The 225,425-nt window shown below is 49.5% G+C and overlaps 8 protein-coding genes, 4 long non-coding RNA genes, 2 other non-coding genes and 1 pseudogene across 39 annotated transcripts; 6 read left to right on the forward strand and 9 right to left on the reverse strand.

Moving 5' to 3' along the window:
• Positions 1-32,101: 32,101 nt before the first annotated feature.
• On the reverse strand, positions 32,102-34,593 carry LOC147351294 (testis-expressed protein 19.2-like). Of its 7 annotated transcripts, XR_015146861.1 has the most exons (4): positions 34,255-34,593; positions 33,717-33,997; positions 33,536-33,622; positions 32,997-33,133 (listed from the first exon to the last, which is right to left on the reverse strand). XR_015146861.1 is itself a non-coding variant. In XM_086355329.1 (3 exons), exons 2-3 carry the CDS (start codon positions 33,737-33,739, stop codon positions 32,684-32,686), a joined length of 654 nt encoding a protein of 217 aa, XP_086211455.1. In that variant the 5' UTR covers positions 33,740-33,997; positions 34,255-34,581; the 3' UTR covers positions 32,102-32,683. The 7 variants fall into 7 exon arrangements, 6 of the variants coding, with proteins under 6 accessions (XP_086211455.1, XP_086211453.1, XP_086211451.1 ...); XM_086355329.1 differs by having other exon boundaries at positions 32,102-33,133; positions 33,536-33,997; positions 34,255-34,581; XM_086355327.1 differs by having other exon boundaries at positions 32,102-33,997; positions 34,479-34,590.
• Positions 34,594-44,349: 9,756 nt separating this feature from the next.
• LOC147351295 (uncharacterized) lies at positions 44,350-57,181 on the reverse strand. 2 transcript variants are annotated; one of them, XR_015147379.1, is made up of 3 exons: positions 56,474-57,181; positions 49,736-49,866; positions 44,350-44,882 (listed from the first exon to the last, which is right to left on the reverse strand). It is a non-coding gene; the product is annotated as an uncharacterized LOC147351295 (long non-coding RNA). The 2 variants fall into 2 exon arrangements; XR_015147380.1 differs by lacking the exon at positions 56,474-57,181 and adding an exon at positions 55,872-56,030.
• LOC147351296 (testis-expressed protein 19.2-like) lies at positions 51,339-56,053 on the forward strand. Its single transcript, XM_086356770.1, has 2 exons — positions 51,339-52,825; positions 54,192-56,053. Exon 2 carries the CDS (start codon positions 54,465-54,467, stop codon positions 55,518-55,520), a length of 1,056 nt encoding a protein of 351 aa, XP_086212896.1. The 5' UTR covers positions 51,339-52,825; positions 54,192-54,464; the 3' UTR covers positions 55,521-56,053.
• Positions 57,182-66,798: 9,617 nt separating the features above from the next.
• UTS2R (urotensin 2 receptor) lies at positions 66,799-68,653 on the forward strand. Its single transcript, XM_086356772.1, has one exon. The coding sequence runs from the start codon at positions 67,012-67,014 to the stop codon at positions 68,164-68,166; it is 1,155 nt and encodes a 384-aa protein (XP_086212898.1). The 5' UTR covers positions 66,799-67,011; the 3' UTR covers positions 68,167-68,653.
• A 9,680-nt stretch (positions 68,654-78,333) lies between these two features.
• Positions 78,334-94,809, reverse strand: OGFOD3 (2-oxoglutarate and iron dependent oxygenase domain containing 3). The gene is made up of 9 exons (XM_086356781.1): positions 94,616-94,809; positions 92,012-92,229; positions 88,879-88,954; positions 87,691-87,733; positions 86,099-86,163; positions 85,111-85,167; positions 84,691-84,844; positions 82,489-82,612; positions 78,334-80,418 (listed from the first exon to the last, which is right to left on the reverse strand). The coding sequence occupies exons 1-9, from the start codon at positions 94,687-94,689 to the stop codon at positions 80,282-80,284; spliced, it is 948 nt and encodes a 315-aa protein (XP_086212907.1). The 5' UTR covers positions 94,690-94,809; the 3' UTR covers positions 78,334-80,281.
• Positions 94,564-110,515, forward strand: HEXD (hexosaminidase D). 6 transcript variants are annotated; one of them, XM_086356776.1, is made up of 15 exons: positions 94,564-95,316; positions 95,616-95,665; positions 96,730-96,870; positions 100,076-100,185; positions 100,362-100,644; positions 103,062-103,149; positions 104,378-104,542; positions 105,683-105,866; positions 107,024-107,095; positions 107,226-107,421; positions 108,168-108,250; positions 108,957-109,035; positions 109,111-109,212; positions 109,441-109,530; positions 110,128-110,515. In XM_086356776.1, exons 5-15 carry the CDS (start codon positions 100,595-100,597, stop codon positions 110,312-110,314), a joined length of 1,296 nt encoding a protein of 431 aa, XP_086212902.1. In that variant the 5' UTR covers positions 94,564-95,316; positions 95,616-95,665; positions 96,730-96,870; positions 100,076-100,185; positions 100,362-100,594; the 3' UTR covers positions 110,315-110,515. The 6 variants fall into 6 exon arrangements, with proteins under 6 accessions (XP_086212902.1, XP_086212899.1, XP_086212900.1 ...); XM_086356773.1 differs by lacking the exon at positions 100,362-100,644 and having other exon boundaries at positions 109,667-110,515; XM_086356774.1 differs by lacking the exon at positions 100,362-100,644.
• Positions 110,516-111,481: 966 nt separating this feature from the next.
• On the reverse strand, positions 111,482-117,593 carry CYBC1 (cytochrome b-245 chaperone 1). Of its 7 annotated transcripts, none has more exons than XM_086356783.1 (7): positions 117,523-117,593; positions 116,369-116,497; positions 115,514-115,555; positions 114,606-114,679; positions 113,954-114,050; positions 113,243-113,387; positions 111,482-112,864 (listed from the first exon to the last, which is right to left on the reverse strand). In XM_086356783.1, exons 2-7 carry the CDS (start codon positions 116,451-116,453, stop codon positions 112,744-112,746), a joined length of 564 nt encoding a protein of 187 aa, XP_086212909.1. In that variant the 5' UTR covers positions 116,454-116,497; positions 117,523-117,593; the 3' UTR covers positions 111,482-112,743. The 7 variants fall into 7 exon arrangements, with proteins under 7 accessions (XP_086212909.1, XP_086212913.1, XP_086212908.1 ...); XM_086356787.1 differs by having other exon boundaries at positions 111,482-112,919; XM_086356782.1 differs by having other exon boundaries at positions 117,510-117,593.
• LOC147351301 (uncharacterized) lies at positions 115,036-116,319 on the forward strand. The gene is made up of 2 exons (XR_015147381.1): positions 115,036-115,960; positions 116,096-116,319. It is a non-coding gene; the product is annotated as an uncharacterized LOC147351301 (long non-coding RNA).
• A 4,701-nt stretch (positions 117,594-122,294) lies between the features above and the next one.
• Positions 122,295-140,275, forward strand: NARF (nuclear prelamin A recognition factor). Its single transcript, XM_086356780.1, has 11 exons — positions 122,295-122,407; positions 123,329-123,409; positions 126,290-126,433; positions 128,801-128,933; positions 131,274-131,408; positions 135,238-135,356; positions 135,925-136,054; positions 136,234-136,297; positions 137,143-137,280; positions 137,556-137,713; positions 138,599-140,275. Exons 1-11 carry the CDS (start codon positions 122,381-122,383, stop codon positions 138,838-138,840), a joined length of 1,371 nt encoding a protein of 456 aa, XP_086212906.1. The 5' UTR covers positions 122,295-122,380; the 3' UTR covers positions 138,841-140,275.
• Positions 140,276-142,437: 2,162 nt separating this feature from the next.
• Positions 142,438-142,509, reverse strand: TRNAQ-UUG (transfer RNA glutamine (anticodon UUG)). The gene has a single exon. It is a non-coding gene; the product is annotated as a tRNA-Gln (tRNA).
• A 231-nt stretch (positions 142,510-142,740) lies between these two features.
• TRNAM-CAU (transfer RNA methionine (anticodon CAU)) lies at positions 142,741-142,812 on the reverse strand. Its single transcript has one exon. It is a non-coding gene; the product is annotated as a tRNA-Met (tRNA).
• A 2,332-nt stretch (positions 142,813-145,144) lies between these two features.
• Positions 145,145-214,043, forward strand: FOXK2 (forkhead box K2). 6 transcript variants are annotated; one of them, XM_086356793.1, is made up of 9 exons: positions 145,145-145,427; positions 187,063-187,257; positions 189,877-190,024; positions 192,529-192,675; positions 197,622-197,815; positions 198,587-198,762; positions 199,850-200,146; positions 200,361-200,570; positions 210,812-214,043. In XM_086356793.1, exons 2-9 carry the CDS (start codon positions 187,211-187,213, stop codon positions 211,006-211,008), a joined length of 1,416 nt encoding a protein of 471 aa, XP_086212919.1. In that variant the 5' UTR covers positions 145,145-145,427; positions 187,063-187,210; the 3' UTR covers positions 211,009-214,043. The 6 variants fall into 6 exon arrangements, with proteins under 6 accessions (XP_086212919.1, XP_086212920.1, XP_086212921.1 ...); XM_086356794.1 differs by having other exon boundaries at positions 145,261-145,427; positions 210,815-214,043; XM_086356795.1 differs by lacking the exon at positions 210,812-214,043 and adding an exon at positions 201,740-202,132 and having other exon boundaries at positions 145,261-145,427.
• Positions 149,523-151,011, reverse strand: LOC147351306 (2-iminobutanoate/2-iminopropanoate deaminase pseudogene; annotated as a pseudogene). The gene has a single exon (XR_015147389.1). The product of XR_015147389.1 is annotated as a 2-iminobutanoate/2-iminopropanoate deaminase pseudogene (transcript).
• Positions 157,679-160,750, reverse strand: LOC147351307 (uncharacterized). 2 transcript variants are annotated; one of them, XR_015147391.1, is made up of 3 exons: positions 160,498-160,750; positions 159,740-159,889; positions 157,679-157,999 (listed from the first exon to the last, which is right to left on the reverse strand). It is a non-coding gene; the product is annotated as an uncharacterized LOC147351307 (long non-coding RNA). The 2 variants fall into 2 exon arrangements; XR_015147390.1 differs by having other exon boundaries at positions 159,331-159,889.
• Positions 199,048-199,967, reverse strand: LOC147351308 (uncharacterized). Its single transcript, XR_015147392.1, has 2 exons — positions 199,829-199,967; positions 199,048-199,482 (listed from the first exon to the last, which is right to left on the reverse strand). It is a non-coding gene; the product is annotated as an uncharacterized LOC147351308 (long non-coding RNA).
• Positions 214,044-225,425: the final 11,382 nt, after the last annotated feature.

A 225,425-nucleotide genomic window follows, 5' to 3' on the forward strand; every position in this document is an offset into this window, starting at 1 on the left:
TGAGCTGAGGTTGAAAACGTATGTGCTTAGTCACTTCAGTCGTGTCTGATGTCTGACTCTTTGTGACCCCGTGGACCGTAGCCCACCAGGTTCCTCTGTCCATGGAATTCCCCAGGCAAGAATACTGAAGTGGATTGCCATGTTCTCCTCCAGGGGATTTTCCTGACTCAGGGATCGAACTCACATCTCCTACAGCTCCTGCGTTGCAGGAGGGTTCTTTGCTGCTGAGGGACCGGGGAAGCCCAAGGGTGAATGGTACTCCCCCAAATTCGTATCCACCCGGACCTGTGAATGGAACCTTATTTGGAGTCAGGGTCTTTGCAGATGTAGTCAAGACAAAACCATCCTGTCTGGCCTTAATCCCGAAACAACTAATGTCCTTATAAGGAGAGACGATTTTGGATACTGGGAGAAGGCCACGTGGTGACGGGGCAGAGAGTGTAGAGACGTGGCCACAAGCCCAGGAAGCACGCATCGCCAGCACCACCAGGAGCTGGAAGAAGCCTGGGGCAGGTTCTCCCTCGGAGCCTCCAGGAAGCACCGACCCTACGCTGGTTTTGAACTTCTGGCCTCCAGAGTTGTGAAAAAATTAATTGCTGTTGTTTTAAACCACTACATTTGCAATTCATTCTGGCCTCCAGATACAGATTTCTTCCCTACCCGCCCCCTGCTCTGGGCGGGCTCTCTGGCTTCATGACAGGAAGCTGTGAGATGTGTGGTTCAAGGGGTGGACGAAAGGGACCCGTGTCCTTCGGTGCCTGGCAGCGTCAGCTGAGGTGTATAAGATGTGAGATTGTTGGCAGAGGCCGTGGTACTCGCCCATGCTGGTCAACACACATTTCACTTCCGGGAGTGCTCTCCACGATGCAGTCAGACACAATTATACCGGCACCAACTCAACCCTCATCCCCACCCCCTGTTGCCCATCTTTCTTTCTGTGTGAGACTTTTCAAAACTAGAATTTTCTGAAATTCCTGTGTTTGTAGGGAGCCAAGGCATTTGTTTCACACCCCCAGCAGGCGAAGCCCATCCTGCTCCATCATAAACGTCTTGTTCCAGCCAGGCTTGTGCTTTCATAAGAATGACATTTCTCTGTGCTCTTTTGTGGTCATCTGAAGAGGCCACCAAAGAGGAGACAGTGAAATTACGCATTCAAAAAAAAAAAAGAATTGTCTGTGGTGTCAGTTAATTTTAAAATATTGTTACTTCCTGGATATTTCGGATGCTTTATAAAATGTATGATTTCTTTTCTCATTCCAAATAAGCATTTGCTTCTGTCCCAGGACTTGTACTGGTGATTTTGTGTTAATTTCCTTAGAGAGCCCCTCTTGGTGTGGATGAGCTCCAGGTTGGAGCGAGCCTTCCTGCCACACTCTAGGGTGAGCCTGGGGAGGAGCTGGGGGCCAGCCACATGGCCTTCAGGTTGAGTCCCTGTTAGAGACCCCTCCAGATCATCCAGGATAACTCACAAGCCTCCCCTGCCCCGCTCAGAAGCTTAGGGCTGACTTTCTCACAGGAGTGTCTAGTTAGGATAACACTGGTAGTCCCGTGATCCTGCCCCTCTGCCCCACTTGCACACCAGGGAGAGGAGAAAGGAGGGCAAGAATGGGCAGGGGCAGGACCAGAAAAACAAGGGGGTCCCCAGGTGGGGATGGGGGTCAGGTTCCAGATGCGCTGGTCTTCTGGTTCACTTTCTGCTGGGACTTGATTTATGTCCAGAAACTTGGAGTATCAAGTCAGTCACCACTGCAGCCTGGGGGCTGGGTGTGGTCGTAGGGAAAGGCCCGGGGCATGTGCCCAGGTTGTGGCTGCCCGAGTGGCTCATGATTCTCTTTCCTGTGGGTGCAAGGGCTGGAACTGCTCAGCTGGGCTACCATCCAGTATGTTGGTGCACCAGGGTCCTGGTGAGCAGCCCTCAGGGCAGAGGGACACCCATGCCTGGATCCTGACCCTGAGGGCTCAGAGGTGCTTGAAGAGGAGACAGACTCTGGGCAACCAGGAACAGGAAGACGTTTCTCTGTCCTGGCAGCCTTGGGCTAGAGGGCCAAGCTTCCAGTGTTGGCCCAAAGCCACTTGTGCGTGTGCCGGGTGTGTGCGCATGGCTCATGCATGGCCACACAGCCCTATTAGATTTCCTCCCAGGAAACCCCCTCCTCTGACTGGAGGCTCCTATGCTCATGGTTTGGGTTCTGCGGTGGGGTTTGGGGTGGGGGCAGATTAGGTTTGCTGGGTGGCCGCCCCAGGCAGGAGCTGTCCACCTACCTACAGACACTTTTTGCACAAGGGGGTATCTATTTCAGGGGCAGAACCTTGCCAAAGGCCCAGAGGATCCTAGCAAAACTGTTGGCAGGTAGCAATAAAAGCATCAGTGTTGTCAACCTGCCTTTGTTCATCACCAGCACTCCCTGGGCGCCCACGTGTGCCAGGGCCAGTGCCAAGGGCAGAGAGTGAGACGAACGAGAGGCCCGTGGCCTGGAGACGACTCCAGGGAAGGACGAGCAGACCTGCGGCAGGACACACAGCACCTGCTGGGAGAGGGGTGCCGAACCTCAGGGGCCACAAGAGTAAAGGACTCAGGAGGTGAGAGAGGGTCAGGTGGCATATCTGGGAACAGGGTTCCAAGCAGAGGCATCAGCACACGCATGGTCCCCAGGGCCAGAGAATGCCTGGGGTTTCTGAGGGCCTGAAAGAGGGCCAGTGTGGCTGAGGAGGAGCAAGGAGGGCCTGGGGGGAAGTGTCTCTAGGGCACTGCAAGGACTCAGAGCTAAACTTCCTTTAGAGAAATCCTTGAACGTACAGATAAGCAACAAGTCAAAAATTAAAATTAGTCAAAGACCCAGACACATTATTTCTTTCCAAGTTTCCTGCCTTGGGTGTGAAGGGGCTGAATGACTTAATGTGAGCCCGTCCCACCATAATAGCAATATTAAAATGACCTTTATTAAATGACTTTCAAAGCATCAACACCTTTGGACTGTTTTAGGCCAAATGGAACAGATTTCCACGGCCCCCAAAGCATGGCGGTCCGACGTGCCGTGCCCACTGTGTCTGAGGGGCCTGGCCCAGGGGGTGGAAGAAACCCAGCATTTCTGGCACGAACCTTTCTTTAACCTGGGAGATGCAAATGCAGTCAGTTCTAGACCTGGACTCTGGGTGCCAGCGAAATGGTTCTGGGATCGTTACCCTCCTGTGAGGACAGTCGCCAGGCACCGTGCATTGATCCAACCTGAGATTCTTCGTGGTGAGTGAGGACTCCCAGATATCTGGCCTTCTGCATGTATTTGGACTCCTATTTTTTTTTTAGTATTTATTTTTTGGCTGTGTCGGGTCTCATGGGCTCTCTAGTTGTGGCATGTAGGCTTAGCTGCCCCACAGTGCTTTGGATCCTAATTCCCTCACCAGGGATCGAACCCGAGTCCCCTGCATTGCAAGGCAAATTGTTAACCACTCGACCATCAGGGAAGCCCTCGTTGGGCTTTTCCGCTTGTAAGACTCGCAGCGCTTCTTTCATATTTTTATTTTCTTCACTTAAGGATATATTTCTCAGCTCATTTGATGATTCGCTACTAGGTTTAGTGTAGTCATCTTGAGGATTAGCAATGTGGACGTTTTGCAGAGCACGGAAGGTAGCACTTCTAGGAAAACCTTCTTTTTATCACATTATATGTACCTTTTAGGAACATATTCAATGAACCACCAACCAGCTCTATCTTTAAAGGAACTTGTTTACAATGAAAAGAAAAGGCCACAGCGAGAAACAGGAAAAGGATGAAATAAGAGGGCTCACCAATAAAGGCAAACATGCAGTAGAAGTAGGACACCATCCACGCACACAAACAGGAGGTCAAAACCAGGAATCAGCAGAGGAGGAGAGGACGCACGCAGGACATTCGAAATGCACTGGAAAGAAGAGATCAGCAACTTAAGACACTCATGCACGTATATGTAGACTGCTGTATCGAAATCTCATGGTCACCACAAACCGGAAGTCTATTATCATAGGTATACACACAAAAAAGAGAAAGCAATTCAAGTGCATCACGGAAGTCATCAAATCATAAGGGAACAAAAGAGGAAAGGAAGAAAAAAAGACGTCCCAGCCCACCTCCAAAAAAACGACAAAGAATACACTCAGTGGGGTTGCACAGCTTTGCTTGTAAAGACATCTGGCATATATGGTTTGGGATGTGGTTTGGAAACAGGAAGGGACTGCACGTGGGGCAGGTGGCAGAGAGGGGAGCCCCAGGGCTGGGGAAGACCAGGGAGGTTGGACACAGATTCCACCAGCAGCCACCTGTCCGGCCTCCCATCCAGAGGGGCTGCTCTACCCTTTGGGGGTGGTGGAGGAGGCTTCATGCATCATCCCAGGCCACTGATGTCCTCATTTTGGTTCCTCAAGTGCTTCCTGGAACGTCCCTCAAACTGGTTCTTATTCATGTTCTAAAGACAAGAGGGTGTCCATGATCAGCTGAGGACCCCAGACTGGGGCATCTCCCAGGTGACCACAGCGTGGCACTCCTGCCCTGGGGAGGAGCCCAGGCCTGGGTGGGGTGGAGGAGGGGAGGGTCCTGTTAGGTCAAGTGCTATGGAACGTGAGATTTTTGCACTTTGGGCCCCAGAACCTGCTAAGGAGCCCTCCCTGGCATGTCCATCAGGAAGAGGCCAGGAAGTTGCCAAGCTTCCTAGTCCTCAGCCTGCTCTTCCCCGCACGTCCCCTCTGCAGAGTCCAGTGTGCACAGTGCACTCAGCTCCCCACCCCAGGCTCAGAGCCTCTTACTTGGGGAAGTGGGGAGGGTGGGAGGGATGAGAGCCTCGCAAGACACCTTTGCCTACAAGTGCGTCCTGTAGGAACATCCCCCACCCACACATCTAGGTCTCCTGAAAGAAGCAGGAAGCCCCCATGCCATCCCCTAGGGGGTCCTAGGGATGGTGTGAACTCCGTGGCCTGTCTGCATTGGGGCATCTGCGTTCTGGGACTAGGACTGCATTTGCTGGCTGGGGTCCTCTGGGGCAGGTGTTCTGGCTCTCTGGGACCTCAAACGCTCCCCACTCTCTCACTAGTCTCGGTGGGTATGAGACCATGGGGCAGAGTGTGTATGCCGGGTCCGAGATGACCCTACCCCTCCCCAGCCCACAGACCAGGCTCAGCGGCCAATACCTTCTGGAGCTTGAAGTTCAGGGAGCCACACCTTCGGCACCATGCCAGTGTGCAGATCAGCAGGCTGAGGAGGACACCCAGGGCAAGGATGGGGAAGATTACCAGCATCTCGCTCAGTGTGTTCAGAATTATGATCGGAACGGGGTGTGCTCCTCTGCCGACCTGCAAAAAATGGGAAGGGCCGGACCCTCCCTCCTTTGTTCACCTGTGCAGGAGCCCCCACCACCTTGGGGGCACCCTTGAGGGGGACATCGCCTGTGGTTGGGAAGCTCATGGGTGGGAGAATGGCAGGGGGATGGGTGCATGGGATGGGCAGGGCTCCAGGCACAGAGGGTGAGGCTGTCTGCGGAGGGAAGACCCGAGGGGGCTTTCTGGGGGCTCCCCTCCTGTAGCCCAGGATGAAGATAGGAGCACCTACCTGCAGAAGGTGTGAGGTGCAGGTAATGCGGCCCTGCCAAAGAGACACAGGGCATGTTGGCAGGGGCCCTGCCCAGGGCTTACCCTGACACAGCCCGTCTGCCCCAGGTATCAGATGAGCCCTGGATACAGGAGATCATGAAGACCTCACTGGGTTCCCCGCCCAGGGCCCGCTAGGCTGAGGGGTGCCTTCTCAGCCCCTCCCACTGTTCCTGGTCCGGGGCAAAGCTGGAGCCCTGCTTCCTGTCCCCAGTGCTCAGGGTGACTCTGACTGCGTATGAACAGGCAAAGGGTTGGGGGGAGGGAGCAACGGTGACTTGGGGAGTTTGCAGCAAAGCAAGGGGTGGGGGTGGGGGGATAGGTGGTGTTTAGGGAGGGAGGCGCCAGCTCCCTGAGCACAGGGGGACAGTGAGCAGGCACACGTGCCGGGGCTACCCTGAGAAGCTCAGAGAGGGCACAGCCGCGGTGTGAGTGGGGCAGGGTGGAAGTCTTCAGGCCTCATCTCCGTGGCTCTGGGGACCTCAGGTGGGCAGGAGTCACTCCTCCCTAGTTGCTCCGCACTCCTGCCCCTCAAAAAGAGAAGCTCTTGGGGGTCAATACCCCCCACCCCGCCCTGCTCACCTAAGACGGTCAGTTTGGTGATTTCGGTATATAACTGGCGCCCCATCAGACTCCACTTGTACTGCCCTGCTTGGGTGTCCTGAGCTTCTTCAGTTACTAGGTACGCCTCGCCGTCCCAAATCCAGAGCTCCCATCCATCCTGGCAGAAGTTTCCTGGGGGCTTTACACTGCAGATGAGCTTCCAGGGTGCCGTGGGGTCTGCTCTTTGGGAGATGTTGATGTGGGAGAAGGCATTGGAGATGCTGCAGCTCATCGTGGCTGGCTTGCCCCTGAGCACAACAACTGCACCCTTGGTGCACTTGGGGTTGTCCGAGACTGTGTGGGGGAAAAGTCACATGAATTGGTCATGGCTAGACCTCAGGCCATCCAGTGACTGCTCTTCCTGGGGTCACTGACACTACCTGGAGCCTGGGCCCCTCCTGGCCTGATCTAGATCTCTCCTCTCACACCCATCTTGCCCCTGCTGCATTCTCCACCCCCTCCCCACCTCCTTCCCCCGCAGGCAGAGTTGGGACCATGCAACTTACTTCCACTCTGAGCACTCCTCAAGGTGGCCAACAACAAGAGGACCCAGAACATCCTGGGAGCGAGGAGAGTGGATGCTGAGGTCAGCATGGCCAGCAGGACGTGGATGAGTTTTAAGGGGTCCCTTGTCCTCCTTACTGGTTTTGGGGACACTCCCTGAAGGAAGGAAAGCTGATGAGTCAGAGTTCCCTTAGGCTCCTTGGGAAGCCAGTGAGAGGGGCTGCACCCTGTCCAGGGTGGGCGAGGGTCCCCAAGCTCCTCCCTGACCCAACTGTGTCATGACCCTTCTCGACACCTTTATAATGTCTGCAGTGGGACCACTGTCAGACAGATGAGAAACACAGATGAGACAGGAAACAAGTCCCTGGGACACAAGTCCCTTTATATTGCTGGGGTTATCTTGAATTTTATATAAAACATGCAAACTCCCTGAGCATGTGTCCTGAGAGACGGTCATGACACAAGAATCTCGTGTGGCCACTTGAACCTGACACCAGCCTAGGACCACCTTGGATGCTCCCTGTCCCTCTTCGGCTCTTGCATTCTGAGGATTGGCATTTGGGGACATTTGGTCCACTCTCCAGATTTGCTTTTATCAACAACAAGAGTCTTCCTGTGGAACTCGTGAGTTACAGTCTGGAAAGCTGAACTTTCACTTCCTCTGAAACAAATGTTCATCTCGGGCTTTGGTATCCAGTAAAACTGACATTTGGGCTTCGCAGGTGGCACAGTGGTAAAGAATCTGCCTGCCGATGCAGGAGACACAAGAGATGAGGGTTCAATCCTGGGTCAGGGAGATCCTCTGGAGTAGGAAATGACACCAACTCCAGTAGCCTTTCCTGGCAAATTCCATGGACAGACTCAGACACGACTGAGTGACTAACACTTTCACTTTTCATAATGACAGGTAGCTACCATTAGGTACTACACAGAGGATGAGATGGTTAGATAGTATCACCAACTCAATGGACATGAATTTGAGCAAACGCAGGAAATAGTGGAGGACAGAGGAGCCTGGCAGGTTACAATCCATGGAGTTACAAAGAATGGGATGTGACTTAGCAACTGAACAACAAAAAGTAGCTTCACTGCCTGAAAATCCTCTGTGTTCCATCCATTCATCCATCCTTCCCCCCAGCTCCTGACAACAATTGATCTTTTTACTGTGTCCAGAGTTTTGCCTTTTCCAGAATGCCATGGACTTGGTACCCTTTGGTTTTGAATTCAGTGTCTGATTTTTCTTTTCCACTTTGCTGGGTACTGGGCAGAAGGGCCAGGAGCAAAGGAAAGTGTGGATGTAATTGCTTCCAGGAGCGGAGGGCCATTGGTGACCAGCCCCAGTCCTGACTCCAGGAGACTCTGGGTCAAACAAGGAGAATGACATGGCGAGGGACAGTCTCAGCCCCCAGACCCCTGTGACTGGTGCTGCTGTCTCTGGCTTCCCTTGATTTTCTAAACTTGCTTCTATTCCTAATTTACCATCAGAAAGACAGTCTTCTTTTCTCACATAAGTACAACATTTGTAGTTGAGGAAGAAAGATGTTACCTGAGAGACACGAGTTCTGTGCACACACGTGTATGTGATTTTACATATGTGGAATCAGGTTAGACAGCCCACTACTGTCTCTCTCTTCTCGCCCTCTGTACTGTATGTACAAGGGTGAATGTTGTTGCTCTTTAGTAGCTGAGCCATTTCTGACTCTTTGCAACCCCATGTACTGGAGCCCACCAGGCTCTGCTGTCCATGGGATTTCCCTTGCAAGAATATTGGAGTGGGTTGCCATTTCCTTCTCTAGGGGATCTTCCCGACTCAGGGATCAAACTCACCTCTCCTGCATTGGCAGGCACTTTCTTTACCACTGATCCATCAGGGAAGGGTGAAAGGTGGCCCCAAAACACATGTCCACCCACGATCTGTGAAGGTGACCTTACTTGAAAATACAGCCTTTGCAGCCATAAATAAAGAGAAGGTCGTATTAGGGCAGCGTGGGCCCCAAGGTAATGTGTCTGGCTTTCTTGTAAGAAGAGAGAAATTTGTCAGAAACAGACAAGGAAGAGGCCTGGAGTTGATAGAGGCACAGACTGGAGGGATGTGGCCACAAGCCAAGGGATGTCAGAGCTGCCAGAAGCTGGAAGAGACAAGGAAGGATGTTTCCCTGCAGCTGTGCTGACACCTTGATTTTGGACTTGCGGCCTCCAAACTGGAGGAGGGCAAACTTTGCTTCTTTTGATCCCTTGTTTGTGGTCCTTGGTCACGGCTGCCCCAGGACACTCACACTGGCCCCTCCCTCTTTCCCCAGACCCCAGCTTTCCCCTCACTGGAATAATCAGGCACAAACCCCAACACTGGAGGGAGTGTTCTGGGGTCACGTTCTGTCCACTTCTCTGTGTCTGGTTCTCACTTTGTAGTGTGCTGCTGGTGAGGTCTGCCTCCCCAGATCCTGAAAGCTTGACTTCAGTGGCTGCAAGGATTCCCTTTGTCTTAGCTTGTGAGCTGCCCTGTCCCCTGGGCTTCTAGCTCCGCCTCTTCCTGGTGACACCTGGTGCTGTGGAGGGCTGACCAGCTCATCCTGTTTCTGGCCCTTCGGATTTCCACATTGTCACTGCCTTTGCAAACCCTTTGCTCCTCTTCCTGGGAGTGTCTGTCTTCTCCTTACAGCTTCATAAGACTTTCACCCCTTAAAGAAACAAACTGCCTTCCAGGGTAAGTACGTTTCCATTGTCATTTCTCCCCAGATTGTCTTTGGAATAAGGACTCCACGTGTTTATGTCGTCCTGTCTGTCTTTTCCTTCAAAGCTTCAGGGTTTTGTTTTAAAGTAGTTTTTGTTTGTTTGTGTAGAGTATCCTTTTTAAAAGGCTTCCCAATTGGTGGAATATCCATCACGGTCAAATTTTGTCTATTTTTATGCTCAAATCTTGAATATTCCTCAAGGTCTGTTTGCAAGTGGCATGTCACAGGTCTAATGTTGCTCCTTTCCAGGAGGACAAGTGGTGCCTGAGGCACTGAAGAGTGAAGCACCCTGTCGCCCTGGCCAAGGCACCCCCACCACATGGGGCCATTTAGGCCCTGCCAGCCGCAGGGTACAGGCCACTATGCTGTCCATCATGCGTTTTCACCCCAGGAAGGCAGGTTCTCTCTATGGCTTTTTATCTTTCCTTGGACATTCGTTTTTCGCAAGAACGTTAACACGGTTTTAATCAATTTTTTTTTAACAGAGACTTGGTGATTAAGTGAAGAGAGGCAGCTTGCCCTGATCCTGCCCTAACCTGCTCAGCACAATGCAAGAGAGGCTGAGATTTCACAGGTGGACACAACCCAGTATACTGCTGCCTTTCAGCAATTGCCAGGATGGGGCACAGAGAGCTCATCACTATTACTTGCTGCTGAGAACCTCATGTGATGGAATGTTCTAGAAAGATTTATTGCAACTTCCTGTGCTGGGGCTTTTCCTGGCACCTTAGATAAGATCTGCTCAATTCTTTTCCTGAGTATTTTTTATAAAATAACTTCTCTTAAATTGGAAGGTTCTCATATACAGAATGGTGCCCAGCGACCCATAAGGCCCAAAGGCACCCTTGCTGGTGGTCGACAGTGACTCCTGGCCTCCTAGCCAGAGCCTTCGGGGCTGCCTGAAGGGAGACCCTTGCCCAAGGATGTCCTCCCCTGAGGCTGCCTGAGCAGGCAGGAGATTGATCTTGTGTGCTCATCTCTGGCCACTGACCCATCCTGGAGGAAGTCTTGGGCAGGACCCCAGCATTTCCAGTCTCCTCAAGGTCTCCGATCGAACCCCAGCCGCTCTGCTGCTTCCACTGACCTTGGAACAGCCTTTGCCCCCCTGCTCCCCATCAAACATGGGCCTGGGTGTCCTATCGATGGGGAGGCAAGCCAAGTCTCCCCAGGGCGAAGAATACGTTCCCAGGGAGGCCTGCCCACTGGCCCCAAGGCTGGAGCAGGCAGGTGTCCTCAGGGTCACATGGAGGGCTAACCCCCCAGGGACCCAAAGGAAGAATGCCACCTAAGCCTGTGCTCTGAGAGCAGTGATCCCTCACGTGTGAGAGGGGGAGCCTCCTGCTGGTGACCTGGCATCATCAACGAATGCCCAGTGGGACCAGGAGACTTAGTGGGAAGAGTAGGCTTGTTCTCTCTGGGAGGGAGACAGCCAGGGGTCCACAGTATCCAGAAGGAAACTCACCCCCTCAAAACCTTTCCTCATCACGTTTTCCTGACCATTGTCCAGCTTTCATCCTTCCCATGAATTTAGGAGTCGTGTTTCAAGTTCCTAGTGCACTTTCTCGGATGCTGAGTGAAAACTGAAAGTGAAAATCACTCAGTCCTGTTCAACTGTTTGTGACCCCATGGACTGTAGTCTGCCAAGGTCCTCTGTCCATGGGATTTTCCAGGCAAGAATACTGGAGTAGGTTGCCCTTCCTTTCTCCAGGGGATTTTCCCGACCCAGAGATCGAACCTGAGTCTCCCACCTTGGAGGCAGATTCTCTGAGCCACCAGGACGTTGATTGAAAGTAAATGAATGAGTGGGTTCATTCACAGTCCTGAACCACGCAGGGTCTCACTCCATGTGGAGCCAGGAGAAGCTAGCCTGGCAAAGCCACCCCCTCTTCAGAAGCTTCCAGGATCCTACTCCCACTCCCTGGGAGAACACCCTGTCCCTGCACACAGCACACACAGACACACACACACACAGATACACACACACACACAGACACACACAGAGAGACACACACACACACAGATACACACACACAGACACACACAGACATACACACAGACACACATACATACACAGACACACACACACACAGATACACACACACACAGACACACACATACTCAGAAACACACAGACACACACACACACACAGACACACACACACACACACACACACACAGTGCTGGGGGGAGGGCCCCTAGGGCCCCCACATGCTCTGTCTACAATAGGTGCTCAGTCCCTAGACCTGCTCAGAATTCCCTGCAGGGCCGATGCCACACGAAGGGTGCGGTCAGTCCCCTCCAGTGAGCTCTGGGCAGGGGCCCGGCGGAGCTGAATGAGTCGAAGGTGAACCTTGTTCTGCACCTGGACCAGGTGACATGGAGAGGGGTGACCTCAGCAAAACGGTGTTTTTGCAACACACGCTGACCTGTCCGACTGGACTCTGGGAGGGAGCGTGTGTTGACAAGTAAAAGGAAAGCAAAAGGGACGAAGCAGGCTGAAGTCCAGAGGTCGGGTGGGAGGGCAGATGGTGTCTTCCAGCAGCGAGCGCATGGCCCCCTGGGAAAGGTGTGTGGGGTCCTTTGAGCCTACGTCAGGCTCACCAAACCACCCTCTGCTCTCAATATCTCATATTTTGTCTACCTGCCAGGAAAACACCCCAGAGAGCCTGTCTCACCAGCCTCCCCACCCTAACCTCTGTGCTTTTCACAACACTACATATCCCTATGTCCTAAAAATTAGTTCTTCCCTGGTAGCTCAGCTGGTAAAGAATTCAACTGCAATGCAGGAGACCCTGGTTCGATTCCTGGGTTGGGAAGATCCCCTGGAGAAGGCATAGGCTACCCACTCCAGAATTCGTGGGCTCCTCTGGTGGCTCAGATGGTAAAGAATCTGCCTGCAATGCGGGAGACGTGGGTTTGACCCCTGGGTCGGGTTGATCCCTTGGAGGAGGGCATGGCAACTCACTTCAGCATTCTTGCCTAGAGAATCCCATGGATGCAAGAGCCTGGTGGTCTACAGTCCATGGGGTCACAAAGAGTCAGACACGACGGAGCGACTAACACTTTCACTTTTCACATACCCTTATGTCCTAAAAATTATTTTACACTGACTCATTTTTTAAACATTAGTATCTGTTTTAGCTTCACCTTAAATACCCATTTGTAGTCACTAGATGTGCTATTTATAGGTATGTTCTCACAGATAATGAAATGACCAGAAGACTATGAAAGCAGGAAGTGTCACAGACTTTCTACCACCACTTGGAGTCCTCCGCAGGGAGTATGGCCTGTGCACAGGTGAGCCCTGGCCATCTTCTGTCATGTTGTCCAAGGTTGCTGAAGGTGTGGGCTCCCAGACGGGCACTGGCTGGGACTCCCTGCCGCTCTTCCCACTGCCCCCAAACCTCCAGTCTTCCCTGAGCCTTCCCTAGGCCATGGCGGGGGTCTGCCCTCACACACACGAGCCTCTTAGTCCAATATCATGAGCTCCCTGAGGTTGTCCTCACCAGGAAAGGCTTTGGAGGGTTCCAGAATCTGGACAAGGATGCCAGGGTCCCTTCCCACCAGGCTCTGCCCCCAAATTCCAACCACCGTGGGCCTGGCTCTTCATCATCAGATGATAAAGCCTAGGCGCTGGGAAGAACTCCAGGTTGGGGCAGATCCTTGAAACCATAGACCAGTCTCAACTAAACCAAATCTGTACATCGGAGACACAGACTTTTCCACCTTATAGAATACGGAAGGGGTGTCTGCAAAGAGCTGGACTGGGGATGGAGGAGCTGGACTGGGATGGAGGGGCTGGATTGGGATGGAGAAGCTAGACTGAGGGTGGAGGAGCTGGTCTGGGATGGAGGAGCTGGACTGGGAAGGAGGAGCTGGACTGAGGGTAGAGCAGCTGGTCTGGGATGGAGAAGTTGGACTGAGGATGGAGGAGCTGGACTGGGGGTGGAGGAGCTCCCCGTGTCCTCAGGCACCTTGGCCGCCCTTATCAGTCCGGGGGTCCACTGCTGTCTTATTTTTAAATATAGGTATATTTTATGCAATATTTGCCACATATTTACATTTCAGAGTGATTCATTATCTGAAATTCAGATGGGTTTTTATGTTTGGCATTTCCAGTCCTCTACCTGAGTCTCTCCTCTTGTCTCTGATGCTGCAAAGGACAGGAAAATGGGAGAGAGAGAGGCCAGGGCACAACAGGGGAAGAGAGGGGTGAGAAGGCAGAGGGTCGGGGGTGCTACAGGAAGACTGCATGCATGGGGCAAGAGCTGGAGGGGCCCTGAGGTTTCTGGAGTTGGGAAAAGTGAGGCCACAATTCACCATTCTCTCAGATCACTGTCACAGCTGCTGGTATCTCCATGTGTTAAGCTGGGGCACACAGCTGGGATTTGTGCTGTCACTGCGGACCTGATCACATTTGAGAGTCAGTGGAACACCTTGGAAGGTGCATGCCATTGCCAGCACTTTGTCCTGCCACAGGACCTTGGGGAAACTGAGGCAGCAGGTATGTGGCTCGAGGCTTATCAGCTGACCAGGGGCACAGGGGTTCTAGGTCAGCAGGGATCTCCATTCCTGCAGCGCCTAGGAGAAGGTGGACCAGGTTTTCCACTCAAAGGCTCAGTAGTAACGTGTATGTACCTGGATATTTACATGGGAGGGTGAGCACCCTGCTGTCCAGGCAGGCCTTTCACCAACAGTGTGGAGGGAGGCAACCAACCACCTTCAGGAGACACTGAAATGGAGCCCCAACCCTGGCTCAGAGGGAAGGGATGCCCCAGTCCAGGGAGCTTTTGCTGTGTCCTGTCCCTGCTGCTATGGCCAGAAGGAAGGGTTCCTGGTGCTGCTGCTAAGTCGCTTCAGTCATGTCTGACTCTGTGCGATCCCATAGACGGCAGCCCACCAGGCTCCCCCATCACTGGGATTCTTCAGGCAAGAACACTGGAGTGGGTTGCCATTTCCTTCTCCAATGCATGAAAGTGAAAAGTGAAAGTGAAGTCGCTCAGTCATCTCCGACTCTGTGCGGCCCCATGAACTGCAGCCCACCAGCCTCCTCCATCCCTGGGATTTTCCAGGCAAGATTACTGGACTGGGTTGCCATTGCCTTCTCTGGAGGGATCCCTACTGGGCAGTAATAAGTTCCTGCAAGCCTGGGGGCTGAGTCTGTAAACCATTGCGGCTCTCTCGGGCCATCAGTACCTGCCAGCCCATCAGCTGGGCTACTTCTCACTCTCTTTCACAAGGCACTTCCTCTGAGAATCCTCCCCTCCTTGCACCTGCTGGTTGCACCCTCCAGGGATGGGTGGGGGCCTGTACCTCCCCACCACCTTCACTATTTAGTCCCAGGGGATGAGGGCCTCCCAGGGGCTCTGGCTCCCCAGGCACTGGGAGGGGAAACTGGCTTTCAAATGGCAGATCACTCACCAGTAGTGGGAGGTGAATTGAATTTAGAGATTGCTGCTGCAGCCTAACCAAAATGAAAGGAGAGCGTAGAACGAGTCAGTGGAGTGCCCCTCTCCAGGTTTCCTCTGTTTTAATGAGTGTTTGTGAGTTAATGCGCTGAGTGTGCGTGTGTGCCGCTTGTGAGTGCACACAAGTGCATATGTGCATGAAAGTGAGTGTGTGTGCACAAGTATAAGAGCCGCAGTGTTGGCCTGGACGTGAAAGTGTTTAACCCCAGATGTGGTCCGGGACAGCAGGGGTTTTTTGCGTATGGATGGACATCCGGGAGCTCGAGATGCCAACTATCTGCCCCTCCAGATAAGGGCAGAGTCAAGCCTGGAGCTGCCCCCCGCAGAAACGCAGTTCCCCACTAGGTCGAGAAGCCTTTGTCTTTTTCCCTCCTTCAGCGGAGAGGCAGAGCGCAGAGCCTGGGAGCTCAGCGCTCCATCTCCATCAACCCAGCCCCTATTTGAGTGTGATTCTACACCAGGAGCTCCGGCCACCACCCCTCCATCTCTCACCTGCGACCTGGTAACCGGCTCCTCCACGCCTGCAGCTGCAGCCTGTCTGTGCACAGGTCGGAGCTCCTGTATTAAACCCGAATGATGATTCCAGGGCGGAGCCAGGAAAGGAGCAGGTGGGAAGGATTCAGAATCCATGCACCTCAGGTCTGACACCCAGGTCCTGTATTCAGGAAGGAAACCTCAAGTTATGGGAAGTCACTCGAGTTTCCCATAAAAGCAGAGACATTATTTTGCCAAGAAAGGTCCGACTAGTCAACACTATGGTTTTTCCAGTGGTCATGTATGGATGTGAGAGTTGGACTATAAAGAAAGCTGAGCGCAGAAGAATTGATGCTTTTGAACTGTAGTGTTGGAGAAGACTCTTGAGAGTCCCTTGGACTGCAAGGAGATCCAACCAGTCCATCCTAAAGGAGATCAGTCCTGGGTGTTCATTGGAGGAACTGATGTTGAAGCTGAAACTCCAATACTTTGGCCATCTGATGTGGAGAGCTGACTCATTTGGAAAGACCCTGATGCTGGGAAAGATTGAGGGCAGGAGAAGAAGGGGACGACAGAGGATGAGATGCTTGGATGGCATCACCGACACAGTGGACATGGGTTTGGGTGGACTCCAGGACTTGGTGATGGACAGGGAGGCCTGGCATACTGCGGTTCATGGAATCGCAAAGAGTCGGACACGACTGAGCAACTGAACTGAACTGAGCTGAACTCGAGTTTCAGGAACTGCCCTGAATTCAGGGCAAAAGATGATTTTCTTGAAAGTGAATCCCTTATTATATTTTTATTAGACACAGGGCATTAGATGATCATTGTAAAGAAAACAGTAGGTGGCAGTTTTTCAGGAGAGCCAGTTCCTGGAGTTCTCCACTTTCAAGCTCCATGTGAACAGATCGCATTGTTCAGGATTGGACAATCGGATTGAATTGTGGGATCTCAATTCTTCAACTAACGATTGGACCCAGACCACGGCAGTGAAAGTGCAAAATCCATACCATTAGAAACCAGGGAATGTCCATGTTTAGAAATTTTAAGTTTTAAAATGTAAGACTAAAATTCTTGACCTGTTAGTATTTCTCTTTGTGATGGAGTCACCCGGAAGCATGATGTTTGCTTTCTGAAATGGCTGCATTCCTCCAACATCTGGTTATTTTGTCCCCAGCTGCCCCAGCCCTCAGTGCTCTTGGGAATTATTTGTCTTTACACTTCATTTTTTGAAAGAATCACATTTTCAGTATTCATCCTTCCTCAACCAACACCCAGATATGCCTTTCCATTTAACAGAATGTTCTTTTATTTTCTTCGAAATAGTATAACATTTTACTTATGGAAGTGCTTATAACTGGGGTGCTTGTTGCTGCTTCAGGGATCATGAGGTAGGTCTGGCTCTGGCCCCGCCCCCGACGTGCATTGAGTAACTCGGTCCTGAGGGCCTAACTCCTGCAGTGGCCCCTCAGAGTCAGGGAGGAGGTGGGCTCCGCCAGTCTGGCTGAGCCACGTGGTCCCCACAGCTCCCTCCAGGGTCCGTGATGCCTCCAAGCTGCCCAGACCCTGGTGCGCAGGCCACCGCCGACTGGACACTCTCCTCTCCCCTCTGGGGACGAGCCCTGTCAGTGTACCTTAGGTCACCTTGCTGATGGGGCAACAGGAACAGAGATTCAGTGGCCACAGTAGCCAGGCGGAGGCAGCTCTGCCTGGAAGGGGAAGGGCTCACTAGGTGATTTAAACATCAGAGCACTGTTTCCCCCTCATCCTGACAACCTGTTCATTGCCCAGCATTTACAAAAGCTGTTGTTGTTGGGTTGCTAAGTTGTATCTGACTCTGTGACCCCCATCGGCAGCAGCATGCCAGGCTCCCCGTCCTTCACTGTCTCCCAGAGTTTGCTCAGATTTGTGTCCATCAACAAACATTTGTGGAGGGCTGAGTGGGAACCAGTGCCAGGAAGTGTGAGGCTTATGCCCCAATCCCGGGAAGTCCCTGGACCAGCAGGCCCGGGAGGCACATGCAGTTACAAAAACATACATAAAAGTTAGAGCCCTTCAAAGAGGCTTCCCTTCATCCCACTGAGCCTGAGAGTGGCCCAAACGTCCTGGCTTCCAGCTCTCTCTTGCCCCAGTCACCCCACGTGACCTCCAGAGAAGATGCTGGAGTAACTCACACACAGAATCTGCTCTCTCCTTTCGCCCCAATCCTGGGAAATCCCTGGACCAGGAGGCCCGAGAGGGACATGTAGTTACAAAAACATACATAAAAGTTAGAGCCCTTCAAAGAGGCTTCCCTTCATCCCACTGAGCGTGACACTGGCCCACACGTCCCGGCCTATGACTCTCTCTTGCCCCAGTAACCCCGCATGACCCCCAGAGAAGGTGGTGGAGGAACCTTCACACACAGAGTCTGCTCTCTCCTTTCAACTTTCTGCCTCCATTCCCAGAATTACCCGAGAATCAGGATGCTTCTCTGGGAAGACTCTAAATCCAGACCAAAGAGAGGGCAGGCCAGGGCCCAGGATGCGGCTCCTTCTGATCCCGGGAGATGCCCTCCCTGCGCGGAAGTTTCCAAGAGGCATCTCAGAAAGAACACTGCGGACAGAGGGAGACTCCTCAGCTGTTCCTGGGGAGGCAGGAGCTGGGAAAGACCTTCTTCAGGGGCTGCTTGAAATGGTCGTCGAGGGGGAGGGTCCCTGGGGTCTGTTGTGTGGCAGAGAGGGGCCCTGCTCCTGGAAGTGCCGCTGAGCCTGGAGGAGCCAGTGCTCCTGGGACCACCTGAGGGTCTGCGGGGAAGCAGAGGATCTGGTTGGGGCGCTCCTGTGACCGCAGCTGCATCAGTTACAGGTTCCATAACTGCTCCTGTGTGTGGACGTGTCTGGTGTGGACTGAGGGGCTGTGGTGAAGCCTGGGCACGTCTGACAGTACTGTCGGGGCATCAGCAGAACCAGGCAGCCTAAAACCCCCAACTGTGCAGACAGCATCGTCCCAATTTCCCTTTGAATGTGTACCTGCGCACATGCTAACTCATTTCAATGGCGTCTGACTCTTTGGGACCCACTGGTGTGCAGCCTGTAAGGCTCCTCTGTCCATGGGATTTCCCAGGCAAGAATTCTGAAGTGGGTTGCCGTGCGATCCTCCAGGAGATCTTCCCAATCCGGGGATCAAGCCTGCATGTGCTTATAGCTCCTGAATTGGCAGGCAGGTTCTAGTGCCACCTGGGAAGCCCCTTCCTTTTGAATCCATAGAAACATATACTTCCAGAAAAGCTAGACGAACATAAAATGTCTTCAGGAAGTAAGTCTGAGTCTCAGAACTACAGTTTTTAATCTTCTTCAACTTTTTTGCCTCCAGAATTTCTACAACGATCCTGTGCTCAAGTAATCAGGGAATACTGTGTTCTTTAAGAATAAACAATTTTTATTAGGTTAGAGAGAGCGCGGTTGATGGGAGGAGAAGGGACAGTAGAATGACCCCTGCTTGGCTATCTCGGGCTTCCCCAAGGCCCTGGGGCAGTGGGTGGAAGGGCTGGGGCCAGGCTGAAATGCCCACGGGCTCTAAGTGCAAAACCCTGGGTCCTTTGAAGGCCATCATCTCCCCCTTCTGACCCATCCCTGGCTTTCCCAGGGGAGGTGTTCTGGGACCCTGGCACCACCATGCTACCTTTCCTGGGTGTAAGGTCACCCCAAGACCACCTGGAGAAGAGAGGGGGCTCTCAGGGGCTCCTGGATGGTCACCAAGGCCGAGGGGCCATCCCTGAGTGACTCAGCTGAGGGCTGCAGCCTGCTGGGCTTGACCCTGCACACAAAAGAGGAGCACAGAGTGTCTTGCTCACTGTCCTGTTCTGCAAAGGTTGATACACTGCAGCCGCGGACTCACAGTGCACTTCTGTGCTCAGACAGGAATTGGAGACGTTAACGGACTCTGTGTATCTGGACAAGCAGCCCCTTAGATGATTAGATGTGTGACTCAGGAAGAATTTCACTGACCCCAGCTGCTTGCATTTTCCCACACAAAGAAAAGCACCCTCACCCTTAACTTGTGATATATCTGTTCTCTGTGGCAAGCAGTAGAGTCACCTTCGCCCAGACGTATCCTTCATCATCTGTGCATCATGCCAAGTCATTTCAGTCGTGTCTGACTCCGCGACCCTATGGCCTGTAGTCATGGGATTCTCCAGGCAAGAATACTGGGGTGGGTTGCCATGCCCTCCTTCAGGGCATCTTCCTAACCCAGAGATCGAACCCAGGTCTCTTACGGTTCCTGCACTGGTAGGCGGGTTCTTTACCACTAGAGCACCAGGAAAGCCCACCTGTAGTCCTGGCCAGAAGCCCCACGAACTGGCCTCCCCCATCTCTTGGGACAGATTCTCTCACTCCATCATAGCTCTTTCACTGTGTGGTTTTCTTTTAGTCAACTGCATCCCCCCAGGACACTCCCCCAATGCCACCCTGTTCAGAGGCTCACTCAGCCTTGTAGGGGTCAGAAGGTTCAAGGGTCTTCCCACCCTCCTGGCCTGAGAAGATTGGCCCTCAGCGCCAGGACACTCCAGGAGCACAGATGCCCCTCCTGTCCTCCCACTCCTCACCCTAACCCTGGGGCAGTGCTTTCTTCCTCTGCATCCTCATTTGAACTCTGACCTCCCCTCCTGGCAGAGCGTCCTGACCCAGGGCTAGAATATACGGGCCAGAGGCCACCAGGTCTGAGAGTGACTGAGGGTCAAAGTTTAAAATTGGGTGTTTTCCCACAAGGGGCCCCAGGAGGACTGTGAGCAGGTAGGGCAGGTGCCCTGGGGACAGGTCCAGAGCCTGGGCCTCAGCTGGTCAGCACACACCTGAGGGTTCAGGTCCCCACCTTCCAGAATGTGCCAGAGTCAGCCTGAGGGGGAGGTCCACAGGCTGAGAACAGAGCCCAGCCAGCTACTCAGGCTTCATGGGAACCCCAGGGGACTGTCCACACTGAGGCTGGGCCCCCTGGGGTGGGGGTGAGGGAGGGAGAGAGCGTGCAGTTCCCTTCTTCGAGGGGTCGGTAAACAAGGGTGTTTTGTTCTGACGAGGTCCCTGCTCTTCCAGCGGGGTGAAGGCCAGCCATTCCAAACACAGTGGGGTGTGCTGCTCAGCAGCCATGGGTGTCCCTGGGGCAGAGGAACAAGTGTTTACAGAGCCGGGTTCCCAGCCCCTCCCCACTTTGGAAGTGGCTGCTGCTGTTTTATTTGCTGAGTTGAGTCCAACTGTTTTAGGATGTCATGGACTGTAGACCATCAGGCTCCTCCGTCCCTGAGATTTCCCAGGCAGAATCCTGGAGTATGTTGCCATTCCCTTCTCCAGGGGTCTTCTCCACCCAGGGACCAAACTTGCCTCTTCTGCTGGGTAGACAGATTCTTTATCTCTGAGTCACCTGGGAAGCTTTTGGAGGCAGACTGCTAAATAAAGGAGGGGAGTAAGGTTTTTGGAGAGCACTGAGTCCCACCTGCTTCATAAAATATGCACACTAGTCACAAAACCCGGTTTGTTGCCATTTGGCACAAAATCTCGGGACTTGACTGGTGGCATGAGAATGGAGGCCCCACACTCCACTCCATCGTTTTCGAGCATGGAGTATCAGCCACCCAGTTGCCATTTTGCCGTTGGATTTTCACTGGCTCAGCTGATAAAGGGTTCAAAAAAGCATTCAGAGGCTAAAAGAATATGGAGATTGTTTGCTACTAAAGGAGTAGATGGGATTCCCTGGTGGCTCAGATGGTAAAGAATGTGCCTGCAATGTAGGAGACTCAGTTTCCCTCCCTGGGTCGGGAAGAATCCCTGGAAGAGGGAATGGCAACCCACTCCAGTATTCTTGCCTGGAGAACTCTGTGGGCAGAGAAGCCTGGCGGGCGACAGTCCATGGGGTCACTAAGAGTTGGATAGGACTGAGCGACTCACACACCCAGAGGAACACGTGGACCTGGAACCAATGACGTGGCCTTGGGCCTGGAATACTCATCCCTCCTGCACGTCTCTGGCTTGCACTCTGCTGGGGGGAGGGGAGATGGGTGGGGAAGGCACTTGTCGGGAGCAGGAGGTCATCCTGTCTCAGAAGCCAGACTAGGGACTAGGCAGAGGCCTTGACAGAACGGCCAGCCTGCGGAGCAGCCCAGCCTCCTGTCTCCGTGTGCCCGTGAGGGCTATCCTGCCAGAAAGCTGAGACGACTGGGAGGCAGGTGAGGAGACCTGTCAGGGTGGGGTGCTGGTGAGTTCCTCCCTCACTGTTTACAACTGGTCCATGTTTCCTTGTAGAGCCGAGCCTCAGCAGCATCTGCACAGAAGAGCTGAATCAGCCGGACAGCCTCTCCCTGCTTCCCCCAGGCTCACCATGCTGCCCTGAACTGTGCCCACTGTTCTGGGAAACAGTTCTCGTCTGACAGGCTGTCTGTGTCCTCATGCCTAAAATCAGAAGAAGCTGGAAATGTGGGCACCTGCTCGAGGATGCAGGTGCTGGGTGTTCAGGCTGTGAGCCCAGACGGGGACCAGGCTCACTGGAGGAGGCCCCTACCACCCAGGCAGGCCTTCTCAGGATCAGATCAGTCACTCAGTCGTGTCTGACTCTTTGTGACCCCACGGACTGCAGTGTGCCAGGCTTCCCTGTCCATCACCAAATCCCAGAGCTTGCTCAAACTCATTTCCATGGAGTCGGTGATGCCATCCAACCATCTCATCCTCTGCTGTCTCTTTCTCCTCCTGACTTCAATCTTTCCCAGAAAAGAACTGACTCTTTGCATCAAGGGGCAAAAGTGTTGGAGCTTCAGTTTCAGCATCAATCCTTCCAATGAATATTCAGGACTGATTTCCTTTAGGATGGACTGGTTGGATGTCCTTGCAGTTCAAGGGACTCTCAAGAGTCTTCTCCAACATCACAGTTCAAAAGCATCAATTCTTTGGTGCTCAGCTTTCTTTATGATCCAACTCTCACATCCATACATGACTGCTAGAAAAACCACAGCTTTGACTAGATGGACCTTTGTTGGCAAAGTAATGTCTCTGCTTTTTCATATGCTGTCTAGGTTGGTCATAGGTTTTCTTTCAAGGAGCAAATGTCTTTTAATTTCATGGCTGCAGTCACCATCTACAGTGATTGTAAAGCCCAAGAAATAAAGTCTGTCACTGTTCCCATTGTTTCCCCATCTATTTGCCATGAGTGATGGGACCAGTGACTGCAGCCTGGAAATTAAAAGATGTTTACTCCTTGGAAGAAAAGTTATGACTAAGCTAGACAGCATATGAAAAAGCAGAGACACTACTTTGCCAACAAAGTCAAGGTTATGTTTTTTCCAGTAGTCATGTATAGATGGGAGGGTTGGATCATAAAGAAAGCGGATCGCCAAGGAATTAATGCTTTTGAACTCTGGTGTTGAAGAAGACTCTTGAGAGTCCCTTGGACTGCAAGGAGATCCAACTAGACCATACTAAAGGAAATCAGTCCTGAATATTCATTGGAAGGACTAATGTTGAAGCTGAAAGTCCAATACTTTGGCCACCTGATGTGAAGAGCTGACTCATTTGAAAGACCCTGAACCTGGGAAAAATTGAAGACGGGAGGAGAAGGCGATGACAGAGGATTAGATGGTTGGATGGCATTACCGACTCAAATGACATGAGTTTGAGTTAACTCTGGGAGTTGGTGAATGACAGGAAGTCCTGGAATGCTGCTGTCCGTGGGGTCGCAAAGAGCCAGACACGACTGAGCAACTGAACTGAACTGGACTGATGGGACCAGATGCCATGACCTTAGTCTTTTGAATAGCGTGTTTAAGCCAGCTTTTTCACTCTCTTCTTTCATTTTCATCAAGAGGCTCTTTAGTTCCCATTCGCTTTCTGCCATAAGGGTGGTGTCATCTGCATAGCTGAGATTATTGATGTTAATCCTGCTGCTGCTGCTAAGTCACTTCAGTCATGTCTGACTCTGTGTGACCCCATAGACGGCAGCCCACCAGGCTCCCCCGCCCCTGGGATTCTCCAGGCAAGAACACAGGAGTGGGTTGCCATTTCCTTCTCCAATGCATGAAAGTGAAAAGTGAAAGTGAAGTCGCTCAGTTGTGTTCGACTCTTAGCGACCCCATGGACTGCAGCCTACCAGGCTCTTCCATCCATGGGATTTTCCAGGCAAGAGTACTGGAGTGGGGTACCATTGCCTTCTCTGATGTTAATCCTAGCAATGTTGATTCTGGCTTGTGCTTCAACCAGCCCAGGATTTCGCACAATGTACTCTGAATATAAGTTAAATATGCAGGATGACAATATACAGCCTTGACGTACTCCTTTCCCAATAAGGAACCAGTCCATTGTTTCATGTCTGGCTCTAACTGGACAGGCCTCGGGGGCAGCTGCTGTCGGGTGGAGGGGGCGTGGAATATGATTCTTAACTGGGCCCCAAGTTGGCAGGTCTGAGTCAGCATGCCTGGGGGGCCTGGTCTGAGGGTCTGGTCACGGTGAGGGAGACTCGTGTGTGGGTGATCCCCCGTGCACATATGCACCTGACCTGGTCTCCCTTGGCTGCCCATGCCCTCTGTTGGAAGAGTGGCCTCCTGGTGACGGTCTGCAGTGGGGGATCTGTGGATACAGGGGCCTCCACCCATACCCTGGGAGCCTGTTCAGGGGGCCGGTGCCACATGGTCATTCAGGGGTCCAGGCAGCCAGAGGCCCCTCCAGCTGGTGACACTGTCGTCGTCAGCATCGCACTTGGGCCTGCCCTGGCTGCGTGTGTCGCTGTCATGTTGCAGGGCAATTCACGGAGGATAGGGAGCACCCGGGTCACTTTTGCCCCATGTCTCTTCCAACCCAGATCTACACTGTTTTCTCAAAACAGACTTCCACACACTTGCATGTATCATTTTCTTTTTTGTCTTATGTTCAATCTTTACTTAGACAGCATTGAGACTCTGCAGAGCGACTTGACCTTGGAGTTCAGTGTGGCTGGAGCCCCTCATGCCACAGGAGGTTGCCCCAAAGCACCCAGTGCTTTCCTGCTGGGCTCACCGTGCACTTCAGTTAGCTCACCTGCCCCATGACGGTGGCCACTGCCCTCGGGCTTGACTAGACCCACAGCCGGGCGCTCTCACAAACACGGGCTCACGTATGCTCACATGGTGCATGCCATGGAGCCACGGGGCTGGGAGCGATCTCTGCTGCTGGAGTCAGACAATGAATAAAGCTCCAAGACAGGTTTGGGGTTAAAACTGTCAAAATTTTAGAATTAAGCACTGCTGCAGAAGAGAGGGCAGTCCACCGCTCATAAACACACAGGAGACCACATCAGATCTCAGGACAGTGCTGGTGTGATCAACCTGTCTCCTGCCTGTGCATCCCTGGAGCACCTGGTCACATGTGGCTTTGTTCCGCAGGTCTGGACAGCTGCCATGCTGTGTGCTGCCCACCAGCAGCTGCTGCTCCTGGACTGCACTGGGGGAGGTGTCCAGGAGCCATGCCACATGCTGGCCCACTCCTCACAAACCTGGTGGCCACAGATTTGTTTCAGGTGGGTCCAACCCCACTCCACAGGCAGGCATGGTGGCCAGCCCTCCCAGGGGCAAAACCTTCCCCTGTGGCTGGAGCCAAGAGGAGAGGGGCCTCAGCTTCAAGGGCTGATCAGTGGCCAGAGCTCTCTCTATCACCCTGCAGGACACACAGTCAGGGCAGATCACAGCACAGAACTGGGGAATCAAGGCCTGAGACGCCCAGAGGACTCACGTTTTTTTTGCATTAGAGCTAAAGCCTTCTGACTTTCTGATTCGTGTTTCCTTTGAGGGGCTTCAGGTTAACCTGTCTTCATGGTGGAAAAGTGGGATTTGGGTTTCTATTTCAGTTCTGAGTCCCAGTGGTTGGAGGGATGGAAGATACTGGAGCCTCAGGACACACAAAAAGGACCCAGAGCTGGAGGAACGGGCCCCCACCTGCTGGCCAGGGAAAAGGGGTCGTCAGGGCTGAGGTCTCTCCGTGAGGTCTCCTGCAATTCCTCGGGCTGGCTGCTGCCACCGTCCTGCCCTGGCCATCACCCCACAACCTTTCTTCATCTCTCTCTCCTTCTCCAACTCACCCACCCAACATCTGATGCACTTTCCCTGCCAGGTTTTATTTTGGGACACTCCTTTGACCAGTTTCCTTAGGGGAGCCTGGAAACCACACCTGTCCCCCCGGGCGAGGGCATGATGAACCTGTAAGTTGCTGAGCCACCCGGCAGAGGGCGCCAACGGCACAGGTGTGGAAGGGTTTCCAGAGACAGGGAGGCCTTAGGATGAGGTTCTAAAAAAATGCACCGTGATCCACCATACATTGGGATCAGGATACATTGGAAAGTCAAGATCACAGGGAAGAAATGTGGAGCTTGGCAATCTATTGCGAAAGCAGCAAGTTCCTCCTCCTCCTTCAAACACAAGTGACCAGAATCAGGGCAGCAACCAGCCCGGCCCCTTTGTTTCATTTCCACCCTGTCTCTCCCGTTTCCTCCAGCAGTGGCTTGGAAGCCAAGCCTGGGGGGTGTGGGGGCAGCAATGGCTTTAATTAGTGAGTGATTCTATTACCTCCTGCACCGCATTCCTGGCCCTCTCGGTGTTGGTTTCCTAACACCTGGGCAATGTGCTTCCTTGTCTCATTGCCCGCAGCTTAGATTGGAGACCACGTACATGGTTTAATAGCTTCTTTCTTAGCGCTTTTCCTAATTATAAGACTGTTGCAAAAGGGGAAACATCTTCTAAGACCCACAAATCCTGTTTTCCCCAGGCCATTGATATATATAACTTTTAAACTTCGATTCCTGAGAGAATGGCATTTAAATTGACAGAGAATTCCTGCGTCGTCTGGGTCTGACTATGTGAGTACATTTTAGCCCAAATGTCCTGAGAGTCCAACATCTAGAGTTTTGCTTTCCAAAAAGGAGCAGAATTTGCAGCTTTAAGCAAGGGCCGTGCATGGGGTGGCTGGCACAAGGCACGTTTCCTCCTCCCCAGGCAGGCCCCATCCCTCCACAGGGAAGCGTGTCACTCTGCCCCATTACTCGATCTGTTCGAAAGGCTTGGGTGTAAAGAGATTGTGTTTTAGGGTGTGACCTCCACCCACCAGGCCAATTACCCAGCCCACTCCCGAGTCATCACTATGGTGCCCTCCTTTCTACTGTGGCAAAGACGAGCCGGGGTACTGAAGACTGTGCTTCTAGAAGCTGGAGTGTTCCGAGGACTTGCTCCTACAATTTCTCTTTCTGCAGAATCAGGAAAGAATGAAAAGGAATTGCCACCTAATCCCAAGAAGCAAAGTCCACCATAAGAGCGCACACCAGCCACTGCCTCTGCTGAGGGGTTTGAGAAAGCACCTTTAAGAATCTCCAGCATCAGGATTATGGCACATACACCTTCTTAGCCCCTTCATGGATCCCAGCCGTGTCATGGTGAAGGGGCTTGTGTAACTCAGTGAAGCTGTGAGTCATGCCACCTGGGGCCACCCAAGAGAGACAGGACATAGTGAAGGGTTCTGACAAAACTGGTCCACTGGAGGAGGAAATGGAAACTCCTCCCAGTATTCTTACCATGAGGACCCCATGAACAGTATGCAAAGGCAAAAAGTATGATACCCGATGAGCGCCACACCGCACCCCAGCCCCAGATCAGGTGTCCAATATGATACTGGGCAAGAGCAGGACGAGCAGAGGACAATTACTAATAGCTCCAGAAAGAATGAAGAGACTGGGCCAAAGCAGAAACGATGCTCAGTCGTGGAGGTATCTGGTGGTGACTGGAAAGTTAGGGCAGAGAGTGTCTTTTTCAGGGCAAGATGCCCAGGGTGTGAACCAGTCAACACCAGACCCTGAACAGGCTGCAGAGGTTTCTCCACATGAGAGTGACCTTTGGCTGAGGATTCAGGGCCTTGGACTCTGACACGGCACCTTCTGTTTCTCCAGTTCTCAGGGGGCCTGACCCAGGCTGGAGTCCAGCTGAGAGGCCACACCCAGCTGTGGGGGCCCTGAGCCCCACCAGTCTGGCATGAACTCGGCTGTTTTGAAGTTTCTTGGCACTGGCCTCGCAGTGTCTCAGGGTTGGACGCCCTGTGGTAAGCACACACATGTCATATGTGGCCTAGCAAAGGATGAACCCCAGACAAGCATGACTGTTCCTGGAGTCTTAGTACAAAGATGAGCTCCAGGACCCAATTTGGAAACCATCCCCTGTCGCAGTATCACTTTTTCCGGCATCATAGGGAGTGTTCATGGGCACCTATGCTGCCAGGACAGTCTGTTGAGATTGCAGAGAATCTCAATTGTCACAGAAAGAGGTAAAACAGTCCTCAAGGATGGTGCCGCATCACATCTGGCTGGGTGACCTCGGAGCCATCCCCTCCCCTCACCATTTTTCTGAGTTTTACTTTTGTTTATGGTTCGAAGGATTCATTAACAAAAGAAACCACTTCTCACACAATAAACAATTTCAATATTTACTAGAAGAGTATTTGGCTTAATTTCAATATACAGCCCTTAAAAGAAGAGAAATAGAAACAATAGAGAAAAGTAACACCACATACATCACCACATGGGGCCGACCAACATCCAGACTTAAACAGAGCTGGAAGGTCCCTTGGTAACAGCATATGGAGTCCCAGTTGGGAAAAGGTCCGCATCACCCAGGTGAAACTTCAAATTGCGGTTTTGGAGGCTCCCGCTTGGAATCCCAGGGTGCAGCTGATACCATCATTCGTGGGTGTGCAACAATGCAGCTCTGGTTTTCCTTCACCTTTTACACTGTTGTTTGTTTCACTTTGTGAGTCAGGAGATTTTCCAGACCCCAGGGAGTTGGCCAGAACTCCAGGGGCTCAAGAAAATCCAAGCCCTGTTCCCTTTCTTATCCAAAGTGCCACTTGACTTGCTGGTAACAATTTGTGTGTTTGCCAGCAGGCACATACTCCAGGCAAGATCAGAAGTCAGTCAGAGGCCTTGTCTCCAGCCGCTGAAACCTGAACAAGCCTTCCCCCGTTGTTATTTGCCTAACACCACCTCCCGCCCCTTTGCTGTCGAACCCAGCACAGTGACACAGCATCCACACACCCGCACCCACTCACAGGCTTCTGCATGGCCTGGGGTTTCCATCTGCAGGGGAAGGCTGGATGGGTCGCCCCTTTGCCCTTCTTGATGCTTCTCCGTGTCTCTGCTTCACCCAGACTGTGGACATAGGCTACAGAACTGGCTGAGAATGTTACAGTTGTGTGTTTTCTTATTTCCACAGAAGTTCATGTTCATTTTAGAAGCCTTGGAAAACACAGATAAGCAGAAAATCCTTCCCAAAAGTGGCCTTGGCCAACATCTGGTTCTCAGTCCTCTAAGTGTGTGGTTCCTGCCTTTGGGGTCCAGCCCTCTGCATCTCAAGGTCCTGTGGTTATTAATCAGGTGTTCTATTGACTTGCAGTCACTAGACCTGGCCGAGGCACGAGGGATCCAGGAACCATGGTACTTGCTCCAAGGGCCCTGGGAACACACCTAACACCAGGGGCACATGCATGCACACTTAGACACTGCACACCTGCACTCACAGACATGACACATCTGCACACTCACAGCAGCTCTGTGGGGCTGCTGATGCATCAGAGCTGGCCTGGAGATGGCTTCCTCATGTTCCCAACCCACCAGACAGGGCTCTGCCGGGAGAGAACAATGGACGCTGAGGATGCAGCATCCTGATTCCACAGATCAGAAAACAGAGGCCTGACAGATCAGAGTCAGGAATTCTCAGACGTTTTCAAGGACAGGCTCTTAGTTTTGGTTCTGATGAGAGCCAGGCCAGCACTGGGCTGGGGCTACTTTCTCGAGGCTGTGGTTTGGGGTGGGAACACACCAGTCCATGTAGCCTGAAGTCACCACCAGGAGATGCCATTGGCAAACAGTAAGTCAGCACCAGAGTCCCAGGCCTGGGAGCGGATGCTGCTGCCCCAGGGCTGCTCCTCCGTGTCATTAGGATCCCCAGGAACTTGAGGGGCCTGCCACAGGCCAGTGGGGCCGGCCAAGGGTTCCTGGAAGCCCTCAGTTTCCATAATCCTCCCACCACCCAAAGATGTATGGGTGTGATTCAGTCTTGTGTTTACGTGCTGGTTTTGTCTAGTCATGGGTCTTTAAACAAAAGTGCAACGCACAGCAGGAACAGGGGCACCTGTGAAGAGGGTCCTTGTCATATCTATGCTGCTGCTTCCAGGCGAGGTCCTCATTCAGCCAGTGGTGGGCATATTCTTCCCACATGGAGCTGGGAGCTGAGCCATTAGGTAAAGTAGGAGGCGTGGCTATGCCTCCGTGGGACAGTTTGTGTACCTGTCAATGTCCCCTCATTGCACACCCGCCCTGATATCCCCTCAGAGAATCCTCTCACAGTTCCCCTCAAGTTCCCCACATGGCTGTTCCTCTTGAAATTCTCCTCATGGCATCTCCTCAGGTTGTTCCCTCCTGGCTTCCCCAGATGATGTTTCTTTCCTCGCGGGGTCTCCTCCTTACTATCCCCTCGTGGCGTCCCTGATCCTGTTCCCCTCATAGTGTACCCAATGTTTTCCACCATGGCGGCTCCTCATGATGTTCCCTTCACGGCTGCCCTCATGGTGTCCTCTCATGGCATCCCCTCATGATGTTTCCCTCATGGTGTCTCCTTGTGGCATCCTCTCATGATTATCCCTTCGTAGTGTCTCTTATTTGGGCCCCTCGTGATTCCCTTCAGGATGTCCCCTCATGGCATCCTGCACCGTGTCCAGCAGCGGGGTCCGTGGCAGCAACGAGAGCTGCCCACATACGTCCTGCGGTTTCTCAAGTGCAGGCCCGTCTACAGCCTGTGGGCAGGACCGTCACGGAGCGCAGCTGAGTGAGTGTGACCTGTGCCTGTGTCGAATGTCTGAACCTCCCAGCTCATTCTCCGTATGAGTTTGGGTTTTCTCTGACTTCAAAACAAATAAACTGAAATAAACCTTAGAAATGGATTTTAACTGAAAACACGTGTTATTCATCAAGCGCCTCAGCCATTCACTCAGATGACAGCCAGTGACGAGCCCGGTCTCCATGAGGGCAGGCCGCCAGTCACTGAGGCCGCATTGCTATGGTTTGCCCAGAATGTTTAATCCTCAGCCTTTTCTATTAGCTTCCTGGAATGTGTGTTTTGAAGGAGATGCTCTTTTTACAGGGTGGTGAGAGAAAAAAAGAAAGTCTACCAGAAGCACCCCAGGTTTATGTCTTTGGTGCTTGTGTATTTAAGCGAAGGTCTATGGCTAATGGATTCCACATCCGCGGGGCCACCTCTCTGTTTCTCAGGTGGGGCCAGAGTTGGAGGTTTCACCAGATCAGCATCCCTCAGGCCTTTAGGATCAGAGACTTTCCTTAACCCATGCACCCCAGAAGCATGAATCCTAAGTCACCTCGGTGGCCTGATAGGCAGGGGCGGGGAGCTGGGCCCAGGTCACAGGGCTCAGGCCCTCTCTGTGCCTCATGGGAACCAGGGGAACCCCAGCCTGGCTCACAGGGCAGCATCCGCTCCTGCAGGTGGTGGCAGGGGGACCGGCGGAGACCTGAAAGCCAGGGTGGAAGGTGTGCCTTCCCCCGCCTTTGCACTGGGGAGGCAGCGGGCGCGAGTCAGCGGGAATCTGAGCAGAGCCGTGCTGCTGCCTTCCCTCCCTGGGAACCTTCCAGCAGGGGAGCCTGTGGCCTCAACTCCACAGGCACCCCGACTTCCACATGTCTCTAGGCAGCAGGGCGGGGAGCACCAACAGGGCCACGCCCAGGGGCACACTGGGCTGCTGGCAGAGGTCACGGCCTGATTCTTGCTGGAAGTGACAAGACTGAGCTTTCTGCCAGTGGTGGGAGCAGGGAGCCATCGATGGCAAAACAACTCTCAGTGACAGTGCTGACAGGCGCCCAGTCCCTTCTGCCCCCTCACTTGCCACCCCCCACCCAGCCTGCAGTGACCCTGCCTGCCTGAGGCACCCATGAGACAAGGGGCGTGACCCCACAGCCTCTCTTCCTACATGGGGAGATGGGCACGCTCAGCATGAACTGGGAGGGCAGGTGGTCTGAAACCAGAACTCTTTGCAAGAATAGGTGGCTTCCAGCCATGATGGGGAGATGGACATTTTGCTATATCTGGTTTCAGCTGCTAGCTGCCCACATAAACTTTATGAAAGAAAGTAAACAATATTGCTACATTCCATGGAATTAAATACAGTAAGCCCAGTTGGTCTGTGTGGCCCTGGGATGTGGCTGGGAACCCCAAACACTGGAGGAGAATCAGCCAGATGCAAAAGCATTTTCAAGGGACACTCTGTGGCTTCCCTGGAGGCTCAGATGGTAAAGAATCCACCCTCAATGCAGGAGACCCGGATTCGATCCCTGGGTCGGGAAGTTCCCCTGGAAATTGGAAAAGGGAATGGCTACCCACTCCAGTATTCTTGCCTGGAGAATCCCATGGACAGAAGAGCCTGGCAGGTTACAGTCCATAAGGTTGCAGAGTCAGATAGGACTGAGCACACACACACACCTTTTTATCCATCTTTCCCACACAGGGTGACCCTAGGTTTTGTAACCATCACTAATCTAGAAGCTAAAGATTCTTAGCCATCCTGGACAACTGTGACTCATGAAGTAGGGGTGCTAGGATTGATTTGTCCCTGAGAGGGACAGGACAAGGAGAAACAACAAAGATTTTCTGCGGAAGAGCTCTGAACAACACCTCGTTGCAAACTCTATGACTTTATTTAGTTTAAAATGACACACAAAGAGACAGAAACTAAGTAGCCAAACCACATAAAATAGCCAATCTTTGAAACAAGGTCTCTCACACTGCAGAGTCCTCAGTGCTGATAACCGGGTCCTGTGGAGCCCAGAGCCCACTGAGTAAAGACAAGTACATATCCCTGTGGTCCCGACTCCACCACCGTGTTCCCCGGAGTGAGTTACACTTCAGACATCCCTCCCCAGGGTAGGGCTGTTACCCAAATCGATTCCCTGTTCCCTTCTTCACACATTGCACAGCATCCATTCACCCAGCACATCCCAAATAGCTCAGATTCCTAACTCCATGACATCTGACAGAGAACTTCCCTCCCAGTTATAGGTATTTGTGTCCCTTTCTCCTGATGCTGCAGTAGGCCCCATTTCTCAGTCTCTGGACCACTCACCATTGTTCCTCTCCAGGCCCAAGACCTCATTCATTGTTAATGGGTACCCTGGCTGTTGTGGAGAGGTCAGTTCCTTCCCAGCCTCTGGTGTCCTAGGGAAGCCAGAACAATGGTGACCACATGGACCTCAGTCCCTCAGTTCTGGGACCCTGGGTTGAGGGGCTGGGAATGTGGCAGCTCTCCCAGGGCCGAGGCTCCCACAGCAGCCAGGTTCTCCCCAGGCTCTCTGAGCCCACTGGTGCCGGCATCCCCTCCTTGGGTGGAAGACTGTGGCCTAGAGGCTGAGTCCCCCTCCGCTGCCTCTCTCTTGGCCCAGGGTGAAAAAGAGAGGATGGTGAGTCCCCTCTTAAGCAGGACCAAGTCCGCAGGCACCAGATCTACATTCTGCTCCAGAGAAGGGGATTCCAGAATGCTTAGCTTCCAGTGGTGCAGGTCTTGCATCTGGGGTGCATCTTGGAGTCTCACCACCCACCACTCATCAGGCTCCAGCAGCAGTTTCCAACACTGGCCTGGGGTCCTCCAGGCCCTTCTTGGCTTCATCTTCTGGACGTAGATGACATCACAGCAGCCCACCAGGGAGAGGACCTGCAGGTCCAGTAACCAGGCCTTAGTCTCAGCAGGGTCCATGTTCTGGGTGGTGCCCAGCTCCAGTACCATGGGCTCCCCCAGGGGCAGGTCCACTTTGAAAAAACCCCGCCATGGAGGAAGGGGGCTTGGCCAGTGGGAGCAGGTAGGGAGTCCCTCAAGTCGCCAGGGAAGGCCCTGGGTCCAGTCAGCATCTTCAGCACCCAGGCCCAGAGGTACTGCATCCTGAGGCTGCAGCTCGGTGGGCACAGTATGATTGTGCAAGCCCACATCTTCTGACTCCACAGGGCCTGATGCCAGGGTGCCTGACCCCCAGCCCACAGCCCCGCCCTGTGCAGGTTGCCCTTGGCCCTGCCCCCAGCTTGGCCCCATCCCCGAGGATGACCCCTGCTCAGACCATGCCTCAGAATCGTCCATCAGCTCAGAGTCCCAATCTTCATCTTCCCAGTCTTCTGACTCCAGCATCCGTTTAAAGTCCAGAAAGGCAACCTTGAAGCAAGCGAAGCAGAGCCTTAGCTGGCTGCCATGTTGAAGCTGATACATCCAGGACACGTAGAGGTAGGACAGGCCCTCTGCCACATACCGCTTGCTGACTGGAGGGCACATGGCCAAGCTGCCTGCCTCCTGAGAGAGAGACAGCAGGAGCGGGGTTGGCTGTGATCTTAGGGGGTCTGGCCCACAGGTGGGGGCCCAGTAAGGTGTAAGGGGCAGGGAGGAGGGGCAAGAGAACAGGGAGGAGAAAGATGAGGATCACCAGGAGAAGAATTTGGGGTGGCGGTGGATGAACTGAGTCAAAATAGAGGTTGGAAGGGAAGAAACTCTGGAATTAACTTCAGCTGATGCAAGCGTTCTGTTCTCTGGGAGCTGCAAAGAAAAGCAGTGAGGTTAGGGCAGGCAGGTGGGAGCAGGTGCCCTGCAGGAGGAGCAGGGCACAGCGGGGCCTTGGGCTCAGACCCAGCCCTTTACCCTGTCTCTGCTCAGTTTAGCTGACCTGGGGCCTGTGAACCACACAGCCTCCTCTCACCCCTCCAACTCCCCATCCCCACCCCATCTCAGGGATCCTGATACCCCATCAGCCTCACCTGGGGGAAACTAAGGGAACCTGACAGAACCTGACTTACCCTGAGACAACCTGAGAGAATTGTCAGAACCTGAGGGAACTTATCAGAATCTAACCAAATGGTTAACCTGACTGAACCAGATGGAGCGTAACAGAACCACCTGCACCTGAGCGGGCCCGTCTGGCCTGAGGCCACACTGGAACCTGGGGCTTTTCAGCCTCCAAGCCCCACACTCTGCCAACCTGTAGGCCCCAGACACACTTCTTACTCCAAAGGGCTCTCACCCTCCCTGGTGCCTCCCTCCTGTGGGTAACCCTGAGGGGAAAGGAGGGACCAGAGCCAGCCTGAGCATTTAAAGGGCCATTCCCCATGGTGCTCTGGGCTCATTTGCCTATTTCCCATGAGCCTCAGCCCACCAGGAAATGAAACTGCTGAGTCATCCTCCCTCCCCACCCCCATCCCAGAAGAGTCTGCGCAGCCTCCAGGGAGGGCAGTCTTATCCCCCTAACCCTGTCCCCAAGGTGATTGTGTCTGTGATATTCTCTCCTAGAGGGGTGAGAAGACTCTCCCCATCACTCTTTCAATCCACAGGTTTCTGAAATTGTGTGGGTGAGCATCTCCCTTATGGTCATTGCCCCATTCTGGGTCCTGGGCGACCTGCTTGGTCAAGGGCCCTGTCCTTCAGTGGTCGAAATGGATTCCTCCTTTGTTTATCTCTTGGTTAGATTTTTTTTTTTTTTTAATGAATACCAGAAACTGATTGCCAATTATTTACGATTTAAGCACTGAGAAATGGAATATTTTCTGGCATATCAATAAACAAGTATTGCAGCCCTCCGATATGAGCCAGTGAACCCTAAGGGAACTCAGGAAGGAGAAGAAGAGCTGCCATCTAGACTGTAGCCAGCTCCCTGCCAGTGAGCCCTGAGGAAAGAAAGCTCAGGGTGTGAAAACAGAGAAAACTGGCCCCACAGAGCTGAGGTGCATATCAAAGGAGTGATTTCAGGGACCCCGGACAGACGTTTGCATCTTCCCATATACAGAAACAGGCTAAATTCCTTAATTTGCATCTTCCCATATACAGAAACAGGCTAAATTCCTTAATTTGGGTTATCTGGTTTTCTTTAATTTACAAAAAAAACTTTTGATATCCAGGCTACCTGTCCTTTGTTGCAAAACTTCTACAAAACCTGCTCCCCCACCTCTGCCTCCTTGGAACAAACAGTTCTCTCACGCTTGTTTCAGATGCTACCTCCTGGGCTTAAGTCCTAAAAATTTCTGCTGAATAAAACATAACTTTCAACCTTTAGGTTGCATTGAATCGACAGCACATTTCTGTCTCTCTAGCTCTTCTCAGAGCTTAAACACTTTTAAAATAAAGTGTTCTTTAAACAAACACTTCTTTTGAAAATACATTTTAACCACATTTTACACTTTTGTGGTTCACTGTTTCATTTTGTTCAAAGTCTTTAGTTATGGTGAAATGTGTTCATCTGTTTTCAAGAAAATATTTTCTTGGTCTTTGTAAAGAACATCTTCAGTTCTCCAAGACCACAATGTTGATTTATTGTATCTTCACATTAACGCTTTCACATTTTTAAATTTTATTTGTTTCTTAATTTTTAACTTAATTTAAATGTAAGTAAGTTGTTTTTGTAAAAAAAAAAAAATTATAATACAAGAGAATACATACAGGTATCCCCCGCTTTGCAAAAGTTCTCTGGATTCGACTTCTTTTTTATGAAAAGTGAAAGTGAAAATCGCTCTGTCGTGTGTCCACCTCTTTGCGACCCCATGGACTATACAGTCCATGGAATTCTCCAGGCTAGAATACTGGAGTGGGTAGCCTTTCCCTTCTCCAGGGGATCTTCCCAACCCAGGGATCAAACCCAGGTCTCCCACATTGTAGCCAGATTCTTTACCAGCTGAGCCACAAAGTCCTACGGGTTAATATCCATTTCTGAAGTCCCAGGATGTTTCAGCTTATGAAAGATTTCATAGGTAGGCTTTGCTTGAATAATGGGGGAAATCTGAGAATGGCTTTTAAAATAATTTGCTAAATTAATCACATCATCTAGCCCTTCCTTCCAAACTTCCAACTGGTACATCCAGCTGCATCTGCATCATCTCCCCAGGGAATCTGATGGGTGTCCCCAAGTGAACGAGTTTTCATCTAGACTCCTGGTCAAAACATCTGGGTCTGCCAGAAGACCCACCCACCTCTGGAATTAGATGACAATAAAATTCCTTGGATCAGTTGTTTCCCAATTTTGCTGCATGTTAAAATTGTCTTGGGACCTTGAAAAATCCCACATCATAGCATGTGGCAGACACCCTGAGGTGACCCCCTAGGGCAGTCATGACTTCCTCCTGATTGGAGGGGAAAATGTGAGTTACTTCTAAGCAAGTAAGTGGCAAGGTAATGGATGTCATCCACTTGATTACATTATTTTATAAATACATACATACTGCATATATTATATATGACACATTATTTTCTATACATATGTATACTATCAGATATTTATATCTTTATACATATACACATCACCTACATGTACACATATACATATGTACACATACAGAGACTCTCGCTTTGTCTCCCATGTACTTAAGGAAGGAAAGCTCCATGCTGTGAACTGTGGCTGGAGGCTGGAGGTCTGGGGCCCCTGACTCTTATCGGCTGGGCAGGGACTATGAGGGATAGGTGGCTGCTTCAGGTGGTTTGGAAGAGCTTCGGACTTGGAGGCTAGGAACATTCTGTGACCTATAAGGACACCCCCTCTAAGCCTGGGACACTAATGAATAGCAACAACCCTCAGGGTGAGTTTTCACTTGTCTGCTGAGCCCACTGAGCCATCACCTCCCCAGCACTAGTCTGTGCTCTCTACACACCTTTATCTTTTCCTCCTTGTCAGCCAACCAGTGGAGAAGGCAATGGCAACCCACTCCAGTGTTCTTGCTTGGAGAATCCCAGGGACAGGGGAGCCTGGTGGGCTGCGGTCTATGGGGTCTCACAGAGTCGGACACGACTGAAGCGACGTAGCAGCAGCAGCAGCAGCAGCCACCCAGAGTAGATGACTAACTTTGAGTCAGGTCTCTGACATAGAGAAGAAACTCAGAACACAAAACTCAATCATCAGGGGAATCATTCTCCTATCCCCTTCTCAGTGCCCATAGTCGTCAGGCTTCAACTCCACCTGGGACATCTTTATGGCAGAGTCTGTGCCCCCAACCCCTTACCTGATCCCAGCTGCCCTTTCCAGCAGATGGACGGTGCTGAAGCCTGGGGGGCTATGCCCCCACAGCAAGGAGGCCAAGGGCGGGCATCTGAACCCTGGCCTGTTGGAACTTCCTCTTGAGCACCCAGGCCCCTTCTGCCATCTGATGCTGGGGCTCACAACGGAGGGCTCTACCCTCAACCACGAGTTCTCATGGACTCCAGCATTCAAGGTGACAGCCTTGGCTCCTGGACCCTGGGTCTGAGCGGGGATGGCTACCTACCTGGCTTCCTGGCTGTGTGTGTATGTCACATAGGAGAGAGCAAAGGCACTTAGACACCCAGTGGGGGCAGCCCCCGCCATCTTCCCATTCCCCTTCCCCTCCCAGCAACTCTAGATCAGAATAGAGGATTAGAGGACAGTCATCTCTCTTCCTGTGCATCTGGTCATTGGTTTTTCACTGATCTATTTGCACATCTGTTCAACAGGCACTAACAAGCCCTGGCCCGTGCCAGGTGCTCACCCCCGCAGGATGCCCAACAAAGGGTCAGCACGGTGCCAGGACAACAGGAACAAGGCTCTGCAGCAGCTTCACACACTGGGGGCTGGCACGGCTTCCGAAGCAGTTCCCAAGCTGGGAGGGAGGGCAACTCGTTCTCAGTGTCATGGAGACGTGGGCACAAGCTTCCCAACATCTGCACACCCTTCAGAATGCTCGAGAGAGTCCACGGGAGGAATGATCTAGTATTTAGGACACCCTGGGGAGCCTCAAACCCAGGGATTCTCCTCTCAGGTCTCTTCAGAAACCAAAGGCAGTGGCTGAGGGTAAAGACAATTATGAACACGAGAGAGACAGAAGGAAATGATCCGGCACTACAGAAAGACTACAACTCGTTTCCACAAGATGTCAGCAAAGATACTGATGTTCACAGGAATAAGTTTAAGACTGCAAAACGGGATGTCCATTTTGGAATGATGTGAGGAGTGATAACCAGGAAACAAGATCAGTATCCATCGGTAGGAATGCTTGTGATATGGCCACACCACGGAACATGACATCCACAGACAACAAGTTTCAAAGAAGATATGCTGTGAAGTGATCAGCATCTGTTCAGTGAAAAGAAAAGATAGGTTGTAAGTTATGTACATAGTATTGCTTTGATTTTTTAAAAGAAAAAATTCTGTGGCTACCTGTGCAAGTGTCAGATGTGATGTGTGCAAGTGGATTCTTGCCTATTTACACATGTAAGTGTCACAAGTCTGGGAGACTCTGTGCCGTGTACACCCATGTTGGGTATCACATGTCTTTAAGCATGTTCAGTTCAGTTCAGTCACTCAGTCGTGTCCGACTCTCTGAGACCCCATGGATTGCAGCACACCAGGCCTCCCTGTCCATCTCCAACTCCCAGAGTTTACTCAGACTCATGTCCGTTGAGTCGGTGATGCCATCTAACTATCTCATCCTCTGTCGTTCCCTTCTCCTCCTGCCTTCAATCTTTCTCAGCATCAGGGTCTTTTCAAATGAGTCAGTTCTTTGCATCAGGTGGCCAAAGTATCGGAGTTCAGCTTCAGCATCAGTCCTTCCAATGAATATTCAAGACTGATTTCCTTTAGGATGGACTGGTTGGATCTCCATGCAGTCCAAGGGACTCTCAAGAGTCTTCTCCAACACCACAGTTCAAAAGCATCAATTCTTCAGCACTCAGCTTTCTTTATAGTCCAACTCTCACATCCATACATGACTACTGGAAAAACCATAGCCTTGACTACACAAAGTAATGTCTCTGCTTTTTAATATGCCGTCTAGGTTGGTCATAACTTCTTCCAAGGAGTAAGCGTCTTTTAATTCCATGGCTGCAGTCACCATCTGCAGTGATTTTGGAGCTCCAAGAAATAAAGTCTCTCACTGTTTCCTCTTTTTCCCCATCTATTTGCCATGAAGTGCTGGGACCAGATGCCATGATCTTAGCTTTCTGAATGTTGAGCTTTAAGCCAACTTTTTCACGCTCCTTTTTCACTTTCATCAAGAGGCTCTTTAGTTCTTCCCTTTCTGCCATAAGGGTGGTGTCATCTGCATATCTGAGGTTACTGATATTTCTCCCGGCAATCTTGATTCCAGCCTGTGCTTCCTCCAGCCCAGTGTTTCTTATGAAGTACTCTGCATACAAGTTAAATAAGCAAGGTAACAATATACAGCCTTGATGTACTCCTTTCCCAATTTGGAACCAGTCTGTTGTTCCATGTCCAGTTCTAACTGCTTCCTGATCTGCATACAGATTTCTCAAGAGGCAGGTCAGATGGTCTGGTATTCCCATCTTTTTCAGAATTTTCCACAGTTTTTTGTGGTCCACACAGTCAAAGGCTTTGGCATAGTCAATAAAGCAGAAGTAGATGTTTTTCTGGAACTCTCTTGTTTTTGTGATGATCCAACAGATGTTGCAATTTGATCTCTGGTTCCTCTGCCTTTTCTAAATCTTGCTTGAACATCTGGAAGTTCACAGTTTACATACTGTTGAAGCCTGGCTTGGAGAATTTTGAGCATTACTTTACTAGCATGTGAGATGAGTGCAATTGTGTGGTAGTTTGAGCATTCTTTGGCATTGCCTTTCTTTGGGATTGGAATGAAAACTGATCTTTTCCAGTCCTGTGGCCACTGCTGAGTTTTCCAAATTTTCTGGCATATTGATTGCAGCACTTTCACAGCATCATATTTTAGGATTTGAAATAGCTCAACTGGAATTCTGTCACCTCCATTAGCTTTGTTCATAGTGATGCTTCCTAAGGCCCACTTGACTTCACATTCCAGGATGTCTGGCTCTAGGTGAGTGATCACACCATTGTGATTATCTGGGTCATGAAGATATATGCATTCAAATGGGCATATCTTTCCTTTTCTCCTTTGCCTTTCACTTCTCTTCTGTTCACAGCTATTTGTAAGGCCTCCTCAGACAACCATTTTGCCTTTTTGCATTTCTTTTCTTTGGAGGTGGTCTTGATCCCTGCCTCCTGTACAATGTCACAGACCTCCAGCCATAGTTCTTCAGGCACTCTATCAGATCTAATCCCTTGAGCATGTAAAGAATGGAAACACCAATACCAGCGTGATTACCTCTGGGTGTGGTATTGTGAGTTATTGAATTTTCTTCATTGATTTCCATATTCTCCTAATTTTCTAGAATAAGTATGTGCTATGACTGTACCTCTGGAAGCCACTGAAAGCCCTTGGAAGTGCTTCAAGGGTGGTGGTAATGTTTAGACCAGCCCCTTCTGGTTGGAGTCCTGAGCATGGCTCTTTTCACTGCCTGCCTCTCCCAGGCACCCTCCAGTGCCTGCCTGTCAGGCTGCCGTGGACTGTGAACCCTCACACTTCCAGACTCCATTGAGGGATTGGCACTCAGTGAATGGGCAAGACAGTAGGGTGAGCACGGTCCCCAAAGGGCCATGACACGGGTGGGTTCTCCTTCCCAGGGGCCTTCCAGTGCCCAGAGCCCTTGGAGGGATGACTCTAGAGCCTCTGGAACCATCCTTAGGTTCTTTCATGTCAACTCTTGTGTCTGAAGTTCCACAGTAGCCACAGCCACCACATCCATTCAGACTCTGTGCGGCTGTCCACACATCCATCAGCTATGCTGCTGACATGGCAGCCTCCAGGCATCGGAGGCTCCAGTAGTTGTGGTCACCATAAGAAGAGCCAGATTCAGGGTGAACATGCCCCCAGCAAGTGATCATCACGTCCTCCCCATGTTCCCACAAGCAGTGATCATCAGCCTAGCCCAGCCCTGGTCACGCACTGCTGGGAGGCACGTATCTCCTTGACGCTGTCCTTGAAGCAGCTGTCTCCACTTCCAGGAGAGATTTGAAAATGGGGCATCTTGATGTCCCCTACTCCAGAGCCCCTCAGAACCATCCAAAGAGAAACACGTTCATCCTGTGAGTTTGCAGCGGCTACCAAATCATCACCACTCAGCAGCTTGAAGCCACACAATTTCTTCTCTTGAGTCTGTAGGTCTGGCATCTGCAATGGACCCAGGGCTGGCTCTTTCTGGAGGCTCCCAGGGAGAACCCCTCCCTCCCTGTTCCAGCTTCCAGAGGAGCCACATCCCTTGACTTGCAGCCCCTTCCTCTGTCTCCAGGTCAGCAGTCTGGCATCGTCTCCTGTGATCTCTGCTTCCGTCCTCTCACCTTCACTCTCTGACTCTGCCTTCTGTCCCCATCTTGTAAGGATGGTGACGCCATTGGTCCCAGGTTATCCCCCCATACCATCTCAAGGCTCCTAACTCAATCAAACCTGCAAAGCCTCCACTGTGTGTAGTGACATAGTCATGGGTCCCGGGATTAGTGGACATCTTCGGGGACATTGTCCAGCCAACTGCTGACCCATCCTATGCTCTCACTAATTCCTGTCCAGCTCTGAAACTCTGGAAAGATCTTATCTCTCAGGACGCATGGGAAGTGCCCTGACTTTCAGGAGCTGACTTATTCCACAGGACCAAACTGGACACTCACACGTGTCAGAAGTGGGGGCTCAAGGCCACCCTCTGCTCCAAGTTCTGGGACAACTTGTCACAAGCGTCTTCCCAAGGGGCTGAGAAACCTAGGCTCTCGGAGCACACACCTCCTTTCCCTTTTGCTTTGGACCTTCTCATGCCCCACACTCAACAGAACAATCTTGTTGTTCAGTCACTAAGTCATGTCTTACTCTTTGAGACCCCATGGACTGTATCACGCCAGGCTTCCTTGTCTCTCACTATCTCTTGGAGTTTGCCCTGAAGATAGAAAAATCTGAAACAATGATAAAAATCTCCCTTCAGTGTCAGATATGAAGAGGGTTCTACTGCCCAGAAGTTCCCAAAATGACATCTCTGCACAAACCATCCATGTTTCTAGAGGACATCCTGACAACCCTTGAGAAGAGAAGTAATTCATTCAATTATAGTCAGTTGGGGCCACAAGACCCAAAAGGTGCATTTGCTGTGGGAATTAAACAGATTCCCTGCCTCTGCCTGGCCAGAGGTGCAAGTTGAGTCTCAAGTCTCCAACGCTCATTCCCCTCCTGCACACATCCTCTTCCTAGTTGGGATCTTGGGATCGTAACAACAACTCCTGTGGTGGCCCCACTGTGTCTGAGGCGCCCCTTTCCTGGAAACTCTGCAGCCCAAGTTCCTGCTATAAGACATGACCTATTAGCATCACATAACAAAATCATTTACCTCATTCTGGTAAACCCTGGTGGCTCAGATGGTAAAGAATCTCCCTGCAGTGCAGGAGACTCAGGTTCGATCCCTGGGTGGGGAAGATACCCTGGAGAAGGGAACAGCTACCCACTCCAGAATTCTTGCCTGGAAAATTTCATGGACAGAACCTGGTGGGCTACAGTCCATGGGGTCACAAAGAGTTGGACACGACTAAAGGACCCACACTTGCACTTTTCCCAGCCCCATATCTGAGTCTGGCAGCTTTGTTTGGGGGGCTGGGCATGTCTCACCACACATGAAGATCCAGCTGCAGTGACATAGTGCGACTGGATTCTAGAGCCCATTGGAACCCCTCCCGCTGGGACTGACAGCCCACCTGCCCACCCGTGGGACAGTACATGCTGAGGGCCTGTCCTGGGCGGGGGAACTCAAGGGTTAAAAAAAAAGGACAGGTCATACGGGTAGTTCCAAGTTTAGTTTTTAAAGGAACCTCCATACTATTCTCCACAGTGACTTATCAGTTTACACTTCCACCAACAGTGCAAGAGGGTTCCCTTTTCTCCACACCCCCTCCAGCATTTATTATTTGTAGATTTTTTGATGATGGCCATTCTGACCAGTGTGAGATGATACCTCATTGCAGTTTTGATTTGCTACTGATGAACATATTTCTAAGGGAGGAACACAGACACACACATAGAGAGTGGACATGCGGACACAGGGAGGGGAGGGAGGGGTGGGATGAACTGGGAGATTAGGGTTGACATCTACACACTACCATGTATAGAATAGACAGCTAGGGGAACCTGCTATAAAGCACAGAAGCTCGGCTCAGTGCTCTGTGGTGACCTAGATGGGAGGGCTAGGGAGAGGGGGAGGGGAGTCCAGAAGGGAGGGGAAGTATGTATGCATATAACTGATTCACTTCATTGTACTGCAGAAACTAACACAATATTATAAAGTAACTATATTCCAATTTAAAAAAAATTTTTTTAATGAAAACAAAAGGGCTATTTCTTGCTCTGCATGCTCCATTTTAATGAGGTATGCGTGTGCTCAGTTTCTTCAGTCATGTCCGACTCTTTGTGACCCTGTGGACTGCAGCCCGCCAGGCTCCGCTGTCCATGGGATTCCCCAGGCAAGAATACTGGAGTGGGTTGCCATTCCCTCCTGCAGGGGATCTTGCAGACCCAGGGATCGAACCCAGGTCTCTTTTGTCCCTGCATTGGCAGGCGTGTTCTTTACCACCAGCGCCACCTGTGAAGCTCTTTGGTGGGGAGGGGCTGACAATTGTCTCCTCAGCAGAGAAACACCTTAATTTCAGATGGTAAAAGTCCAGGTCGATGTTGAGAGTGTGACCACACACGGGGCGTGTCTCTGCAGTGTGTAGCAGGGGAAGAGGCGAAATGCATAAGGAGGCACAATCTGCATTATATTATCCCCCAGGAAGTCCCTGAAGCTTGTGCTGCCCGGAGGCTGGAAAAGGCACAAGGCCTGCTTGAGGGGAAGGTGTCCTTTGAGGTCAAACCTCTAATTGGAAGCAGCTAGAGGCAGAAAGGATAATGGGGCCATGACTGCAGGCGAAACTGGCCAACAAAGACCAGTCAGGGCAGAAGGGGAACAGATGTAACTGAACTCTTTAATTACATTAACTTCTAATGGTAAGAGGGAAACAAGTGAAAATGACTCTTATGCCTAGGTGCATAAAATATGAAAATGAAAATCCAAGACTCTTAATATTTCTTCAGATTTATCACGGCATTCAAAATTTAATGTTCCTATAGAAACATGTGCCTCTAAGGAAATTGGAGCATGATCATGGAGGCCCCCACTAGTGTGTGACCCCCATTTTACCCCAAGGGGTGCAGAGACAGAAACCAGTGGCTCTGTACATTACTTTTCAGTAAGCTCATGAACCTTATCCATTTTTATGGCTGACTTTGAGCCTTACTGGCATAAGTTGGTCAGAGAATTGTTATGTGTCCTTGTCTTTGTGGCTTCTTGTATCTTTTAGAAATACAACTCTAATTTTATCAGTAAAATCAGTTAAAAAAAAGAAAGAAAGAAAGAAAATCAACTGTCAGGCAAACTTTACAGAGCACATATATTCTCCACACCAATGACGGTGTCTCACATCCTCTGGGCCTTGCTGGGTGCCTGCTCCCTGTGGAAGCAGAGATCTTCCTTTTCATCAACAGGCAGCATCCCTCTGAAGAGCTCTCTGTAGTGAACTCATGCAAGAAAGTATTAAACCGTTCATCTTCTTTATTGCCTGGGAGGAGGAATGAGAGAGGAAAGCCAATAAAAATCTAGTGAAATTCTTGGGGCAAATGATCCCTGGTTGGGCTTCCCTGGTGGCTCAGATGGTAAAGAATCTGCCTGCAATGCAGGAGGCCAAGGTTTCATCCCTGGGTCGGGAAGATTCCCTAGAGAAGCAAATGGCAACCCACTCCAGTATTCTTGCCTGGAGAATTCCACGGGCAGAGGAGTCTGACAGGCTACAGTTCACGGGGTCGCAAAGAGTTGGACTGAGCGATTAACAAATATGCTGCAAATATGGAGATGGAAGGTGAGGGCTGGACTCTGCTTTATAATACAAGAGCAACGATGTAAATGTTTAAGATTCAAGTACTTGGACTTCACTGGAATAGGCAGTGATCCCTTCCTTGGCTTGATTATTACAATACTTTTCAAGAAGGTTCTATTTGGTGAGTCATTTGATTGTCTAAACACACTTTTCTTTCTTGTCAGGGCTTGATTCCAGCTGGGTCACTTGCCCACAGATCCAAGCCCACAGGAGTTTGACGGCTTCGCGGGTTGGGTGGTTTTTCTGGGCGTGACTGGCCATCTTGAGATCAGATTCCCGGACACGCTGGCGGAGGCTTTGTCTGGGAAAGGCACTGGCCCACACTGGCTCTGAACCGGGCTGGGGAGACAGGGGCCATGCCTGGGAATGCAGCAGGTCAGGAACAGTGTGACAACTGGGTATCCTGAGGATGGAGGTCACCAAGCCAGAGAAGGAGTAGGAATGTGTCCACTCCACAGACATCTCTGGAATGTTCTGAGCCTCAGGAACTGTGGAAGGCTGAATGGGCGAAACCAGTAACTTCTGCTGCAGCACGAAGGTGCGGGTGATCCGGCAGCACATGGTGGGGCTTTGGTCTTCTTCCTTCTGAGGATCTCAGCCAGTGTTTGGGCTCAGCTCCCCGCGCCATGGGGCCCTGAGCTGGACCAGGGCAGTCATCTTGGTGCCCTTCTGCCCTGTCAGCCCTGCTGACCCTCATCTTCTCTCTCACCCTTCTCCATTACGAGAACTCCTTTGAGCCGTGGGCAGGGTCTGGGTGCCAGGTTCTGGGCCCTGCTGGCTTCTGGACCATGACTCTGGCTGCATGAAGGCCACGTGAGTCAGGAACTCGAGAGAGGCCCAATTACTCAGTCTGTGGCAGGTCACAGTGGGTTATCTGAGTCATAAGGGGGCCATTGGTCATCTATGGGCCATGGCTACTGTGGGCCCTGTGGAGACTGGTTTGGGTATCGATTGAACTCAGGCCTGGTTTACTAGCAAGAGAGGAGGGATCAAAGGATCCAATGTATGGGAAAAGTTCTAACATTATCCAGTGGTCTGGATACTGGTTCTTTAACAGGACAGTATTTTGGAAGCACCGGCAGAGATTGAAAAGCCATCAATGCCTGTGTCCCATGTAAGAATTCTGATGTCACTGGTAAGGGGTGAATGCAAATTTTCTTTTGCTTTATAGAAAATAAACTTAGTGGTTTACCAAATAGCAGACATTTATTTTCTAAGTTTCCATGGGTTAGGAGTTGGGACATGCTCTGGCTGGCCCCCTGCCCAAAGTCTCAACCAAGGTGTTGGCTGTGCTGTGTTCTCTGCTAGCAGAATTCACCTCCTTGTGGTTTTAGGGCTGATGGCTTCAGCTTTCCTGGCTGTCAGCTGGTCCCAGAGGCAACCCACAGTTCACAGACAGCACGGCTCTTCTCCCTCTTCAAGGCCTCCAGGAGAGAGCAAGAGCTGGGTAAGAGTCTTACTTAATCTTAGAGTAATATCATTGCAGGAGGGACACTTTGTCCCATAATATAACCTCATCATTGCAGGAGGGACATTTTGCCCCATAATGTAACCTCATCGAGGCAGAGACACCCACCACCTTTACCACTGCTCTTGGTTGGAAGCAAATCACAAGCTCCACCACTATCTTAGGGAGGGTGTAACTGACTGCAACTGAGGGTGTGACATACCTCAGGTGTGTCTGCCACATGCTATGATGTGGCCACTGGGACTCTTCAAAGCTCCCAAGAAAATTTTAACCTGGAGCAAAATCTGGGAGCCACTGGGAGTTGAAGAACCTTTAAGTTGCCTGATTCTAGAGGTGGTCTTTTCTCCTTCCTGCAGGCACTGCCCAATCCAGGCCCAGCTGCCAACTACAGATTCCTTCATCCTGGGATGCTCCAAAACATCTCAGGGGAGACATTGCTGGTGTGCTTGAATATATATGTTGAAGTTTGGAAAGAAGGGTTGATTTACACAATTAAATTGGCAAATCATTGTAAAAAGTTGTCTATCTACATTCTTAACATTGTTAAGAAAAGCAACTTCCATTTAAATTGCATTTTGTATACAAAAGAAAAAGAAGTACTGTAGACTGAATTGGTCCCTTCAAAATTCATATGTTGAAGCTCTAATCCTCACTATGACTACATTTGGAATAAGATCTTTAGCAGATAATTGATGGTAGTGGTTCAGTTGCAAAATCGTGTCTGACTCTTTGCAACCCCATGGACTGTAGCCCACCATGTTCCTCTATCCATGGGATTTTCCAGGCCAGAACACTGGAGTGAGTTGTCATTTCCTTTTCCAGGGCATCTTCCTGACCCAGGGATTGATCCCGGGTCTCCTGCATTGGCAGGTGGATTCTTTACCACTAAGCCACCTGGGAAGCAGGAGATAATTAGGGTTAAATAAAGTCATAAGTTCAATTCAGTTCAGTCGCTCAGTCATGTCTGACTCTTTGCGACCCCATGAATTGCAGCACGCCAGGTCTCCCTGTCCATCACCAACTCCCAGAGTTCACTTAAACTCACGTCCATCAAGTCAGTGATGCCATCCAGCCATCTCATCCTCTGTCGTCCCCTTCTCCTCCTGCCCCCAATCCCTCCCAGCATCAGAGTCTTTTCCAATGAGTCAATACTTCGCATGAGGTGGTCAAAGTACTGGAGTTTCAACTTTAGCATCGGTCCTTCCAAAGAACACCCAGGACTGATCTCCTTTAGAATGGACTGGATGGATCTCCTTGCAATCCAAGGACTCTCAAGAGTCTTCTCCAACACCACAGTTCAAAAGCATCAATTCTTCAGTGCTCAGCTTTCTTCACAGTCCAACTCTCACATCCATACATGACCACTGGAAAAACCATAGCCTTGACTAGATGGACCTTTGTTGGCAAAGTAATGTCTCTGCTTTTGAATATTCTATCTACTACTACTACTACTAAGTTACTTCAGTCGTGTCTGACTCTGTGCGACCCCAAAGACGGCAGCCCACCAGGCTCCCCGTCCCTGGGATTCTCCAGGCAAGAACACTGGAGCGAGTCACCATTTCCTTCTCCAATGCATGAAAGTGAAAAGTGAAAGTGAAGTCACTCAGTCGTATCTGACTCTTAGAGACCCCATGGACTGCAGCCTACCAGGCTCCTCCGTCCATGGGATTTTCCAGGCAAGAGTGCTGGAGTGGGGTGCCATTGCCTTCTCCGATATGCTATCTAGGTTGGTCATAACTTTCCTTCCAAGGAGTAAGCGTCTTTTAATTTCACGGCTGCAATCACCAACTGCAGTGATTTTGGAGCCCAAAAAAATAGTCATAAGAGTGGGGCCCTAATCAGATAGGATTGTGGCCTGATAAGGAAAGAGAGCTAGATCTCCCTCTCTCTATTGTGTGATGACACAGCAAGAAGGTAGCAATCTGCATAGTCAGGAAGAGGGCTCTCACCAGAACCCAACCATCCTGCACCCTGATCTAGGATTTACAGTCTCCAGAACTGTGAGAAACGTTTTTGCTGTTTAAGCTATTCAGTCTGGTATTTTCTTATGGCAACCCTAGCTGCAAACTAACAAAAGTATTCCAGAATAAGAATTAGATGAAGGAAAGTAACATCATGGCCTTGGAATTGTGGGATATACTTTAAAAGCCAAAACAATTTCAAAAGAAACATTTAACACTGATTACCAGACTCTAAACAAGTCTGTGTTTTAAAGTGTCTGTTACCTACAAAAATACAGTCCACTGGTCTTTGACAAAGAGGCAAAGGCAATATAGTAGAGAAAAGATAGTCTGTTTTACAAATGGTGCTTGAAATAGTGGACATCCACATGCAAGAATATGAATCCATTCACAGATCTCACACAAAAAAACTAACACAAAGTAGATCATAGACCTAAATATAAAGCGCAAACTGTGAAACTCCTAATAGATAATAGGATAAAATCGAAATGACTTTGAATATGGCAATGACTTTTTAGATGTAGCACCAAAGTCTCAATTTATCAAAGAGATCATTCATCAGCTGGATTTAACTAAAAATAAAAACTTCTGCTCTGCAAAAGACAGTCATGAGAATGAGAAGATAAACCACAGACTGGGAAAAAATATTTGCAAAAGACGTGCATGTGTGCTAAATCGCTTCAGTTGTGTCCAATTCTTTTTGACCCTATGGACTATAGCCTGCCAGGCTCCTCTGTCCATGGGATTCTCCAGGAATGAATACTGGAGTGGGTTGCCATGCCCTCCTCCAGGGGATCTTCCCCACCCAAGGATAGAACCCACATCTCTTACATCTCCTGCATTGGCAGGCAGGTTCTTTACCATAGTGTCACATGGGAAGCCCTTGCAAAAGACACATCTGATAAAGAACTGTTATCCAAAATATACAAAGAACTCTTAAAACTTACCAATAAGAAAATAAACAACCCGATTTAAAACTAGGCAAACAACCTAAATAAAAACCTCACCGAAGAAGGTATATAGATGGCAGATAGCGCATGAAAAGATGCTCCACATTATATGTCATTATGGAATTGCAAATTAAAACAATATAAGATACCGTTACATACCTATCAGAATGGCCAAAATCCAGAATACAGACAACACCAAATGCTGGCCAGGATGTAGAGCAACAGGAACTCTCAATCACTGCTGGTGGGAATGCAGAATAGTGCAGCCACTTTGGAATACTGGGGATTTCCTACAAAATTAAACATACCTTTAACAAGTGATCCAGAAATCCCACTCCTTTGTATTTGCCTAATGAGTTCAAAACTTTTGTTGCACAAAAACTTGCATGTGATTTTTTTTCACATGATGTTTATAGCAGCTTCGTTCATAATTGCCAAAACTTGGAAGCAGGCAAGAAGTCCTTCAGTAAGTGAATAGATAAACTAGGGTCCATCCAATCAATGGAATATGCAGCGCTGAAAAGAAGTGTTATCAAGCCATAAAAAGACATGGAGGAAACTTAACGGCATATTACAAAGTGAAGGAAGTCAATCTGAAAAGGCTACATATTGTTTGATTCCAACTATCCAGCATTCAGGAAAAGGCAAAACTATGGAGACAAAAAAATATCAGTGGTTGCCAGGGGTGGGGATAGGTAGAGTTAAATGGGGAGAACAGGGACAGTAAAACTACTACATATGTATGTCATTAACCTTTTGTCTAAATCCATAGATTGAACAGCCCTGAAAGTAAACCCTAATGCGAACTGTTCACATTGAGTGATAAATGGGAACTGTTCACATTGAGTGATAACAGTGCATCACTATAGGGTCCTTGATGGTTACAAATGTACCATGTGGTGCAGAGTTTGACAGTGAGGCTGTGCTGTGTGGGGCAGGGTAGTATAAGAATTCTCTGTAACTTCTCCTCAGTTTTGCTATGAAGACAAAACTGGTCTAAAAACAGTGCCTAATATTTAAAGTGTTCATTTAAAGAGTCTTTATTTTATTTTAAAATTTGATTGAAGTATTAGTTGATTTACAGTATTGTGTTAATCTCTGCTGTACAGGAAAGTGATTCAGTTTTATATATTTTTATATTTATATATATATATATATATATAGGCTTCCCTGATGGCTCAGATGGTAAAGAGTCTGCCTGCAATGCAGGAGACACCAGTTTGATTCCTGGGTCAGGAAGATCCCCTGGAGAAGGGATAGGCTACCCACTCCAGTATTCTTGGGCTTCCCTGGTGACTCAGATGGTAAAGAATTTGTTCACAATATGGGAGACCTGGGTTCAATCCCTGGGTTGGAAGATCCCCTGGAGGAGGGCATGGCAACCCACGCCAGTATTCTTGCCTGGAGAATCCTCATGGACAGAGGGGGACTGATGGGCTACAGTCCGTGGGGGTCACAAAGAGTCAGACACAACTGAGTGACTAAGCACACACACACATATATACACTCTTTTTCATATTCTTTTCCATTATGGCTTATCACTGGATGTTGAATATAGTTCTCTGTGCTACACAGTGGGCTTCCCTGGTGGTTTAGATGGTAAAGAATCCGCCTGCGATGCAGGAGACCACTATTTGATCTCTGCATCAGGAAGATCCCTTGGAGAAGGAAATGGCAACCCATTCCAGTATTCTTACCTGGGAAATCCAATGGACAGAGGAGCCTGGCAGACTACAGTCCACAGGGTTGCACAGTCGGACAGGACTGAGAGGCTCACTTTCACTTTCTGTGCTATACTGTAGGACCTTGTTTACACATTCTCTATAGAATAGTTTGCATCTGTTAATCCCAAACACCCAATCCTTCTCTCCTACATCCCCCATCCCTCTTGGCAACCACAAGTCTGTTTCCTATGTCTGTGATAGTGTTTCTGTTTGTGCTGTATTTTAGAGTCCACATATAAGATCATATGGTATTTGTCTTTCTCTTTCTGACTTCCCTTAGTATGATAACCTTTAGGTCTGTCTATGTTGCTGTAAATGGCAATGTTTCATTCTTTTTTTATGACCAAATAATAATCCATTGTATATATATATGGATTATTATACATATATGCTAAGTTGCTTCAGTCATGTTTGACTCTTTGCGACCCCATGGACTGTAGCCTGCAAGGCTCATCCATCCATAGGATTCTCCAGGCAAAGATCCTGGAGTGGGTTGCCATTTCCTACTCCAGAGGATCTTCCCTACCCAGGGATTGAAACTGTATGTCTTGTACCTCCCGCATTGCCAGGCAGATTCTTTACCATTAGTGCCACCTGGGATACATCTTTATCCATTTGCCTGTCAATGGGCATATATGTCGTTTCCATGTCTTAGCTATTGTGAATAGTGCTTCTATGAACATTGGGGTGCATGTTTCTTTTCAAATTACAGTCTTCTCTGGATACATGTCCAGGAGTGGGATTGCTGGATCATGTGACAACTCTATTTTTAGTTTTTTTGAGAAAACTTCATACTGTTCTCTATACTTGCAGTACCAGTTTACATTCCCACCAACAATGTAGGATGTTTTTCTTTTCTCCACACCCTCTCCAGCAATTATTTATTATTTATAGGTAAAGAGCCTTTATTTTAAAAGTGAAAAGTCAGAGGGCCAGAAATATGCCTAAATTGTAAATAACAGTTTACAGTTTCTGGAATTCATAAAGAAACTTTCATCAAGAGATACAAGAAAGAATCCATTTTAACCACAGAAAGACAGGCTTTGTGATCAAGTATGTCACCCAAGGGACCCACAAAGGGACAATAACCATAAGAGAGAGAATCACCCACACAATTTCAGAAACCTGCAGAATGAAGAGAACAATGGGAACAGTCTTCTCAGCCCTCAGAGGAGCAAATATCACAGGAACAATCACCCTGGTGACAGGGTTAGAGGAACAAGACTGCCCTCTCTGGGGGCTACACAGGCTCTCCTGGGATGAGGGAAGTGAGAATGACTCAGCAGTTTCATTTCCTGGTGGGCTGAGGCTCATGGGAAATATTGAGCCCAGAGCACCATGGGAAATGGCTCTTTATATGCTTAGGCAGGATCCCTTCCCTGCTTTCCCCACGTGTACCCACAGGAAGGCGGTACCAAGCTGGGTGAGAACTCCTTGAAGTGGAAGAGTGGGGCCTACAGACTAACAGTGTGGGGCTTGGAGCCTGCAGTGCCAATGTGATCCAGCGTAGCCTCAGGCCAGACAGGTTAGCTCAGGTGGGGGTGGTTCAGTCAGGCTCCTTCAGGTTTTATAAGGTTCAGATTCTGACAGATACCTCAGGTTCTGTCAGTTTCCATCAGGTTCTGACACATTCTGTCAGGTTCCCTCAGGTTCTGACAGCTCTATCAGATTCCAAGAGGTTCTAACAAGTTCTGTCAGGTTCTGTTAGATTTGGTCAGGTTCTGACCAGCTCCCTCGGGTTCTGATATTCTCTCAGGTTCCAATAGGTCCCTTCAGGTTTTTTCAGGCTCTATCAGGTTCTGTTAGTTTCCCTCAGGTTTTCTCATTCTCTGGCAGGTTCTATTGGATTTGGTGAGATCTGACAGGATCCTCAGGTTCTGACCAATTCTCTGGTTCTGACAGGTTCCATCAGGTTCTGTCAGATTTAGTCAGGTTCTGTCAGATTGGACAGATTTGGTCAGGTCTGACAGGATCCCTCAGGTTCTGACTGATTCTCTCAGATTGTCAGGTTCAGTCAGGTTTTGTCAGATTTGTTCAGGTTCTGACAGATTCCCTCAGGTGCTCACAGATTCTCACACGTTCTAACAGGTATTATCAGATTTGGTCATGTTCTGACCAGCTCCCTCACGTTCTGACTTTCTCTCAGGTTCCAACACTTTCCTTCAGGTTTTGTCAGTCTCTGGCAGGTTCTATCAGATTTGGTAAGATCTGACAGGACCCTCAGGTTCTGACCGAGTCTCTGGTTCTGTCAGGTTCCCTCAGGTTCTGTCAGATTCAGTCAGATTTGGTCAGGTCTGACAGGATCCCTCAGGTTCGGGCCAATTCTCTCTGTTGGGTTACGACAGATTTCCTTAGGTTCTGATAGATTCCCTCAGGTTCTGACCAATTCTTTCAGAGTCTGTCAGTTTCAATCAGGTTTTGTCAGCGTTGATCAGGATCTGACAGTGTCCCTCAGGTTTTCACAGATTCTCACAGGTTCCAACAGGTTTGTCAGATTTGGTCAGGTTCTGTCACATTCGGTCAGATTTGTTCAGGGGCTCACAGTTTCCCTCAGTTTCTGACAGATTTTGACAGATTCTCTCAGGGTCTGATCAATTCTGTTTCTGTCATGTCCTGACAGGTTTCCTTTGGTTCTGACAGATTCTCTGAGGTTCTGACATGTTCTCTCAGGTTTTGTCAGATTCGGTCAGGTTCTGACCAATTCTCTCGGGTTCTGTCAGATTTGGTCAGATTCTGACAGGAACCTCGGATTCTGAGTGATTCTTTCTGGTTCTGTCAGGTCCTGAGAGGTTCCCTCAGGTTTTGTCAGATGTGGTCAGGTTCTCCTCCCTCTGTGATTTGCTCCCACCTACCTGCTGGGGGCGCCCTAACCTCACTGCTTTTCTTTGCAGATCCCAGAGAACCGAGCCCTGGCATCAGCAGAAGTTAATTCCAGAGTTTCTTCCCTGCCAACCTCTACAGGTCCCTGTTGGATCGGGACACAGTTCATCCACCGCCACCTCAAATTCTTCTCCTGGTGATCCTCATCTTTCTCCTCTCTGTTCTCTTGCCCCTCCTCCCTGACCCTTGCTCTTCACTGCGCCCTCTTCTGTGGACCAGATCTTCGAAAATCACAGCTAGTCCTTCTTCTTCTGCCTGTGTCTCAGGAGTCAGACAGCTTGGCCATGTGCCCTCCAGTCAGCAAGCGGTATGCGGCAGAGGGCATGTCCTATCTCCATGCATCCTGGAGGTATCAGCTTCAACATGGCAGACAGCTAAGGATCTGCTTTGCTTGTTACAAGGCTGCCTTTCTGGACCTTAAGCGGCAGCTAGAGTCAGAAGACTTGGAAGATGGAGATTGGGACCCTGAGCTTATGGATAACTCAGAGACAGGGTCTGAGCAAGGGTCATCCCCAGTGATGGGGCCAAACTGGGCGCAGGGCCTATGGGAGCCTGCACAGGGCGAGTCTGTGGGCTGGGGATTGGACACCCTGGCGTCAGGCCCTGTGGAGTCAGAAGACATGGACCTAGATGATCACTTTGTGCCCACTGAGCTGCAGCCTCAGGATGCGGCACCTCTGGGCCTGGATGCTGAAGATGCTGACTGGACCCAGGGCCTTCCCTGGAGATTTGGGGAAATCCCTACCTGTTCCCACTGGCCAAGCCCCTCCATTCCATGGGAGGGGTTTTTCAAAGTGGACTTGCCTGCAGGAGAGCCCATGGTATTGGAGCTGGGCACCACACAGGACATGGACCCTCTTGAGGCTGAAGCCTATTTACTGGACCTGCAGATCCTCTCCCTAGTGGGCCGCTATGATGCTGTCTACCTCCAGAAGATGAAGCCAAGAGGGGTCCAAATGACACCAGGCCAGTGTTGGAAACTGCTGTTGGAGCCTGATGAGGTGTGGGTGGTGAGACTCCAAGATGCACCCCAGAAGCAGGAACTGCACCACTGGAAGCTAAGCATTCTGGAATCCTCCCCTCCAGGGCAGATTGAAGAGCTGGTGCCTGCGGATTCAGCCCTACTTAAGAGGGGATTCACCATCCTTTCTTATTCACCCTCGGCCAAGAGGAAGCCTGAGGAGGGGGACTCAGCCTCTAGGCCACAGTCCTCCACCCAAGGAGGGGATGCCGGTACCAGTGGGCCCAGAGAGCCTGGGGAGAACCTGGCTGCTATGGGAGCCTCGGCCCTGGGAGAGCTGCCACATTTCCAGCCCTTCAACCCAGGGTCCCAGAACTGAGGGACTGAGGTCCACGTGGTCACCATTGTCCTGGCTTCCCCAGAACATCAGAGGCTAGAAGGACTGACCACTCCACAGAAGCCAGGTAACCATTAGCAATGGATGGGGACTTGGGCCTGGGGAGGAAAAATGGTGAGTGGCCAGAGGTTAAGAAATGGGACCTACCATAGCCTAACAAGGAAGCAACACAAATATCAGTATTGAGGAGAGAAGCCAACTATCAAGGAGTTAGGAACATGAAGCCGACAAGGATGTGCTGGTGTGAACAACTGCTGCAGAATGTGGCATGAAGAGTAGGGTGCAGAGCTGTGCCCTCGACTTGTAGAGAAATGCCATGGGTGGGATACATACTCTCAGTCTTGGGTGACAGGGTCACCAGATGGTCTCTGGGTCTCCACAGGACCCTGTCAGCAGCACTGGACATTCTGCTCTGTAGCGAGAGAAGGCCCGGTTTTAAATGTTGGCCTTTTAATGCAATTTGACAGTTTAGTTCTTGTTTTAATTTAATAAAGTATTAAGAGTTGTGCATCAAAGCCCTGTCTTAACTCATCCTCAGCTAGTCCTTATTGTCTCAGTGTTCCGGTCAAGTCACCTTTACAGATTTAAGTCCCCTGGGAGCAGGGGACAGAGAGTGGAGCAGCACAGGCCAGATGAGGATTCTGGTCAGTTTTTTGGCTCATAGTGCTTACAGGTGTTTATCACATTATTTATAAACAACTAATACATACACACATGCTTAAAATAACAAAGAGCCATACTTTGAACAATGAGACTGTGTCATCAAATGCAGATTTTAGTCACTCTAAATTTGTGCCCCTGATATTTAAAAACAAACAAATAAACAAAAACTAGAGGTAGAACCATGCACAAAAATTGCTAATAATGTTCACGACACAGGAGAGGGAAATGGGGGACCGTGTGCATCAGCCTCTCCATGCTTTGCACAGACTTACAGGAGAAGGAAGCTTTGGAGGTCTTGTCAGCAGAGTGCTGTGGGCCAGGAAGAAGCTCTTAGCTGGCAACTTCTCTTCCTTATAAACAACCAATCTAGAGGGTTCCACAGTCCTTTGCTCGGAGTCTGGTTGGCAGAGCCTCCAGTGATTCAAAGATGAGCTGTCTCTTTCAGTGAAAGATGCAGTCTAAGGGTCTACTCTAGGGGTGGGAGTTGGGGAGTTGCTGCTATGTTAGGTATTAACATAGTAAGGTCCTTTCATTGATATCTGGGAACAGTCTTTTTCTCTCATACCTTTCAGATGTGAATCTCCAGGTAGGTCTTGAAGACATCTGATGCTAATTAGATGGAGGGAAGGCATTGATACAGCAGCCACTCAAAACACTTCATTTCAACACGATCTCATAACTCTGTAGGCATTTATTGACTTGGAGTCTGTATTTGAACGTATATCTGGCTCTTCTTCCAAGTAAAGAGCGTGGTCTTGCCTTCATCCCCTCCTTTCTCTGTCCCTCCAGGTTAAACAGTCCATTTATTCATGGATCCAGCAAACCCTTATTTGAGGCGGGCTATTTTTCTTAAATGACCCAGCTGCTTTGCAGTACTGCGGTGATGCTGAGGTCAGGAGGAGGCAGCCCTGAAATAGCGCCCAAGCAAGAGCCCCAGCTCTTTGCCAAGAGGCTACAGCTAGTTCCTCAGCTCTTCTCATCTGAAAATGGGAAAAACATCAATTCACAAGATAATGGTGAAGATGAAAGAAGATCAAGTGTATCCTAAAAAAAATTAAACATATAATTTCCATATGACCCAACAATTCTACTCCTTAGGTATATACCCAAATAATTTAAAAACATATACCCACATGCTTCTAGCAGCATAATTCACAAAAGGTGGAAACAACCCAAAGTTCATCAACTGACAAATGGATAAACAAACTGTAATCTAGCCATACAGTGGGGTGTTACTATTGAGCCATAAAGAGAATGAGGCTTCCCTGTTGGCTCAGTGGTAAAGAATCCACCTGCTAATGCAGGAGACACAGTTTTGATCCCTGGGTTGGGAAGATCCCCTAGAGAAGGAAATGGCTACCCACTCCAGTATTCTTGCCTGGGAAGTCCCATGGACAGAAGAACCTGGAGGGCTACAGTCCATGGGGTTGCAAAAGAGTAGGACAGGACTGAAGTGACTAAAGCAAAAACGAAAAGGAGTGAAGTTCTGATGCTGCAACATGGATAAATCTTGAAAACTGTGATAAGTGAATGGAGTTGTCACAAAAGAGTTTGCTTTGTATAATTTCATTTCTGTGAAATATTCAGAATAGGCAAATCCATGGAAACAATAGCAATGAATGGTTGCCAGAGACTGAGGGAAAAGGGGAGGAGGAAATAATTGCTTAGTGGATATAGGGTCTCCTTCTGAGGTGATGAAAATATTCTGGAACTAGATGGAGGTGATAGTCGCACAATATTGTGAATGTACTACAAGCCACTGGATTGTTAACTACGTTATGTGAATTTCACTGCAATTTAAAAAAATCAAATGTAAAACATGTAGAACATTGGCTCAGAGTAGGGGTAATTGTCCGTTCTCTTTTCAGAGGACCTGTGAGGAACAGTGCCAACCATCCCACCCCCGCCACTGCCGCCCCGCCAGCCCCTCCATGGTGCTCCAATGTGAATTAATCCACTCTTTCCATTAAAACAGCTACAGTCAGCTCTGGCCTTCCCACTGTATACAATTACACGGTGATTTTCTCTCAAATCCAGAGCAGCAGCACAAATAATTACGCTTATTGCATTCACAGCCTGGGTGCCTGTGGAGGGATATTCCTGTCAGGTGTCCCAAATAGCATTAAAAGTAATTTGTCATTGATCAGCAATTCAAATTTAATTCTATATTTTATCAGTCGATGGTGCGCCGGCCCCAGAAGGTCAGACCTGGTGTGCGTCTCTGTGAAGAACTAGGCCGAGAGCACTGGAAAGAGCACAGGACAGAGAGGCTGAGTCCAAAGGGAGGGGAGATGGCACAGGGCTTGTGGCATCCCACCATCTGTGGTGCAGGCCCCCTCCAGAAACATCTACTGCAGTGCTGGCAGCATTCCCAGCCCTGGGAAGGGCCGCAGAGAGGGTTGGACAACGTACGCCATGGTTTTTCCAAACCACCCTGAGAGCAGCTGCCCAGCAGGTGAGGTGGGGGTGGGGACCTATGACCCCAGAGCTTCTGGTATTTCTGAGGGAAGCAGGAGGACAGGACTGGCCAAATCTCCTTCTATTCTGCGCAGGGAAGGAGCTTGATGGACACGATCAAGATGTGTGTCCATGTTGCTGACCACAACCAGGCCTGGGGCTCCTCCCGCCTCTGAGGGACCTGCTCCGGTCCAAGCCAACCCCTGCCCCTGGGGCCTGGGGCATCTTTGTGTTGCAGGAGCCTCTGTTTCTGGGGTGGTCCATGCTCTCCAGTGCCCAGACCCTGGGCCCTTGGTGGAAACACTGCAGGAAGGACGAAGTGTCTCCACAAATTGTCCTGCCATGGCAATGATTTCTGTGTTGGGGGCAACATGGGTGAAGCGTGCGCTTTCAGGAAAGGGGTCCCTGCCCCAACCCACAGGCAGAAATCTGCTAATGTTTCTGGGGCTTCTTTAGAAGTTTCTGTGTTAGGCAGGGAAGACAACTAGGGACTGAGACTTCCCTACCCCAACGTCAGGCACCCCCACACCAGCTGAGGACTGGGCTACGTCACTGCTAGCACCTGAGGAGGTGGCGCAGGGTCCAGATGTTCCCGTGGGTGCCCTAGCATGGTGTGAAGGAGGCACGCACCCCCTCCCCTGCAGTCTGACCCTCTGAAGACCCAGGCCTCGGGGCCTTTGGGCCTTGCGCTGCGGCTGCTGATGGGCCACACCCTGACCTGCACAGGCCATGGTAGCACAGGGCAGATGTCCAGGCACCCAGGACCTCACTGCACCAGGGGACGGTTGACCACTCCTTGGCTTGAGCTGAGACTGTGGCCTGTTCCAGCTTTAATCTCTGTCTTCTGGGGGCTTCAGCTTTGTGCCTGGCAGGTCATACCACACGGACCCCTATGATTTAGGAAAATCATTTCTTCCTGCCACGTCCTAGCAGTCCCACAGCACAGAGCCCCCTCCTCCAGGACCCCCTCCTGGACCAGCCCCCCTCTGTGGTTAGAGGGGATGTCTGTCTCTTCCCCTCACTCAGCCAGGAGCCAAACACAGCCCAGATGCAGCTGCCCTTCTGTCTTGGGCAGCCACATGAAAGGTGATCGTGGCTCCTCTCCTCACTAGACCGAACATTTCTTAAAGGCAGGGACCATGGCGTCACCTTCTTCTTCATCGCCATCATTGTCTTGACCACCAGTGGTTACTGAGAGCCACCAGCACTTATAAGCATAAACTCCTTTAAATCTCTCAATACTCAGATGAGATAAGGTCTACTTTTAGTCGCATTTTACAGATGAGGAAACTGAGGCACAGAGAGATGGTCGTTCCCCTGAGGCCACGCAGCTGCCCAGGGAAGGCACCCAGATCCACACCGAGGCAGCTGGAGTCCTGACGTCCTTGGCCATCTCCGTATCTGGTCCAGGGCTCTCTGCCTGACTCTGCTCAACATCTGGCCCTAGGAAAGGCCAGATTAGTTGGGGTGTGTGGTGCAGAGCATCACAGAGCCTTTCAGAGGGTGAGTGAGCTCGTATGGATCAGGTTAAGAGAAAAAATATAAGTGCAAAAAGATAGGTACAGTATGTTCCATTTACAACAATATTAAAGCACATTATGAATTGCACATGGAAAAGACATGATCAAAAACAAAAGTCACCAGGACAAAGTCAGGACAGCAGTGCCTCTAGGGAGAGAGGAGAATGGGAACTTGGAGGGCTAGGGATGCATTATTTCCTTAAACAACCATTGGAAGCAACTATGGAAAAATACCATCACTTGAGCTAGACGGAGGCACCCAGGTGTGTGTCATGTACTGAGTGAAGGTTACAATATGCCACTGCTGACAGTGCTGCTGCTGCTGCTGGTGATGGAGGTGGTGGTGATGGAGGTGGTGGTAAAGTTGATGGTGATGATGGTCCTGGAGATTTTTAAACCCAAAGTCTATCTGAGCGTGCACTTAAATACTCCAGGAGAGACCTGTAGGAACAGGGACCCCCTATCTTGGATTCTGCCTGCAGCAGAGGTGCCTCCATTAGTTTGGAGGCCCAGGCCCCCCTCCCCACTGCTGTTTTCAGGGGTGGGGCTGAAGGACCCCACAAAGGTGGGGCCCTGAGCTTCTGGTTTCCCAAGGAGGCAGGAAGGAGCGTGATGGCCATGCTGAGGGGAGCGGTGCCTCTGTACTCTGCTCCCTGGACAGAATCAGGAGTTAGAGCCCACGGAGAATGTGAGGACGTGGCCTTGGCTGTCCTGCTTTTAGGACAGAACTGGAGGCCCTGGGGTTTCTATCCATCTCCTGCACCAACTCCCATTTTGCCATCCCCATAAGGGCGCTCGGGGCCTCTGCATCCAGCCTTTTCACTCAGAATACACAGTATGAAACTGTGTATTCATGGATTCCGAACTGGGGCCCTTTTCCACAGGCTACCAGGCCTGAATGGCCCCCTGGGACCTGGGAGGCAGCAGCGCCGGACCTGCAGCACCTCTCCTCTAGGCAGAAGGGCCACAGGGCTCCCCTAGGGGCCCCAGTGTCAACAGTGAGAGAGACAGTGTTGTGTGTACTTGACATTTCTCTTCCCTCTCCCTGCATCCAGCTTTCCCAAACCCGAATATTTATAGTCGGGACCTCTCTGAACTCTCATGAGTTCAGTCACCTGGACTGCTCAGATGCTGGAGGCTCTCTGCTAGTCTACAGGGGCCCGCCTCCAGCTGGAGACCTGGACAGGTTTTAATTGGTTTGATTGCAATCCTCATCCCTCCAGCTGGGTCTCAGATCTTGAGTATTTGAGACAAGGATTGGGGAAATTGTTTCTGAAATTGAAATCAAGTAACAACATTAGCAGCGGCATCAAGGGAAGAATCTCCTGGAAAACAGTTAGCTACTGACTGCAGAAGGGCCCTAGGCTGGGGGAGGGACAGCCAAGCAGGTGTGTCCCTTCTGGGACCTCCTTCTGGGGCATGGGCCCCCCGGCTGGGCCCTAGACAGTCTCTGTCAGTGACTGGTGAGGCTATGTGGGCCATTTCTGCCCAACTCTGGACTCCTTCCACTCTGCTCTCCTGAAGGGGCTGGCCTAGACTCTTACAGGTGCACTGAGGCCTGTTTTCCCTCCACCCCCAGTCCTACTTCCTTCCCTTTCTCTTTCCAAGGCATTTTTTTAGGGGCTGGGGGGACAGGACAGTGACAAGATGTGCCTCTGACAAGTCTGTGATCAGGCTGGGTGGGCACCTGTGAAGAGACCCCATGAAGCCAGATTCAGCCTATGGCATCTCATCTTCCACCTAATTTAGTAATCCAGTTGGAAAAGAGTTCTTGCAAAAAAATGATCATTTAAAAATATAATGAACCCATTATATGAAGAGCAAAGCTTTAAAGTCACATTTGTGGAAAGTGGGAGCTTTATAATTATGATTTATGATTTAATGGTCCATAAAATGAATCAGAGACAGGCTTAGTCATGCGACTCTTTGTGACCCCATAGACTGTAACTTGCCAGGCTCCTCTGTCCAGGGAATTCGCCAGGCAAGAATACTGGAGTGGGTAGCCATTCCCTTCTCCAGGACATCTTCCCGACCCAGGGATCAAACCTGGGTCTCCTGCATTGCAGGAAGGTTTCTTACTATCTGAGCCACCAGGGAAGCCCCATTAAATGCAGAGCAAAGTTTAAAGTCACATTTGTGGAAAGTGGGAGCTTTATGATTATGATTTAATGGTCCATAAAGTGAATCAGAGACAGGCAGAGTTTAGTTTGCAAAGAACACAGTAGATCTTAGGGATGTGGTCCACTAACCCGAGGACAGCAGCACCAGCTCCCTGAAGGATCCTGGCCCTCTTTCCTCAAGCCCCAAGCCCTGACCACTGGAGCCATTCGGGTCCTCTCAGGTCCAGGCTAAGGACAGCGCAATAGAGGAAGAGTTTCAGATAATCTCCCTGATGATGTCCCTTGAGAGGACATATCAGCCACCAGCACCTTCAGGTCTCACAATATTTCCCTCTCCTTCCATTGGCTCCTGTCACTCACACTCAGGACAGCCCAGCCCCTCCCCTACTCTCCATGGGGTCTGTCTAACATGCATGCTGGATGGGTGTCTGTCCTTCCCAGAGAGGAGGCCATGGGCTGTGTGGCCTGTGGCTCTGCAGGACGTCGTGACCAGGAGATGAGACCAAGGCTGCTCTGAGATGGGGAGGGAGCTGACCAACACCTAAACAGATGCTGTCCTTGATCATCCATATTTCCCAGCCTGCAGCCCTGAGGGCCTATGTCAAGCCAGGTTGCTCAGTGACCCCAGCAGCTAACCCTGGCGGTGTTCCTGGAAGCTTCTCTCTGTGACCTGGGCATGCCCTTGGTCACAGGGTGTTTGGACTAAAGGCAGCAGATGAGCCTGAACACCTTGAGGCCGACCAGCCTGAATCACCTGCCCACAGGACAGGAGGATGAGAGGAAGACCTGCCTATGAGTCTACCTGTCCAAGAGAAGCAGTGGGGTGACTCAAGCACACCCCCATGCCAGGGGCCTCCAGGCTCAGGGACAATGAGGAGTGGAGAGCAGTACTCTGAGGGCCCCAGGGCTCCTAAAAACAGAGTCATCTGGAAAAAATCTGACAACTAAGGACAGTTAGGATTTTTCAAAGAAATAAAGGAAGGACCATGACGCATGAAAGGAACAGAAAATTATAAATCAAAATATTCATAGCAGCACTAGTCACCATCACCAAAATCATCCATCAGGGATGAAGGGAAAAACAAAGTGATTTACCTTGAATCAGAAGATATTCTTCAGGGCGCTTCCCTCGTGGTCCAGTGGCTAAGACCCTATGCTCCCGGTGCAGGGGGCCTCGGTTCAATCCCTGGTCGGGGAACTAGATCCCACATGGTGCAACTAAGACCTGGCCCAGCCAAATAAATAAATACATTAAAAGAAGAAGAAGAAGATAGTCTTCAGTCTTCTGAATACTTCACTCTTCTGTCTTCACAGAATACTCTTCAGTCTTGAAAAGGATGGAAACTCTGACCCTTGCTACAACATGAAGGAAGCTCAAAGACATCATAGTAAGTGAAAGAAGCCAGACACTAAGGGACGAATGTATGATCCCACTCACAGCGGGTCCTTAGAGTAGTGGAATCCATGGAGACCAAAGGAGAATGGTGGTTGTCAGGGGCTGGGGGAATGGGATGTGGAGTTGTCTAATGGGGACAATAAAAGGTTTGTGTTGATAAAAGGTTTTGGAAATAGTGACGAGTGCACATTATGAATGTCTTTAATGACACTGGGTCCTGGCCTCGCATGGGTCTCTCAGAACCACCCTCCACCCACTGCGTCCCCCGCAGGTGCAGAGGAGGGTCCAGGGCTTGACTGACCATCTGAATCCGAGTCCGAGGCTCAGTGCTTGGGAAACTGAGGGGTGGTGGAGTGCAGAGGGCAAAGGGAAGCAGAGACGCTCCGCGGTGGGGCCAGCCAGGCTGGACTGAGCTTCACCCCATGGATGCGTCTGGAGTCCCAGCTGCGCCGTGATCTGCCCTCTCGCTTTGCCACCCCCCGCTCCCGCCCCTGCTACCCTCCCGTCCCTGGGCCTCCGTGGCTCCCCCCACCGCAGCGCATCCTCGCCCCCTCTCTAGCAGCCCCCCTCCCGCGGGTTATTAATATCCGGGCCGGGCGCAGGGCCGCCGCGCATTCCCAGCTGGCAGCCGGGCAGGTGGCGCCGGCGACAGGGGCCTGGGCGCGGAACGCGGCTCTCTGGGCGAGACCGGCGGGCGGGCTCCCCTCCACCACGCGCCCCTGGGAGCCCCCACGTCCTCTGCGCGCCCCTACCGGGCAGAGCCCTCGGAAAGGTTCCCGTGCCGCGCCGAGTGTTTGGAGACGCTTAGCGACTAAGCGCCGGTCCAGAGCACGACCCCAGGGTGCTCGGCGCCCACACCTGACGGCCGGTGACGGAGGTGGGCGCAGGCACTGCGAGGGTGCGGGGCGGGAGAAGGGGCTGGGACCCTCCCGGGGCGGGGCGCCCTCCTCGCTGGCCCGCACAATCCCCTGCAGGATCGCTCGGCCACGAAGCCCTCCCAGCGGACCCCCGGGGGATGCGTGGCGCTTCGGAGGGTGGAGAGGGTGAGGTGTGCGCGGTGGGCTCGGCGGCTGTTTCGCGTCCCTCCCGGGAGGTCCTCCGCTAGGTTCGCGGTAGCCCCTGCGGGAGGGCTCTGGAACCAGAACCCACTGGGGGCTGCGGCCGCGGAGGGCGCCTCGGGCCGGTAGGAAAGACCCCAGCTCCCCTCGCCAGACCCAAGGCTGAGCCGAGTCCCACGGGCAGGGGGCCTAGGACAGCGTCTCTACACCCAGCTTGCCCTTCTGCACCGAGGGCTCAGTTGGACGCCCCGAGTTTATCTATGTTAGTGCGAACGCTGTACCTGTAGAGGGAAAAAACCGGGAACCAGTTTTATCCGGCCACATTATCCCTAGATGTGGGGAGATTGAGCCATAAAGGGGCCTCTCCTCTCATTCAAGTATTCAGGTTTTAGGTCTCTTTTTTCTCATGAGGGTAATTTTCACCCAGTAAGCACGGGTCATGAGTGTGCAACTCCAGGAGTTTTTACATGTCCGTAGTCGCTAAGTCGTGTCTGACTCTTTGGGACCCCATGGAATGCATAGCCTGCCAGACTCCTCTGTCCATGGGGAGAATGCTGGAGTGCGTTGCCATGCCCTCCTTCAGGGGATCTTCCCAACCCAGGGATCAAACCCAGGTCTCCTGCATTGCAGGCGGATTCTTTACCATCTGAGCCACCAGAACACCTGTGTAACCAGCGCCACATGAGGACATAGCACACGTCCGTCCTGGAGTGCTCTCCGGTGCCCCCTACCAGTTGACACCCTCTTCAACCACTCATACAGATTTTTTCTTTTCCCCAGCTTCATTCAGGTAAAGGGAATTACACAGTGTGTACTTTTTGTGTATGGTTTCTGTTTCATCCCCCCCACTCAACAGAGCATATTTGAGTTTCATCAAGTTGCTGACTGTTCAATAATTTCATTTTATTCATCACCTTGGAGCATTTTTATTGGGGGGGGGGTGTCAGTTTCTTTATCCATACTACTATTCACCAACGTTTGGGTGGTTTCCAGCTTCTGACTGCTATGAACGTTCTCACTCTTGCTTTTTGTGGCCATTTGCACTAATTTTTCTTGGCATAAACCTAAGAGTAGAATTGCTGAATGAGAGGACAGACGTGTGTCCAACTTTACTAAGGGTGCCAGATTGTTCGCCACAGGCGGCTGCACTGTTCTTGTCCTCCACTAGCAGTTCAGGAGTTCATTTCCTTCATGTCCTCCCAGCAGTTTTACGAATTTCCTGTTCAAATTTTGTCTTTTTTTCCTTTCAGTTGAGTCATTGCTCTTTATTGATCTGTAGTTCTTTCACATATTTTGATTACTAGTTCGTTGTCTGATATGTGTCTTCTGATAATCTTTTCCCAGTCCATGGTTTACATCTTTTACTCTCTCAGTGAAGTTCTTAATTTTCATGAAATCCAATTGGTGGGTCTTTTACTGCAAGCATTTTTTGCCTTTTTTTTTTTTTTTTTTTTTGAGAAATCTTCCTTTACCCACAGTCATGCAGATATTCTCCTGTATTTCTTCCAGAGCTTGATTAATTAATTGATTTAATCTATTACATAAGGTACACAGTCCACCCTGAATTGTTTTCTTGTGTGGTAGGATATAGGAATCAGGTTTATTTCCCCCATGTGAATAAAGGAAGATTATGAGGGCTTTCCCCTCTTTAACATATTTTCCTATTTGAACTTTAAAGTTGGCAGATATTACTTTTGCAATCTGAACAAAATGTATTTTCTTAAAACATACAGGAGAACTATATGGGGAGGAAGACATAGGGGTCAGCCTGGCTTCCCTGCCCTTCAGGGATGAGGAAGTGAGAAGGCCTAGTGAGAACTCCTGGTTCATCCAGGAGTGAACCATCCTGGTTCATGCCTGCTGTGCTCTGATTTTCAGGAAAGGCCATCCAGCTGAGAGGCCTTTGAACTTGCACTGTGGCCCAGGGTGAGAATGCTACTGGGGCATGCATGGCGGGCAACTGGTCTGGGTGGTACTCTGGTCCCCCTGGATAGCTGGGGAACTGAAGCAGAGTGTTAGAGTTCTGCATGGAGAGTCCCCCAGGGGGTATCACAGTTGGTGAGCACTGTCCCTCTGCAGGCGTCCCAGCCTGGTGGGAACCCTGGCCTCTTATGGCCTCTTGGGAGTGGGAAAGGGTGCCTGACCTGCATCTTTAATGAGCATCCTCTCCTGCAGGACAAGCTTGTTGCCCACAGATGCCCCCTCTCTACCTAAAGGAGCAGCAGGCCCCAGCCCCAAGCCCAGTGTGAGGTGGCAGAGATGGCACTGAGCCCAGAGCCATCGAGCAGGTTCCTGGTGCCGGCTACAATGGGCAGCGCCATGCCTGAGCTGCCTGGTGCCCCCAATGCGTCCCTCAACAGCTCGTTGGCTAGCCCGACGGAGCCCAACTCCCTGGAAGACCTGGTGGCCACGGGCACCATCGGGGTGGTGCTCTCGGCCATGGGTGTGGTAGGCATGGCAGGCAACGTGTACACGCTGACGGTCATGTGCCGCTTCCTGCACACCTCTGCCTCCATGTACGTCTACGTCATCAACCTGGCGCTGGCAGACCTCCTCTACCTGCTCAGCATCCCCTTCATTGTAGCTACCTACGTCACCAAGAGGTGGCACTTCGGCGACGTGGGCTGCCGCGTCCTCTTCAGCCTGGACTTCCTGACCATGCACGCCAGCATCTTCACCCTGACCCTCATGAGCAGGGAGCGCTATGCCGCCGTGGTGAGGCCGCTGGACACGGTGCAGCGTTCCAAGGGCTATCGTAAGGTCCTGGCGCTGGGCACGTGGCTGCTGGCACTGCTGCTGGCACTGCCCATGATGCTGGCCATCCGGCTGGTCCGCAGGGGCCACAAGAGCCTCTGCCTGCCGGCCTGGGGCCAGCGCACCCACCGCGCCTACCTGACGCTGCTCTTCGGGACCAGCATTGTGGGGCCCGGTGTGGTCATCGGGCTGCTCTACGTCCGCCTGGCCCGGGCCTACTGGCTGTCGCAGCGGGCCTCCTTCACGCAGACGCGGCGGCTGCCCAACCCCAGGGTGCTCTACCTCATCCTGGGCATCGTGCTGCTCTTCTGGGCCTGCTTCCTGCCCTTCTGGCTGTGGCAGCTCCTTGCCCAGTACCGTGGGGCCCCACCGCTCGCTCCCCGCTCCGCCCGCATCGTCAATTACCTGACCACCTGCCTCACCTATGGCAACAGCTGTGTGAACCCCTTCCTCTACACGCTGCTCACCAAGAACTACCGTGACTACCGCCAACGCTCGCTCCACAGCAGGGGCACCAGTGGGCCTGTGGGCGTCCGCAGCTTCCCACAGGGCCACACCCGCTGCCAGCTCGGCTCGGGTCGCTCCGTGACCTCCAGCAGCCAGCAAGCCACTGAGACCATCGCACTGTCCCAGGCGGTCCCCGGGAGTCTCTGCGTCTGAGCGTCCCCAGCCTCCCTGTGGGCCCTGGGGGTAGGCTGTGGGGAGTGGCCCCTGGAGCCCAGGTCTCTCCTGGACCACCCTCCCCACGGTCTGCCTCCCTTCCCCAGTCCTCTTCCAGAAAGCTCCTGGCTCTCCCTCACCCCTCACTCACTTCAGCTCCATCAGTGCAGCTACTTTCCTCATAACGCCCAGAAGTGCCCCCAACCCAGTCCATCTGTGAGGGTCTGCAGGAGGCTCGGGCTCAGGGCCAGCTCCTGAAGACCGTGGTGAGTGGAGTCTTCACCAGCCCCCTGCAGACGTGACTGCGTACCTGACACACGACAGGGTACACCGTGGCAGGTGACACCATGTTGCCACACAAGCTGCCTGTGTGGGACCCTCCTCCTGGCATGAGCGTGGCCCCGGTGGCACCCATTTCTCCCAACTGCCATGTGGTTCCATCCCGCACAGCTTCAGCACCTGGAACAATAAACGCTGAGCTCCCTGAGTCTTGTCTGCAACAGCAGTGTGAGTGGGGTGTCAAAGGAGGCAGGACCCCCAGGACGTCCTCCTGCACTTGGAGGAGCCCATCTGCCTGACCGGGCAGGGGACATGTCTGGCCATTAGGCCTTCCTGACATGGTGGGTGGGTGCCATCCGGCCTGAACCAGGCCCTGGGTGTGGGGCCTGAGACCCTGGGGTGAGTGAGGCGGGGAGCCACCAGCCTCAACCTGCTCAGGGAGGACAGGCGGCTGGGACATCACTCCAGGGCAGGAACTTGGAGACCAAACTAAAATCATGAGCCAGAATTACTCTCCCATTTGCAGCTCACCTGCCTCTCCCTCCCCAAACCTTGAGGGGATGGTGGGGGTGGATCATATACAACGCAGTAGGGGATTATCTCATGCCTCCTGTGTACAGCATCCCAGTTGGACCTCCTATGGACACCAAGACCATCAGGCCCTGCCCACAGAGAGCCCACCCACAGGGAAAGGTTTTGGACCTACCCCAACCCCTATCCCACTCTCCGGTGACCAGTTCACTCCACACTGTACCCCTAATTCACATCCCAACCTGGGCCCCAGCCATGGCTGCACACACATCAGATTCAAGGCCTTGACTGGATCCTAATGTGTTGGCAGGTGGAGATCTGGCCGCTAAGTATGGAGTGGGAGGCTACTGGCCCCACCTGGGACCCCCAATGTTTTGGGAAGAAAACAGCCCAAAGTTTGTACCTTGATCAAGGCCCCATGTCTCTGTTTCCTGAATCCTAATTCCAGAATGCACCCAGAAGGCCCCAAACTTGGAAAACAGAGACCCTCCCCTACCCCGAGTGTCCCTGCAATCCCCACTCATCTGCACATGTGAAGGTGCTCTTTGCACTATTTCTTGGCATGATACTGAAGAACTTACCTCTTTGGCCCCAAATTTAAGACCTGAGTACCCTGGTTAGTGCTCCCACATGGGCTGGCTGAGCTTCTACTGCCAGGCCTGGGACAGCTGCAGGGGCTGTCTTCCCACCTCCCACTTAGAAGTGCTCCCACACTCCTGCCAGCCTCTGGGGAGCCTCATGATAACACCGTGAGTGTTTCAGAGTGCTTAAAAATGTCCAGCAGGCTCTCATGCCTGTGTACTCACACACACAGCCACGTGGAGACTCCTACTGGCCTACTACAGCTTGGCCAACCTCCCTGGACCCACCGCCCACAGTCCCTCCCTCTCCCCTCACCACAGGCCCCCAGGACCCAACAGTCAGGGACCAGTGATTTATGGAGGCCTAGTCTGGCTCAAGACCCACAGTCATCAGCCCATCAGGCATGGTGCCTGGCCCTTGGCAAGCCGGAGAGCAGAGAGCCCTGGGGTGAGGGGCCAACCGGGGTGAGCTTGGGTGTGGCTAGAATAGGGCTCTAGAATAGCAGGTCAGGGCTCCTGTTCAAATGCTACAGCTTTATCGGGGTAGTTTCACACCATAAAACTCACCCACTGAAAGTACAAGTAATGATTCAGTGAAAGGACAGTCATGTAACCAACATCACAGTTCAGTCTCGGGGCATCTGTTAGGCCGGGTGTGCGTGCTCAGTCGCGTCTGACTGTGACCCCATTGAACTGTAGAGCTCGCCAGTCTCCTCTGTCCTGTCAGGCAGGGAGCTCCAAAGAAATCAACCAATAGCACAGACGTATAAATATTAAAAGGTTCTTTGAAGGAATTGGCATAGTGATTAAGGGACTGGCATGTCTGGGATCCATTGGCGGGTGGGGCAGCAGGCTGACGGGCTGGAAACTCAGGGAGAAGACGCTGCAGCCTTGGGGCAGAATTCCTTCTTTCCCAGAAACCTCCGTTTTTGCTGGAAGAACTTTAAGCGCCTGGAGGAGCCCCACCCACCATGTTCCGGGAACAGACGCCCTTCTGTAGTGTGGGCAGAGCTGAATGTGCCCCCGTGGATGAACACGTGTTGGTTGTGGGCATTTGAGGTGCTTCCACCTTTTCCCTAAATGAACAGGGCCACCGTGACCACCCGTGTGGCCATGCGGCTGCCACCCCTCCAGCCGCCCTGCATGAGGGCTCCTGGTCTCCTGGCTTCTCCATCCTGCCCACCCTGCCCTCGCTCTGGGCAGGCACCGTTTTATGACAAAAGAGCAGCTGTTCTGGGTAAACTCGGATTTGAAACAGGTGGCTCTGTGATGGCGACCGTCTCTCAGAGTCACGCGTCTGCAGGGCTGGGGCCCTAGGCCTTGCTCAATGGGTGGTGGCAGGCTGGTGGGGGCAGGGGCACCCCCTTCCCATCCGCATCACCTTGGCTTCCAACAGGAGTGAGTCCAGGCTTCCTTACCTCCAGCTCTGTCCCAGGAACCTGGGGCGTTCCCACCTGGTAATGTGTACCAAGGGAGGGGCAGCCGGCAGGGCCCCTCAGGAGAAGGAGACATCGTCATGGCCACCTTCACTGTGGATTGTCCTGGTTCTACGGGTCATCTGAACCCTTATGACCAGTTTCCCATGTCCCCAGAAAGGCACTGGATAGGTCACCACCCTATCCCCACAACCTGGGGAAGGCCCTGACCAGGTCTCCTGTCCCCTGTCCCCAGAAAGACACTGACCAGGCACATCCACAGGCCTCACATCCTGCTGGGAGGCTGGGGCTTCTCCAAGTGCTGAGTATTTTCCAATAGTTCAAAGGCAGGGAGGAGGGCTTCGAACCCAGGGTTTGCTCTGCAAATTGCCTTGTGTTATCTGGGGCTTAAGACCACAGGGCTTTGCTGGAGATCTGGTGGTGTGGACACCATGGGAGGCAGTGTGGATGCCATGGGAGCAGGTCATAGGGAACAGAGCCAGCGAAGCCCCAAAGGGATGTTCACCCCTGGGCGCTGGGGCACTCTGACGTTAACCCCCACACACCCCAACCACCGTTGGGGCCTGTGGTGAGGGGCCTTGTCCTGCAGGGCCCTCCCTGGGGTGGGCTGCTCCCTGCCTGCCTCCTGTCCCTTCCCTGCCTGCCCCAGAATCTCAGGCCCCCACAGGGGCCACTGGGCCTGGGCCTCCGCTCAGGCATCCTTCCCCCGTTGTCAGGGTCCCCAGTGACCCAACAGTCTTCACTGGACGTCCGGCATGACAGCCTCTGCTCTTCCTGAACAGGGGACCACCAGGCTGTGCACGGAGCTGCTTTCCACGCAACCGGGGACAGAGGGAGCAGGACACGGGCCACCACTCCAGAAAACGGGGACAGTGTCCCTCTCCACTCTACAAGCGTCAGACCCAGAGCTCCTGAAACCAGGTGGACGTCTCACCTGGGGCCACCGCCCTGCTGGGCAGAGGGGCCAGTAGTGGGTGTGGAAAAGGGAGGTGGGAGGGAGGGAGGAGCGAAGGGGATGGATGGAGGAAGAGAGGAGGAGGAGGGGATGGGGGAGAGAGGAGTGGGAGGGGGTGGAAGTGAGTAGGGAGGATGGGAGGTGCAGCGAGTGCTCCTCTCCCACAGCACAGTATGTCAGGAGCTAAGAGGACCTGCTGTCTGAGTCCAGCCCGGGCCTCCAGGGCAGTGGTGGTTAGCGGTGGGGATGAGCAGGCTGTCGACTGTCTGATGGATGAGCATTCAGGCTGAAGGTCACTCAGGGTGATGCATGAGGTCTCGGCATTTAAATGCCAGACACCCAACCTCCAGACTTGCAGATGAGGAGGCAAAACACCAAGGCCAGGCTCAGCCCACAGTGCTCCTGACAGCTTACAAAGCACCATTACACTGACTTGGGTCCCTGACCACTGCCCAGGACCACCCCCAGCCCCCACCCTGCATCGGGGGAATGAATTTCTTTTCAGAGAAGATTGCTGGGATCCCTCTGTGAGACACTAACTGTGCTCCAATGGAATGTTTTGTGAATATGGATTTTGTTCCAGCGGGGCTCCCATGAATCTGGGTTAATAGGGTACGGGCTGGATGGGGAGGTCTTTGCTGGGGTTGGTGCGTGAAGCTCCTCTAGAAGACCTTGGGCACAGAGCCATGGGGACTGGGTGCCCAACTGCATCAGGGCCAGGCCTATGGGCATGTCTCCCCATCCCATCCTCACCCCCTGCACCCTCTTCCCTGAGTTTTCCCACCCCACTCCCCGCAGTTCCTATAGCGAAAACAAGGAGCGGGGACAGTGATCAGGCAGGCTGTGGGGCCTGTGACTAGGACAGTGGTGGCTGGCACCCACTGGGGAATGAATGAATGTATGAATGGACAAACTGTGTCCCTCTGCTAGGGACCTGCTGCCCTTCCATATTCTGTCCTCTGTCTTCCTGGAGATGGTGGAGGGGGGAAGGAACCAGGGCCGGATGAGTGCACAGCCGAGTTCACAGCCAAGCTCGCAGGAGGCAGGGGCATCCAGGAGCCTAGTGGTGGAGGCTCGGGTGATGGATTTACCAGGTGCAGGCACATTCCTGCCCCACAGGCCGGACAGTTTCCAAGAGGCTCAGCCTTGGCCAGGATTTGGTTGCTGACCCGCGGGCTTTTTCAGACCCAGGAGAGTGGCCTGTCCGAGTCCACAAACTTGTGCCCTGAGTCCCGCCCTCCAATCTCCCGTGGGTCCCCAGGGGTGGGAGGCAGAGAAAGCCCAGCTCTCGCACCAGCACACAGAGTGCCCGAGTCGCCGGCTGCAGGCCCAAGACTGCGCACTTGGTGTAAATTTCTCATCAACAAAGAAACACACACAGTCCAAAGTTTCCGCTATTCCTAATTTTTTCAGGAACTCATTCTTTGGGAATCAGGTTGCACCTACAACCAGTAGACACCGCTGTTTACCTGCCCAGGGAGCTCTCTCTGCTTTTGTAGACCATCCTTATCAAATGGAGTTCGGGGGTGGGCAGTACCAGCGACAGTGGCCCTGCCTGGTAGGGTGGCCCAGCCAATTTGTAGAGACCTGAACTCTGACCTGATTCCATGCCTGAACACGCCCACCTGAAGGGCCAGGCTTGGGGGGCAGGATGCTGGGGCTCCTTTCCATCCTGGAGAAAGCCCTCGGCTCACAGGCACCTCCACTTACATACCCACCAGGCAAGACAGAGGAGGGACCTCAGCTAGCAGAAGGGGAGAGCCCCCACCCCAGGCAGGAGGTAGGGATGGCCAGAGTCTAGCCTGGGCCCTATACACCCACAGACCACCAAACTGGGAATCTGAGAGCCCCAGGGCCACCTGCAGGAGCAGGTTTTTCCATTGGCATTCCAGACAGATGACGCTCTGAGCAGGAAGACCGAGAGGCTGCCAACAGCCAGCAGCCAAGAGCACCAGACTCCTGCCTTTCCCAGGCTGGCCGAGGGCCCAGGCCCATGCAGGGGGTGGGGTGGGGGGTTCTCCTGGGGCCAAGCTAGGAGAGCCCCATCCCCTGAGCTGCCCAGGGCGGGCCCCCAGGCGGGATGGCTCTGTCCTGCCACCTTTCCCCTCCTGGAGCTGTGGAGACGGAGGCCTGGTGGGCCTGAGTGCTGAGCGGGATCAGAGCCAGGAGGCAGCTGGGTGTTCTGCGGCCCAGGAACTCCAGTCCACCCCTCTGCCCTTCCTCCATGTGCAAATTCCTTGGCCCCCCAGGAGGGCCCCTCAGCGAGCTCACCATTGGGTCATCTTTTGTTTTTACAAAATTCTCTTTATTCCCACTTCACAGCTGAGGAACCAGGCCACGCGGGACCCACAAGGAGCCAGGAGCACCCATTCTCAGCTCAGTGGGTCTATTCCCCTTTGCCCTTCATGGCCTGAGGCACCCCGCAGTGTGATTGAAAGCCCAGAGCCTGATCTCAACCCAAAACTGTGTGTCAGTGTGAAATGCCGAGGCTGCCTGGGCATCAGAGTTGGCTGCCCCATGCCAAGATTCTTCTCCAGGGCTGTGACGAGTTGAGGCCAGGCCTGGGGCCTGATGGGGGATGGGGAACCTCCATTTCTGCCCTTGGTCTCCCAATGTTCCCCACTCCTCCCCTCATCCTGCGTCCTCCCCAAGCGTCGGCAGAGCTAGGATGGACCGTGTGTACCCCACAATACACCAGGCTGGCCAGTGGGCAGCTGAGGCCCGGGAGACGCGGCCAGGAGGTAGTCCTGGTGCATGAATGATTACAGGGATGGGGGAGGTGCTAAAGGAGTAACGTGAGCCTGCATCCCCACCTGTGACAGATATGGGAGGGCCGCCTGAGCTGACAGTGAAGTTGGGGTGCCAGCTGGGGTCTCCTGGGCAGGTCCTGAAGCCAGCTGAGGGGTCCAAATCCCCCTATGAGGGGTCTGTGCCTGAAGCCTGGCCCCAGGAGGCAAGACCCACACACCATGGATGCAAGGCCTCAGCGAGGGTTCCGAGGAGCTGGTGGGCATGGAGGGCGGGGGTCCCCAGGAAACAGCGACCCCACCCCCACCCTGCACTGTCCTCATAGAGGCACAGGCACAGGAGAACATGCGATAGGGCCCGCATGGGGTCTCATTGATAAGACGGCTCATTATGTCAACCTCACAAAGAATAAATCACAGTGATCCGTGAGACTGACCAAATTGCCCAAACAGCATCCTGTTATCTCACTGGCACCTATCTTCTCAAAGCTGCAAGACCACCAGATTCCAGACATCTGGCTATGTGACCATCCCTTCAGAGAATTTTTCACTGGTGGGGTATAAGAAGGACTCCGTCAGAAAGAGAGAACACTGGTTCTCCTTAAGAGCCAGTCACCCTCTCTCTTCCCTCTAATAAATTTCCTTTTCTTGCCTGACTATCCTGCTCACTCTCTTTTTCTCTGCACTCACCTTACAACACCCACTGCTCGGCCCCTACTCCCTGCCACATCCCCTCCACCCCACAAACCTTGCTAGTGCCTCAGAGTCCCTACAGGGCAGGGGGAGGGGCAGGTTTGGCTATGTGGGGTGGGCAGGGAGGGCATTGGGGGCTGGAGACTCTGGGAGCAGGCAGCAGGTATAAGCACACGGCCCGCTTTCTCCTGGGAAGGAGGTCTTGGTCCAGGACCCACCCTGGGTGTGCAGAGACCCTGGACAGCGTCCACCCACCACCCCTTCCTCTCCCCTCCCTCCTCCTCCTCCTCCCTGTTCACCAGAATTTTTCAGAAATGAAGTCCTTCCTGAGTGTTCCCCAGCTGTCTGTTCTTTATCAAGGGGAATGAGAGGAGATGAGTGAGTTCCCCCCATGTCTAGGAAACCCAGGGACAGTTGGCAGGGGCAAGGGGCTCAAGCTGGGCACCTGGCCAGGTGTGTGGCCACAGCAAGATTCTAAGCCCCCGCCTTCTGGGTCCACTGGGATTGAGGCTAGTAGCCATGACCCCCAAGCTGCAGGTGGGACTGGTGTCCCTGATGGCCTCAGGAAGGGGGGCCTGCACCCCCAGGTCCACTGGGATCTGCTTGGCCTCAAAGGTGCTGAGATGGAAGGAACATCAAGATGGGCCCACAGATCTGCAGGAGATAGAGCACAGCCATCCACCCTGGTCCAGACCCTTCCCACTACTCTGCAGGGCACGGTGTGCTGGCCAGGAGGTGGGGGTTCAGGCCCCCAGGGGTGAATAGTTACAGAGGGGTAACTGAGGGGTGGGAGGCGCTGGGATGGCAGAAGCCTGGAGGGTCTCCTCTGGGGAGGAATGGGGGCACTACACTTCTCCTGAAACTCAAGATCAAGATAAGAAACTGGTATTTACATGTCAGTGCGTCCAAGGAGACCCCGAGATGGGTTGGATGTGGACTGAGGATGTCTCCCTCTTCCCCGGGGCCACCAGGAGTCTCCAGTCTGAAGTTTGACTGATGTCTGGTTCACTGGTATTCTGCCCTGCTTGGCCTCAATCTGCTATTCCATCTCATCTGCTTTCAGTTCAGTTCAGTTCAGTCGCTCAGTCATGCCCAACTCTTTGTGACCCCATGAATTGCAGCACACCAGGCCTCCCTGTCCATCACCAACTCCCGGAGTTCACTCAGACTCACGTCCATTGAGTCAGTGATGCCATCCAGCCATCTCATCCTCTGTCGTCCACTTCTCCTCCTGCCCTCAGCATCAGAGTCTTTTCCAATAAGTCAACTCTTCACATGACGTGGCCAAAGTACTGGAGTTTCAGCTTTAGCATCATTCCTTCCAAAGTATTGCTTTGTAATCTGTCAATGTGTCTCAGATTGTACACATGCTAGGGGATAAAATCTTGCTGCCCCCACCTGCTGCCCATCCCACTCCACCACAGCCCCTCCTTCCTAGGCTGAGCACTGCCAGGGCCCAGAGTTTGGTGTGACTGGCTTGGTTTCTGGAAGAGGCTGCGTCACTGGGGACTCACATCACTAGAGTCTTAGGTCCTTGGTTGCCTAGTCTCAGGGGTGAGCAGAAGTGTCCCCACACTCCTACTCTCTGTGAAAACCTCTAGAAGGTGTGGGAGGCCCTGAGATGCTGTGACTTCAGAAGGCAAATAAGCCAGTACCCAGTGGGCAGGGCAGAGATGCCACCAATTAGGGGGCCGGCAATGGGGACCACTTCCCTAGACGGCATGAGAAAACCCTCGGCACAAGCCCATAAGGCCCACCCAAGGCCCCACAGTGCAAGCCCACAAGGTGCCCGGGAGTTGGTGCTGCCTGGGGGATGAGGGCTGGTGGGGACGGGGGTGGCTTGGTCCCAGTCTCATGTGAAGACCATGCTGGAGGGGAGAACAGGGAAGAGAAGTGGCTCCAGGATTAGAAGATCCAGACTGAGAACCAGCATGGATCCCAAGACCCTTCAAGGCGCTTCCAGTTATAACTCGAAGGGGACCAAACAGACTGGTGTTTTGCTCTGGATCAGCCCTGAGATGGGGTGGACAGCTGTGGAGATTTCCGTAAATCCCTTATCCCTCCAGTAACAGCCCTGTGGCCCCTGCAACAACCCCCTGAAGCCACAGCCCCCTGCTCTGCGGCGCCTGCCCATGGGCCTCACACAAATCATGGGGATGGCACAGCCACGTCCTTCCTGCCTGCTAGTGCTGACGCCTGGTCCTGCCATCTGTTGCTGCCGAGCACCTTCCAAGCTTCCCCAAACCCCGAGACCCTCCTCCTCCCAGGCTGCCCTGAGGCCCAGGCACCACTGCATTGGGTGAGGCATAAGCTGCACCTGCCCACCCGGTAAGAAGGCAGAGGCCTGGCACAGCGGAGATGCCAGGCTGTGAGAGGCAAAGCCAGCCTCAAGGTGGACACAAGCGACCCCACCGTCCCTGCTCTGGCCAAGCCCAACTCTCGCACAATTGGTGGGGCCACACCTGCCCTGGAAGCCCTCCCTGGCACACTGCGGCCGCTTCTGCAATCTCTTGCCCTTTTCTCCTGTGCAGGGCAGGAAAGGTAACTTGCAGCTGAGGGAGGAAGGCCAGCTCAGGTCCCATCCCACTGGGTCAGCTCCAGACCTGACGTTTCGGCTTCAACTCTCATGGAGGCTCAGCCGTGTTCAGGCCTGGCCCTGGTGGCTGGCTCGCCAGCAGAGCCAGAGCGGCAAGCCCCTCTTTCCAGCAGTGAGATCAATGCTCACCTTCTTTGATTCAGACGCTAAACACTTTTTAATAGGAAATAAGTCACTCAGCAGAGGGTATGTCGGGACCCCCATTTCTCCCTGGAACAGACGACTCCACCCTCGGTCAGGACCTCCCTGCAGGACTGAGGAGCTCACGAGGCCCCAGGTGAGCACTGCTGGGGGCCACCCAGCACATACGTCTCCGGGGCTTACACATTTTTTCTTTAAATGAAGGACATTTTTGTTTTTGCCCAAATCTTTATTTCTTTGTCCAAGAACCTCTGTGATGAGTATGAATAGGATAAGTAGCAAAGACTGTCAATGAAAACCAGTATCTTAGTTATTTCTAAAACACTTCAACCACAACTAAACCATCAGACCCACGCCCGCCCCACCACGACCGCCCTGAGATGTAGCAAGTGGCCATGTGGGCCATGGAACACCCAGGGACGTCTGCCCATCCTCAAACTGAGGGTACAGCGTCACTCAGATAACTCAAAAGTTACAGAACAAAGAGAGGCCCACGCTGGGCTTCCCTATCAGAGTTCACAGCATCCCATTCCGAGGCCAAAGCAACCAACCTCTGAAAAGCCAAACTGGGAGAAGCCAGAGGACAACCCGGACGGGAGGAGACAGCTTTTCCTGCACAGACTGAGGCTGCTGGTCCAACCTAGAGACAGTGTGTCCAAGCACTGCGACCCTAAGGTCACCCCGGTCTTCCACCCAGAGCCTGCCTTCATCCTTCCCAGATCTGCCTGAAGTCCTTTAGAAATAGGAACCACGATCCAGGCTCCTGTGGGGATGGAGGGCCCACCTCCCCACAACCTGTCGTCACGATCTAGAGGGGAGCACACCCCACGTCATCGTCTGCACGTGGAAGCTAGGCCCACAGTGCTGAGACATGCATATCATCACCCACCAGCAGGAGGGACTCCCGGCAGACCGAGGTGCAGACCCAAGGGTCCCAGCTTCCAGACCCTCACTAAAGCCTTACGGGCCTCACAAGGGCTCACCCCAGGGTCCAGAACCTCTGCCCCTCCCTGGAGCCCAATGGCTGCAGAGCTTGGGGAACCTGTGGGGTTGTGGTGGCCAAGGGTGCAGCTTTCTGTAACATAGGGGGCAAGTGTTCACACTGGGTGGGCGGAGGAGAAGGTGCTGCGGTTCCTCCCGGGTCAGGGTGGCCAGGAGAGTCCTGCCCCCACAGCCATTTCTGGGGCTCTCTCAAGGCAGGTGGAGCAGGATGACTAACTCTTCTCCCAGCAGGTACCCAAACCCAAGGCCAGATGCTTTGTAGGGCAGCCGTGAAACCTTGCCCAACCCTGGCAGAAGCCAACTGATGAACACGACCTTCCCCCTGGGCTGTGCTGCCTAGGCCTCCTCCACGGCTGGTCTATTTACCATTCCTGGCTCCCATGACCATTACTTTTACGTAAAAGGCATGGATGGCTCTGAGACGAGGAGGGGGTTGTAAAGACCTGAACTTGCACATACAGACCCTCAGCTGGACAGGAAGTCCCGGGTGAGCTGAGGATGGCCACACTGGGAGCACACTTCAGGCTTGTGTCAGGGACCCTGGCCGGTGATGGAGCAGAGCCCAGCCTGGCATGAACACAGCGTCAGGGTGACTCTCAGGGGCCGGCAGCATTGGGGTGCTCTGCACAGAGCTACCAGAATATCAGATGCTCACCTGCATCCAGAATCCAGCACTGTTAGCCCTCCCAGCCCCACTATTGCTGCCCCTGGAGCTGCCTGCTCCCAGAACCTTCTCAAGGTGTCATGATCACTGATTCTGCTTCCCCGAGCAGAGGCTGCTGGCCCCACTTGGCTTCATCTGCACTTAAGTTGGTCTCCAGTGGCCAGGGAATGACCCTCTGTCTGCTGACAAATAGGGACTCCACCCCGGGCACAGGACTCCTTCCTGAGAAAGGAGGGAGTGGCTGCCCTGCCAGCTCCCAAGCCCCACGTCAGCACAGTACAGTCAACACTGATCCTTGTGAGGGGAAGCTGGTCCCCTCTACTTACTCACAGTTGAAAAATGATCAAACGTTAGCAAATCAAAATTTGGGATGATTCATAAGGCACCTTGTTCAGTGGAAATGGTAGAAATGAGTTGAGCGGCGGGGGGGGGGTGCACGTCCAGCGTGGCTGCTTCCGGGCAGGGCTGCTGGGCGGGCCGCCTGAGGGGGCTACGTGAGCGTTGGGTCCGAGATGCCGTGGTCGGGGTTGCAGCTGAAGGCAATGGTGATGGCATAGCGGGTGCCCCAGTGGACCTTCTCCACCCGATGCAGGTTCTCAGACCCGGAGGTGAAGAAGGATACCCGACCTGGGAGAAGGGAGAACAAAGCATGACCTCGAGGTCACACGCATGGCCGGGCCTCAGAGGACCTGCGTTCAGGCCGACTCAGGGACACAAGGAACCTGCGGGCTGGAGAAACCACTGATGCAGGAAGTCAGGGCTTGGAGTCAAACCTGCAGGATGAAGGATGCCCCAGTCTGGCCACAGCCTCTCTGTGGGTCAGCCTAGAATTGCAGTGAGGCCCTGCCACCCACCTCAGGGGCCCCTACAAGCCATGTGACCTCCCCAGGCCCACCTGAGGATCTTATTTCTAATCACACAGGGAACAAAACCAAACCCTGGAGGGTGATGACAATGTTTTAACAGAGAATTAGGAAAAACAGGTCAAGGCAAACACCCAACACCTATAGCTCCCTCCCAGGGCAGGAGGGAGCTGCCTCCTCCTGCCAGGACAGGACACAGGAGAGGGCTTCTGAAGGTCCTGGAGTGGGCGGGTCCTCCAGCCATCTGTGCTCAGAGAACCCAGTGTCTATGTGCTCCAATATTTAACTGGCCTCACATATACCACTATAGTTTTTTTTTTTTTTTTAGGACAAATGGAGTTGACCCTAATGGAGTCATTAGGGAGGAGCCCTGGGATCCCACAGATGCCATGTTCCTACCACGTGGCCCAGCACCAAATGTTCCATGACGGGGACTTTCCTGGTGATCCAGAAATCCACCCTGCAATGCAGGGGACATGGGTTCAATCCCTGGTAAGGGAACTAAGATCCCACCTGAAACTAAGCCTGCAGGCCACAATGAAAGATCCCACACACCACTACTAAGACCACATGCAGCCAAATAAACAAACAAACTAATCAATTTTTAAAAATTTTCCATGACAACTTCATTTCCCTTCAAAGGTCACTGCCAGGAACTTGACCGCTAAATCTTTGAAAAGAGGAGAAAAGTCTACCCCAGAGTCCACTGTTTTCTGGTTGTAAACAAAAGAACTGTGCTCTGCCTGAAAATAGCAGAACAAAAGAAAACATGTAACATGCAGAAACCTCCGCACGGGGCCTGGGGACACCCGGAACTCAGACCCTCCTCTGGACCAGCCAGGCTGCCCCTGACCTGAAGGAAACACTCTTTCCCAGAGCAATCTGGAGTCACACCACTTCCTGAGGCCCAAGTTGTTAAAGGACATTTTGTCCTTGGTTTCTCCAGTTTCAATCACACCTGAGACATCAGACAAGCAGCCAGGCCAGTCTGCACAGTGGGCTCAATGGCCTCCTTGCCCATCCATGCCATCCGTGCACTCCCACCCCTGCACACACGGTTATCAAATATCGCTGACTTGCAGCAAGAGTAGGGGGTCTCTAGGGGCCCCCAGTGTTTCTGCACACTTTGCAAACAGAGGCACCAAAGAACAGAGAAGAAAAGACTGAGGAAAAGTCAATCTCCTCATGGCCTGTGGGACATCAGGAAACCATCCATCCCTCAGGTTGGACCTTTGGAGGGAAGAGAAGCTAATATCGGTACAGAAAAAGGTGATTTGAAGAAATAATGACCACTTTCCCTACTGTGATGAAAACTTTGACTTTTAACCCAATAAGCTTGTCAGGATAAATACTTCCAGTGGGATAAATACAAATTCACACTGAGGCACATCATAGTCAAACTGCTGAAACCAGAGACTAGAGAGCAGCTTGCAGGTGGAGAGCAAAGAGGCAGCTACTACAGGGAGGTGACAGTGGTGATGGCAACAAGGGAGCCAGAGGAAAAGGAAAATGGTTTTTTAAAAAAGAAAAAACCCACCAATCCAGAATTTCACCTCCAGTGAAAATATCCTTTAGAAAAAAGCTGAAATAAGAATATTTTCAGAAAATCGTCACCAGACCAGCACACCATGAAATGCTGAGGCAGAAGAGGAATGTACCTGTTGGAACCTGGATGCTCAGGAGGGAATGGAGGGGGCTGGAAAGTGAATAGATGGGAACACTGAAAACCCTTGGCATATTTCCCTGTTAATTTTCATAGGAGATAATCAATTGTAAACTCAGCATCCCAGGAAAGGCACAGTCAAGCACCCCAGATTCCACCTGTGAGTCCTACCTGCTCTTGGCTCCACTGTCTTGTTGGCCCCCTCCTCCATGAACACAAACCGCCCCCCACCGAAGTCGTCCAGGTAGTCGGAAAGGTACAGTAGTGACGTGTAGTCAAAGGAACCATAGGTCACCTGTGGGCAAAGCACGAGGGTACGTCACCACCTGCTTGTGGGAGGGCTTGGTTCTCAGGGAAGGACAGAACCCAGGCCTCACATTGCCCTCCCAATGGCAGAAAACCCTCTGCTGAGCACCAGCCTGCGTAGGTGACCAAGGCCCTGTCACCTTCTGGTGAATTCAGTACCGCACTGTCTGTGGAGCTGGACTTTCTACACAGACCTGGGCTCCCTCCACATTCCCCACCAAGACCCCATTTTTGGGGCTCCTTATCTGGTATCAGGGCACCAAACAAATATCAGAGTGGCTTAAACCCGAGAACAGCTCAGGGCAGTGCCCTTGAGTTGCTTCAGCAGTGAACCTCACATCCACTGAGCTGCACAGAACCTAAAAGAGACCGGGATGGGGGGTGTCCAGTAGCCTCACCCTCTCCTACCCACCCAGCTCAGATACTGCAAAGGAACCACCCCAAACTCATGTGAGCACAGTGGCCTGGGAAGGAGGAAGGTTCTGGCAGGTCGTGGGGATGGCAGAGGCTGGTGGGGCCTGAGCTGTTCTGAGTCGGAGGCTGGAGAGCTTCACAGCCAGGAGCAGATGCTTCACTCCTGGAGTCCCCTCATGGGAGAACACCTTTTTGCCACATCCATACATGAGCGACCCCTTGGCTATGACAACCACCCAGGTCCTGTACACCCTGTCACAAGACCTCCTAGCTCTAACATGTCTGAGGCCACCCTGCTCATCACTACTGACTTGCTTTCTCTGCCTGAAGAATATCTTCCTTATCTTTCTTCCTTCAAAGTGGATCAAGGAACCAGGCTACCTTCAGTGTTGTCTCTTCTAAACCCACCCTTCACACTATGCAGAGGGTTGCTCTTTCTTCACGCAGGGAAATTCTCCCAGACTCCATCCCAAACTCCCTTCCCCATTTGCTGCATGAACCTATCTGTCCTCAGCACATGATGTCTTTGCCCTGAACCCCATAGAACCTTGTTTTCCCCTCTGCAATGTCTATGATGATCTTACACTGAAGGTCTCAGCCCTGGTTCCCTAATGAAATAATGCATCTACAGAATGATTATTCAATGAGGCAATGGCTGCTAAACCTGTGAGGTGAGAGTGAACAGGAAGCTTGATCATAAATGGATGAGTCTGAACCCAGTGATCAATCGTAAGCCCATGGGAGCACCCGGGGTGATGCCCAAACTTCCAACCTGAGTCCCCTCGAACCCCCTGAGCTACACTGGCTCAGATGAGCCACTGGCCACATGCAGCTGCTTCACTTTAGCTTAATTAAATACTGGGTTCCTCAGTCTCACTAACCACAGGGAAGTGCTCCTTCCTCCGTCAAGCTCAGACAGTTGAGATTAAATAAACACACCAATGTCTGACCGAATCTCAGGCAGAAGCCCAATCTGCGAGCTTCTGCCCAAACCCTCGGCTTATTTTTCACTTTATTTCCTTTGTTCCGGCATCAAGCAATGCAGAGATTATCTGGGTCACCTGAGCACACTCGCAGCTGGGGTGACCGCCAACAGCCCTCAGACGTTTCTGTGGCCAACTCTCCCCTGGCGCCATGCTGGGCGTGCTGGCCGAGCAGGTCAGGGTGGGGCTGAGGGGCAGGCGGGAGAGGGCTTCAGTTGTGGCTGATGAAGACATTGATAGATTAGGTGTCACCGTGTCTAGGGAACAACAGGAGGTCAAAGAAGAGGAATCCACAGAATCCAAGAGAGTCTGGTCAAGAGATCTCTCCCCACAAAAAAAGGGGGGAAAGGGGGGCCTCCTGGGCAGGGGTGGGGGACGCATATCCAAGGGGAGACCACCCAACAGAAAGGCTGAATCAAGGCCGGGTCAGGTGACATTTGATGAAGCTCACGGATCAGGCAGAGACAGCTCTGCATCTGGGAACAAGTAGCAAAGGATGGTCCCCACCAGGCCCTTCCTGTTCCATAACATGCGTTTCACCATCTTCTCTCACCTCACCACACGAGAAACAAGTCTTATTTCCTTGACAGCATCACCAGAGAGGAAACATCTAAAACCCCAACTATGAGAACAGACAGCACCTCAGTGGACGGGCCCCAGCTGCATTCACCTTGTCCACGTGAGCATGCCAATACTCATCGTGAGCTGTCCGGGCCTCCGTGCTGTTGATGCGGGAGAAGAAGGTGGGCTTCGTCAGGTGCAGCGAAGACGCACTGATGCCAAACGCCTGGGCGATCGCCAGCTGGACCTTCTGCCGCACGTCCCTGCCAAGAGGACACACGTGTCACTCAGAGCAGCTGGAAGAGGATTCTCCACGGGTCCATGGGACCCATATCAAACCATACCACAAAAAGACATGAACTGGAGAAGGAGGAAAGGTGAGCAGATACACACATTGGTTCACACACATGTGACAGGGTATCATGTGCAAAACCAGAAACCTGAGTGCCATTTCTCTGCAGGACTCACCCCAGCACTCCCATGCCCCCACTACCTTCCCCACCTCTGACTCGGGCGTTCCTTCCCTCACCGGTACAATTGGAAGTCCTCTTCTGAGAAGATAGTTTGTATTTTATCCCCAAAGTATCTGTGAAAAGAATAAGGAGTATTAACAAATGAGACATTTTATTAATGTTTCCTTATTTCCTTTGGGTCTTCCCTAGTGGCTCAGATGGTAAAGAATCTGCCTGCCATGCAGGAAACTCAGGTTCAATCCCTGGGTTGGGAAGATCCCCCGGAGAAGAGAATGGCTACCCACTCCAGTATTCTTGGCCTGGAGAATTCAATGGACAGAGGAGCCTGGTTACGGTCCATGGGGTTGCAAAGAGTCAGACGTGACTGAGCGACTAACACGTTTCCTTTAAATTCAGTCTTTCCTACAGTTAACTAGCAAGTCCTTGAGAATCAGCTGGTCCTTCTTATCTTGCAGCTGCTCTTTCTACAATAACCGTGTGAGAAGAGGGTGGGGGGTGGGAGGGTAGTACCTTGCAGGTGAAACTGTTAGTTGCTCAATTATGTCCAATGCTTAGTGACCCCATGGACTGTAGCCCATCAGGCTCCTCTGTCCATGAGATTCTCCAGGCAAGAATACTGGAGTGAGTAGCCATTCCTTTCTCCTGGGGATCTTCCAGACCTAGGGATCGAACCCAGGTCTCCTGCATTGCAGGCAGATTCTTTATCATCTGAGCCACCAAGTGGGGTGACATTTATTAAGGTTGGGAGATCTCTTGCTTCTCCTGGCCCTCAGGAGGCAGCTCTTAGGAGCCTGGCCTGCCACTTACCTCTCCCTCCAACCCTATCTCTTGGCCCCTTCCCGACTAGACTGTTTCCTAAAGCAAGGTGAGTGAGTACCCAGCCCCTTGGAAAAGCTTAATCTCCCAGTCCTCACTTGGCCACAGCCTGATGGCAAATGTTGAGGTTTTCCCCAAGACTTGAAGCCCTTCTGATCCATACACACAAGCCTCACTCAGGTGTCCCCGGATAAAAAACGGGCAGACCCTCTCACCCCAGGTTCTCACCTGTACAGGTTTACAAAGTGCTTCCCAACAGATAAGGCCCCTGAGTGCAGGTCCAGGATGGATGCCTGGAAAAGATGTTGGCAGAGTAGCATGAGGGCTGCCTGGCAGATGACCAAGCTCTAAAAGCCATCAACGTTAAACACAAATTCCCAAGACGTATCCTTGCACACACAGGTCAGGGTGACAATGCACACAGGCTGGGTTTCAAGACATTTGGACAAAGGTGTGTGGGGTGCTGGTTCGTTTCTATAACAGGAGGCCCTGGAGTCATGCAGGTACACTCGCTCTCAGCCTGGCTCCTTTCACTGCGTATCACCTCCCTGTGACTAACTCACCTGGAGACGGACATGTGGGCGGCTCCTAGTTCAGGGCTGTTGCAAATAAGGCAGCTCTGACACTGGCGGACAATGTTTTTATCACGGGAGATGCTCTCATTCTCCTGGGTAAATGCCCAGGAGCAGAATTGCTGGGTCATCACTCATTAATGAACCACCAGTGTTTCTGACCCCTGCCCATCCAGCCTCCAGAAGGCCTTCTCTGTGTCTTAAAAGAGGGGAAGGGGCATGAGCACGGACCACCTCTATCCTGTTTGGGCGTCTTTTCTCACTGATGCGATGACCATCCCAGAGGGTTTGTTTGAACACAATCTGGGCTTAAAAAATGTTAACGGCCCTTAAAGATATTAAACCTGGATGATTCACTGCAACAGAACTTTTCACGTAAATGCTGAGCAGAGAGTAAAAGATGAGTCCACACACGAATAGGTTTTAATAAATATTCCCCTTGAACTGAATCAAAATAAAAGGAGAAGCTTAATTTTCAGAACTCAAAAGGAAAGAGTCTGCAGAATAAGAGTCATAGAGATAATGACTGAACTATCCAGAGGAGAGCAGATGTTCCCCTAGGACCCACACACTGGGTGAGAAGATCCCCACTGGGACCACGTGAGAACTCCAATGTAAGGTGCTCGCACAGATGGACTCTCAAGGCTACCCAGGAAGCGGATGAGTTACAGAGCTGCACTGGCCTGTCTGAGTTCCCTGTGGTTGCTGTAAATGGTAGGCTTAAAACAGCAGGGATTCATTGTCTCAAGGTCTGGAGGCCAGAAAGCTGAGATCAAGGTGTCAGCAGGGTCCCATTCCTTCCGAAGGCACCAGGGGAAAATCTTTCCTTGAATCTTTGGGCTTCTGGTGGCACCAGGGGTCCCTTGGTTTGTGGCATATCACTCCACTCTGCTCCATCTTCACATGGCCTCTTCTTCAGTCTCAAACCTCCCTCTGCCTTCCTCTTACAAGGACTCTTGTCACTGGATCTAGGGCTACCTTGATAATCCAGGATGATCTCATCTTGAGACCCTTAACTTAATGACATCTGCAAAATACCCTTTTCCTAGATAAGGTCCCATCACAGTTCTGGGTGGATGCATTTTTCAGGGGCCACTGCTGGACCCCCCACAGTCTCACTCAGTGGACAACAGTCCGTACACTGCATCTGTGAGGGCCTGAACATCCTATACCCTCATTTCCCCTTGGAGGGAGAGCAGAGCCAAAGGGGTAAGAAGAAAACTGAAGCAGGAACAACAGACAACTCACCCCTCCATCGGATCCTCCCAGGGACAACCCCTTCTCGGCTATGCTGTAGGGGAAGATCTTAAGTCAGAATTCAGTTAACAGCATCATCTATGATACTTCTAGACACACACCAATCACACAGCGAACACAATGTTAACGGATTGCTTAATGTTTATGACAGAATCACATGTTTAGACCAAAGGACTCGACTTTCAAGTTGAGTAAATGTTAGTATTCTGTCACCACCTCACTAACATCCTATCACACGGTTTGGGGACAAGTGGGCTTACTTTCCATCTTTAGTTCAGAGACCTGGTGCTGAGCTGAATGGGTTGCTCTGGGCTGGAAAGTCTCTCTCCTGTCATCACAGGCTGGGAGGCAGACTGTAATCACCAGCTCAGGAGGCAGAGGCCATGTGGTACTCTGGGCTGGACCTCACAGGACCACCCATGTCAGTGAAGACGCAGGGGCTTCTGGTCCTCTGACAGATGCTTCATGGCCACCCGGAAACTGATTAGGGGCTGGATCCAGCCCTCACACCAGTGACCACCCCCCTACCCAAGTGGCCCCTACAAGGTTATCTAGAAACAGGAGGAGAGTCTCCCTTTGGGACTCAGCTCAACACACAGACCAGACACTGCTCCACTAGGCACATGCCTGTGTCTGAACTCCATGTCGGAAAAGTCAAAGCACCAAGATCTGCTTCTAAAAGACAAGAAAGAATCCAATGCCAACTACTCGTAAGTAAGACCTCCTACCCGGTCATGAGTTATGGCGAGCTGGTGGGAGGACTGATCCCAATCAGTTTTGGAGAGGAGACTGAAATATTGTCTAGCAACTGCCTGGGGCCACTGGGTAAACCCGCTGTCTCTATACAAGTGTCCATTGGGCCCCTCAACGGCTGATGGGAGAGCATCCCCCCCACCTCCCCAATAGACCAAAACAGAGCATCCCCTCTCCACCTCCGCAGCTGTCCCTGGAGAGGGCCTGGGCCTCCAGAAGGTTCTATCAGCAACCACATCACTGAGGGCAATAGCCTTTCCTCCTGGAAATCAGAAAAGCCCATCTTGCCCTTGGAAGTATGCAGGGGAATTCTTAGGGAATTCTAAATGAATCTCTTGAAATCATCCTTTTAGTAGTAATTCTCTGCTCCCCGCCCCAGCCTCACCCTCCCACTTGTTCAGGACAGAAGCTCGGAGATGCGTGTACCTGCGAATCCTTCGGGCTTCGTCCCTGGTGATGACGGCATCGCTGATGCCCCGGCCACACTTCCTCGGGGAGCAGCCTAGAAAGAGTCAAGTCAGGATGACACACAGCCCCCACTGAACCCCGACACAGAGAAGCATGCCGTTGTCAAGGACTCATATGTGGGCCCCCCTTCTCAGGGACAACAGAATTTTGTGGGTTGGGGCCTTGCCTTTCACAGGATTAAGGGTCCAGGTTTGGAAATTACAGGCCACGTGGTCAGAGTGAATTTCAGATAAGCAATGGTGACTTTCCAGTACATGCACATCCCCTACATCAAATTTCACTGTGAAACTTCCCATACAAATTTCACTGTGTTCCTGGCAGCCCTGCCAGGCAGGCCACTCTGGAAGCACCAGGCACTCTGCCCAGAGGAGGCATCCACGACATTCTTGAACCTGACCACAGATCCAGACCTGTTGGCAAGTCCCTCCTGGATGACCAAAGCTGTGCCTGCAATTATAGCTGCTATCCTTTTGCAGAGCTGCTTTAAGGTGCTCCCCACCCACTCCCCCCTGCCTCCCTCTGTCCTACAGCCAGGACTGAGCTGCTTAGAGGGAGAAGGGTGGGGGAGCTTGGATGGGGATGGGGCCAGGGTTGGGGTGAAAGAGGCAAAGTGGGATCAGGGTCAGGGTGGACAGGATCAGGGCCAGGGCGGACACAGCCAGGGTCAGCATGACAGGCCCAGGGATAAAGTGGCCAGGGTCAGGGTGGACAGGGCCAGGGTCAGATGGATGGGCCCAGGATGAGGCAGAGCACCAGAGATGGATGAGCTCAGCAAGTGCCTTGTGTCTTGGTGCAAAGGGCAGGCTGGCTGTCTCGAGCTGGGTGGACCACAGGATATGTGGCTAATGGAACACTCTCAGGACACGCTAGGCTGGCTGACCTTTAGCTTTCATCCTCCTTCCCCTCTTCCTGCCTGGAACGTGCCTGGAGGTGTCCTGGGACCACATAAACCACACGCTGAGTGGGAGAGCTGGGGGCTCAGTGCAAAGGGCTCACAGGGAGCCAGGCTGACCTGGGGTGACTTTCTCTGGGTGGATAAACTTCTACTTGGGGGTCATTAGGGAAGGGGTGCCTCAGTTCCATGGAGCTAAATATAACCCTACTGATACAAGATCTGTGTTCTATTAAAACACAAAAATGCTTTTTGTAAGGGTTACTCCCTAAAGGTCGACGATAAAGGCAAAAACGACGATAACCAAACAGCAGCTTGGGGAGTGATATCATACAAAGAGATACACTTAAAGACAAAAGAATTATGAGAGGGGAAGAGACTGATAATAGGAGCGATTCACCAGGAAGATGCAGGGGCAACAGAAGCACCAAGTGACATCAGTTCAAACACGTGAGGCAGCCACCAGGCCCACCACTGAGGTGGAGACCCGCCTCGCAGCTCCCGATAACTGAACAAGGCAAGACGTCCAAGAAGACAGTTTGCCCAGAGGAGTGTAGACTAGGAGACAGTCAGAGCTTCACAACAACCATTCAAAAACAGACATTTTTTCAGGTACACATGCAACATTAACAAAAACATATTAGCCCAACAGGAAAGTTGGTTCTGTACCATACAGGTTATGGTCTCCAGCTACCAGGCAGTTAGAGAGAACTCAAGTTCCATCAATCTTGAAATCTTAAAATCCAGCAGGACACAGCACACTGAATATGAATGAGCGTTAAAGAGTATCATTTGGGCGAGAAAGTGAGTTGTGAGTGGTGGTGATGGCCGTGCATGTACACAAGTGCACAGGACACAAGCACACAGATGTGCCTCCCAGACACACAAGTCCGGTGCAGGCAGAGCCCCTGTCAGCTATGGGAGGAGACAAGGGTGAGAGGGGGGAGTCCAGAGACTTCGATGCTGTGTTTTTCTGGTAAAATATATATAAAACCCCAAATTTACCGTTTTAACCAGTTCAGGGACATTAACTGCGCTCACATTGTTGCGTGACCATCACCACCATCATCTCCCGAACTTTCTCACCTTCCCAACTGAAATCCCATCTCCATCTACACCAACTCCTCCTCTGCCGCATTCCAACTGTTTTTAATGTGGATAAATTATTAAAGGGGTAGGAGAAATAATGGCTCAGCGGTAAAGAATCCGCCTGCAATGCAATAGACACAGGTTCGATTACCGGGTAGGAAAGATCCCCTGGAGGAGGGCATGGCAACCCACTCCAGTATTCTTGCCTGGAGAATCCCATGGACAGAGGAGCCTGCCGGGCTACAGTGTACAGGGTCACAAAGAGCCGGACACAACTGAAGTGACTTAGCACGGGAAAAACATACTTTGTCAAAAGCTGGGACTTTACAGGAAAAAAGCTCACCAAGACAGAGAGAGCATGCCCACAACAGAACCTGTCCACTCCTGACCCCCGAGGGGAAAGGGAACCCCAGTTCCTCAGCATGTCCATTTCTGCCAAGGAGCCCACACACCTCCCTTCACTTTAACCCAACTTGTGCGCATCACAACAGTGCCCCTTGGTGGAAGGACTCAGCAATCTTTTTCTTGGTTCAAGTTCAAAGCGCTGCTCTGAATAGAAAAAATAAGTTCTGTCTCTAAGACCCGGTCACTCTGGCTAGGCTTTTAAAACTGCTGCCCTCCACAGAGCAGGCAGGTGCCAGGATGGGACAAACGCCATGGTGGGAAGGACCCTGGTATCACGTTTCCTGTTGCAACATTTTCTGATTTAACAATCCCCTAAGACAGAAAATGCCTCTTCTCAGTTCAACTTGTTCATTGATATCTTCCCAATTCTGTTACATCTTTCCAGGCAAACCACCTCGTCCACCAGATGGAATCCACACTGAGGTGGGGGGCACCTCAGTAAAATACTGGCCATAGCCTGGGCAGTGAAGCCTGGGCCTGCCCTTGCACTGGTGGGGCCTGAAACACTCACACTCCCCAGAACAGGTGTGAGCTAACCAACGTAGTGGGGGGGCAGTGGAGAGGAATGCCGCCTGTACCCCCAACCCCACATGACTTTAGACCTGATTCCCACCAATTCATCAAAGTAAAAACAGATGCATTTTGAACACACCAAATTCTATGTTAACATGCTGCTCTTTCCTGAATCACCTTGGCACTGCGTACCTTCAAACCTTCGGTGACTGTCATAGTCCTCAGAGCAGGGCACCTCGATGAACCTGCCTGGCAGGATCTCGCTGCGGTGAGCCAGGACCTCAGTGATGCCGTCATCACCCCCCAGGCTGCCCCAGAACAGGCAGGCGGCGAGCGCAGTGCAGGACCCCAGGACAACGACTCTTAACCACTTCTTGCGCACATCCCGAGGCGCCCGGACACTCTTGGTGCTGAGAACAGAAAACAGCTGTGGTCACCCGAAGGCAACTGCGTGTGCTGAAAACTCAGATCACAATGACCAGAGACCACACCCACACTTAGTTACAGCCTTAAAGGGGTCCCACACTGGTCATCATCAGAGCTACTCTCCATCAATCCAGAGGCACTTGCCAGCATACGAGGACATGGTGGGGAATGTGCCCCTCGCCCCATACGACCAGACAGGGCTCACTATGCCCCCGAGGACAAGACAAACTGCTAGTCGCGGTCCCTCCCAGCCTGGCCATGTCCATGGAGAACCATCTGGGAGATCCTGACAGAGCCTGTGACATCGATCACATTGCCTGCATCTGAAGATGACTGACACAACCCCATGCACTGGCCCTAGGGTGCACACTCACACACAACGTGAACTAAGGCAGTGAAAGTCGCTCAGTCGTGTCCATCTCTTCCAACCCCGTGGACTATACAGTCTGTGGAATTCTCCAGGCCAAAACACTGGAGTGAGTAGCCTTTTCCTTCTCCAGGGGATTTTCCCAACCCAGGGATCGAATGCGAGTCTCCCACATTGCAGGCGGATTCTTTACCAGCTGAGCTACCAGGGTGAACTAAGGTAAACACGAACCAAACTCATTTCACTGAAACCACCAGGCAGCCGGGAAAGGAATGCAAGAACCACAGAAATGATTCCACACTAAGACACTTTCTGTACCACCTGGGTTAACTGTTGGATTCACACTGTCTATGCAGAAGTTGCAGGCATGTCTCTGTGTGCATGTGTGTGTGTGCATGCACACGTATATCTATGTGTCTGGATGGTGTACACCCACTCATATGTGTGTCTGTGTACATGTGTATGTGTTTTCTCATATGTGTAACTGAACAGTCTTGTATTCTATTAACTGAGAAAAATGTGTAGGGCTTGAAGGATTGGCAGAAATGAGAAAAGCGATCCAGACATTGTTTCAGGAGGTGCACCTCATGTCTTCAAGTATATGATTAATTCCTGAAAACCAGGAAGTCTGCCTTCTATTTTTATATGTCCCTCCACATTTCAAAGTGCTATATATATGAAACACACACAGGCTTCCCTGCTGGCTCAGAGAGTAAAGAATCCACCTGCAATGGAGGAGATCAGGGTTTGATCCCTGGGTTGGGAAGATCCCCTGGAGAAGGGATGGCTACCCACTCCAGTGTTCTTGCCTGGAGAATTCCATGGACAGAAAAGCCTGGAGGGTACACTACCTGGGGTTGCAAAGAGTCGGACATGACTAAGCGACTAACACTTTCACACTTTTACTTTCTAACACACAAATTCCGATTAAATAAGTCTCAAGGTGGGCACAGCTGAGTCAGATCATATTGGGTGGATACATGGTCACTTTAAACAGGGAGCATAGATCCCCAGGTCACAAAGACCCCCATCCTCCACCTAGAATTGCTGTCTAGCCTCTAGCCCACCTGGTCTCCTCTAACTAGACAAGGGTGGGCCCCTAACTCCAATGGGGCCAGTATTTTCTTCCCCAATAGGGCAGGGAGACTGCCAGCCCATCTCAGCAGCAGGGGCTGAAATCCTACTGTGGGCACAAAGCTGTTGACACCTTCGCCTGGGACACCCCAGGTGCTGAGACAGAAAGGGACAGAGAGGGAGGTAGAGACAAGAGGGGAAAAAACAGCCTCCTGGTCCAGATTTGGAAGCTATACTTCCCTGAGTTGTCCTCAAAATAAGCACCCCTGTTCAGGGTAAGCTGGCCCAAATGCAGACTGAGAATCTTGCCGAAACATAAGTGGATTTGGAGCAAGGTCCATGGCCCATTGGGCAAGCACGACGAGAAGGTAATTTATCCTGAAGTGAATACACTCCGGCTCTGAAAGCTTTAGGCAGAATCCCCTCGAAGGCTACCTGATGAGATCATTTATTCATTCATCGGGTCCCCCAACGGAGAACCGTCACGTGCACAGCCCTGAGAAAAGCACACGGAGACCAGACGATGGGGACCTCTGAGTGCCAGTCCCCGTGCGTAGACTCGGCACAAAGCCTTAGGTACAAAGCCCTCGGTACACACTGGGGAGGAAGGAGGTCAAGGAAGGTTTCCCGACCCGCAGCTCCGCCCAACCCCTTCCTGCGCGGTCCGGGAGGGATTCTGCAGGCTACGCCCTCCGGACGACCACGCCCCTCTAGGCGCCCGATTCGCCCAACCACAAACCAGGCCCCTCGCGGCCAGGCCACACCCACACTGCAGTGCCTTTCCGGGAAAGGCCCTGCCTGCACCAGATCCACCTTTTTCTGACCGGGCCGTGCCCACAGCCACCCAACACCACGCCCCCGTTAGGCCCCGCCCCTCGGCCAGGCCCCGCCCATGCCACCATTCGCGCGCTCCCGGCGCTATCTGGTACCTGCTCTGGCGCCGACGCTCCGCTGCCCCGCTGCCCTCGGGGGCCTTGGGAGCACCCCTCCGCTGAGGTGCCATTAGCTACGCTGCCGCGAAGCTAGGCCGAATGCTGGAGCCGCCACAAGCCCGGGACGAGCGCTGCGAGAGGTAGCGCGAGGCCGGCGCGGCCGGGCACGCGAAGCGACACCCTCAGCCTTCAACCTCCGAGCTGGTGACCAGGCCTGAGCAATCGGAGGTCGAGCGCCGAGCGGGGCAGGGCGGGGACCGAGCGCGGGCCTGGCTTGCTCCCCGCGGCGCACCTGCCTTGGCCGTACCCCGCCTCCCCTGACCTCCGCGGAACCTGAGGAGCCTGCGAACCTTCTACAGAAGTGTGTCCTTGCCCCGTCGTGCGTGCTCTACCGGGGTCTCCAACTCCTCCTAGAGTCTCGAAGCCGTCTCCCCGCGGTGTCCAAGCCCTCCTCCCAGGGTCTCCGCACCCTTTCCTGTGGGATTTCCAACGCTCCTCTCCCTGGGCCCATGCCACACCTGAGGGCACTGGGTCCTGTTGGTGCTTAGTATCTGAGGCCTGCTGTTTAGTTTACAACATTCAGTTTCCCGTCCAGTGGGCAAGAAGTAAGATCTTAACCAGTCCTGTCAAGATACCTAAGATTCTGAATGAGTGGAATTAACAGTGAGGTTCATTCATAAAGATTAAGTGTGAAGAAGGTGAGTAATTTATTGATACGGGGCGGGGGGAGGGGGAGGGAATCTGGACTCATTGAACAAGAAAAGAGATCTGCCCAACAATCCCCAAACTGGGGAAATCAGATGCCATCGCCTGGCAACTTACCTAGAAGCCCAAGAGACTGGGACAATTGCAGATCTACGTACCGGGTTGTCTGATAGCAATAGTGGCAAGTCTGAAATAATTATATTTCTATAGACCTCGTGCAGGAGGGAATCAAAGTAAAGAACTACACACTTGCAAGAGGGAATACTGACTTCTCTGTCTCCTTTCCCTTTAGATTTTGCAGCAACTTACTTTGGTAAACAACTCTGAATGTGTCTGAATCAGGTAAGATGTCGGTGTTCATTCCTGCTGTAGGGCTATAGAAAAGTAAGAAGATTTCTCTCTAAACACAAGGAAGCACACCCAGGACTAATACAGACTTCTCAGCTCAAAAATTTTTCTTTTAACTCTATTCTCTGGAAAATACATTTGGGTTATAGCGGGGGCGGGGGGGAGGGTTGTTAGAGTTTTCTTTTTTATTATTTATTTTTTCAAAATGTAAAGCAACTCAGCTTTGAAACATTTCAGTTTTTCAAAATGCTTGGTCTTAAACTCATCCACTTCTCAGATGGCAATTTAAGTAATTGCCTTAAGAACTTTGTCATTGAGATTGTTTTGAATATAATTTATTTTTTTCAATCAAACTGATCGATTTCTATGTGCATTATATTATTTTCTCTGCTATATTATAAAGTCCCTAAGGTCAGGGATTTATGAATCCTTGCACAGAATGAGTAGTTTGAATTGTGGAGCTGAATATATGATCAATATACAGAGATTTTCTTTCCTTTTCCTGTCTAATTCTATGTGTTTTATGCTTCATCCAGATACCTCCTCTAGTTTAACATAAACTAGTCAGCACTGATAAACTTGTGACTTACTTGTTTTTAAATTATCAATGGCTTATTTTAAATCCTAGACAGTTTTCTCTGACCTAGGATAAATTTTTACAGTTTCTCCTTCCCTGCAACCAAGCTGACTCAAACTCTAAAAATGCAAATTATTTCTAATACTATTTAAAGTAGAATAAAATTGAGGATCAGTTTTCTACAGAAGCATCATATTGTGGGGCCTGAAAAATGTTTAAGAGATATTTGCCTGTTTTCACTGGCATAGTATATATTGGGTAAGACAGGCTTTAAAACAGGAAATTATTTTGCAATCATTTGTATTATTGTAGATTATAGCCATCTTATAAGGAAACCAGTGCTGTATGACAAGGGTCCTTGTATTTGAACTTGGAGACAGACATCTTGATATATTTAATGTTGGTGAAATGAGTTTCCTTCTAGTTCATATCAGAATTGAAACAGACATTGGAAGGATATAACTCTGAATTTCTTCACTAGGAAGAAGTGCCCAGAAAAGAGATTTTTTAGTTATATGACTTCTCAAAAAATAGTGAGATGTCAGGTTCCTCACCATTTAAGATGCGACTAGTTCATCTGGACCTGAAAGGAGCCCCGCCAAAGGTCTGCTACCTCTCAGAGGTAAGAGCTCCCTTTCTTCTCTAGAGAATCACTTTGCCTCGGGTTTGGTTATGAAGTTGTGAACAGTGTTCTGTACATACATTTTTGGAACTCAACCATGGGTTCTGAGTTGCGGCGTGGTGGCAGCAGCATAGATCTTGAATTTCCCCCATATCCCCTCACAAAGCAGATAGCAACCAGGATGGCAAAAGGAAAAACAGAAAAGACAAAACCCCACAACCTCTGTTGTGAACCAAATCGCGTCTCCTAAAAAGATATGTTTAAATCCTAACCCAGCGGACCTGTTAATGTGACCTGTGATTTAAAGATAGGGTCTTTGCAGATGTCTCTGACATTAGATGAGGTCATATGGGAACAGGGTGAGCTCTAATCCAATAAGTGGTGTTTGTATAAGGAGAGGGGACAATAGACACAGAGGGAAGAGGACATGAGAACAGAGGCAGAGACTAGAATTGATGCATCTGCATGCCCAGGAGGGTAAAGGATGCCAGAAACTCGCAGAATCTGGAAGAGACAGGGAGGATGCCCCTTACAGCCTGGGAGGGAGCACGGCCCTGCTGACACCTAGATTTTGGGCTTCATCCTCCCAAGCTGTGAGAGAACACATTCTTACTATTTCAAGCTCCCCGGTTTGTGATGACTTGTTATGGCAGCCACAGGAAAAGCATGTACTCTAAAACAAATGTAAGTTATCAGGATTTTCCTGTGAATGCCAAAATGCAAGGGGCGGGGCCAAACCACGGACAGACAGCTCAACACTCCTGTGGGGTTAGCAGCTGGGCAGGGGATGGTAGAGGAAAGGTAAAAAAGAATTTAGGATCTTGCCTGGTGGTTCAGTGGCTAAGACTCCAAGTCCCCAATGTGGGGGGCCCAAGTGCGATCCCCAGTCAGGAAACTAGATCCCACATGATGCAAATGAGAGTCTGCATGCCACAACGAAGATCAAAGATCCCACGTGCCGCAACTAAGACCTAGTGCAGCCAAATAAATACAAATAAATATTAAAAAAAAAAATAGAATTCAGATGACTCCAAGACCAGGGAATCCACAAAATAGCCCAACAAGTAAAGGTAAGTCAGAAACTGGATGAGATGTCACTGGCTCCAGATTGAGAATGAGTGCTCAAGACCTCAAGGCATTCCAAAATACTTTCCAGAAACTTCTTCCAGAAGGACAGAACCCCACACTCAGAATGCAATGTTGGGAAAAGACTCCATCTTGAACTGGGGAGTAACATTGAGGTAAAGGAGAGAGAAGTTTCAAATACTGGAGAAACAGGATTCAGAGGGAGTGAAGACTGAGTGCTATGGAAGTAGCTGCACAAAGTCCGTAACTGCTAATCCTTTATGTAACAGCTGCAGAGGGAGCCCTGGGCTGGCCCAGCTCCATCCCAAACGTAAGAACCTGCTCTCCAAATACAAGAAAACAAATCTCATTGTAAAATGAGCAATAGGAAAGGAGTGTGGTTGTGCCATGTGAAAAAACATTGCCAGAAAATAGAGGACCATGATTTGAGTAACAGTGAATGCACACCAGCACCATGTGACCACAAAGCAGATGGCACAGTTCTGTAATATTTCAAAACAAGATCAGAGATACTAAGAAGCTATGGAAGAACAGCATGAGTTAGAAATAGAAACGCCCAGTCCCACATGCTGCAACTAATGACCCGGCGTGCTGTAGTGAACATCGAAGATCCCCCATACTGCTCTTAGAACCCACGGTAGCCAAATAAATATTTTAAAAAGCACAGAAAGCCATAGCCAGACAAAAGTAGATTGTGAAAAGATTGCCTCCAGACTCAGGAATGAATTATAAGAAAAAAAAATCAGAAATAGAGACTAAACTAGAAAAAGGACAAAAGTGAATAGACACCATGGGAACCAGTGTTGAGAAAGCAACGGCAGAAAAGAAAAAAAAGTCAAACGTGAAGAGATAAAAGCACTGTGACAAATGGATAGGTGTGAGAGACAGGCAAAGAAGACCCAGTTTGTGTGTAGCTGGAGCCCCCTGCTGTTGCTAACGGACAGAGTCAGGTTCAGACAACACTTTCTTATTCATTTCATTACCTGCTGCTGCTAACAGACAGTCAGGTTCAGACCACCATTTCTTATTCCCCCTGTTTCCGAGGATTTGCTGGGTGGCTCCCTCAGGCTGAGCTTAGCAGCCTGTCAGCCACCCAGGGCACCGAAGATCCCTACCAGCCCCAACAGAAATGCTAAAGAGGCCACCCAATGGTCAGATGGCTAAAGGCTGCAAGGAAAACCAGGAGCAAAAATGCTGCGGAAAATATGGAAATGCTATAACCGTTATGTTTCATTTGTGCAAGTGACTGACCTGGGTTAGTTTGACTCCCTTCCACAATCAGCCTCCTCTTATAATTTGCAGTCAATTGTCAATGACCCACTTTATAAATGATCTTAGCTAATTCCTGGTCCGAAGCTGATTTCCTTCTATCCAGCATGCTTAATAATGTTCCCATGTTCCTGGGGAAAGAAAGCTTTGACAGCAACATCAGCGAGAGTGCTACAAATTGTATAAAACTTGTAGTGGCCCTTGTCTGGAGGTGGATTTATATTCTAAATAGTTACAGGAGCCCTCACCCCTGCCTGTGATGCCAGGCTAAAAGAAAATCTCAGTGCTGTGTACAGTAGATACAGCCCTAAAAGTCCTGGAGGATAGGAGTCCATGTTCTTGAGATAAAGGTGGAAAAAAGAAGTGGGAGAGAACCAGGGCAGGGACCCCGTAAGCACAGAGGGACAACCTCTTTCCTCCTTCATCTACCTCCTCTAGGCTTCTTCCAGGTGCCCACCACTAGCCCTCCAGAGCCTATAGGCTCCCATCGCCCCAGGCCACCCCTTCCCTGTGTTCTAGGAGGCCCCCATGCTGCAAGTCTCATCCAGATGAGGTGCCATCTGACCCTGCTTGCCCAACCGTCCCTCCCCAGCTAAGCCACTAGGCAGCTGCTATTCTATAGCAAGCAGAAACCCTGCCCCTTGTGTCAAGTGAACACGTCACTACATTTGTGTTTAGTTGGCATAACACAGAGTACACATTTCAGGTGGAAAGTTTCCAGGAGAATTATCAGTCCAAAGATCAGCTATAATGCATGTCCATCAGCTAAAAGAATGAGTCTGTGACCTGCATGTGTGTTGTTTTCCATTCAAATAGTCATGTTTTCATGACGTTTCTGTCTCCTTCCCAGATTTTCCCCCTGTTCCGTGCCCTGGGTGCAAATGGCATCCTCATTGAGTATGAAGACATGTTTCCCTACGAGGGCCACCTGAGGCTGCTGAGGGCCAAGCATGCGTACAGGTATCTGAGGTGCCAAGCAGGGCAATGCCTCTGTAGAGAAGATGGGATGTGCAGGGCAGCAACCTGGAGGGGAGGGGGGGCAGGAATCATAAAAATAAAGCACGTTCACTGAAGAGAATTTGGAAACGTTTAAAAGAATATAAGCATCCATATAGTCAAAGCTATGGATTTTCCAGTAGTCATGTACAGATGTGAGAGCTGGACCATGAGGAAGGCTGCGTGCCAAAGAACTGATGTTTTTGAACTGTGGTGTTGGAGAAGACTCTTGAGAATCCCTTGGACTGCAAAGAGATCAAACCAGTCAATTGTAAAGGAAATCAACTCTGAATACTCATTGGAAGGACTGAAGCTGAAGCTCCAATACTTTTGCCACCTGATGTGAAGAGCTGATACGTTGGAAAAGGCCCTGATGCTGGGAAAGATTGAGGACAGGAGGAGAAGTGAGCAACAGAGGACGAGGTGATTGGAAGACATCACTGACTCAACGGACAAGAGTTTGAGCAAGCTCTAGGAGATAGTGATGGTCAGGGAAGCCTAGCGTGCTGCAGTCCATGGGGTCACAAAGAATCAGACATGACTTAGAAACTGAGAAACAACAACCACAAATGATCCCCCAGAAGGAAGCGCTGTGATTTGTTTCAGTCTTGTCTGTGGATATGAAATGCATGGAGGACACTTTGACAGGTGTCCATGCAGAAGAAGGAGGGAGGGTCTTTAAGGCCCCAAGTGGGATCTTTATCAGAAAAGTGAGGATTAAAGGGGAAAGGATCAGAATCATGGAGAAGGCAATGGCACCCCACTCCAGTACTCTTGCCTGGAAAATCCCATGGACGGAGGAGCCTGGTGGGCCACAGTCCATGGGGTTGCTAAGAGTCGGACATGACTGAGTGACTTCACTTTCACTTTTCTCTTTCATGCATTGGAGAAGGAAATGGCAACCCACTCCAGTGTTCTTGCCTGGAGAATCCCAGGGACGGGAGAGCCTGGTGGACTGCCGTCTATGGGATCGCACAGAGTCGGACACAACTGAAGCAACTTAGCAGCAGCAGCAGCAGCAGATCAGAATCAGGAAAGTCAGATAGCATGGTCATGGGCATACCGCATTTGGCTTTAAAATTATGGGTATCCATGTAAATCAACAACAAATAGCCCAAAAGAAAATTGGACAAAGAACATTTTGATCCCCTCAAAAGAAAGAAGTATATGGTAATAATAAAACAATGAAATGCCATTTTGGCTACCAAATTGGAGAAGCTTTTAAAACAAAATGATAGTCCTCTGTGTCCACAAGGGTGAGCAAAAACTACCCTCCTGCTGGTGGGCTGTAGAGCAGCCTAACCGTTCTGGAGGGTGGCTTGGCTCTGTGTGACAGAACTCCCAACATGTGCCTATGAGTGGGAAGCAGGAAAGGCGTGATCCAGAGCATTAATGTGGTGATGGCAGAGGTGTGTGTGTTTCTTTGTACAACGAATGTGTTCTGTTCCTTTGTTTTTAAACGTGAAAAAGGTACCAGGGTTCCAGTGAAGCTTGAAAAAGGTATATTTAAAGATAGAACCTTATGTCATCAGTTCATTTGTAAAACTGATTAACTTTAGAGATGGTTCAAACACAGAAATTGAGATGAATTCATAAATGACACCTCAGAGTAGAGTGGTCCGGGGCCCTTCCTGGATGGCATCCTCAGTAGTCTCAGTAGCAGGACGATGACCTGAACGAACACTCAGGCGTGCTGACAGTGACTTCCTTCCAAGGGTTTTGTCCATTTGTAGATGGATAAACAAATGCATGTGTGCTCAGTCATGCCTGACTCCTTGTAATCCCATGGACTATAATCTGCTAGGCTCCTCTGTCCATGGAAGTTTTCCAGGCAAGAATACTGGAGTGGGTTGCAATTTCCTACTCCAGGGGATCTTCCCAACCTGGGGACCGAATCCACGTCTCTTGAATCTTCTGCATTGGTAGGCAGATTCTTTACCACTGAGCCACCTGGAAAGCGCTAATAGATGCGGTTACTAACCCCCTCAGATGAGTCACTCCACCTAGTCTTGGTACTCTATTAAAGGGGTCACCAGCCTTTTCTATAAAGGGCCAGACAGTAGATATTTCAGTCTGTACAGCCCATCTCATCTCTGTTACAACTGTTTGTGGGGCAAAAGCAGCCACAGGTGATAATAATGAGTGGGCATGGCTATGACCCAATAAAACCCTATTTGTGGACACTGAAGGATGAATTCCATACAATTTTTGTTCTTTTGTTATTCAGTTGTGTCCGACTCTTTGCCACCCATGGACTGTAGCCCTCCAGGCTCTCCAGTCCATGGGGTTTCCCAGGCAAGAATACTGGGGTGGGTTGCCATTTCCAGGAGGTCTTCCCAAGCCAGGGATCGAACCCATGTCTCCTGCACTGGCAGGTGGATTCTTTACCGCTGAGCCATCAGGGAAGCCCTCCCATATAGTTTTTGCAGGTCACAAAATGTTATTCTTCTCTTGATTGTTCTCAACAATTTTTAAATGTTGAAACCATTCTTAGGTCATGGGCTGTACAGAAACAAGCGGTGAATTTACCCTCAGGCCCTGTCTTCCCACCTTTGTTCTAGACTATGATTCCTTGTGTGGCCCAGTTTAGCTTCTTATAGAGTTTGAGTCAGAATAGCTGGTCAGAAGTAAACTGTTACTTGATGACATAACAGAGCATCGTTTTCCTGAACTGTAGCATGGAAGCCTTCTCTGAAAGCTTAAGAATACCTGTTGGGCTTTTCAGAGTTAGTGACCCTACTAGTTTCCTCAGTAGAGTCCCCCAGGAACCTGACAAGCGGGGATTGGGAGCCTAAATGGAAGCCGGCCTGCACCTCTTAGGGTGGTCTTTGTCTCTCTAGCCCTTCAGAAATCAAAGAGATCCTGCATCTGGCCACACTGAATGAGCTGGAGGTCATTCCCTTGGTGCAGACATTTGGGCACATGGAGGTAAGTGGGAGGAAGGGAAGTTAACTTGCACCCAGCTGTGGGGTTCAGGGGTGCACGGGCAGGGCTAGCCACCTGCAGGGAACAGCTCAGCGCTGCACAGAGAGGCTCTGTGAACAGCTGAGGAGCTGTTGTCTGATAAATCCAACATCCAGGCCCTCTCAACGTGAGTTTCCATAGACTGGTTTTTCCTTTGAGTGTCCATCTCACTTGCCAGTTATTTGCACGTCTCAATTTTTGGTTGACAACTGGACATTTCAGATCATATGTTACAGCGAATCTGACTTTTTCCCCATGGGTAGTTGTAAATTGTCTGGATTTAATCTGTCTCCCCAGATGTGTGTGGCCACAAATGCCTCTGTTGGGTTTTTATTCTTGTTTTTATTTTTTGCTCTTAGGGGGTCACTCTTCTGTCTTGACAGCTGGTGATTCCACGCAGGTTGGGCAGTAGTTGTGCCCAAGCCCGTAAGGCTCCACGTTATGCCCCAGGGGCTAGGGGTGCCACACTTAAGAGCTCAGCCAGTGCTCAGTCTGCTGTGGCTCCTGCTTTCCACCCAGCCCTCTCAGGCCCGTGTGTGTGTGTGTGGCCCCAGCCAGCTGGTGTGAAGGAGAACATGTGTCACCTCTGTGGTCCTGTGAGGACCGCAGAATTCAGAACAGTTTGCCACTCTTACTGACAGGTCTCCAAGGACTGGGTTTACCCACATCCAGCCGCTGGTGGGCACAGGGGGTGGGGCCCTGGGCAGAAGCTGCAGAATCTCTGTTTTTACCCAAAGTTGTGACGGTCTTTCATGAACAAACATTTCTCAGTTTGTCATTCACCTTTGGTTGGTTTCTGAAGGCCTGAAATTGTTTTTGACAAATGGTTCCACTTTGTACTTGTGTGTGTGTGTGTGTGTGTGTGTGATGGGCAGGGCAATGGGGAGTGGGTAGTTTGCCAGCCTCTTCACTTGAGCAAGAAGTCCACCCACATGTAATTCTGCTGTGAAGGGAGACTGTCTTGTCCACTTTCTCACTCAGCCTAGTTAGAGGTGGAAGGGAGAAGGGCTGTTGACCAAGCAGCCTGGTTGCTCAGAGCCCTGGCTCCCGTGCCCAGGGCAGTCCCGCTGGCCCCCCTGGGAACTCTAATAGACACGAGGCTGGCAGGGTGCAGGGGCAGGAGCCCAGCTGTGGGGAGCTCGGGCATAAGCTTCTCCCCAGGGTTGCCAGCTTTCCTATTGTCTCCCTGCAGTTCGTGCTGAAGCACGAGGCTCTCGCTCACCTCCGGGAAGTGGCACGTTTCCCCAACACCCTGAACCCCCACAAAGAGGAGTCCCTGGCACTGGTCACAGCCATGATCGACCAGGTGATGGAGCTGCACCCGGGCGCCCGGTGGTTCCACGTCGGCTGCGACGAGGTGGGTGCCTCCCCTTGCCAGCAGGCAACTCCCCTAAGTCTGCAGCAGCCCCTTCTCTTCACCTCAAGGTCACCTGCTCCCACCTCGTGGGGTCTTCTCTTAAATAGAAAAGTAGCTCCAGGAATAAAGAAAGGCTGGCTGAGGAGATGTGCCCCAGTGAGGGCTGTGGTCCCAGCTGACAAGTGATCTCCCATGGGCAAACCTGCTGAGCCAAGCAGGGTGCAGTGGGGTGCAGGCACCCACGGGACAGCAGAGCAGCCCCTAGTTACTGCACGTTCATGTCCTTGGGGCCAAGGTGGCCATGAGATTGAGCCGGTTACTTTTCTCCATGTGAAGCAGTGCAGTTTCAGACAGTGGGAGAAGGGAAATACCACTTTAGGGTCATGGAGCACTGGCTGGAAAGGCAGTTCCCAGGGGTGCCCCACCTTGTCCTCAAGAAACACAGGATCTTAGGAAGATTATGAGCCACCGAGCAGTGACCCAAAGACCTCTGCTTGTCTGAGCTCAGGCATCTGAGCTAGGACAGTGGTTTGTGGACATTTTATTCCAGAGTTTGATCCTCTTCTTCAAAAAAACCTTTTTAAAAAAAAAAATACATGTAATATAGAATTTACCACCGAAAGCGATTGAAAGTGAACAGTCCGGTAACTTTTTAGTCATTCTCAGTGTTGTGCAGCCCTCATCCCCGCCTAGTGCAGGGCCTCTCATCTCCCCACCCACCCCCCGCCCTCTACCTCTGCATCCATCTCTCCTTTGCATCTCTGCATTGTCCCCCCGCCCCAGCACCCCGTAAGTGAAATGCTGCTCCATGCATGGGCTTCTCTCCCTGGGCACCTTCTCCAGCTTCATTCATCTACATGGCAGCTGAGTGATATTCCAGCGTGTGGACAGGCCACGCTCTGTTTATCCATCTTGTGTTGCTGGACATCTGGTCATTTTTACCTTCTGGCTCTTGTGGTGCTCCTGTGCCCAGGCTCAAGGGAGTCTTTGAGCTGAGTTTGGGTGTTGGTGAAGAGGCAGGGGCGCCCTTCACCGCCCCCTCCTCATGGGCAGCTTCCCCGAGATTCTCCCAGGCCACAGCATGAACCTTTGGGTGAGGATGAGTGGTCCCGGGGCCAACCCACCCGTGTCTCCTCCTAGGTCTACTACCTTGGAGAGGGTGAGACCTCAAGACAGTGGTTGCAGCAGGAGCCCAACAGCAAAGCAAAGCTGTGTCTGTCCCACATGGAGGCGGTGGCCAGCCACATGCGGGCCCGGTACCCCACTACAACGCCCCTGATGTGGGATGACATGCTGCGGGACATCCCCGAGGACCAGCTCTCAGGTCGGCAGGGCGTGGCCCTGGCGGGCGGGGGGTGGTAGTGGTGATGGTGCAGGTCATGCTCAGCAGTGGGGCTTCCTGGTGCCACGAGGAGTGGAAGCCAAGTGCTCCGAGCCCCCAGCTGCTCAGGAGAAACCTAGACCCTGTTGTAGAGCTGCATTGAAGCTTCTAGTTCCAGACCATCCCGTTATTCGGACCACTTTCATGTGTTTCTCATATGACAGTGCCATTTCCCTAAAAGGTCTTGCAGGAGTGTGGTTGTGAGAGACCTGACCTGGAGGGTAGCATGAGGCCCTGGGGGTGGCACCGACCGTCGGGAGCAGGGGATAGGTTCGGAGCAGGGGCTCCCAGCAGACCATGAGAGCACCCAGTGCTTCTAGGGCCCTTGGCCTCACACGCCTGTACTGCCAGCCCTGTAGGGGCTCCACTGAGGTTCACACTGGCTGGTTGAGGGAAGCAGAGGCCCCCCCAGCCCAAGCCCAGCAAGGCCTAGCTTGAGGCTTTGGGGTGAGACGGGGAGATTGCCACACATGCTTCTGCAAGGTCCAGGTGTCCTGGCTGCAGCCGTTACCACGTGTGGCCACTTAAGTTTTCATTCATTATAAATAAGTCCGATTAGCAGTGCATTCCTTCTGCACCTGGGCCTGCCCCGCGTGCAGACACACTGCCGCTCCCTCCCTTGAGGGAGCACCGAGGCCCATGGCCTTAGCAGCTCCAGCAGTGTCCAGTCACTTCCAGAGCTGACTGGCCTGGCGGCTGCGGCGTTTATGACCAAACGCTTAGTGCAGTACTGAGTCTGTACTTGCTGCTGCTAAGTCACGTCAGTCGTGTCCGACTCTGTGCGACCCCACAGACGGGCACCCACCAGGCTCCCCCATCCCTGGGATTCTCCAGGCAAGAACACTGGAGTGGGTTGCCATTTCCTTCTCCAATGCATCAAAGTGAAAAGTGAAAGCGAAGTCACTCAGTCGTGTCCGACTCCTAGCGACCCCATGGACTACAGCCCACCAGGCTCCTCCGTCCATGGGAGTCTCCAGGCAAGAGTACTGGAGTGGGTTGCCAGTGTCTTCTCCGGAGTCTGTACTTAAATCCATTTTAATGCAAGAAAGGAGGGCTGAAGGCTGAAGGGACCCGCCCTCATGGCCTCTCTCCACTCCCAGGGTCAAGGGTGCCGCAACTGGTGGAGCCTGTGCTTTGGGACTATGGGGCTGACCTGGACCTCCACGGGAAAGGTCAGTACCAGAACGGAGCCGGGCGGTCATGGGCTCCTCTTGGTTTTCCCCACAGACAAGCATGTATTTCGGGCTTCACAGCTACACCTCGTCAGGGCATGCCACTCACACCTCTTACTTGCTCACCCAGCGCTCCTTGTGGAGAAGTACCGGAAGAGCGGCTTCTCCTGGCTCTGGGCCGCCAGCGCCTTCAAGGGGGCCACAGGGGTGAACCAGAGCCTGACCCCCATCGAGCACCACCTCAGAAACCACCTGCAGTGGCTGCAGGTGGCGGGCAGCGTGCCAGCGGACACACTGCGGGGCATCATCCTGACTGGCTGGCAGAGGTGAGGCCATGTGGGGCCCAGGGATGCCCTTGGGAGGGTCGAAGCGGCTCCCATCACTCAGGACACATGGCCCTCCTCAGCCCATCCAGTCTGGGCCTCAGTTCTCACCTTCTGTCAAGAGGAAGCAGCCAGCACTCTGAGGAGGGTGTGGAGGACCAGCCGCACAAAACAAGCACTTGGGGTCAAGCCCCTCACACCACACTGCTGAGGGGATGCGGCTCAGGGTGTTAGCACCCCAGGGCACTGGGCCTCCTGGTGCACGCTCTGTCTGCACCGTGCGTGTCTCTGCATGTCCATACCACCCCAGCCACTTTGGGAGAGGCGTGAAGACAGACCTCAGCTCATTCAGAATTTCACACTATCTGAAAAGTAGAGTTACAAGTTATTGCCTAGTCCCAGGCAAGTCCTGGCCTCAGGTCTCATCCTGAGGGGGAGGCCAGGGGCCCCAACACCAAGGGCAGGAGGCCCTGACTCCATTGGAGGCAACTGGAGGCGGGGCTGACTGCTGACCCTCAGCCCTCACTTACAGAGCTGAGTCAAAGATGAACTTCAAAGAATTTCAAGGTGGCAACTGCAGAGCATTCAGCCCAGGCAGGTCCCTCTTGGTGGGATCTGAGTGTGACTGCCAGCTGCAGACCCACAAAACCAAGGAAGCTTCTGGAAGCAGCAGAAGCTTCTCGATCCCTGTCCTGTCTCGCGGTGGCTCATGCCCGAGCATCCACTGAGTCCCTCTCCCGCGGACTTAGGTATGACCACTTCTCTGTGCTGTGCGAGCTGCTGCCCGTGGGAATCCCGTCCCTGGCCGTCTGTCTGCAGGCGCTGCTGCACGGTATGGTCCCCTGCTCCTCCCAGGAAACCAAGTGCCGGGACCCCCAACTGCCACCTCCACCTGGCTGGACTGTGGTCTTACAGCCTGGGTCTTCAAGCCTAAACCCAAGACAGAGGCCAGGGAGGTAGGGGGATGGGTTCCTCAGGCATAGTGAACCCACAAGAAAGCTCATCATGGATAGGGTGCAGGAAAGGGCCCGTCTTCACTGGGTGAATATCCTGAATGCCCAGTGCCAGTGGGTGTGGCCCGCAGCTCCCTCACTTCTGGTTCTCGTGGGAGCAGCCAGGTGCAGGCAGAGATGCTTAGAGATGGACGAAACCAGCAGGCATGCCTGATGGTGAAGCCCTGGTTAGGTAAACTCCCATTTGAGACCTGATGATAAATGTGCTGTTGGAGCAGAAAGATGTCAAGGTGGTTGAGGAAAGTGAGGACTGAACAGTGAACATGTTTACAATTGTGCTGAGCCACAGGGATGTGGAAGGACAGATGCTGAGACTCTACCCTTTTCTAACCTTCCCGCAAGGCTGCTGTGGCCTTGGGCTCATCCATCCCTGAGGTCAGCATGTGTGCGGCTGGACCTGGCCAGCGGTCCTTCTCGATTGTTTTGCCCACCACCCATGCCCAAAGGTCGGGAGGTCCAGCCAGCACGGGGTCCAGGCCACCTCCTCCAGGGGCCTCTCTGACCTCCGTCTATGGTTGGTTTCAGGAGACTTTGCTGAAAATGTCAAAGCAAGAGTGGAGAACTTTCTTGGGATTTCGAGCCTAGAGGAAATGAGTTTTAGGAGGTAACACTCTCACTCCCTGCCCTGCCTCTCCCCTCCCATTTGAGCCCTTCCTCAGCACGGCGGCTCCCTGTGCAGTGAGGGTGCCGGCTCCTTCCCTGGCAGCGACATCCTGGCCCTCGTCACACAAGTCAGCCTCCACCTGTGCAGCTCCGTGGACTCGCTGCTGGAGAGGGACAGGTGAGCAGGCCGGGGAGTGACCCCCACCACCTCCTGGCAGGGCAAGGGCCAGCTAATACTGCAAGGAAGCTTCCTACATGGAAGCTTTTAAAAATCTAACTTGTAAAAATCTTTACCAGATTTTCAAAGGTCTTATTTTACAACCACCGAGGCAGCCTTACAAGCCACAGTGCACCCACCTATGTGTGTGGATTTGTCCCCCGCCCCCTGGCCCCCACCCCACTGCAGGTATGTGACTGGCTGGTTCAGCCCCTACCATCGCCGGAGGAAGCTCATTCACCCCGTCATGATCGAGCACATCCAGCCCCAGGCACTCAGGTAGCCCACGGCCCGCCCCACTGTGTCCATCCCCGGCACTGCCCACCCTCCACTGCACTGGGAGCCTTCTGGACGAGCTGACTAGGTATCACAGCCAGAGTCCTGGGTAGCCCAACTGAATCAGCTGTGCCCTTAGGTGTTACAAGAAGCTTGGACATTCCTGCCTGAGAGGGTTGAGGGTCACCAGACGCCCTGAGCCGGATCTGGGGCTCCTGGTAGGACCAGACTGCCTAGGGCTGTGGCCGCATGTGTCACCGTGGGGACAGGGTCCCAGCCGGCCTCCCCCCGCTCCCCCAGCTCTGCAAGCAGAGGCCAACACAGACTGTCCCCACTGAGTATAAGATGCCTTCAGCTGTCACGGCAGGTTCACGCACCAAGAAAAACCCTGCCAGCCAGTTGTGAAGTGCCTGCTGGTTACAAGGTCAAACTGACAGTCACTCATTGATTCCCAACAACCTTATGAGGCTGGTGCGAAGGGCCCAGTTCCATGGATGAGTAAATGGAAGCCCAGGATGTCCTGACCTGTGGGGTTCTGGAGGCTCTGAGGTATGCCCCAGGGCCCTCATTGGGCAGGCTAACTGTCTCACTGGTCCTCAGTCTCCTGGCCAGGTGGAACGCCCTCGCAGGGGAGCTGGAGGCTGCCCTGCAGCGCATCTTCTACCCAGACACGGTGGAGGAGTGGCTGGAGGAGAACGTGCACCCCAGCCTGCAGCGGCTGCAGGCTCTGCTACAGGACCTGGGTGAGGCGGCCAGCCCCAGGCAGGACTCAGGTCAGGACCCCTGAGGGGAGAGGCCAAGCACAGGCTTTCAGCAGCCCTGCACCCTTGTCTAGCTGCACCCAGCCCCAAGTGCCACTCCTGAGTCCTGGACAGCCGTGCCAGCGGGCAGCACTGAGTAAATACGGAAGGAAAAGGCCTTCTGGGCCTGTGCAGTGATCAGCATTAGAACTTTCTTTTGAAATAAAAAAGAGAGTGGAATCCAGAAATCATGCTACTAGAAATTTGAAAGGCTTCATTACTCCCCTGGCCTGGGCTGCTTACAGTGCGGCCCTCACAATGCTCCGGAGACCCTTCTCACCCAACCCAGCTCCTAGGGAGCAGAGTCAGCCAAACATTTTCCCTCTGGTCCTGGAGCCTCCTCCAGCCCTGGGACGAACACACCAGAAACCAGTGTACGGCATGTCACAGCTTTTAAGAGAAAAGCACTCCAGATTTAACCATTTGGAAACCTAACTTCGGCATGTTTAAATGACTGTCCCCATAGGTCTGGTTGGCAGCCATTACTTAGAAAGGAGAGGATCTCATTTCTCTGAAGTTCCCTGAAGTTGCTCTCACCCAGGCAGCCTGAGAACCCTGGGTCCATGGGTCTACCAGGCCATTCCCAGTGTGGAAGCCTTGTGGGTTTCCCCAGAGATGCTCTTGGCACATGCTGTACCTTGGAGGGACCTGGGTTCAGAGAACGCAGAAGAAAACCAACAGTGCAGGTGACGGTCAGTGTGGCTGGCACCCGGATGCCATGGGGGTGGCTGCAGCCAGCTGCCCAGGCCCTGCTGAAGGGCAGTCATGAGCCTCGCCCATTCTGGCCACATACAAACAGGCCCAACCGCCAGGGTTTGAGAGAAGCTGGGAATACGGGTTCCAAGGGATGGGTGCAAGTTTTTAAATGCTGCTAGAAGCTAGAAGAGAAAACCTCTGCCTACACTGGGAGCAGGGGCAGGAGGTTATCCTCCCTGTGAGAGCCCAGCTGCAATCCTGATTGTGATCTGGGCAAGGCAGCAGTGCGAGGTGGTATGAAGTGAGATCTTAATTTCCTGCCCAGAACTGAACCTGGATATCCTGGATGAGAGCCAGCAATCCTGGCCATCAGACCGGCAAGGGCTAGAAGGCTAGAAGTTGGTTTTCCATGGATCTTTGCCTCTGGTGAAAAATGCATTTATCAAGGAGGCAAAAACTGTTAATGCAGGTACAAAGTTTATTGAGACTTAGCATAACAACGAGCGGAAGAGCACACAGAGAACTGGTTTGTTAAGAGAGAAGCAAGGCAGAGATGCACACCCAGAGAGAACAGGTGTGGGCATCCCTCTTAGGAGGAGCACTGGAAAGGGGTGGTTAAGTCATTTATATAGGTCAGTTCTTCCAGGTCTTTACCTTCAGCCAGTTATCTGGTTTCTTTTCCACACCTGACCTACCCTGAGATGCTCCCCTGGGTGTGCATGCACCTCTCAGCCAAGATGAATCTCCAACTGAAGGCTTCTGGGAGGAGCAAGACTCATTACGGCCTAGCATTATCCCAAATTTTAACCCCCTGACTTTTGACCTTTCTGTGTATGTGCAGTGTCTCCTTTGTCCCAAAAGAGGGAGGAGTGGACATCCCTTAATCCTTTACTCAAAACAGGGTTTTGCCCCTTTGTCCTTGCATGATTATTACCTTAAGGTGTTTAAAAGAGACAAACACTGGCTATTTACCCTGTTGTTACTTCCATTCTGGAGCGCAAATAGGAGGCTAGTTATATGTATACATCCTGAAGCCCACTTCTTCCTGCCCCATGAAATGCAAACAGGAGGCCAGCATCTGTCTCCTGCCTCATCTGGACTTGAGATGAGCCATTTGGGGTTCTAGAGGCCTCACTATGGCAACAGCACACCAATCAAATGGGCCCCTTGGCATGCACCCTGAGCACCAGGAGCTCACGGGTGAGCACCTCACTTCTGACCACTGAGAATGTCTGGCTAGTGGAAGGAATGAACATGGGGAGCAGGGAAGGAGCTGGGATCCACAGAACAGGCGGAGACAGCATCCTCAGAGGCTGACCCAGCCAGGCCCCACATCTGCCTGCTGAAAGCTTGTTGTAACCTGCAGGACTGAGTCCTGGCAAAGACCTTGACCCAGAGAGCTCAGTCCTATGCTTCGTGCCCTGGGACCCTGGGTGTCCTTCCCATTTCAGAGGCCTTGAGCCCCACGTGGCTAGCAGGTCTGGCCTGTCCACACCAGGCTACTGCCCCAGTGGGCTGATTCCAGGAAGAGGCACGTCAGTCTGCAGACAAGGTCCCACTGTGGTTTCACTTGGAGGACAGAAGCAAGCAGCAGGAATGGCTGAGTGTCCTGCCCTGGGGCTGCCAGGGACGCAGCCGAGAGCCGAGGAGGAAGACTCCCAGGCGGCCCATCAGTCCTGCCGGGGCCCCATCAGAACTCTGCTGAGGGGTGCCATGGAGGTCAGCTCTGGTCTCCGGGGCTGTCAGCCTCACTGTCGCTGCTCTGAGACAGCTCCACAGGACTCTCCAGGCGGTGCAGCTCCAGGAAAGTAGTGATAAGCTTGGCAATGACTTCCACATCGCTGGTCCAGGCCGGCACCAGGAGGGAGGACAGGTCACCATGGCAGAGGTCCTGGCCTCCAGCAGGAGCCAGAAGACCACGCCAGCCTCCTCACAGGAACTGCCCTCCAGGACCCCACACCTTACCCGGTCCCCACCCTCACCTGACCTTAGCCCAGGCCTCTCTGCCACTGGGGACCCCTGATGTGCCCCTCCCCTCTGCGTCCCTGCAGGGACCCCTGATACCACCTAGCAGGTGGTACCATGCCTGTCCCCCCAAGCCCCACCTCTTCCATGTTCCTGAAGCCTCTGCCCTGCCACAGTCCCTTATGAGGGCCACTTGCCTGGAGGCAAGGGCATAGTGGGCAGCCCTGACCCATCGTCTCCCATCCTTGGCTTACCTGCGGTGGCCCATGACAGCACTCTGGGTGAGAGGGTGGGAGAAGCCTGTGGCGAACCGAAGCACCACCACATAGCCCTTCCCGAAGTACCGGACCTTCTCCTCCTCCACATTCACATCCCGGATGTCACTGAGCAGGACCACCACTGTGGGCGGGGCCAGGTCAGCGGCCATGTCCCCTCCCACCCTGCCCCTCTCGCCTGGATGCTGACACAGTGGCTTTGGGGGCACAGTGCAGAGGGTGAGAGCCTGCTTGTCATGAAGGAGTGCGTGTCACTCTAGGTCGGAGGCCCAGAGGATGCCGGGACCCAGCTTTAGATGTCATAGGAAGTGACCACAGCACAGGGTCCTGTGACTGCCGGTTAACATCCAGTCTGAGTGAGAGGGAACATCCAGCAGGCCTATTGCCTTGAAAAGCCCACCTGTCTAACACATCAGGGGCTGGCTAAGCATGGGACTGCCCAGCTTTCTGCTTCATTTTCCTCAACTGCTGGAAAATGCCTTCCTGGTCTCTAGTGGCCAGTCACTGAGCTGGGGGCTACCAGGCAATTTTCTTTGGGCCAGGGCACATCTGGGGACACACAGCATCCATGAGGCAGGACACAGCTCTGGTCACCGAGCAGCCAGCTTCCCCTTTCCAGGTCACGCAGACGCTCACTGCCTTCCGTCCACCCCAGAGTAACCCATGTCCTGTTCATGCCCCATGCCTTACCTTGGTCATGGCCTGCTCTGCAGAGAGTCAGCAGCTTCCTATACAAGCTGAATGTCTTCAGCACTACCTTCCCGGTGCTCTTGTTGAAGATGGCTTCCTAGAACGCCAGCCACAAGGCAGTCACCTGGTTGCTGGCCCGTGCGCCAGTCCAATACACGCGAACTCACCAACTGTGTCCCCACCCTCCCCAGAGCAGACACAAGGAGGCAGCCCTCTCCCTTCCCATCCCAGTCAGAACCCCTGGCCCCTGCAGCCAGACCCCTCCAGGATCTCAGGTGTGAAGAGGAGCAGGTACTTCTCTCCACAGTTGAGAGAGGTGAGCACTGAGGATAAGGTCATCAAATGAGGGAACAGGGCAGAGAGCAATACTGGAGCCAGGCAACCCAAAGGCACGTGAGGAAGGACAGGAGGGAGGTGGGCTCGCCCTTCTAGGAGAACTTCTAGGAGAGCAGCTTCAGAAGATTGTGTGGCCCACAAATGGTCACAAATAGGCAATGTCCAGGGGCCAAGTCAAGCTGGCCAGAGACCACTGGGCTCACATTTCAGGATGGGTTGAGGGAATTAGGCCCCTGGAATCTTTCTTCCTTTGACGAGCCCTGCAGGGAAACCCAGGAGCCCCAAAGCCTGGGCACCCTTCCTGCATCAGCCTCACCTCCCAGTCCTCCAGGTTCTGCACGGCCACAAACAGACAGCCCGTGACGTAGAAGAGCTTCCAGCCCAGACTATCTGGGGAGCAAACACAGGAGACAGCCATGGGCAGGTAGCAGGGGGGCAAAAGTCAACATGCCTGCACAGGGTGCCTCCTCTCAGAACAGCTGCTTCCCAGACACTCGGCAGGAGTGGCCCCTGGGGGCCCAGCTGACTGCCCATGCCTCCAAGGACACCCCACCCCTGCCAAGGCCACCTGGCACTGTAGGCCCTGTCACACAGGACAGGACGTGGTCCACCAGCTCTGCCCTCAGCTCTCCACCTGGGTGACTCCTCGAGGTTACTATCATGGCACCAGGTGTGAGAGCAGAGATGGGGGACTACTTCCAGGGAGCTGCTGAAAGCATAGACTATACCTGCCACAAGACCTGAGGCAGACATGAGAATGCCTTTCTGAACATTTTGACATGAAAATGCTGATGTAAATGAATGTAAGCTGTGGGGGACACACCAGCACACGAAGGTGAGACCACGCCTGCAAACCATTTAGAGGCAGAAAGTGAAAGTGTTAGTTGCTCAGTTTTGTCCAACTCCTTATGACCCCATGGACTGTAGCCTGCCAGGCTCCTCTGCCCATGGGATTTCCTAGGCAAAAGTGATTTTCTAGGCAAAAGTGGGTAGCCATTCCCTTCTCCAGGGGCTCTTCCCAACCCAGGGATAGAAACCAGGTCTCCCACACTGCAGGCAGATTCTTTACCATCTGAGCCACCAGGGAAGCCCCATTTAGAGGCAGGGGCAATCCCCAAAATCATGCCTGTCAGATTACAAATGACAGGGTTTCCTTTTTTTCTCTATTTTCCAATCAGCTAAGGAAGCTCCTAGGGGTGGGGCGGGGCAGATGACGTTCCTCACCTCCACTGTAGTAGGCAGCAGCCAGGCCGATAGACAAGATTCCTGTGGGGAGAAAACAGGTACCTTCCCATTGGGCCACCACTAGCCCAGAGACCACCTCCTCCCAGGACCCGCAGACCCAAGTAAGCAGCCCCTTCCTGTTGCCAGGGATGGCTAAGAGCAGGGAGCAGGGGGTAAGAAAACCGCCAGGCTCAGAAGTTGTGGAAGCAACCAGGAAGTCTGTTTACCAAAATGTTCTACATCAGTCACAGTATTCACTGGTCACATGTCTTTATTGAGGTTCCAGCGCTGACAGGGGAACCAGAAAGAGGAACCTGATGTGGGTTTCACCCACTGACACCACATTGTGTGGAATGAAGACAAGACTGCAGGTGAAGAGTCCCGACCCCGCATGAGACAGAACAGGAAGAGTCCCGGGAAAGAAGGCCCAGAGCCAGGCTGCCGAAGGTGTAGCAGCACCTCCCCTCGCACCTCAGTTCCCGACATGTGCAGCTGCCCAGGGAGTGCAGGGCAATGGGGATTGACAGGGATAGAGGACCAGGGGCCTCCCCACCCTTACTCCTTACTGTCTCCATCACACAGGCCCTGATTTAAATCATATACAGGAGACTGGGTGTATGAAAGCAAGCAAAAAAGGAAATACAGGGACCTCACAGGAGCATGGAGACTATTAACCAAAGGATGTTAAATGGTGAAAAAACACAAGACTGACCATCTGTACAAGCACTCGAAAAGGATAAAAGCTGGAAAGACATAATAGTTGCTATTTCCTGGGGTAGTAGAACCAAATAAAATTTTAATCTTCATCCTTTTTTAAAGTTGGATTTTTAACTTGAGAAATATGAACATCCTTACCAACCAGCAGGGACCAGGATCTGATGCCTGGAGCCCTCTTCAGATGGAGGCGGGAGCTGGTGCGTGTCTCCACCTGCATATACATCCCTGAAACCTGCTGCCACCACCTTCAACAGGAGACCAGGGCGCCTGGGGAAGGACACAGACAGCTGGAGCCCTTGGGCCACTGCTAACAGACAGGAACCCAGCTCCTCTCCAGGACAAGATACCCAGCTGCCCACTAACAAGGTCCACACAGGTTCAGGAACCAGTCAGCCTGTGCTGACTGCAGTCTCTGTGGTCAGGCAAATCAACCCCCCAGGGACCCATGTCCTCTGTAAGGAAGGTTCTTTGCACAGATGTAATGGTTGCACTGGGGCTATGTCCCCTGCTCTGGCTCACAAAGCATCAACACTTGATCATCACCTGTCCACTTCCTACCTGGAAACCTCAGTCTCTTGGAAACCGTTAGCCCCCAGCAGCCTTCAAACTTCTGGCACCCTATCAGAACGTACCAGAACACCCTCATTTCCCTGTATAGGCCTATGAAAAAGAGAACTGAAAGTCTCATCATGGTTTGATGAGAGGCACTGACCGAAAAAGTCAGCTCCTGCAGCTGCGGAGACAACAGTCCGCACCCAGCGGAGGGTTTGGACGGCCAGGAGCACCGGCTTAATGAACGAGTCAGCAAAGGGGACTGATCTTCCCTTTGATCAGTGGAGAATTCTGCCCTGCACGATGCAATACGTTCAAAACGCTGGCTCCAGGGGCCCCGTTTTGGGTAGCTTTTCAGGTATTCTTTGTAAAGTTAAGTCAAATTTCTGACAACAAAGAGTGGATTCAGTTCACACAAACGAAGCCAAGATCCTGCGATATCCCCGGCTCCCTCCCCTTGACATGCTTCGCCTGTCTCCACAGGCGACTCGGCCGCCCGCGGGGCGAGATCACTCCTGTCACCTGCAAGAGCCACTTAGGACACTCTCCACTGACCTTGCGGCCACACTGTGCACCCCTCTAGCCTCGAGCGCTACCAGGCCCCCGGGGCATCGACCCAGGCCGAGTCCCAAGACCGCGCTCCCGGAAGGACCTCGGCTGCGGGAGCCGCCCCTCAGCACACCCCGTGCCCCTCAAACCGCAACCGTGGCACGGTCCCGGCGCTCACCTCGGACACAAACCTGCAGGCGCGGAGGCGGGACGGGCGGGACCGCAAGACTTCAAAACCCGCCGGCCTCCAACTTCCGGAGCTGGGGGCGGGACCAGCTGACTTCCGGACCCGCGGGGGCGGATGGGACAGTAGACTTCCAGACTCGGGGGCGGGGCGAGGCGCACGGGTCCTCACTTCCGGGGCCTCCACTCTGCCCTCGAGAGGAGAGGACTGGCGGGGTTCTAGAATGAGGTTGGCTATCAATCAGTAGCGATTGCGGAGGCTGCCGCGGGTTTTGCGCACCCCGGCGCTCAGCACAGAGCGCCTGGGGTTGCAGTCTTTAGAAGATCAGCAGAGGTAGGTGAAGTTGTAAGCACGAGACAGCCGTTTAAGATGGTAAGAAAACGTTAAGTATGTATTTAAGCTCACAACAGATACAAACATTAGGGTAGATTCTGTAAAAACTTTAATGGGAAGCATTAAAATAGAACTAAAATAGTTGTTCGTGGTTTGGAAAATTATTGTAAAAATGTGAATTCTCCCAACTTGCTCTGCAGATTGAATTGCAAACCCAGTAAGTGTATCAACAGGTTGAAAAATCTGCACAGCGCTGCAAGGCACTGTGGAGGAGGGGAGAGATCTTTGACCCCCCAAAAAACTCAGTGTAGCTGGGAAATTCACATTTTCGTGAGGGCAGTTTTTCTGCTCCTCCTAAACTTGCCCCATTGTTGGGGAACGAGGATTGTAGTAAGAGATCGTATTCTCCAGGAATACCTTGAAATGCCCGCTTAGGTGGCCTCCCTGCTCCACTCTTCAGTAAAACACTCATAATGTACCGCCACGGCCCCCAGATGAGGCTCCAAGCAGGACCCTAATTTGCCTATTTCCCACTACAGAAGGACTCTACCTGAAACAGGAGAGCCTCCACCACACAGCCACTGCCTGCATCAGTGGCCTCCAAACTGGGACAGTCAAGATGATCTATAGTGTGCTGGAAGAACATACTAGAGCTTGTATTCCTACTTATTTTATCTTTTTATGTCTATTCTCATGTGTCCTATAATTTACATAAGATTTATACACAGTGTATAAAGAAATATACACACATGGGCATGCCTAACCCTAGATGTTTTACCAATATAGGCACGATGTCAAAAATTGGGGGATGACTTTTCTATTTCACCAGTTTCTATGTACTCTCTGCCTGTGGTTCAGAATCACCTGGTGGGGCTGTTGAAACACAGACCATTGGACCTGTTCAGCAATGGATGGGGCTTGAAATGTACTCATGCTAGTGCCTGCTGCTCTGGGAACCACACCCAGAGAATTTAAGCTCTGAGCTGTAACAAAAGTAGGTTCTGCCTGAATGTGGCAGGTTCCCTGATCTGATGCCTCATCCCACATTCCATTTCCTTGAAATGCCTTCTGAGGTAAAATCACATGCCATCTTGAAGGTCTATTTGAATTGCTTAGCACCTCCTTTAAGTCCTCTCTGCTTGTGATCTTAATTCCTTAGAATTTAAGGAGAACTGAATTGATACCCAGAAAATTCCACTTTGCATTGCAGTCCTTGACATAATTTAATCTTTTGTACCAGAGGACAAGCCATTTAAAAATGAAGCCTACACTGGCTTTCTATTAATGTTAAGTGAAAGAACAAATGATGGCTGATTTGATTAAAACCCTGCTGAATACAGGTAAGAGCAAAAGACTGGAAATAAATACAAAATCCATAAATAGGGGACTGAGTGAATAAAATCTATACATTTTTTCCAGTTATCAATTGTTTTAAATTCAAACTGCATTGCCCATTCTATGAAAATGCATCTGAGCCCTTTTTTCTGTGCTCTCTGGCATGATGTTAAGCTTTGTCAATGGAAGGTGTTGGAGACACTTCAAGAGGAAGAGTTTTTCTTCTCGGTCTGGTTCTGTTGTCCTGGATCCACAGTGCACAAGGTTTCTCTAGTGTTCAGCTCTTACGGTACACACTGGCCAGCTGTACCCAGTATCCTCCACCTTCCCCAGCAACCCATTAAGTGGTCTTGTAGCAGAGTGCCTCCAGTGAGATTGATGTCAGGTCTAAAGTAAGAATTGTACAAGGAAATGTATCAAAAAGGAGAGAGACTATTAGTGTTGTCAGAAGAATTCAACAGAATAACCAAATAGTGGATAAGAGAAATTTCTCATTATGGAAGCAGTCCTGCTAATAAATAAAGAAATGATAGGATTAAAACATCAACCTAATGAAACTAGGCCATCTCATCAATGGTTGAAAATTAACATCACAAAAGGACAGGCACTAGAACTGCCTGATGGGATTTCACAATACCACCTAGGAAGTAGTCTTTCCCTGGAATTTCCCTGGCAGTCCAATGGGTTGAGACTGTGCTCCCAATAAAGGGGATACAAGTTTGATCCTGGTCCAGGAACTAAGATCCTGCTACACTTTACTGAAAATTCACAACAAGGATATGCTGAGGAACTCCACATGGATGCAGTCAGCAATTGCTGAAAACCCTGCAGTCAAACAATCTGAGAAGTGAAATTGCTCAGTCATGTAGACTCTTTGCGATCCTATGGACTGTAGCCTACCAAGCTCCTCCGTCCGTGGAGCAACCTGATTTTTTAACAATGATATACAAGGAGAGATAGGAGTATGTGAATGGAACCTGCAGATTTAACAAACCCCCAAAACTTTAGAACTGGGAACTCCCTATACAATATTTAACTAAGTGAGACTAATTTTATTTTTAGAAACAAAATTTTTGTAAGAGAAACACACAAACCAATTGAAATACAGACTAATAAAACATTGAACCTTATTTAGATCCAGATTGAAACTAAAATGAAGAGACCTTTGGGGAAACCTGGACACTAACTACACACAGCCCACCAGGCTTCTATGTTCATGGAATTCTCCAGGCAAGAATACTGAAATGGGTAGCCACTCCCTTTTCCAGGGGATTCCCTGATAGCTCAGTTGGTAAAGAATCTGCCTGCAATCTAGGAAACCCCGGTTTGATTCCTGGATCAGGAAGATCTGCTGGAGAAGGGATAGGCTACCCACTCCAGTATTCTTGGGCTTCCCTTGTAGCTCAGCTGGTAAAGAATCCCCCTGCAATGTGGGAGACCTGGGTTCAATCCCTGGGTTGGGAAGATCCCCTGGAGAAGGGAAAGGCTACCCATTCCAGTAATCTGGCCTGGAGATTTCCATGGATTGTGTATAATCCATGGTGTCACAAAGAGTCGGACAGGACTGAGTGACTTTCACTTTCTTCCCCTTCTCCAGGGGATCATCCCAACCCAGTGATAGAACCCAGGGGTCTCCTTCATTGCAGGTGGATTCTTTACCATCTGAGCCACCTGGGAAACCCCTTGATGAAATTAAGTAATTGTAACTTGCCTTTTCCACACATGATGATATTGCATTATAGTTTTAAAACATTAACAAAATATAAGTGACAACCTAAATTCTTTTATTTAAGGTGATAATTGAAAATGTTTTCTTTTTTAAGTAATTAATTTGGCTGTCTTGGGTCTTAGTTGTGGCATCCAGAATCTTTCCTTGAGTCACAAAGACTCCCCAGTTGCGGTGCATGGACTTCAGTCGTTGGGGCACTTTGGCTTAGTTCCCTGACCAAGGACGGAGCCAGCACCCACTGCACTACCAGACAGATTCTTAACCACCCAAACCACCATGGAAGTCCCTTGAAAATGTTTTCCAAGAGGAGGTGCTGACATAGATTTGAATAATACAATATATTAATCTGACAGCCAGATAGGACCTCCTGAATTTAACTGACAGCAGGTTGTAAAAGAGCGTATGCACCAAAAACTATAATTTAAAAAAAAAAAAGTTTTAAAGGGGAATATTTTAAGGTTTTGAGACTTGGAATACTCTCAAATGTTTTGCTGACCTGTGACCCCACCCCCAGGTGAGGAGGGAGAAATGTCCATTCCTGAGATTCCCCTGATAGAGACACCCCAGTGCTTTATTTTCCAGGCGCAGTTCTCATTTCCGATGGTGCTGGGATGACCATGCACTAACTACATAAAATGTTACCAGGGGACAAAGCTCAACGTCATCATTTGGTCCCGCATCCACCCTGATTTGCTATAGGTAGCGTAGGAGAAGGAAATGGCAACTCACTCCAGTGTTCTTGCCCGGAGAATCCCAGGGACGGGGGAGCCTGGTGGGCTGCCGTCTCTGGGGTCACACAGAGTCGGACACGACTGAAGCGACTTAGCAGCAGCAGCAGCGTAGGACGCAGGTTTGGCGACCTACGCTTCACACGTTCCTCGCGCTCCCGACGGCGCCACGTGCTCCCGGCCCGCCGCGCGTGCGTACTGCCTCCGCGCCGGACATACGTGACGCGCCTCGGGGCGGAAATGGCGGCGGACCGGGGCGGCGCCGTCTCTACCAGTCTAAACCTGGAAGGTGGCGCGGGCCTGACGCTGAGCTGATGCACCAGAACGTCCCGGTAACGATCTCGGCCCGCCCCCTGGGGTCCGTCAGCTAGGCCGCTCAGAGCCGCAGCCAGACTCACACGCCGCGGAAACCTTCGGCCACGGCCTCCGCAAGGTCCCGACGGGGCGGGCCAAGCCCCGCCCCTGCGCGCTCCGACTGGCTCTAGGTCCCGATTTGCCCCTTTCCCGCGTTGTCATTGGCCTAGGCAGAGCCCAGTAGCGTGGAGCCGCACCGCTCTCTCCGCGCTCCTATTGGTTCAGGGTTGTAGCGCATCCGCTCCCAGAGCTTTCATTGGTCGAGCCGAGCCACTAGGGGTAGGGAAGCTCTGGAGCGACGACAACAAAGGGCGGCAGGCGGCGGTGACCGCGTCTCCCGGTGCTCTCCTCAGGCTGCGCACCCGGACCTGCCCGCCTGGCTCCAGATGAAGTGTGAGCACTGCACGCGGAAGGTGGGCTCCACGCTTTTGGTCCGGGGCCGGGCTGGGGGCAGGGCCCGGGGCGCGGAGGAGCCGGAGCTCGCGGAGCCCGGAGCCTTGGGGGTGTCGGGAGCTTGGCAGCTCCAAGCGCCTCTGCCTCCCTGTCAGAACCTCTGGGCGCTGGCCCGCAGCTCGACTTTTCCGGGGGTGGAGGCGGCTGAGGGTGGGCCACCAACGCGTCCGGTTCCTGTTCCCGTGTCCTGGAGGCGGCAGTAATGTCGGGGCGCAGATACAGCCTTTCAAAGTACCTTAGAAGCCAAAAGCCGCGAGAAAAGCCTACCAACATCAGCGACCAGTCCACAGTCGTTGCAGACACCGTCCTTGGTGTGAATGAGGGACATGGTGATCAAAAGTGATTTTAGGGGATTTTATGCCACCTAAAAACTTTCGTGTTTGACAGCAACGAAAACGATACAGAAGTGCAAGAAGGAAACGGGCTGGGCCTCCTGCCACCTGAGTAACCATAGTAACTGTGATAGCCTTATCCACTTGTTTCTACGCTGTAATGCACTGGGAGTTGTCTGTTGGTTTTTTTCAAAATTCGATCCTATCATATTGTTCCATCACTTGCTCTTTCTCTCACTTAATGTTATGCAAGAGATACATTTTCTGAGCAATACACACAGTCCTAATTTGTTGTATTCTAAATATACACGCGTCCAGGTGGTCGGGCACCAATTTACCTGTCATGAGAGACCACATTGCTTATAGTTTTCATTTCCTGCAAACCGTGCAGATACAGAGATGTGTATGGGTGTGTTTGTGTGCCCACAATTATAAGTGCTTCTATTTCTGTAGAAAAGATTTCTAGATATGAAATGAATTCATCAGGTAGTATATACAGTTTTCTTAGATTAAAAGTTGTTCTTTTATATGTGCCTTTGCCTTTTCAAGGAATGTAGTAAAAAAACAAAAACCGATGACCAAGAGAATGCATCAGTCGATGTACCAAGTCCAGCCCAGGAGAATGGAGAGGCAAGTAGTTTTTCAGTTTTTGTGTCAACCTGCAGTAAACAGCTGCTGCTGTTTTTCTCCTCTTTGGGGGCTCATGTCACCAGGTACATCTTTGCTTCAAGAAAAAAAATAAGAAATGAAGGGGCCAAAAAACCCCTGCTAGGGGCCAAACATGCGGGTTAGTCAGTTGGAGGCACACGATCTTCAAGGTAAGAACATTTTCTTCTCAGAGTACACCAAGCCAAAGCATACCATGTTAGGAACAAGGCAAAATGTCATCCTTGGCTGTTTTTTTAGAAATAGTTTTGTAACATTTAAACCTCTGGTTTTCTGGTTTTTTTTTTTTTTTTAAGTGAAAAGACAGGGCTTTAGGTAGGATTTTATAAAATAATTTGGATTTCATGATTCTGTAAGTTTTATTTTTCTACTGGTTTCTTCTCTAAGTTCTTGAGTTTTTAAGTTTTTCTTAGCTAGTAGCGATGGTTTACATTTATTGGATACATACTCTGAGCTAGGCAGTCGAGAAAGTGCTTTGTACATGTGATCTCATGCCGTGCCTAGAATGAGCATTTCAGGTAAGCCCTACAGTTGTCTCCACTTTACAGAGGGGGACGCAGTGCTGGGAGGTTAAGGTTCCTTCTTCCCTTAAAAAGTTCTGGTCCCAGTTTTAGAAAGGGAGAATTGGCAACATTGGAGAAGCAAGCAGCAGGTGTCCTCTTTAGTCTAGTGGTCCCAATACAACATTGAGTCAGACAGGCATTGGTCTGGTCCTCTTGTGTACCAGCTCTGCTCTGTGCTCTGGTGAATGTAGGGCTTCGTGAGCAGTAGGGGATAAGACAAGCACCCGGGACACTGAGGCAGAAGAGAGGCAGGGAGCACCGAGGGCTCTGCAGCCTCAGAGCAGCTGGCCCGGGGCCTCCCACGCCTGCACTCTGTCCGCACTACCTTGGACAGACATCTCACCCTGGGAGCCCCAGTTTCCTTATCAGTGACATGGGGAGTTGGGTTACTTCTCTCCGAGGGCCATGGTGGCCAGGAGATAATGTGTGTACATAGCTTCAGTGGGCATCCCTCCAGCACAGTGGGCGGACTCCCTGACAGGATGAACAGGTCAGGACGGTGACTACTGGAGTGGGCCCTGAGGGTGATGAGACCTGAAGGTGGTGGGTGTGGGAATAGGGTGAAGGCACACCAGGCACGGGAAGGTGTGAAAGGTAAGGAGACAGATCGGGCACATGTCTTAGGGCTGGTGGCTTAAGCTGGCTAGAGTCGGGGAAGAATAGGAAGGAAGCTACTTGGGAGGCCGAGGGTGGTGGGCCTGTATGGGTCAGCCAGAGTGGCGGAAGCAGGAAAGGGGGAGCAGCACAGGGAGCAGAGTGCAGTTTGAGCTGCATGGACACTGCAGGATGTCAGACTGGATATTGGGAGGGAGAGAATTTTCTAGAGGCAGAGATTGGAGGGGTTGAGTGGGGGCCTGATAACTGCTCTGAGAAGTGTGGCTAATTGGAGAGAAGGAGAGATGGACAGGCTTCTGCAGAAAATGCCCACGATTAGAACGGAACAAGAGAAAGGAAGGACTGTGACAGGCGGGAAGGAACCAGACCTGGCCCATGAGGGGCTCTAGGAGGATGAGCATGGCGTGTGGCTAGCAGGCCGAGAGGAAGCCCTGCTTCCCCTGGCAGCTCAGAGTGTTGTCCTGGGTACCTCTACAGGGCCAGCGGAGGCAGAACTCTCAGTGCAGCTCAACAGTGTCTATTAGACGCTGGCTGTGTGCCAGGGCACGTGCTTCAGACCCTTGGAGCAGCCGCTCTGGCCCCACCTCAGGGCTTGTTAGAAGGGCAGACTCTTGCCTCCCATCCATACCTCATGAATTAGCATCTACAGCATAACAAGGTCCCAGAGTGAGCACTGCACAGTGACACAGGCCCCTGGGGAGGAGGGAGGTGGCAGCGTGCATTCCTGTTCGGCACTGCTGTGGACAGGAGGGCCGGCCTACCGCCCGAGTCCTCGCTTACCAAATCATGTTTGAAAGAGCAATGTACAGCAACCGTCAGAAGATTTCATTAATTTGTTGCGATGGCTCTAATGGGCTTCAGAATATTCGTATGTTCATCCACCACATATTTATCAAGCGCCTTCTGTATACAGGGGATGTCAGAGAACAGAAGGGCATGAGACAAGGTTCCTCCCTCAGAGCTTGTGTTTCAGGGAAAAGAGCCACCACATAGGTGCCAGGGGGTGCTCAGAGCTGTTCTGGCAGGTGTCCATGAGGGTCTGAGGGTGAACCAGGCTCTCTAGGGAGGGTTTCCCTCAGGGGTACTCAGGGCAAGGAGGGCCAGGGTGACTGGAAGTTAGAGTGGGGAGAGTGATGGGGAAGGGGACCTCCAGCAGCATGGTGTGGCTTGTCTTCTAGTGGACCTCAGCCCAGGGGAGTGGGCTGCAGGGAGCAAGGGCGCAGGTGCAGTCAGGAGAAGACAAAGCAGCCGAGGGTTGTCATCTTGGTGTCCAGGGGAACAGAGTCACTGAGATGTGAGTTTGAATGTTCCAACTCAGACTTGGATGACGTGACAACCCTGATGCCCACAGGTCAGCACTGAGCTATGCCAGTTCTAAGCCTGTCAGGGAGGCTTCTGAGGAGAGTCCAAGGACTAAGCGAGCTCATCGGGGAGTACAGAGCAGGCCCACGCAGGAGCCCCCAGAAGCAGCAGGGAGGGCTGTGGGGGCAGGAGAAGCTGCATTTGATGGTGCCGGTCCACTCCCCACACATTGCCATCTGTGGGACCCTCAGAGAATTTGTGGCAGTTTTCTGTATTATGCGTGTGCTGTTACTTTCCCTCAAGAAGCCAGTATTAAAGAGTTCTGTTAAAGAATCAGACCATAACATCATCTTTTCTTTCACAGAAGGGAGAATTCCATAAATTGGCTGATGCCAAGATATTTCTGAGTGACTGCCTGGCCTGTGACAGCTGTGTGTCTGCGGAGGAAGGAATCCAGGTTTCCCAGCAGAACGCCAAGGACTTCTTCCAAGTTCTGAACCTTAACAAGGTATGGCATCCCGGGCGCTCACTGGCACCAGAGGTGGCTGGAGGTCAAGGTGAGGCGTGAAGCCTCTGCTGGGACTTAGGGAGCGCATCTTGGCCCTGGCTTGTGTCCCCTGTGATAGCTGACCCTCTCCACAGCCTCTCCCTGTCAACAAAACCCCACCCACAGTCACACTGCCTCACTGATGTGGGCAGCAACTGTGGCTGGCACCACCAGCCAGGCTCCCCTGGCTCGGGGGAGGCCTCCGCGTGCTTGGTCATGGGATGGCGTGGCAGCCGAGCTGCTGCTCCTCTGCCTCTGGGGCTTTCTCAGAGGTTAGGGCCACAGTCCTTCAGCCCATTCCTGCAGACCCCTATACAGATGGAACTATCCGTTCCTGGGTGAAGACAGGTGAAAGGGAAAGACGGAGAGACGGAGGCAGATGAGGCTGAAAAGCGTGTCTTGGTTTGCCCTCAGTCTGACCTGGTGAGCAGCCCTCACAGCTGTTTTCCAGAAAGTGTTTGTACGGGCTCTGAACACAGTGCTGGGTGCTCTGGCCCACGTGGCAGTGCAGGTACCACGTGAGGCCCAGGTTGCTTTCTGGGTGTACTGACTGCAAATAACAGATTTCATTCTTTCCAACCTGTATACATTTTATTTTTTCTGATGGTATGGTCTAGTACCTTTGGATCAACCTGAAATTACATTGGTGGTAAAAATAATACCACCACTATCTTGTTTCCGATTTCAGTGGGAATGCTGGTGAAGTTTTACTATTAAATAGATTTTTGCATAATCTTTTACTATTAAAGAGATGTAGATACTCACACCAATCAGCATATCAGCTATAGAAAATGGATACCCAAGTCAAACTAGACTAAAAAGGAAATGCTTAGTTATTTCATGAAACTGAAAGCTTAGGAATGGAAGAGGTTCTGAGTTTGGCTGAGTCAGTCACTCAAGGCTGCCACAGGAAAAAGCAGTTCCTATTTCTCTGCTGGCCGTGGGGCTCTGGGGTTCCTGAGCTCTGGGGCTCAGGCTGATTCCCTCTTCGTCACAGATCAGCTCCCTCAGAGGATGTGAAATTTAAGTGAGAATGAAGTGAGGGGTGAGCCCTTGAAATTCCCTGGGCAGGGTGTCAGACAGAGGGACTGGAATTGCCGAGTGTGACTGCTGAAGCTGGGGACAGACCACCCTCTGTCCTTCCCCCTTCATTAGCATTTGAAATTTATACTCTCTTTCCTGCTTCCAAATTTACATTAGGATGCTCTTGGTCACAAACCACAGAAACCGTGCCTGGCTGATTTGGGCATCATAGGAGCTTGTCAGGGAGCTGGAGGTCAGTGTATGCCAGGTTGGTGCCCTGATGGCCGTGTCGGTGTGGGCTTCCCAGGCATCACGTGAAGGTGGGAGGGGACCATCACGTGAATCCAGAGGGGACAGGCAGCCTCAGCATTGTCTCACCTGAGCTGCTAGGCAGGGGCAGGTGGGCCGGACCAGACTGTCCTGTCTGTGGCCAGTCCATAGGTAGATTGCAGTGGATGGTAGCCACTGAACACTGCTGTCCAAGTTTCCACTTTTCCTAATGTGCAGGTGGTGTCTGACCTGAACACCCTCTGTCATGATAATCCTGCATCTTCTGTCTGACCCCAGGCCAGGGGATCCCACTGCTGACTTTCTAATGCCCGACATGCTCGCTCACACTGCTCCCCAAGGTTGCATCCTGCATGTCCGTAATGAGTCAGCACGACTCTGAACTCAGTCTGTTCATATTTTTCTAGGGATTTCTTGAACTGCCAGCATCTGGTTTTGGTTTCAGGGTGTTGATAGGCTGGTTTCACATTTGTTTGTTTGGTATTTATTAGAAGAATTCATAGAAGATGAGAATTATCTATGACTTAAAATTTTGCTAAAATTTACCACTAAGTGACCTGGGCTTGAGGCCTCTTGTGGACAGACCTCGGGGCCCCATTTTCATGTAACTTCATTGTTATGGATCGTTTCAGTTATTTATGTACCTATAAATAATAAGTGTATTTTTATTTTTCCTTTTAAGTGTATTTATTTTATCAAGATATTTGCATTTATATGTAATATTGATGTATATATTCAGTATTTCTGATTTAACATTGTTCTTAAAATTGACAAAATCTCTTGGGATGTCTCATTTTTCATTCTAATTTTTTTCTCCTTTTTCCTCAATTGTGCTTGCCAGTATCCTGTGTATTTTATTAGTCTTTCAGACTAATTCAGACTAATTTCAGACTAATTCAGACTAATTCTTTCAGATTGGGCATCTGTTATACTCTGTTGTAGACTTTTCATACAAGTGTCTTACTTTCACTCCCTTGTCATCACCACATACACGGTGTTCCTCTCTGTTTCTCCTAGAAATGTGATACCTCGGAGCACAAGGTGCTGGCAGTGTCCCTGTGTCCTCAGTCTTTGCCTTATTTTGCTGCTAAATTCAGCCTCAGTGTGACTGATGCATCCAGAAGGCTCTGTGGTTTCCTCAAAAGTCTTGGTGAGCTGCCTTTTGATATTATTTATAGCAAATAAATTTGGTATAATTCGAATTTATAACTTGAGTTTTTATCTGCCCTTTTTATCTCTAGAGTTCAATTTTCAAGGGCACAGGATAGATAAGAACTTCCTTGAGAATCTTGTGGAACGTAAGAGGACCATGCCTCTGATCCACGCATGGTAGGCAGGTGTCACTTACCCCCTTGCCATGCAGATGGGTGTTGTCTTACGGCCGGCGCTGGCCCCTCTGGGGACAGCAAATGACCGTCTTAGGGCACGTAGCTGGGGACACCTGGGACCCACACTTGCCCAGCAGTGTTGAGTTGCTCGGCTCACAGGGGTTACAGTTATCTGATGGAGGATCACGTCTGCCGTGACTGGCGTCTGATTTCCCAGGAAGCTCTCTGAAGAGCAGAGCAGGAAGGGAATGGACTGTGTCCCTTGTGTGAAGAGTGAAAGCTAGTCATTTCAGTACCTGAGGACTCAAATGTGAATGAGTACTAGAGTAATACTGCCTCATAAAGAGCGGTAAGGTTGCTTCTGTCTAGTCTGTCACGTCACACTCTAACTTCCCCCCACATTAAAGTGTCCTGCAGGGAGGCTCTGAAGAGGAAAACTTGAGCTGTTTGCCAAGTAAGAGTTTTAGTTGTTCCTCAATGGCTTTTTAAAGATGTAAATACATGGGGTTAGCAGTAAAATGACCCGTAGACTAAACATCCTCGCAGCAGCCTGCCTGCCTCACTGCTGCATGTTGCCTTCTGTGCAGAGCTGTTTCTTGGTGCACGGCATGCCACAACCAGCACTACAGCCGCAGCTGCAGACGAGGACTCCCTAAGTCAGCCTTCACGCTTCTAATCTTAAAAGCCTAAGCTTAGCTGAGTTTTACCAAAGATCAAAGTTTTAAAATGCTCTGCCTTCTCATAGTGAAAGGCCCTATTTTGGAGGGGGGAGATTTTTTTTTTAATAGTTGGATGTTATATGTTAATAAAATATATCCACAGTGAAACTGACTTTTTTTAAGGTAACTCTTTAACTTGATATAATATTTCTTTTTAAGAATAACTGGCTGCTCTTAAGGTTTAGACTGGTTGCAGATATTAAAACTATTTGCTCTATTTACTGTAATTATTTAAAGCATATTTTTTTGTCTGAGGCTTATTTTCCAATATTAAGAACTCATGTGTAGCAACATAAATGAACTTGGTGGGTATGATACCACCATATGAAATGAGTCAGACAGAGAAAGACAAATACTGTATGATATCTGTTACAAGTAGAATCTAAAGAAAAATACAACAAGCTTGTGAGTATAACAAAACGGACAAAGACAGATGTAGAGTACAAACTAGTGGTTACCAGTGGGCAGAGTGGAGGGGCGTGATAGAGGTGGTGGATTAAGAGGTACAAGCTTTTAGGTATAAAATAAGCTACAGGATATATTGTACAACACAGGGAATATAGCAAAAAAAAAAAAAAATTGGGGGGGGGGCCGCGCCATGAGACCTGCAGGATCTTATTCCCTGACAAGGGATCACAGCTGGGCAGCAGCAGTGAAAGCGCCAAGCCCTAACCACTGGACAACCAGGGAACGCCCTATAGCAAATATTTTATAATAACTATAAATGCAGCGTAACTTTGAAAAATTGTGAACCACTGCTTTGCCCATCTGTACCTTATACTGTATATCAACTGTAGTTTAAAAATAAAGAAGCATACATTTATCAAGAAAAAGACAAGTTAGAAATTTCCCTGGTGGTCCAGTGGTTACGAATCCGCCTTGCAGTGCAGGGGACTCAGGAGGGATCCCTGGTCAGGGAACTGAGACCACATGTGCCTCAGAGTAATTAAGCCCGTGCGTGCAACTGCTGAAGCCCATGCATGTGCCCTGGAGCCCTCGATCAGCAACTACTGAGCTGGTGCAGCACAACTAGTGAAAAAGAAAGAGAAGTTAGAACTCAACATAGTAATTAATCAAGACCATTGTAAAGCTATGCTCAGCCAGTGTACTCATCTATTTATTTTAGAGCTATCAAAGACTATTACAGACTGGAGTTTAATTTAGCCAGTGAATTGGAAGAATGATACCCTGTAAAATTATACCCTGGAATATGGCAAGGTGTCTGTAAATACAGATGTAAAGGGAAAAGAAGAAACAGGAGAATATATGCTTTATTGTGAAAAGTGATACGTGCTGTTGTTTGAGAGAGCAAAGGGCATCGTCCTGCACTTGGGCATCTAGCTATGTCTGTGGAGTCTGCCTTTTCAGTTTGTCTTCGAGGCGAACTGAGGGTCGATCTCACATTCTGTGATGTGGAGCCCAACACGCCTCTCTTCCCCACAGGGGTGCATTATGTCTTTGATACAACGATTGCTGCAGATTTCAGCATCCTGGAGAGTCAGAAAGAGTTTGTGCGTCGATTCCGCCAGCACAATGAGGAAGAGCCTGCGTTACCCATGCTGACCTCTGCCTGTCCTGGTGAGCATGGGGCTGCTGCTGGGTCTGCAGGGGCCTGATGCACCTTTTTTCGTCAGTCTGAGTCTGGGGGCAGGCCTGGGCAGTGGGCGAGGTCAGGGGCAGCGGGTCTTGGAGAGGAGTTTGGGCCTTGAGTAGTTTTATGTTGACCAACATATTTATTAATTCTGGGTGATTTAGTGGGGAGACCTGACAGCTGAGTATTAATTGCTTATCTTCATTTATGCATATTTCTGAGACAAACATATCATATGTTAAAGGAGAATAAATCTCTTTTCAAAGTATGATGTGTTTCACACATCCAAACAATTATAGGTAATATGGTGAACACCCATGGATCCTTTTCCAGCTTAAATAGAAATTACATAATAAAAAGTATTACTTTACATTAATACTAGATTCTGTCTTGGAACACTTTTTAAACAAATCTTTAATTATTATATAGAGCCTGATATCTGAGGTACAGAAATTTTATCACAGGTTTTTTAATTCTGAAAAAATAGAAGGTTTTGGAATAAGAAAATTCTAAAGATGATAAGGGAAGGAAGGCTGTGCTATACTGGTAAGTAACATTTAGTGAAAAATTATTTCTAAATCAATCAGGTCTATGAGAGTTGTGGTCTACTTAATCTTGGGGTTTTGTTCACATTTCCATTCTCAGTTTAGCCCTCCCGGTTCCAAATTTTTCTAGCATTTTATATGTCACTCATCAGTCATTGGGATTATGAGTTAGTAAGATGGAATGTTGATATATGGTTGCTTAGAATTTGGAAATACTTTCCATCCACTTGTAAAACCATGGAGAGGAAACTTGCCATCTGTCTAAGAAGCACGTGGATCGACTCATTAACTGAGCATGTTTTTCAGTGGCCCACAGGCTGGCAGGAGGTGCTCAGCATCAGGTGGGGCTTATCCTTCTGGAAGATAAGCCCCAGGGGGATGCTCCCACTTCTCCAGGCATGTCAGGCAGTGACTGTATCAGGGTCTACGCAGAAACTGACTAAAAGCACACTTTGCTGGGCCATGGTGTCCACCTTTGTGTTTATGTCCTTGTAGGTGTTTGCACAGCTGCTGAGGAGTAGGTTTGCACAGCGGAGGCCTCGGGGAACCACCCAGCTCCCTAGAGGCCTTGCAGTGGTACCCCTGCCTCTGGGGTCCCAGCACCGGCTCCTTGCAGGGCTCTCACTCAATGGCACACACAGCTGGTCACTGTGGCTCAGTCCCACCCACCCAAGAAAGAGGCAGCATAAAATGACCCAAGCTCAGCCTGTGCCCCCAGAGCAGTGGTTCCAGAATTCCCATCCACCTTCCAGTCAGCAGGATCACAGGGATTCCTGTGCTGTCCTGACACCACCCCAGCAGATAGTGATGGATCCCTTACGTGGGCAGCCCTGTTGGATGGCGCCTAAACGGAAGCCTCCACTCCTGGCAGGAACTAGCACCGCTGATGTGGGTAGTAGACAGGTGGTGGATTCTTGTGGAAAGCACGAGCCGCTCTGTCCAAGGAGTGAGGGCAGCGCTGGCAGAGACCTGGGCCACCTGCTGCTGCTGCACACCAGCTGTCCCTGCTCCACCAGCCTGGCATTCGCTGCTTTCAGTGGCCTCCTTGAGCTCTTCAGGGCTCTCAGATGATTAGGCTTTCTCCTCCAGGAACTCTTTGTAGCTAAGCCAGTCGAAGCTGTAACTGTTGAGGCTTATGCCCCCTCTCAAATTCAGGGAGATGAGGTGAGATCTGCTTCGAAACTAACCCTTTTCTAGGATTTGGCCCTGACGTTTTGCTTTCCTATGACAGCTTAGAGAAATTAAAGCAGCATCAAGGTCGGATGATCTGACCTGGTGCAGAATCGGGCTGTTGATGGCCCTGGACTGACTCACTAGCTTCCGCACGCAGGATCCCTGTGCTTCCTCAGACTGCTTGGAGGGCAGCGCATCCTGGCTTTGACAGGGACATCTGGGTGGGCCCTTGCTGCCCACAAGCCGATGGAGTGCCACCTCGCCAGCGCACCTTTGCCTGGTGGGGGTGGGTGGGCGAGGGCGTATTGAGCTGCTCAGCTGTGGACGTGCTCAAGGGCTTTGGGCTTTGTGAGAACCTACCAGGAGCACTCATTGAACTGGAGTGTGGGAATTAATTTCTCCAATCCAGCAGGGAGAATAGAGAGTGGGCACCTTGTGCCAGGCACTTCTTGGAGCAGGTTTCTTCTCTGCCTTCAGAGAGGGTTTCTGAGAAAAGGTGGCTGGACTGACAGAGCAGGACAAGGGTACCCTGTCCACGCTATGCTGCCACAAAGCTGGACGGCCAGCAGGGCTGACCAGGCCCCAGGCTGGTGCCAGTAGCAAGTTCTGATCAGGGGTACCAGAGCGCTTGCCACTCTGGTCTCGTGCCAGTGCTGTGGATCCTGTGACCTGGTTCTTCTCATCCCTGTTTGGTCCTCTTTGCTTGCAAGCTAGGAGGTCCCCCAGGGCCCTTGCCACTATCAGCCTGTGTTCTGCCTGATATTGTGCCAGGCCTTCACGGCACACAGCCTGCAGCTGGGGTCTGCCTGAGAGCCGAGTGTGCAGGCACGGGCACTGGCACCAAGACCAGGGTGCACAGGGGCCTTACAAAGCCAGACCTGTGGTGGGAATGGCCTTGGGCCCCCAAATGCTCCATGGCCTTTGATAGTTTTCCTTTTTCCTTTTATTTATTTATTTTGGTCATCCCATGCAGTTCCCTGTCCAGGGATTGAACCCAGGGCCCTGACAGTCAGAGCAGTGAGCTCTAACCACTGGACAGCGGGAGAATTGCCTAGTTTTCTGTTTTAACATGAACCATTCCATGCACACGTGCAGAGGCTGGGAACGAGGGGAGCCATCCTCCAGCAGCATCTCTCTGTGGGGCTTCTGCTGGTGACAGTGGACATTCCCTGCGTGTACTCAGGCCGGCAAGCGGGTGATAGCTGTGGTTTGAGTTCAGATGAGATTGTCTGGCTGGTGCCTGCTGCTCCACCCTACAGGAGTGGGCATGGGGAGGTGGGCTGCCCTGGGGATCTGGTGGGCAGCATGCCTCCAGGTTTGTTCACCATCCCCACCCTTCTCATGAAGCTGTGGTGTACGTGCCAGTCTGTCACCAGACACTCTCATTACCTCACCCAGCGGGAGAAGGGGGCGAGCTGTAGTCCCTGCAGGTTGAGCTGCTGGCTCTGTGGTCCACTGGCCTCTCCATCCTGCGTCCCCTCTGGGACCCATGGCAGCAGTGGTGCACTCAGAGGGCATGGTGGGAGTCAGCAGCTCAGGGGAAATGCCCAGGACCACGCTGGGCATGCCGTGGGCACACTGCAGGTTGTGCTGTTCATTGTGTTGCTTGAGGGGGTGTGGGTTTCTCGTATTTCATTGTCCTAAAAGTGGGAAGTTACTGGGTGGTTAAATTCCAATAGATGAGTGACGCTTGGTGGGCCTGGTGGCTGTTGGCCCCTGTCTGAGCTGTAGCTGTCCATCCCGGCTGTGAGAGCAGCTCAGCAGCTGGCAGGGTGGATCTGGAGCCAAGCTGCCCAGGACAGTGCCTCGTAGCTGCTCCTCCAAGCTTGTTCTCAATTTTGGGGAGCCTGCTACCCCCGCTCCTGCCTTTCTCCTGCTCTGTCCTCTCTGATCTGGGGCCGAGGGAGGCACCCATCCCGGGCACCCTCCAGTCTTGTGACACATGCCCCTGGGGTTCCCATGGCCAAGCCTCTGAAGAGAGGCGGTTTGGTGGAGGGAGCCTGTCATGCACACCTGGGGCGGCCGGAAGATGAGATGTCCCGGCTGTACTCCGGTGGGGCAGCCGTGAGGAGCTGACATGGACCCCTTCCCTCCTCAGGCTGGGTCCGCTATGCTGAGCGGGTGCTGGGTCATCCCGTCACCCCCCACCTCTGCACTGCCAAGTCTCCCCAGCAGATCATGGGATCCCTGGTGAAGGACTACTTTGCCAGACGTCAGGTAAGCTGGCCTTTTCCCCAAGGGCAGCATTCAGGTCAGGCGACAAGCTTCCATGTGAGGACAGGTGCTGACGGAACCGAGGGCGAGCAAGGGAGGGTGGAGGAGGGTCCCCCAGGGGTGTGCACAGTGGTCTTGGGCCCAGGTCCTGATGAGTGAGGGGGGTGCCCAGACACCTAGCTCCAAGACGGTCACTCAGCTGCCGGCTCCTGGTGGTGCCAGCGATTCTGGCTCAGCCGGGACATGGAGAGGGGCAGCCTGGTTACATGGGAAGCGTCTGGAAAGTGTGGGGAAATGGCCAAGCGTTCATTTGCAGCAGCTTGTGGTCACCGTGTGTGTTTGATCATTGTGCACTTGGTTCAGGGGAAACAGGCGGCAGGCCTCTCCCTGAGCGTCCGGGCAGTGGGCCTGCAGCATGGCGACACCGTGGGTGGACTTGGGGGCATCGCGGCTCAGGAACGTGGTCTGGGGGGGATGGGGCTTGGACCCAGGAAAGCACCAGGCCCGTTCCGTTCTGGCTGCCTTCTCCCTTCTACACGGCCCCCATCATGGGTGTGCTCTTTCTACACAGAACCTGTCCCCAGACAAGATTTTCCATGTCATCGTGGCACCGTGCTACGACAAGAAGCTGGAGGCCCTTCAGGAAGACGTCCTCACAGCCTCTCGGGGTTCCCGGGGCACTGACTGCGTGCTGACCTCAGGTGAGGGCGCGGCCTCGGGAAAGGCTGCTGGGAGGCCGGCCGGCGCGTGTCCAGAATGAGGGCCTGACAGCCACACCCACACTGGAGACACGTGGAGCTTCCTCCTTCAGAGCAAAGCATAAAGCACACGCGTCCCCGGGGATGCTGCTGGCGTCTTAATGTCCCTTCTTTGCTTGTAGGTGAAGTAGCTCAGATGATGGAGCAGAGTGACGTCTCAGTGAGAGAGGCTGCCCTGGACACGCTGTAGGTGCCTCTGCAGGGAGGGGCGCTCTTGCACCTTGGGGGCTTCCAGCATGACCTTGTGACCTCTACCAGGTTATCCCAGGACCTTCCTCCTCCATGAGGCCACCTGCTCTGCTGAGGCACGGGTGTGGTATTGCCCCTGGTGTGGCGGGCTACCTTGTCGCCCCTCTACAACCCTTGGCTCTGAAGAGAGCATGGCCAGTACCATGCTGAGTGGATGCCGTTCAGCCTGTGGTCTGGTGTGGATACCAACACCCTCCTTCCCGACATCACACCTGGGCCCCTATAGGGTGGAGGCGGCATCCCCACACAGTGGCTCCCTCAGGTCCCTTTGCCCAAGAGCAGCAGCCTGGGTTTCTGCCATCAGCGGTCGCCCCAACCACCAGCCACACTCCTGCTGCATCCTGTGCCCCAGGGCACGGACTGCATGGCAGGTCCTCCAAACAGTGATGTCAGGACCACATGTGGAAGGCGGACTAAGGTCCTTAGAACATAAGCAGCTGGTGTCCTTACGGCCAGAGCCCATGCTTGGGCCTAAGCGGACCCAACAGTCTACCCCTGGCTGGCCACAGATGGTGGCATTCTCTCTTGTGTGGCCCTCAGATGCCCAGTTCTCATGCTCCGAGTTCTGAGGTTCTCAGGGTTGAGCCTTGACACCTGTGCACTCAGAGGAGTCACTTGGGCAGCGGTGGGCATGCTTGCAGGCTTCTTGTTGGCCAGTGAACTCCGGCACAGAGGAGGTTTTTGCCCAAAGTCTAAGTACTTGTAAAGGGTTTTGCAACCTTGGATCGTAAAACTTGGAGAGTCGGATTTAACTTTTGCCCTCGCTTTTCCTGCCTGGTGAGGTTTGGCGACGTGAAGGAGGAGGAGCTGAGGCGCCACGATGGAGCCGGCTCTGACGGGTACCTGGCACACATCTTCAGACATGCGGCTAAGGAGCTGTTCAACGAGGATGTGGGGGAGGTCACCTACCGGGCCCTGAGGTGCGTGGGGCTGGGGCGGCCTCTGTCCGTCTGCCTGTGTGGTCAGCACTGCCTGTCAGGTATAAACTGTGTAATAGGACCCCCGCCCCCCACAGCCAGCTGCAGGTCTGAGGGGAGATCCTATTTATAGAGTTCACACCAGTCAAGATCGAAAGGCCTTGGATGTGTTACTCACAGACTTAAATTTTGCTAACATCCCTAACTTAGATTGGAATAGTCCTCCGACCACAGAGGAAGGACCCCGTGGGTCATAGTTTGTATTGTTGATTTCATAGGAACAAAGATTTCCAGGAGGTCACCCTCGAGAAGAGCGGAGAGGTCCTCTTGCGCTTTGCTGCAGCTTATGGCTTTCGAAACATCCAGAACGTGGTCCTAAAGCTGAAGAAGGGCAAGTTCCCATACCACTTTGTGGAGGTTCTTGCCTGTGCTGGCGGTAAGACTCGAGAGGCCAGGCTGAGCTTGGCCCCTCTGAGCCCTGCAGGAAATGAGGGGTGAGATGTGAGGGCCAGAGGGTAGCCATTGGGTGCGGCCAAGGGGTCAGGGGAGGGAGGTTGGGAAATTTGCTGCAAGTTCTTTTAAATGAATTTTTATTTTAGAAATCACATTATCTACACGTTTGAGAATAAGTAGCACAGATGGCACTAGTGGTAAAGAGCCCACCTGCCAGTGCAGGAGCTGTGAGAGACTCGGGTTCAATCCCTGGGTCAGGAACATCCCCCTGGAGGAGGGCATCGCACCCCACTCCAGTGTTCTTGCCTAGAGAATCCCATGGACAGAGGAACCCGGCGGGCTGCGGTCCATAGTGTCACAAAGAATTAGACATGACTGAAGCGACTTAGCACGCGTGCACACGTATAGCACTAGAATGTAGAAGGCATGTCCTTCATGCAGTCCGAGGTGTTTGGGTTTGGGTCCCGTGTGGCTCATGGGTCCCGGGCCCCCTCCCCGATGCAGCCCACGTGTGGATTCACACACTAAGGCTTTATGCAGACACCAGTGATCTAGCTGTTCATTAATACTTTCTGTGCTCTCCTGGTTTTGATGAATTCCAAGAGAAACTGGAAATCCAGATAGGCGTGCATAGCCATCCAGTTCTAAAAGGTTGCCAAGTAATTTCAGCTTTAGGTAAAAGCATTTCCTGGGTAGTATAAAGAGGAGAGAATAGGAAGCACCTGGGGTTGTGAGCCTGTGCCCGGGGTCTTGGGGCCCAGGCTTTGGCCACAAGACACTGCACACTGCCATCATTGCTCTGCTCTTCCAGAATCGTCTCCCCTTTAAGATGAAAGCAGGGGAAGAGTAAGCTCCCTGTGTTTTTCAGGATGCCTTAATGGCAGAGGCCAAGCCCAGACCGCGGACGGGCGCACAGACAAGGCCCTGCTGCAGAAGATGAAAGGCATCTACGCCGACATCCCCGTGCAGCTCCCGGAGGCCAGCACCCACGTGCAGGAGTTGTACCAGGAGTGGCTGGATGGCACCGACTCCCCCCGTGTCCAGGAAGCCCTGCATACTGCGTACCAGGGCCCAGGGCAGCCCGCTGACAGCCGAGACATCAAGTGGTGAAGATCGAGGAGACTGGGAGGCAGGCCTGTCAGCTGCCTGAGGACAGAGGAGCTACCCTGTGTGGGTATCAGAGACACCTGAAGAAAACAGCTCAGCTTTCCTTTTACCACTTTGGTTTTTCAGAATCCTCTGCTACCCCCATTTGTCAGCAGCCCCCTCCCTCAGTTCGATGTGGTGCTATCTTCGTAATATGTGTGTAATTGGAATATTTTAACAGGAGAGAAGGGTTGCCCCAATCTGAGTTTAAGACTAAAAAATTCCAAAGAACAAGAATGGAGACAGACTACTGTCTTTTAGGCTTGAAAAAAAAGTCCAAAAAGTGTCCTGTGAAGAGTTAAGACCCCAGAAGTTGTGATTCACATACCTCAGAGATTTGATGTGGAAATGACAGGAAGCAGGCAGGCCGTGGGGGTTGTGGGCCATGGTCTGTGGTCTTCCCAGTTGGCTCTTGTTTTTACAAACCACGTTTTTTATTCCTGAGAATGGTTTTGCCAGAATGTGAATAAACTGCATCCTTTTGGAGTCAGGGAGCTCATATGAATCTGGCTTTTCAGTTTCTCTAGAGAAAAAGTTCTGGCAACAGTGGGCCGTGTTTCTCACTGCTGCAGTGGCCAGAGTGCAGTGGCAGCCGCCGCCTGGGACCAGCCCCTCTAACTGCGGGCCTGGCAGGCTCTGGCAGCTTATACCCCACACTCATGCTTTCACATTCAGTCTTTAGGTGAACTCACCTCGAAGCAGAGGGCGGCCTGCGAAGGGTGACAGGTGTTACACATGGAAGGATGGTAGAGGCAGCTGACCTGCTTAGGCCAAACTGGTCAGGAGTCCGCCTGCTCCATTCTTCTCTGGGTGGGATCAGACAGGTGACAGCCATCCTGTCCCCAACCTCAGATGAGGCAGCTTCTCAATGGTCTTGCCTCTCCCTGCCGCCCCCCACCCCACCATCCTCCTCCTCACGTACTGTGGGCCAGGCTCATCCACGTGGCTCCTGACGGGACCCCTGCCCCCACCCCCCAAACCCCCGCCACCTGGCATGTAGTGCTTATGTGAGCTTGCCTTAAAGGTAAACGGAAGAGAACAGTTTTCCCATGAACAGAAAGGGCTAGCAAAGAATTGGAAATTACAGAATCACAAAACCATATCAGGGCTCATCCTGTGAAACGAAGACGTCTGTGGATAGGCCTCCAGTTGATTCTTCAAAGCACTTGAATTTTGTTAACATGGATGGTAGCAGCGTTCTTGGATTCCTCAGTGCTTATGAAGCCTGAGCTGTTAGATTTCCTTCACTGACTCTGTTGTATTGTACCTGTATACCTATTGGGGTTGAAAACTGGATATATTGTGTGAAATTGTATATTTTTTGCTTTCAACCTATGTACAATTAATTGGGTTTCTCTCCTCTGCAGTAACTGATGATGGAATAAACACTTGAGGAGTGTCTGAGTGTGGAGAGTGTGTGAACCAGACACTGACTCCCCAGTCAGGGGCCTGTGTGTGCCCTCCCTCACCAGCACCCCCAGGAGGCCTCCCTCGTGCTTTCAGAGCCAGCACAGCCCCAGAGGGCCATCTTTGCTTGAAGCCTTCTGTGGGCCGGGGATGCCAGGAGTCGTGGTGGGCTCTTCCTGCCTCAAAAGCCACCCCTTCTGGCTAAAACGAAGGCACTCCTTGGCTGGGGGACCGGGTATTCTCACATGTGGTGTCAGGTCCTACCCGCAGCTGACCTTTGGTTATGGGCGCATGGGAGGAAAGGAGGAGGAGGGTTTGTTTTCCTTCATTATAACTCAAATCATACGAGCAGTCAGGCAGCCCCACAGTCGGGCTAGGGCGGGGTGTGGGAGCTGTCTGCTAGTGAGCAGTGTGTCCTGGCGTGAGGGGGCGGGTAGACTAGGTCCAGATTTGCACCACACCCAGCAGCTGCCCTCCAGGAGTGCTGCTGCCTGAGTTCTGGTGTCATGGGCGCCTCCTGTGGGCTCTGATCATGTTGCGTGTGTGTGTGTGTTGGCCATACTGGTAAGTAGCTGCTCTCCTGTGCCCTTGCCCTGGGCCAGTTTTCTCAGCTCCATTTCTGCCTGGCCTCAGCTTGGGCCAGTTGTAGCCAGTGTACATGATGGTCCTTCACAGCTCTGCTGAAGTGAGGATTCGAGTTCATGCACTGCTCACACACCAGTTTGCTGCTGGCCTCGGGTGTGGAGCAAGGGCACTGTCTGTCTAGAGGCTCTTAAGCTCTGCCACTGACTTAAAGGTGTTCTGTGGCCTCCCCTCCTGGCCCAAAGCTGAGCAACAGAAGCCTCTGGACACACCACCTGCAGTGAGACCTCAGGTCTTCACTCACAGTCTAATCAGATGCATTAGGCGAGGGGACTGCAGCTCAGGCAGGCAACTCACATGCTTGAGGCCACTTGGCCACCAAATGTGGGCTTCCACCTCGGGCCCAACTTTGGCACTTAGATGCCACCTCCTTCCACACAGGCACTGGCCTTGCTCCCAATCAGTAACAGCAAGCACAGAGTCTTCCTAAAGCAAGTGAACCCTCAACTCTGATGTTCAGGGACATGGCATCAAATTTGAGCAAAGGCCCCTGGACTTTCTGAATAAGGATAAATCATGTGTTTGGGGATTTTTTTTTTGGGGGGTCTTTGGTGTTTTTGAGTCATAGGTGTACGGTATTGGATAAAGAACCAGGCACTCATTGAAGGCTACTACTTACGAAGCTGTGAAAAGCCTGGCTTTTTAACAGAAAAACAGTATTTTCTTTCCCATGTCCCTGTAAGAAGTGTTCCACATTAGTTTTACGTGGACGTTTCCAAAACCTTGATGAAAGAACTTGTAAGCACAGTTGTAAGGGTGAAGGGTAGTTACTCTTAGTGAGTCATGCAAGTAGTGAATTGTATGAGACACAGCACTAGTATTTCTAAAGCTACACTGAAGCCGCAGAAAACTTGGATTTATTCAAGGAAAAACTATCTTCCTGTCTCCTTGTAAAGACTTGCTTTTAAATCAGATCTATATAGACGTTTCTTACACGTTGCATGAAAAATTTGAGGCATGATGTTCTTCTGTATGACAGTAGCCACCCAGGTGCCCAGTGGGCAGTACCTGAAAGGACCCTTTTATGTGTGTGTACGAAGAGTAAACAGCCTGCGCTGAAAGCTCGTCAGTGGAGAAGGTTAAGTAATTGTCCTGACGTGGGATTCTAGAGATTAGAGTGCATGATGAGCCATCTCAGGACAAGAGTATTCGCTCCTTTGGCCTCTTTTTTATTTTACTTTTTATTTTTTTGGCCACATGGCACAACCTGTGGGATCCTAGTTCGCTAACCAGGGAATCAAACCTGGGCCCTTAGCAGTGAAAATGCAGAGTCCCAGCAGCTGGACTGCTGGGGAACTCCCCTGGTCTCCTTTAAAAAAAAAAAAAAAACTGGGCAGGGAGGACATTAAAAAGAACAAAGACATCCCTAATGTGGCTTCTGGGGGAAGGGGAGCACTGGCGATCAGATGGACCAGGGTCTCAGAGTTGCTGCCTGTCCTGTGCCAGATCATGTCCCCGTGTCCCACTGCCTGGGACACAAGAGGGGAAGACAAAAATGGCCACAGGCAAAACAGGTTCTACCGAGATTTGAACTCGGACCGCTGGATTCAAAGTCCAGAGTGCTAACCATTACACCATAGAACCATATGCCATTATGTCCCCTTGCAGGTCACTCTTGGCCTAAGTGCCCCTGGGATGGGACAAGAGGGGTACACAGTTCCCACTAAGATTTTGACATCTCTGGATTCAGAGTCCAGAGTGCTGATGGTGACGCCATAGAACTAGCTGCCACTCCTGGACACCAGGGTCCACAGCCCAACCTAGTCCCACAGCTGGGGACCCAAAAGCTATATAGCAGGCAAAAATGTGAGCTCATAGCAGAGGATGGTTTCGATCCATCGACCTCTGGGTTATGGGCCCAGCACGCTCCCGCTGCGCCACTCTGCTGTAATGTACTCCTTTCCTGAGTCTGTCTCTGACTACCCCAAGCTTCCCTGGGCACAGATCAGCAGACAAAACCGGACTTGGAGAAGGACCCTCTTGCCAGTGTCCATTTATGAATAAAGTGGATTTTTGCTCTCCCTCTCTCAACTGCTTACCCAGAGAAATTTCTGTCCTTTTCTGCTGTTTAGTAAAAGTCAAGCAGCACAATCTTTACCCAGAGTGTCCTTGGACAATGGTAGCAGGATCTCTATTGCAGTGATGCTGGCTGGATCTCGGAAAAAAGCAAAAGCAGCATTTCTCTCCATCATTTGAAAGATTCCTAATATGTCCAATTGTCATTAACTTTCCTTTTAATCCAGTTTCTTCTCTTGACCTACTTCTTCCCCCATAGCCAAGTAAACTGTTTCTTTCATATGAAACTGCTTAAAGTGTTACAAAATCTTGCTGTTCAGCTTTCTAATTCGAAGGAAAACATTAAAAATAACTTTGCATTTCCAAGAGGTAAAAATTGTTCTCCCAAGTATATCCTGAATATAAATCCTTTGGGGGGGGGGAAATCTTTGAATTTGTGTTGAAAACTTTTCATGTAAAAACTGTCCATGAAGCTTACTGTTGCAGATAGTAAGCTGTCTCCTTTCTCACACCAACAGAATCATCAGGAAAAAGAAATACAGAGACTGAAACTACTGGAATTCTATGACCAGACTCTGAACACCACACCAATCAAAGGACTGGAACTTTTTTTTTTTTAACTTCTTATTTTATGTTAGAGTATAGTGCTAGTTTCAGGTATACCTCAAAGTGATTCTTTTATACATAGTCATGTATCTATTTTTCCAAATTCTTTTCTCATTTAGGTTGTTACATAATACCGAGCAGAGTTCCTGAGCTAAACAGTAGTAGGTCCTTGTTGGTTATCCCTTTTAAATATAGCAGCGTATACATGTTTCCCTGGTGGTTCAGATGGTAAAGCGTCTGTCTACAATGCGGGAGACCTGGGTTCGATCCCTGGGTCGGGAAGTTCCCTGGACAAGGAAAAGGCAGCCCACTCCAGTACTCTTGCCTAGAAAATCCCATGGATGGAGGAGCCTGGTGTCCATGGGGTCACAAAGAGTCGGACACGACTGAGCGACTTTACTTCACATACATGTCAATCCCTAACTCCCTAAATATCCCTCCCCCGTCCCTTCTCCTCTGGTAACCATAAATTCATTCTCATAAATTTATTCATTCATTCTATGTCTATGAGTCTGTGTCTGCCTTGTAAATAAGTTCATTTGTATCATTTTTTAGCCTCCAAAGGGATATCACGCCCAAGATGTCTAGGATATTGTTTGAGCCTGATAAACCTAACTACATAGGTACATCCGGAGGGAAAAAGGTAGCCACTGGGAGAAGACAAAGGCAACGCCTCTGGGCCGCACATCTTATCAATGCCGGGGGCAGGGCTTAGACAAAACCAGATTGGAGGATTCGGGTCAAAGAGCTTTCTGATGACGTGTGCGGAGGGACTGCTCCGAACGGGCGCAGAATTTGAGAAGATTCATGTTCCACGCGAAACCTCTTCCAAAGGGCTCTACTGTGGGAAAGGCTGACCTAGGTTGCCTAGCTAGTCTGCAGATGTCTGTCAGACTCTTTTCAGCCATCCTGCTGATGTTTCACCGTCAGACTGAACTGGCTGTGGCGACAGGGAAGGAGACAACATGCAGTCTCCCACCAAGCTTGCCTTGGCTGACCCTCACGTACAAGTTATAGTGACCAAGCCTCCATTCCAATATCGCTTGCCGATAGAGCGGGCAGCCAGCCACCTGAGAGCTAGGCCACGTCGGAACAGACCCTAAGTCCGCCCCTGGACTTAATCTGCTTTTCCTTCAGGACCCCCACTGTCTTCACCACACTCTACACAACACCGCTCCCGGCAAACCAGGGGGCTTTACAGTGACAGGATTCTGCTCTTGGGAAAGGATTTCTCTTTTCAGTACCTCAGCGCCCAGAGGCAGTGCCCTAGAAAGGTGAGACAGCGCCTGTGCATTTCCTCACCACACCCGAGAAGTGAGAGCGGAGGAGCAAAGCGAAGGAGCTCTCCGTTCCCGCTCGGGAGGAGGCCGCCTCGCTTTCGGCCTAAAGCTCTGTCGACCCGGGACCCTGGGCTCACGGCCAAGCCCGGCACCCGCTCCACTTGTCGGCGACTGAAGCGGCAGACGACGTCCGCCCGCCCGCGGAGTCAGCCGGGAACTCGCCCGGTCTCGGCAGAACCGGGTTTCTACCTCACGGCGGCTCCAGCAGTCATGTGGGCGCGGTCACGTGGACTGGCAGTCACGTGTCCTGAGGCCGACTGCGTGCGACGTCCGCGCTCCCGCGCTCCCCAGTGGGATGTGTGCGTTTCGCACCTTGCGGCGTGGGTAAGGGTACCCTGAGGGCCGCACGTTAGAGAGCGTGCCCTCTGGAGCTGCTCCTCCGCGGGGCCACGCTGACAGAGGCCCTGGCCGTTTCGACCCTGCGCGCTCCGGATCGGACTCCAGGTGTCCCGCTCCCCGCAGGGCCCAGGATGGGTGGGGTCTCCAGTTAGTGCTGTTTGGAGCTCCCTTTTTAACAAGAATGCGAAATTAGATACGAAGGTGAATGTTGATTATAATAAGAAAAGTCAATTATACACAGCTGATTAATATCACAAACCAAGCAAAGCACAAAGCTTTTCTCTAGTTAATTGCCTAACGCCTCATTTTTTTTTCCAGTTTTTAAAATGCAGACCTTAATTACTCCTTCATATGGGAATGATTTGGTAATACTGTTTGTACAGGATAAACAGTTAATTCACTTTTGAGCGGGGTTAATCAAATTTTGCTCTTAGTAGTAGTTTGGAAAAGGTTGTTAGCCTTGCATTCCTTTGGTAATGTTACTATTCTTTTAGGGTTGCCCTCAGATTTGGCCAAACCTATCCTGTGTCTGGAGTGGCCTCACAGTGGCTTGTTAGGAGCTTTGTGTCATGTATTCCATGATCTGTATTTCATGTCAGATCAGGAAGAAATGGAAAGCGCTTTCCATGTTTGCTTTACTCATCTAAATTGGATCAGGTGTGTTTCTGCCCTCCTTGTGGAAGGAGCCTACTCTGTTCATGTGATTCCTGTGTGGCCAAACATGGACTTCCCAGGGGACTCAGTGATACTCTGCCTGCCAATCCAGGAGACAACAGGAGAGGAGGGTTTGACCCCTGGGTGGGGAAGATCTCCTAGAGGAAGAAATGGCAACCCACTCCAGTACTCTTGCCTGGAAAATTCCATGGACAGAGGAGCCTGGCTAGCTGCAGTTCATGGGGTTGCAGAGTCAGACACAGTATTCAAATACGCATGCTTATATGCTGTGCGCAGTCCATGAGTTTTGATGGTTCTAAAGATATTCACTAAAATGAAAGTCTGATGTAAGTGATATCTGTCTTGTTGAAAACTGTAATGCAAAACAATACAGGCAATGTTTAGTCTTGGAATAGGCTAGCCAATATCATGTAACAGATTTCCTGTTAAGAAATAACTCTTTCAAAATGTTTCAAGAAGCATCTTTTTCGTCCATTGTACCTTGATTCTTTGTAAATGGGATTACAATTTTGAAAAAAAACGGATTTTTCATTAAACAGAGTTTAGGGAATTATTGAGTGAAGCATCACAGTGATCAATGAAGTATATAATCAGTGGGTGGGGCCACCTGGTGTGTCCTGCTGACTAGAGGGTTGTGGTTTTCCTTTCTGTTACCATCATCTTCCTTCTGCTTTTTTTTTTTTCCCTTGTTTTTTTTTTTTCTTCCTGTTAAGAAATATTCTGACTCTCATAATACCTTTCATCTGTTTTGTCATTTTTATTACCCATATTTTCTTGGCTATCATGATTCTTCCATGATTTTTATCATTACAGTTTTTAGTTTCCATCATGGTATGCTGCTGCTGCCGCTGCTAAGTTGCTTCAGTCATGTCCAACTCTGTGTGACCCCACAGATGGAAGCCCACTAGGCTTCCCCGTCCCTGGGATTCTCCAGGCAAGAACACTGGAGTGGGTTGCCATTTCCTCCTCCATTGCATGAAAGTGAAAAGTGAAAGTGAAGTCACTCAGTCGTATCCGGCTCTTAGCAACCCCATGGACTGTAGCCCTCCAGGCTCCTCCATCCATGGGATTTTCCAGGCTAGAGTACTGGAGTGGGGTGCCATTGCCTTCTCCGCCATTGTGGTATACTTTTTGATATTTTGAAGTTTCTGCCAGACTTTTTCTTTTAGTTTTTTTTCCCCTTTTTTCCTTCTTTCCAGTAAGATACTTCCTTCTGTTTCAATTTTGATATGATGGGTAATTCTTTAAAAGTATACGAAGTTAATCTGAATTTAAGGCAACTACAAGTTCAACTCAAATACATTTCTTATTGGCCCTACAAGTACTGAGCTTCGTGACTATGTAATGAAATAATCATATACCACATCCAGTGATTTAGTGGTGAATGAGTAAGGAGTTCCACCACAGGAAAATGAATTTATTCAGGCCCTTTTGCTGTGTCATGTGAAGGTTGAAACAAGTTCATACTGATGTTTTCAGCTCTTGTCCGGAAACACGTGGTTTCCTCCAGCCCCTCCTTACTTCTCTGTAGCTCACTATCCAACACAAGAAATCTTCTTCGCCCACTTTTAACAATTGTGGTATTTGATTTGTTAGAGCCAGGGTTTGTGTCGCATCTTTTTATTTCCTAAATGAAGCACAGTGTCTCCTGTGGATGTAGCTCTGCATTGATGTTGAATTGACATGTTTAACTTTGATTTTTGCCATCAGAATTCTCTACAGAAGAGTTGCATCAGCTTCTGTGCTCATGTTCTGACTGCCTGCTGCTGCCGCCTGCTTCCTCTCAATTTCTTATCCCTAACCCAGGGCCAGCAGGATGAGGCAAGGTTTTCATCTTGGTCCTCCGTGTTTCAATCCATAGGCTCAGAGAAGTTTTCCGCCTGGGCCAGTGGACAGTAACTGATTGGAATATAATCATTCACTCATTATGTCACTTTCCCAAACTTACTCTGCATCAGGCCAGCACTAATCAGGAGCTCCACCTCCAAGCTCAGAGTCCTATTGGGATAATGTGCATAATGACTGTCTCAGACTGTGAGATGGAAACCAGGTGGGTACAAAGCAGGTCCAAGGGAGGAGCAGTTCTCACTGTGTGGCAGGGGGCTGGGGTGGCTGATGGAGACGCCATGGGAGCTGGGTCTTCCATTCAGGTGGCTTGGTTAGCATGTGAGGGGAGGGGAACCCGGGGAAGGAGCTATGTGTGAGGAAGTTTGGGTTGCTGGTCCAGGTGAGGAGTGCTGAATCAAGGCTGCCTCCCTTTCCTGGCCTGATGAAGGCAGGGCCTGTGTCCCCTTTGCTCCCTGTGGGCCAGGGCATCCAGCACTGGGCCCAGCATGAGGAATGTTTGATGAGTGGACAAGCTAGTGAATGAATGAATGAAAAAATGAATGCATGAATGGGTGATGAGTAACCCATGAATCAAAATTTCCCCAGAGGTTTAGAGCTCAGGCAATGAGAGGACCAGGGATGCTTAGACAAACACTGAGAAGCTACAGCCCAGGTGGAGTGGGGCTGGAGCTGGGGCCCGAGTCCAGGCAACGGAAGCTCCTTTATTCAGAAACAGCCTTTAGCTATTGAATTTTCTGTCCTGCTGTGTTTTGCACATTTCCATGTTTCTGTTTTGGGGGACGCTAACATCCTTGACTGGAGATGACGCTAAGACAACTGACCTGGCTGGCCCTGGGACACTGGTCACTACAAGGGGCATGCGCCTCATACCTTCATCTCCTGCTTCCAGGCCGTCCCTGGTGTTCTTCTCAAACTTAGGTAAATATGCCTTAGAACACAGAGGCATAGGGGACAGCCTGTGCAGGGCCACCTGCCCCAGGGCACCTTCTGAGGGCTGCCTTTCCGGGCCCATTGCCGTAATCCAGGAGGTAAGTAGTGTACACATAGCCAAGTATGTGATGGTTTCTATGATATGTGTGAAGAATTACATAGGGACACACCCACAGACCCGCTTTCTGCCCCCAGGCGTACAGAGTGATCATGCCTCCCCCAGTTTCCAAATCACCTAAGGGAGGTCTTTGGAGAAGAGATTTTGGTGGAGGAGGATTAGAAACGCACTTTCAGGTCCAGTTAATATCAATAAGTTTAAGGGTATTTTCAGAATTTTTTTTTTAAATTGGTATTATAAGATTTATCTCTGAAGCTCTCATTTTTTTAAAGAATGCAATTCAACTAGGAATGTGTTTATTTTTCACCTATAAAATTCAGTTTCCAAAAGTCAGATGGAGTTTAAAACATTTACCAACTTTTAAGTGCTCTAATGAAAATGTAATTTTAAATTGCAATTACATTAGTGAGACATGTGGGACTCCTCTAGTGGTCCAGTGGTTAAGACTCTGAGCTTCCAATGTAGGGGTCGTGGGTTCAATCCCTGGTTGGTAAACTAAGATCCCACATGCCGTGCAGTGCGGCAAAAAAAAAGTTAAAAAAAAGTGAGACATGTTTATTATTCTTTTTTATTAGGGAAAAGGGCAGAATCCTAATAAGCGGAAGTAGCTCACGTGAGCAGCTGAGTGAGTGTTGTTCTGGGCCTTTCCTGGTGAGTAGGTGGTAGATCAGCCTTATGGGGCACACACATCCCCATTACCACACCTGGGCAGAGTCACCCCTTCATTTCTTTTTTTTTTTTTCATGGTTTCTTCACTTTTATTTAGGTAATGTAATTTAATGCATACATTAAACTGTTAAAAAAAATCAGTAAATGGAATCACACCAAGGAAAATCTGCATGCTGTTTCCACTAGAAAAATATTATCTATATAAAATTTGGTCCAGTTTCTTCTCCTTTATCTCTGCCATTCAAATTTAAATGCTTTAATTTTATTCAAGCAAAAATCACATATCTGACATAATAAAATACTTCACATCATTAAATTAATAGGGTTTAGTTGAATTAGGTGTGCTCATCTTTCCTATGTTATTTCTCTACTTTTATTCTTCTGAGTTAACTCAGTAAGGCATGTCTGTTTTCCCACATCCAGCAATACAAGTGTTACAGAAGTATAATTTGTAACATTAGTAACTAGATTCATCATTAATCTTCAATTCATGTTTCCCTTATTATATGGTATTTCCATATTTCTAGATATTTCAATCTTACACTTTCCAACAAGGATTAAGCCATTAGTTTAAAAATACTATTAAATTTCCAGACTAAATAACACTTGGCCCACTTAGAGTGATGCTGTCGTGAGAGGTCCTTGCACAGCTATTGCTTCAATCTCAACACGGCCTCGTTTGGGCAAAGCAGCAACCTGGTAAGCAGCTCTCGCAGGAAAACTACTCTGGAAATATTGTTTGTAGACATTGTTGACAGTACTGAAGTCATTTATGTCAGTCAGCAAAACAGTTGCTTTTACTACATTCGTGAAGTCACAGCCTGCTGCTTTCAGAATTTCACTTATGTTTGTACGAGCCTGTTTAGCCTCTTCTGCCACCCCTCCTGGCACAAGCTGTCCACTTGCAGGGTCCATGCCTAGTTGTCCTGAAATGTAAATGGTCCTGTCGACTAACACAGCCTGACTGTAGGGACCAATGGCCGCGGGGGCTTTCGCGGTGCTGATTATCTTTCTGACCAGAAACAACATGGTTAACCCTTTTCCCTTGCTGCCCCTTGGAAACAACTATGCAGAACTCGGTTCTCGCTTGCTCTTCACCTCCCCTTCATTTCTTTAATGTGTGGGTGTCCTAGTATATTCAGCCGGCTGCCACTGATGTACATTACAGAACTATGTGAATTTCCATTTTGAACCCTGCAGGAATCAACCAAGCACAACTGTGCTGGTAACTTGTAAATTCCTGCACCTGGAATGTCCAGGTCTGAAGACACCACACTTCCAGCTTTGCTCTATTTGAACAACCGTGTGGCTCAGACCATGAACTCCTTACTGCCAAATTCAGACTTAAATTGAAGAAAGTAGGGAAAAACCACGAGACCATTCAGGTATGACCTAAATCAAATCCCTTATGATTATACAGTGGAAGTGAGAAATAGATTGAAGGGCCTAGATCTGATATATAGAGTGCCTGATGCACTATAGAATGAGGTTCGTGACATTGTACAGGAGACAGGGATCAAGACCATCCCCATGGAAAAGAAATGCAAAAAAGCAAAATGGCTGTCGGGAGAGGCCTTACAAATAGCTGTGAAAAGAAGAGAAGCGAAAAGCAAAGGAGAAAAGGAAAGATATAAATCTGAATGCAGAGTTCCAAAGAATAGCAAGAAGAGATAAGAAAGCCTTCTTCAGCGATCAATGCAAAGAAATAGAGGAACACAACAGAATGGGAAAGACTAGGGATCTCTTCAAGAAAATCAGAGATACCAAAGGAACATTTCATGCAAAGATGGGCTCAATAAAGGACAGAAATGGTATGGACCTAACAGAAGCAGAAGATATTAAGAAGAGATGGCAAGAATACACAGAAGAACTGTACAAAAAAGATCTTCACGACCCAGATGATCACGATGGTGTGATCACTGACCTAGAGCCAGACATCCTGGAATGTGAAGTCAAGTGGGCCTTAGAAAGCATCATTACGAACAAAGCTAGTGGAGGTGATAGAATTCCAGTTGAGCTATTCCAAATCCTGAAAGATGATGCTGTGAAAGAGCTGCACTCAATATGCTAGCAAATTTGGAAAACTCAGCAGTGGCCACAGGACTGGAAAAGGTCAGTTTTCATTCCAATCCCAAAGAAAGGCAATGCCAAAGAATGCTCAAACTACCGCACAATTGCACTCATCTCACACACTAGTAAAGTAATGCTCAAAATTCTCCAAGCCAGGCTTCAGCAATATGTGAACCGTGAACTTCCTGATGTTCAAGCTGGTTTTAGAAAAGGAAGAGGAACCAGAGATCAAATTGCCAACATCTGCTGGATCATGGAAAAAGCAAGAGAGTTCCAGAAAAACATCTATTTCTGCTTTACTGACCATGCCAAAGCCTTTGACTGTGTGGATCACAATGAACTGTGGAAAATTCCGAAAGAGATGGGAATACCAGACCACCTGACCTGCCTCTTAAGAAATCTGTATGCAGGTTAGGAAACAACAGTTAGAACTGGACATGGAACAACAGACTGGTTCCAAACAGGAAAAGGAGTACGTCAAGGCTGTATATCGTTACCCTGTTTATTTAACTTACATGCAGAGTACATCATGAGAAACGCTGGACTGGAAGAAACACAAGCTGGAATCAAGATTGCTGGGAGAAATATCAATAACCTCGGATATGCAGATGACACCACCCTTATGGCAGAAAGTGAAGAGGAACTCAAAAGCCTCTTGATGAAAGAGGAGAGTGAAAAAGTTGGCTTAAAGCTCAACATTCAGAAAACGAAGATCATGGCATCTGGTCCCATCACTTCATGGGAAATAGATGGGGAAACGGTGGAAACAGTGTCAGACTTTATTTTTCTGGGCTCCAAAATCACTGCAGATGGTGACTGCAGCCATGAAATTAAAAGACACTTACTCCTTGGAAGGAAAGTTATGACCAACCTAGATAGCATATTCAAATGCAGAGACATTACTTTGCCAACAAAAGTTTGTTTAGTCAAGGCTATGGTTTTTCCTGTGGTCATGTATGGATGTGAGAGTTGGACTGTGAAGAAGGCTGAGCGCCAAAGAATTGATGCTTTTGAACTGTGGTGTTGGAGAAGACTCTTAAGAGTCCCTTGGACTGCAAAGAATTGAAGCTTTTGAACTGTGGTGTTGGAGAAGAGTCTTGAGAGTCCCTTGGACTGCAAGGAGATCCAACCAGTCCATTCTGAAGATCAGCCCTGGGATTTCTTTGGAAGGAATGATGCTGAAGCTGAAACTCCAGTACTTTGGCCACCTCATGCGAAGAGTTGACTCATTGGAAAAGACTCTGATGCAGGGAGGGATTGGGGGCAGGAGGAGAAGGGGACACCAGAGGATGAGATGGCTGGATGGCATCACTGACTCGATGGACTTGAGTCTGAGTGAACTCTGGGAGTTGGTGATGGACAGGGAGGCCTGGCGTGCTGCGATTCATGGGGTCGCAGAGAGTCGGACACGACTGAGCAACTGATCTGATCTGATCTGATCGGTGGAAACTCAAAACACTTTCCACAAAATGCTGATACGAGGAAGCACAAAAGGGCTCAAGAGAGCCTGCCCGCCTCCCTGGAACCCGGGAGGCGCCCCGTCCCGCTGTGCTCAGCCCCTCCATTTGTTTCTTATGTGCCTGTTGAAGGCACTTGGGTGTTTGAGCCTGACTTCCCTGGTGGCTCAGATGGTTAAGTGTCTGCCCACAATGTGGGAGACCTGAGTTCAATCCCTGGGTCGGGAAGATCTCCTGGAGAAAGAAATGGCAACCCATTCCAGTGTTCTTGCCCCGAAAATCCCATGGACAGAGGAACGTGGTAGGCTACCGTCCATGGGGTCGCAAAGAGTCGGACATGACTGAGCAACTTCACTTTCACTTTGGTTATTATGAATAGAGCTGTTATGAACATTCTTAAATAAGCAATTTTGCAGGCATCTGCATTCTTCTCTCTTGGGCAATACCTGGGGGGGGGGCGGGGAATGGCTAGAGCTACACTTATGTGGTCGGGGTCTGTGGTGTGTGTGTGTAGGACTTTATGTATTAATAGGGATTAATAATTAATACATAAAGTATTAATACAGCCCCACCAGTTTCCAAATCACCTACGGGAGGTCTCTGGAGAAGAGCTTTTGGTGGTGGAGGATTGGAAACATACTTTCCAGCCAATATCAGTAAATTGAAGGGTATTTTCAGTATTTTTTAAATTGGTGTTATAAGATTTATCTCTGAAGCTTTTGATAATGAATGAAATTCGACTAGGAATGTAGTATTCACCTATAAAACTCATTCTTTCCAAAAATCAAATGGAGTTTAAAACATTTTACCAATTTTTAAGTGATCTACTTATGTTTGCCAACCTTAACTGCATTTTAAAATTGCCATTATGAAAGTGAGACACGTGGGACTTCCCTAGTGGTCCAGTGGTTAAGACTCTGAGCTTCCAATGCAGGGGGCGTGGGCACTTTATCATTCTTTATCATTCATTCTCTTCCTTGGTGGCTCAGACGGTAAAGAATGTGCCTGCAATGCAGGAGACCCGGGTTCAATCCCGGGTGTGACCGGAAAAAAAAAAAAAAAAGTTAAAAAGGTGAGACATGTTTATTATTCTTTTTTATTATGGAAAAGGGCAGAATCCTAGTAAGTGGGAGTAACTCATGTGAACAGCTGAGTGAGTGTTGTTCTGGGCCTTTCCCTGTGATCAGGAAGTAAGATCAGGTCAGGAAGATCCCCTGGAGAAGGGAATGGCAACCCACTCCAGTATTATTGCCCGGAGAATTCCATGGACAGGCCTGTAGCCCACAGGGTCACAAAGAGTCAGACACAGCTGAGTGACTAACATTTTCTTCTTCACTTTATAATTCTTTATCGTTCATTCTCTAATTAATTAATCAATACTTTATGTATTAATAAGGAAAATGATCAGAGTTGATCTTCTGCCTACTCACCAGGAAAGGCCCAGAACAACACTCACTCAGAATGTTCACATGAGCTACTCCCACTGCTTAGGATTCTGCCCTCTACCATAATAAAAAACGGTAATAAGCATGTCTCGTTTTTTAAAAACTTGTTTTTTGGCCACTCCGTGTGGCAGGTGGAATCTTACTTTCTAACCAGGGATTGAATCTGTGCCCCTTGCATTGCAAACTCAGAGTCTTAAGGTAATAAGAAGCTGCCAGACTATTTTGCAGTGATGGTACCACCTTATTACCACTGACAGTGTAGGAGAGTTTGCATTGCTTCACACCGTTGCCTACACTTGGTAAGGTTGGTTTTATTAATTTTCGCCATTCTTCCAGTATTTTTATGGTTTTAATTTGCATTTCCCTGATGACTAGTGATATCAAACATCTCTCCTTGAGTATATGGATCATTCCTATGTCTTCTCTTATGAAGTAGTTGTTCAAAGACTCTTGCCTATTTATTTTTTCATAACTTTTATCCATTTTTTTCCTTTTATGGTCTTCACTTTTGGGGTCCTGCAACCCAAAAGACACAAAGATAGTTTCGTTTCCTTTTCGGAAGCTTGATAGTTTCAGCTTTTACGTACAGCTCTATGATCTATCTCAAATTAATTTTTCTGTATGGTGAAAGATACAGGTCAGATTTCTCATTTCTGATTATGATGATCATTCAGATATCCAGTTATTCCAGCAGTTTATTGAGTAGACTTCCTAAAGAAAAACTTTCCCTACACACAACACTTCGGACACCAGATGTGTGGATTTTCCATACCAAGTAATTTCCAGTTCTCTGTGGACGCCAGGTGGGCTACGTACAATTTAATTCAGTTCTCACAGGAACTACCTGGAGTTACTGCAGGCCCCAGAGGTTGAGGGCCCCATCCCACAAGATTGCCCCCACTTCAGACACCAATTGTAAGTAGTAGGCCCACAGGGTCCCCATACTTAAACACTTCTATCCCGCGTGGCTACAAACAGGCGTTCCCATGACCCCCTCAGGTTCAATAATTTGATAAAATGGCTCACAAAGCCCAGCGAAATAGTTATGTTGATGGACTTATTATAGAGGACATTCTAAAGGATATAGCTCAACAGCCAGATGAGGAGATACAAGGGATACAGCCCAGAAGGGGCTTCAATGGAGCTTCTGCCCGTGTGGGATCAGAGTACCCCTCTCACATGCATGTATTCACTGACCTGGGAGCTCTCTGAATCCCATAATTTAGACTTTTATGGAAGTTTCATCATACAATCATCTTTGATTAACAATCTTCAGTCCCTCTCCCAGAGGATAGTGGTGGGGCTAAAACTTTGGCATCTAACGCTGGCACAGTCTTTCTGGTGACCAGCCCCCATCCATGAGCTCGTCCAGAGTTGCCTCATGACAACAAAAGATGCTCCTATACTCAGGAAATTCCAAGAGATTTAACAGCTCTGTGTCAGGAACCAGGGGCAGAGACCAAGTATATATTTATTACATCACACTGCCCTTTCCCTACAGAGCAACTTCGGCACCTCTGTTAAAACCAATTAATTGCATATGTGGAGGTCTGTTTCTGGACTTTGTATTGTGTTCCACTGGTCTGTCTACTCTTACACCAATGCCACACAATTTTGATTAGTATAGCTTTATGTTGATTTGAAAAACTATAGCTATACTGTATTTTATTAGCTTTTTGTTAAAAGCTGAATTAGAAAAGGCACGTTATATTCACTTGGTTACTACAGCTTTATTTTAATTTGTATTAATATAGCCATAAATCCTTCAAACTTAGTTCTTCTTTTTCAAGATCATCTTGATCCTTTGCACCTCTTAATGAATATCAGAATCAGCTTGTCCATTCCTACAAGCAAGCCAACTAGGGATTTGAGTGGAATAATATAGATTCTATAGACCAGGCTATGTAACAAACTTAGCAAATCAATATTAAAGAATACATTACTTTTGTTTAGTGATCTGTACCAATACAGTTAACTAAACCAATCAGGATGACCTTCAAGTTGGCAGGTTCTTCTCTGCATATAGGGGCTTCCCTGATAGCTCAGCTAGTAAAGAATCTGCCTGTAATGCAAGAGATGCCTGGTTTAATCCCTGGGTCAGGAAGATCCCATGGAGAAGGAATAGGCTAGCCATTCTGGTATTCTTAGGTTTCCCTGGTCGCTCAGCTAGTAAAGAATCCATCTGCAATGCAGGAGGCCTGGGTTCGATCCCTGGGTAGGGAAGATCCCCATTCCATGGACTGTATAGCCCATGGGGTCACAAAGAGTTGGACACAACTGAGTGACTTTCACTTTCTTTTTCTTTTCTCTGCGTAGAGCATGGCAGTGAAAAAAACAGTATTCATAATCATGATGATAGGCGCCATGAGATCGTGAAATGGCTCCTGAATTGTCAAGAAAATACATGTAAGGTTTTAATGTCAGGTTGTTGTGATTGCATCATAATTATTTGAAACTTCACAGTCATATGATACATTTGTTTTATTTTACTGAAGTATATATAATTGATTTACAACATTGTGTTAATTTCTACTGTACAGCAAAGTAATTCAGTTATATAGAGACATACATTCTTTTTCCTATTCTTTCCCATTATGGTTTATTACAGGGTATTGAATATAGTTCCCCAGACTGTACAGTGGGACCTTGTTGTTTATCCATCCTATATATAATAGTGTGCATCTGCTAATCACAAACTCCTAGCCCTCCCCTCCCCACCCTCCCTCCCCCTTGGCAGCCACAAGTCTGTTTTCTATGTCTGTGACTCTGTTTCACAGGTACGTTCATTTCTGTCACATATTAGGTTCCACATAGAAGTGATATCATCATGATAAATTTCAGTCTCTCTACCAAGTGGACCTCAATTCAGCTCTATGGTTTGACAAATATATGGAATACCTACTACCTGCTTGCTACTGTGATGCTGAGATAGGAACATAAGAACAACCATATTCCTGCCTCAGAGTCAAGGGTGTTTGATCAAATGGAATATTTTTTAAAATTATTTACTTATTTGGCTGTGCTGGGTCATAGTTGTGGCACGTGGGATCTAGTTCCCTGACTGGGGATGGAACCCAGGCCCCCAGCATTGGGAGCACAGAGTCTTAACCACTGGACCACCAGGGAAGTCCCCAAATAGAATATTTCATTCATCTCAGAATCCTGGGTAGCAAAACGCTTATGGTAATATGAAATTTACTCCATAGTATTTGTATTTTTTATAAAGAAGACAGTCAGAAATGTGAAAAATAACATTTATTCAAGGTAACACCTTTTGAATTTCCAGTGCTGATTATCATCAGGGACATATTTTAATGAACATACCTTATATTTCCTCTGAAAGCTTGGCCAAGAGTATTTGTCTCCTCTCTGTACATTTTTTCCATGCAGTTCAAAGTGCTGTTTCCATCTTGTACAGATGGACAGCCTACCCCCAGCCAAAGACAGAGATGAAAGCGGCGCCCAGCAGCCCAGTCAGATGGATGGAGTGGCCTGATTTCCCGAGGCAGCTTCGTGCTGAGTGCCCATCACTGGGAGTGAGTCAGACATACAGCTCAAGGTCTGCAGTAACAGAGTCAGGGAGACAAGGCATATACCACAAACTCATGAAAAGTAACAGTACAGAAAGTAAGTAACGATACAAGGGAGGCAGTATGTTATTAATTGTCAGAGAACACAAGGTAGGAAGTCTGGGGCCCTGGAGAGCCTAGCAGAGTTGCCTCAGCACTGGAATACTTTGTGCAAGAAGCAGGAACTGGATAGGTGGGGGGAGGGTGCTGGGTACAGGCAGCTGATGAACAAAGGTGGAATGCAGGGATCAACGGGCAAGTGGCGGTTAGGGTAGAGCTGGATGCAGGCAGTGCCAAGGGACTGGTGGGCACAGGTCCTCCAGGCCACCTGGGAGTAGTGGGAAGAATTGGGAAAGTTGGGCAGGAGCTGGACAGGGAGGAAATAGACTGCTGGGTCTGGCTTCCCTCTGGTGTCTAACCATGAGCTTCTGAAGGCTTTTCCGTAGGAAAAGTTATGAAACCCGGTGTTACATTCTCAAGATCACAGGACTTCTCATCACAAATTGTTCATATTATTCTGTTAGAAACCAGTTCCAGTGCTGGTGAGTACTCTGAATTTTTGTTTCTTAAAGAGTATCAAAGTTCATGATTATTTTATTGCCAGTACGCATCGTCTCTATTGTGAAGGGCACACAGAAAGCCTTGTTTTTGTTTCTCCAGTGAAGTAATGAAGGGCAGACTGGCTCTGTTGACATGGGCAAGTTAGTCAACCTCTCTGCCTCCTAGGAGTAATACGCAGGCAGTCAGAGCTTCTGTCAGTCAGAGGTGTATCGTGAGGATGGCCCGAGCCAGTATCGAGACAGTCCTTAGAGACGTACCTGGCATGCAGAGAAGCTGCAGGAGGGTTTACTGACCGAATCACAGACAATTCTGATAGCACTTTCCCCTGTCAGGACAGCTCGGATAGAAACACTGGAAGTGTCAGGCCTTATTCGAATCTTTTCTTCTAGAAAGAGGGTTTTCAAGAGGGGTAGCCCCAGAGCCCCCTCAGAATGGAGGGTTTGAGCTGGAAGAGGCTTATGAGAGCAGCCAGTGCGGGGCCCCTTTTGCAGGTAAGGAAACTGAGAATGTGGCCTCGTGGAGCAGCAGCCTCTGAACGGCTCCCTGGCTGTCTCTCCCCTCATGCAGGGGCCTCCTCCCACCTCTGGGCTGCTGCCCTTGATCTTTGCCCAGAGGTCACGTCCCTCAGGCCTCAGGTCAGAGGTGTCCGCCCCCCCCACCCTCCTGCCTGCCTCTTCGTCCCCTCACTCTGCTCTCTGTGCTGCTCCCTGGCTGTGCCTCTAAGTGCTCGTGCGTGCACTGTGGCTCCTCCATAAGCCTCACCAGGCAGGGGGCCTGTGGTCGTGCTCTCTTCCGGCACTTGTGTCCGGCATGGACACAGCCCCTGGATGAAAGAACAAAGCTTTGGAAGCCCTGGTTCGGGTATGTCTCCTTCACATCTCTTCCTTCCGCGGCTCAATGTAAAGAGCAGCAATGCGGCCAGACCCTGAGAGCATCTCCTGGGTGCTGCTCCTCCATCTCAATGGGTGTTCTTTCACATCTCAATGGTCCTTCTTTCACACAGGCTGGAACGTGGCAGCCGGGGTCTGCTTACTGTTCTCTGTCCAACCCTGTCCTGTGCCTGGTACCCAGCAGGTGTTCACCGAGCACTTGGAATGGATGGTGCAAGCCCCCTCTGATCTGGAGCCAGTGTCTGTAATCGCTTTACTTCTCAGAACCATGCGGTAGTTACCATTTCCACTTGCCGGGCACTGTCCATCTTTTCATCAAGGAGGTTTATGTCTACATAGTAGGGATATCCTTGAGACACATCAGTGCAATGGGACAAGCTCACCCTCTTTTTACCGTCTGGCTTGGGTTCCCTGCATGAGGTGGATACTCTCTGTTGATGGAAAAAAAAAAGAAAAGCAAGTGAACGTTTCTAGTGAGCGGCCTTAGGTAAGTTCAACAGCACGCAGCACAAACTCCGAACTCAGGTCAGTTATACTTGATGGGATGCTCTTTCTTTGGATCAATTGTGCTTTGTTTGTGAATGAAAGGTTTTCCCCCTTATTATTTCCATTCTTGTCTCATCACAACCTAAAATCTCTCCCAAGTATGAGACTTTAACGAAAACAACATTTCTTCTGTCTAGGATACTCTGCCACACTTATGGCTCAAAGCAGTGTGAACCCCCAAGGGTTTGTACTATAACCACAAACACATCTACGGCAATGAGACAGGCAGATGTCGAATTCAGAGGGATACGTTAATTTCCATTTCTTTAGAATGGGTTGTTACACAGAGAACCCCAAGCGCCTGGCTCTGCGAGCGGAGCCGATCTGCGGCCCTCGAGGCTTCCCGCTCCCACCGCGCCCTTGGCATCCCGGATGCTGGTCCGCGCCCTTGCACCCCTCCCCGTATCCCTTCCCGCGCCCCCGTGGACCCTCCCCATCCTCCTCCCTGCGGACCCTCACCCCTCCCCCTCCCCACCACCCCGCAGACACTCACGCTGGGATCTCACAGCTACTGCAACCGTGGAAACGCCTGGATTTCAGCTGCCAGCACGCGGCAGGCTCCGGCCAAGCCTGAGTGTGCGCGCGTGACAGCAGCTGCAAAGCGCTGGGCCTGGTGAGGCGCATGCGGGCCCCCACCGCTTGCCCGCGCCGACCTTGACCCCAGCCCGGCTCCCGCCTCCGCCCCACGCGCGGCACTGCGCGCTGCGGTGCCGCGCGTCGGCTCCGCGGCCTCCGTGTTCCATCCCGGGTTTTCCAGACCGCCCGGAGCCGCGCCTGCGTCGGGCGCCGCGGCCGACGTGCAAGCGCACGGCCGGCGTGCCTCGCTATTGGTCGGCCGCCGGTAGCCCCACTGCCGTGCACCGCCCCTATAGGCGGGCGCGGCCGTCAGTCACCGGCCCGGCGCCGGCCCGCGGCGCGCCGCGCGTGTCCCGCCCCTCGCCGCCGCTCGTCGCTCGCCGGCCGGCGGCCTCGCTCGGCCCTCAGCTCCGTGGCGGCGGCGGAAGGCGGCCCGGGCCCTCGCAGGCCCATGGCGGCGGCCGCGGCGCTCCCGGGCGCGGGGGGGCCTCCCGCGGGCGGCGGGGCCGGGGGTGGCGGGGGCGCGGGCGGCGGGTCGCCGCCGGGCGGCTGGGCCGTGGCGCGCCTCGAGGGCCGCGAGTTCGAGTACCTGATGAAGAAGCGCTCGGTGACCATCGGGCGCAACTCGTCGCAGGGCTCGGTGGACGTGAGCATGGGCCACTCGAGCTTCATCTCGCGGCGCCACCTCGAGATCTTCACGCCCCCGGGCGGTGGCGGCCATGGCGGGGCGGCCCCGGAGCCGTCGGCGCAGCCCGGGCCCGACGCGGGCGGCGATTTCTACCTGCGCTGCCTCGGCAAGAACGGCGTGTTCGTGGACGGGGTGTTCCAAAGGCGCGGGGCGCCGCCGCTGCAGCTGCCGCGCGTGTGAGTGGGGCCAGGGCCAGGGCCTGGGGACGCAGGCGGGGGTGCGGCCTGGCCGGCGGGACTCGGACCCCGACTACCGACTCTCAATCCACTCTGACCCACGATCCCCTACCCCTACCCACTACCGGGAGGGACTCAGCCCCCCGCCAGCGAACCTCGCCTAGTCCTAGCCACCAGTAGGGCACAGTCAGAACCCAGAGACTCTAAACCTCATTCCGACCCCGAGCCCTTGTCCATCCTCCCACAACCAGGACCTAGATCTCGATATCTGGGCTTGTTCTTCCCTACGATCAGACCAAGACCCTGATTCCATCAACCTGGCAGGATCCCAGTCCGTGACCCCAGTGTCCCGGCTTCATCCTTAGTACCCACGGCCAAAGCGCAGACTACAATCCCAGCCCGGGACCCCCCACCCTCGCCTTCCCAAAGCTGGAGGCTCAGGCAGCTGTCCACGTGGGCTGAGGTTTTCTGGGGTTCTCTGTGCAGTTCTGAGAATATGCACGATATTTTTCATAACTAGCATGTTAGGTAGTGTGGATTAGAAACGTTGGTCTGGTTGGTGGAACTGCCCAAAACAAAAATCTGTATGTTTTTGACTGATGATGGATTATCTGTTACTTTTTGTTCTACCTGTTTTCAGTAGTGTATTATTTCAAGCCTGTGTTTTTTAAGCTGCCAAGGACTTCTTTTTCTTAACTGTGTTTTTTGTAGCCTAGAAAGTGAAAGCTCTTGAAGAAGCATGATGAATTTAAAAATCTGTGCTAAACCCTAAATTTTTGGGAAAACTAGGTACTTTCAACATAACTTTTTGGAAAATCATTTAATTACTTAGAGATTATTATAAGGTCATATAGAGTGTAATTAAGTGAGCTTCGTGGGGAACTATCAGTCCCACTACAGAGCATTTCAGCTTGGTTCTCTGATTTTGTGAGGTTAGCCTTTAGTCTACTTGAAAAACAAACTTGCTGTCTAGGAAATGGTAATTATTCTTCAGGGAATTATAGATTGTTTCTAAGCAGAACCTTTTTCCACAGACTGAAAATTTTGACTGCTTTTGGTTGTTGGAGATGGGGTAAGATTTGTTGCTTTCTTTATTCCTCGATTTTTGTACACATGTGGTGTTACTGCTTAGCCTGGAAAGCTGTACCAGCTAATTCTTTAAACCTTGATGGGAGTATTTCAAATAATGTTATTTTTCAAACCAGAATACTGTTTGTGTATATTTATGCTATAGAGCACCTGAAATCAATGATAGGGGTCTGACAGCTGCTTCTTAGTTAGGCACTTTGTTTTTTGCAAATAACTTAGTGTCATAACAAAGGGTATTATTATATTTTTACTCTAAGAAGTTAGAGATTTTTAAAGAAAATTGTATTTTTGCCATTCAACCAGAACCATTTATTTGTGTTGACATACCAAACGTGGAAATAAATGGACTTTCTGTGCTACTGCTAAGTCACTTCAGTCGTGTCCGACTCTGTGCGACACCATAGACGGCAGCCCACCAGGCTCCCCCATCCCTGGGATTCTCCAGGCAAGAACACTGGAGTGGGTTGCCATTTCCTTCTCCAGTGCATGAAAGTGAAAAGTGAAAGTGAAGTTGCTCAGTTGTGTCCGACCCTCAGCGACCCCATGGACTGCAGCCTTCCAGGCTCCTCCATCCATGGGATTTTCCAGACAGGAGTACTGGAGTGGGGTGCCATTGCCTTCTCCAGGACTTTCTGTGAGGAGGCAGAATTCAGACTTTTGAGGGGTGGAGTGAGCCTTTAAATGAGATGATTAAGAAAGGCAGTGGGGGTAGAGGTCAGGCCTCTGGCCTTTATCTCCTGCTCTTGCACAGGGAAGAGTCTATGGCCCACCCAGGCTGCCACCCGCCCTGGACTTCTTATGGCCCTGGGAACCTGTGCCCATACTGACAGAGGGGAGTGGGTTTTTTCATGAAAGGGGTTTTGGCATTTTTATAGTGTGAGATGAGTAGGTAACTGTTAGGATTTTGCAGTACCTCCCTTTTTGTAAGGCATTATTTCTAAATTGTTGGGGCTTCCCTCATAGCTCAGCTGGTAAGGAATCCGCCTGCAATGAGGGAAACCTGGGTTTGATCCCTGGGTTGGAAGGGAAAGGTTACCCACTCCAGTATTCTGGCCTGGAGAATTCCATGGACTGTACAGTCCATGGGGTCGCAAAGAGTCGGACATGACTGAAAGACTTTCACGTCACTTTATTTCTAAATTGTTAGTGTAAGGGATAACAGATACAGGTTAATGGAAGAAACTGTAAAGATGATTGGTGCTAGCCAAATGCAGACAAACTGTTAAAAAAAATTTTTTTTTTTTTAAATTAAAGTCAGTTTTATGTTCTAAATGTTTTTAACATTGAAAAATCAAATTGTATTCATTTGAAAGCATCTGTAACTTAGAGTGACTAGGTATGCAGTGGTCTTGGTTTCCCCTGACCAGGGGTCAAACCCGTACCCCCTGCAGTGGAAATGTGGAGTCTTAACCACTGAATCACTAGGGAAGTCCCCCGAGGTTGAAATATTCTTATTGCTTATTTCAGACTTGCTTACTGGATTGAAAAATCACTGAGGAGTTTTAAAAATATGACAATCTCTGGATGGTCTCTTACTTGAATAATTTTATTCCATCTTTAAAATGAATTTGCACTTTATGGTATTTAAAATTTATATACAGAAAATTTAGAAGAGTATATAAGCAGTTTAGACTTGAAGTATGGTTCACTATTTTATTAAAATACTAAATATTAATTTGGGAGCAATAGAGGAAGATGAGGCCTGTGATCCTGTGTGTTGGCTGTCATGAGTATTTTAAATGGTTTGGATAAGATCTAAGTACAAACACCTTCTCCATGGTGTTTGTAAGTTCCATACATAGTGTGGACTGGTGTGTGAGTGGGTGTGTTGGGGGTAGGGGGAGTAAGCTGAACACGTGAAGAGTTGCAAGCGTGTGGTTTTCCACAAGAAAAGTAATTTCCAAAAATCCTTGATTTGCAACCAAGTATGCAGGGCTGGGTGTTCAGAAATGCAATTTTTTCCTCCCCAGGAGCATCTGACTTGTTGGAAGTTCAGCTCTTATTGGAACCGGGAGAGGGGGTTGTCTGTGGAGCTCTGGGCCAGGTTCCTGAAGTGGGCATGTGGAGTGGCCTTGCAGGTGTGACTGCGGCCAGCTGCCTGGTGTTGGAGAGGTAGAACTCAGGCTGGAAAGGATTTAGGGGACAGGTTTGTGAAGTGTGAAGTTGCCTAGGCCTGGTAGGAGAGCATTTCCACAGTGGTCAGCGAGAGAATGAAGTTTTGTGTTTTTTTTTTGAGGAACAGGATCCCTGTTTGTCTAAGGACCTGATCTGGCACCTGAGTGAGTAGTAAAGTGTTCTAGGAAGATCTGTTAGGCAGGAAAGTCTGGGTTTGCTGTTGTTGCTCTTCTTGTGGCTATGGTAGCAAACTGAGTAGAACTGATAAATAAAAATAAGCAACTCTTTAACATTTGTGTGTACTTTGAAATGTCAAGTGAATTTGGTGTATTTTTTAAGTTTTTATTGACTTTATTACAATTTAGTTGCTTGTTTTTCTTTTTTACATTTGTTTGGTCTCCAGGCATGTGGGAACTTAGCTCCCAGACCAGGGATCAAACCTGCACCCCTTGCATTAGAAGGTGAAGTCTTAACCACTGGACCACCAGGGAAGTCCCTAATGTATTTTTTAATCAGTAAGATCCTAAATATCTAATAGCCAGACTTATAAAGATATTTAATAGGCAGAATTGCCATTGTACCTATTTAGAAAAGTGACCCTGTTTCTATGCTGCATTAACTGCCTATCAGTTGGTGATACAACACCACCTCCTCTTTCTTATGTGGCATGTTTTAACTTGCAGATGAAGTTTGGTAATGTCACACTTGAAGACTTTCTCATTAAATCACAGAGAGCTTCCTCTTAGGTGAGGATAGGAGAGAACTGAGTAAACAGTGACTTCTGGAGCTTTGCAGGTGAGGACTCCCAAGAAAAACTGAAGGATCTCACAGTGACTCTGTCCTGCTTAGATGATAGGGATTGGGGAGAATGAAGGTTCCCAGAGAATACCAGTACCTGAAAGAAGGAAATAGGAAGGGGAGGGCGGAGAGAGGAGAGCTGTGGGAAAGGGACCATGACTTGCACTGTCACCCTTCATGGGAAGCATGGGCTTGGTGATTAGAGTGTTTTGGGGGGTGAGGAAGGAGACAGGGTGTGGACTCCTGGGGGACGAGAGGGAGAGAGTGGAGGTGTGAGAAGTGGTTGTGGGGAGGGGATGGATATTATAAGGACGGAGGTGAGATTAGGGTTAGAAGGAGGGTAAACCATGTGGATCGCTAGGGTGAAGTGGGTGGGGGAAACTGCTGGGAGATGTAGCCAAGGTGCAAAGACTGGACAGATGACGTGTGGAGAATAGAGTTCCCAGTAGGAGATGATAAAATGAGGAGGTCTTCTTTGGAGACCTAAGCAGAGCCATTAGTGAGGTCTGGCATGTTTTCTTGTCTCAGGGCTGCCAGATTGGCTGAAACACCTTCATTTTATCCCTTGAGCCTCTGATCAGCTTGTGGGCAGAGCTAAGAGCTGGGGCCCCGGATTGCTGGAGTCCCCAGAAGTGGGCACCATGTAATGGCAAGTCCATGGCAGAGCAGAGGCGCTTCGCACTTTATAAAGCGCTCAGTGTACAAACTAGGTGCTTTTAGGAGCCACTGCATATTTTCTACAAGCTGCGGTGTTTATTCATTTGGCAAATTGAGACACACTTTTATCATCCCTGACTTGTAGACATTGGGAACATAGTGCAGCCATTTTAGCATAAAGCTTTCTTTACTATGTTAAAGATAACCCAATAACCAGCTTGCTTGTACTTTACTAGTGCTTAGTAATTTTTGTAGTGGTAGAACTCTGGTCATTTAAAATGTTTACTTAAGAAGTAGCTTTTGATTTTTAAATAGTTTGAATTTCTAACACATTTTGAGAAACAGGGCTACCTGATGGGACCTGTCGCCTGTAGTGGTTATTTGTGTGCAACCAATTGTATCAGGAGAAAGCAAGAATGGGCACTGGGGCTGGACAGACGAGTCAGATTCCAGCCCTGCTGCTTAACCTGCTTTAGTTCCCTCACTTTTAACAGGGATAATAACTGACCTTGTGTGGCATAATTAGCGCCAGGCCTGTGCCCTTGCCCTTGCTAGACATCAGGGGCTGCTTGTATTTTATCACAGTGTCCTGGTATGGAGGGGCCTGTGGAGATCTAATGTTACAGGAAATGTGACATGGTGAAAATGTCCTCAAGGGGCCAGCACTCTCCAACTTGCTCACAGCTCCACACATGTGCATGCAGTAGACTGATCAAAGGCCTCTGGGAATAGTGAGCTAAGTTTGAAATTTCTTTAACTGAGAAAAGTTCTTTCCCCCCAGGACCTGAGGATAAAGCCAGGCTGAGCCAGGAGAGGTCTGTTTCAGGGTACCCTGTCTCCTAGAGCCTCCGTTCTGGTTCCACCCCACTCCAGTATGTCAACTTCACCACAGACCTTCCCTGTTTCAGGGGGAAAGAAAAAGTGCTCTGCCTTGGGGCCAAGTCAGGAAAGGGAACTGGTTAAAAGCCATGTCCTGTTTGTGGTCTGATTTGAAGAATTCTTGTTCTTTAATGCCATTGGCCAAACTGTTATTTGGTTAATGAAGGGTGGCTTCTCTGTCCAATCAAAGAACTTTGCAATTTACTGTTTTTCTTTTTAAAATTGCCTTTTTATTGAAGTGTAACAAACCATATATACTTTTGAAATCTAGGCCACGGTCTCTTTATTTCTTGTTTGTTTATATTCTTGGCTGTGCTGGGTCTTCATTGCTGTGAGGGCTTTCTTGTTACGGTGAATGGGGGCTGCCCTTTAGTTGCCCTGTGCAGGCTTGTCGTTGCAGTGGCTTCTCTTGTTACAGAGCACAGGCTCTGGGTGCTTGGGCTCAGTAGTTGCAGAGCGCAGGCTTAGTTGTTCTGCAGCATGTGAAAATTTCCCAGACCAGGGATCAAACCCATGTCCCTTGCACTGGAAGGCAGATTATCAACCACTGGACCGCCAGGGAAGTCCATGCTGTCTTTCTTAAAGGCAGAGGGGACCTGAAGCTGGGCTCCCCTGCAGGCCTCAGAGGGGAGGCCTCAAAGGCCTCAATGTCTGTGCTTTTCAGACATTCAGAAGTGCTCTGGACCCACTAGAAGTGGTAGGTCAAGGAGCCCATTCTGGAAGGCAAGGTTAAATGTTAATGTTCCCTCCTCATCACCTTGTGCTGCAGCTTGTCTTCTTGCTTGACTTTTTCCCCTGTTGGTCCACCAGGGTAGGGAAGGTCCTACTTGTGTTTGTGTCCTTTGGTAATGGCACATAACCATCATTACTTGGTACATATATGTGTGTGCTTGTTGGCTACTGATTTAGGGCATTACTATTGTTTTAATATTCTCAGATGTTGATCATTTAGTGACAGGGTTCTCGTTAGATATGGTTCCCTCACTTATGGTCCCCTGTTCATCAGCAGGTCTCATCTAGATCCACAGTTGCAGAAGCACAGTATAGCTTCATAATTGGTGGAAATATTCCAGAAGATGAGACTATAGAGTAACAGGAAATTTTTCCATTGTGAAAATTCAGCAATTCTTGTTTTGCTGAGGAAAAACTTATTTTTTTTTTAATGGAAAAAAAAAGGGGGTTCTAAAATAAGGAAGCTTTTAAAAATAGTATTCTTTTTTTTAATTTGGGGGTGTTGAGTCTTCATTGTAGTACATGGGCTTAATTGTTGCTCTGCAGCATGTGGGATCTTGGTTCCCCAGTCAGGGATCGAACCTGCATCCCTTGCATTGGAAGGTGGACTCTTAACCACCAGGAAGTCCCTAAAATAAGGAAGCTTTTAGCATCTTGGATGGTATTCTTATCTGTTTAACATTTTTGTGTAGCTCCTGCTTTCTTTTATGTTTGGATTTTGGAGAATTTTGTGCACAGTCACTCAGTTGTGTCTGATTCTTTGCGACCCTATGGACTGTAGCCTGCCAGACTCCTCTGGTCCTTGGGTTATCTTGGCAAGAATACTGGAGTGGGTTGCTGTTTCCTCCTGCAGAGGATCTTCCTGACCCAGGGATAGAATCTGCGGCTCCTGCATTGGCAGGCAGATTCTTTACCACTGAGCCGCCTGAGAAGCCCTTGGAGCAGTTTACAGTATCTTAAATAATAATACAGTAAGTCAGCTCCCACTTCTAGTCCCAGTTTTTAATGAGGATTGTTTGAATTTGCTAATGAAACACAATATGTCAGGACAGGTTGAAGGCACGCATTTGCCATTCTGTGATTCGAAGCAGCTTGAGCACCACGACAAGGTGTTACTGCCGTCATCCCGGGAAACGGCTGCGGGGAGATTAGAAGGCACCTCGTGGGAAGCTGCCTTGCCTAGCATGCCTCAGTTCCACCAAGCATGTACACCAAGCATGGCGTATATGCCTGGTGCTCTGCTGAGAATTCTGTGGGGATATTAGACATTGTTTGGCCTTTGCTGCAGTTTGGCATCTGCAGAATGCTTCTGGATCTTACCCATTGAAAGAGATCAGAGTACAACAGTGACTCTCACTGGCATACCCTTGCCTTCCCTAGGATATTTGGGAACATGTTAGGTTGGTGCAACTGGGCGGGGATGCAACTGGCACCTAGTGGGCTGGGGCCAGGGATGCTGTAAAAATCCCATGATTTTGAAGGATAGGCCCCCTTCAACAGAGAATAATACCACCCCAAGCATCAGTGGTAGGATGGTGGAGACCCTGGAGCACAGTGATCGTAGCAGTTAGTAACAGTGGGATGTTATTCCTAGCCCCATAGACAGTGAGTTTTAATAACATACAAGGGTACCTGTTTAAACCTTCAAGGTACCATAGCATTTGTTTCTAATTTATTGGCAGTGCCTTTCTGAAACGAAGCTTGAGGTGGAGAGGTCTGACATAGAATCTCTCTCTTTGCAACTTTGGAAGGACACTCCCAGGAGGCAATCCCAAATCTTACTTGGGTTGTAAGGAGATCGGTCTTAGTACTCGGGAGTAGACTGATGTTCTCACCGTGGAATGTGTATGCTCACATGTATCCAGTTTCTTTAGTTAGGTCGATCAAATTACTGAACAAACATTTATGGTTAATGCAAAAAACATTGAGCTGTTCTAGTGGAGTTGTTCCAGTTTTTTGTGGTCTTGGTTCTCCTGGAAAATGAACTGATGGTGTGAGAGAGAGTGTCACTACAACCACACTGTGAAAGACTGCTGTCAGATGGATGCTGTTTTCTCGTGGTATTTATTTAGTCTCCCACAATCAGCAGTATGAAACTTGTCTTTTGACTCTTAAACAGACGGGATACAGAAAACCCTAAACAAGTAGATCGGAGACAGACTTTGTGTTTCTCTGGTCTTTTTCAGACTGTAATAGCATTTTGAGTGCAAAAGTGATATATTAAAAATGCTATGTTTTTGCTATTTCTAAACTTTTGGAGGATGTTAGGATTATGAGCATCAGTTTTACAGCTGTTTGAGCTGAGTGGAAGAAGATTGGTTTAAATGTGACCTGCCCATTCCGGTTCCTCCTTGAGTCTTGTGTTCCACTTTGCCTAATCTCCCTCTGGACTTGCCCACATGTGTTAAACATTGCACATATCCTGTACCTTGGCACTCCAGTGTTCTGTAGGCTGGGCTCATTCACCCTCAGCTTGTACACTTACTGGAAATGTAGCCCGTGACCTTCAGTGACCTTGTGTAGTGCCAGCACAGTGATAGGCCTCAAGAGTCTGTTGGTGATTTTGTTTATAGGCTTCGAGGTTTATATTTGGAGATACTGTACCAAAGGAAACAGTTTAGAACAATTAAAATTAAATTCGTGCTTTGATTCTACAATTCAGTGCATTTTCTTTTTGTTTATGTTGACCATCCTAAGTGGCCTTTTTGTTTTTGCATTATGTGTTTTTTTAAAGTTGTTTGATACATGGAGGGGGATTGATACGTAGAGGGGAAGCCTGGATACATGTGAACAGAAGTTCCTGTAGTTAAATAAAAATGTCCTTGATGATGTGCATTGATCATATAATTGTTGTCATGCTGCGTGGTAACCTGTAGGTCTGTTCTAGGAGCAAGTCAGACCACGTAGTGTTCTGTTCTTCAGTGTTGCCCCACACTAGACAAGGTGGAGCTGGCGGTAGTTGCTGCTGCTACTGCTGCTAAGTCACCTCAGTCGTGTCCGGCTCTGTGTGACCCCATAGACGGCAGCCCACTGGGCTGCCCCGTCCCTGGGATTCTCCAGGCAAGAACACTGGAGTGGGTTGCCATTTCCTTCTCCAGGGCATGAAAGTGAAAAGTGAAAGTGAAGTCGCTCAGTTGTGTCCGACTCTTAGCGGCCCCATGGACTGCAGCCTACCAGGCTCCTCCGTCCATGCGATTTTCCAGGCAAGAGTACTGGAGTGGGGTGCCATTGCCTAGCTACGTCCCTGCAAATATGTCGTGACTTCTCCCACAGAGTAGGCACTCAGATCCTGACTCCTGTGGCCACATGCCTTAGGCTGGAGGAGGGCCAGGCTGCTGGTGGTTCTTGTGGCTGAGGACTTTTGCAGAGGCCTGGGAGACCCTTCTGGGATTGCCTGATCCAGAGCACATCCTTTCCTGATGAAGTGGTCCAACCCCGACTTCCACCCTACCTCTGAAAGTTGTATCTTATTTTCCACCAACCTTTTATTTTATTCTGTCTTAAAAGTTTTTTTTCAGAGTATCCATGTTCTTGTTGATGCAAATTTACATTACTCACAGTTTTGAAAAATATCTATTTCTTTATAACATCTGTGAGCTCTAGTAACTAGGCATTCAGTGTTTAGGGTTTCTCTTCCTGCGTATCTCTAATGGGAAGAACTTTGTGTTTATAAATGTTTAAAATGATTTTAGTATTTTGGGAATGGCAGTTTGACCACTTTTGTTAAAGGACTGGCTTCTGTACTTAAAGCCATTGTTTGAGTAGTGCGCCAAGCCTCGGTTATGTTAATAGTTGTCGGAGAAACAGGGTCATTGCGTTGTCTGCAGGTGGAAGTGGAGCTCTACTCAGAAGGTTAGTTGAGTATCCCTCAGCTCCTGGTGCCCAGTAGGCACTGGGTCAACCTGGGTCTTCTCCCTGTTCTGTGGAGGGCAACTTCCCAGGGGCTTTACAATAAGAATCACATCCCAGAGGCTGCTTGTTACTCCCCTCTGTGTTATTCTCCATAGACCTCTCCTTGTGGGAAAGGTTCGAGGTGGGCTGAGAATGACCAGGCAGGGCACTGTATGCTCATTAGTCTACTGGAACAGTGTCATAGCATCACTTTGGATGAGGGAAGGCACGAGCCCTTACCCCAGTGTCTGAGCTGTCTAATAATCTCTTAACCTCACTGTCCAATAAACATGGATATTATTGAATCAACTAAATGGAGATGTATGGATCGCCCTTGGCTGATGCAGGAGAGTTGCTGAATGAATATTAATGTTTGTTCTCTGAAGAAAACATCTTAAATTTCTTGTCTGAAGTATTTTTATTGGAGAGTTTAATCCATTTACATTTAAAGTAATTATTGATAAGGAAGGACTCTGCCCTTTTGCTATTTGTTTTCTCTTCTCTGTCTTAGAGTTTTTTGGTCCCTCATTTCCTCCCCAGTTGCCTTCTTTTATGTTGATTTTTTTGTATAGTCAGCTGTTTTGATTATTTCTCCTTTCCTTTTGTGTCTTTTTTTTGACCTTTATTTATTTATTATTGGCTTCACTGGGTCTAACTTGCTGCACTCAGGCTTTCTCTGGTTTTGGCTCTTGGGGGCTACTCTCTAGTTCTGATGCATGAGCTTCTCACTGCGGTGGCTTCTCTTGTTGTGGAGCATGGGCTCCAGGCACACGGGCTTTAGTAGCTAAGTGTAATAGTCATGACATGGAGATTTAGTTGCCCCATGGCATGTGGGATCTTCTGGAACCAGGGATCAAGCTGTGTACCCTGCATTGGCAGGTGGATTCTTCACCACTGTACCACCAGGGAAGTCCCATACCCTGTTACTTTTGAAGGTCCTAGCTTCCCAGAATGGAGAAGGCAATGGCACCCCACTCCAGTACTCTTGCCTGGAAAATCCCATGGACGGAGGAGCCTGGTAGGCTGCAGTCCATGGGGTCGCTCAGAGTTGGACAGGACTGAGCGACTTCACTTTCACTTTTCACTTTCATGCATTGGAGAAGGAAATGGCAACCCACTCCAGTGTTCTTGCCTGGAGAATCCTGGGGACAGCGGAGCCTGGTGGGCTGCCGTCTATGGGGTCGCACAGAGTCGAACACGACTGAAGTGACTTAGCAGCAGCAGCAGCAGCAGCAGCAGCAGCTTCCCAGAAAAACTCTCCCCAGCTTTTGCCTTAGGCTGTGTATTGTGTATTTGGACTGTAATTTTTTCACCACAGGCTGATTCAGATTTCACTTTCAGTGTTTTCAAGCTTTTTCACCTTGAGTTCTGAGGTTGGCAAAACACAGAGAGGTGCCTGCATCACCCTTCAGGTAGCCCCCAGATGGGTTGGAACAGAAATATGCAATAAATTGGGAATAAGATAGGTTCTGCTCCCTAGAACCGGGGACATGGGGAACTGAGATCCCACATGCTGTGGAGCAAATAAGCCAAAGCACTGCAAAACTGAGCCCACACTATTAGCCCACATGCCATTGTCAGAGAGTCTGTACACTCCAAGGAATCAGGATTGCCGGGAGAAATACCAATAACCTCAGATATGCAGATGACACCACCTTTATGGCAGAAAGTGAAGAAGAACTTAAGAGCCTCTTGATGAAAGTGAGAAAAGAGAGTGAGTAGGTTGGCTTAAAGCTCAACATTCAGAAAACTAAGATCATGGCATCTGGTCCCATTACTTCATGGCAAATAGATGGGGAAACAATGGAAACAGTGACAGACTTTATTTTTGGGGGCTCTCAAATCACTGCAGATGGTGACTGCAGCCATGAAATTAAAAGACACTTACTCCTTGGAAGAAAGTTATGACCAACCTAGACAGAATATTAAAAAGCAAAGACATTACTTTGCCAAAAAAGGTCCGTCTAGTCAAGGCTATGGTTTTTCCAGTGGTCATGTATGGATGTGAGAGTTGGACTGTGAAGGAAGCTGGTGCTGAAGAGCGTTGATGCTTTTGAACTGTGGTGTTGGAGAAGACTCTTGAGAGTCCCTCGGACTGCGAGGAGATCCAACCAGTCCATCCTAAAGGAAATCAGTCCTGAATATTCATTGGAAGGACTGATGCTGAAGCTGAAACTCCAATACTTTGGCCACCTGATGCGAAGAGCTGACTCATTTGAAAAGACCCTGATGCTAGGAAAGATTGAAGGCGGGAAGAGAAGGGGACAACAGAGAATGAGATGGTTGGATGGCATCACCAACTCAAAGGACATGAGTTTGAGTAAGCTCTGGGAGTTGATGATGGACAGGGAGTCCTGGCGTGCTGCAGTCCATGGGGTCGCAAAGAGTCGGACATGACTGAGTGACTGAACTGAACTGAATACTCCAAGGAAAGATTCCCCATGATTTAAGATAGATCCCATGTGCCTCAACGAAGAACCGACATAGCCAAATAAATAGGTAAATATTACAGACTTGAGTCAGATGCTGGTAGGTCAGGTCTGAAGTCTGCAGTCCTACTGTTTCTCTCTGCTCAAGTGTCCTCCTTTCCTCCTGTGAGCTGATGTCCATCTAGGACCAGGGCTCACCCTCTCCGCAGCCTGCTCTGCTTTGCTGAACTCATTCAGTTATTTATCTGTCCCCTTCATTCCACTTGGACGTTTCTCAGATCTGTCCCTCACCCTTCCTGCTGCATAGCTCTTGCCTTAGGTATTTTCCACGTGGCCTTCTGGAGCACTTTCTTAGTTGGTCTCTAGTCTCGTCACCCTCCACAATTTGTTTATATTTTTGTTTTTAGTATAATCTACAATATAGATCCTAAGTATAAAGCTTAGTGAGAACCCACAGTGTAACCTGCCCCGAGGTAAGAAACGCTGCACTGTCAACACCCAGGAGCCTGCCGTGTGTTCTTCGCAGCCACAGAACCACTGTCCTGAGTTCTAAATTGTAGAGTGTTTGTTTTCTTTTGACTTCATGTACATGGGGTTATACAGAATGGAGTTCAGAAGGTGGTGTTGGCTTTTCACTGAATAAAATGTTTTTGAGATTAGCCCACATTTTTGTACTTAGCTGTGGATCATTCATCGTCATTGTTACGTTTAATAATGTGAATATATGCCAATTTGATATTCTGCCATAGGTGGACATTTAGGTAGCTTTATTTTAGGCCGTTATAATGGATAATGCTGCTATGAGTCTGAAGTTGGAAGACTTTTTAGTTGAACAGTTGGTTGAGACTCTGGTAGCTGTGTTTTGACGTGTACGTGTCTGTTGGGTGGGCGCCAGTGGCTCAGCATCGATGTGTGTTCCGCTTTCGTAGGTACAACCGCTTTGGAAAAGCGCTTTCTACATTTACACCTCTTTGACACTGGGTAAGATGGAGTTCAGGTGTCTTCACAGCTTCATCAGCATTGGTATTTTCTCTTTTTCATTTTAGGTTTTCAGTGGGTATGTTGTGGTATATTGTATTGTGGTTTTAATTTGCATTTCTCTGGTGATTGATGATGTTGATCTTTTCGTGTGCATATTGGCCATTCAGCAGAGTATTTTGAGAAGACTTTGCTATAGGTTGAGTGAATGCACACCTCCTGTGTGCTCACCTGATAAGAAGAGTAAATGCACATGCAGGTATTCACCATTGGCAGTACCTTGGTGTGGTAGAGGGTGACACTGCATTAGAACTGTGGATTCAGAGCACACACCTTATGGATTATGCCTTTGTTTTTCTACCCCTAAAATAAAAGATGTCATTTTATAAAGTGCCCTTAAGAATGGAATGCCTTACTCCAGGGTTGAACAAATGTAAAAACTCTCCATTTAATACGGAGCTTGATCCAGTCATGTCTCTTATTGCTATGTAATTGGCAGTTTTATCAGTGATTTATAAAAGATAGGATGGAGGAAGTGGGTTAAGGAGGATGGGGGTCAACATTACAAACTTCTAGCTGTAAGATAAATAGGTCCTGGGGGTATAACGTGCAACATGGTACCTCTGTAGGTAATAATACTGTTCGTAAATTTGAAAGTTGCTAAGACAGTAAATCTTAAAAGTTCTCAACACATACACAAACTGTAACTATAATGAGTTGATGAATACTAACTAACTTTTCTATGCGAATCTTTCTGCACTATATGCGTTTATAATTACATTGTACACCTTAAACCTAAACCATGTTATATCTCAATAGAGCAAAAAGAAAATCCCTCTGTTCTAGACATTGTATTCCTTTTGTTTGGAATCTCAGAGGTAAAACAAAAGCAATGTTTTCTTTAGTATATTAGTCTCTAGAATGTGTGTGTGTACTTACTTCAGAAAGAGATCAAGATGAACTTTTAGAGTTTGGAAGAAGATATACTTCTGATTGTTTTTCTCATCCTGTTTGGTTGCTATTTTTGTGTTTTTTAGTGTGTAATATAGTAATATAATTTATACGTATGTGAATGTATTATTGCCATTTTAACTTTTTCTTTTAAAAAACATTTTTTGAGATATACTTTAATAGGATAAAAGAAAACTCTTTTAAGGGTACCTTTCAAAGAGTTTTGATGGGTGCTTATATCTGTGTAACGGAAACCCCAGTTCAAAGTAAGAGAAGGTTTCTGTCTCCCAGAATCTCTCTCCTGCCCTTTTGCCCCTCTTCTGAAACTGAAAGCCCTGCTTTTCATCACTGTAGACTAGTTATATCTTTCCTAGGATTTCTTAAGAAATTATGCAGTGTATACTCCTCAGTTTGGCTTTTTTTGATTAACATGTTTTTGAGATTCATCCATGTTGCTTTTGGGGCAGTTTTTTCCCTTTGTGATTGTTGATGTTTGAGAAGTATTGTTTTGTATGGACTTAACATCATTGGTTGATTCATTCACGTCTCGCTGGACACCTGGGTCTTTTCCAGGTTGGACTATTAGGCATGGTATGGCTGTGAACATTTGTGAAAGAGTCTGTGTGGACAGAGGGTCTCATTTCTCTTGGTCAAACACCTAAGGGGGAAGTGGCTTTACTAAGAAGCTGACAGACTTTGCCAAAGCAGTGCCACCATTTTATATTCCCACCAGCAGTGTGGGAGAGTTCTAGTTGCTCTATAACCTTGCCAGCCCTTGATTTTATCAGTTTTTTAATACTAGCCATTCTGTGGATGTGCAGGGGTATCATGGTCTTTGATTTGCATTACTAATGATGATTACTAATGATGTTGAACATCTCTTGATGTGCTTGTTACCCATTCCTGTATCTTCTGTAGTGAATTTCTCTTTGATCGTTTTTAATGGGTTTGTGTTTTTATTTTAAGAATTCTTTATATATCCTAAATGCAAGTCAGCTGTAAATTGTGTGTATTGGGAATATTTCTCTGATTCTGTCCCTTGCCTTTTCATTTCTTGATTATATATTATTCATATTTTAATTCCTGCTTAATTTTTCACTTAGAAGCATGCAATCAAAAATTATTTGGAGGCTGTTGCTCTTGTGCACTGGCAAAAGAAATTGCTGTGAACTGGGGAGAGGAAGGAGGGAGCGCAGGTCCTGAGCATGGCTCTGCCTATGAGTTTTGTCTTGGTGAGGTGTCTGTTGGAGAGCCCCTTTGGTTCCATGTGAGTGTTATCTGGCAAGCTTGGGGTGATCTCAGAAGTCCTGCCTCCGGGGAGTAATCGCTGCTCTGAGCACCTGCCGCGTGCTTAGCGTGCCTGTGTGCTGCTGTCAGCGACATGGCCGGAGGCCCACTCCGAGCCTGGGTGTGGTGACTTGTGATCCAGGTGAGAGCAGGCTCATGGGATTATTTCTATACTGGTGGAAATCTTTGTTAGTCTAGAGCATGTTTTGAATGACTGGAAATTAAAGTAGAATTTGTACTGTTTTTGTTTTTTTTTTTGTAAAACTGCTGGAAGCACAAAGCATCACATTGGTTACACTGATATCCGATACTACCGTCACCCTCAGCCTGGCATCAGGGTTTTAAATGGATGTGCTCCTGAGTCAGCCTCCCCCAAACAGCAAATTGCCACTCAGAGTAGTAGATAAGGCAGTTCTTTCCAGTACCTTCATTAATGGAATCACAGTGCAACAAATGACCAACAGACAAAATTTTTCTCCAAGCCAAAGAAAAACTCAGAAGCAATTGTGAAGGTGCTTGTCACATGTATTGCTGGAAAACCCAACACCAGCCCTCTAAATTGGGTCAGGAATGCTTCTGGAATCAATCAATCATGCTTCCTGGTCTGTGGGTACAAAGGCAGATGTGCCTATGGAAATGTACCATTTCCTAGTATACTAGTACCTTAGGATACAAGTCCAGCTCCATACTATATGGGGTCCAGTGCAAAATGAAACTGTGGATTAAGAATGCTGCAGAAATCTATAAGGATGTATTGTTACAGCAGAGAGAATATAGCCAATATTTTATAATAACTGTAAATGGAACATATCTTTAAAAATTGTGCATCACTATGTCATTCACTTGAAACTTAAATAATACTGTACACCTCAATTTTTTAAAAAAAGCTGCAAAAGCTTTCCATTTCTTCTGTAGTTTCTCTTAACCTGCCATGGTATTTTTGTTATTTGATACCAAGCTTTTTTAGGTGGAAGGGTACTCGTGGGGCAAGTGCAGACTCTCCCAGGCGCCCAAGGTGCCCCTGTCCAGGACTTGTCCTGCACAGTGGGTATGCACGGAGGGGAAGGGGTTGCAAGAGGCAAGACGTGTGTGAGCTGAGCTTCCAAGCCCACAGCTGTGGTCCATTGACCTGTTGGGACTCACTCACATAACTCAGACTCAGGTAATGGCTAAGGAGATTACAAGGTGCTGGCTACAAAATCCAGCCTTATGTGTGGGCCCTTCTGAGCACAGCTCCCCTTTGACTCACTCACTACCCACATGCCCACAGTGCCCCTGTCTACTCATGTGCTGTGTGGTTTCCAAGTCACGTCAAGGCTAAACATGGAGTGAGAGTTCTTCACTCAGAGATGAAACTCACAGGATAGGACCTGAACTCAGGTTGCAGGTGTCTTACAGAATCAAGCTTTTGAGGCTCTGGTTAGAAACTCATGCTAAACCCAACAAAACCTACAATAGTGTGAGCTCCTTTAATAAAAAATGCCGTTGTGTTTCGTGAATTGTCATAGAATGTTTTCGTGTTTGTCAGGGTAAGAAGTCAAGCTGAGGTAATAGTAGGTGTTGCTTGAGGTTTACTGCTGAGGTCCAGCAAAGAAAAGCATGGACTGTTTAGGGTTTCAGGTTCAGTATGGTCTTCATCGTCCTTACCCATCTTAAACTGCATCAAGCTCTTGACCTGTGACTTGCTCTCTTTGATGGGTGGACACTGGCCTCCCAAAGCTACTTCCTCTGAGGGAAGCCCTCTCATGAGCTGGTGAGCTGCCACTCTACACACCCTCTTCTGGGATGAAGGGAGCACCTGCTAGGCTCTGGGTGGCCCATTCAGACCCATGTCGTGGCAGCTCAGGGTGACCAGCGGGCAGGACTGACAGGTGGTGTGGACATGTTGCTCCTGGAGCCACAGAAAAGGCAACCTGGGGTGGGGGTGGTTTATCAGTCACTGACAAATATGACTTTTAAGGGCCACAGTCTATTAAAGGTTGTAGTAAAAGTTTCGATCTTTCTGTTATAAATTAGAGGAAAGTAGTAGAAGAGAATGCTGAAAATATATGTATGGGTCCATTTAAAGTGCCTTTTGGTCTAAGCCTCCTTAGGGTTTGGAAAGAAGAGGAATTTTTCTTCCATCTTTGCAAAAGATAAAGAGGCATGGCTTGTCATAGAAGCTGAGTTGGGACTGGAGCACATCGTCAAAACTCCCATGATAGTGTTCCTCCTTCAAGGCGATGCTTGCTTGAGTCCTGAAGGCTGTTCCTAAAACCAGACTTGTGGGCTGAGTTTTTTAGGCTCCTTCTGTGGTGTGGCGAATGTATCCTCTTAACCACTGAGGACACCAAGTGTGTCTCTGTCTAGGTTCAGGAAGGGCTGGTTGGATGCCCGCTCTGGGACTGTGGGGAATGGGCACCTCAAACGCCGTGCATCCACTTAGACATTGCACCCCGGGGCCTGTTCCTCATCCGCCCCATCCATCTGCACCTCAGTAATTGGCACCAGCGTTCCCTCAGTCAGAAGCCAGACTGCGAAGCTCGTCCTCCTGCGGCCTCTCCCCTTTGTGCCCACATGGGTGTGTCAGCAGGCCGTTTGCATTTCCAACTCCATCTCCCAAGCCAATCAGATTGATCTCCGCTCTCTGTCCTCACAGACCCTGCAGTGTAAACACCACACACCTCGGCTGCTTGGGAACCTCCTCACTCATTTCCTTATTCCCCCCACCCCCTGATCCACCCTTGGGTGTAACTGATCCTGTGGCCCTCCTCTTTGGCAGTCACTGCTGCCCACCCCAAGTCACTGATGGCCCCAGAGCTCTGTCCACCCTGTGTGACACGTTATTTTTATTATCACAGTCTTTCCTTTGCCAATCCTGAGATTAAAGGATTGGATTCTCTTCCTCTTCATAGTAGATTATCGTTGTCAGCTGTCATAGGTGAGTGACAGAGTAACTGGCCTCTTACTTCTTCCCTTGGAGAGCAGCTCAGTTGATGTCTCTGTAGCCAGTTGGATAGCTGAAAGGACTTGAAGTGATCTTTTCCAGATGTCTCTTGGGATTGCTAACACTAAGGAGTTGTTGCAAAAGTTGATGTTGTGTGAGGAGGGTTCTCGCTGGGGGCCCTCCTGCTCATTGACTGCAGGCGTGGCCACAGGATTCATTTATTCTGTCTGTCTGGAAACCATCAGTGTCCTCAGTGGGGTCATTGCATCAGCCTGGACCCCAGAGTGAGGGAAAAGTGGCGCAGAGCAGCCGTGTTTATGGGGTGAGTGGATGGCAGAAGCTGGACCCAGCCCTTTGGTGTGAGCAGCAGAGAGCTGGGGCCGTTTGCTGGGCCTGTGCTGGGTGTCAGGACATTTAGTGCTATGCTCTGAGAACATGGTTGGAACATATTGTTCTGTGTGAATATTGATACATGTAGGATGGGACAGATACTCTTCCCAGGAGAGAAGAAATACAAACTATAGAATATGCTATTACCACAAACCACAGCTTCTTGGGTCACAGTCTGGAAGCCCAGTGACGGGACAGCATGTAGATTTAACAGACAGCAGCTGTGCTGGGTGACTGTGAGGGCACAGAAGTCAGGGTCTGCTGTGTAGATGTGGCCGTGACTCTGTTCTGTGTACTGCAGAACTGGGGTTGTACTCCCCTGCTTAGTTCCAGGCTGACTGTCAGGGACACAGGCTCTGGAGGAGGGATGAGAACTGCAGTGAGGCGATGTTTCGTTACTGTCAGGTGTCCCCAAGATTATTCTCAGGATTTGATGGGATTCTGAACTGCACAGAAGACAGCTAATGACGAGGGTGTATCCCAGAACAGGGCTCTCAGACCACCGTGGAGAAGGTGCAGTCTGACAGAAGAACGGGTGGTTTCCAAGCTCTTGACGTCTGTGCTCACCTTGTCATGGGCTGTGTGCACAGCCTCGCCTGGCACGGGCCCAGTGACCCCTGGGGTGATCTGTCAGGCTTTGCATTGGATGTCGTGGAAGTTTCCAAATTTTTTATTTTTGTTTTTTTTGTTTTTTTTTTGAAATTACACAGATTTATAGAAAAATTGCAAAAATAGAACAAATATTCTAATTTTTCCAGATTCCCCAAATATTAACATTGACCACATTTGCTTCACTGCTGTATTTTTTCCCTGAAAATTTTGAGAATAAGCTACATATATGATGCATTTTTACCTCTGAGATATTTCCATGTCTATTTACTAAAAAATTATCTTCCATAACTATCGCCCAGGTACTGACACCACTTAGCGTTGATACAACACTTGACTTAACTGGACTTAGCAGTTGTTTACTGATGCCCATTTTCTAGACTCAGGTCACCTATGTCTTGAGCTTTCCTCTCATTTGTGACTGTTCCTCAGCCTGTGTCTTCTGTGAATTTATGTTTTAGAAGAGGATGGGCCAGTTGTTTTGTAGAATACTTGTCTGATGTTTCCTCTTGGTGAGATCCAGATTTGTTATTTCGGCAGGAAATCCAGAGGTGAGGCTCTGTCTTCTCAGCACTGAGAACAGTGGCAGGGGCACTCTTCCTGCTTTGTGCCATGGCCATGGGGGTGGCATCTGTAGGCCTTCGCCCATTAAACTTCCTAAAATACTCTAAAAACCGAGGGATTCCAGAGTTATCCTCGTGACGACTGTCTGAATTGCATTCAGACATGTTTTTTGGAGTAGCTAGAAATGGAACCCTCTTGGAGGGAGAATTTTTCCCAACTTAGATTGTGTGTCTGTCTGAGTAGTTAATCTGTGCCACGACAAAGGATGACAGGAGGCTGGGGAACATGGTGACTGTTCCCCCGGGGCTTCCAGTCACTGTTAGCTCAGGGTGGAAGGCTGCTCTGCTCTGCTCCTTTCCCAGTGGCGCTGTGGGGCCAGACCACTGCTCCTGCCTGTCCTATCCTGATTGGTTAATTGTTTAAATTTGCTTTGCATAGAGATAACACTAAATTTGACTTTCCATTTGGTTGGAGATTCCAATATGGCTAATTTCTGCCTAGCTATATGATGTTAGTATTCAGTATTTGCAGCAAGGCCTGGCTTTGTACATAAACAGATTTTCAGAATCCTTAGAGCTTCTTTGTGAATCAGGAAATTCAGATCTCTGGACCCGTGTGTCTCATTTGAAAGAGTTTCCACTCCAAGAAAGATCCCTGTCAACAAATACAGGAGACTAAGAGAGAGGTGGAGAGAAGGGTATTTGCAACTCTGAATCCATATTAACATTATTAATGTTTATTCAAGTAAAAGAAACTTAGTTTTTATCAGGGTCCTTGCCTAAGTTTGAAACCGTCCGCTGTTGTGTTGCTTCAGTTTTGATTTGTGACTCGAGGTGTGTGACTGCTCAGTATCTGGTCAGATTTTGCTCAGTGCCTGCTCAGTTTTTGCTTAGGGGTTGTGGTTCTGCTTTCTGCTGTCTGGCTTTTCTTATTGTTCATTTTACATTCTTTCCCTGAGACTTCCTGGTGGTCCAGTTGGTTAAAGATTTGCCTGCCTTCCCATGCAGGGGACCCAGGCTCCATCCCTGGTTGGGGAACAGAGGTGCCACATGCCCACAGGGCAGCTGAGCCCAAGCGCCACAGCTTCGGAGCCCACACAGACTTTATTACAGATCTTTTAGGATCAATTAAAGTGTTTTTATGGAGAAGGCAGTGGCACCCCACTCCAGTACTCTTGCCTGGAAATCCCATGGATAGAGGAGCCTGGTAGGCTGCAGTCCATGGGGTCGCTAAGAGTTGGGCACGACTGAGCGACTTCATTTTCACTTTTCACTTTCATGCACTGGAGAAGGAAATGGCAACCCACTCCAGTGTTCTTGTCTGAAGAATCCCAGGGACGGGGGAGCCTGGTGGACTGCCATCTATGGGGTCGCACAGAGTTGGACACGACTGAAGCGACTTAGCAGCAGCAGCAGCAGCAGTTTTAGGCATTGTGATGGTACAAAGCAGCATGAACCACGGACAGCGTGCTCCTAATTTTCCAAATCAGTATAGTGTCTTACAGGCTCTTAAACTCTTAGATGACCTGAGGTGCTTCATGGGAACAAGGACCAGTGTGCCCAGACGTAAACAACCTCTGGTGGTGGTATGGGGCAGATAGAGTGCTGATACTCACCTTGTTTTGTCTCTTGTTTTAATGTGTTGCTGCTCTTTTTCCTTTTGTGACACAGTTAATTAAAATTATCCCATTGTTTTTTATTTCTGACTTAGAAAAGTCAAGCAGTGGCTTTTTGCATCCCCTAAAGGGAAACAAGAATGTCTTTACTAACTGAACCCCAAAGAGAACTCAAAAAACATTTTGAAGTACTTGGCTTTGAATGTAACAAACATAGAAAAATCAGTTACAATTATAACCTGGGTACCCATAGTAATCACAATCCTGGTAAAGAAATAGGCCTTTGTTAACTCAAAATGGACTGTGAACCTCCTGACGTTATCAACATTTTATCAATCTCTGTATCCATCTACAGATGGCTTTTTAAAAAGAATTTTTAAGAAATTCTCTTTATTGAAGTATACTGCATGTACAGAAAAGCGTGTGCTTCATACGTGTATAGTATATCTCAGTGAATTTTCACTAATAGGAACTCACTCATGTAATCAGAACCCACATTAAAAAATAGAAAGTTACCAGACTACCTGGGTAACTTTTAATTGTGATTCATGGCTTACACACATATGAGAAGTAGTTCATGTTTCAGTTCAGTTCAGTCGCTCAGTCGTGTCCGACTCTCTGCGACCCCATGAATCGCAGCACGCCAGGCCTCCCTGTCCATCACCAACTCCCGGAGTTCACTCAGACTCACATCCATCGAGTTGGTGATGCCATCCAGCCATCTCATCCTCTGTCGTCTCCTTCTCCTCCTGCCCCCAGTCCCTCCCAGCATCAGAGTCTTTTCCAATGAGTCAACTCTTCGCATGAGGTGGCCAAAGTACTGGAGTTTCAGCTTTAGCATCATTCCTTCCAAAGAACACCCAGGACTGATCTCCTTTGGAATGGACTGGTTGGATCTCCTTGCAGTCCAAGGGACTCTCAGGAGTCTTCTCCAACAGCACAGGTCAAAAGCATCAGTTCTTCAGCACTCAGCTTTCTTCACAGTCCAGCTCTCACATCCATACATGACCACTGGAAAAACCATAGCCTTGACTAGATGGACCTTTGTTGGCAAAGTAATGTCTCTGCTTTTGAATATGCTATCTAGGTTGGACATAACTTTTCTTCCAAGGAGTAAGCGTCTTTTAATTTCATGGCTGCAATCACCATCTGCAGTGATTTGGGAGCCCAAAAAAATAAAGTCTAACACTGTTTCCACTGTTTCCCCATCTATTTCCCATGAAGTGATGGGACCAGATGCCATGATCTTAGTTTTCTGAATGTTGAGCTTTAAGCCAACTTTTTCACTCTCCTCTTTCACTTTCATCAAGAGGCTTTTGAGTTCCTCTTCACTTTCTGCCATAAGGGTGGTGTCATCTGCATATCTGAGGTTATTGATATTTCTCCCGGCAATCTTGATTCCAGCTTGTGTTTCTTCCCGTCCAGCGTTTCTCATGATGTACTCTACATAGAAGTTAAATAAGCAGGGTGACAATATACAGCCTTGACGTACTCCTTTTCCTATTTGGAGCCAGTTTGTTGTTCCATGTCCAGTTCTAACTGTTGCTTCCTGACCTGCATATAGGTTTCTCAAGAGGCAGGTCAGGTGATCCGGTATTCCCATCACTTTCAGAATTTCTCACAGTTTATTGTGATCTACACAGTCAAAGGCTTTGGCATAGTCAATAAAGCAGAAACAGATGTTATAAACAACAATACCATTTTCACCTGTCAGGGGTTGGGGTTGGGCAGCGTCCACTGATGGCTAGGACACTCCCACATGCTGTTCGTCAGAGGTTGTCGGCAGGTGGCCTGATGGTACTTGGTGTCGCTTTAGATGCCCTGTGTGTCCTTGGAGCCTGAGGTTTACAGATGATGCCCATGCTGAGGAGATCATTGTTGTCTTTAATTGGGGACTTTGGGAATAGGATACAAAGGAAGGAAGTCCTCCGTGTGATGGTGCTTGTCCTGAAGGCAGCACTCAGTCCATCTGTGCAGCGGACCCCATGGGTGGTGACACTGAGGGAACGCACACGCCGAGGACCAGCGTGAAGTGTGTGGTCCTATCTTATGAAAAGCAGAAATGAACCCCTGGGGACATGGAGGTGCCCAGTCCCGTTCTCACATTCCTGTGCTGGAATTACGCACAGGGCTGTGTTGCTTCCACGGCGTGTGGAGGACAGGCGGGTGCATGTGCTGCTCCACTGGTCCGGGCTGGGCCTCTGTGAGTTCCTGGGTGACAGTGAAACAAGCAGCACAGTGGATGGTGAATGTCCAACTGTAGGAAAAGCAAGTACTGACATCTTACCGTAAGGCTGAAGGTAGTTTGGTTTTTTGGTAAACATTTGAATGTGAGAAGTATCTGACTTAATCCTCATGGCGCTCGCGGAGGGAGATGCTGTCATCTGTTCTGTGGATGAGGAAACAAGCATAGCCAGGTAACTGCTCTGCAGGATCGGAAGCCCTTGTGCTGGTGAAAATGCTTGTTCTAACAGCCGGCCTTCTTGGTGAGCAGGGACCATCGCCTGAGGGTGGGGCTCAGGAGCTGCATAGGGGAGGAGAGGGAGGACACTGCCTCACTCTCATCACTGTTACATGTGTTGTATTACAAGTTAAGGCCAATAAGAGTCTTAATGCCCTTCTTTTCTAGGCCTGGAGTTGATTATTCGAATCTCATGTTAGCATCAAAGAAGCAGTTGTGGGCTTACCATTTGTTCATTTACTCATGTGATTTGCTTATTTTAATTACATTTCTAATGTATAAAATGGGGCACTTTTTCACTAATTCAACAAGTGTGTACTGAGGCCCTTCTCTGCTTTTGTCAAGGTCTCTTCTGGTCTCTGAATTATAGCAGGGAGCCCTGCAGGCAAAGACTTTGTTCCAATGGAGCTTGTATCCTACTGGGTAGCAACAAGCAGAAATGGGGTAACATAGAGTCATGTGGCCAGAGTGAAATGAACAAGGCAGCAAGGGGAGGGTGTAGGGCGATCAGGAGACCCTTGGATGGGTGACTGAGGGGTCGAAGGGGGTCCCTGGGTAGTGAACGAGGGGAAGAGCAGACAAGAGGCTGCGATGTGGGGTGGGGTCCCTGGAGCACCTGTGAGACCTCATGTGAGGAGGACCTCAAGAGAGAAAGGGCTGTGCCTAAGTGCAGGAGAATCAGAGGCTGGCTTTTTTCTGTCTTTGAACACCACATGCAGATCTTGGCTGCAGACAGACCAGGGTGGGAACCTAAGAGAAGGGCTGGGCAGGAGATGCCCTCGGAGGTCGGCAGCAGGTGAAAGATGGACCTGGGGCTCCTCCTTCTCATGATGGGGCCATCCATGCCCTGTGGGTGAGCAGCATTCCTGCCTGGCCTTCCCCACTCCGTGCCTAGGGCTTGTCTCCCGATCCTGAGCCTGTCTCATACCCTGCCTGGTGCAGATTAAGTGGTATTTGAGTCTTTTTTGAATCTGCTCTACCATTTTTTCCCCTGTTGGGCTGGTCTAAGTGAGGTTTTTGCTTACTAGTGTTTTTAAGTCATGAGACGATGTCTCCTTGTGGCGTCAACGCATTAAGCAACTTGTAACACTTGAGGTGAGGTTGAAATGGGCTTCTCGCTGACTCTTGAACACAAGTCAAGGCTCCAGTATGTTTGGAGACACGTGGGCTCTGTCCCCTGCTGTGGGTTGGGCATCTTGCCCCGCCGCTTGGCAGACAGGTGCTGACAGTTGGCTTTTCTTTTTTAGGTGCACGTTCAGGTTCCCGAGCACAAACATCAAGATCACGTTCACTGCCCTGTCCAGCGAGAAGAGGGAGAAACAGGAGGCACCCGAGTCCCCGGTGAAGCCTGTGCAGGCTCACATCTCACCGCTGACCATCAACATTCCAGACACCATGGCCCACCTCATCAGCCCCCTCCCCTCCCCCACAGGAACCATCAGGTATACAGCAGCTTCCGTAGGGAATGGGGGGCCCCGTAGCGTCAGGGTGTGCGTGTGGGCACGACACTGTCCAAGTTTCAGTCCTTGCCTCTGGCTCTGGGATATTCAGAAGCTGTAGTGCATCACAGTAGTGGACAGCAGTGCATAGTGACCATGCCTTCCTTCCCAGGCGCTGACCTGCATGGAGAGAGAGATGTTGAGGGCACTTAAAACATCGTTCAGTTTCTGAACACTACTTACTCTCGGTTTCTTGCATGTGAAACACAGTTCCCAAATGTTCCTGCTTTTCACTTGTGGATTCTTTGATTTGAGTGTAAGTTTAGGGATAGGTGATTTGTGGTATTAGTCTAAAAGTGTGAGTCATGTTTTCAATTGCATTTTGGTTTGATACCAAGAGTATCTTGGTTTGCTACAACTTAATGTAAATTCTGAACACTTATAGTTTGGTTTTCTGAGTTTGACCTCAGTAAGGTGATAAACTTGTGTTTGTCCTAATGTTCCAAGAGTGTCGGGAAGTAGAGAATGGTGCCTTCTGGGCCTACTCTTCACCACGGAATCCAGTGCAAGATGGTTACATTGTGCTGAGCTTTCAGGGGGCAGTAGCTGAGGAATCACCCAGGACCTGCAGATGAGACCCTGGGATAAGGCTCAGATGGTCAGTCTTCTGTTCGGTAGAAGAGTGAAGTATGTACTCAGGCATCTTCTTCAATGTGAGTAGTGTTAGACTTAGGTGCAGATGAACACACTTGATTCTCTTGCGAGCCTAGCTCCTGCTGTCCACAGGGCCTGGCTGGGAGGCAGAGAAGACATTGTTTGCCTTGTCCACTGTGGCTGACCCCACATGTAGCTGAGTGGGGAGGGTACAGAGGGAATGCTGAAGCTCTGGGTTGTAGCTTTCAGTCCAACACTTCTGTTTCTTTTCTTAAAAACCAGCATGGACAGAAAGGTATCCCTCTGGAAAGGCCTCTGGAGGGAGTGTCAGGTAGACTGGCTGCTTGGCTCCGTGTGAGCACAGCTGCTGTTGATCGGGCCCCTTCTCTGCCCCCTGCCATGGCCGCTCTGCTGAGGATGCTGCCTCTGTCTCGCCCACTTGGTTGAATTTGTCTCTGTGTGACTAGATGGGTCAGGTAGTAAGTGTGGCAGTGAGTAGGCAAATAACAGCAGCTACGTGGCCAGATTTTTATTCAGCATTGCACGAAAAATGTGCAGAATTCACGGAGGAAGAGGAGAACACCCCTGTGTGCCACATGGGACAGTGGCCCACAGTGGAAGCAGCAGCCTTGAGGTCAGGCCACTGACACACTGCCCGTAGGCGCTCAAGCAACCGGAGGTTGTTGGAAACCTCAGGATTTGGGTCAGCTCCTGACCCAACCGCTCCTCACCTCCTGGCCTGTCTTCATCGTGTATTCCTTGCTCATCTTCACCCCACGGCCCTCCACCAGCGTTGAGCAGCACAGCGTCTCTGCTGCTGAGATGACTTCTGGGGAAACCCACCACCAGCCAGCCAGGGGGACAAGTCACCTGCCCCACGCTGACCCTTCTGAAATGTTAGCTAGTTTTAAAATCATAGAGCGAGAGTTCCGTGCTTGCGGTTCTGCCGTCTGTCTGGTTCCTCTCTCCAGTGCTTTGAGTTGTTGCTGGCGCGCAGTAAGCTCTTGTTTCGAGGGTGAGCGCATACACTGACGGTGCGTGCTCTTGGAAGAGGCCAGGAGTGCTTCAGAGGCACCACGTAGTAGTGTGCTGCTCCCCCTTCTGGCCCATTCCTTTCCAGTTGAGGTTTCAGAGGTAACTACTGTTTCTTAAGTATTTTTTCCAGAAATTTCTTAAACATTTTCAATACTTATTTTTTATCCAAAATACAAATGAGAGCTAAACATATATACTGTTCTATAACTTACTGGATTTTTAAAACAATCTTTTCTTGGCATCCTTCCATTTCAGTAGCTTGTTCTGTCTGTAAAGTATAATAATACTGTACAGAAAAGGGAGCATAAATTAAATACGTAACTTGGTGAATTTACAAATGAAATGTCTTCTAATCAGCAAAGATCAAAAATCAAAACATTCTCAGTGTCATGGGCCAGCCCTACCTCATGAAAAAAAAAAAAAGTGCATATTAAAAAGCAGGTTTCTGTTTCTGATTTCTGTATGTTTCCTGTGAGCCCCGCACAGCCTGCCTGCGTGTGTATCTGTGTCCATTGCCTCCTTCCCTCTTTGTGTGTCCTGTCTTCAGCCTGGCTGCTGTTCCCTTCTCTCCAAATTTCCCTTGACCTTTCGGAAGCCATTGTCCTTCGCTGCTGCCTGTCCTCAGCTCCTTGGTGGAGGGGGACGAGCAGAGTGGTGCTCTTTGCTCCTCTTCCAGGCTGAGCCCGAGAGCCATCATGTATGGCTCTGTGTCCTTGGTAAGTTCCTAAGATGATACGTATGGAAGCAAATACCTGATTTCTTAGAGTGATCTTAAATTTCACAAAGATTAATGAGTCCATTTTTCCAGTGAAAATACTGAAGTTCTCTTACTTTTAAATTTTGTTTTCCTTGAAATAAGAGCCAGTTACCGAAATACGATGTGAGGTATGTTCTATAATAGACTGATAGTAACAACCTTTTTTTTGTTCACAGTGCTGCGAACTCCTGTCCTTCTAGCCCCCGGGGAGCAGGGTCTTCAGGGTACAAAATGGGCCGTGTGATACCATCTGACCTCAATTTAATGGCCGACAGCTCACAGCCGGAAAACGAGAAGGAAGCTTCAGGTGGAGATAGCCCAAAGGTAAATAAATGTTTCATAGCTTTGAAACAGAACCCAGGGCCTGTTGGGCAGCAGCTATCTTCACCTGCATGTCAAGGAACACCCGCCCAGGGCCTTTTGAGAAGTGCCCATCTGCGTGGGTGCGGGTGATTGCTGAGTGTGTTCTCAGTGCTGGGCTCTCAGAGATGCACTCTTTTGATCATTCAGCCCTGGGCCGTCCTCAGTGGCAGCCGTGGGCCCAGGTGCTAAGAGTTTGAACCCTCGGTCCTCATGGGGCCCAGCGCCTGGTGTCCTGGGAGACGGTGCTTGGCGTTCAGTAGTGCTGTCCTAACGCTGCAGGTTGCGCATGTGCATGTCTGAACGTGTGTGCACACATGTACACGAACACACACCTTGGGGAGGACACGGCAGTCCCTTTTGGATGATGATTATTGGATGACTTACGGTAGGACCCTGCCTATTTTTATTCTTTGCCCCAGTAATGCCCCTTCTAGGACTTCATTTAAGGGAAATGGACAGAAATCTCAAACTAAAGTTCAGACAAAACAGAAAATTGGAAACAACCTAAATGCCCCTAAATGAAGGAAGGTTGATTAAGTAAGGGGATCTCATATGATACTGATATAAAAGTGCTCTTGATAGAACACTAAGTGAAAAAAGAGAGGAAAACCAGACATAGTGTTACTTTAAGTCTGCATTTATATAAAATGGGGTCTATTCGTGTAGTAGGACAGGTCACACCCGTGGGAATGGATATGTCGTGGCTGTGAGCCATCTGTCCACAGCAGCCAGGAGCCTCTTGCACACGGTACTGGGCAGGCGCAGACACAGGGGCACTCTGTAAGATTCCATTCTTGTCCATTTCCCTGTTTAAAACCAGGCAAAACTAAGTTGTATTGTTTTCAGATACATTCTTAGATGGTAAAACTTAAGTCACAGCTGGGTTCTGATTAGTACAGAATGTCAGGAAAAGTGGTGGCCTTCTGGGAGGTTGAAACGGCGGGGAGCAGGGCATGAGGAAGCTTCTGGGATGTGGGCTGTGTTCTCTCTTTACCTAGCATTGGTTGTACTGTTGGTCACTTTAGAAAAATTTGTTTTTGGCTGATACGGATATATTGTAGGCTTTCCTGCCTATTACAATTTTTTTTTTTTTTTTTTTAATGGAAATGTGTAGAAGAAAGATAAAAAAAGAAACCCACACATCAGCATAAGCACAGTGAGGAAGGCTTTATGCTCTTGCCTGGTAGGACTCCAACTCAGTCACTCCACCATCCCTGTCCTGTAACTCAGGGTGAGCTCATTCAGAGGACAGACAGGGCAGTGGCTGACCCAAGTGCTCAGGAAATGTCAGCTATTTGAAAGTGAGGTGCTGGGTGATTCATTCTCTTTGTGCAGAGAATATCCTCCACCAGCTGTCAGGACTGAGCTTAGCCTGTGCCCGTGAAGCCTGCATCCCCTTCTTTGGCTCTTTGCCTTCCTTCCTTGCCCATGCTGCAGTCCTGCCTGTCTGCCTTTATTGTGTTTATCTCTAAACAATATCTAAATTGTTCATTTCTTAACCTCATATAAGGAGTATCATCTTGAATGTATTGTTTTGCAGTTTACTGTTTGCATTCAACGTTATGCTTTGTTGATATGTGTAGTTTACAGCCAGAGAGAGGTACACCCTCTCCCCAGTGGGCTTGTGCATGTGTATGTGGTTCGGAGTCGTCCCAATGGCGAAGAGCCCTGGTGTGTCTAAGTACGCTGGGACCAGGAGTGCCAGCATCCTGCGCTGTGCATGGCAGCCCTGCACACCTGAGCAGTGCTGCCCGGATGCCTTGGACCCCAGAGTAGGAACCCCGAGTCTGGCTCCTGGTACTCTTGTCTGCTTGGGTTTTCTTACAAGAGGCGCTCCTTGATGGACTTTTGGCAATTCTGAGTGGACATCACTCTCCTGCTTTGGTGTTCACCGCTCTTGCCCCATCTCCTTGTGTGCATGAGAACCCCCACCAGGGCCTGGGAGATATGCCAGCTCATCCCACCCCTTGCCACCACTGGCCTGGCCCAACTCTTCACCTGACCATGAGATCAACATGATGAGCCTATGGCATGGATCAGCATGCATGCTCTGGACTCTACTGAGGTCCAGAAGTTCTACTGAGTTTTTCTCATTTTCTTATTCTTTTTGTTTTTGCCCTTTGGACTTTTTCTTTACGGGGTTTTAATGTTCTTTTTTATACTGTTCTACATGTCTTCATTTGTTTCCTCCAAATTTTCCAAATGCTTTCCCATCATATTATATCCTCCACTACCACCACCACCCCACCCCACACACACACAGCCAAACCCAGTCCCTGGGCAGTGACAATACAGAGTCCTAGCCACTGGACAGCCAGGGAATTCTCCCCATCATATATTACTTTTATAGGAAGGACGACAAGTATTATCATAGAAATGCTTAAAAATGTCAAGAATCCTGAACTTCAGTAAGTTTAGTAAAAATTTTGATTACTTCAGTACTTTTTTTTTTAACTTTAATACAGGATGATTCAAAGCCACCTTATTCCTATGCACAATTAATCGTACAAGCGATTACAATGGCTCCTGATAAGCAACTCACCCTAAATGGAATTTATACGCACATCACAAAAAACTATCCCTACTACAGGACTGCGGACAAGGGCTGGCAGGTAAATCCTTTTCAGTTTGTTATTAAATGTTTCTGTTACATGTCTTGTATATGCTGGTTGACAGCTGAGAGGGGCATGGAGTGGCTGTGTATATAGCTGGGGCGTAGGTAACATGAGATGAGTGAGGGTCTCTGGTGCTGAGGGAGCAGGAGTGTCAAGGCCTGCTGTGGCCACGCTCTTTCTGACCTTCTTAGCACGTGGTAGAAGGAATAGTGGCTCTGAGGAAACCTCAGCCCTGTTGCTTGCCGTCATGGTCTTCATGGATGGGAAAGGCATGGGTGGTTTGAGATGTTTCTCTTGGACCAGTGAGGGAGGGAGAGTTAAAAATCCTGCCTATCCTTTACTTTGGTGGTCTTCTGTCTTCCTCATTGACTTCTGAAGACGTACATAGCTTTTTGAATTTTGCACAGAGATGGTTTTCAAACTGTTACTGAGGAGCCCTTTCTTCAAAAGATGCCTCCTCCAGGTAGCCAGTGCACAGAACATGAACACAGTGCTCCTGAGCTGGGGCGCCTGCCTGCTGGTTGACTTGCACTCACAGCCTATTCCTAGGCTGTCTGTGAATCTGGGTCTCCTCAGAGGACATTTGGAAGTCGGTGCATAGTATTTCCATTGTTTAGCTTTTTAATTTAGTTTTTCAACCTCTGCATCATATATGTTTTTCCTCCTTGTGTGTGTGTGTGTGTAGACATTTACTAGGCAGTTAGTAGAGCCTCACTAATTCAGACAGTATAAGAAAGGGTAAGTTTGAAGTGTTGAACGGTAAAAGCATATCAAAAGAGAGAAGAAATATACATTTAAAAATTTTGAATTCGTTAAGTAATCAGGAATGGCCACAGAATTCCTTCAAGTCTTAATGAGTACATTATTCTTTGACAAGTACATCTGTTGAACCATAACCACAATCAAGTAATATGGCCAAGGGGTTGGGGGGTGAGCCATTTTCTGTTTAATGGAGGGTAAAGACTTTTTACTTCTATCTGCAGATCTATAAACATGTTATGATAAAAATCCTGACTATTTTCCTTTGTAGAGGGTCTTTGGTCTGTAAAGGCTACTCCCCTGGGCTGGAGCATCTGTGTCCTGCCCGCCTTCCTGTTCACAGCCGGGTGGCATTTCCTAGTTGGCCATGAAGGAAATGCTGGCTCGGGAAAAAGACTTGCATATTCAGCTACCTGGCAGGTCCCTTAAGATGATGTACAGTAAGTCCCAACAGTATTTACTACCATATTTTAATCTGCAACAATGAGGTTGTGCTTCTAAGAAAATGTTAAAGGAAGCAGAGGCAGACAATAGTCTGTGTCCATGGAACACAGCTTCCTGTGCACGGGCAGGTGAGGTCTCACATAGTGTCTTCAGTGAGTTCCACGCAGCTCACTGTGTGTAGAATTTTGATAATTTGAAATGTCACTGAGCTAGGCTGTAATGGAAGTGTTTCTGAAAAACCTGGCCAGACTTTCAACATTCTGTTTCCCTTCTGGTTGTATTTCCTGTGCTTTGTAGCATCCATTTATGCGAGAACTGATACTGTGCATCACAAGGTTTTCTTGTTAAAGGCTGAAGGGCAACCTATTCCTGGCTTTAGTCTCCTGGGGAGTGAGTCAGGTCAGGAGGGGCTGTGGTCACAGAGAGGTGAGGCCCACGGAGGTGAACCCTAAGCACAGATTGCTGCTGGCTCCTAAATTGACTTCACAGCCTGCTTAGAACTGAGAGTTACAAACTGTCAGTAACACTTTTTATTGAAACATCTTCTTTTCTGCCCAGAAAAAGGTCATAAGGATGACTGTGCCTCTTGCCTGTGAAAGGCTGCTCCCGAGACACTGTGCACCTGCTCCGGTTGTTTCAGCGGGAAATGCCTTTTCCTGCTCCAGCCCTCTTTAGTTTATGGGCGTGCACGCAGGTTCCTGTCCTCAGCAGTCCTTGCTGTCCCCAGCAGGCCTGCTTGTGTCCTTTTCTGTCATTGGACTCAGCTGCTCATCCTGAGGGACTGCACTTGCAGTCTCTACACAGAAGGCTCATTCCTGTTCCCTCTCTCCTAGCTGAAAACAAAGGGAGTTTTGCAACCTTGTTTCATAAAAGACCCAGATCCTTTTTCTTATAAGGAAAAAAAAAAATCCAACTGTCAACCAAAACAGCGCATTTTTCAATTGGGGGTTTGCAGACTGCATCCTGCCACCCCCAGTGGGTCAGAGGCGGCAGCAGTGCTGTGCTTCTTAGAGCTTGAATCCCTCCCTCTACCTCAGTTTCTAAGATGACGTGTGTGGACTCTTCCCACTATACCAATCCTGAGCACTTAATGGAAGCCCATGGCTCCTTTATGTATTTTGCAGTCTACCCATGGCAAAGCTTTTTGATTAATCTGGAGCAAATTTGACGGTAGAGCAGGATGGTCTGAATAATGCCACTAGCTGGGGAGATGGCATATTTATCTACTTTGGTTGCCTACTTATGCCAAAATGTTTTATTTTGTTATGACTTATAATTTTACCCTACCCAGAACAGAGGTGTTTGTTGTGCCTGAGAAGTTTGAGAATTCTGGTTCTCTTGGCCCCTCAAAGGATCAGAGCTGGTTTCCGAGAGTCGAGGGAGTGACTTGTGCTGTCCTGCACCCTACACATTGGACTCTCCTTTAGAAAGTTCTTCCTGTAAATTTCTTTACAAGTTCTTACTACACAGAGTACACACTGGCAAGTGCTCAGTGCTGAGTGGGGCTAACAGACACAAACTGCGTTCTGGGCAGGAAGGCTCGAAGCCTCAGGGAGGGCAGGACAGCAGGCACAGGTGACCGGCCCTGTGCCCTTCCCTCCTCAGCTGGGTTCCGGGAAGCAGTCTCTACTGGGGAGAATTTGGAGGAAAGAGTATGTGCAAAGTATTGCAGATCTTTTCTTCATATTTGATTTTAAATAATAGCCCACCTTTTCTCTGAATACTTCATAACAGTCTGAGTCACTGGAATCAAATTAGTGTGGTCTTAATTTGTGTAGCTTGATTAAATTAGGAAGGCCTTTACTTACCTTAGAAATACAATTTCTGTGTATGTGTTAAATATTTCTTAATACCTCATCATATTTTCTAGAGTCTTGTTGGCTGGAGAATCACAGGTGACCATTAATTGGGCTCATTTGTCTGTGGGAACATTGTCAGAGTGGAGAATTTAGGCCCTCTTTTGATGGTGCAGACTGGGTTCAGAACAGAAAATAACAACTCCCTGACCTAAGAACTGACCATACAGCTTGTGGTGGTGTGAGGGGTAACAGCCGCTGTGTTGCTGACCTGGTCCTGACCTTTGTCAGTGAGTAGAAGCCCTAGCACCCCAACCCCTGAAGTAGCGTTTCCTGCCTTCAGATTCCCACTGTGCTAACCTCCCTTTCTCCTCCTGACAACATGAATGTGAACCTGCTTACTAGTCAGTGCAGTTCCCGCCTTCACATGGGGCTCAGCACCGCCCTGGTCACGTGTCACCCAGCAAGGTGGCTAGGCAGTCACTTCTGAGCTCCTGTCTGAGTGCCGGCTTCCTGTGGTGCAGTCCAGAACTCTGGACCCTCAAATCCAGTTCACAGTGCAAGTGTCCTCCACTCATTTTCTGGGCTGGCTTTTCTCAGTCTTTTTTCTTAGGATCTGCCTTCTACTCCACACTCAAAAGGTCTGAGTGCAGACAGAGGATTGCCTTCTCTGTCTTGATGGGGACACCAATAATAGATTTGATTTTCTGGAGGAATTTGTCAGTAGGTCTTGGTTGATAATCAGCCAGACTCTGTAATAAAACATCATAGCAAGTATCTTTGTGATTATGGAAATATTCTGAATCTAATATAATACATCTCCTTATAAACAGTCTCACAAATCAGACACAGCCTAGCCTGTCCCTTCATCTTGCCTGTGAGATGACTGACGTCCATAGGTGTTGGTGGTTTGTTGTGGCCTGTGACTGATGTGGTTCTTGAATAGTCCTATGACTGGTGTGGCTCTTGAATAGTCCCTTAGATTGGTTGCAAAGTAGTATTTGACTTATTTGGATTTCTGAGCCACCTCTGGCAATTCAGAATTTTAGGTTATGGCTGGCAGTTCTCTTAGAAAGTTAATTGGAGAACTTAGAAATAACTTTTTAATAACCCAGAATTTTAGTTTGAGTTGAAATTTTAATAATTTATTAATTTTCAACTTAAACACTAATGTAAGTGCACAAAATGATCTGAATGCATGACTTCCATCCAGCTTTTCTTTGAGCTTTTGGAGGTCTCCAATTTGGGTGCAGCAGAGAGGTCTCCTCAAGTCATGCGTAAACTGTGAGCTGAGTTTTTTGTAATAGAAGAATGGACTTAGGAATTGAGAAAGTTTCTCCATGTGCTTCATGAGATTATTTTGCAGATCAAAGTATATGGAAGTTCTTTGACTGGAAGATGGTGTCAATAATATTTCTCAAACTTTGGCTCATTTTTTTTCTCCTTTGCTGGTTTGCCGAATACCTTATAGCGGATTAATTAATTTTAAAAGCTGTGATGGATTCTATAAGTTAATTTTGTACTGATAAAAAAAATATTTTAAAGGGATGGCTGTTCTCGACACTGTTCATCTCCAAAAGGAGAGAGGTCACAGTGATGGCCCTTGATTTCCTACCTGGTAAAAAGGTAGAAGCTGATGCTTTCCCATTGGAAGTAGCCTCTTTACGTGTGGTATAGATTTCTCTCCCCTTCTCCACGCCCCAGTTCCCTTCCTTGCCTGCCGGTGCCCACCCTGCCATGCTGTTGACAGTGCCCCATGTCCTCTGTAGAAGCTGCCTGGCAGCCTCTGAGTGGTCATGCCCACAGCTCCTCCTGCACTTCGGGGAGGGCCGGTTTCTTCCAGCACAGAGCTACAGGACCTTTTCAGGGCACTAAAACTGGGGCACACTTTTATTTCTCAGCAAAGAAATATATGAATTCTACGTATTTTTTTATGTTTCATAGAATTCAATTCGCCACAATCTCTCTCTGAATCGTTATTTCATCAAAGTACCACGTTCCCAGGAAGAACCAGGCAAAGGCTCATTCTGGAGGATAGATCCTGCCTCTGAAAGCAAATTAATAGAGCAGGCTTTTAGGAAAAGACGGCCTAGGGGCGTGCCTTGCTTTAGAACCCCTCTGGGACCGCTCTCGTCTAGGTAAGGAAAAAAGACAAACAAAAAGACCTCTCTTAATGGTCAGTGGATTTACCTTTGATGTATTGGTAAATTTTCCTTTTGAAAATGAAGGAATTACCAAATGCATTATGATTAAATGTTGGGCTGGGGATTTGGGAAAAAAAAGAAGTGTTGGATGCCTCTCATGTATTTTTGTTTCTAGTGCTAAAACAATTCAGATTATAAAGTTTTATTTAAATTGTATTCCTGTGTAGCATTGTTGCTTCATTGAATGAATATTGTCAATATGATGAGTCGGCAATATGACGATGCCATGTTGATAGTTTCTTCCAAAAGTTCCTTGGCATGTGAGAAGCTCTTTAAAGCTACATCTTTGCTGTTTCATTTTTAGCTTCATTAATAGTTACTCTGCGTTTTTAAATGAGAAAATAATGACTATAATGTAAGCCTTGAGACCCAGCCAGCTCCACTTACAGGCTGCCGGCTCCTGCTGCCTGGCTGTGGGTGGGAGCTGCTTAGAGAGGCAGCCAGTCCTGCCCCACACTGCGTGGCCCATGCTGGGCGTGGAGCAGCAGCGTCCTGCACACGGTGGCTCTGTCCCAGCCGTGCCAGCCTTGCTGAGTGTCTGTCTCGGGTCACAGGCGTCACACAGAAAGTAAGACTTAACAACTGTAGTTGGTTGGCAGAAGACAAATGACACCCCTTTTTGCAATATACACTTACTAAAAACAACAGGGCAGCTTAATGAGTGCTTTATCGTAAAAATCCATTGTCTTCTTTTTGGTCGTACAGAAGTGCTCCAGCCTCTCCCAATCATGCTGGAGTGCTGTCTGCTCACTCCAGTGGTGCCCAGACCCCTGAGAGCCTGTCCAGGGAAGGTTCACCAGCCCCTCTGGAGCCCGAGCCTGGTGCCTCACAGCCCAAACTCGCTGTCATCCAGGAGGCGCGGTTTGCCCAGAGTGCGCCAGGTAAGATGTGCAGAGGGCAGGTGTGGTGGGAGAGGGATGGTCAGATGAGCGTGCGAGCCAGAGGCCTTGAGCCTTTGAACCTTGTGCCTGATAGGCTCTGAAAAGCTAACTGCACCGTGTTCTTTTTTTTTTTTTCCTAATCAGTTAACGTTCTTTTGTGACTTTTATGTGTAGGTACCTGAAGAATTTTAGAATTAACCTGTTTCTCAATTGTTTCATCATTCATAAGTCTATGAAAAAGAATTCCCTCAAAAAGAAATAACAAATTAGACAAAGTAGACACTGTCAGGAAAGAAATGTCTGTTTAGTAGGTAGGTGAATGTTTCCTAGTATACATACAAAGTCATAATGTGGAATCAAAATGTGTGCCCTGGGGAATTAAAAAAAAGTAATGTGAAAATGTGTTCAAGGTAATTCTGTTATGTTCCTACTTGGTTGGCAAAATGTGCATTTTGATATTTTGGAGTTCCTGGCCATGCTGGCAACAACCCCTGCCAGCCCCATCTGTAGTTCCTGCTGCTGGAGCCCAAATGCCCAAACCCGAAAGAGCAGAGGCCGGCAGAGCGGCTGGTGGACAGCTCTCTCCATGCTTCCTGCTTCTCCACGCCTGTCATAAGATGGAGACTTCGATACCAGGGAGCACGGCCCCCTCCTTCAGCCCTCGTTGGGCAGCTCCTTCCCGTATCCTGTGTTGATGTTTTCTTTTTCATGAGGAGAGAACTGTGGGAAGAAGTGTTGTAAGAAATCTGAACAGGGACATCCCTGGCGGTCCCGGGGTTAAGACTCCACACTTCCACTGCAGGGAGCATGGGTTTGATCACTGGTTGGGAAACTAAGATCCCTCGTGCCATAAGGTGTGGCCAAAAAAAAGAAAATCTGAACAAAGCAGAGATTGCATTTTTAGCAGTTAGATATACATTAACTATCCCCATTAAATATGTCATTTCTTTCATTGTGAACGACTGCATTATTACCAGATGAAAGGGGCCACCTCCTGTTTTCTTAAATCAGCCTGTAGGTTGCGACTAAGGGGTCAGTTAGTTGGTTCGGGATACCTGAGCCTCACCTCCGCTCCCGTCCTCGGCAGGTTCACCTCTGTCTAGTCAGCCTGTCTTAATCGCCGTGCAGCGACCACTGCCACCGACGATCAAGCCTGTCACCTACACTGTCGCCGCCCCTGTGACGACCTCGACTTCCCAGCAGCCCGTGGTGCAGACGGTTCACGTCGTCCACCAGATCCCAGCGGTGTCCGTCACCAGCGTGGCTGGACTGGCCCCAGCAAACACATACACCGTCGCAGGGCAGGCTGTGGTCACTCAGGCAGCTGTGCTGGCCCCCCCGAAGGCGGAGCCACAAGAGAATGGAGACCACAGAGAAGTAAAAGGTGAGCAGCAGCAGCAGTCACTTTGGGCAGTTTTTCAAGCTTTTAACAACCTGCCAGCCTTGTTCACCTGAGCCTTGCTAACATGTTACGTAACGTTGTGCTAGAGCAGAGATGTTTGCCACCTGGTTTGCTTTACTTTAAATTAGTGAGAGTTCTGTAAGCTACCCAGTAATATTAGTTGATTTCAATTTTTTTCTCTTTTCTTTGAATTTAGTGAAAGTAGAACCTATTCCTGCGATTAGCCATGCCACAATAGGTGCTGCTGGCCGGATCATTCAGACGTCACAGACCACCCCTGTCCAGACGGTCACCATCGTGCAGCAGGCACCTCTAGGTCAGCACCAGCTTCCAATAAAAACTGTAACACAAAATGGGACTCACGTGGTGCCAATCCCCGCCGCTGTCCACGGCCAGGTGAACAATGGTAAGCAGTGTCCTCCGTGGGTAACTGGGTGCCAACAACGTGAGTGAAGGTCCTCTGCTTTCCTTTTATGAAGCGTGGTGTTCAAAGTTTTCATTCTATTACAGTCTCATTTTTATTTTTTCTGAAGAAATGTTTGCATTTCTAAACTATTGGAAACGGAATAGGAAGTAGCTGGGAAGTAGCTGTGGGAATTGGCTCCCATGTAATTCCCATTGGAGGCGCTATCTGAAGAGGAAAGCATTTCTAAGTACCTAGAGAGATGAAAACACTCCCGCCTTTCGTAGCCATCTAGGTGTGGCCTGGAAACAGCCTGGCAGCTGGATGGTGAACCCTAACTTCGTACTGCCCCTTGGGGGCATCCCAGATGACTCCAGAGGCAGTGCCCTCCCCTGGCGCAGGGGCTGCTTGAGAGTATCTGAGGGCGGAAGACGGTCTGCTGTGCTCTTTGTTCTGAAGGCCCTCAGGAGCCCTGTTGACATGGCTCCCCATGGATGTTCTGACATAGATGAGCTTAAGGGAGCTTGGCTTTTAAATCAGAAAACAGAGAACCTCCTTCCATCCAGTTCCACAGAGCAGTGTGAAGGGTAGGAGTCCGGCTGGCTATTGAGTCAACTCAAGATTTGTGGGTCCTTGGAGCTTGTGTTCAGACATCTTAGCAGTGGGTTTTCACTCAGGTGTGTGCAGTGCGTGCTGTCCACAGTGTGGGCTGTTGCGATTCAGCTGCAGGACCTCAAGCAGTAGAATCAGAAGCTATTGGCTCAAACTAGCTCTCTGTGCCCAGAGATAGTTTCTCTGAAAGAGGGGGGGGGACAGAAGGCTTGATTGTGTTGACCTCTGAATCCTTACTGAGTGAGCTATTAAGGGATGGAGACCTAGGACACCTCATGTGATTCCACTTGCCCCTGCTCCTCCCTGAATTTAATAGAGATCTGTAGGCATATCTCTATTGTAACATTACAGACAAGATCTGTAATGTTTTCTAGGGAGGATTAACCACTGAGAGTTTTTTGTTTTTAAATAATAGATAACATGCCACCTGTGGATAAATTGGGAAATTTGCAACCAGTTGCTCATTTAAAATGCTTTATTCCTCAAGCCATGTGTCTCCTAAGTAAGAGTTGCTCAGGCCTCATTTTTCTTTGCTCTGTGAATTAACTTCGTTGTCACAGGTGGTTCAGATGTGGCAGACCTGGTGACCCTTGGCGTGGCTGGGAGCAGATGCTGTTGAGGTGGACGGTCCATTTCTGGTCTGAGCTGTTCCTCTCTGTTTTAAGTCATGAAGACATGGTGTGGGCCAGTGATTCCCAGACATCATGTGCCTTAGAATCACTCAAGGGCTCTGTCCCAGAGTCCCCAGTTGAGCATATCTGGCCTGGGGCTCAAGAATGTACATTTCTCATGTGTTCCAGACCTTCCAGGAAGCACTGCACGTCAGGAACCTTTTATGTCTACCTAAGGAGTTTAAAAAACGGAGTGCCCCTTTCGCATATTTAAATTGGTATCTAAAATTTTTCTTCATAAGTTTAATAAGCAAGGAATTAAATTTTCCACTATTAAAAATACTGATGTTTAATTTTTATTACTACTGTTTTTCACTGCATATTGCAGCTTGCAGGAGCTTAGTTCCCTGACCAGAGATTGAACCCTCTCCCTTAGCAGTGAAAGCACAAAGTTCTAACCACTGGACCACCAGGGAATTCCCATTACTGATGTTTTAAAATAACACATCATTCTTTTAAATGTGCTCCTGGCTCTGAATCCTGTCCTGATTTGATACCCACTTTCCCATGTGGCTCAGCTGGTAAAGAATCCACCTGCAATGTGGGAGACCTGGATTCGATCCCTGGGTTGAGAAGATCCCCTGGAGAGGGGAAAGGCTACCCACTGCAGTATTCCGGCTGGAGAGCTCTGTGGGCTGTATAGTCCACGGGGTCGCAGAGGTGGACGCGACTGAGCGGCCTTCACTTCTCACTTCACCCACAGACCAGCACACGGATAGGCGGGCTCACGCATCCTCATGGCTAAGTCCCACGCCCCCACGGATTTCGTGCTAATGCCATATACTTATGATTGAATGTCATTTACTGAGTACGTCTTTTCTCTGCAACAGCAAGATGTAGAAACATTAAAGATTTAATTATCTGTGACTATAAGGATTCACTTACCCATTGTTGTAATTGAGGAATTGATCAAAACCAAAATTCGGTTCAGTTCAGTTGCTCAGTTGTGTCCAACTCTTTGCGACCCCATGGACTGCAGCATGCCACACCTCCCTGTCCATCACCAACTCCCAGAGTTCACTCAGACTCATGTCCATTGACTCGGTGATGCCATCCAACCATCTCATCCTCTACAGTCCCCTTCTCCCTCCGCCTCCAATCCTTCCCAGCATCAGGGTCTTTTCAAATGAGTCAGTTCTTTGCATCAGGTTGCCAAAGTATTGGAGTTTCGGCTTCAGCATCAGTCCTTCCAAAACCAAAATTTTAATTCTTTAAAAATTGTATTTGGGAGTTCCCTTGCAGTTTAGTGGCTGGAACTCTGAGCTTTCACTGCTGAGGGAGCAGGATCAGTCCCTGGTTGGGGAACTAAGATTCTGTAAGCCGCACGGCATGGTCAAATAAATCCATTTATTCATTCATTCATTTTTAGTAAAGATGCATTTCTCAATACATCTGGGCTTTAAAGAAAACCAAACAATTATTATACTGATGATTGCTGCTGGCAACAGGAAGCAAAGTGCTGGGTCAGCCCTCACAGACATTGTTCCTACTTAGAAGAAGGAAGGATAGAAGAAATGCTGAAACTCCTTCCAGTTTTAGTCATCTTTCAGCAAAAACTATTTTAAATTATCTGTTAGTGGCAAATTTTATTGGTTCTCCGTCAGTTCAGTCTCAGTCTTTTACTTGGAAATCACTTGGTCCAGAAGAGTTTGCTGCCTAGGCAGTAGTAATTGGGGTTCACAGCGCCAGTGTCTCCACTCTTCCTTTGTTTCAGGCTCCATCTTGACATTTTCATTCCCAGAACCAGCACAGTTGAGTGGCTTTAGAGAGAGGGGCTGTTAAGAAAGGGGAGGAGGGAGGAGGTGGCAGATCAGCTTTAGGAAGATTGTGTGGGCAAGTGGAGATGGTGGTTTTCCTGAAAACTGGTGTTGGGTGGATGCTGTGTGACCCAGCTGTGGCCTCTTTTTCTCTTGGAATTCACTCTTGAGAAAGGGAAGTAGTGCCTGTTACTAATGAATTTTGAAAACCAGAAGGTTTGATATTTTAACTTTTTATTGTGGGAATGACAGACATTCTGGAAATCAGGTCATAGCCAACCTTGTTCATATTCCCCACCTGCCCTGTCTGCTCCCACCCAGATATGTCATTCCCTGTTTGAGCATGCATCTCTAATAAAAGATAAGAACTTTCTTTTAATACATAAGCACAATACCATTATTATAGTTTTAAAAATAAAATCTTTTCTCCTTAGGATTCAAATCATATGTACTTTTTAAAAATTGTGGTAAAATATACATGCAAAATTTACCATTTAAAAGTATGCAGTTCAGTGGCATTAAGTACATTGACAGTATTTTGAAGACATCACCTCTAACTAGTTGAAAAGCGTTTTCATCACCCCAAAAGGAAACCTCATACCTGTTAAGCAGTTACTCCTCACTCCCCACTTGCCTTCGTCCCTGGTGACCACTAATCTACTCTGTCTCTGGACTTACCTGTGCTGGGTGTTTCCTGTAAATGCAATCATAAGAACTGTGGCTTGTGTTAACTGGCCTCGCTGCTGTTTTGAGGTCCATGCATGCTGCAGTGTGGTCGGTAGATCATTCCCAGCTGAATGTTTCCATTTTGTTTACTCATTCATCAGTTGGTGGGCATTTGGGTTGTTTCCACCTTCTGGCTATTTGGAATAATGCTATGGCATTCGTGTAAAGTATTGGTTTGAATCCTTGTTTTCATTTCTTTTGGGTATATACCTAGGAGTGAAATTGCTGAGTTATATGGTATATCTGTGTTTACTTTATTGAGTAGCCATCAAACTGATTTCCACAACAAGCACAGCAATTTAACATTCCATCCTCAGTGATGTATAAGGGTTCTATTTTTCATTTTCACATGATGTTTTTCCTTTTATTTTTGATCATGGTCATCTTAATTGTGGTTTTGATGTGCGTTTCCTTCGTGACTAATGATGTTGAGCATCTTTTCATGTGCTCGTTGGTTATAGCATCTTTGAAGAAATGTCTAAATCCTTACACTCTTTTTTTCTAAAGTGGGTTGTTTGTCTTTGTTGTTGAGTTATAGGAACTCTTTATATATTCTAGATACTAGGTCCTGATCAGATACAGGTATCCCCTGCTATCCAAAAGTAGAGTTCCCATGAAACCTGAGAACATGTCTAGCTAACGGATGTACAGAATGAGTCAAGATAGAGCAGAAATGCTCACAGACACAGTTCAAAGCTCTGCTGTCTTGATGCTGAGATGGAGTGTGGTTCCTGGGGAGGAGTTCGGCGGTGCCACTCACTGCTTGAGGTGCTGCTGCCTCTAAGGGCAGAAACAAAGTGGTAAAAACAAGTGTAAACATTGCTTGCTGCAAAACAAGTGGTAAACATTATTTTTGCTTTTCCCCTTTCTCCATAGGAGTGAAAATCCTCTTTAGATTTCTTTCCATTAGCGAAAATGGGTAGTGATGTCGCTATTTCATAAAAGCAAAGTGGCATAAAGGAAACTTTTACAGAAGGGTGTAGGGAGGATACTTGTATATGATTTGCAAATATTTCCTTCCGTTCAGTGAGTTTGTCTTTTCACTTTCTTGGTAGTATCTTTAATGCACACAAGTTTTTAAGTTTGATTAAGTCAGTTTCTTTTCCCTTTCATTACTTGTGCTTTTGGTGAGAAGAATTCATTGCCAGACCTTAGGTCATGAAGACTTACACCTTCCCCTGTGTTTTCTTCTACTAAGAGTTTTATAGTTTAGCTCTTACATTCAGATCTTTGATCTATTTTGAGTTAATTCTTGTATCTCATTCAAGCACCTGTTTTTATATTTTGCATGTGGAGATCCAGTTTTCCCAGGACTACTTGTTGTAGAAACTGTCGTTTTCCCGTTAAATGGTCTTGGCTCCGCTGCTTTGACCTCAGATATATGAGTTTATTTTTGCTGGTTCTCTTTCATTGATTTTTGTGTCTGTCCTTAAGCCATAATCACACTGTTTTGACTGCTGTATCTTGGTAGGAAGTTTTGGGGTCAGGAATTATGAATTTTAAGATCAGCTTTTCCAGTTCTGGGGGGAAATATTGGAATTTTGATAGGATTGCATTAAATCTGTAGATTGCTTTGGGTACTATTGCCGTCTTAACAGTATTAAGTTCCCTCATCCTTGAGCATGAAATATCTGTCCATTTATTTAGGTCTTCTTCAATTTACTCAACAGTGCTTTATAATTTTCACTATAGAAGTCCTACAGTGTTTAAGTCTTCGTTAAAATTCTTCCTATTTCTTTTGAATGTTTTTCTAAACGGAATTGTTTTCATAATTTTCTTTTGAGATTGTTCATTGCTACTGTATAGAAATACAACTGATTTTTTTGCATGTTGATCTTGTACCCTGCACAGGGTTTTCTTTATGTGGATTTGTTAGAATTTCTATATATAAAGATTACATCGCCTGCCAGTAGAGGTAGTTTTACTCCTTTCCCACCTGGATGCCTTTTATCTCCCTTCCTGCCCGGCTGCCCGCAGGACTTCCCGTACAGTGTGGATTAGTGTTGGCAAACGAGCGTCCAGTCTCTCAGCACTGACGCTGTCTAACTGTGGGTTACCACACGTGTTATTATATTGTCCTTTAGTCTATCAAAACAGTGTATTCTGTTAGTTGATTGTATATGTTGAACCACCCTTTCATTTCCAGGATAAATCTCACTTGGTGATGGGGTGTGATCCTTTTAATATGCTATTGAATTCAGTTTGCTAGTGTTTAGTTTGAGGATATTTATATCCATATTCATCAGGGATATTGGTTTGAGTTTTCCATATGGTCTTCGGCTGGCTTTGATATCTGGTAGTGCTGGCCTCATAGAATGAATTTGGAAGTCAGGCTCAGGCCATTGTGTATTGGAACCTCTTCTTGGCACTTTCTGGGGCCAGTCATGCTGCTCCAAAAAACCCAACATGCTGTGGTCACTTCTCAGCCTCTTCTGCACTGGACCACAATTCTGGTCACAGATACTCAGTCCATCTTTGTGGAGAGTCTGCTGCCCTTGACCTCCAGCTTGTGGGGTGGTGGTCTTGGGAAGAAAGGAGTCTTGACCCTGCTGACAGTGTTCCCCTGTGACCAGCATTTCACTCGTCATCCTAAAGAGCCTCTGCTATGCTCACAGGTACTGTTCCTGTCTCACAAAACTGGCCCTGGCCGGCCTCCAGCCTGTGTTTCGCTGGGTCCAGGTCCTGGTGCTGAGGAAGCAAAAGCGTTCTGTGGAAACCTGGGCTGTCTGCCCAGCGGTGTGCTCTTTTAGCTCCCCCGGCCTCCTCCTCCAGGAACCACGTGTAGGTTGTGGTGGCAGCAGGCAGGGCGCCCACTGGACCAGCATGACCTTCTGCTGGTGCACGGGCAGGAGCTGCCTGGACTTGGGCCAGGACTTGGGGGCGCAGCCAGGTTAGCACTGAGGCAGCACCACCTCCAGGGCAATATTCTGCCTCTCCCTGCAGCACCTGCCCCGTGTGAAGCTGCTGCTTGGCAGGACCCCTGGGAGGTGGTCCCACACACGCACTTGAGCCTCCGTACCTGGATGCCATGTTTGCAGATTTCTTGCAGATCGCTGAAATTTACTTATAACTCCCAAGTCGACACTGCGCTTTCACAGTCCTTTGCAGGCTTGTGCAGAACAGCAAGGTATTTGAGTTCAGCATGCTGGCTCCCAGTAGAGCAGGTTGTGGTAGCGCCCATCTCCTTGTTTTAGCTCCTGCTATGAACATGTGTCTTTCCCACTTTTCTTTCTTTTTTAAAGTTATTTTATCTTTGGCTGCGTTGGGTCTTTGTTGCTGCATGGGCTTCTCTCTAGTTACTACGAATGGCAACCGCTTTCTGGTTATGGTGTACTGGCTTCTTTTTGCTGTGGTGACTTATTGCAGAGCACGGGCTCCAGGGAGTGGGCTTCAGTAATGGTGGTGCACAGGCTTAGCTGCCCCACGGCACGTGGGCTCTTCCCAAAGCAGGGATTGAACTGGTGTCCTCTGCGTTGCCGGGCAGGTTGACTACTGGACCATCAGGGAAGCCCCCACTGCTGCTGAGGGCCGTGTGTCCCATGTTTTGTGCTTCCTGGTGGAGGTTTTGCTGTTTAAAGCGGGCTCCCGGCCTGGTTCTGAGAAGGCCTGGGGTGTTCTAGGCACGAAGGTTGTGATGTGCCTCATGGGGAAAATACAGGCATGAGTTCCGTGTTAATGGATAAACAGTATAGGTTAAGTTGTCTTTAATCAAAAAACACATAAGACGGGGTATGTATCGATCAGCTGATAAGCCCCACCCTGTGTTCCCCCTGAGACAGTGGCTCAGCAGCCGCCAGCCTGATGTCCTGTCTGGTCTGGCTCAGCTCGGGGCTCTGATTGACTCACAGCTGTGTCAGGCACCTCTCAGGAGCAGTGGTGCTGGGCTGTAGCAGGAAACGTGTCTATGAGTTACACTCAGACAGGAGTGGAGCCTCTGCCTGAGTGGGGGGGGCATCCCAGGACACAGCCAGGGAACCAAGCAGGACAGTGGACGGGCAGGGAGACCCACAGGGCCAGGCCTGCTGCGGGAAGCAGGCGCACTGGGGGCCAGTGACGAAGAGAGGTGTTTTGGGGGTGTTCACAGCCACAACAAGGCTGCAGAGGACCGGCCTGGAGGCTGTGCCACCATCCAGGTTGTAGCTGCTGGCCTCTGCCTGTATGCGGACTATGCTAATGGATGGGTGGGGAGCGTGGGGGCTCAGGACGGTGCCTGGCGTCCCCGTGAAAGGTGACCCTGGAGTTGAGTCCCCCTCCTGCTGAGGCACCACGTGACTGAGGGCCAGGCACCCCAACAGAAACACAGTGCTCCCCCTGCTGGGTGGGCACCCATGTGGCCTCACAGGGGAGAGTCTCAGTGTAGTGCGTCATCACAGCCGCCCTCCCACCCTTAGAAAAGGAAGCCTGTCTTTCCAGGCAGTTGCCTTGAGCTCTGGTTATTGCCGCCATGGGCACAGGGAGGGCACGTTTTGATGCTTGGTGCTCACGGAGGGGCGGAGAGGTGGGATGAGTCTGGCTGTGAGGCGGGCTCTCGGCCCAGGCCTCAGTCCCAGGCCCACACCTGCGGTTCACCAGTGTGGTTATGGTTGTGCTGTTTCTCCAGCGACTCATTTGGGTTGGATGTGGAGTCCTGGGGCGACACTGCGTATTTAGGTGGCATCCCACCTGCTCGCTGGGCCTAAGTGCCCCTTTGCCGTCTTCCTTCTGAGACTCCTCTGCCCACCCGCAGGCTCCCTTACTGCCCAGGTCCTTTCTTTTCCTGTTACCTTTCTAAGGGTTTCCGGATCAGTTAGTGGAAGACCCTGCTCGGCATGGCCTAGGAACCACACTATGCCTGCTTGAGAATCTGGGACCCGGGTCCCCCTACAGCCATGCCTCCCATACAGCAGGCCTTGCTGCCCTGCCCTGCTGCACCAGCCTATTCTTCCAGTCACATAATTTTTTAGGCTTTGACCATTTGTCCTGACCTACCATTAACTTCATTCTGCTCTGAATCATTGCTTCATCCTCCTGAAATAGCATTTTTATTCAAGCCAGAGTTTTGTGGGACATCTCCCAAACTCGCCAGGGCTCTGTGTCTCCACCACGGACTGCGGCAGAGAAGTGTGTGTCCTGCCGGAAGAACCCAGGCTTCGTTGCAGTGCTGCCTCCGCACCACACAGGTCCTTATTCTTGAAAGTGACACAGCAGTCATTCTCAAGAGATGACAGTGGAGATGGCCAGAAGCCCCATGTTAACCAGGTCCAGCTGCCAGTCCCTTTGTTCCCGGAAGACATGATCATATGAATTTCCCTATACAAAAGCGTACTGGGAATTTAATTGGAATGGTGTTGAATCTGGAAAGGAGGGTGGGGGCACTGGCGTCCTGGCAGTGTTGGAACTCCCCTTTCTTTGACCTCAATGTGTGTTCTGTGGCTTCCCATCTGTTTCATTTTGCAAACTGCCCCCCTACCCTATCTCTCCACTTAGCTTCAGGTTCCATTTCTTGGGAGAAATTCTGTAGTCCCCCTGTGCTAGCTAAAGCAATGTACTAGAATACCTAGAGTCATAAAGCTTGGTGTAAACCCCTTATGCTTAGAGCTCTTACGCAGCATGTAGAGCAAACTACCAGGAGCTACTGCAGCATTAACATTAAGTGACCAACATCAGGGAGGCGGGGCAGCACAGTCACTGCTGGGGCCCGGGCACGCTCCTGAGGTGAGGCCGCTGTTCCAGGGTCTTCGTGTGCAGATCATTCTCCATCTGGCCACCTGCTGCCATGGTCCTAAGCCTCCCTTGGGGCCCGAAGGGACTGGATAGAGGGGCAGGGGTCTTCCTGGACAGGATGCTGCCTCTCCAGGTCGCTCTTCCAGCACACACCCTGCCTCACCCCCACCCCCGCTGTGGTAAATAGCCCAGGCCCAGTCTGCCTTCCCACTTGGAGAAAGAGCACTTCTGGTGTGGGATGACCGTCTTCGGTTCATCCCTTGTGGTTTGGTTATGCAGAGCATGAGGCAGGCGTGATCAGAGGTGGTGGAGGCCCTTGTGCCAGCGGGAGTCCAGGAGGAGGAAGGGCCTCTCGGTGATGAAGACCAGAGAGAGGATGGGCTTGGGTGGAGGGGTGTGGGGAAGCCAGCCTAGGGCTCGCTGTAGATCCCTCCCGTGACAGGCTTGGAGCAGGTATGTGGCTCAGATGCAGGTTTAGCTTGCTACACCCCAGTCCCCTCCTGGGCTCGGGCCCTGCATTGAGGAGAAGCCAGCAGCAGCCCCTTGGCCACAGCACTACAGCCATCTGCTGTGTCCTGCCTCTGCCTCCCGTCCTCCGCCCTCCCCCCTTCAGCAAGGCAGCCCACTACTGGGAGCAGTAAACAGATGCTGTGCGTTCACAGAAAGACTCACTGTTCACACAGTTAGCATGTGGTGGGGTTTCTGATCCCCAGGGGCCTGGCAGGGACAAGCGTCCACCCAGACGCATGGGCTCTGACTCACTGTCTCTCCACAGCAGCAGCGAGTCCCCTGCACATGCTGGCGACACATGCCTCCGCCTCCGCCTCCCTGCCCACCAAGCGCCAGAACGGTGACCCAGCGGAGCAGCCGGAGCTGAAGCGGGTCAAGACGGAAGACAGCGAGGGTCTCGTCATCGCCCTGAGTGTGGACGCGCCGCAGGCTGCCATGCGGGAGAAGGGCGTCCAGAACTAGCGGCCGGGAGAGCATTTCTCACTTTAACGTCAACTCTGTGGTGCCAAAAGGAGACACTGCCTCTCACCGACGCTCGGAGCGTGTTCCCTCGGTGGGTAGAGGGCCCTGCGGTTGGACTTCACCTCAGCACTGGAAACACAAACCCAGGTGGCCTTAAAACTCCTTAAGTTAAAAGACTGAAGTCACCCCTGAACATCAGAACCACAAACAGCAAAGCCGGGCTCCGGCAGTGTCTCCCCGCCCAGCGTTCAGCTCAGCTCCCAGTAGAGACTCACGGTCCTTCCCAGGGAGGACACGCCTGGTGCGAGCAGACCTGCTGGGCCTGGGCCGGAGCCACCCCACCGCCCGCTGCCAGTAGACAAGACAGTATTTTGTTGTTCACATGTGGAATTAGAATATTTTGAGGTGTACTTTCTTTCTTTACAAAATAATGGGGTCTTTGACATTTCAGATCACTCCATTTCTACTCTGGAAATTTTGGAATCGCACAGGACCTTTTGTGTGGATTTCATTTGGGGAGAAGCAGAGCGTAGTTTTGTTTGTTTCTGTCGTTTGTTTTCAGCCTATGGAATGATTTACTTTTGTCTGTCCTGTTTAAGTCAGATGGAACTACTTGACATCTGCAGATTTCCCACGTTAGAGCAGTTACCTGATGAATTTAATCCTCCATTTCCACGTGTAGGACGGACATACAGACGGACACCCCGCGGGCCACTTGTAACCCTGACGGAAAGCGCTGCCAGGCTCCTGGAGCTGCACTTACCCATTTCTCTTTCTTGCTACCTTTTGTTGTTGTTTCTTTGTGTTGACTTTGTCCCTGGCATATTTTCCACTCTAAGTAAAACAAGTCTCCTACGTATTGTGTATGTTTAAAACGACAGAACTGTTACTTCGTCATTTGGAAAAAAGATTCAATCTTTTATCACACACCTTTTTCAAGCAAAGGTCACAGATTTCTCCGTGACACGTTCACTGTTTTAGGTGCCGTCCCCAGCTCTCGGCATCATCCAACCAGCCGGCCGCCCCGTGATGTTGTGGTTGTCCCCTCACGGCAGGAGCAGCTGCTGGGGTGGAGCAGAAGCTGCCTGTTAACACAAGGGTCTTGGAAGCAGGCACCCTCCGTCCGGTAAGCGTTGGAAACACCTAGGTTGCTTTTTGATTTGTAATAGGAAATTCCCCTCAACCTTTTAGAACTGAATCTAATACTAGCTGATTTCTCTCCTATAAAAAATAAAAGCGAGAGAAAAGGAAACAAGGTGAGAGAATGAAAAGTCGGAGGCCCGCTTGGCCTCAGCCTGCGTTCCTCTGAAAGAAAGCCACTCACCTTTCCAGAGGTTTCTGGGGTCAGAGCTGAGCAGCATGCAAACAGAAAGAGGGCTCTGGCCTTATTGTGAATTTTTAAATGTCATCATCATAACATTATTTATTTAAATGTAGTTATTTTGGTATTTAATTTTTTTTAAAGAGAGGAAAAAAAAAAAACCCCTGTATTTTCCTGGTGGAATGAAATGGCTCAGAATGGTATATTTAGGCAATTTAAAAACATTTATTATTTACCTAAAGACCAAATATGATAAATCTGTTCTAAGTATTGTGTGTCAATCCACGGTATGGAGCTGTCACAATGTTATTGCAGATAATGCATATTAAAATTATGAAATTACTGCACACTAGCTGGATTTATAACTCAGCCATTTAAAAAAATAAAAACAAAACCATCATGTGAATGAGACCACGTGTGTGACAGTAGCAAAATCTAACTTGCAGACTGAAGCACGGATGGATCAGAGCACCTCAGGGCAGCAATCTACATCTCCCAGGCACTTTACAGATACCTTGGAATGTATATTTTTATTTGTCTTTTTACACAGAAGGTTTGCAATTTGAAAAATAATTCAGATGTGATGTGTCCTGTTTGTGGGGTTGGGTCACTCCACTGAGTGCTCCAGACCTGTCAGTCACGGGCCACTGCAGCCCCCTGGCCGTGGGCTCTGGGGAGGTGAGTGGACACGACCACCTTGGTAGGGAGATGGCTCGGGTGGCACTAAGCAGGTGCCTCGCGGGTGGCCCAGGAGACGCAGCTCCACCACCATCCTGAAAGGCCTGGTAGACTTTCCCTGTGTAAGCCCCGTCTATCAGTTGATTATTTCTGAGCCTAAAATGTCGACTTTTGGGATTTGGAGGGATTGATTTCTGCTGGGTTTATAGGTAAGAAAAGTACCCTGTTCTCAGATCTAAAGGGAGAAGGATAGTTTTTGCTGCTGGGAGCTAAAGCATGTCTTTTTCAAAGGCGAGGCGCTCTCTTTCCTTTTTCCTGCTGTCTTGGCTCATTCATTGGCACATAGATATTTAAGAATATCAAGGAAAAGGCAGAGGGAAAAAACATAGATTAACAAACTGCCATGTCCTGGGCAGTTTTTAAAATGTTTGAATTTAGCTGTGAATTCCCTTCAACACCTGGGAGTCACTGAGCTTGTGTCCTTGTGGCCCCACTTGGTGCCTGGTGCTACGTCAGCAGTCACAGTGCACTTCCCTCCCACCCAGTAGTCCACTGGTGGTTCCTAAATGTGTCATTTCAGAAAGTCTCTGCTTTGACCTTTGCCAAACTTCTGAGCTCCCTCAGGGACGACAAACTTGATTTCAGCAGCTTCGCCCCGAACCAGACAGAAATACAAAAAGGAAACTCACACATGATCCAAGTGATGTGGCGTATCCCAAGGTGTCCGTGCATGATTTGGGGTTGATCTTCCTCTCGTGTCAGTAGAGTCTCCACTCAGACAGTTGAGCTCCTTAAATGCATCACCCCCACATGGTCCTCTCCTAGAACAAGAGTAGGCGAGGCCACGGTCGGAAGGGGGCGGGGCGTGTCAGGACTTGGGATTTCTGTGCTATGTGACTACAAGGAGACAAGTGACAATCTTCAAGTCCTAACCTCCACTATTCTAGAAAGGATAGTGGTGATTTGTGTGCAAAGGTTTGAAATTTTAAAAGTACCAAGTTCCTGAAATTCAATAAAATATTTTTATTAATTTTAATTGAATACAGAGTATCATTGTCCTTTTGATAAGCTTAAGCAGGCACTGCTTTTTTATATGCTCTTTTCTGAGCACGCCAAAGGCCTAGGTAGCACTGGAGCGCCTGTGCCAAGACACTGCTGACAGCAGCAGAGCAGGCGCCTTGCCTCCACCGGGAGAGAGGGGGCACCGAGTGTCTGCATGGGCAAAGGGAGTTGGGTCACAGGCAGTGCTAACAAAGTCCTGCTGGCTTTTATCCATCCTGTCAGAGTTTTAAAACTAACTTTGAGGTTATGGTGTAGCTCCCATTTCTTCTGATTTGCTCCTGAGCCTGAGATACATTCTCCCGTGAGATGGAAATTGTGTCTAAATTTAGAGGCACACGGGTACTCCAGTCCGCAAGTCACTGTTAGCACTGAGACTGTCCAGCTACTGAAGAGTCTGTGGCACAGATTGCTGATGTCCTAAGGGTTGGGAGGAGGAGGAGGAATACTGAAATGGCGCCACAGAGGCCTCTTTGGGAGATAACTGAAGTTCAAGGACAGAGTTCACAGGGAGTTTTGTTCTTGACATTCATGTCCTAATGTAAAAACAATTATATTAGCATAAAAGAACTGCTCCTTGTGTACTGACTCTCCTTCCTAACTAACAGAAGCATCCCTAAATATTTTTCGGATCTTTTGTCCATGTTGTATTAATAGATGCTTTAGGATGTGTTAGGTCTTACCTCCCGCTTCTCAGGAAAAGCTACTCCAATAGTTATTAGGATCACCTTGTTGAAGTTAAACTGAGTCAAATAAGAGGGGACAGGTATCTTAGAGAATAACCTACCTTTACCCAAGGAAAAGGTGTTGTAAGGGACTTACCTGGTGGTCACCTGGCTAAGACTCCCAATGCAGGGGGCCTGGCTGCTCTCCTGGTTTGGTCCCACGTGGCATAACTAAGTTGGCATGCCACGACCAAGACCCGGCGCAGCCAAATTAATTACATACTTCTTAAGAAAGATGTTGAAGGAAGCCTTTAGGTATAGGAAACAATTCAGTTAACTGATAAGAGTTTCTTCATGTAGCAAAAGCCAAGCTATTGGAGGAGGCCCACATTTAGGCCACATTTTGTCTGTAAGGAAGACACTGGGGGGCATTCCCTGGCACCCAGTGCTTAGGACTCCATGCTTCCACTGCCAGGGGCACAGGTTCCATCTCTCATCACTGAGCTGAGATCCCGCGTGCAGTGTGGCGCAGCCCAGGCAGGAGAAAGGAAGGCGTTGGGGCGTGTCGTGACTCTGTGTGTGGTCACCATACAGTGCATTGAGGCCTAAGCCTGGGAGGTGAGAGAATCCGTGGTATGGAGTGGCTTGCACGGTGGCGCAGGCCTTGGTGGAACACTGTGCTAACTTGACTCGTCTCTCGCAGCCTCTCCCTCCACGTTTATGTGCACAGCAGTACAAAATGAGATTTTAACACGGGTCTCAGGTGACCTCTGATGAGGCACAAAATTTCTGATTTTAGAAATGTCCTGAGGTCCCACACTCTGCCCTATGTCTCAACCATTAGCTGAATAAATAAAGCATCTATCATATCTATTCTCTGAAAAAAGAAATAGCAGGAGTATTAAAACCGTAAGAACAACCAGTGTGGTGACTGTTTTCTTGAATTTTTCTTCCCTCTTGTATCTCCTAGTGTCAACTCTAGGACAGCCTGAATGTAAGAGCTGCATCTTAGGAATGAACAGAATACCCAAGAGAAGCCCTCTCCCCCTGAGGAAAGTGGGGGCCCCTGTGGGACATGGGGAGGGGAGTCACAAAACTACATTTGTAAGCAGTAGCCCTGGAGACACTGAGGATTCAAAAGAGGAACTAGGCGAGGGGACTTCTTTCTAGTCCAAAGAAGGTCAGGGAGAGAGGAGGGTAGAAATACTTCTCTTTGGCCCCAAGAAGTTTACAACATCACACACAGGCTAAAGCCTGAGCTTTTTAGCCAAAGGCCAGAAAAGGGGGTACCTTGGAGACAGGACATTAGAGGAAGACTCCCTAGGGCTAGGTATGGCATTCTGGGCTCACCCTCACCTGCACATGCCTGGAATTGACCTTGAGTAAGCAAAGCAAAGGCTTTATTAATTGAACAAACTCCCATAAAGATTGGCCCCAGATAGCACTGCAGAGCTTGGCAAGCAACTAACCCCAAACTACAGCCTACAGAGGGCAGGTCAGCCTGTTTAGTCTGAATCTAGCTAGGTTATTTGCTTAGAAAAAAAAAAAGTTCTGCATTCACTAGAGGATTTAAACAGGACTCAGATTCATAAAACGAACAATGTCCAGAATGCACAAAATCTCTTTATGCCAGGAAAATCTCTTAAGGGGAAAGAAAGTTAACATGTCAGTTGAAGTATGTTGGAATAACTGGAAAAGGACATTAGCTTTCTATGGCTTTAATTATTGTAACCAAACTCCATGAAGTAACGGCAGATGCTCTTGAAATGAACCAAGAGCTACAGAACTTAAAAATAACAAAAAATCCAGTGGATCAACAGAAAGATGCTTGGAAACAAACCTTAGGCTCAGGGACCTGTGAGATAATATAAAGAGATCTAATATATGCTGGCTTAGTGAATTTCCAGTAAGAGGAGGAAGACATTAATGTTTAAAACAAATATTTTTTAAATTGATGCCTGAAATGTCCCAAATATAATTCTAAAGATTCACAGTTTCAAATAGGATATACCCAAAGAAAAACCCTGTCAAGGCATTACCAGTGGCTATGAAACAAGACATTTTGTCTGGAAAGCAGCCGTAGAAAAGTGACTGGTGGCATACAGAGCAACAACAATCTGAATACAAATTTCTCATCAGGAACCATGGAGGCCATAGGCCTAGAAAATTTTCAAAGGGCTGAAAGTAACTGTCAATCTAGAATATTATATCCATAGAAAATATCAGGAGTGCAGATTAAAAGATATTCTTAGATGAAAGAAAATTGAGAGAATTCCTAACCTGTAGAGACGCTCAAAAGGAAATGCTAAAGGACATTCTTCAGGCAAAAAGTAATAGCAGAGAGAAAACTTGGAACTTCAGGAATGAAGGAAGAGATGAACAGAAATGGTAAATATTTGGGGAAATAAAATAGTTTTTCTTCTTAAATACTTTAAAATATCCTAACCTTCCAATGTAAAAGTTTTAACACTGTCTGTCAGGGTTTTCAGTGTCTATACATAATATGTATTGACAAAAGTACAGTATAAAGGAGGAAGGCAAAGGTCTAGACGTCTCTACATTTCCATATTGAAATGGTGAAACATTCTGAAGTAGACTGAAAAGCTAGCTTTGTGTGCCATAGCCACTGGTGCAATCACTAATAAAGGAAAAATCCAATAGGCAAATTAAAATCGAATGCTAAATTTTTCTTGAAATAACACAAAGAAGGCAGAGAACAGGAAACCAAGGTGGAGGGGATAAGCAAAAAAACAATATGGTAGGATCTTATCAATAATTACATTAAATATAAACAGTCTAAGCATACTCAGAGTGTCAGTTGGATCAAAAAGACCCAACTTATTTTAAATAATATGGATAGGTTAAAAGTAAAAGGATATAAGAAATAAATCCTGCAAACATTCAAAAGAAAGTTGGACTATATTAATGTCAAAGTAGAACTCAGGAAAATTACACCTGAAGGACACTGCATAATGGTACAAGGTCACCGTGCCAAGATGTACAACAGCCCTAAGGTTCCAAGCACCCAGCAGCGGTCTCAAATGAAGCAGGAACTTTGGTTTCTGGTTCCATGGAGCTGGGAAGTCGTCACTCCATCCATCCTAACACATAAATAGCACAACAGCCTGAGAATCAACAACTCATCTCAGATCTAAGGGAGGTGAGGATGCAGGGCAAACCACTAGCCCCAAGATTAGAAAGAGAAAATACAAGCATGGAGACGGAGAGTCCGAGTGTTGCAACAAAGGAACCAGCATGACACAACAGACCCAAAGTAGCCAGATGAGTAAATAAACAAAATTTTTTTTTTTACAAAAAATTTTTTAATGGCAAGAATTGACTAAAAGGAAAACAATTCATACAGATGGAGCAAGCATCAGAACCAGATGTGACAGGGTGTTGGTGTTAGCAGATGGGATTGAAAACAAGGATTAATATGCTAAGGACTAATGGATAAAGTAGACAGCATGCAAGAACAGATAAGCGATGTAAGCACAAAGATGGAAATCCTTAAAAAGAACTGAAGAACACTGTAAGGGAAATACATGTCTTTGATGGGCTTGCTAGTAGACTGGACACGACTGAGAGAATCTTTGCGCTTCAGGAGGTATCAGTAGAAACAGGTAACAGGAGAAAGACTAGGGGGAAAAAACACAATATCCAAGGACCATAGGGCAGCTACATGAGGCATACAACCTATGTGTAACAGGAGTGCCAGAGAAGATGGAAAGAACAGAAGAAATACTTGAAACAATAATGAGTGAGGATTTACCCCAGTTCCAGGAAGCTCAGAGAATGCCTGTCAAGATAAATGCAAAAAAAACCCCACAACCAACTACTTAGGCATAACATTTTCAAAGACGACAGTACAAGACAGAAACAGATGTAGTAGATATTAATCCAACTATATCAGTGATCACTTTGAACATCAGTGGTCTAAATACACCAATAAAAAGCATAGATTGTCAGAGTGGATCAAAAAACACAACTATATGTTGTCTACAAGAAACTAAATATGAAGACATTTCATATAGATTAAACAAACAGGCAAAGATAACCATGCTAACACTAATCAAAGTAAGAGTAGTGTTTCTGTTTTGGCCACACCACATGGCTTATGAGGTCTTAGTTCCCTAACGAGGGATTGAACTCTCAGCAGTGAAAGCACAAAGTCCTAACCACTGGACCGCTAGGGAATTCCCAGGAGTAGTTATTTTATTTTCAGACAGAGCAGACTTCAAGGACAGTTATCACCAATAAAGAAGGGGGCACGGTATCATGATAACAGGAGCAATTCTTCAAAACAACGTTAATTAAATGAAGCAAAAGCTGACAACTAAAACAGATAAATCCGCATTACATTTTGACACTTCAACACTCAACTCTAGGTGACTGATAAAAAATAAGTAGAAAGCAAGTCTATAAGCCTTGAACAACCCCAGTCAGTGTAACTGTGATTGACAGAGTGTTCTACTCAACAGAATACACATTCTTTTCACATGCACATGGAACATTTCACCAATATATACCGAATCTTGGGTAATAAATCTTTTCAAGAGTTAAAGAATTAAAACCGTACATAGTATGTATGCTCTTTGTCAATTAGGGAAATCAAAGTAGAAATCAATAATAAAGGTATTTTTAAAATTCTCAAATGTTTGTGGATACTGGAAAAAACTTTATTTTTGATCTGCACAGCACACAGCCTGTGGGATCTTAGGTCCCCGGACCAGGGATTAAACCCGTGTGCCCTGCAGTGGACGTGCAGAGTCTTAACCGCTGGACCACCAGGGAAGTCCACAGACAACAGACTTTGAGATAATCCATGATTCAAAGAGGAGGTCTTAGAAATTACAAAAAGTCTTAGAAAACTGGAGCAGAATGAACATGAAAATATATCAAATTTGTGAAAACAGCTAAAAGAGTTCATAGGGAATTTTATAGCACGAAATGCTTATAGAAGAGGAAACCTAAAATTCTACCTTAAACTAGAAAAGACTGAACTAAACCCAGAGCAGTCAATATAATTGAAAAAGGAGATAAGAAAAATATCAATGAAATAAAAACTGATTCTTTGAAAAGAAAAAGATTAGCAGATTAACTCCATCTGGAATGACCAAGGAAAAAGGACACAAATGACCACTGAGGAAGGCGAGAAGGGCTGCTGTGATGAGCTCCGGTGACAGCAGCGTTATTGGTGATCGCCCAGACCTGGAAGCATTCCAGACATCCTTCAGTAGGTGAAGGAATAAACAAGCTATGCTTGTTAAGTGGAGCCCCACTTGGAAATCGAAGAAGCTACTGAAACAACCGGTGAATCAGGCATTTCCCACGGAATGAAGACTCCAGACTTAAGATGCAGACTGCATGCTGGGGACTGAACTGTACCTCCTCCCCGCTAAATATGCTCGTCCTAACCCTGGTTGGGACAAGTCAGTGGAGACAGGAAGGATGTTTGTGTTTGCCAGAGGCTGGAGGTGGGGAGAACGGGCAGTGACTGCCATTGGGAATGGGGCTTCGGTACTGGATGATGGAAGGTTCTGGAACTAGGGAGACTGCACAACACTGAATGTATGTACTCAGGGCCATGAACTGTACTCTGTAAAATGACTTAAATGGTCTATTTTATGCATACTGTACAACTTCTAAAAGTTTTACCTGGAAGAAGGTGGGGGTAAAAAATAGGATTTATGTGATGAGCTTACAGATCTGATCCAACACAGCTGCTGAGCAGAACGAGGGGTTGAAGGGTTCAGGGGATGGAGTGCAAAGGAGAGTGGAGCTTAACCCGTGTTCTGCCCAGGATCCCTGGGGAATTTGCTAAGGGAGGAAGCAAATTCATCCACTCAACACCGGGCCCAGAGGTGGCTGCTGCATGTGACCAAGTCAGGCACACCTAGGCCTTGAAATGACTGCAGAAACCGGGCTGCAAAGGCTGTGTGTGTCTGCCCTTCACCACATCACAACTGAAAGCACCCTGAAGCGGAATTTCACAGAAAATGCCAGCTGGATTTTCTTTGGAGCCTCAATCAAAACGGACTACACACTGGCCGTTGTGTACAGAGCAGATTCGGGAGACTGCCTGGCCTCTTACAGACGTCCTGCCCCTGCCCCAGTCTTGACCCCGACTGGGCTGCGATGGAATGAATCTCCCTGAAGCTGTGAGGTTGCTCGGGTGCCTGACAGCCGTCCCATCCTCCCTTGTGGACCATTTTCGGAAGGCTTTGAATGGTGTCCTCCAAGACACAGGCTGACCTTCGAAAGAGTGGGTGTTACAATGATTTTAACATGAAGAACTCTTCAACGGAGTAACAGGAGACAACTCTTTTCTTGGAATTATTAAAGTAGTTTGATTAGTGGCTCTTATTCTTGCTCAGTGTTCATTCAGATGGTCTGACTATTCCGGGCTGGACTGGTTGCGGGTGTCCATCTGCAATCTCAAGGCCACGTCCAGCAGGCACTGGGAAGACAGGCACTGTCAGCACGGGCGCTGGCCCCTGGACATGGTAGACCCAAGTCCAGCCCCTCCTGTGTGTGTCAGAACAGCAGCAATCACTGATTTTCTGGAGTCACACGTCTGCTCTGGACATCAAGACACCTTCTTCCGTAGCACCTGCCCAAGAAAGTAACTGGCCCTTTGAGGTAACTAGCCCTCATCAGTTCACACCCCCCAGAAGACAAACTCACCGTCACGCAGACCGTGCTCGATGACCGAGCTCTGACTGGCAGCCAGGATGAGGACTCTATAGAGTCTATGATATTCCTCCAGCATCTGTGCGCAGCACCGTCAGAACAGATGCCCAGGTGAAAACAGCTTTTATTCATGGTGACATTTCTCACACATAAAATATATATAAATTTCACTAGGTAGGTGTTGCCGCGGATCCTTTTTGTAAAAATCCACTGTATGTTTCTATTTTGGTGGCTGTGGTATAAATACTTTAAATGGATGCCAAAACTATGAAATTACTAACCCGAAATCCATGATGCCAAAATGTGGCAAGGACTTTATGAGAAAATTACAGACGAGTATTTCTTATACACACATACACACACGGATCCTTAAATATACAGCAAGTATTGGCAGTAACTAACAGTAACTGAACAAGGACAACGCACCGCGACCCAGTGGGGTTTATCTCAGGATGGCAGAGTTGGTTGAATGCTCAGAAATCAGTGTGATTCACCACGCGAACGGAGTAGGTGACCATCTTACAAAACCACGTACCCATCTGCAGCGGCACGAAGCTGAGTGCTCACACCTCCTTCAACTCGGCGCTCTCAACAGCTCATCTGCCCCCCTCTCGTCTTGACCCCACCCAGCTGCATCACGGGGCACTGTTCAGGTGGGTCCAGAGCCCTTACATGCTTAGAGTGAAAAAACCCTGCATTCCGCAGAGAAACGAAACAGAATCCACAACATACATACCATTTCCAACATCCAAGATACAACCCCACAGTACTAGGACACGCAGGTCCATATGACTAGTACACAGAATGAAAGAAAATCAATGAAGACTTGCTCTGAGAAGATCCAAATGTGAGAATGACCAAAGACTTTAACTCCTGTACTATACGTATGCACAGGATTTAAAAATTGTTCATGTGCATGAGCGAATGAAAAAGTTAGTTAAGAATTAGAAACTAGTTTTAGATTCATCTCAAGTTTAAAGGATATTGTAAAGTCTTTAAAGAAGAGTGGGCAGTAATAGGTCATTTAGTGGTATTCAATGACATGATCCTATTTTTTCAAACAGGAAAAAATACTTTAAAAACTGTATGAACAGCCTTAATAATCACTGAGTGAGGTAATATAAGATGTTATACATGTGTACTTGAATCCCAACAAGAGACAACAGCAGAAGAAATTATTTGAGGGAACAGCTAGGAAATCCCACAAACTTGATGAAAGACATAAATCTAGATTCAAGAAGCTTAGCAAGCCCCGTGCGTGATAAACACAAAGAAAACCAAACGTAAACATCACAGTTTCCAAGTTGTAACGCCATAAAGTAATTCTGATCCTCTTGGAACAGAGGACATGGGAAGGACCAAAGGAAGACTCACAGCTTTCCCCACGCAAGTTGAACAGCTTTGCCATTAAAACAAGCAAACATGAATAGTAGTGCGCTTACGGTGCCCGCTGTGATATTACATTACTGACGGGGAGAAAATCCTTATCACGTCCTGATACATTCTGTCCCTCAGCTCTTCAGAAACAGAAACGATCACTTTTGAGTTTTTGGAATTCCACTAAAATTTTATTTTTAGCTTTTATTCCACTTGCTTTCAAGTTCATCTGGGGAAAAAAAAATGCTTAAGATCAGCAGAGCCATGTAATCAGAACATAGTTCTTCATGAAGCAGTATAGTAAGTCCCTGAGTAATAAACCAATCAGGTGAAAGATGGAACTGTAGTAGGGCAACTATGTAATTTTCACCCAAAGTAGAAAAGAAGGTTAAGGTGGATGAGACACCACTACCTGGGGCAGGAAGAGGAGCTGGGGTTGAGTCACCCTTGGCTTGATCAGTGCCCGACCATCTGGTGCAGAAAGATGAGGCCCTTTCCTCATTACATGCTGGGAAATCAGGCCCAGACTGAATGATGAAAACAAGACCCGTACATCGACGCCAGTGAAAAGCGTTCTGTTTTAATCACGAGCCAATACTAGAAACCATAAAGGAAATAGGCTGATCAATCAGACTATGTAAAGATTCAAGATACACAGCAAAGTAAAACCCCTCAAACTGAAACAAACACAAAGTGAAAAAAATGACATGGGGTGATTATTTTTAAAGTCCTTATAAACAAAATACCCCAACAGAAAAATAAGCAAAGGCATGAGTAAGCAATATACAAAATAATTTCACATGGCCAGCAAATGTATTCCAAAACGCTCAACCTGGCTAAAAATCAGAGCTCTTTTTTCTCTATCAAATATTAAAAAGCCTGTGCTCAGAGACTTCTGGTGAGGATGAGGTGTTGGTTACTGAAGTTGACACAATCATGGCGGGCATGATAAATCTTACACATATAGATCCTCTGGCCTGGCAATTCCAGTTCTATTACCCAAAGAAATAGGTGGACAAGTGTGTAAACATGTATGCACAAGGATTTCCATTTCCAAAATGTTTATAAAAGCAAAAAATACAAGTAGGCATCTTTGGGCAATTATAGTACGTCCTGACACGTTCTTGAATTGTGAACTGTTAAAAGAATGGTCCCAATAATGCGATTGAGAATCACAGACTTCACCCAGAAGGCATGGGGGTTCCAAAGGTCGTCTCTGGAGATGGCAGCTCAGGGTGATGTTGATTCCCACGTCATGTTCTTGTATGTGTTCACCTTACAATGAACGTTTTGTATTGTGATTAGTGTTTTTTGATCCACTCTGAAGACCAAAATTTCAGCCTAAGTTCCAAAAGTACTAAAATTGATGAAATACTTTTTACACAAAAGAGGCCAGGGACTAAGTTGTGTGAAATCACCTACAAGTTTGGTTTGGTTGCAGAAAGGAAATGCAAACATGAGAAGCTTTGGTCTCACAAGCTGCCAAGTAAGGAGGGGAGTAGGCCGCACCTCCCAGGCCATGGTGAGCAGAGTGGTGAGCACTGAAGACGGACGGGACAGAGCCGGGGACACGGCAGGGGCGAGGCTGCAGGGCACGGAGGGCTCTGTCCCCACCTGACACACTGGAGCCCTCCCTCCACCCCCCGTTCACAGCCTGGAGAGCAGGCAGGAGAGCCCAGTGCGTGGGGCCCCAAGAGGTGGTTCCCGAATGTTCACACGGACATTTGGGGGACAAACACATCAGGCTGGTCCAGCCTAGCCACCAAGTGGGGCTTGGGGATGCCCTGGACACGAGAATTTCATGCCTGCCCCTCCGTACCCATGTTCAGGGGCCGGCAGGATTCAGCCAAGGGGGGGAATTAGAGGTGGCCCTGGCTTAGAACATGCTTTCCCTACATTAGGCAACAAATCAGTGGTTATCAGTTTGAGAAACCAAGTCTGCTACTGCCCCTAAATGAACCGAGGAAGGTTCACCCAACAGCCCACTGGCCAGGACAGCTCTTCCTGCCACCTCCCTGAGGGGGCGAACTGAGGCCACGTGCCCAGGCCTGAGGAGGGTGGACAGGCCACGCTCCCTCGGCCTTCCAGACCTCAGCCTGCCCTTCAGGAGACTTACCAGGGCATTTCCCAGGCAAGACGTGGTACTGTCACCATCCCGAGGGGAAACCCGAGAAGACAAACCAGAACCTCTTGGTGGGGGTCACTCACACACCACCCAGGGTGTCCCTGTGCCGTCACTTTACAAAGCATGCAAGGCTGTGCCCGGGGTGAAAGGCCTGCACCTGCTCCCACACTGTGGGCTCTTAATGGACGTGCCAGAACATTCTGGATATGGAATGTTTCCGGGTATGGCCTCTCCCAGGGCCAGTGAGCCGGCTCCTCACTCAGCCCAGCTTTCCTCACCAGCTTGCAGCATCTCCACACACCGTGACACCAACCTTTGCAAAATTCTTTTCCTACTTTGATGTATATTTGGATACACTACAGGCACTGTACTGCGGAAAATCTAAACTAGTGATCATACAGATGTGAAATACCCCCTCTTACTCCTGGGCCCAGAGTTAAGGCTGAGACACTGATGGGTGGCCCAACACCAGGCTTTCCCCCAAGGAGACCTCAGACAG

Source organism: Bos grunniens, chromosome 19 (assembly GCF_055505025.1).
Source record: "Bos grunniens cultivar Pamir isolate PY7600 chromosome 19, Bosgru_T2T1.0, whole genome shotgun sequence".
In the NCBI taxonomy this organism is placed as follows: Eukaryota; Metazoa; Chordata; class Mammalia; order Artiodactyla; family Bovidae; genus Bos; species Bos grunniens.

Excerpts from the sequence above, each read along its gene's own strand:
- LOC147351294 (XM_086355327.1), bottom strand. The coding sequence starts at position 33,739 with ATGTGCCCTCCAGTCAGCAAGCGGTATGTGGCAGAGGGCCTGTCCTAC.
- LOC147351296 (XM_086356770.1), top strand. The coding sequence starts at position 54,465 with ATGTGCCCTCCAGTCAGCAAGCGGTATGCGGCAGAGGGCATGTCCTAT.
- UTS2R (XM_086356772.1), top strand. The coding sequence starts at position 67,012 with ATGGCACTGAGCCCAGAGCCATCGAGCAGGTTCCTGGTGCCGGCTACA.
- OGFOD3 (XM_086356781.1), bottom strand. The coding sequence starts at position 94,689 with ATGGCACCTCAGCGGAGGGGTGCTCCCAAGGCCCCCGAGGGCAGCGGG. Across the intron at positions 92,230-94,615 it reads GAGCGTCGGCGCCAGAGCAG|CACCAAGAGTGTCCGGGCGC; the intron begins GTACCAGATAGC and ends TTCTGTTCTCAG. Across the intron at positions 88,955-92,011 it reads CAGTCACCGAAGGTTTGAAG|GCTGCTCCCCGAGGAAGTGT; the intron begins GTACGCAGTGCC and ends GACTCTTTCTAG.
- HEXD (XM_086356773.1), top strand. The coding sequence starts at position 96,787 with ATGTCAGGTTCCTCACCATTTAAGATGCGACTAGTTCATCTGGACCTG. Across the intron at positions 96,871-100,075 it reads AGGTCTGCTACCTCTCAGAG|ATTTTCCCCCTGTTCCGTGC; the intron begins GTAAGAGCTCCC and ends TCTCCTTCCCAG. Across the intron at positions 107,096-107,225 it reads CCTGGACCTCCACGGGAAAG|CGCTCCTTGTGGAGAAGTAC; the intron begins GTCAGTACCAGA and ends TTGCTCACCCAG.
- CYBC1 (XM_086356783.1), bottom strand. The coding sequence starts at position 116,453 with ATGTATATGCAGGTGGAGACACGCACCAGCTCCCGCCTCCATCTGAAG. Across the intron at positions 114,051-114,605 it reads AGAACCTGGAGGACTGGGAG|GAAGCCATCTTCAACAAGAG; the intron begins GTGAGGCTGATG and ends CTGGCGTTCTAG. Across the intron at positions 112,865-113,242 it reads GCTGTCATGGGCCACCGCAG|CGATGTGGAAGTCATTGCCA; the intron begins GTAAGCCAAGGA and ends GGCCTGGACCAG.
- NARF (XM_086356780.1), top strand. The coding sequence starts at position 122,381 with ATGAAGTGTGAGCACTGCACGCGGAAG. Across the intron at positions 123,410-126,289 it reads CAGCCCAGGAGAATGGAGAG|AAGGGAGAATTCCATAAATT; the intron begins GCAAGTAGTTTT and ends TTTCTTTCACAG. Across the intron at positions 137,714-138,598 it reads GGTTCTTGCCTGTGCTGGCG|GATGCCTTAATGGCAGAGGC; the intron begins GTAAGACTCGAG and ends TGTGTTTTTCAG.
- FOXK2 (XM_086356790.1), top strand. The coding sequence starts at position 161,032 with ATGGCGGCGGCCGCGGCGCTCCCGGGCGCGGGGGGGCCTCCCGCGGGC. Across the intron at positions 161,445-187,062 it reads CCGCTGCAGCTGCCGCGCGT|GTGCACGTTCAGGTTCCCGA; the intron begins GTGAGTGGGGCC and ends TTTCTTTTTTAG. Across the intron at positions 200,571-210,811 it reads CCACGGCCAGGTGAACAATG|CAGCAGCGAGTCCCCTGCAC; the intron begins GTAAGCAGTGTC and ends GTCTCTCCACAG.